The 288,358-nt window shown below is 40.2% G+C and overlaps 2 protein-coding genes and 1 non-coding gene across 18 annotated transcripts; 1 reads left to right on the top strand and 2 right to left on the bottom strand.

Moving 5' to 3' along the window:
• The first annotated feature begins 98,318 nt into the window (after positions 1–98,318).
• On the top strand, positions 98,319–211,942 carry samd11 (sterile alpha motif domain containing 11). 15 transcript variants are annotated; one of them, XM_012965906.3, is made up of 15 exons: positions 98,319–98,415; positions 103,437–103,528; positions 133,399–133,568; positions 142,510–142,560; positions 149,266–149,358; positions 159,865–159,977; positions 173,777–173,869; positions 178,431–178,592; positions 184,018–184,168; positions 194,657–194,772; positions 197,049–197,127; positions 197,904–198,607; positions 205,799–205,923; positions 208,583–208,693; positions 210,171–211,942. In XM_012965906.3, the coding sequence occupies exons 2-15, from the start codon at positions 103,457–103,459 to the stop codon at positions 210,408–210,410; spliced, it is 2,280 nt and encodes a 759-aa protein (XP_012821360.2). In that variant the 5' UTR covers positions 98,319–98,415; positions 103,437–103,456; the 3' UTR covers positions 210,411–211,942.
• On the bottom strand, positions 148,822–148,941 carry mir320 (microRNA mir-320). The gene has a single exon (NR_049710.1). It is a non-coding gene; the product is annotated as a microRNA mir-320 (primary transcript).
• Positions 211,943–217,782: 5,840 nt separating the features above from the next.
• noc2l (NOC2-like nucleolar associated transcriptional repressor) lies at positions 217,783–287,164 on the bottom strand. 2 transcript variants are annotated; one of them, XM_002936378.5, is made up of 19 exons: positions 286,886–287,164; positions 284,314–284,475; positions 283,444–283,624; positions 281,066–281,197; positions 279,357–279,474; positions 277,310–277,397; positions 275,873–275,951; positions 272,015–272,125; positions 271,538–271,651; positions 268,877–269,065; positions 256,146–256,285; positions 254,778–254,889; positions 247,609–247,722; positions 246,873–246,974; positions 239,996–240,139; positions 235,079–235,192; positions 229,719–229,851; positions 221,550–221,663; positions 217,783–218,460 (listed from the first exon to the last, which is right to left on the bottom strand). In XM_002936378.5, exons 1-19 carry the CDS (start codon positions 286,903–286,905, stop codon positions 218,294–218,296), a joined length of 2,334 nt encoding a protein of 777 aa, XP_002936424.3. In that variant the 5' UTR covers positions 286,906–287,164; the 3' UTR covers positions 217,783–218,293. The 2 variants fall into 2 exon arrangements, with proteins under 2 accessions (XP_002936424.3, XP_012822558.2); XM_012967104.3 differs by lacking the exon at positions 286,886–287,164 and adding an exon at positions 286,040–286,281.
• Between the last annotated feature and the right edge of the window lie 1,194 nt (positions 287,165–288,358).

The following is a 288,358-nucleotide window of genomic DNA, read 5'->3' as shown; positions in this document are numbered from 1 at the left end:
TTTCATTAACGTAAATCCAGTTGACCTTATTCTTTAATTGTAGAATGGGCAAGAATGGGGATTTCCATGATCTAGCTATTGTTAATTTGGCTGCAGTAAAAATTTGGTTTATCAACATCCTAGCATATTTATTTACATTAGGAATTTTATTCCCCAGTAACGCATACTCTGGAGATTTAGATAGGTTGACACCTGTTACTAAGAATATAATTTCGTGGTCCCTGGTCCAGAATCTTTGTACCCTGGGACATTGCCACCATATGTGATAGAGCGTGCCTTCCCCTCTACAGTTTCTGACCATTGTGTTTTGTATTGGTTATTTATTTTATGAAGTCTGGCTGGGACAAAGTACCAACGTAATAAAACTTTATATCCCACTTCAAGCAAGGAGGTATTAATTGAGCTGTGTGCTACTTGGTACCATATTTTAAACTATTCGTTTTCATCTAATGTGTGACCAAGATCTTTTTCCCAGGCTTTTACATACGGTAACGTAGGTGGGAGGTTAGTTTCAGATAGGATATTGTATAGTTTTGACAGCACCCCTTTGGAATATGGGTATTTAGTACATACGGTTTCTAAATACGTGGAGGGTGTTGTGTTTGTATCTTTAAATTTAGATTTCAAATAGTGTTGTACCTGCATAGACATAAAAAGTTCTCTAGTGGGGGAGAATACAGTTGTTGAAATCTATCCCACTTTAGGGGGCCGGAAATTCCATACGTGTCTTAGTACAGTAAGACCTTTAGTCTCCCACCACCTGAAAGATCCCTGATCTAATCCTGTGGGAAATTCCGGATTTTGTTAATTTCATTTTTAAATAGAAAACAATGGGATTTTGCCTGGTCTGACTGGAAAGAAATTTCACGGCTATATTGATAGATGCACATGATAAAGGTAGATAAAGAGGGCAAAGTAATAGTTGAATAAAGTAGTACAAATATGGGATTTATTATCTAGAGTGCTTAGGGCCTGGGGTTTTCCAGACAAGGAGTCCTTCTTTAATTTGGATCACCATTACTTATAAAACATTTAGGCCTATGCCACACTGGGCAGATTCTGGCCTGCGTTTATCCTACGCTCAAAAAAGCTTTTGGTTGTGCCTTAACTTGGAGCCAGTGTTGGCCTAGGTGCAAGCACAAACAGCAGAATTTGGCGCAAAACTGCATACGCAACAGTTTCTTACCGAGTTCCACTGTGTGCTGTACCCAGGCTGACACAATAGATCCAGGTGTAGGCACAACCAAAAGCTTTTTCTCACAGGCGGAGAACCCACCTGTGTAGCATTGGTCTTAAACACTGAAAAAACCTGTAGGATTGTTTTGCCAACAATATGGATTCATGCAACTTAGTTACCACCAACTACAAGGTACAGCCTTATTATTACAGAGAAAAAGCAAATCAGTAAAAAAATGGAAAATGGCTTTCCAATATTTTGAAGCTTTCTGGATAATGGATCCTGTAGCAATAGAAAAGAAACATTTACACCTAAGTTGCAGAATCTTCTAACTTCAAGTATTTTTTCAGTTTCAGTGCTATTTGACTATACTAAAAATAAATCTGGCCAAGGGAAAAAAATTGATAATCACATACAGCTTGCACTCCTTGTTACTGGAATAGTGCATCAGGAGCTCATCAAAACTGTAATAATTAAAACACCTACATGGAAACAATAAAATAGTTTTTTTCATTTAGAAATTACCTTTATGTTACTTCCACTCTAAATTTGGCTATACGCCATAAGATGTTCGGCCGAACGAGCAGATCTTACCCCCGACATGCCCATCTAAGGTGGGCGATATTGGGCTAATCCTGTACCAAACAACCCCCAGACCAAACGATCGGATTACAATTGACAGGAATACGAGCTGTCAGAGCCAGCGCCGGATTTGTCTTGCCAACGCCCCTAGGCCACCCCCATTGGCGCCCCCCCCCCTGTGCGCATTCGCAAACGCGTGGCCACCCCGTGCCCCCCCCTGCTGCAAGCGCAAGTGCGCAAACATTTAAAGTCCCATACGGAGCAGTGGGGAGAGGTCCCCATTGCTCCGTATGGAGCATGCCGCCCCTAAATTTGTGCTGCCCTAGGCCCGGGCCTGGTCAGAGCAAGGACTGCTACAACAAGTCCATGTGGCCCTTTATTGAACGTAAAAATTAAACCTGCCAGATATCAGTAAAGTAGGCCCATTGGAGGGCCCCATATATGGGTAGCTGCCAAACAAGTCTAAAAGGCCCAAATTGGCAGCTAAAATCTTCCTGTGTATGGCCACATTATGACTGGACCCATAGTTCATCAAAGCCCTAACGTGTAGATTTGCAGGCATGTTTGCCAGACATTACAGGAGGCTCCTCTGAAGTCCAGTTAAACACATATACAGCAATGAAGGGGCACTTGGTGTATAAGATTTAGAAAAGAATGTTCCAAGTGGGGGGCACTGTTGCTTTTATGACATTACCATATATAAGTCAATTGTTGTGAGAGTTTCCCTTTATTGTATGAGTGCCTCTTGCTCCCCATGCACTAATCAATTAAGGTGTGGCCCTAGGGCTGTAGGATTTTCCTTTCATTCATGAGCATTGGGTGGTGCATTGTGATTCTGACTCCAGAAAGCTCTTTAGTTTGCTTAATTGAAAATCTACACTGCCAAGAGCTTGAGGTATACCAAGAGGAATTACTGCTTTAAGTGTATGCATAAATTATTAATAGAACAATGCAATATTATTAAAAAAAATGGATGGTGTCTGTTGACTCTGCACTCCGTGCTGCTTTGTGATTACAAGCTTCTGTGTTGTATCGACCGAGTTACTGCACAAATATCATTGTGTTCAGTACACTGGTTTATGACAACGCTCTGTGCATAAGGAAATCCCTAAATGCAATACTCACAATGCATATCAACTTTAGGGGAAATAATGTTACAGTGGGCACAATTACAAAAAAAGTCATACATTACAATAACCCTCCTTATATTCCTATTCACTGGCTGATATCTAACAATATCTGGTTTTTGGTTTAATGCATTGCAAGTACACTTTGTATAATATTAAAGAGGTTGTTCGCCTTCAAATTAACTTTTAGTATGACGTAGAGCATTCTATCCTGAGACAATTTGCAATTGCTCTTCATTTTTGAATTATTTAACTTTTTGTTCAGCAACGCTCCAGTTTGGAATATAAGCAGCTATTTAGTTACTAGGGTCCAATATAACCTAGCAACCAGGGAGTTTGAAAGAGAGACAGAAAAATGAATAGAGGAGGGCATAAATAGAAAGATGAGTAATAAAAAGGAACAATAATAAAAAACTGTAGTCTCACAAAAGCAATAGTTTTTTGGCTGCTGGGGTCAGTGACTCCCATTTGGAAGCTGGAGAGAGTCAGAAGATGAAGCAAATAATTCAAAAATAATAAAAAATAGAAAAGGAAAACAAATTGAAATCATGCTAAAAATAGGCCATTCTATAACATACTATAAGTACGACTGGGTTTTGTCTGGTTATTGTCCAATACATTAATGGCTTATACAAAACTCTGGTTCTTCAGTTGGGTCTATACAAATATTTCAGTCATCTTCAAACAGGCTGATGGGAGATAATGACAGCTGGAGGGCCACAGGTAGATCAGCCCTGCTGTATAAGGAGAGCACATAGACCAGGTGTATAGGATCAGTTTCTTCACTGCTTTGGGCTCTCATCCCAGTTGTGAAGTAGAAGCAGCATGAAAAATGAATAGCCAACCGATAAGAAAGGAATAATTTATGTTCCAAGAACAGATTCACTCCAGTAACTGTGCGCTGAGGAGGCCGGCTAACTGAGAGAAGCACGAAATGTTTTATTACACAAATTATTAACGACCGGGAAATAAATGACTGTGAAATCAGATCAGGGCTGCCAGCTCTTTCTCCCAATATATGTATATATCTCTTCAATCTTCCCCAGAGTTTTAGCTTTCTGAACGGAGACTACAACATTTCACTGCACCCTCCTCCTCCCTTCAGTGTCAGAGCTAAAATAGATCCTGATTCACAAATCAGGGCCTGGCAGTACCATGTCCTTCCTTGCCCTGCACGCTGCCAGTTCAGAAAATGAGGAAAATGCCATTGTTTTGTTTAATACCAGCTTGGATTCTGTTGTTCACAATGTGAATTTTTCTCAATTGTGTGCAGGGCAGAGTATAAAAATATAACTGTGACAGGTTCAGACTGGGCCACCATGACACAAGTAAAAAACCAACGGGCCCACATGTCAGTGGGTATTCCTGTTAACATAATCATAGGCGGAGGATGACTTTTTTGTTTGGGGAGGCTAAAGATGGCCCATACACAGACTGACCTACAGCTAAGGCTGATGCCACATGCAGCGTAGGGCTGATTTTTTCGGCAAGCGGAAAAAAGCTTGCCGAAAATTCAGCCCTACGCCTGCTACTTGTGCCTGCACCCGAATGAATGGGATACGCTCGGGTGCAGGCACATGTAGCCGATATACGCATGAAAACGCAAGACTTTGCATTCTCTCTCGTTTTCGTGCGTATATCGGCTACATGTGCCTGCACCCGAGCGTATCCCATTCATTCGGGTGCAGGCACAAGTAGCAGGCGTAGGGCTGAATTTTCAGCAAGCGTTTTTCCGCTTGCCGAAAAAATCAGCCCTACGCCGCATGTGGCATCAGCCTAATGTGACACTTAGTGGATTCACTGCTGGTGTAAAAAATTAACCTCCCAACTACCTCTGGCAGTTCCCACTGACTCCCAGGGATACTGTGCAAAAGTGCGGGTGGGGGGGATTTTTTTAACCCTAAAATGCTTAGGATGTAAAAGCATTCATACGTGCACTTCTGTTAGGGGTTCTCTATACATTTGTGTTCAGTTAGGTTAAAGGGGTAGTTCACCTTTAAATTAACTTTTAATATGATGTAGACACTGATATTCTGAGACAATTTGCAATTGGTCCTCTTTTATTTTTAATGGTTTTTCGGTTATTTAGCTTTTTGTTCAGCAGCTCTCCATTTGGTATTTCAGCAGCTATTTGGTTGCTAGGGTCTTATATACCAGGTAGTGGTTTACACAAGAGATGGGAATATGAATAGTTAAGGGGCCTGCATGGAAAAATAAAACTTTAGCTTCACAGAGCAATACTTTTTGGTCAGTGACCCTCATTTGAAAGCTGGAAAGACGCAGAAGCAAAAGGCAAATTATTCAAAAACTATATAAAATTAACTAGGAAGACCAATTGCAAAGTTGCTAGGAATAGGCCATTCTATAATATACTACAAGTTAACTTAAAAGTGAACCTCCCCATTAGATGTGTTTAAGTTAGCTTTATAGAAAGTGAGGCAGCAGGTACTGACATCCCAGGCATGTTATATACAGCGAGACACAGTCTTTATATACAAAACCAGCACATTATATGCCATGAGGAGCAGTGGGTACAGATGGCAGATATTCAGGCCCTGGCACTATAACACTGGCACTGATACACAGCATTGGCCCCACTGTAACTTACTATAAATGAAAAAAACAATGACAAAAGTAAAAAAAAAAAAAATAGAATGTGCAAAAAACCATAACAAATATATAAAAACCCAATGAGCTTTGTCACGGGGGAAAAATTAACTTACCCTCCATCTGTTAGGGTAGGGGATATTATAAATGTCAGATGACAAAAAACAATTTAATTTCAGCTAGTGGGTCAGCCTTTAGAACATATACAGTATAGTACCTGTGGGATGAAAACTGCAGCAAAGTTCAAAGCTGGTTCATGGGTAAACTTACAGTCTGCAGATTCTTCTTTTATAAGTCTTCATTTCTGCAGTTTGCAAAATTTCCCGATCCCTGTCTGCATCTGTGTCTTGATTGGTCAATTTTACTGTCTGTCAAGAAAGCTGTGCTCTGATTGGAGAATATACAAGAAGAAAGATCCAATCAGAGCACAGCTGATTAGAGCAGAACCCGGAGCTTGCAGGGACAGGAGAAGATTTGCAGGACAGCACAGAAACGGAGCCAGGTTTTTTTATTTTTTTATTTTATTTTTTTATTTTTAGGGTGCCAGAGCAGGTTTGGGGAGGCTTAGCCTCCCCAAGCCTTATTGAAAATCCGCCTATGAACATAATGGTTTTCTATGCCACATACTACACATCCTCTGCTAAACGGAAGATACATGGAGGGAATGACAGAATGGGAAAAAGTATACTGAAAATGAGAGAATACCAAAAAGAGGAGAGAAATACTAAGGGGGTGAATAACAGGAGTGGAATAGAAGTGTAAAGGAGGAAAAATACAGTCAATATTTTAAGAGAGGAAAAGGTAGGAAGGGAGGGACCAATATTTAGAAGAGGGGGTCCAAGATTCCCTGGAGGGCCCTTTACTCCCGAGTCAAGCATTGAATTACATGCTTTAAAGCAAAGATTTTATACCTAAGGGTTAGGACACAAAACAGGTTCCAATATATTTAGGGTAGGCATAGGTGCATTTTTTTCACTTTATTATAGTTTAATCATTTGCTACCATAGAAAGCAGTAATAAATATGAGTTACATAAATGATTCTAAACTAGTTACTGGGTTGCAAAGATGAGTCTCAAATTTAATCTGGGTACCCCAAGTCCCAAAGTTTGAAAAACCCTGCTTTAGAGAGTACTAAAGAGTAATAACAGAGTTATTAGCCCACTGCATACTTGTATCCTATGGTTTGTGGTATGTGCCAGAATGGGGCTGACTACAACCATGATCTGCCTTGCCAAACGCTGCAGTGCCAAAGATTTGGCCAAATCATGTCCATCATGCCAACCCTACCCCTTTTGAGGTCCAAGAATCAGATCATCAAGTCCTGTCAGGAGTCTGACGGCTTCCCACTGACACTGGGCTACTAATATGGGTTACAGGGTCCCTTCCAGTGACAGCCCTGTCAACCAGCACTGGCAATATGGGTGAAATTGACTACTCTAAAGTATAGGCCATGTGTTTGTAATCCATCTGCTCAATTTTCACTTGCAACCTAAAGGTGCAGATATGTTTCATTATGTGGGGCATAAAGCACAAGAAAAACCAGCAATGGTTAAAGGTCTGTATTTATCTTTATATTGACTGTTCATATCCATTAAAAGGTTATTGCAGATAAAAAGCTGTATTTACCAACCCTGGTCCCACAGGAAAAAAATGCAACCTTCCAAACCTTGTTGCAAGTGCGCTACTGAGTCACCCACAACTCCCTCTCCCGCTTCCCCTGTAGTTACCCCACTGCTTACGAAATTGTCTTCTGACTTTTCCAGCAGTGATTTGTGCTTCAAACAAAACCAATATCTGAAACAGAATAACTTCTGAACAAAGAATACTCCAGAACCGGCAGATATTCAGCCATAACAAAATATGTTGTGTACTTACTTTAAAGAGTTAAGGTTTTTAAAAAAGAAAAAACAGTATAATGTTTTTTTTCAATGGTGGAGACAAAACATGTTGGGTGATTATACAGTCACTAAGGACCCTATAGCATTCTGCACTTAGTAAGCTGTGAAATGACATTGGCCATTATGTCAGAAATTGGTATGTGAACCTCTGGTTTCCTGTCTGAAATAGGACAACTCATGACCTGCCCAGCAGCAATGGAAAAGTATGCTAATCCTCTGTCTGTCTGCAAGGAGGCCATAGCATTTTCTTTCCTAACCGCAAGGCATAGGAAGACCCTTGTACCATCAAGCAGTTGTAGGGAGACTCTCATAATAAAAGATTTAATTCCCCTGAAACAAGCAATAAGGTCACCTTCCTAGATATTGGGTATCCAGAACCCAGGGTTTATATGATTTGGATTTTTAATATGATAGGGATTTTGATTTCTTTAAGGTATTTCTTACTAAATGAGTAATATAGGGTTAACCTGAAAAACATTCTGAAGAATAATTGTAACATTTTAATCATTTAAATTGGTCTTTCAATCCCAATAAGCTGAATTTACTGCAGTAGCCTTCAAGGCCATACATCTGCAGTTAAGCTGGACTGAAGTGCACCCATTCCATTTGGTAGTTCCAACATAAACCAGTACAGTTAGTAGTACAAACATAGCCACAATGAAGACTCCTATGTAATAAACAGAATCATGATCCTCTGCTCTAGCAGAAAGGGGATTTTAGAGGGTTCTACAGATCTCAAGTCAAACTAATATCTGGTAAAGCACAGTACTCAGCCGTCAGTTGCTGCATTGCAGTCTTGTATAATCACACAGGAATATTCCATGTAATAAACAAGGATTGACTGATAGTTAAACATATCTTTCCTCACCTATATTAAAAGGATAGTTAACCTTTAAATTAACTTATAGTGTGATCAAGGGCAGTGATGTTTTGAGACAATGTGCAAATGGTCTTCATTTTTTAAATGTTTTGAATTAGTTAACCTTTTTTTCAGCAGCTCTCCAGTTTGAATTTTAACTATTTACCCTAGCAAACAAGCCATGGTTTGAATAACAGACTAGAAAAAAGTTTGGAATTTTAGCTGCTATCTGAATGATAAACTTTGATTTAGAGTTTAAAAAGCAAATAAAAAGCTGCTAAGAATAGGACATTCTATGACATACTGAAAGTTAAGATACAGGTGAGCAACACCTAGTTGCTCCAATCATGCATTCAAACAGCTCTGCTATCCATGGTTTTGCCTGTACTCTTCACCGCATGCTGGATCAAATGGTGCGGAGTGCTGACTGGGGCCCAAAACTGCACTGCATACTCAAGGTAAGTCCTTACTGGGGATCTAGAAAGAGGCAAAATTATGTTTTCATCCCTTGAGATAAAACCCTTTTTTATGCAAGGCAGTGCATTATTTGACTTATAGCCCTTTGTGTGACACTGCCTAGAGTTACATAGTGTGTTATCCACAAAAGTTCCCAAATCATTTTCAGTTATGGAGTTCACCCACACATTACCATTTAGTGTAAATAGTGCATAACTTTGCATTTATCAACAGTGAACCTCATTTACCACTTTTCTGGCCAGTTCTCCAAATTAGTCAAATTGCTTTACAAAGCAGCAGCATTTTGCACAAAACTTATAGTTTTGCACAATTTAGTATCAACAGCAAAAACAGGTATAGTATTTACAATGCCCACCTCCAGGTCACTCATAGCAAAAGGCCCAAGGACAGACCCATATGGCACTCCACTAACAACACTGGTCCAATTAGTAAATGTTCCATTTATCACCACTTTTTGTAATCTATTCTTCTGCCAATTCTCTATTTAAGTACAAATATTATGTTCCAGGCCAATTTTCTTTAATAAATAAGTAACCTTCTATGTGGTACTATATCCAATGCAGAGTCTGGGTTTTTGTTCACCTCCTCATAGAAAGCAATAAGATTAGTCTGTGCAAGATCTATTGTGCATAAAACCATGCTGGCACAAATTCACAGTATTGTGATTTGCAATGTATTCAAGTATCTTATGCTTTATGACCCCTTCCAAATGCTTTCCTACCACTGATGTCAAATTAACAGGCCTATAGTTTTTTAGGCTGAAAACAGAATCCCTTTTGGAATACACATTAGCACCACATTAGCAATTTGCCATTATCTTGCACCATGCCAGTCCTTAAAGTATTGGGAATAATTAATTTAAGAGGATTGCAATCACAGAGCTGAGATCCTTTAGTACTTTGGACCTACTTAGGACCTTTGTTTACCTTCACATGTTCTAGACTCTTTTGAATTTCATCCTAAATCACCCATACATCAGTAGTTTTTTTAGAACTGGGTCTATTAAAAAGAAAACTTTCAATAGGTGGTTCAGAATCTCAGCTTTTTCCCTGCTCTCATTAACCAAATTACCTCCCTCTGATACTATGGGACTCATCTCACCTTGCTTCATTTTTTATAAACACATATTTATAAAGCACCGATATATTCCATAACACTGTACAATAAATGAAACTCCCTTTTTATTCTCTATTTTAGTATGTCTGAGAGATTTTTTGCATGCTTTGATGGCCCCTTTGTAACAAATAAAAGTTTCAACTGTCCTAACTAACTTGAATGCCTTGAAGGGGTTCAACCACACAAATGCTAGAGAGGAACTTGGTATTTTTAGTTATTACCAGATGCAAAAGAACATCTTTCCTAGCAGGTCCCTGAACTACCTAAAAAAATGAATTTAGCATATTTATACACCCGTTAGCTTTTTCTGACTTTGCTAATCCATTACTCCAGTCAGTTTCTGGATAGTCACCCATAATAACAACTTGACCTATTTGGAAAGCCTCTTTCATTTGTAAAAGTAGCTGGTCTTCATTCTATTCACTTATACTGGGTGGTTTATAGCATACACCAATGATAATTTGTAACCTTAAAGGGATTCTGTCATGGTTTTTATGGTATACTTTTTATTTCTAAATTACACTGTTTACATGGCAAATAATTCACTCTACCATTTAAAATGTTATTCTTCAACCAACAAATGTATTTTTTTAGTTATAATATTGTTGCAGCCATCTCAGTGCATTGTGCCTGATTCTGAGCTTTCAGAAGGAGCCAGCGCTACACATTAGAACTGCTTTCAGGTAACCTATTGTTTCTCCTACTTCCATGTAACTGGAGGAGTCACATAAACGACTTGGATTTCTTACTATTGAGTGCTATTCTGATATCTACTGGGAGCTGCAATCTTGCTTCCTTCCCATTGTTCTGCTGATTGGCTGCTGGGAGGAAAATGGAGGGGGGGTTATATAACTCAAACTTGCAGCTCGGCAGTAAAGTGTGACTGAATTTTATCACAGCACAGGTCACATGGCTGTGGCACCCTGGGAAATGAAGAATATGGCTAGCCCTATGTGAAATTTCAAAATTAAATATTAGAAAATCTGTTCATGCTTTTCAAAAACAGATTTCAATGCAGGATTCTGCTGGAGAAGCTCAATTAACTGATGAGATTTGAAAAAAAACACGTTTTCCCATGACAGTATTCCTTTAAGTCCAACTGAAATCTCTACCCATAGGGCTTTCACACACCCTCAGTGCCGTCCTTGGTAATTTCTTTTGAGCATAGCTTCTGGCATTACATAAAGACACTACTGCCATTTTAAACCCTCTGTCCCCCTAAAGAGGGTGTAACCATCAAAGACAACTATCCAGTCACATGTTTCAATACACCAGGTCTCAATTAATACCTGTTATATCATAATTTTCCTTCTTAAGGACTGGAGCCCAAAACTGCACTGCATACTCAAGGTGAGGCCTTACCAGAGACCTATAAAGGGGCAAAATTATGTTCTCATCCCTTGAGTCAATGCCCTTTTTTATACAAGACAGCACTTTATTTGCTTTAGTAGCCACAGAATGACACTGCCTGGAATTAGACAACTTCTTATCTACAAAAACCCCAAGATCCTTCTCCATTAAGGATACCCCCAACAAACTACCATTCAGTAGTTTGCGTTTATATTCTTAAAAGTGCATCACTTTGCACTTGTCAACATTGAACCTTATTTTCCAGTTTGCTGCCCAGTTTTCCAATTTTGGCAAATCACTCTGCAAAGCGGCAGCATCCTGCATGGAACTTAGTTTAGTTTTGCACAATTTAGTGTCATCAGCCAAAATAGAAACAGTACTCTCTATGCCCACCTCCAGGTCATTAATAAATAAGTTAAAAAGCAAAGGACCAAGGACTGACCCCTGCGGTACTCCACTAACCACACTGGTCCAATTAGAAAATGTTCCATTTACCACTCTTTGTAATCTATCCTTCAGCCAGTTCTCTATCCAATTACAAATATTATGTTCTAGGCCAATATTCCTCAATTTGATCATTAACCTTCTGTGAGGTACAGTATCAAATGCTTTACCAAGTCCAAGTAGATGACATCAACTGCCATTCCAGCATCAAGGTTCCTGCTCCCTTCCAAAATATTTCCTACTACTGATGTCAGACTAACAGGCCTATAGTTTTCAGGCTGAGAACGGGATCCCTTTTTAAATAACATCACCACATTAGCAATTCGCCAGTCTCTCGGCACCATGCCAGACCTCAATGAATCCTGACAAGTTAAGTGAAGAGGCTTGGCAATCACAGCGCTCAGCTCATTTAATACCCTGGGATGAATCCCATTCGGTCCTGTACCATTGTTTAGCTTTACATGTTCAAGTCTCTTTTGAATTTCCTCCCGAGTGACCCATACGTCAGTAGCTAAATTACTAGAACTGGGCATATTAAAAGGGAAGCCTTCATTAGGTGGCTCCTCAGATGTATAGACAGATGAAAAATAAGAGTTCAAAATTTCTGCTTTTTCTCCATTCTCATCAACCAACTTACCCCCCCCCCCGTGATAATAAGGTTCCCACCCCTTCTTGCTTCATTTTTTTACTATTCACATAATTAAAAAATAATTTTGGATTCTTTTTACTCCTAGCTGCAATATCCCTTTCCATCTCTATTTTAGCTTGCCTGATAGCTTTTTTGCATGCTTTATTTGCTTCCTTGTACCTGATGAAAGTTTCTGCTGTCCCAGCTAACTTGAAAGCTTTAAAAGCATGTTTTTTCTTACCAACCTGGACAATAACACTTTTATTCAGCCATAAAGGTTTTGCTTTTTCCTTCTGTGTCTAACCCCATGAAAAGCCATTCCCAGTTGACACATTGCAGAGATGCCCTTATACTGGCAAAGTCTGCACGTCTAAAATCAAGCATTTTGGTTACTCCCTTATAGAGCTGTCTCTGCAGCATTACTCAAAGGAGACCGTGTTGTGATCACTGTTCCCCAAATACTCACCCACATACATGTTAGAGATGAGTTCAGTGTTATTAGATATTACCAGGTCCAAAACAGAGTCATTCCTAGTAGGTTCTTGAACCGCCTGAAATAAAAAGTTGTCATTTAGCATATTTACAAACCTACTAGCTTTTTCTGACTTAGCCACCCCATTACTCCAGTCAATGTCCGGATATTTAAAGTTACTATTAGACATTTCTTTTTGTAACAGTTGGATCTCCTTAACTGGTATACTATGTGCACCCTTTGCTCCTTCCCATGACCTCTTTCTAATCACAATGCCCTTTCTACACTAGCTTCCCAAAAATGCTCTAACTTACCCCCCACCAGCTTCTTAGTCTTTCTGTCCCGTAGAACAGCAGACCCCCTTCCATTAAGGCGCAATCCATCTTAATTATATAGATTGTACTCTAAACCCTAAGCTCACAACTGTATTCCTAACAGGTAACATTGCTGAAAATATAACATTGGAAGACATTTTCTTAATCTTAGATTCTAGGTCCCTGAACCCATTTTTCAAGAGCCTCCATATACCAGTAATGTTATCATTGGTACCAATATGTACTTAGGGAGTTGGGTCATGCACATCCCTAACCAATAATTTGTCTGCCTGATTAACGACATGCCAAACCATGGCACCGGGGAGACAGCAAATTGTATAGTTGTAGCGATCCAGATGACCTATTCACTTTCCTAATAATTGAATTCTGTATAACCACAAATACATAATTTGCATTAGTATTTTGTAGAGTTTGAAGCAGAAATGTTGGTGATCACCTTTCTGGTGAGAGGTTTTTTTTTAACCCTTTCAGGTATATTGCATTCCATTTCTTTTTGCCTAAAAAGTTTCAAATTCACATAGAAATGTAAAAACTATAAAAAATGTTAAGTGTAAATATTAAACTAGATATGAATACCTGCTACTGTGTAAATCTACCCTTAAATCTACATAGGCAGAGGTTATGTTAATGTATTTCTCCTCCACCTAACCTCACCAATATGAATGGCACCATCCAGACTGATCCAGCAGCTGTATATCTTGATAGATACAGATGGATCAATAAGCAGAGACTGACAGGCAGGCGGGGACACAAATATAAGTAGATATAACTATCGGCAGATCAGTAGATAGATTGATAGACAGACTGACAGGTTGTCAGTTAGATCTATAGACAGATTATGCTACAGTAACTGTTTACTTTTTCCAAATACAGAGAGATTGTTTGTATGTACAGTACAGTACAGTAAGCAGCAAAAGGGATTTTATTCATGATGTTACCAATTAAACTGGACTAATTAGGCATTAACCACTTTAGCTATAGATATTAGAAGTGAACATTCATTGTAACTAGATGTATCAGACAGGGTGAATGTCTCCTTTTTTTGTTTGAAAGGCTAATGTAGACCAATGCAAGCCTTGCTACTTCTGTATTTCTTGTCAATTGCACAATTGTTCAGTAATAAGACTTTTTCCAAAGCTGAACAATTTCAGAGCCTTTTCTTTGCATCAGTAAAAAGCCTCTTTAAATTGTTCATGTTCCCCTTGGAAACAGAAATATAACTTGATGCCATGTACAGATGCAGAGTTCAGAACCTTCTTGAAAGCTGCTTGGAGATTGTGGGAAATAAAGAACAAGGGAGATGAGGTGGGCAGAAAGGTCAGGGCAGGGGCAAAATGGCATTATATAATTAATAGCCAACTTTGTAGTATGCTGCACTGGAACTGACAGTCTAGGTATCAAATGGCGACGTAATGATCTCAAATGCTTTCTGTTTTCCAGCTTTATCAAAGTGTATCTTGATGCAAGAGAAGAGTACAACATTTCATGTGTTTTGGTGAGTTGGTTGCAATTGTATCAGTATCAATTCTGTGATGTCATGGATACATCATCGGGCATATTCCTACGTATTCAGTGATATCATGCAGTGTAATATTCATCAGATATCACTCTTGTTTTCTCTAGGTTCGTGACACTAAATGAATCTTGACGTGATACACTGAGAAAAGAGCAGCATTGTATATGATTCAGAACTAACAAGTTTAACAACATTTATTTAATAAAAATAGGTATCCACATATGCCCTTGTGGTCTGCTTACCTAGAGGCTCTGTTTAAGACTAAGGCAGAACGTTGATTGATATTCATGTGATGTAGCACCTTACTGCTAATATCTGCCCTTATTAGGGAAACAGCGAATCCATCATTTTTGGATTTGGCTGAACACTGAATCCCAAATGTGGTAAAAAAAAAATTTGAATTTGCATATTAAAGGGATAGTGACATTTAGCAGGAATGTGTCAGCGTGCCTATATAAACCCTAGTGTTTCTCATCTTTTCTAATGGAGGTGCCTCCTATTTCCCCCCAACTCACCACTAACTAACCTGTGTCAATCTCTGACATGTCTTGAAGGAGTGCAGCTTTGTGACAAAACAGAATCTTGCAAAAGATTTAAGAATTCTTCTGAATTCTGAAGCAAACTCATTCTATTGTGCAGCACTGGGTAATATGTTGGTGCTCTATAGTGACATGTTATATCACAGTAATGCAGACAGGCTAATAACAGACACACACACACACACACACACACACACACAGTCTCAGTCCCATTCTCCTCCACTATTTCCCAAGGGTGCAACATTCTGACATCCTTCAAAAGCATACTGTATAACTTTATTAAAGAGAACAACGGTTATGCAAACACACAGCACCTGTGGAATACATATACAAATACATAGCCTGTGGAAGGGGTTCACTGTTATACACAAAATGTATATTTCTATTCTCTAAGAGAAAACACAAAGCCAAAATCAATTCACCTATACAAGAACATACAGGTAACATACAAATGTTATGGAAATTTCAGATACTGAAAATCATTCAAGGTGAATAGGTAAGATTTATTTGACACGTATGTGGGTTCTAAACAAAGCCAAGAGTCAGAAATACAGAACAAAGACAGCACTGGGTTTTTGTAGACTTTGTGACATGTTAGCATACGTCATAAGAAACGTATGAGCATAGGCGTTACCAGTTTACCAGTGTAAGCGCATAGAAATATCTGTTCATAGCACACAAAACAAAGAGCCGCTCTTTGCCAAATAGGTGGTTCTTTCTTCAAGGCCATAGTTGGCATAACTAAGACTAGCTAACAGAATTCATTGGGGGGGGGGGCTGTAGGTGAATCTGCACACGCAGAATTTATTCTTTATCACAACAGCAGAGCAATACAACAATATCATAATCAGTATGGAGGTGTGGGTTGGGAAATAGTGTAACATTATATTGTATTATTTTAAAATATTCTTTTACTGTGTCTTGGGGATAGGGATGCACCTAATCAAGGATTTGGTTCAGGATTTGGCCTTTTTCAGCAGGATTCGGCCAAATCCATTCCTCTGGCCGAACCAAATTCAAATCCTTAAAATCATGTGACACAGTGTCTGTGACTTTTCCTTATCCTAATTTGCAAATGCAAAATTTCAGTTTGGTATTTACCAGAATCTTTCACAAAGGGTTCGGGGTTTGGCCGGATCCTAAAATAGTGTATTCGGTGCATCCCTGCTTGGGGGTGGGTCAATGTTAGCAGCGTTGAGGAAATGATTGACGACTACTTCTAAAATCACCACTGTTACCATCATATTATTGATGACATTGACAATAATCTTTTAATTAGTGCCAGAAGATGTCAATGCTGACCAATAGCAAAAGTATAAGACTACAGTGTAGCATTAATTGTTTTATTTGTTAAATAAATAGCCTCTAAAAGCAACAGAATAACATCATCGGGGCTTCACAAGGCTCATTGCAAACCCATCAGACCCCAAACACTTTGAAATAAAAAAGAACTGCTAAAGTAGCTTCACCTGTACAAGTGTTTTCAGGTCAAACCATGCTGGTGACTTGCCCATGTGGCCCTCACCTAAAAGTTAGAAGCAAATAGCCAATAAAGGCTACAATAATGATTTTCAGTGTAGAACAAAACTTAGCCTTGCTTGTGATCTTGCTGCAGCTTACAATTTATTTACCTGCCAAAGGTATCTTTGCTACATTGATTAGGTGATTGATGTGCCATGCTTAGCCTGACAGCACTCATAAATCAGCGATAGATCCTGCTTAAGTTGTTGGTCAAATAAACTTTAGGTTTGGTAAAGCTTTTTAATATTGAAAAAAAAAACAGTTATAGGAACCAAATACAGATGTGTTTAACATGAGCCTAATATATATGGCTTATACTGAAAATATGTTCTCAAGTCGTGTCAAGTTTACAGAAGGTAGTGAACATTAAAGTGATTCAAATGTTTATTGTTTTTCCATTTAAATATTGTGTTTCTGTAAGCTTCTGCTAAGTTAAGGTTAATAATTATTAGTGGGACCTAGTTTATGGTTCTGCGTGTAACAAAGTGGGGTTCGCTTTGTTTTGACTGATAGGTTCATTCAAGATGTGGTGATGTAGTTACTGTTGCTGCCCCACAATATAACAAGCTCATACAGGAATTGTTGGCTATGGGGAAGTGTTTCTAACTACTCTATCATGGAGTTCTGTATTGGTTTTGATAAAGCTCCATAGGTTCCAGATTTATCTTTAGGGTTGAGTGACAGAGTAGAATCACACGTTGCTCTTGGAAATAATAGATGCATGAGCACATCCTGTCCCATGTAATGCCAAAGGGTTGGGCAGCTGTGATTTTAGTATGGAGGTGTTACTGATGTATTCCAAGTAGAGTTCCAAGTACATTACATTACATTAACATTTATTTATAAAGCGCCAACATATTCCGCAGCGCTGTACAAAAAGTGGGTTACATACATTGGACATACAGAGTAACATATAAAGCAATCAGTAACCGATACAAGAGGTGAAGAGGGCTCTGCCCAAAAGAGCTTACAATCTACAAATAGGCATCTGAAGCCTAGATCAAAAGTAGCCAGAGGTTAGTAGCAACAGGGCTGTTGTGTATTCCCTTTAATACTATTAAACTCTCAAAAGCTACTTACCATCCAGGTCATTAGATGAATTGTATTCTGAGCTACCCAAATGAAGGATGGGTCCGAGCGCTTTTCATCTAAGACTCATAGAGAGTCTTTGGTGGCCACCAAGAACTTTGGTTTCAATTGCCCTTGGGATATATATCGAATATGGGATATTGTTTTAAAGTAGTTTTATATATGGGATGAATACTTAACTGTAATAAGAGCATAGCTTTGTGATTGAACACATTACTGACCACACAGTTAGGATCCCCTTGGCATGGGGGTGTCTAATTTGTATATATAGACCTGAGTGCTGTAAGGCTGGACTATCTTACTTTTTTATTATTATTACTTTCTTATTATCCAAAAAGTTTCAAATTACAGGAAGGCCATCTCCCATGAACTTCATTATAAGCAAATAATTTCTAATTTTTAAAAATGATTTTGTTTTTGTAATAATAAAACAGTTCTATGTACTTGATCCCAACTAAGATGCAATTAATCCTTAATGTAAGCAAAACACTCCTATTGGGTTTATTTAATGTTTAAATAATCTTTTAGTAGACTTAAGGTATGGAGATTCAAATTACAGAAAGATCCCTTATCCAGAAAACCCCAGGTCCTGAGCATTCTGGATAATGGGTCCCATACCTGTACTACTGACCCTGGCATGTGAACTAGCCACTAATCTCAGCCTATTGTTATACAATCTGCTTACTATATGGGCCATGGAATAACTGTACAGTACTGCTCTCCTGTTTGTCATCTGCTGTTTCTAACAATCCACTAGAGCCATCACTAGAGCTAATCTAACATTGGTTGTGCTGTGGGTTATAACATAATCTGATGCTGTAACAACAGGTTTAATCTATTGTTTTCTAGTACATTTAGAACAAATTCAAACTGTACTACAGAGCCCATCAACTGCCACCCAATACCTCCCCAATACATTTAGGCTGATCTAATTAAGGGAGTACCTCTCAATTTATATCTTTGTTGAATGGTGTTTGGTGGGTGCACAATCCCAGAACTTGATGTTTATTTTATATCCAAGCATACTATGCACAAATAACAATAAAATAACAATCGTTCCCCCAAAGCTGATTCTCAAACAGCTTGCTTTGAAGCTATACAACCCATGTGTTTCAGACCCCTTGTCATCATTCTATATGTTCCCATAGGTGACTACTCAGTGAGGGAGAAGCAGCACTCTTGTTTGTAGCCCAGATTAAACAGCGGGTTACAAATCTCCCGGTCTACTGTAAGCCTTAAAAACAGTACTTTGTACTTGATCCTTAATGAAGATATAATGAATCCTTATTGGAGGCAAAACAATCCTATTGGGTTTATAAATTGTTTAAATGTTTTTCCCTGAATCTTTTCCTGATTCTGGATAACAGGTCCCATACCTGTACTGTTGTTAGTACTATAGAAAAAAAAAAACTATCCAAAACTGACACAATTATTTGTTTCAATTGGATTCTATAGGAAGTGGCATTTCACTATTTCTGAGTTTTCTGCATAATACATTTTGCAGATTATAGATTCCATCCCTATATATGCTTATTTTATGGCTTTTCTTGTAGATAAGTACAGTTGCTATTCTATATTAATGTTTTTAGTAGACATTTTTGGTTTTTTTTGGCCATTCATACCCCTGCCCTGTACAACTTTACTGTGTCTTCATCATATGCAAACCACCAAACACATAGGGGGGAGATTTAGTAATCCACAACGGTCTGAAGGCGTCCGAATGCGTTTTTGTTCATAATGATCGGTATTTTTGCGACTTTTCCGTCGCGACTTTTTCATAAGTTCCGCTACTTTTTTGTCGCCACTGCGACTTTTTTGTCGCCATTGCGAAAAAATCGGATTGGTTTTCCCGCCGTTTACAATCGCTCAATACGAAAAAATCGCGACAAATCCGAAAAAGTTGCGACGGCGATGCAAAGACGGTGAAATTTTCATTTCCAATACGAATTTTTCCCTTTTGGGATTCGGATTTGGGGATTATCAAATAAAACATGATCATTCTTGCATTTATTAAATGTTACAATAATGTTGGTTTTGGTCAAACAAAAATTTGAGTTTATAATCACATATTGTTTGAGTCAAAAGATTCAAGAAATTTATGAAATTTAAATGGCGTTCATTTCCATAAATCCTCTTTCCAAACAGGAATTGCCCCAGCAGCCATTGGCGCTCATTTTTGGAAAGCAAAAATGTGTTTAAGTTTCACTTGAAAATGTGTGAAATAGAAAACAATGATGGGATTAGCTTCCCCTTGAAAATCTGTCAAGGACAGACTGTCACTGACTATTCTATTCCTTTACTATTCTAAGCCTCCGTAGGACTCAATGGTTCTCGCCAGCTTAAACTTGGCGTACTTTTCATCATTAAAAAATGTCACAAACTTTTCTCAGAAAATCTTAGTAAATGGGCCCCATAATTTCACAAGTTCTTCTTGTAAATATGGGATGTGTTTGAGTTTTTATAAAGTACAATACTGTATACCCTGAGCATTATTTGAGAAAAAACCTGTTTGAATGCTTTTCTACAGTTATAAAGAGAACATTAGACAAAACTCCATTGTGTATAATCTATTTTAATGACATCAGTTGCTCGGAAATACACAGATTTGTATGACCAGGGCATGGAACAATTATTCCATCCAGAAAGTTTATGCTTGAAAAAAAAGGAAATTTAAGTAAATATATCCAATATTCATTTTCCTAATTTCCTTAGAAATAATAATATTACATTTAATAATATTACATTTGAGAGATGACAATGCTATAGTAGCAAATTAAAGTAAATCAATATATTGAAACTGCATTAAAACAAGTTAAGTCAAGGGTCACTTCACTATAAAAAAAATGTTTTTATTGCAAAATAAAATGTTCATTGTGAAATTTATATATGCCCTTTTTTGTTTCTCAATGCCTTATGTTGGTTACAAGTTCTGCCTGCTCTTGTATACTGTCCAGTCATTATAACTGGGTTCCAATGTCCACTAAGAACCGACTCCGCCATGCTATACAGGTATTAAACCTATTATGCAGAATGTTTGGGACCTGGGGTTTTCCAGATAAGGGGTCTTTTTGTAATTTGGATCTTTGGAGCTTGCAAATCAAGATACAGAAGGGTTAAAAAGAACCACGCTCCACGCGCAGCGAAAAATGTTCAACTTTTAAAGATTTGGATTCAGTTAGGCCAGGACCATGGATTCAACCAAATCCGAATCCTGCTGAAAAAGCCAGAATCTTGGCCAAATCCCGAACCGAATGCTGGGTTCGGTGCATCCCTATTTATTAAAACTAAAGCCTCTGTGCCTAGGAACAACAAGAGCAATGGAGTGAACTAGACCCCTGAATATTTAATTTTCAACTGTGAGTAATTTATTTTTAACACACATTTAACATACTGTACATTGTTTTATTACTAAAACCGACCCAAAACTGGATAATATAGTACCCAAGGGTCTGTATTGCATCATTATTTTTCTTGAAATTTGGCTTTGGTGTCTCCTCAAGAACAGGGAGGGTTTATAAAGTGTTCCATTACTTTAGTTATTCAGCTTTGTTACATGGTACTGTAAGTGCCTCAGTGTGTCTGTATCAGCCTCAAGTATTTACAGTATTTGCCACTGCACACAAATGACATCTGTTCCATCTTCCCTAGTAACCCTTGTGCCACTATTATCATGTCAGTGATGGGCACTCAATAAGGGGCAGTGAAGACCATATTCAGTAATTGTTCAGGGCTTCCTTATGACCAGAAAGCTGGAGGTCACAATAATTCGGCTCATTTATTTTGTATATTATATACTTTTCCTATTACACTTAAATTAATCAGCAATAATGGCAGTATTATTCTTAGAAACTAAATGAAAGCATTCTATCATCAAATTACAAATTAATATCATTTGTTTATTTCTTTAATTGACAGCTACTACCCCATGCTGGGCAATTAATATATAAAACTACTGGAAGATAAACAACTAAATAGGCAAACAAGTTTAGTTAATTTTGCAAAAATGTGGATGTGTAGTTTTGTGGAACGGGAATTATGATGGACTAAAATAAATTAATATAGAAAAGGTAAAAAAACAAAGGATTGTCCATGGCCTAGTTATACCTTAATAAAGAATCAAAGTAAATTCCAGTGTACAAAATAAGTTCAATTATTACATAAAAAACACATTATATTGTCCATTACTTGCAATTTAAATGATTGTTTTATAATATATGTATATAGATGTATCATTTTAGAATGTGAAGACAATTTTGTTCAAAGATGTGTCTAAATCATGTTGTCCATATTGTATACATATACAATATGGGCAACATTATCTGGACACATCTTTGAACAAAAGTATCTTCACATTCTAAAATGATATTTCCTTTGTTGGAACAATCACTGCAGAGTTTCAAATTCAGGAATGTCAGCACAAGACTGCAAGTTACCAGGGGTGGCCAAAAGCGACTCCTGGTAGCATAAAAAGCCAAATGTCTAGTTAATAAACTGGACATTCATGCAGAGATCACAGCTGTGCTCTCTGTACAAGCGATGCAGCCTCCCTGGACACTCCTAAAAAGTAAGCATGGTGGGGAGGGAGGGCAACATTGCAAAAGCTGCCTCAGGGCGGCACAAGGTGCTGGATCACTCCCACTTGTGTTTTATGGGTAAGCAAGCTTAACATCACCATGTGCATGTGCGTTGGTTGGAGTGGTATAAAGGTCTTTGCTATTAGACTTTGGAGTAGTGAAAATGTGTTCTCCTGAGTCATGACTTGCACATCTCCATCTGCCAGTTTAATGGACAAATCTGAGTTTGGCAAATGACACAAAAGCACAACCTGCCTGAATGTATAATGCCAACTGTAAAGTTTGGTGGAGGAGGAATAATAGTCTGTGGCTGTTTTTCATGGTTTTGGTTTAGGGCCTCTAGTTCCAGTACAGGCAAACATTAACCCTATGGTGTACAATGACATTTTTCACAATTTTGTGGTTTCTACTTTTTGGCAATAAAGCGCTCCTTCCTGTCCTGGTCCTGGTCTTGGTCCTCGCCTGCTCTGTCCTGTACTGTTCCTAGTCTTCACCTGCTCAATCCTGTACTGTTCCTAGTCTTCACCCGCTCAATCCTGTACTGTTCCTAGTCTTCACCCGCTCAATCCTGTACTGTTCCTAGTCTTCACCCGCTCAATCCAGTACTGTTCCTAGTCTTCGCCCGCTCTGTCCTGTACTGTTCCCAGTCTTCACCTGCTCAATCCTGTACTGTTCCTAGTCTTCACCCGCTCAATCCTGTACTGTTCCTAGTCTTCACCCGCTCAATCCTGTACTGTTCCTAGTCTTCACCCGCTCAATCCTGTACTGTTCCTAGTCTTCACCCGCTCAATCCTGTACTGTTCCTAGTCTTCACCCGCTCCGTCATGTTCTGGTCCTAGTCTTTGCCTGCTCTGTCCTGTACTGTTCCTAGTCTTCACCTGCTCAATCCTGTACTGTTCCTAGTCTTCACCCGCTCAATCCTGTACTGTTCCTAGTCTTCACCCGCTCAATCCTGTACTGTTCCTAGTCTTCACCCGCTCAATCCAGTACTGTTCCTAGTCTTTGCCCACTCTGTTATGTACTGTTCCTAGTCTTCACCCGCTCAATCCTGTACTGATCCTAGTCTTCACCCGCTCAATCCTGTACTGTTCCTAGTCTTCACCCACTCAATCCTGTACTGTTCCTAGTCTTCACCCGCTCCGTCATGTTCTGGTCCTAGTCTTTGCCTGCTCTGTCCTGTACTGTTCCTAGTCTTCACCTGCTCAATCCTGTACTGTTCCTAGTCTTCACCCGCTCAATCCAGTACTGTTCCTAGTCTTCGCCCACTCTGTCCTGTACTGTTCCTAGTCTTCACCCGCTCAATCCTGTACTGTTCGTAGTCTTCACCCGCTCAATCCTGTACTGTTCCTAGTCTTCACCCGCTCAATCCTGTACTGTTCCTAGTCTTCACCCGCTCAATCCTGTACTGTTCCTAGTCTTCACCCGCTCCGTCATGTTCTGGTCCTAGTCTTTGCCTGCTTTGTCCTGTACTGTTCCTAGTCTTCACCTGCTCAATCCTGTACTGTTCCTAGTCTTCACCCGCTCAATCCTGTACTGTTCCTAGTCTTCACCCGCTCAATCCTGTACTGTTCCTAGTCTTCACCCGCTCAATCCTGTACTGTTCCTAGTCTTCACCTGCTCAATCCTGTACTGTTCCTAGTCTTCACCCGCTCAATCCTGTACTGTTTCTAGTCTTCACCTGCTCAATCCTGTACTGTTCCTAGTCTTCACCTGCTCAATCCTGTACTGTTCCTAGTCTTCACCCGCTCAATCCTGTACTGTTTCTAGTCTTCACCTGCTCAATTCTGTACTGTTCCTAGTCTTCACACGCTCCGTCATGTTCTGGTCCTAGTCTTTGCCTGCTCTGTCCTCCGATCTGCATCCTCTCCACCCTGCACTCCTGCCTGTCCCAGGATCTTTGCCATTGTCACCCTGTTCTTGTCCGTACTTTAACAGCCCCTGCTCCTTCTCCCCCTACCATTTCCCTTATAGAAACCTATTCCTCACATTCATTGAAAAAAGAAACATTTGAAATATAATCAGTTAAAATTCTGTACTGTTTATGAAATAATCAAGTTACTCTTTACTACCTCTCTGGCACTCTATCTTTCTTCCTTTTGTTGTCATGCAGAAGTCATATTTAGATTCTGTTTAGGGGTGGCACCCTTTGCCTAGAAAATGTATCAGAACTCACTCTTTCAAATAAGCAGCTCCGACAAAAATCCTGTTTCTCTACATGCAGGATTTGGGCTGAAGCCAGTTATTTTGTTAGATTTTGTTGGTGCTGGAGTCAGTTATTTAAAGGAGAAGGAAAGGCATTTTGGCATTTTTTTGCCAATAGATTAGCCACAATAGTGCAAGCTACAACGCTATATTCTGCAGAAAGCTTTACCATACCTGAGTTAACAGCACTAGAAGCTCCCTCTGTTTAAGATAGCAGCTGCCATTTAAGCTTGGTTTTAGTAAAGGTGGCCATACATGTTCAGATTTTAGTCTTCTTTCAACAAATGTCTGGAAAACTAACATTCAGACTAAAAATGTAGGATAATGCCCTAAAAATAAAAAATCAGAGGATGTCCGGAACATGAAATAGATGGCAGACACCAATCATATGAAAGTGACTTCCTGGAAATGCACTGTAGGTCCTCCAAGTATATAATCAGATACACAATACATGCGCAGATTTTATCGTCATCCGACCAAAATTTTCTAACCTGTCTGATCAAGTAAACGACCGATCACTATGGCACGAAAAAAATAATGATAATCCAGAGCCCACACACAGTCTGAAAATCATATGAAATGTATTATATTGGTGTGTGGCCAGTTTAACCGTGCTGCAGCTGTAGTTACTGGTAGGTCAGATTACAGCACAGTTGGGAGGAGGAGAAATGGGAGGGGGAGAAGGAGAAGGGAGGCGGAGAGAGGAGAGATGAGCAAATTGCGCAGACTCGTGCTGTGCCCTGGAGGATTTTTCTGAGAGATGGAAGTCTGATAACAAAGAACATGTGTACACAAAGAGGAAAATAAATGCTGTGTTGTGTTTGATAGTGTAGCTTTTCTGTAATTGCTTATGGCTGTATTTATATAGACGTTTCTGATAAAACTTATTTCGTTTTTACCTTTCCCTCTCATTTAAGTTAGCTCTAATACATCAAATACTTGCTTAGCTCTAATACACCTGCTTGGAAAGGAAGACCCCCTAAAAGAGGTATTCTGCATAAGAAGAGAATTTAGAAAGACAGATGCTAAGAGGGAGAGAGTGAAGATAAAATCCATTATTTCAGAAACAGTACAGTTTTTAATTAATTATACAGGTATGGGATCCATTATATGTAAAACCAGTATCCATAAAGTAAAAACAAATGCTATTTTTTAAAATGATTTCCTTTTTCTCTGTAGAAATAAAACAGTACCTTATACTTGATCCCAACTAAGCTATAATTAATATAGTTGGGGGTTAGTTAATGATTAAATGATTTTTTAGTAGACTTAAGGTATGGAGATCCAAATTATGGAAAAACCCCTTATTTGGAAAACCAAGCATTCTGGATCTGAATTCTAAAGTTTCATATTTCCATGTGATAAAGCTTGTACTAACTGCTCATTTTTAAAGCCTTGTAAATTTCATCTTCTTACAGGCAAGAACGTTTCCTGTCGCCCCCACTCTCAAGCACATCCCCCCACCCCTGCTTTTACTGTGTACCTTCTTCCTCCTTGCAGCTACAGTTGGGATGGGGATGATGCACCTAAGGTTTTGGGCAGGGAACCAAGAGTGGGCCTGGGTCAGTAGGCTTCTGGTGTTCTGCTGGCTCAGTCTGACCCTGCCTCCCAGGCAAATTTTATTCACTGACACTTGCCACAACTTACCGGTGCCCCCACAGCATTTCCAGAACTACAGAGATGCTTGACAGTATTGACCACCATCTTTAGCTGTGCCCCTTCTGTTCCCAGCAGCCATCTTGGTGATCATCAAGCAGCACATGCACATTGGCACTCAAACTCATAAATCTTGATACAGAAGTCGAATTACACACAAATATAGAAAACATTAGAAGCCCAGCTTTTCCTGAAAAAAATGATGTATAGTTTTTTTTGAAAAACTAAAATTATCCTTCAGAAAATGCCCCTAAAGTGAAATGACAAATGAAATGCAAAATCCTTCAGGCAAAATCCTTATTCCAAGGCACATATAGATGTGGGACTGGGTTTGATGGCACCAACAGATTTAGCAATAAAAATTGTTGGTAAAATGATATCTAAAAGACAAATCTGAAAACTGTCTGTTTAAAAGACAAATTCACAAGGTGGGAAATCCGACAAACCTATCTCCACTTTATTTTGTTTGATTATCACCACTTTTGTGAATTCCCCCTATTAAGTACCTTTCTAAGAAATAGTCGATCCCCTCCATTGAAATATATAGAGAGTGATAGAGGAGTTACAAACCTAAGTACTGTGTGTATCCCCATCAAATAATACGCTCTACACAGCTTAGATTTGAATTGCTTTTACTGCACTGTAGGAACTATAATGTGTTCTTTTAGTGTTGTTTAATGAAAGTTATGTTTTAGATTACTTCAGCAGTTAGCCTCTCGTGTAATTTGCCAATGTATGTATGTATGTATGTATGTATGTATAACTTTATTTATAAAGCGCCACAAGGGCTGTACAATCATACAAAATACAAAATTACACACAGGGAGGACAAGTGATATAATAAATAAATACAATAAATAAATATATATATATATATATGTACCATATGGTATGAGACACAGTAGGAAGGAGGTCCCTGCCCCGTAGAGCTTACAATCTAAGTGGTTGGGTAACATACAGGCACAACTTGGAAGGTAAGGGTGCACCAGGTATGGGCATTTGCCCTTAAGCGCAGGACTAGGCAAAATAATGTTTTAGTGCTCCTGAAGTAACAGCTGATCTTTTTCTTAAAGAGAGTGGGTGAGCGTTCCCTACAGAAGAATTCAGGGATAGAGTTCCAGAGGGAAGGAGCAGCGAGATAGAAAGGTTTAAGACGAGAGAGCACAGTGGGTGTGGATGGTGTAAAAAGACAGAGGCTCTGAGAGGAGCGGAGGAAATGACCAGGAAAGTGCAGGGTGACCAGTGAAGAAATATAGTGAGGAGCAGAGGAGTGAAGGGCTTTGAATGTTAGTCTGGGAGGCCGGTTAGTAGGAGATTGCAGTAATCTAAGCGGGAAAGGATAAGGGCATGGATTAGTGTTTTAGCTGTTACTTGTGAAAGAAAGGGGCGTACCTTGGCAATATTGCGGAGGAAAAAACGGCAGGTTTTGGCAGTGTTATTAATATGGTTAGATAAGGAGAGTGACTGATCAAAGATAACCCCAAGGCAGCGTGCAGAATTTACAGGGTTGATGGTCATGCCATCAATAGTAACGGTGAAAGGAGGAGGAGGGCCAGGTTTGGGCGGGAAGACCATGAGCTCTGTTTTAGCTAGGTTAAGTTTGAGCTGGCGTTGGTTCATCCAGGAGGAGATAGCCAGGAGGCAGTTAGCAATCTGGGTTTGAACATCAGTGGTTAGTGCAGGGGTGTCTAAATATATCTGGATGTCATCTGCATATAAGTAATATTTAAGACCAAAAGAAGAAATAAGGTCTCCTAGAGAGAGAGTGTACAGGGAGAACAGCAAAGGACCAAGCACAGAGCCCTGAGGCACCCCCACACTGAGCGGAACTGGGGTAGAGGATTTGTTAGTAAGAGCGACAGAGAAGGAGCGGTTAGAGAGATAGGAAGAAAACCAGGATGCTGCTTGATCCCGGATAACCAGAGAATAGAGAATTTGCATAAGGACAGAATGGTCGACAATATCAAAAGCAGAGGAAAGGTCTAGGAGAATGAGAACCGAGTAGTGTCCTTTGGCCTTGGCAGTCTGGAGATCATTTGCCACTCTACATAAGGCCGTCTCAGTTGAGTGCGCAGGCTGAAAACCAGAATGGCATATTAGAACCATCCCAGCAATTGTATGGCCACAGTAACCAGGAGTGGTGCAGGTCGATTTTTCTACTTTCATGTGTCCTCTCTTGGGTATCATATCAAATACAATTGTTTCTCTTTAGGTTGATCTGCACACCGAGTGGATTTCTGTGTAAGTTTGAGGTGAATTTATTCTTACCAAATCTGGTGGGAGATGCAGGGCTCATTCATTTTAATTTTGAAACACATATATTGTACCCATATACAGGTTTGGGATCTGTTAATTGGAAACCCAGTGTCCAGATAGTTCAGAATTATGGAAAGGTAATCTCCCATAGACTCCATTATAAACGAAAAATGTAAATTTTTGTATAGACTGGAGATGGCCAGCCCTACTTTCAAAGCAATCATATCGTGCTTATTTAAAATGTGTGTTGGAGATTATTTGGAGGAGTTGAACTTAATGGACTTGTCTTATTTCAATCCAAATAAATAATGGAACCACATTTCTTGGTTGAACTTTGCAGCCTTTGGGGCTGCAAATTAAAGAGATAATGTCCCCCTCCCACCCCCACCTCTTTGACATTTCTGTTGGGCTTATGTAAAAAAACATAACATAAACATTATCTGAACATTCGGATATAAATCTACATTTTTTTACACAGACATACGCGACTTCACAGACTGAAAGGAAACCGCAATAGTCTGTCTCTGTTTGTAGGGACTAGTTGCCCACCTTCTTAGGCTCACAGTGTAATGCAGCCCCTCACTCACCTTGATTCACTCACCATTATAAAGTGATGGATTCTGGGATGATGATGGATTCTTGATGTCCCTCTGCTGTTTAGAGAATCTATACGCCACCTACTATAGAAAGCAGCAGGACTTCAAGTCCCAGAATCTATCACTTCACAATGGTACAAGGTGAATGTTGCTGTCATAGCCTCAATGAACCCTGCCTAATGGTTAAAAATCAAGTGGTGAACACAACTTTCCCTTTGTTAATATGGGTCTGATTTTAAAGAGGCTACCCTAGCAATACTTAGACAACCTTTAACATTCTTTGTTGTTCTTTTTGATTTCCACATTACAGCAGTAAAAATGGTAAAATCTGAAGGCATATCAGAACTGGCAGGCTAATGGCGCACACAGTGTTCTTCTGCTGGTGTATTTTAGTCAGAAAAGAAACGCCCCCCACCCCCTGCCCCTGTCATTGACATGAATTTGTGACAGGCAGTTTTTGGCCCGAAAATGCTTAAAAACAATCATTATAAGGCCTAAAACCGTATGTCAAGAGTAGTGACAGGTAATTTCCATTCAGTGTTGCCATAGAACTAGGGTTGCCACCTTTTCTGGAGGAAAATACCAGCCATTTTTATCCTTCTTTTTTTGATGCTAATGTTTTTAATAACAACATTTTTACCAGCCAAGCCAGTAAAATACTTGGTGGCAAGCTTACATGTATATATAAAAATACATGACAGTATATATATATATATATATAATAACACTTAGTTGTTTCTAATACAAGAGAGTGCTGGTCCTTAGCAAACATATATATTTCTTGACCATGCACCTTTGGAGACAAGTGCAGGCACACTTTCTTTAATATATGTATAAATATATATATATTTATATAACAGTAGTTCATTTGCACGTCAAATGGCAGGAGAGGAACCCATACAGCCTGAGTCGTGCATTTGGTACTAAAACACTGCTAGGACTCCTGTTTTATCTGATTTGGATATTGGTCAGTAAGGACTAATATTCCTTAAATGCTACCTAAACAATTGAAAGGGGCCAAATATGTGACAAACCCTTTAATTGCCTTATCCTGACAATCTGAAGGGTCTTCAAGTTTTGGCCTATAGTAAAGGCTTGAAATAACTTAAACCAACTAATACAGCCCAATCTCTGCACAGTCCATATTCATCTCATACAGTGTTTTTAATATTAATCAACAATAACAAGTGATTTCTGTTTTTTTGGCTTGCACAGTTTGTAGAGGATTTAGGGGTCATTTACTTAGCTCAAGTTTAGCCTGCAAAGTGCAATTCCAGACATAATTGCATGATTATTGTTTTTTACCAAAAATGCAGCATTTTCTCCATTCCAGTCTAATACATTCCAGTGTAATTGCAATTTGAGACCATTTCATGGCAAAGCGCAAGTGCAGCTGCATGCATTTTAATGCATCAGATGCAACTGTGCCAGACATATCTCCTAGTAATAGTTATTGTGGCTGTGAGAATGGTGTAGCCAATTAACTTGCCCAGAACACCATATGTAAACCTCTTTATAGCAGAACATAATGGGGCTGATTTACAAACACTGCACCAGGTAAAAAACGGCACCAGTGCATCATAACAACCAACCAGATGTTTGCTTTCATTTACTGAAGTAGACTGTTCAAAGCTAGTTGCTAGTTGGTTGCTATTGCCAGTTGTAATTGTTCAGTTAAGCATTCATATTAGTAAATAAGCTCAGTTTGTAAAAGACCAATTGCACTATAAAAGGACACAATTGTCTCTTATAGTGCAAAACCAAGATTATATTGCTATGGAAAACAAGTTGATGAGTAAGGTGATATAAATGAAGGGCTAATGCCTAAATGTCTTATAATTCTAGGACTGCAAAATAAACTGCCTAAATATACATTTTCGAGATTAATCTGACCCAGTTTCAATGTTTTATAAACTATAAGCTGTGTTTGGCTTCAGGGCCAAAACTTGAGTGAACAGTCTATATTTAAAACCAAGACTGTGTTAAATTTGGAGCAAGAGTTAATAGTTTCTTCACTTTTATAGATTAATAATGTTTGCATTTAAGAACTCAGCTGATGGTCAGCCCCTCTACTAAAATGTCACAGAACAGAGCTATAAGGTAGGGGACAAAAATATAAGTGACTGCTCTGTATTAAAATGCCAAGAATCTGTCTGGATCTGCACTGCTAAAATGACCGCTTTCACCTCTATACCAGCATTGAGGAATGAATTTTCTTATTCCGTCAGATTTCACATTTCACTTGCCTACATGAATAGTTCTGATGCATGCTTTCTTGGAATATGATGTTTTGCATAATTTTTAGATGAAATAATAAAATTACCTCCACACTTGAAAGGGCTCCAGTGGTGTAACTGTCATACTGCAGACACAACTATAGGCTATAGAGGGACAGAACCAAAAGGTAAAGAGTTAAAAAAAAACCCACAATGGATAAAAAAAAATGAAAAACAATTGCATTTACAATTTGCATTCTACACCAACCCAGGCACACCCTGGCCCCTGCAAATCCTACTGCTCGGTGCTTTCCAACTTAGCTTGCATAAATAGGGAAACCAGCACAGCAAAGCAAGTGGGGATCACCCCTGAACATTGAGGCATGTATGAATATATATATACTGTATATGGTATTCCCTTGAGAAAGGTCACAGTCAGTGACCAAAACATTGGGTTTGTAAATTAAATGGAAAAAAAAACCTTATTTTTGCTTGCATAAGACCTGTTGAGTGCTGTACTTCGTGGGACTATATATACTGCATATATATGTATATATATATATGAATGTAGTTTTAGCAAATGCACTTTTCAATATAGGCACTGCCCTGGTAGTGGTATTAACAATGTTGCACTCAAGGGGCTTAAAATACTGAAATGTTGCACTAAAATACTGAAAATTATTTGTGTATCTAGTCAACATTTTCCTCCTACTTGGAACCTTTGTTTTTCTTAAGAAATGTTTTGTCTAAAACATTTGCTTTATTTTATTTCAAGTCCGTCAAGCGTACCATTTCTTTATGGATATTATATATATATTTATATATAAAATAAACACACACACACACACACACACACACACACACATATATAAAATTCAGCCATATGGGGCTCTTCAGCTCTTCCGACAAATAATCCTGTCTGACCAAGAAAACAAATTGTCTGTTGACAACTTGGAGGCAGCCAGGATCATCTCTAAGATGAATGGGATTCAGCTGTAATTCACTGCAGGGCCTTTCAGCACAGAGAGAGAGAATAATGTCCCACAGAGATTGCTCCTATACATTCCCAATGGATGGTGGAACTGTGGGACATTTGGTAGGAAATTCAGTAATAAGCAGATTTGTTTCTTACTATAACTTGTAACCCTATATTTTCCCGGTGGTTTAGTGTCAGACTGGTGCGTGCAGGGCTTTTGGTTTCTCAGGGAAAATGAGGTACATGTGTGAGTACAGTTCTCATGCCATGAACAGACGGGGATCCTGATGGAATCTGAACTTGGAGGGCCTAGACTGGAAATGCTTAATAGGATTATAGATAGCATCAAATCTCCTCTGCCTGTAACACATTCCGTTCTTCCTCGCGCTGACAAGGGATAAAAACCTCTCTATACATGTAGCGTATATTTTCAGATCATGATTGGCCCCTGTCATTTCACCAGATAAACTGGCAGCTGTTTGTCACCTTGGGAAAAAATTACTTTGCTGAATTTACGATTATGGCTTTAAAGAAACAGGGGGCAACCAGATACTGAGTAGTGGGAAAGAGAGGCTCTGGAACAGGCAGTACTGGGGCGGTGAAGAAATATTTCAGGGGGCATGACACATTTTGCCATAATCCTCCATAGAGCTTTGACTCTATACATTTAAAAGCATTTTCTTTAAAGCAGAATTCATTTTGTTTTATCAGCTCTGCTGTGTTTATTAACCCTTTATCACTTGTCTAAACAAAGACCAACTCAGCAGAATCTTGTTTGTACACCCACTTATGGCACATGCAGTGATCTGTTACACGCATAACATTGTCAGTCCTGTGCGTGATAAATCCCCAGTAAATACCTTTACTTTTGTAAATATGGTGCTCCCTGCATGTAAAACAGTTTACATTGGGCCATCATGCATAATCATGGTATTCTGCAGAAGAAGTTATTTCTCCACCATTACACAGCATTTTGGGATTCTCATCCCTAGCATAAACATACTAAAGTGTTTAGAAATCTGGGGTATGGACATCTCTTTAAAGATTTAGTAACGTCTACTTCCCCACCTACGGGTGGACGATATCGGGCGAATGTAGGCTAATTCGAATTATAGTGGCGCTAATGGGCACAGTTGGTTCGGGGATTGCACGGCAGAAATCGGTCGGGCCCCTCATTGCTGCCCCTACACGGGCCGATAAGCAGCCGAATCGGTCTAAGGGACTGATATAGGCAGTTACAATCATCCAGTGGGATGGCATATGTGAAATCGTAATCGTGGAAGTTGCCTTGATTTACATTCAAGCCGGTGGGATGGCATATCAGGGAGATTAGTAGTCAGCGACAAGGGAGATTTGTCGCGGGCGACTAATCTCCCCGTCTGCCACGGCCCTTAGAGCTTAAGACATAAAAACTCACCCAAGTTCTGTTCATTCGTATTGGATTTTTAGAAGTGTATTTATCAGGGGGTGAAAGTTAGAACTCCCCATCTGATAAACAGGCTTCTAAAAATCCCATAGGAATGAATAGAACGTGGCTGAGTTTTTATGTATTAAACTCTAAACTCACATTTTGTCAAATCTGCCCCTAAATATATAATTTAATCTGTGTGCTGAAAGGAAATGTTGTCTTTTTAAATGCCAATTAACTATTTAGCTGTTGTCAGAAAGAGAGTGTGTGCTTAAATTAACCCTTTTACTGCTGGAGTGCTTGGCGAATTAAAGGAAACTAGTCCTTTGACTGCTGTGAAACAGTGACATTAATGTATGAAAGCTGGTGGTTTTGCAATGGCTACGAAAAACTCGCGTTTTTACGCAAAAATCGTAAAGACGCCGAAAAACTCGTGTTTTTACGCAAAAATCGTAAAGACGCCGAAAAAGTCGCAAAATGTTCATTTCCAATCGGAATTTTTCCAATTCGGATTCGAAATCGTGTCTTAGTAAATCAGCCCCCTAATATCACATGTATTTGTGATATCTACATGACAGGAACTCAACATCCTCAATTCCATGTGTCCTCTCTTATTTTGACTATTAGATTCTTTTAAGAGAAAGAGCCAAGAGATGGCGGTAGCTCATGGGTCCCACAGAAGAGCTGCTTCTAGAAATGTACTTTTCACACTGAAATTGTGTGTTGTAAATTACCTATAAAGTGACTTGTTCAGTGCCAAAATAGCTTGACACAGCAATCATCACCCAGGAGTCAAATGTAAATTGCTTTGCAACCATTGCAGTTTGTATCAAAGATTGTAAATAAAGGAGAAACCTTTACAACTGTCAAAACTTGCTCTAATTGTGCATCTCACAGTTATTGTTACTGATAACAATTCCCCTTACATGAGCTAATGCATACTACTAAGGGGCTGATTTACTAACCCACGAATCCGACCCGAATTGGAAAAGTTCCGACTTGAAAACGAACATTTTGCGACTTTTTCGTATGTTTTGCGATTTTTTCGGATTCTTTACGAATTTTTCGTTACCAATACGATTTTTGCGTAAAAACGCGAGTTTTTCGTATCCATTACGAAAGTTGCGTAAAAAGTTGCGCATTTTTCGTAGCGTTAAAACTTACGCGAAAAGTTGCGCATTTTTCGTAGCGTTAAAACTTAAAAGGTGCAAAGTTTCGCGTAAGTTTTAACGCTACGAAAAATGCGCAACTTTTCGCGTAAGTTTTAACGCTACGAAAAATGCGCAACTTTTTACGCAACTTTCGTAATGGATACGAAAAACTCGCGTTTTTACGCAAAAACCGTATTGGTAACGAAAAATTCGTAAAGAATCCGAAAAAATCGCAATCGGACTCATTTCGACCCGTTCGTGGGTAAGTAAATCAGCCCCTTAGTCTTTTGACTGTAAAATTTAAAAGTATGTAGCATAAAGATGATGGTATAAAGCAAGAGGTATAAAGGAGCAGCCATAGCGTGCAAGGCAGGAAGGCCTCAGAGACGGGTCTAAGAGCAGAGTAACAGCGGAAAGGAATGTTCTGTATCATGTAATTAAAAAATTGCCAAAGATCTATGTTATGTATAGGAATATAGGGGAGCTATATACAGTATACAGGTAATCAAACAGGATAAAAATACTGTATTATTCCTACAGGACCCTCTGTATAAGTGGTGAGGCCTTAACTTGAGTATACAGTGCAGTTTTGGGCTCCTAAAAGAGAAATATTAATGAGCTGGAGAGAGTGCAGATGTGCAGCTACACAGGTAAAGGGGATGGAAGATTTAAACTTTGAGGTTAGACTGTCAAGGTTGGGGTTGTTTTCTCTTACATTATTACTCTGTACAAGTACATTAGAGGGTATTATTGATAAATAGCGGGGATCTTTTCTCTCATAAAAAAGATCAGTGCACTAGAGGAATGGAACTTTCATTTGAAGCAACGTAAGTGGTTCTTTATGGTGACAGCAGTGAGGTTGTGGAATGCCCTTCCAAGTGATGTTGTGATGGCTGATTCCATTAATACCTTTAAGAGTAGCTTGAATTATTTTTTGAACAAGCATATTGAAGGTTATTGTCATTTTAAAGTAGAAGGAAAGGTAAAAACTAAGTAAGCTTTATCTGAGGGCTATGTAAATACTGCCAACACTGTCTCTTTTTTTTGTAAACATGTTCTTGGGTATCTGACTTCTTCTCTCAGAAAAATCCTTCATTCCCAGGGCCACAGTCTGTGCAGCTCTCTCCTGCTCCCCCTCCCATAAGAATTCATAAAACTCACACCCCCACCCTTAGGAATGTGTAATCTGAGCTACCACTGGCTAGAGTTGCAGCAGGAAGCTATGAAGACCAAGCTAAAATGGCAGCTGCTATCTTTAACAAACAGAGAAAGCTTCTAGGGCTCTTTACTCAGGAATGGTAATGTTTTCTGCAAAATAAATATAGTGTTCTAGGTGGCACTAATGTGGCTAATCTATTCTTCTTTACGTTAACGTTTGTTATGTCCTATCCCAGATTTCAAATGGCAATACTGTTACTTTTTATTATTTATCTTTCTATTCAGTCCCTCTCTCTTATTTAAAGCACTGCCTGGTTGCTAAACAAAATGCTAGTAACCAGATAGCAGCTGAAATTCCAAACTGGAGAGCTGCTGAACAAAAAGCTATAAATAAATAAATGGGAAATTGTCTCAGAATATCACTGTCTACATCATACTAAAAGTTAATCTAAACATAAACAACTCCTTTAAGATCTACAGTAAGAGGCAATATATCTTGCTTACGCACCTTTATATTTTGGTTTATTATGTTTTATTATTATCTACAGTAATATAGCTAATTAACTAGGTCTGTAAAAGTATGCATGTATATGTATATATACATCCATACAAAGTAAGTAGTGATGAGCTAATTTTTTTTACAAATGGGCGCAAAATTTTGGCGTGGAAAATTTGCGGTCACACCAAAACAGACCGTGGTTGCGTCAAAATAGGCGCAGTTGAGTCAAATTGGGCATGGTGACATCAAAATGGGCATAATCGTGGCAAATTGGCTACTGTCATGGAAAAACGGGTGTGGTCGCGTCAAAAAGTCACATGCATTTTGCACATTTTTTTGCCATTTTTATTATTTTTTTTGAAATTTCGCACATTTTTCAACAAACCAAAATGGGACAGATTCGCTCATCCTTAAGGTAAGTCATTTAGTTATATTGAGGAATTGCTATTGACTAGAGATGCATTTATTTGGGCACAAAATTTCCATGCAACAGAAAGAGTCCTTTACTGGAATAAGAGTGCTTTATATCAGTGCTAAGCTGATATGTCCTGCTATTGGCGTTGCCTCCTTGATTACAGTTACATACCTCCCAACTCTCCCGATTTTTGTGGGAAAGTCCCGATTTTAACAGCTCAGCCTGCAGTCCCGGATTCTTACTAAAAAGTCCCTCATTTCCCTTGAAATGAACACTGAACACCAAAAAAATACAATGTTTCTCAAACTTAATTAAATAGGTAGCTTTTGGCAGAGAGCCCAGAAAACAACAAGGCAACACCTGCACTTAGATACAGTTGGAACTGATAAGCTAAATAGTTCTCTTGGGGGAACTGAAACTTGCATCTTAAAGGGCAATTTCATCTTCCTTAGTAAAACTGTAAAAACACATAAACCAAGACCCCAAAACCCCCAGAAATGTGTTCAAACTTTAAATAACCTGCCAAATTTTGTAAAATGGGAGTGGTATTTAGGGGGTTTGGCTACAAAAATGGGTTACTTTTTGTCCCTCTTTACATTTTTCTAATGTTGGGAGGTATGCAGTTCTAATTATCTATCAGGGAGTTACCAAGCGAATCCTGGATATAAAAGGCTGAAGTACAAGAACTGGCAGACAGGACTACTCTTCTGGCATTATTTATCAATAAATATATACAGTATGAAGCAGAGGTAATCATTCTGGTCTGTAGGCACCATCTTTTACTGAATATTAGATCCCTATAATCCCAAGGAGTCCACCTCTCTTCTTTTTTTCTTCTGAGCCTTAGCACTTAGAAATAAATTTAAAGAAATATTTAGTTTTTAGGCATAAGTATAATTGTAATGAATTAAAAGTTAAACTTCTGTTATTTAAGGGAGGAGTTTAAATGTGAGACAAGCAAAGTGATCATAGTTTTGTCCAGACAGCAGGACAATCATTTTGTGGATAAATATATTAGCTATATTAAATATATATCAAGCAAAAGGCCAAGCTTCACCGTTGGTGTTAATTCTGTATGTAAGAACTCTGGGTGTTATTGTTATTAAAAAGCCATTCTTCATGCCAGTTAACAAGACTTTGGACCTGTTTCTAAGCTACTTCTCTTTTGCTGTACCCCCATTTTTATTTTGAATCTGCTTTGTGCCCCCACTATTTTTTCTGCTGTTCATTTTCATGTTTTTGTTCTTGTTAAGCCCGTGGCCCAGTGGCCCTATCTCAGTAGCCTTTACCATAAACAAACACTCCTACTAATACTCTCGATTAAGCTTAGTGTCATCTATGCACACTTCTTCCCAGCACAATCAGTGGCAAATTTTAGCAATTTTCCAAATTCCAGAAACAGAGTGGAGCCCCTTTTGTCCTCTAAAGCAGCAACCCCTATTCGCCTCTGCTAATGATTGCTCTGTTTTAAAGGCTCGGTATACCCCCCTGTTTAACATTAATGCATTAACTATAGCTTGTACTTAACATATTTTTGCCTATTATTTTAATCATGAAAATTCTATGGTTTTTATTTCCTGAAATAAACAGAGCAATCAGGTAAAGTGACGTTACTTCCTGCATAGTGCTTGTCACAACAAAGTTCTTGGGAAGGTGCTTGTATACTGGTAATCTAATTAGACAGCTCACAAGGACCAAACATGGAGTAGTTTCAGCTCTCTGTTTGCTCTGTTTAGCTCAAGTAATAACAGAAATCATAAATTTTCATGATTAAAACAATAGGCAAAAAGTTCAGCACAATCCCTATTCATTGAACTCATGTTAAACAATTGGGTTTACTGCCCCTTTAAGCAGAGCTCATTAAAAGTCAAAGAATGACATCACTCTCACCATTGCTATGCACCTGGCTTGCACCATTTGAAAAATAAAAATCATCAGAGAGCCAAAATAAATTATATCAAGCCAGCATTAATTAGTAGCAATGCATTCGGGATAGCTTTGGAAATTTTTATGAGGTTTTAAAGCACTACTACTTAGGACATACTTGTAAATATACAGGCTTCAAGTTAGAATTTTATGGTCTTACATTATACCAAGTTATTTGCCTTTTCTTTTAGCTTCAGTTCAGATAATGACAGCACTTGAGTAAAATATGAATATTCTTGTTATAACTTTTAGTACTGTACTTACTCATATACCAATTTTGTACAGTGTGATATTTTTAATGTGCATAATATGAGTTACAAAGAGCGGATCAGTGTATTTATAATGGTGCATAAAGGTGTGTAATTTATTATATGCCAGACTAATTCATTATGTCATTTATCCCCTCACACTTGGCCTACCCAATTGAAGTCAACTGAACAAATCCAGGCATGAATACATAGCATGGCGTAAAAAAACTGTAAAAAGCTGAGGTGTTCAACTGCGGTTTTTTTTCTTTTAAAAGGTTTTTATTTATGCATTTGTAAAATAGAACAACAATAAACATTATAACATTGGTTCTACAAGCATGTTTCATTTTCATGTCTAGGGACATCCAATACATCGGTCACTAACAACTTACTCAAAGTAATGTTCAAACATCTGCTAGAAAGGGCAAGGACTTTAGGATTCTTGGTGGAAGGTTCACATTCCCAAGGACAAGATCATATGATGTTATTTTATAGCCTCGACCCATCTTCCAGATACCTTGTCATAAATAAATATTTTAGGCAGGGATGTTGTGTTCTGAATGTAGTCTAGGACCTGGTCCCAAAAGTGGTATATTTGTGGGCATAACCATATTAAATGAAAGTAAATGGCCTCAGGGGCACCACATTTAGGGCAATGAGACAAGTCACAGATTGCCATGTGATACAATCATTGTGGGCAGGTAAAGCCTGTGGATGAATTGAATTAGCTTGTCTCTTGTAGAAATCAGATACTCGTAGTCCCTGTTTGTCTCTTCCTCCCAATCTTCTTTGTCAAGCTCCGGTAGGTCTCTGGTAGGTCTTGACGCCAACCTATTTGAGCTGAGTGAGAAAAGGAGCAACAGCAGTTTCTAAGGAACTTTTTGTCCGTGGCAATAAAGTGGTGATACTTGGTGTTTTTCAAAACCATTTTGTACACAGTTTTATAAACAGACCCTTAATATATAGTATACAGAATTGACTCTAGTGGCTTACTGCAAACTTTGGGCCAGTGCTCCTCTTTTTCCAGGATGTTTTGCTCAGGGGACACAGACAATGGACACTATAAGAGTATGGTGTTGTAATGCTGAGAAGAAAAGTACCCTGGGCCAGTGAATCTTTGGAAGCAGAGGAGCCCAAGGTCTAAAGTAAGCAACTAAAATCCCTGAGGTTGGTGGGGGTTTGCCTAACAGCTTTTCATCTACAAGTCATTCTGCATTCCCTTTAAATGACTTAATATAATTGCTAGGATCACTGGCCACAGTATACAGGCAATATACAGCATATTACATAATTGGCTACTGAGCAAAGCTTAGAAACTGGCAAAAAATTAGGTGACATCTGTCATTGAGGCTGATGGTACAGGGCTGATTATTGGAATATTATCATGTAATGTGATTCTTTATTAATTATTAATCAGACAGGTTTTTTGATTGTTATATTGTGTTTATACTGTATGTTGCGCATCAGTCCCTAAGCTCAGGTAACTGATAACTGATAGTAGCTCAGGGCATGTGCTAAGAATCAGAACAGAAGAAGATAGGGTACTACATTGGCACAGAATTTCACTGATAAAGACATGGTGGTCTTTAGCTGGAAGATAAATCCAAAACATGTGGTGTAACATTTATTGATCTTTAGTTCTTTAAACTCCAGGCTATAGAGAAGCAAAAGTATTTAAAATACACTATAAATAAAGGCAACAATGTTGATACTGTAAGTAGATTTTAGCTGAGCTTTCCCTTTAATTATTAGGTTACAGTATACTGCATATTTCCTACCATTATTAAAATACTTATGAAAATGACCCAAATGTGGTTATTTGCCATTTAATTGGGTATATAATAGGGTACAATACAAAAGCAAGTGAAAGCCAGAAGATTCTTGAGAACCCAGCCTGCTGTACCATTCTCTGCTTGCAGGGAAATTCTAAGCTTCTCCAATTGCCTGCAGGTCAGTCTCAGTAGCCTATCATCTTAAACATGTGATAAAGCCGAACAGGATTCTCTCCTGTTACATGCTTTGTCACACCCCTAGATTTTGACGCCAGTGTGTCATTAAGTGTCACACACTGCAAACATAATAATTCATGTGACTCTAACATTAAAGAAAAGGTATATTAATGCCCTGAAGAATTTGTCAGCTTTTATAAGCATGTTTCTAATGCCTTCACTGCAAAGTAATTTCTGGCTAATCCAAATCTTTCCACACTCCCACTGCCAAACACAGTTTTAGCTGTTAATAGAATGTACCTTGAATATCCCTAGCCCTTGGTTGGAGAGCTTGGCCTCAGCAAAGCTTAATTTAAAGGGTCAATAAACAAATCCTTATGGATTTAAACATTATTTTTTGCAATAAAACAGAACATCTTAAAAAATGCATGGGATAGAAATAACTGTCATGTCTACTCAAAGCAATGACTATCAGGGGGTTACTGGCCATTTACAGTATCTAAAGAAGAATGGGTCTAGATTAAAGCAGATGAGACAATTTTTGGGCAACGTGGAAAGCACTTATTGTTGGGAGAACATTAAACAGACAGTCTTTATAATTGATTGTGGTCTGCAGCTTAAGGTTCTGTTTCTTCCTTAAAGTCTGCCCTTCTGACATTGAACCCTGTCTACGCTTTCTCATGTGGCTAGTCCAGTACTAATGCCGATTTTCCTTCTAAGCTATGTACTCGTGCGAACACACACAAGTTTTGAGACCAGCGCACACAAGGACTTTTGCATTAAAACATAAAGGGGTTGATTCACTAAAGGGCGATAACGCTTATCGCATGCTTTTTTGCGTTAAAAAGCACTCAATAATTAAGTCCAAATTCATCAAAGTCATTTTGCATGGGTTAAGACGCATATCGCATGTGCAAAAAAAATACTATTGTAATGCGTTAATTACCTCGCATTGCATTAATTCTTGCATAGAAATAATACTAACACATGATTCACAAACACATATGAAGTGTTAAACGCACAAAATATTGCATTAGTCTGTGCGAATATTAACACCTACTTGGGGGAGGCTTGCAGTGGGATTTTTTCAAGTATGTGATTGTCATTGAGCAGGGGTCGGGAACCTTTTTGACTGAGAGAGCCATAAACACCACATATTTTAAAATGTAATTCCGTGAGAGCCATACAATATGTTTGGCCACGGATGCTGCGGGGCAAGGTAGGGTGGGTCCCAAGGATGGGGAGGAGGGCGTGGCCTGTTCTCGGCGGATAGAAGACGTGTTTTAAGGCCTAGAACACGTCTTCTATCCTCCGAGCGCAGGGGCAAGGTAGGGTGGGTCGCAAGGATGCTGGATGGGATGCGGAGGAGGGCGTGGCCTGAGCTGGGTGGATAGAAGATGTGTTCTAGGCCTTAGAACATGACTTCTATCCGCCAAGTGCAGGCCACGCCCCAATTATTATTTTTTTTAAAGATTTGGCAGTGAGCCACATGCAGCCATCAAAAGAGCCACATCTGGCTCCCGAGCCATAGGTTCCCTACCCCTGTCCTAGAGTGATGCGGCCTTCAGGAAAATGGTAATTTTCAGAACAGTAGTTTCCTAAAGTAATGGTTACGTGCATAAAATCGTGCGCCTATATAGCAAGTGGCAAAATATCGTGAGCAGCGGGAAATAACGCACGCAGCGGGAATTAACGCAAAAGAAACGCTCATCGCGAGTTAATTAACGCAAAGAACATTGCGTCTTAATTATGACGCCTGTCCTTTTAGTGAATAGAGCGTTAAGTCGCAAAAAATAAAATAAAATTTTTAATGCATGCTATAAATAGCGCTTGTTTTATTGCTCTTTAGTGAATCAACCCCAAAATGTTGTACTGTACTCACCAGTTTTTAAAACATGCGCAAATGGTTTCAAAAAGTGCACAAAAAAAGACATTTTGGCACAGACGCAAGAAGAAATGACAGGGAACATTGACTAATGCCACTTTGTTCCCTGTGTTTAGAGCCCGAGGTTTGCCAAACTGAACATGCGGGCAGAGATGGTTGGCACTGCAATAGCAGAGTGCATTCAAGCCTTGCACACATATCAAATGTGATTTCCCTGGGGCCTACCAGGGTGCCTCCAACAAAAATCATGCTGGCTCTTTTGTAACTTGATTGCTATAAGAGCAAAATACAAGCGGCTTCAGCCTTAGAGTAATTTTCTAAACTGTAAACTGGTAGCATAATCAGACAAGGCTATTTCTCCAGTCCCAGAAGCGATGGCATGGGTCTTTGTAAGAGCCAGAAACTGCTCTTACTAAACAAGCTGTCTATCTCACGTGGATACACGTACTATGACAAGATAGTCTGCCTAGCTATTCCCTCATTCACAGGGTCCCTGCTCCCTGACTTCTCCAAGGGTTCTGGTCTCCCTTGGGGCCTAAACTTCTGGGCCAGTGTGGATCCCAGGCTTCAAGGAGCTTCCACACAGAACAATTGCTGCAGGCCAAGAAGGCAGAACCACCCCTTTCCTAACACTATATTAAAGTGTGGCGGGGTGTGGTCTTACCTTGGGCCAATAACAGGGTATATGTTAATACCAAATATGATGCATGGGTCTTTGCTCAATAACAAGAAAAGAAGAAGTGTAGGGCTTAAAGCCATAGGGATATAATAACCCTATAGGTCCCTACAGTAGCAAGACAGCACCTCCCAGTAGATATCAGAATAGCACTCAATAGTAAGAAATCCAAGTCCAGCTTGGGACTCCTCCAGTTATATGGGAGTAGGAGAAACAATAGGTTATCTGAAAGCAGTTCTAATATGTAGCGCTGGCTCCTTCTGAAAGCTCAGACTCAGGCACAATGCACTGAGATGGCTGCCTACACATCAATATTAGAGCTAAAAAAACCCATCAAGAATAACATTTTAAATTGTAGAGTGAATTATTTGCTATGGGGCACAGTCACTTTAAAAAAGCGCGGGTGACAAAAAATAGACGTGGTCGACAAAAAAAAAATCACAAACAAAAAAATGTGTTTCGCAAATTTTTCACCGTTTCGCAAATTTAATGGCGAAGCTAAACGGGACAGATTCACTCGTCACTATTTAACAGAAAGCCCAACTTGAAAGTGCAAAAACAAAGCAATTTGCTTTCCTAAATATTCTTGGAACTATGGCTTAATGACTGATACGCAATGTTATCCTACATCTGTAACCTCATTAGGAGCTAAGGTGGCACAGACCAGAGGTTTCAGCCTACATCCTCTGCTGTTCCCCAACTTGCATGACTAAGGGCTCTGGCACACGGGGAGATTAGTCGCCCGCGGCAAAACTCCCTGTTCGCGGGCGACTAATCTCCCCGAGTTGCCTTCCCCTGCCATCCCACCGGCGAACATGTAAGTCGCCGGCGGCATGGCAGACGCGGCGGCGCGATTTCGTGCAAATCGACGAAAAAGACTCGCGAGGGCAGAAGCCAATGTGCCACACCCTGCCCAGCCCTTATGAATACAGTGCCGCTGAATTTGTGTGTTGTGTGTCTCTTTCCACAAAATAGACCTGCAGCAATTTTGAAACACAAGAAAGCAGCATGCTAAGTGCAAAATACAGCTTAATTGTGCCAGCTGAGAAGAGAAGGGAGAAGGGCAGACAGAAAATGTTTTTAATTGCAATTTTATTTAAAAATAACTTAAAATCATTGCCATTTTTAAATTAATATATATCGTAGAAAGGCTTGGAATTACATTATAATTCATTATGCAGAAAAAGAAATATTCGTTCTGGGGGAGGCATTTCCCTTTAAAACTAATTAAAATCGTTTATTTTCTTTTTCAAATGGGGTGAAGCGGCTGCCCAAAGCCCCGGGGGTCCAATTTGTGACTGTTCCACAGCTCTGGAAGGAAAGTGCCGCGAATCACGCACGGCTGCTGTAGCAGCACTAATAATGGCTACCCCCCCCCCCCCCCCATGCCAGCGGATGGTACGGTCTAGAGACTGAACTTATAAAAGTTTAATATGGAGCGGATTTTCCGTAAGCCGCACAGTTCCAGTCCAATGGCAGATACACAAACTGTGTTTCCGCTCAGAGACGGATTGTGACCCAGAGATAACTGCCCATTAACACGCAGTGTGCATTTCATTGCGCTTGTGTGCCCGATGTGTTGCCAATCCCTTCCCCTATCCCCTATCTGAGCTCTTAGCGGCGAGGAGTCAGTGGGACAGGCTGCTAATCACGAGTGACGGCAGTAATGGATCCCTGAGTAATGGGATCAGACAGGCCGCTATGGGCACCGATAGTAATAGAATCATTAGTCCCAGCCTGTAGGAGGTTGTAGTGTTTGGCTGCCTGCTCCTCGCATCCCATGCCTGCCTGTCTGTCTGCAGCCGGCTCCAGGCTCAGGGGGTGGGATGGGCTGATTTTCCAGTGGGTATTTGTTAGGTCAGAGTCTGTACCGCCCGGCGCTCTGCTCTCTCTCTCCGGGTTATTTATTACCTCTCTCCTCCGGCGGCAGAGCTGCGGCTCTGGGGCTGCTGCCAACAAACTGGCCCTGACTGGGCCCCATCCAGGTGGGATGCTGAGCAACGACGGAATCAGCGGAAGGACCGTTTCTGTACTGGCGGCAAAGCTTCCCTAGCTCTGTCAGTGGCTTTCTCACTGCAGTTGGGAGCAAGTGAGGGATCCCATTCCCTGCTGAAGTATTACTAGTACCCATGTTTCGGTTTTAGGGTTGCCACCTTTTTGTCAATAACATTGGCATCAGGGATTGTTTTTACCAACCATGCTGGTAAAATACTGGCTGGGGGGCAACCCTTCTCCTTCCTATTTTTTTCTTACCTGTGTCCCTTTCTCCTACACCTGTTTCTTTTGGCTATTTTAGCTCTTATTTTTAAGCGGGCAAGCACCCTGGTAACACCACCGTATTGTTATATGGCATTTGCTAATTTCTTTGACATATCAGTCAAATATTACTAGTATGTGTCGCTCCTAATAATGACGTTTGTAATTTCCCCAGAAACACAAACTTATGGCAGTTAAAGCCGGAGTCTTCCCGCCAGTTTAGTGCCAACCTGGGCTTCCTGACCGTAATAGGCTTTGGCAAGGTGCCTGCACCTAATGAAATGGGAATAAAAACTGGCACAAAGCCCAGTTTGCAGCTCCTAGAATGGATGGAAAGTGCTGCACTTATCTCTGGGAGCAGTGCTGCCTGTGTATAGCACCACAATCAGGTGGGGCAGTGGGGTCTTGTGCACATGGGCAGCCCTGCAGTTCTTTATTCTAGCCTGGGTGTCACTCAGAATGTGCAAGATGTAGAGGTGCAAGGCACTAGGGAGGGAGCTCTGTACTCATGGCCTACCTAGGGCAGCAGATATTAGGTACAGGGCTCTTATGTTTGTATCTGACAATGATGCGCTCCTGCACTTTGTGGCAGAATTTTTTTCCTAGTTTAGAGCCCAGTAGCAGCACTAGGTTCAGTGATTCCCAGACTTTGGGGAGAGTACCTTATAGCTCCTTTATATTTAGAGTCAAATCTTATTTTCTATATTAGATATGCTTGGAACTGATGCAGTGATGATTGCATACTCAGGGTTATATTTATCATGCTGTGTAAAAAGTGCAGTGATGTTTCCCAGGGCAACCAATCAGCAATTAAATTTCATCAGTTAGAAAACCAAACCAAAGCATCTGATTGGGTGGTATGAGCAATATCACTGGTGATGTTTAACTCCACTTTTTACACAGCATGATAAATATACCCAAACTTATGAGGTAAGGGTGACCTGGCAAATGCTGGGTCTCAAAGGGGGTTCCTTACCTGAAAAAGTCAATATCCACTGCGTTAGTTCTAAGTACCATGGCACGCTTTAAATAAAGAAATGGCGAGCTGGAGCGGTCTGCATACAGGAGTGTTTTTTGGGGGAGAAAGGTTGTCACTGTGCTGCAATGGTCTGTGGCTGACTGGCAGGCAGGTGGAAGCTGAAACCAGAGGTAGTCGCTTTTGGAACAAGTACCTCTGGGACCAGAACTGGGGGTCCCTGTTATTTCTTGGTGGATATTCTGCACTAGAATCTGCACTTAACTTTGTTCATGTGCCATATTTTCAAGGGTAAGAGAACTGTTATACTATGAATTCTGTGGTCTTTGCTCGCAATATTTATCCAAATATTGTTTTGCAAAATGTGGGTTTTGTTTTTCTCGAAATACAAAAAATATTATAATTTACTTAAATTTGTTAAAAAAAGGAAATCTAGACCAAGTATAAAATATAATAAGCTTTCTGTTGCAATTTTGATATGCCTCCAGGTGGTGATCCATGGGTGATCTCAAGATCTCCGCTTATTAGGAAAGGACAATTTTTTGTGCTTTCTGTGGAATCATTAAGAATGCAGCTTAAAGCAAGCATATAAGGGCTCATTTAATATGGCAGAATGCAGTAGCAGTCGCTCAACTTTGCTGCAGTCGATTGCAGGAAAAAATCCCATTCATTAAAGGACATGTAAAGCCTACATTTGCCTACAGTGTATATCAGTTGGGCACATCTCCCCCACCCAAATGGCATTATTTCCCCTCCGCTTGCCAGCACTATCACATGTTCCTAAAGGAAATAGCAGCTTTCACCTGGCGGCCATTTTTCCTCTGATACATAATCAGATACATTTAAATCTGCAAACAGCACACACACACAAATACTCTTATTCAGCATACATTTCATCAAGAATACAGGCTCACACAGGCAGGACTGTCTTTGATAAAAGTTCTGCTTTTTTTGAGCTGAGCTCAGGAGAGAAAGTTAGGAGAAAAAAATTGAAGCAGACAGCAAAAGCTGAGTTTCTATGGGAACCAGCAATGCCATCTCTTTACTGGCTGCTAGACGGGGGGGGGGGGGGGGGGTGTTTAGTAATCTGAGCTTAGAACAACTGAGCATTTTTGTGTGTGGTTTACATGTCCTTTAAAGGTATTTTATCAAAAGGCATTTGTTGCACTTAGGCATAGTTGTGCTCAGCACCACTTGTTCTACCCCCATTTGAGTGTGCAGCGTACCTGTTGATGCAGGAAACCCCTGGAGCATTAGTGGTAGCTCCAAGGCTTCCCCTGCATCAGCTGGCGCATCTTGGACAGCCTGCGTCTGAATGCAGACATCATTTTGTATAGGACATGATTTAATAAAGATATTAAGCACATACAGTGATTCTTGAAAGTTTGTGAACCCTTTAAAAATGTTTTATATGAATGTGACCTAAAAGTAGATGAAGAAAACCTAGTTAAAGAAATAAAACAATATTATATTTGGTCATGTATTTATTAAAAAAATTATCCAGTAATATACGCGCATGTGGCAAAAGTAAGTGGCAAGTGTAAGTGAGAGACTGTGTTTTATTTAAAGAACAGGGATCACACATACAACACATTTATGGATGTGTATCATGGCTCAAACAAAGGAGGTGTCTGAGGACCTCAGAAAAACAGTTGTTGATGCCAATAAAGATGGAAAAGGGTACAATACTATTTCTAAAGAGCTTGGTTCCACCAATCAACAGTCAGACAGACTGTGTACAATACTATTTCTAAAAAATTTGGACTCCACCAATCAACAATCAGACAGATTATGTACAAATGTATAAAATTGATGAACGTTGTTACCTTACCCAGACGTGGTTGACCATCAAAGATAACTCCAACTGCAAGGTGCTAATAGTCTGAGAGGTTACAAAGGAACAGAGGGCAACTTCTAAGCAACTGAAGGCCTGTCTCACATTGGCAAATGTTGATGTTCGTGAGTCCACTATCAGAAGAACACTAAACAGCAATGGTGTGTATGGCAGGTTAGCACGGGGAAAGTCACTGCTCTCCTCCTGCTGACTATCTAAAGTTTGTGTGGACAAACCACAAGGATAAGAACCTTATCCCATCTGTGAAACATGGTGGTGGGAATGCTCTGGGTTAGGCCTGTTTAACCTTCTGTATGGAGGAATGGCCTAAAATCCTTGATGTGCAGATCTGATCAACAGTAACCTCAAACGTTTAGTTGCAGTTATTGCTGCACAAGGGGTCACATCAGATACTGAGAGCATGATTTACTTACTTTTGCAACATGCAGATTAGTAAAAAGTAATTTTATCATTTGTTTCAGTAAATACATGATTCGTTTAATTTTTGAAAACTAAGTTTTCTTCATCTTCTTTTAGGACTTTGAAAATAAAAAAAAACATTTCAAAGGGTACTCAAACTTTTAAGCACCAGTGTCTAATTTGTTTAAAAGTACAAGCACATTTTGATTGCAGCTGCATCAGGCCCAATGCTACCTAATAATTGTTAGTACACTGAATTTATGGGGAAAACACTGCATTGTGGGTAAAACAAACATGGCTTCCTTCCTTCAGAAAGCTTACTATAGTTTATATTAATAAGCTGCTGTGTAGCCATGGGGGCAGCCATCCAATCTGGTAAAAAAGAAAAGGAATGGGTTCCAAAGCAGATGACAATCTCTCTGGATTACAAAGGTGTTTCGCAGAGCTTATCCATTATCTGCTATGTAACCTGTGCCATTTAGCCCTAATATCGATTTAAATATCTACCCCCATGGCAGCTTTGTATATATAACTTTTAGTGGTCTTTCTGAAGCAATCACAAAACGTTTACCAGTGCTGGGCAACACTATATTATGTTTGATTTACATTGATACACTTCCCTTTTTTGGTGTTACTGTTCCTTTAAACTGTGTACTGCAGTTGTCTGTTAGGTTCTTCAAGCTGTTGGCTGTCCTCCAACAAGATGGGGATTGGCTGACATCCTACAGCACATAGTCTAGTGTGCCGCCGGCTCTCCTAAACAGCCTGGGAAAGCAGCCAGCAGGAAGTGGAATGGGTTGCTGCTACTAGTTTAAGGGAAAATATCATGAAAGCAGTACAAACTTTATTTCTCCCTGTGAGAATTTGGTCGAGACATCAAGTTATTGCCCTGCATTTCTAATTTGCTAACCAGATGAGCGATCAGGCCTAGGAAAGACACTGCATCAGAATGTGCACATTGTTAATTCTATTTGACTGCTGTGGCTCCTTCTGCAGGAACTATAGTGCTGCTCTGTTTGATGGCATTTCTGGAGAAGCAGTGGGTAAAGTTATATTGGCATGATAGTCTGAGGGAAAAACATCATCAAGCTTGGAGCAGCTCCTCCAGTGGGTATCTGTGCATGACTAGCTCTAAATCAGTTGCCTGCACATCAACAACATGTGTAGGCAATATCAACTAAAGCACAGGCTGCTAAAAACTCTACAGAAAGGAACTATATGGATATATTACACGTAATAATAAAAATAACTTATTATGTAATCACCATTGGACTCGTACACCAGATACACACACGTGAGTCTTTAAAAGAAAAACAGGGTAAAACTGTAGCCCAAGCCTTAGTCAGCTTCAATCCAAATAAGAAGGGGTAAAATGATGCTTGACCAGGGGAATGATAATGGGGAAGCAGACCCTGCGACTGCTGGAGTGCGAGGTGGTGTAAGGGGCCCAGCAGGGGTCTGGCTATGAGTTTTAATTTATTATTTATGAAAATTATCTTATTCTAAAAGATGAAGTGGGGCCCTAAAATGCTTTTGCTGTGTACTTTTAACTATGACACTGTACTTTGTCCCAGTGTTATTGACAGTGATGAAAGGTAGTAGAAATGGGAAGGTTCATATTTTTTACCAGAAACCCTAAATACGACAAGTAGGTCCAATCTCCTACTCTACATGATATAAGTTATAGCTATCCAACTGGAAACCTTGGGGCTGAATGTGGCCCTTTAGTAGATTTTATGGTCTGTAGTCACCCGCTGGGCTTTCTTATATGATGTCATTGTGTAATAAAATCCATCCCACATCTAGTATTTGGTATATGACATATTTGTCCCACTTAATAGAAATAGTTGGACTGCGCTTTTATACAAATTCAACATGATCTCCTAGATAACTTGTGTATACTGTATAAAGGAAAACCTAGAAGGTTAGTTGGATTCTTTGAAAGTTGACTGATATGCTGTACCCAAATATCCAGCAAAGTCATTTAAGGTGCATTATTTCCAAGCACCGATTTCCATGCATGCTGAAATTTATAATATGCTAACGGGCCCAGATTTATGGGAAGGCTACGTAGGGCTTGGGTGGCAGGTTATGAGGGGTGACATGCCCACCACTACGGAATTAATTTAGTTTGTCCTACCGATTCTCTGCGGCATGGCTGTGTGCTGGAAGGAGAGCGAAGTTGAGTACTGATCTGTGGGATACAGTTTTCCTCCACAGAGTGCAGATTGGGAACATACTATATTTGTCTTATGGGAGCAAGAAAAGTAAGGTACTAAGGGAAAATCATATCTAACAAGATATAAAAACACTAGGATGATTTTCATTGGTATAAGATATAAATATAGTAAATGGGCTATCATGGATGGATAGATAGTCAGACAGACAGACCAACCAACCACAGCTATTTCTCTCTCTGCTCTCTATCAAATCTGGTTATACCTGCCCTCTAATCAAACGTGACTGAAGGACTGGTAATATTTGAAAAATTCCTATGGAAGTGTATTTATCAAATGTTGACATTCAACTTTCAACCACTGATAAATACACTTTTAAAAAGTGTATTAGGAATGAATAAAAAGTGGGTGAATTTTTCTGTGGTAAACTCTGTTATATTTTAATAAATCTGCCCTCTGTAGTCTCGCCTAAGAATGTTAAGGGGAGAGCTAGAAGATACCTTAAAGAAGAAGAAAAGGTAAAAACTAAGTAAGACTTACAGAAGTCCTCTGGGAAAATAAACACCACAATACTTTCCTTCCTTTTCCTCCTGTTCTGTATACATGATCTTCTGTATCAGACTTCCTTTTCTCCGCAAAATCTTGTAGGGCATGGCGCAAGCGTGCTCAGTTTGTTCCTCTCACCACCGCCTGCCTCCCCTCTCTGGTGTAATCCGAACACTAAGATGCAGGCACAGAAGTAAAGTCAGACCAAGCTCAAATGTCAGCTGCAATCTTAAACAAACAGAGATAGCTTCTATTGCTGTTTACTCGGGCATGGTAAAGCTTTCTGCTGAATAAATATAGCATTCTAGCTTGCACTATTGTGACTAATCTATTGGCAATAAAATGCCTCAGTAGCTTTCCTTCTCCTTTAAAGTTCAAATATCAGGGAGAAAATTGCATACAATGAGAGATGCAAGCTGAGCATTCTTGATAAAACACAAAAAAATTTGATAATCATAGAACTAAATATGACTATATTGCTTTTACCAAGGCATTTTCTTCTCAAGAACCCTCTCTTTTAGGCTGGGCAGCCAGGGTAAACACCTTTCAGTAAACCTGGACCACAAAGCTACAACAGCTCACAAAGGTTTGCTGGAAGTGTCCAAAGTGCAAGACAGGATTTTCTGGCACTGTTCCTTGCCAATATGGCCTGCTTTTGGCAGCACTCTCCCACCCCCTAACTTATACATCATAAGATGTGCAAGTTATAGAGTGATGGCAAGCTCAGGCCACAGAGGAGCTCTGTACTTATTGCCTGCCCAATGGGCAACATTGCCCCCCAGCACTGTGCTTTGTACCATTACTGCAAAGGACTGAAAGCAAGTCCTTGGAGAACGGACATTAAGGGGTAAGATTTTGTTCCCCTTAGTGCTATAGCACTTGCAACTGGGTCTCTGGTAAATTAACCCTACTGTACCCAAGTGTTCTCCTGTGTAGGTTGTGCAGTTGTGTATTCACCTATATTAGGTATTTTAGATTTGGAGGCCAGATTCCTGTGAAAGGCAGGGAGCTTATTTCTAAACCAGAGGCTTTTGCAAACGATGCATCTCAGCACAAGGCGCACACAGTCACCAGGTATTCCCTTGCTGTGCTGGGCTCTGAAAGAACGGCTGTATTATTAGGGTTGTGTGGGTGAACTGATATGGGCCAGCGTTCTTAGACAAATACAACAGGAAAATGACTTGTGCCCTATGAGAAGACATTTCTAATTGGTAAAGCCTTCTGCATAAGTAATTAACTCCTGGGGCTAACAATTCTTAATTGCTATAGAGCCTATCACATGGAGCTGGTGTCAGAAATATAAAATGCCTAAGAAAGAGGTGAAAAATGTGCTATTGAGATTGCATTTACATTTTTCTGATGGTTTATTCTCTTTATCTAGAGATACATGTAATGAACTCTAAAAATCTAAGTTAATAATGATTAGAGCACTTGCTTGGAAACATGCCTTCAACGGATTGCAATGAAAGACACTGTGTGAATGAGTATTCTTCCTCCCTATCCCCACAGTATGGTGTCTCTCTACTAAAAGAATTACTTAGTAGTGAAAATCATGTAAATGACAGCAGATTCTCCGGAATCTGACTCGCTGTGGGGCTTTCCCATATTTTCCCCCCAGATTGCACCTGCCAATGTATTGACTTATTTATTACAACTTAACCTTTTTTTTTGTAGGTACTTTGCCAGAGGATATTGAAATATTTTAGTTCTTTCAGTACAGGATTTCCCCAAAGGATATAAAGTCTTATGCACAGGATGGCTTGGTGCAATGAGAAATGTGAGAAAATTGCTGCACTGGCGCTGCAAGGCACATTCATTTCACTCACAGCCTTACGGGAAGTGAAGCACAGCACGTCGTCCTGCACGTCAGGCAGCTTTTATGGGTTACAGCTGAATGATAAAGATAATAGGTGTCTAGTAAAATTAAATCAAAAAGAAAAAAAGAAATAAACATTTAGATTAACATTTTTGGCACAATAATTTACAGCCTAATTTACAGGTTCCTGTGACTCTCCAGTAAGTGGGGCATGTAAGACTCCTGTTTGTTAATTATATTAATGTACTGTGTAACTGCTGGCGCTATATAAATGATGATAATGATGATGTAAAGATAGACTTTTTTGCCTACTAGGTGCTGCTCGTATTGTGCTCTGTTGGCTTGCATGGATTTGGGGCCAGATTTATTAAAGGAATACTCTCATAGGAAAACATGTTTTTTTCAAAACTCATCAGTTAATAGAGCTTCTCCAGCAGAATCCTGCATTGAAATTTGCTTTTTTTTAAAAAAAAACACAAACAGATTTTTTTATATTTCATTTTGAAACTTCACATGGGGCTAGCCATATTCTTCATTTCCCAGGGTGCCACAACCATGTGACCTGTGATCTGATAAACTTCAGTCACACTTTACTGCTAAGCTGCAAGTTGGAGTAATATCTCCTCCCTCCCAGCAGCAAATCAGCAGAACAATGGGAAGGAAGCAAGATAGCAGCTCCCAGTAGGTATCAGCATAGCACTCAATAGTAAGAAATCCATTTCCGGCTTGGGACTCCAGTTACATGGGAGTAGGAGAAACAGGTTACCTGAAAGCAGTTCTAATGTGTAGCGCTGGCTCTTTCTGAAAGCTCAGACTGTGGCACAATTCACTGGGATGGCTGCCTACACACCAATATTACAACTAAACAAAATACATTTGTTGGTTGAAAAATAAAATTTTACATGGTAGAGTGAATTATTTGCTATATAAACAGTGTAATTTAGTAATAAAAAGTTCACCATAAAAATCATGACATTATCTCTTTAAAGCTTGACACATTCCATCAATAAGTTAAAATAGATCCAAATGCCAAGTTTGCAGCATTCATTAGCCCAAACAGGCAGAATTATAACTGGTCTGCAATGTTGAATTACATAAAATGCTTTGGGGAATTATTAAAAAAAAAGTATGTTTTTTCCCAAGTGGATTGGATCAATATAATAAAGAATTGCCTTATGGCATGATTTATTCAGAAATCTGCCCTTTGTTATACCATGACATATTCATATACAAGTATGGGACCTGTTATCCAGAATGCTCAGGACCTGGGGTTTTCCGGATAAGGGGTCTTTCTGTAATTTGGATCTTCATACCTTAAGTCAATTAAAAATCATTTAAACATTATCTAATCCCAATAGGTTAGTTTTGCCTCCAATAAGGATTAATTATATCTTGTACAAGGTGCTACTTTATTATTACAGAGAAATAAGAAATAATTTAAAAAAATTTTAATTATAAGATCAAAATGGGGTCTATTGAAGATGGCCTTCCAGTAATTTGAAGCTCTCTGGATAATGGGTTTCCTGATAACAGATCCCTTACCTGTGATAACATGTGAATAAAGCCTGTAAAGCCTGTTTTAGGTTTAATTGAAAAGAATGATGATAATACATAACAATGTCTTTTGCACACATATATAGTTAATTATTCTATGTATCTGCAGACTGATAAATGTGCAAAAGGGACAAAGGCATGCCATCTCTGTATGAAACAAATGCTCCAGATTAAGATGGAAAATGCAAATGTGTGTTGTTGGAAATCGTTTTAATCTTGATTAATGAGACTCTGCACTGGGGCCTTGGGGTGGTGAGCTTGCTATGTAAGTGCAATCACAAACACTGCATGTGTAATGTTATGGCAAGGGAAGAGTCCATTTTTATGTGTGCAGTCATTGTGACACCATTGGTTATGGCATGGTGGCTATTGGAAAGAGATGTAAACCATCTCTTGCATCAAGATTGCATTTGCCAGTAGCAACACTCAGCACGACTTGACATTCAGATCCATATTGTATTTTGTTTTAGTGGCACTAGTAAATTCTATAATTGGAAAAGAAACCAAAAGATTTGTCCTCCCATTGCATATTTCAGCTTTTTTAAAGTTCAATTCAAGGACACACAAACTGTATGTTCCCAACTGATGCTAAAATGACATCATTGTTTCACAAATCCATTCAATTCCTTTTAAACACTTTATTCATATATAAAATTCAATGCTCCATTCTAATTTTGAACCTCTTAACCGGTCTGACACTTTTTCAGCTTTTCTAATACTTTCTTCTATTTATCCCCCTGGACAGCACCATTTCTAATCCCTTCTATGTATCCTCAACCGACTTCTCCTCCCCTAATCATGGTCCAAACTGATAATGCCTTTAGACATCCCCTCACACCTCTCACCCCTGGTTCCAACCATCTTTCTTTTCATTTCTCTGTTTTTAAATTTCACTGTCAAGTTTTTCCACCGCATTCCTCTATGTCTGTCTGCCTTTGGCATACAGATCTTTTTCTTCATGACCTCTATATTCTACCCAGAATTTTGATACTTCCTTTCAACTGTTCTTAATCTACATGACTTAAAGGGGTTATAAACGCAGCCATACGACTGTCCCACAGCGCCACTTAGTTTTATGTAGAAGTTGACAAAAAACATAATTCAAATTGCAAGAAAATTTACCAACTAGAATTCTACTAACCAAGAATGTAATTATAGATGCAAGATAATTCACCAATGAGAATACTGCTTGCTTACCAGCTTTCTGTTATCCTATATACAAAGTTTAAGTCATTTTTACTTTATTATATTACACTATAATCAAGCATGGGGAAACAGGTCATATAAAGTCTGCTTGCGTACGGGATTTCCTCCACATACGTTCCGCAGACCTCTCACAGGAGCGTAAGAATTGGGTGCGCACATTCAGCCAGGGAATATACACACCAATGCTGCTTTTGACTTCTGTGGCTCCTTATCTAACATGGGTGTAAAATTGCAGTGTAGTTAGCCATAGCAGCCAATCAGATCTTTGCTTTTATCTAGCAGGTAACAGGGGTTAAAAATCATACATAGTTCATTACAGAACTATAGAATAAATACTTACTCATATAAAATAAGAGTCAATAATTGTTTGTTGGCTTTGGTTGGATGTATACAATCTTTACATTTAAAAATAAAAAATCATTTTCATTTTATGGTGTTAAAATTTCCTATAAGTCTCCAGGCCAGGACTTGTGGAAGAGGATTCATGCCTGAGGAACCCAGAAAGAGAGTTGAGCTGCAGGGGACTGCATTTCATGTGACGTGACTGTCAGAAGTGATACAGCCGCCCCTAGCCATAAAAGGAATTCAAATAATCTTTGTTTCTACAGGTTTTATTTGCTTTATAAAGATCATATTTCCAAATATATCAGTAATCCCTTAAATCCTGGTTATTTATTTTCTACGTTGATTTTGTAATTTTGTATACTAACCAGCTAGTCTGCTTCCAATAAATATTTCCCTTATATCTTTGTTGCCTGGATGCAGGTCCTGCCCTTGAATGCAGCATGTCAGCCACCCATGTATTTTTCAGAAGGTTTAGGTATATGATGTATTATACAACACATGATAAGTTTTAGTAAAAATGGAAGCAAGATATACAGACGAAAGTCGGAAAGCAATCCACGATATGAATCTTCACTTCGCTATTCTCATATTTATAAATAGACTTTCTTGTGTGTCTGTCAGTACTGTCTGTCCAAATAGCCCTATATGCCCTAGCTCCTATGCTGTAGCATGGAGGTGACTTTCATGACAGAAAGCTTTGCAGACATAGACATGTAACCTTCCAGGTCCTTCTGTGAAGATAGGGGACAACTTAGACAGATGGAGATTCAGAAAAGAGGAAAGGACATGTTTGAAATGTCAAGGGGTATGGAGAAAACCAGGAATACAAAGGTGGAGGTCAGGTATACAGTAGTAGAGATGTATGTCTGCAAACGGAACAGAGGTGACTGTCTGAAAGGCAATTAGAGGCAAGAGACAGGGAGAAACAGCGGGCAGGATAGTTCACTATTTTTCTGTTATAATTATAGTCAGAACAGGTTATTAAAGGGGACCTGTCACCCTAAGAAATAATTCCAAATTCTTTTCTATTGTGTTTGTCAAGTAAAATAAACTTCACTTACACTATATAAATTATATAAATCTTGGAATTCACAATCACAGCAAGCAGAAAAGTGCCATTTTGTGGGCACTACTATTAGGGCAAGTTTTGTATTACCCCAAAATCTTGTTTATGTGCCAGAATGGGGGACCTGATGAACATGCCCATGTACTGGCTACACAATTAGATGGCGAGGACGGAGGGGGAAAGTGAGGAGTGCAGTGACATCTTGGGAAGTGCTGAATGGAAAGTGAAAGTAATTGTTGCCCCGCCTCTATGCCTAGGGTATAGAGGCGGGACAGGCACTATATGACTGATTAAAAAGAGCTTTATAATGGGTACAGATGTGTTTATAAAAAAATAAATTTGGGTTTCATGCTTAATTTTAAAAGTTTCATTATACAGCTTTTTGTGTTTAAAGCAGGTGTATGGGAAAAAATTACATTAAAAATACATTTGATTTTAAAGCATGTTGCTCCTTTCATGTAGATTGGAGCACCCCAACCCCACTTCTGGACTTTATATCAGGTGTATTTTTCCAATATTGTTTCTACTACATAAAATCCATTATTTATAAAGCTTTCAATACTGAGCACACCTGTTTCTCTTGATAGTGTTAACACCTATTTGCAATGCTTCAAATCTTTTATATGAAAGACAAAGGTATGCCAATAGCATGTTAACAAATTAACAAGATTATCTTTTTGATTTGGGAATATTGTGTCTCAGCTGCTGGACAAATTTGCATGATATTAGTTAGTGCAATTAATAGGGCTTGTATCAAACATATTTTCTGCTGATTGTTTAATTATTTATGGCTTTTGTTATTTTTTTTGTACTAAATGGACCAAAATCTGTAGCTGAAAATAAAATCACATTTTACTTCCTGATCATATGAGCACTATGAATATAAATTGCCAGTCCATTGAGAATACCTCTGTGTAATGAGCTGTTCCTTACCTAAAAAAGACTGTCTGGGAATAGCTGGTGAATTTGTTTATACAAATATACATTATATATATATATACATATATATACATATGATATTTTGGATTTGTTCTATGGCAACTGGAAGGTTCCTTTGTTGCTGTCTAGCTGGCTATGTTTTTTTAACTATGATGCCTTCTCTGGAAGTTGGCCTTTTTGAGCTAAATGTGACTTTTAGCACTAAGTATCGTTTACTAGTGAACTTTGTATAACCAATAATAGGTGGAGACAACATCATTTACTCCCCTCTTCACTCCTCTGCCCTCCATGGATAAACATGAACTAATGTGGCTCTGCATGATTGATAATCTTTATTCATATGTGTGTAACAAATGGCGATTATGAGGGATATCTGCCCAGATGGACCAGTGTTCAGTCTGGTGCTATCCGGGATGTTAACATGATAAAGTTACACATTTTTGCTCAAATGGAATGTTTTTGACCTTCGAGTTACAGGTTTTCTCTTTCTTTTTGGTATTTTTAGTACATGATTTTAACATTGGAATATATTGATATTTGTCTTATATATTTATTACACTCCTGTGCACTTTGTCACTTTTACTATGCCACCCTTGTAAGTTATGGCAATTTTTAATTAGCCATGGACTTATTATATAGTACACTTATATATTGCTATGTTCTGCTTTTTCTCTCTTGCGATGCAGCACTTGGTTTTAATATTTCACATTAGCACTTTCTCTCTATGAGACTTATGATAACTATATATTTGCACGTTTTTTACCTTCATGTCCCCGGAAGGGACATAATCATTGGAACTACATCACATGAATTTGATGGTTAAAATGGGTCTGATATGGGTGGCATATCGCTTAGTTGGTATAAATAGCGATTCACTATGTGATTTTATATTTACTTTGCACTTAATGGGTTAATTGTGTTTCAAATTGCTTCTATGCACTGATTGGATCATGTCTGTATTTAACCGTGCACCTCACTTCCTGATATTGTCCTGATGACGATCCTATATGGATTGAAACGCGTAGACTTTTTTGTTTAATAAATTATTTTATTTTTATATTTATCCGTGAGTGCTTTCTTGGAAAAGGTATATATATATATATATATATATATATATATTTCAGTCTTTATAGTGTCTGCACTCCAAAGCTTGTAACCTTGCGGGTGCACAGCCAAATTTTAAGTATCCAGCAATAAATATTCTGTGACCGGCACACCCTTTAAAATCGTCATAAGTTTATTTTAGACATATTGTTTTAAAAGAATCCGACGTTTTGGTCCTCAATAGGACATTTTTCAAGGATCCTTGAGAAAGGTCCTATTGAGGACTGAAACGTCGGATTCTTGAGAAAACAATATGTCTAAAATAAACTTATGACGATTTTAAAGGGTGTGCCGGTCACAGAATATTTATTGCTATATATATATATATGCTCCCTTTACTTTAGGCCAGTTATGCCTAAGGGAAGGCTACCTACAGCTAGCACACTCAGGTGGAGCACAAGGAGCTCTTTCAAGATAAGTATCACTATTTTCCATTCCTAGAATGTACTCAAACAGAGCTAATCCAATATCTGACTAAACCTTGATAAGGGGGTCTCCATTCCCCCATTTCTCTAGAAAGATTTTTTCTCTAGGTTAGAGAGGTTGACACCAGGCTTCCCAACACATATAAAAGCTAATAGGAAGTGATCACTAACTCTATGGTCTAATAAAGTAAATTATATATAGATACATGGGCCTTGCAACTAGGGGATTTCTAACTTGTAGGGAATTTCCAGACATAAGGCAACCGAAGAGCTGCTGAGCCAAAGCTAAGTAATAAAAATAAAAAAACACAAAAATGAATACCAATTGCTGCTGGTCTCAGAATGTCTACAGCATACTTAAAGGTAATTTATGATAAACTGATGATTTAAACTGTGGACCAAATGCACTTGTGAGACTTTCTTGTACATCTGGGGAGAGTTGAGTGGGGTCCTTGCTCTTCAGACTCAGAAGTAACTTCTTCATAGATGGGCCATCAAGATTGTGTTTTGTATGTTGCTGTAATTCCTTACCTGAACTGTAATTTAAGCAGCAGAATCTTCAGAGATGAGGCCTGGCTGGTGACTAAGACAACCATGTGAGTCCTTGCGTGAAAAAATTGTTTGAAAACCCCTGCCCTACACAGATGTTGCAAGATAACTGTTATTGCTTCATGTGACAAAGTGAAAAAGGTAGCATATATTTAATGCGTGAAGCACAGGCATATAAAGCACTGGTACATTGCTATGTAAGTAAATAGGGTTTACTTACTTTCTCGGTTTAGTCATACTTGCCACATCAAGAGCATTAATTGGAAACTCTATATTTATATGCTCCTGGCAGATGTCATATGCTGCCGTTTATTTGCAGAGTGTGAGCTGCAGGAAGCTTGGGTTTTCACATTTTTTTATTAGTATTTATAGTAAGGCAGTAGGCCATGTTCACCATTATATTGATTCTGTTTAAACTAATCAAGAGGAATGAAAACAAAAGTGTCATAATAATTATTTGTTTTATTTGTAATGAATGCTACTAATGCTGGGCATTTTCTTTGCAAATTGTTGTGAGATTGGGGTGTTCAGTACCCACCAGGGCTGCCACCTCACCCCATTTGCAAACTCTTTCCCCCACTCATCACACCCACTGCCAACCTCCACCCCCCCCCTGCATGTGTGCTGTCCCTTTTACTTCTTCCATGTGATCATAATTGGAGCTGAGCAGTGATCCCCAACACGTGGTTGTGAGCAACATGTTGTTGGATGTTGCTCCCAGTGGCCTGAATTTCTGGCATGAAGGCAAGTGTTGATTGCATAAAACCCAGTGTAAAGCCAAACAGAGCCTTCTATAGGCTGCCAGTCCACATAGGAACTATCAAACAGAGAATTATGTTGGGGTTGGGGGAAACAATATTTTAAAAAAAATCAACCACCCCCGCTAGCTCTGGGCTACCCGCACCGGGGTTTAAGCCCTTTCTCATTATGCACATGCTTGTGCCCCAATATGGCTGCCCTCCTGCTGCAGGTAGCTCAACGCTGGCAGGGGCAGTTTAAAAAAAATCAAAAAGACAATTGTTTCCCTTATCTGGATTGCTGGTTCTATTAGCCCACACCTCTGCTGGGGGAAACAATATAGGGGTGATAAGTGCCCTTTAAGTTCTAACCTGCTAATTAGTATTGTAAAAAAAAAACAATATTTATGTTAAAATGTTTATATACAGATGGAGGAGGGGCCTCATTGCTAGTGCAGAGGGACCAGTTGTGTTCTCTGCAAAGGAGATTTTTTTTCCCACCACTGTTAACCTGTAATGCAGTGGCATAACTGTATCACAAGTCACCCGGAGCATAAAAATAATAGCAAGTCACCTGTGATGCACAAAATCTTGCTCCCCCCAACAGAGGAAGCAGACCCATCCATCTAGAGTTGCCACCGGCCGGTATTTTACAGGCCTGACCGGCAAAAATGATCTGTATATTTGTAAACCACCAGGCACACTAAAGACCTAATGGACAGACCAAAAATTTTCAAAAATGCCTTTATTCTAATAACTTATCCATAACCAAAAGTTTTACAAATTGTTATGTCTTCTGACATTTAATCCTTGAGCCTATGATTGTGAGCCACACCTTGAATTCTGCCAGATCAAAATATGAATTACATATAACTACTGTGGATCAGCAAACACTAAAACCAATTCCATGCTAAATAGATAAAATTTATACTTTTATTTTGTGCTAAACTCCTGATAAACATGACTGTCTCTTTTTTCCTTTTAGCAAATAAGAGCAGACCTCTCTTGCCATATGCCAGGTATTCTAGATATACACTGGCAGTAACAAAGCAAGGGGTTGATTCACTAAAGGGCGATAACGCTTATCGCATGGTTTTTTGCGTTAAAATTGACACAATAAAAAAGTACTGAATTATCAAAGTCTTTTCGCATGTGTCTGTGCGAAGATTAATACCTACTTGGGGTAGGTGGTACTTAAAGAAAATTGTGGTTCGTGAGCTTTTGGCAACACAATATGGACTTTGCAGTGGGATTTTTTCAAGTATGTGTTGGCCCTAGAGTGATGCATCCTCCAGTTTTCAGGGAAATTGTCATTTTCAGAAAAGTAGTTTTACGAACGTAATGGTTATGTGCGTTAAATCGTGCACTAATATAGCAAGCAGCGAAATATATTGCGCACAGCGGGAATTAACGCACACGCGGAAAATAATGCAAGAAAAATGCTTATCGCAAGTTAAATAATGCAAACAACATTGCGTCTAAATTAACGTATTAACGTAAGTATCCTATAGTGAATTGTGCGTTAAGTTAAGACAATGCATATCAAGTTTACTTTATTTAAAAAAACTTACTTACATGTGATACATGGCTGCTTGAAGATGTCTGTGGCTTTTTTGCAATGACAGTGGGAGAAGAATACTTTGTTGAGGCAGAGAAACAGAAGCAGTGAACATTTAAAATATATAAAATCAGAGTATGTGATAAGAGTATGCCATTAAACAATGAACTGATTGAGGTATAGCTTCAGACTCATCAGAGAAATCAGCACCGTGGTTTTATTATAAGACATTGTTCCAGTCCTTGCCAGGAACTACACACTTTGTACAGGCTGTCAGAGCCAGGAACTTTGTATGCCCTGCACCACTTCAGATCCATCAATTTTGGCAAATCAAGGTGTTATTTGGCCATGTACCATCATTAAAATATTTAAGTACTGATTGGTGTGAGAGATTCATATAAACCAATATATTATAACAAAGAACTCAATTCAATTTCTGGAAATTTTCTTCAATATATATTATTGGCAAAAACTGGTGATTTTGTATTTTGAAGTGCCAAAATCGACATTTCCTTTACGCAAGAATACTAAAATGTATCCCAGAAAATAACTCTGGTAATGGAATACAAACGTTGGAAATTAGCTTCAAAATAATAGTGCATGACATATCCAGACATATCAAGATAAGTTAAAGTAGTGTAGCAGTAGGCTAATGGCTACTTGTGCATATCCACCAGAGGAGATGTGTTTGACACCACCCCTGCTGCAACATAGTAACATAGTAAGTTAGGTTGAAAAAAGACATACGTCCATCACGTTCAACCATAATGCCTATATATAACCTGCCTAACTTCTAGTTGATCCAGAGGAAGGCAAAAAACCCCATCTGAAGCCTCTCTAATTTGCCGCAGAGGGGAAAAAATTCCTTCCTGTCTCCAAGATGGCAATTGGACCAGACCCTGGATCAACTAGTACTAAGAGCTATCTCCCATAACCCTGTATTCCCTCACTTGTACTGAGAGCTATCTCCCATAACCCTGTATTCCCTCACTTGTACTGAGAGCTATCTCCTATAACCCTGTATTCCCTCACTTGTACTGAGAGCTATCTCCCATAACCCTGTATTCCCTCACTTGTACTGAGAGCTATCTCCTATAACCCTGTATTCCCTCACTTGTACTGAGAGCTATCTCCCCTACCCCTGTATTCCCTCACTTGTACTAAGAGCTATCTCCCATAACCCTGTATTCCCTCACTTGTACTAAGAGCTATCTCCCCTACCCCTGTATTCCCTCACTTGTACTGAGAGCTATCTCCCATAACCCTGTATTCCCTCACTTGTACTGAGAGCTATCTCCCATAACCCTGTATTCCCTCACTTGTACTGAGAGCTATCTCCCATAACCCTGTATTCCCTCACTTGTACTGAGAGCTATCTCCCATAACCCTGTATTCCCTCACTTGTACTGAGAGCTATCTCCCCTACCCCTGTATTCCCTCACTTGTACTGAGAGCTATCTCCCCTACCCCTGTATTCCCTCACTTGTACTGAGAGCTATCTCCCCTACCCCTGTATTCCCTCACTTGTACTGAGAGCTATCTCCCATAACCCTGTATTCCCTCACTTGTACTGAGAGCTATCTCCCATAACCCTGTATTCCCTCACTTGTACTAAGAGCTATCCCCCATACCCCTGTATTCCCTCACTTGTACTAAGAGCTATCTCCCATACCCCTGTATTCCCTCACTTGTACTGAGAGCTATCTCCCATAACCCTGTATTCCCTCACTTGTACTAAGAGCTATCTCCCATAACCCTGTATTCCCTCACTTGTACTAAGAGCTATCCCCCATACCCCTGTATTCCCTCACTTGTACTAAGAGCTATCTCCCATAACCCTGTATTCCCTCACTTGCTAAGAATCCATCCAGCCCCTTCTTAAAGTTATATAATGTATCAGCCAGCACGACTGATTCGGGGAGGGAATTCCCCAACTTCACAGCTCTCACAGTAAAAAATCCTTTCCGAATATTTAAACGGAACCTCCGTTCTTCTAAACGGAGTGGGTGCCCTCGTATCTGTTGGAAGGAACTACTGGTAAATAAAACATAAGAAAGGTTATTATATGATCCCCTTATATATTTATACATAGTTATCATGTCACCTCTTAAGCGCCTCTTCTCCAGTGTAAACAGACCCAACTTGGCCAGTCTTTCTTCATAACTGAGACTTTCCATACCCTTTACCAACTTAGTTGCCCTTCTCTGGACCCTCTCTAACTCAATAATGTCCCGTTTGAGCACTGGAGACCAAAACTGAACAGCATATTCTAGATGGGGCCTTAAAGGGGAAGAATAACACCCTCCTCCCGTGAATCTATGCCCCTTTTAATACAGCTCAAAACCCTGTTTGCCCTTGCAGCTGCTGCCTGGCATTGCTTGCTACAGCCAAGTTTATTATCTACAAGGACTCCAAGGTCCTTCTCCATTATGGATTTGCCTAGTGCAGTCCCATAAGTGGCTTGCATATTTTTACATCCCAAGTGCATGAGCTTACATTTATCCACATTAAATCTCATCTGCCACTTAGCTGCCCAGATTGCCAGTTGGTCAAGATATCTAGACAACTATCCATTAAGTGTTCTTGGGAAGAGAAGCACCAGTACTGGCACTGTTGTGTGTTTCCAAGAGGGAATTTTCAGTAACTGACAGGGCACATAAGCTCAATTCACCCTTATTCAGGGTGTTTCTATTTCTCAGGTGCACCTCCACCTGTTGAATAAAATTAATTGTGCACTTGCCCAATAGTTCAGCTGCCCATGCACAGGCAAATTTAAGCTGCAGACTTAGCTCCTTCACACAGAGTCAGCCCATGTATGCCCAACCAACCAAAGCAGATAACAATCACGCAGGTTTGAAAATCATATCAGATGAGAAGAAAACCTGCACAGTAATATAGTTCTCATCTGATATGTCTCCATAGGGCCCACTTTATGATCCGTTAATTGTCCCTATCAGCCAGATTTGGCCCAGCACATAAGTAGCTGAATCACACCTGGAATGGCTGGCAAAATGAGCAGATGTGACTGTGTATGGCCACCTTTAGTCCATATGGCCATATGGAAGATTCTATTTAGAGTGGCTGAGGCCAAGTTTGTACCTGCAGCACCTAATGTGGGTGGTGTGCTAAAGCACAAGTATATTATATGTTGTCAAGTGTTTTCTATTTAAGTGAAAGTAAGAACGTTTTGGGTGCTTCTCTACCAGTTGAAATATGCCAGTGGAGAGAATGTCCTGTGTGCCATCGGCCTACACATATTCATTTTTGTCTTCATTGCACCATTTCTTCGCAGCTTTAGATAATAATTGTTCATGACTTCTCCGGAAGATATATGACATGAATGTAATGGTGTAAAAAAACTTTTGTTACAAAATATGTGTAATTAACCTTTAATAGATTTCATCTTTTAGACATGGCAGGAATATAGCATCTCTTCTGCAGCAAAGGTTCTCCAGGTAAAACTGAGGTAGGTGAAAGCACAGAGCCTCCAGGCATTCTGCCTCAGGCAAGAGGTATGTCATGGACCACCACAGTCTGTGAGACCATCCAAGGGCCTTGTATGATGTCATTGAATGATGATGGAATGCCTAATGGGTGTATTAGAACTGTAGCCATAATCTTGCTTTTTCTATTTTCTAGCAGGCATAGTGTGAATAAAAGAAAAAAACTGCTTTATTGTAACATAGTAACATAGCAGGTTAGGTTGAAAAAAGACGCACGTCCATCAAGGTCAACCTTTTAGTCATATATAACCTGCCTAACTTCTAGTTAATCCAGGGGAAGACAGTGCCGAAAACATTTCAGGCACAAAAATAGCCTTACACGTTTTGTGCTATAGTACAGTTAATCACAGGCTAGTGTATGATTAGCATTATGCTATTTTTGTACCTGAATAAAGGATTCTTTTATTCAACTGTTCCACGAGTTCCTGCTATATTTCCTGGGTATGGATTACTCCTGTGGATGTGTGGCATGTGTACCCCATATTTCTGCTGGGCAGATTTAACTCTCAAGCCTTTTTCTGTCAACTTCCACCTGACAGGAAAGGGGCAGGCTGTGGACAAGACATGTACGTGTGTAATATGCTGAGGTTTAATTGGCCCAACAATGAGCACCTTTGGACACAAACCTAAAGGGAGCCCTGATTATTGCCCTGATCAAGGAAAAAGGGCTTTCTCATGTTACATCATGCTGCACTTTGAACTTCTTATTCCAAAGTAGGTGTAATTAGCTAATTGCCACATGGCACCTTTATAAAGTGCAAGTAGGGTTATGAGTGTTGTATATAGGGATGCACCGAACCCAGTTTTTTTAAATTTGGTTGAACCCCCGAATCCACTGTAAAGGATTGGAAGGGTTAAATTTCGAAAAATTTTCCACTTCCGTGTTCATACAGCGACATTTAACCCTTCCAAATCCTAATTAGTATATGCTAATTAGCATATTAATTTGGTTCAGACAGGACCGTGGATTCTGCCAAATCTGAACCCTGCCAAAAAAGGCTGAATACCAAACCAAGTCCTGGATTCAGTGCACCTCTAGTTGTATATAGCAATTCATTGGGTACAACTCTGTGCTTGCACCTAGCAATAAATCTATGAATCATATATGAGCCATTACAGACCATTTTCTTACTTAGAGTAGTCCCTTAGAGCAGTGGTTCTCAACTTGTGGGTCGGGACCCCTTTGGGAGACGAATGACCCTTTCACGGGGGTCGCCTAAGACCATCGGAAAACACATATTTCAGATGGTCTAAGGAAAAATTTTATGGTTAGGGATCACCACAACATGAGAAACTGTATTAAAGGAGAAAGAAAGGTAAAAACTAAGTAAGCTTTATCAGAAAGGTCTATGTAAATACAGCCATAAACACCCACAGAAACGCTGCACTGACTTCTCTGTCAAAAGATTTCTTTTGTCTATTCATGTGCTAGAGACACGCAGCTCTCTGCTCTTTCCCCTCTCCTGCTCCCCCCTCCCCCAAGAATGCTAAGGCCTTACTCCCCCCCCCCCTTAGGAATATGGATCTGAGCCAATCAGCAGGAAGCTGACTCATAGTCTTACTAACTGAGCATGTACACTTGGTCTGGGTCTTGGTGCAGGAGTGAGGCATTGTGGGAACTTCTTTACACAGCTCAGCGTTTTTTCTTCCTGTTTGGCTTCTGATCTTCTGAACAGGTGAAATATGGGTAGACTTAAGGGCACTATTGAGAGAACTGAAGGTATGCCTGCAGCTTGAGATTAACTCTTTATTAGCCTTTCCTTCTCCTTTAAAGGGTCGAGACATTAGGAAGGTTGAGAACCACTGCCTTAGAGATACAGCATTTATAAATTAATTCTCACAATGCTAGATTTTTTGTCATGCTATATACAGTGGTACATATACTGGGGCAATCACATGTCAAACAATCAAGAAAAGATCTTGCGTTGGAAAGTAACAGTAGTTAACAGCAATAACATTGTGTTGTTCATGCTTACATTTTAATGAATAATGCCAGTTTCTCTGCAGTGCTCTCAAGCAGGCATGTCTGGCATCAGTCTGAGCTTTGGTATCTCACTATAACCTTTTACTAAATATTCTGTTGTTTTACAGATAAACGCTCACAATCATTTCTTGGCTGCCCCTCTGGCACTGAAAGAGTTAGGACCTCTAGAGGTTTTAAATAAAATCATTTATTTTGCCGGTGTCCAGATGTCCACCGGTGACCCCATTTCTGATCCTGCTTGCAGGAGTGCCCTGCAGAATTGCTGTAGGGTCTCTCTCGTTAGCCTAACTTTTGAGCCCAATTCTTGTGCAGGTGGAATAAGTGATTTATCAGTGTCAGGCTTGGAATAGTGCGAGGGAGGGGGAGGGATGTAATTCGATTTAGAGCCTGGTGGCTGAATCTATTTGCCCAGAAGACAAGTCATAAAACCTGCAGCAGGACAGGTCTCCTAAAGAGAGGCGAACGAGTGTCAGCAAGGAGAGGGGCGCCTGCACAATGCAGAGCACAGTGGCTGACGGCTGCCTTGTCAAACTATCTGCCGTAATGAAGCAGTCTGGCCTGGGGCTACACTCCCTCCCACCGCTGAGCATTGAGGCTACAGCCACTTCACGCTGTCACACAGAAGCGCTACACCTGGCAGGGAACAAAAGTAAAGGGGGGGGGGGTAGTCACGAGGAAGAGTTAGTGGGTCACCGCAGCCCCTTTACACCTCTTTTTTAAATACATTTTAGACTTAACTATATTTTTCAATCTATTCAGAATTCTTAAGATTCGAAATATTTTTTTAGATTCTACTAACCAAAAGAATAAGCAGAAGAACTGGGCCACTATAATGTTGACCCTGATGGAAATCCTAGATTACTCGCTACAGACAGTACAATATGTACTAACCTACTCAAAAGCACACTCATATTGGGAGCAAGATCTATAAGTAGACTTAGGTGGTTGACTTGGTTTTTCACAGTTTTTGGCCAATGGCAGAAGATTTTCACTCAAAATTCAACCAGACAATATTACATTTGGCACATTTGCCCCATAAATATTCCTGTTTGCTGTCTTATTCCAGATTTCCTGTCAGTATCATTATGTGGCCACCTTGTAGGCCACAGAAAATACTAAACCTTACAAGCGAAACGTATAGCATATTGTTTATAAGGTTGATGGCACACAGAGGCCAGTAAGTTGATAAGTTGATAACACTCGTGGCTATGTCTTAACCCAGGGACCACCATCCTTTTTTTTACCCATGAGCCACATTCAAATGTAAAAGAGTTGAGGAGCAACACAAGCACCAAAAATGTCTCTGGGGGTACCAAGTAAGGGCTGTGATTAGGTATTTGGTAGCCTCTATGTGGACTCTCAGCCTATATAAGGCTCTGTTTGGCAGTACACCTGTTTTTTTATGCAACCAAATCTTCTGGTGGTGCTTCTGTTAGGAGAAAACTGCACCAGCCAATCCTCCTTTTAAGGAGATCCCGGGCCCACGCGTGCACAGTTGAGCAAGAAGCTGGATGTTTTGTTAAAGTTCGGCACTCCACTGTGCATGCGTGAATACTGAAGAAGATCACTTCGTCACTTACACCCCGTTTGATGCAGTCTTCTCCTAACAGGAGCACCAGGTTAGAGATTACAAACATTTTGGCACCCCCAGTGATTTTAACTTTCCTTTTCCTTTAAGGCCACTGGGAGCAACATCCAAAGGGTCGGTGAGCAACTGGACTTGGAGCAAACAAATAGTTTAGGGCTATCCCTCTTCTGCCCTCTAAGCCTGTTTTGCCTCTTTAAGTAAAAGGCTAATATCAAGCTGCTTGCATATTAACATTTTCCTACTCCTTTGGCATATGCATAGTTCTTGATTCAATGTAAAGAAAAGCTTATCTAAGATGGCATCCGCAACATTACTGAAATTCACAGAAAAAGAATGGTGAGGTACAGCATAAAGAATATGTTTAAAGAAAAACAATTCTAGTGACTTTATTTTATAAAAGGATGTGCATTAAACTTTTATTCTCCTTCAAAACATATTGACTCAATGCCTTGCTTCTCTTCCACAAGCAGTTTTTTGGCCTTGGCTTATTCTATATTACACTTTACCCTCTTAGGTACTTATTGTTCACCAATAGGGTTGCCACCTTACTGATGATATTTTGCCGGCAGCTTGATCATACCATCAAATGGGTGGGTGATGACACAAAATGAGTGGAGCTATGACATGAAGATAGCCAAAGGGAAGGTTAAGTAGCACAGACCAGGGGATGGGCCAGGGGCCAATCATTGGGGTATAACAAACTGTAATACCATCCCCGGAATGGGCAGGTGTTTTACTTGCTAGAAATACCATTCAGGTGGTAACCTTACTTACTAACCCCTTGAGTTACTGACATGCAGTTCAATGCAGCTAGTTCATAGCTCACAATGTAGTTATTTTTCTGCATGGTGCATTCCAGTTACACTTCCATGGTACTGTGAAAGGGTTGGTTGATAAGAGAGAAAACCTGGCAGGAGCTAAATTATACTGGAGGCTTGAGAAAGAGCAAGAGAAGGCCCAAAGAAGAATGTTGCCTCAGTGGCGATCATTTATCAACATTGGGCAGATTTGCCCATGGGCAGTAACCCATGGCAACCAATCAAACTGTTGTTTTCATTATTCTACCTGCAAATTGCTGAAAAAGCCAATCACTGATTGGTTGCTATGGGTTACAGCTCATGGGCAAATTTGCCAAATGTTGATAAATGAGCCCAATGTCTTCTATACTATTCTTAATTATGCTGGAGATCTGGGGAAAAATGCTGCACTGTGGGTAAAAAACATTGCAGTTTGTGTCACTGCACTGCTTTTGTTAATCACCCATGTTTTGGTCCTAAACCCTACACAATCAAATTGAATCGCTGTTTGATTAAAACTCTTTTTATATATTACAGTTTATCTATCTATCGATAACTCAAGTATCATCTCTTTCATTTAAAGAAGGACTTTGGTTGGCTGCATAATTCTGTCTCAGACTGGCTCAAATAGCCCCTGGATTCAAACACAGTTATATTTGTTGTTATTACTCTTGACTATACAGTAAATTCTGTGAGCAAGGTCCTCTTCATTTTAAATCAGCAGTTATTCGTACTTATGTCATGTTTATATTTTTCATTGCTCTAGCAGGCTGCCATTTATGTTTTATTACCTTCGTTCATTGAATAGAAGCACCTAATATATGTTTTTGCTGTTCCAAGAAATATTTATACTTACTGAATTAAACAGTATAATACCTTGATCACTCAGCTATGTACTACATAAAGCTATAGACATAAGTTCACATCCCACCTAAGCAGGCTTTTGTGCACTAATACCTGGGCAATGAATGGCTCCATGTATTCCTCCAGTTTATACCTCGAGGTACATGGGTGTCAAGTATTAGTATGTGCCTATACTGTACAACCCTGTTTGTTTGTTTACATGAGAATTGTACTAAAGTCCCTTGCACCCTTCAAAAACCTGATGTCAAGGGTTGATTCGTATTCACTGCCCCTACTAAAACACTGAGCTGGTGCTTATTGAAAGCAGCCTATAACACTGCACTGTTTCTCAGTAGATTGTGGAACACTGAACAAACCCTGCAGTACCCCTACAAACAGTGATGTAGCTAGACAAACAGGGGCCTTCCCTTCAGAGGACTTATGGAACATACTCTGGCTGGCACTTACATGGAAAACAAAAAAATTAAAAATAATGATCTGCCGTGTGTAACAATGGACATTTTTTTTAGCCATGCTCTGTTTGTCAAATTCCATGACCATTTTACAAAAACATAACCTTTTCTTTGCTTGGTATAACAGTGTGGAAGACCAATGTGCACTAGAAGAGAGACATAGTGGCCCCATGACATATTGTGGCCTTAAGCATTCCCTGACATACTGTGGCTCCTGTATTTCATGTCAGTAAAATCAATGCAGAAATGGGCAAAGAGCACTTCACTATGCCCAGATATGCCATTAAGATCAAAGCAAAAATGATCAACGAGCACTCCATTAACCCCAGAATTGCCAGTAAGATCATTACAGAAATAGTCAAGGTGCACTCTATTCACCCCAGCCTTGCCAGTAAGATCACTACAGAAATAGCCAATGAGAACTCCATTAACCCCAGAAATGCGAGTAAGATCACTGCAGAAATGGCTAATGAGCACTACAATAACCCAAGGCATGCCAATACGAGCATGTTTCTTCTTCCCCATTGTCTCTCTCTGCCTCCTTTGCTAGCTGAAACTTTAGTTATAAAAAAGCAAAGACATTTTTTTATTTATTTCAGCCAACATGGAGGAAAGTATGCAGGTGCCATCAGACCAAGCCGGCAGGGCCCCTCAGGGCCACCTCACATTGCGGGGTCTGTGGAGGCCTTAGCTACGCCACTGCCTATACAAACACTACCTACACAAACATTGCACCTTCCATGTGGGGGCACTGAAGGTTATTTTACTAAAAACTACAAATGTATCTTCTAAGTGCAGTGCATCTGTGCTATAATATACATTCTTTCTAATACTACAACAAAAAATCACATGTGCAACGGATCAAGAGGCGCTACTATGCAGCCAGCAATATTTATTAAACATACAAGACACTACAGAACTCATCCGTTCATGCAGTAAGGTGCTCGCTTAGAAAGCACTTGGGCCCAGAATATGGCTGTACCCTTTGCTGAATTAACAATCTGGTGGCAGGTGGCAAGTACAGGGATTCTTTAAACCAAGTGCCAAAAACATGGTTTGCACAATTTTCTTGTACTTTGCACCCTGCCCCAAAACTGTAAATGGCCTCTGATATATTTTGTCTTACATGCCCTTTTTGAAGCAGCCAGTGTCAATTAGTATTGCATGGTTTCCCTGTGCCCTTCTGTAGAACATTGCCCAAGCAACCCAGTGACCCTGCAGAAGATTGGAACCTTTCTGCAAACTTTGCCTCCCACAGTGCTTAATTAGGGGTTGATGTGGGCAGACCATTTCAAGGTGAACATCCCCTTCAAAGTCAACTTTTCCTCTCCTGAGTGTTAAGTTTCTATGGCAACTGTTTTTGTAGGTTATTTTTATTTAGAATAGCCTTATTGGGAATTGCAAGCACCTTTACTAAGCATGGATTTTTCTGCTAATTTATCTATTAAACTTATATATAATAACAGTTCCTGTACACGTATGTACTAGATGTACATGTATATGCTTTTTTGGGCCAAATCTAAGCTAGTTTGGGATTTTCACAAATTATATTTTTTCCCAGTACAGATAGCATCAACACAATAAATCTGTCCTGGTAAAATTAACCACAGTGTGTGTGAATGTGACAGGGACCTTAGACTGTAAGCTCTATTGGGGCAGGGACTAATGCAAATGATGTATGAATGCTGACTTAATGATGTATAATCTTTGTGCTGCAGAATATTTCCTTGCTATTTAAAGGAGAATGCAAGTCAAAATTTAAAAAGTCACACTTACTTCACATTTTCTAGAACAGGCAGCCATCTCTAAAAAGGTCTTCTCCCTTCCTTTCCCTTCTTGCTTCATACTGCACATGTGTTTCATTCCCTCCCCTCTGCAAGATCCGCTTCTGATTGGCTGGTGGGCATGTGTAGCTCAGAACAGGAGACAGGATCAAGTTACACACATGCTCAGAGAATAGGAAGGCTACAGCCTACAGGAAGGGGAGAGAGATTTCAGTGATGTCACTGTAGTCTTCACACTGCTGTAGGCTGCCAGCACCATATCTCAGAGAAGCAAGCAGGGATCTGGGAATTTAGATATGCAGTAAGTACTTAAAAAGAATGCCTTTAGACTTACTTTTAATTTATATTAACCTTTCATTGTCCTTTAAATAAAGAATAATTCTTATAATTCTTATAATTTAATTGTATTTTTACAAAATTTTTAATAGTGCTCTATTATATTCTGCCATATTAACTTTAATGGCACATGGGGCTTTGTGACCATCACTGCCATCAGTTGGAAAACATAGGCGGTCAAAATGCTATAGGCTGGTGCACCCCTGCTTTGCTGGATCATCTTAAAAAAAGTGTCTCGTGACCACAGTCTGATCCTCTCTGCTCTAGCTTTTTATAGGGGAGAGAACATTTAGTCCAATAACTATTTTAAAAAACACATTGGTTATATGGTTGGTATGATGATGACAATAATTATCTGTAACCTTTGATAAATCTGCAGTTTTGTTTTTTAATTTTCATGACTATTGTGAGCCATAGAATGAGCTCAATACATGTTGTGATTTAGATCCCCATACTGTAAGTCTGCTAAAAATCATTAACATAATAAATAAATCCAATAGGATTGTTTTACCACCAATATGGATTTATGCATCTTAGCTATTTATATTGGATTCATTATACGAACAAAACTTTCTAGCTTGGTTTTGTACTTTATCAGGCACTTTTAGATTTGATGAGAGCATCTCTTTAAAGTGCATACATATTCACCAATTCATTCTTAAATGCAATAACAACACTCAGTTTAATGGGCGTATGTAGCAATCATACACCATTCATATGCAAAACACTGCTAGCCAATGGCAACATCTCCGGGCCGCAATTACTATCTACATGTATATATAGCACTTTTTATCTTTCTCTGTCCCTGGAAATTTGTGATCTTTGCTTTTGAAACTGAATAGAACAAAAGTGTTTGAGTGATCCAGGGTTAGACTGGCCTACCAAAGTACTACAGGATTGCCCCTAAGACAATTTCTATCCTTACATGCATTGTGGTCCTATATAAAAACCAACTGGCATTATCTATATAATTGCTGTAATGGGCCCATGGTGCCAGAGTCTATGGGGAAACCAGTCAGACATTGAAGTGATCTTTTGTCCAGAAATAATTTTCTGATGTCTGTATTCACTCTATAAACTGTAGTTAGTGAAAAGACTTCCTGGGTAGGCGGAGGCTTGGGGTAGGTGTATGCATGATTTAATCTTACAAGAATTGCTCATATACGTAGCCTGATCACCTTGCCAGGGGCAGAAGTTTAACATTTCCTTCCTTGTCCTTAAAGGAGAATGCAAATCAAAATTTAAAAAGCATACTGCCCAATAGTCCTCCTATTGTTTAGTAACAATGCCACACTTTTGGCTCACCTAATCAAATATTTACTCAGTCACACTTACTTCACATTTTCTAGTACAGGCAGCCATCTCTAAAAAGGTATTCTCCCTTCCTTTCCCTCCTTGCTTCATACTGCACATGTGTTTCATTCCCTCCCCCCCTCCCCTCTGCCAGATCCGCTTCTGATTGGCTGGTGGGTATGGGTAGCTCAGAACAGGAGACAGGATCAAGTTACACACATGCTCAGAGAATAGGAAGGCTGCCGCTGGCACCTACAGGAAGGGGAGAGAGATTTCAGTGATGTCACTGTAGTCTTCACACTGCTGTAGGCTGCCAGCACCATATCTCAGAGAAGCAAGCAGGGATCTGGGAATTTAGATATGCAGTAAGTACTTAAAAATAATTCCTTTAGACTTACTTTTAATTTATATTTACCTTTCATTGTCCTTTAAAGGTTAAAGGCACATGCAGTGGTTTCTCCTCTGATTCATTGTCATTCTACTCCAAATGTGTACACAGGACCAGACCTGTACTGGGATTCAAAATAGGCCCTGGCATTTCAGGTACACAGAAGCCCAAACAGCCCCACAGGCCCCACAGCCCCCCTCATGTGCATAAACAGCAACATTGCAAAGAAGGAATGTACTATGCAGACCCAGGCCCTTTACAGAAAAAAAATTGTAAGATAAATGAATGGATTGTATATTCCAATTACCAAGATAAAATATTAAATTACTTAATATGATTTTCCATTTTGATTGTATGAATAATTAAATTTGCACCATGTTAATTTTTCCATCACATTCCTAATATTTTTCAGCAATGTAGAAGAAAATGGAAGGAAAGAGGTTAAAAGGGGACATCATTAATTGTGGGAAAACACCATAACTTTCCTGTTCCAGAAATTCCTTTAATGGTGAGTTGCTAATTACTTGTGTGCTGTGTGCAAAATCAGTTATAAACTGCATGATTCTTGATGGTTTTTTATAGCATTGCCCCAGGGCTTAAATATGAAATGTACGTAAACATATAATTTATGGAAAATAAGTCAGGAGCTACAGAGAAGGTGTTATGTGGGTGCACAGCTCCTGTCTGGTACAAATCAGTTTGCAGCATAGGGAGTCAGAGCTGAGATGAACAAAACAACAGGAATGTCATATCAAAGCCCTACATAGTTTCCTGGGTGAGATTCTCCTTCCAGAAGCTGCGATAATACATTTTTTAGATTATGTAATGAGTAGATGTAACATACACATTTTCACTGAATTTTCAAATATTGAGATTGACAGCAGTAGATAATGGAAGTAAACTCTAAACTGCTATGCAGGTTCTTTGCAAAAGTAGTCTGGTGTGGTGCCAGTGCTGCAGCACCTGTGTGGGAGGACTAACTGCAATACTCAACGGGGTATAATTGCTTAAAGCAAAGAAAAATAAAAACATGGTATGTATAAAATAAGTTTGCATGCTATGATCTGTCAGCCATAGAAAGTGTTATTAACTCCCCACCAAAAAAAATATCTAAAGTTACCTGAATACTCAACACCTTGTTCAGAGAACTTATTTAAGCAGGAAGCTAAGTTCTTATTTTTTTAGAAGAGAGCAATGTCATGAGCTAGAGAATCTCAGTGCACATAGAGAAGTATAAGGCTCTGCAGTCTTCCCAAACTCATATTTGTTATGTCAATGTAAAAGGGGTCCTGATAAAAACTCACATCTTCCCTGCTAGAAACAGGAACAGGAAGAAGTGAAAGAGACTACATGAAGATCCTTATGAGATATCACTTATGCCAGAATGTTTGTGCAGACTGGAGATGGCCATCCTTACTTTCTAAGAAAGATACATACAGGTATGGCATCTGGAAACCCATTATCCAGAAAGCTCTGAATTACAGAAAGGGCTTCTCCTGTAGGCTTAAATAAAGCCTACTGTAGGGTAGTTACTTCATAATAAGAAACATTCTCAAATGTTATATGTAATGGCAGACAGGTTGTTTTCTCGACACCAGTGGAAAAAGCCAATCAGGTAGTCAGCAAGCACAGAGAATGGATTTTGGCTTGGAAATGCTAAAGTATGCATTTTTGCCCCAAATTCCCTCTCTGTGTGCACTGACGTGCTGATCCGATATAATGAATGTGATGAGCATTTGACTTTGATCTAAACATGTTGAAGGAATAAGGATATTGTCCAATAGAAAAATGTTCTTTTTTTTATTTTTATGTAAGAAACTGTTGCTGAAAGTATGTATTGAGCCTTGTATAGGCCAAACACCATTACATTCAACTAGTAAATTTGTTTTTTTCACTGGAAGAAAATGCCTCTGCTCTTCTTATGATGTGAATTGTATTTATATGAATTTGTATTTTAGATGTGTTTTATACAATAGGCATTTCTATAGCAGGAATTTGAGAGCTGCTATGCCTTCCATTCGTAATTAGGGATGCACCGAGGGTTCCACTATTTTAGGATTAGTCCAAACCCTGAATCCTTTACAAAAGATATCAAATAAAACCCAAATCCCAATTTGGATATACGCAGCACACAGCTAAATGTCTTTAGCTTTCGTGTCTATGTTTTGAAATGTCACGTGATTTTAAGGATTCAGTTTGACCAGGCTTGTGGATTGGTCTGAATCCGGATCCTGCTAAATCTTGGCTGAATCTTGGCCAAATCCCGAACCGAATCCTGAATTCCGTGCACTCGAAATGCAACACCTGTTACAAAATAAGAATTCTTGGCAAGTCACATCGACTTTGAATGGAGGGGGGGATTTTACATGTATTGCCCCCCTTTCATAGACGCTCTGTGACAAAATGCTACAGATTTCCCAGTCTGTTATTACTCAAAAGGTAACTTGGATCTCTGTTGCATACAGGGGTGTTTCTGCCATGAGGCAGCTAGGTGCTATGTTCATTCTTTCCTAAACAGGAAGCTCAGTTTTTTTGTATTTGGGAGAAGCAGAATGATCTGCATTACCCCCGAGTGCAGATACCGAGAAAATGTACCTGAACTTCATGCTCTTTGAGAAACTTTCATCCTCTGAATTTCATGTTTTATGGCAAACATTGCCAGTAGAGCATACATTCCAGTGTCATTTTAAAGGCAAATTCTATTTTGCGATTTCATTGTGAATCGTGGCTCTCTGCCATGTACTGCTGTAAATTGCAAGGTCTTTGTTATTTTTTTCCCCCCGTACACTGATTTTCCTTTAAAAAAAAACTGAAAGGGAATTATATGCTCTGTGGTGCATCTGATTTATCAAAGGCAGATTCTACAGAAAGGATGAATTCAAATTGAGCAGCCAAATTGTAAGCACCATGTTATATTGGGCATATTTTGGAGAATAACACCATTACGTATTCATGTAGGTAACGTTATGTTTTGTGTATTCTATTTTCTAATACCATAATAAAAGCAGTGGCTGAAAATAGTTCTAAAATAGATAATTCAACTGACTAATTTATTTTCCACAAGTCTATTTACACTGTTCTCCACTGTATCTTACACAGTAGGGGAACATTTTTGGTATGGTTTGTTGTTTTTCTGTTTGATGATGGATGACATTTCTTGTGGAAGATACAGCTATGATGTACTAAACCACTTTTATCTATCCTTCCGCAAGTTTCCATGAAAGTGGCACATTTTTTTGGTAGGGTTTCCTGGGAATGGAAGCTCTAAGTCAGCATTTATTTCCATGTAAGGCAGTAATATGTGGTTCTGTGTAAATGGTATAGTCTGCTGTGCCATGTTGTGTTAAGCAGGATTATCAGTACATGTTAAGCATCCCAGAATTTCTCATGATGTTTCTGGCTTTTGACTTTTTCTAAGCGTAAGACTGATATACATGGACAGAATTCATAAATCATTGGCCAGTATTGTCTATGTTCAAGGCCAACACAGGTCCAGCAGTGTTCAACTGATCATACACAGACCAATGCAATTATTAACCAATATGACTGACCAACTATTAGGGTTCAGCAATAAAAAAGACAGGATGGTGGATACCCATCCACCATCCTGTCTTTTTTTTTTTTCATACACAGACAAAACATGCAATCTGACAAATTTCAATCAAACTGACCAACATCAAACTCAATCTTGGCAGGAGAATGTTAGTGCATACTGCCTCTTTAATTGATTTACAGTTATTTTTAAACAACACCTTATTTACAAGTACTCAAGTAAAAAAGTGTAATGCATAGCTATAAACAGCAGAAAAGGGTGCTAAGGACTGCAGGAGGGCATCAACTGCAGGATGTGTGCTGACAACCCATTCATCATCATTTCTCTGCTGTGGGATATTTCTGTATCATTTGCACGTCCATTAATCCATTGCTTGCAAATCCTATGGGCAGCTTGTCATACAATCATCAGATTTTTTTGATCCCAGGTATATTAGCTTGCTTTGAAAGTAGAGATTAAGTTAAAAATAGCTAAGTATCTTATCCCTATATGATTCAATTCATATAAATTAAAAATCCTTTGTCTGAAGGCCCATATGTCTTAATCAGGCAGATAGAGTATAAACCTGCAAATACTGCCAGGCCAAGAAGTATTTGCACCCAATGCAAGGCTTTAGTTTCAATGCTGTAAATACAGGGGCAAGAAAGTCATGGACCTGAGGCTTCAGAGGGTCCTATGGGCATGTAAATCAATCTGGCACTAAACATAAAAAACCTGCAGCCGTCCCACATTTATAGATGGTGCTGCCCTATATATACGCCTACTCTACCACCCCCTCTTCTATTGATTGGAGCATGCAGAGAAGTCTATGCACAAACTCTGTTCACATTTTACAGAAAGTATCCAGTGGCAGGCTGAAGGCTTTAAAAATGTAAAAAAAAGACAACTTTTTAGGATGTTTGTTTTTGTAGTCTAGCAAACTGAAAAGGCAATATCAAAAGACAGGCAAAATTGGATTTAATTTGCATTTTAATTTAAAAATAGCTTTATAATTATTGTCTGTATCTTAGAAAGGCAAAATTAAATATGCATTCATTATACAGATGACAATTTTTTTCATTATTTAGACCAGGGGTCCCAAACCTTTTCTACTCGTGAGTCACAGCCAAATGTAAAAAGACTTGGAGAGCAACACAAGCACCATAAAAGTTCATGGAGGAGCCAAATAAGTGCTAAGATTGGCTATTAGGCAGCCTCTATGCACACTTACAGGGTCTTTATTTGGTAGTAAATCTTGTTTTTATTCAACTAAAACTTGCCCCCAAGTCAGGAATTCAGAAATAACTACCTGGTTTGGGGGCACTGAGAGCAACATCCAAGGGGTTGGTGAGCAGCATGTTGCCCCTGAGCCACTGGTTGGGGATCACTGATATAGATGGACATCCCCTTTCAAATGGAATTTGCATTCAGCAGTGTGAAATTTTAGTCAAGGTCCAGTATAATATACATTAGCTGAAAGACTTTATGTAAGTCTGTTTAAAACATTTTACGATCACTGCTCAAGTACTTTGTAGTTAGTCCTTTAGTAGATAACTCACTCACTAAACTTGAGGTAAAAACAGAATTCCATCTTTCCCTTGGCATAAACAAAATGAAATGGAAAGAAAGTCTAAGATGGATTGCAAAGGTCCTATTATTATTATTATTATTAACATTTATTTATAAAGCGCCAACATATTCTGCAGCGCTGTACTATAAGTGGGTTTTATACATTGGACATACAGAGTAACATATAAAGCAATCAATAACCATTACAAGAGGTGAAGAGGGCCCTGCCCAAAAGAGCTTACAATCTACAAGGAGAAAGGATTGAGACACAAGGTGTGGGAATGGGCATGACAGAGTTGTGAGAGGTGTGGCACAGGGTATTGCTTTTAGCGGCACACTAAGGTTATGTTAAACTAGATATGGGTAAGCTTCTCTAAATAAATGCATTTTTAGAGATCTCTTGAAGGCAGAGAGATTGGGAGAAAGTCTGACAGTTTGTGGGAGCGAATTCCAGAGAAGGGGGGCAGCCCTTGCAAAATTTTGAATGCAAGTGTGTGAGGAGGGAATGAGAGAGGAGTTGAGGAGCAGGTCAGTAGAGAAGCGTAACAAGCGGTCCTATTTAGACTTGTACAAAAGGCATGTGCCTCTGAATGGCAGTGGCAAGTAACAACTAATACTAAGATATATGTCAGTAAATTTCATTCATGAAAACCTTTATACACCTAGTGACAGTTACATTAATTTTGGGTAGGCCATGTAACTGTGTATTTTTGAGAAAGTGGAAAGTAATGAGCAAAAAAAAAATGTGTTTTGACATTATTATTATTTTTTTATTTATATTCCACATGGCACTCGCATGGCATCATTTACATAAGCCCTTGCCCCAGTACTGGCAGACTGGCAATCTGTAGATTCTGGCAAATGCTAGAGGGGCTGCTGTAAGATGCCATAGACAGTCACTAGTTAGTGAGCTGGTGGGGGGCTGTTTAAAATTCCAGGGCCTGTTTTAAATTCCAGCCTGGGCCTGGTGGAGGGGGCACATGTCTCTTTAGCCTCCACCTGGTACAAGTACCAAGCTTTGGTAACTCAAACCATAGCTTAAGGTGGCCAGACCCAGGAAGATTTGCTCATTTGGTGAGGTCCCCAAGTGAGCTGATCTTCTCCCGATATGCCCACCTAAAGGTGAACTATACTGGACTATTTCGTTTTTTGCCTATTACAACGGCACCGTCAGAACGGGGACGGCATCAACAAGCCAAAGCAGTCCCCATTCCAACGGAAAATCAAACCTGCCTGATCGAGATCTGGCCAATTTTAGGCCTGTTGGGGGTGTCCATACATTAAAGATGAGCTGCCGAATTCGTTTTAAAGGACCCGAATCAGCAGCTAAAATCTGAGTGTGTATGGTCACCTTTAGTCAAGGAGTAGGTAAGATTGCAGAAGACATTTAATATAATAGCACACTCATACAAGTTTGATTAATAGTGAAGTTTAGCCAAAGTAGCATTTTGCTCAACCGAGTAGTGCAGAAGCAACAGCTGGAATGGGACTTAGGCTATCCCTTATTTCTGAAAGGCTTCCACTGGACAGGATCAATTTTACTGTTGTAAGGGCGAAGTCACACGGTGCGTTTTTACTATTCCTGCATAAATATGCACAAAATGAAGCCCTACTGATAATAATGGAAAACGCACTATAGCAATTCCCACGGGTTACTTGCAAGCTGGGTATGCATCGGTGCTTCCAGCACCCCAGAATCACAGAATCCCACTTCCAAGCAGTGCCCCAATGGTACATACTTTTTCTGCTTAATACTAAACAAAGCTATGAATATATGCCTTCAAATTTATTTTTTTCTAGGCAAAAGAAAGAATAAAGGATTAGCCCAGGGTCATAAACAGAATCTGTTGCAGTTGGGCCCAGGTGTTTTAGTTCACAGTCCAGTGAATCAGCTCTTGCCATGCTCCTACTTCACCACTCATGAGATTTTTACAGATTGGCTTTATAAGTATTGACCTTATAATAAGCAGTTCTGCTTGGTAGGCAGCAGAGCTAATGAAGCCTGCTCTGCCAATGGACTTGTGCATTGCACTGAGGCGAGATTTCCATTGACACAGAGGATTGCAGTGCATGTGACTGAGAAGGAGACTGAATAAAAGTATGGCAAAAGAAAAGCATTAAATATTTTGGATTAAAAGATAATTATTGTACCAACAGATTCTAGATATTTTTTGTACCAACAGACTTTAGTACTGTGTTCACTAAAATAATACTGAGAAGCAGAAGGGGCCACTTATTTGTACTGGCTTAATTTTGATGTCCTATTTTCTAAAATTGCATATTGAGTGAGGTAACAAATAAAGCCATAATATTACCATATATGCCAGGATTCCCTAACAGTGTGAATTTCTAGTTATTTTTCTTTCAACAATACTTCATGGAAAATAATGGCTGTCTGTTTGGGCAAGACTATTGCTGCAGCATGATACCATCAGACCCAGTTGGCATTGCTTGATTGAAAAGACCCTTTTAGTTCTCATGAAGCTAGATCTTTTGTATGCAGGTCACCAGCAACTGAATGCAAATTAAAAAGGGGAAATGTGAGCAAGGCCTTTATGATGGGTATTGTAGCTTTATGGTGTCCAAAAATCTGCACATTATCTGCTTTGTTTTATTGTACCTCAATTTATGTTTGGCAGGATGGCAAATTGCTAAAGCTCATGCTGACAGTTGTAGGTTAGAAACCCCATGCTATAGGCAGTGTAAGATTTAGATCAAGGCATTTGGTATGCTCAAAACCCACTGAATGTCTTCCCTAAATAGTTTTCTATCTTTATTGGGGTAAGAAGTCATGTGATTACTTTTTGTGCAGCTACTTAAGAATATGTGACACCCAAATGCTTGACGTGATGAGTGAAAATTTTTGGCAGGCATGGATTTGAGGCAAATCTGACGTTTCGTTATTGCAGGATTGTTTCGCGAAATGGGCGCAAGAATTTTGTCGCCAAAAAAGATCAGTGCACAACAAAAAAAAAGTGCGTCAAAAAAAGTTATGTGCGACAAAATAATCACGTTTTTTGCTGTTTCACTAATTTTTTGCGAATTTTCCAATGAAACAGAACAGATTTGCTCATCACTAGCCCCCACTGGATATGGTTCTGGTTGGAAAATGAGTCCAAATATGATTTGAGATGTTTAGTGGTCTGAGGCTTGTAAGCATCCTTTTTCCAACTGGTGATGTTACTGCACAAATACTACTGTATATACTCGAGTATTAGCCGATCGGAATATAAGCCAAGGTACCTAATTTTACCTAAGAAAACTGGAAAAACTTACTGACTCGATTATAAGCCTAGGGTGGGAAATGCAGCAGCTACTGCTAAGTTTCATTAAATGAGGCATCAGTGGGGTATATGTTTTTAAATATTTATTTCAAATAAAAACTGTAAACTAGCTCTGTAATTGGAGGGTCAACAAAAACAACTGTTTTATCAACAATGATACCTTAAGAGTACTCAGCAACCAAGCTAAAACACAAAGAGTTAAAATCCTTCAAAACTATATATAGTTTATATAGAATATAAAGTTAAATGTCTAGTGCAGAATGGGACAGGTGAGGATGGTAGATGAAGATAAATTTGGGAGCAGGCCAGGGCACTGGAGGGTCTGGTTGTGGGTGGCCTAATTTGCACACAAAGGACAGAGGGTGCTAGTCTGGAGGGACCCATGGCACCCGACTCGAGTATAAGAGGGTGACTTTTTGAGCACATTTTGGGTGCTGAAAAACTAGGCTTATACTTGAGTATATACAGTAATCCCTTTGGGCACATCACTGTGTACTGTATATCCCACCCCCTTCAGTGATGTCTCCACCTTTACCCTACCAAACTCTGACTTCATCAGAGGGGGTATTTCAAATTAGTTCAATCAGCTGACTAGGTTGGGTGCAAATCACTAAGGGGTGGGGGCCTGACTTATGATATACTGTGTGATTCAGTAACGTTTAGTTACGCCATTGGTACTGCTCAAACTGTTTTTCCTGTCATTGGTGTTAATAAAAAATAACTTAGATGCTCAGATGCACCAGAGAATTTACCCATTTCACCAGACGTTTAGTATTGCAAGTTCAAAAAGGAAATATCTTCTAATTAACAATGGATAACTGCACTGGGGAAATTTAGAACCTATATTATTAAATTAGCCCCCATAGCCTTTAAAATGTGTGCAATACTTGCAGTCTTGAGGCACACAATGCACAGCCTCTGTGTGACTCATTAACTGCTTTGGCTGTCCTCCCGAAACGTAAAGCCTAGCTGTGGCTGCATTGTACATTCCCCCAATGTGCGTAAATCTACAGATTTACTGCAAAACACTATGCCCTTTGTTGTAAATCTGCCGGAAGAAATCTCTTCTGGAGCACAGAGGGCTCTCAGTGCGCCAGCAACACAGCCGGTGCACCCAGAGGGAAGCTGTCCCTGAGTATATTTTAAATATGCTGCAGTGCCCAGCAAGGTACAGAAAAAGTCAGTTTTGGCCATTTTTGCAGCTGCAGTTTTACTTTACTTCCCTTTATGGCACTATAATACCATGGGGGTCATTTAATATGAGCTCAGGGGTTTTACTTTATAACTGTGCTGCATGAGCGTATAGTACCATTCTTATGGGCAAGTGCACTAGGGTCAACAGGTACAGTCTTTCTGTAGTTAGAAGGTCAGTGCAAAGAATGCATGTATAACCTCTCATAACTCCGAAGGTGAATGGGTTCATTCTTTATAAAGCTGACTATCAGGCCCAGACTGGCAGTCTGTGGATTCTGCCAAGTGCCAGAGGGGCTGTTAAGATGCCATAGACAGTCACTATTTATTGGGCTGGTGGGGGTCTATTTGGGCCTCTTTGTTCTTGATAGGCCAGGGCCTGTTTTGAATTCCAGTCCAGGCCTGCTGGGTGTACATTGTTTGCTTTCCTCTGGATCAACATTAGACTAATTGCAAACAGGCTGAATTTGGACCATTGTTCTTTTAATTTTTTTAACTTCAATATGTTAATATGTTACACTGTATCATAAACTTTCCAACCATCACATCCTGAAACATTTAGGCTAATGACACATTTGGCATTTTACTGCTGCTGTGCTTGGGCAGGAAACAGCTATGGTCAGAATGGTCTGTCACAGCTTCCCATAGAGGCATATCATAAATGCTCTGCCTAGGGGCTCACTGTGGGGTTCCAGAGCGCTGGTCCAGCTGTCGCTGCAACAGGCTACATTTTGCCAATCATTCCTTCACTGGAAATATATATTTTTTTCAATTTAGAATACAAGAAATTGGGGAAAAACAGTTTTTACTCAAATTCCAAAATGAGAAATGTGAAGTGCTAGCAGATCTACCCAAAATCTATTTTTCCTGTTTTTAACATAGTTATACTGGGTTGTTATTATTTTTTTCGTACTTCATCATTGACACATTCCAAAGAGATCATACATAATTCACATCAGTCCCTGCCCCAGTCACTATGCTCAGTTTAGTCAGAAGCTAATTAACCCACCTGTATGATTTGGAGTGTAGGAGGAAACCATAGCACACAAACTCACACACACAAACTCCTTGTAGATATTATCTTGGCTTGGACTGAACTCAGGAACCCAGCACTGCAAGGCACTAATGCTACCCATGGGGCCACCCATTATTGTGTGTACACATTAAACATACAGATTACATACACTTTGCTACCTCCTTTTTTTGTACCCACTCCTTTCATGAATATCACAAAGGCATGCTGGCAGGTACACTAGTGACTGTGATATAAGGATGACAGTTCAGGATTTTAAGAGATACCGAGCATAATTTACTAAGAGTTACTAAAACTTTTGCATAATAAATCACACATGCTCAGTTATTGAAATAGGTGAACTGCTGTATGAACATAGATATATATCTTTACAACCTTTAAGTGCACATGGGTTCAGTGAATAAAGGGAGCCCTGTACTTTACATGTGATCAGTGACAGGTATAAGGTACAGGATTCCCTTGTACCTTTGCACACTGTGCCCTGCTTGTAACAACTCATCCACGTAAACAGTGGCAACTATGCATTTGTATTTGGCACAAGGCCATTTGGCATCACCCATTTGCACGTCCTTTTAAAGGGGACCTGTCACCCACACATAATATGCTGTATAATAAATGTCCTTTGCAAATTAAACATGAAACCTAAAAACCCTATTAAAAATATTACTGTCACTTTCCATTCAGCACTTCCTAGATGATGCTGCAATCCTCTCATTCTCCCTCCCTACTCACAGTCTACAACTGCATATCTTGTGTATGAGCATTAGGTCTCCTATTCTGGTGCATATATAAGATTTTGGGTTACAAAACTTGCTTTTTTAACAGTGTCTGCAAAATGGTGCCTTCCATGTAAGTAAAGTTTATTTTGCTCTAAGATAATAGAAAAGGATTTGAAAATATTTTTTAGGGTGATAGGTCCCATTTAATGTGCACAAACTTGCATTTGCAACACAGCTAAAGAAAATTAGTCTTAGTGCTATATACTGTGAGATGCACCAGAATGGTATTTTTAAAGTAAGTACAACAACACACACAAAATATGCTTTACAATGTTGCCCCAATGTGCCTCTTGAAACTTCATTTTGGAAAAAGCAAATTGATCAAGCCTTACACAATTTATACCAGAAAAAGATTGTCCGGAAAAATGGCTGCACTGTAATCTATGCAATGCTGAGTACCATAGCTCCTATATATTTAAGTCATTTACTGTTTTAGCTGTATCATCCTGTGGACGTTTCATGATAATTGATGTGCATTGATTTATACTGGTTGCTCTAATAAAACCCTAATGTTAAAAAAAATATTGTTGCAGAAAAAAGCAACTGTACATATTTGGCTTCAATAATAGTTTGTATATAACTGGAATAGGAAACTGGAGGGCACCACAGCACTAGTATATATATATATATAATGTGGGGTTCACATATATTGCGGCATTTTATACAAGACAGGGATATGTCATACATATAATGCTGTGCACCACATTACTAATTCAGACTTCTGATAATGCAGACTTCTTGAGCTATTTTGCATCAGAAGATGGGTCTAGAATGCTCTTCTTCTTATAGGCTAGCACACTATTGCCTCAGCCCAGCTTTTTAGCCACTATACAAAAATGTAGTTACTTTTCTCAAACAGCATATTCAAAATGCAAAAATAAAAGCAGATAATAAGTAAATAGAGGACAACATTTTTGCAGATGACCTAGAACAACGTGACATCTCTGAAAACGAAATGTTCTGACTAGCGGTGGTCATAGGTCAATGTCAACATACCAAGCTCCATAGCTATCCTTGTTTGAATGAGACTGGAAAATAATTTATACAACAGAGAAACAGAAAAGCACCTAAACATTCCCCACCCTAATAAACAGTAGATAGTCATGAGTAAATATTTAGCCAGGCATGGATTCACAGAGAATTTCCTTTTGCTATATGGGGCCTGGGGACCAATATCTCTGCCTATTTACCTTTATTACCAATGACAATGTAAAAGACAGGGGCAGCCACGGCACAAAGAAACCCCCTAAAACAACACTAGCTCTTCTAGAGACTGCCTGGTGATTAGCGCATTTTCAGGCTGAGGCCCACCAGTATTAGCAGAGCCAGTTAATTCTCACTGAAGTCAAAGGGATACAGCTGAACATTTTTGTAAGGCACTGTTGGGAGAATGCTTACAGATAAAGTAAAAAATGTAAGGTGGGCACAGTTGTGAACATCAGTTACAGTAGTTTAAAATTAAGGACTGAAGTGATGACACTGGGCATAAGAGGAATACAGGTTGACTTGCCATCAAGGGCCCTATCAATGTGCTGGGCCTGGGCTGTAGTTAAAGGGGTTTTGAAATGTTTGGTTTGATCAGGGCAGAGTGTAGTGAGGATGGGTGGCTCAGGGGCATAACTAGGCAGCCATTGGTGTCCTTACTACTAATTTTGGTAACTATGGACAGTTTGGGTAAGCGCGTAAGAGAAGAGAATACATTTGTGTGCTCTTCAGCACATGAGGGAAGTAACATGAAGTTATTGGGCTCTCCAGCTAACCCCATACGTCAGTCATGAAGGTTAAGGAAAAATTACAAAGTAATTTCTTCTTCTTTGCTGGATGGGGAGCAACTAGCAGTCTCTTATGTATATTTGAAAGCCTACCATACTTCCTTTGACCTGTTGGTTAATTTCTGATACATGATTTAAACCCTTTTGCATGACCTACACAACCAATATTCATAGATTTATAGTTACTGAACTCTCCATACAGGGTACCTTTGTTTACCAAGCTGCATTTGCAACTAATAAAAATGCCCCACACTACTGAGGAGAGGGTTGTGTTATAGTTGTACTGCCTCCCACAAGCTCTAAGCTACCCCCACAGAAAAAAGGTAGTGGGAAACACTAAAGGAGTTGACTGGAAAGGTAGGAGGAAACCAGGCAGTGTCACGCAGCCTGAAAGAATGGAGGAGGAGATGGTGATCAACACTGTCAGACAGTGAGTTTGAAGAAAAGATGCCATTGATTTTGATCACCTATTTCATATTCACTGCTGGCTCTGTGAAAAAAACAGCAATCCAGATTTAATTTAACCCAAATCACATGCAACCGAATTATGTATTATGTGCAGCCAACATAACCTGGGGTGCGGTTTGGTATATGATAACTATAACAACAAATATAATAATAACACCCCAAAGCTTCCCAATGCACAAGTAGGAAAGTAAAATTCAGATTTATAAAGCAGGAATTTGGCACAAATAAATTGGCACTTAATGTAAGAAATAGAAGGAAATAACAAATGCAGTAGAAAGCTGTATAAACCACTTAAATCAACAGTAATATATACAATTATTATATACAATTAATAACAAGGAAAATAAATTAATATCAATATAATAGTATTAGGGAGTTCTTTCAACCTTAAAAGCTAGTAATAATGGTACTCGAAGAGAAGAAAACTTCCAGATCTCTTTACTACATAACTTTTATTGTGCACTAAGAATTCATACGTAGTAATCTTGAACTATAAAGGAGGCATAAGATGCCCATACACTGCCTGATTTGAGCTGCTGATTTGGAATCAGGATTTTGATTGTTTCTTCTGTTCTGGAAAACAGTAGTAGCTGAAGGCTAGTTGGGAAATGTTGGGAAATGTTGAGACCTGTTATCCAACAACATCTGAGGGACTGCTTCTGCTGTTTCTAGAAAATTTTGGTTGTATCCCCTTATTTGTATGGCAATATCTGTACTTGTGAGGCCAATCTTGTGATAATAGTGGTATGATCCTTGCTGAAAATTCAACTACTGCCTTTGTCCACATGGTCTGACAAGTGATATTTTCTACAATAATGTCTAACATAGCAAAGTAATGTAAAAAAGGTGCAACGTTTTCTGCAAGTCCATCATGACTTCTGTTCACGTTGACCCTGATTTCTTTATTCTGGTATATTAAACTACAACCACCACTTAACAGTAACATATACAACCATCAAATCACAGGAAAAGAAAAATGTTTTAGTGCTTAATCTCTGAAATGAATACTTAACCTTTAATCTATTATATTAAAAATTATGTGTGAAGATAAAAATGCATATTTACAAACCAACAGGAATGAGATCTCTTTCCTGTTGGTTTGTAAATATGTATTTTTATCTTCGCCCTCTGTTCGTGTAGTGGGACTCTCTGTGTGTGTTGGACTCTCTCTGTTTTTTATATAAACATATACAACCAATAACAGGGAAAATAAATGAATATCAATATAATTGTATTAGGGAGTTCTTTTTACCTTAAAAGCTAGTAATAATGGGACTCTTGAAGAGAAGAAAACTTCCAGATCTCTTTACTTTATAACTTTTATTGTGCACTATGAGTTCAAATGTAGTAATCTTTAACTATAGAGAAGGTCATAAGATGCCCAAACATGGGCTGATTTGAGCTGCTGATTTAGAATCAGGATTTTGATTGTTTCTGCTGTTCTAGAAAACAGTAATAGCTGAAGGCTAGTTGGGAAATGTTGGGAAATGTTGAGACCTGTTATCCAACAACATCTGAGGGACTGCAGGTTACGTCCCTCTAAACCAAGCAGTGCTCATATTTTATCTAAAATATTCTTAGTAATTCCCTTACTTCAAAACATGAAAAACAGTCATGTATTTTGTAAATGTTCCTTGTGCTGCCAGCAAAGGGGCTTTTGATAAATACTTGCAATTAAATTGAGGCACATGAATAAAATGAAGGCCTGTGGTAATTTAGAAAGTGCCTGTAAGTTCTGCAGGCATGTGAAATAGCATTTAGGCAATCATGATGTGAATGGCTGCTTGTATAGATCTGCCTGGTGCAATATAGGTAACATACAGAAACAGCAGTATTCTAAATGCCAAAGAGCTGGTTTGATTAAAAAAAAGTATTCATCATCATTATCATCTTAGTTCTTTCATCTGTTTCCATTTCTTCAATTTATCATTACATCAAATAGACATCATTATTATAAGTCACTCCGGGGACATTATGTTGTGTTTAATTTTTAAAAACTTGCAAATATAAATAAAATTTGGTTCAGCTGATACTAGCATCCAAGGCAGGAAACTCTTGTGCCTGCTGCCCCTGGCCTCCTTCCCCTCACTCGTTTACCCGTCTGCCACCTCGGCACAAGGACACCCCTTACCCCTGCTGTTTATAAACCCTTAGCAGCATCTTGTTGCTGTATGAGATAAAGGAAGAAATACCAGTTGACCTACTACAGTTAAACACTGCACATAATTTCATATAACCTCAGTTTTCAGTCACATACATATTCCAAAACTTTTTTCTTTATTTATTCTTCATTTTGCATCAAAATATGTGTATCTAAAATACTATAATGCTAGGTTTTCATGGTTTCAGTTGTGTAGCACTGAAGATGCATTTGCAAGTAGTACCATTAATATTTTACGACATACTAAATGCATATTAGGAATGGAGTTTTGTGTGGCAGATCTAGAGCAAGCATTGCAACACAATGTTATTGCTGTGACAGCATTATTAATCAGTGTAATCTTGCCTTGTATGCCACACAAAAGTAGTACTGCCAGCCAGGGTGGGAAGATCATGCAACTTGTAGAAATCAGAAAAATATGAAAAAAGCTTCGGCAGGTTTGCTGCAAAACATTTATTATGGGTAGCTTTTTTCCTTTTTTTTGGATTTCTACAATTGTATTTGGTTGCAGCACAGAGCAACAACTAGGAGCTAAAGCTTTTTTTCCCCAAGTATTTTATACAAAGTTTACCAAAAATTTTTTATTTTTGAAGATCATGTAACTTAACTAATAGTCAAAACATTGAACCTCAGTCACCATGCCATACACTCTTCTTTTTGCCTTACTAAATCTTTTTTTGTAAAAGCCAAGGCTCATAAAAAGCTCCATTCGTATAACCAATCCATTCTGTGCCAAAACACAGATGTCTAGCAGATGTCCTTGGTGAAGGTCACGTGGATGGGACCAAAACTTTGTATTTTAGAGACCATTGGGGGTCAGTAGAGAAGAAGTACACCTTCTGAGACTAGGAACCCTGAAGCCTTGTCATTTTTTTATAAGATCACAGTATCCCTTTGTTAATTTTAATATCCTTATATGTTACAATAGGAGGTACAGTATCCCTTACTGTATATAAATTTGTGCTTATATATGGGAATGACCATATTTGCCCAGAAAGAACAAACATGGGTCATTGTAGCTGGCACCATGAAAAGACCTAAAAAAAACTGTTCTTCATTTTGAATCTAGTTTACTTAGAGACTAGCTGTCACACATAAACATTTAAGCCACCATTACTTGCTAAAATGACAAATACAGGGCCGCTGGTGTTTAAATTCTGAAGGAGGATTGTGGCATTAACACAGACTTGAATGCTAGTGCACTGTTGGGCTACCACAATGTAATGCCAAGTAATGTATCCTCCTAAGATGATATAGAAGCATGCCAATCAGTTTAGTGTTTGGCTAATTGTAGACCTGATTCCTGTGTGTCCTGGTTGCTCTCAGATTATGGACTACTAAAAACAGCTACTTGTCGTGGCTACTAAAATAGACAATGCAGATCATTTACTGATAATCGTCTCTACATGTGTTTTAGCAGAGGCAATTCTCAGTATTGACTATGGCAGGGTATTTTCTGGTGTTTAGTAGCCGTGAAAAAGAAGCTGCTACTAGTAGCTCTCTGTGTCTTCACCCTTAGGGCAGTGGCACATGGGAAGATTAGTCTGCCACAATAAAGCTTCGCTACTGTGGGCGACTAATCTCACCGAAATGCCACCCCACCGCCAAGAATGTAAATCGGCGGTGGGATGGCATACGCGCCGCTTCAGTTTCCTGAAGTCGGCCAAAGTTGCCTCTCAAGAAACTTCTGCCCGTTCTGAAACTCAGATGGGCAGAAAACCAGACATGTGACAACCATATCTTAGATACCTGCTTATCAAGTATGTACAAGATAGACATGGGAGAAAGCATCATCTTCTGATGAAAGATGAGTGTGAAACTAGACACACAGGCAAAACTTTGAAATATCTAATATATCAGCCTATGAACCAACCAGTCTGATACTATATAGTTTGGAATGCAAAGTTCAATTTCCTGTTTCTGTTCTGAGGGGTTTTGAAAGATAAAGATACATTAGCATCACTTAAATGTCCGTAGGACACAAAACACATAGGGCAAGTGGAGATGCTGACTATTTTAATGTATCTTTGGATGAAGATGCCTGTCTGCCCATGTTATTACTGCCTACAGATTGCCACTCCCTGTGCTGAGGCTTTTTGCTTTTGTTAGCCAGACATGCCAGCTCACCTGCATTTTTAATTTCCACCTGCAGTAACAGCCCTATCACCCACTGTCTGTAATTTGTTGTGTTATAACCTTCCTCTAGGACCATTATGCCTCTTTGCAGTATTGTTAGGCTCATAGATCAAGGGGCAGATCCCTAAGAATGAAAGGAGAGTTGACTATGACAGACACTAGTACTGTCTGGTGGCTATAGCTTGCAGAGGGCAGAAAAACTAAACCTTGGTACCTGGGCTGTACCCAAGGCATGCTACTCCCACCTCTATGGAGGTCATGGGTCATGTAAAAGCCGAATGGCAACCACAGTCAAGTAGGAAAATGCAGGGACCATTTTTGATTTTTATACAGTTGTTAAGGAAGGTGCACACACAAGGAAGGACTGACAGACAGTGTGTGGTTTGTGGGGTGGTTTGAACATTTTGCCCCCACTAACAGAGCTACTAAATTCTGCAGTGAAAATATGCTTGCAATTTCCCCATGTGCAATTGTCCTAATGGAGAATATTCTTCTTTTATTATGCATGTATTCTTTTTAGCTACAAAAACCCATCAATGAATAAATCCTTATCCAGTCAGAAGGTGTATACTTGAAATTTGTTCACGTTATATACCCTGTGAGCAGAGGTAAGGAGTTGCGTAATTGTTCAGTGAGAAAAATGAGGCATCAGCATACAAAGCATATTATGCAATATGATGATGGCATCACTATCATATTAAACACTACAGTGAGAGCTAGTGGGAGCTGGCACCTCAAGTAAATTATACAGCGAGAAGCAGTCCTTATTAACACACCAAATATATTATATTGCGAGATATAGCACCCCAAACACATTACACACAAAGTGAGCACTGGTACTCAATTACTACTTTATACAGTGACGCAGTGTGTAGGTATTATCAGAACAAGAAAATTATACAGTGAGAGACAGTGAATACTGGCATCACAAGGACTGCCTGGCCTTACATGAAGCAGTTTATTGGCAATGCACCTCTCTCCTATGGATGCACTACTGCAGGTAATCTGGTCTGATGTGGCATTTGCTGCTGATCGACGGCTCCTATAAGTTTCTAAGTGCTGAAGTTAGGAAGGCTGGCAACTTTTAAGCCGCCCGGCCCTTTAAATAGTTGTGCCGGCTCTGCCATCAGCATATAGGTAATAAATACTCGCTTGTGTAGCTGCACCCACAAAGTTCACTATGACATTATTTTTTAAGCAAAGGAAACAGACAATAGAGACAACTGCAGTCCCATTGCACAGTATAATCAGTTAGTCAAATGAATGGCTATATTGACCTGTGACTTCTAATAGCCTTATGAACTAAAGTAGGGGTACATTATCCTATAATATATAGCAAATAGGTATCCTCACTTACAGCAAGTAATCCTATAATACATGGTGTCTTGAAAAAGTAAACAGGTTCTTCACCAGTTCTCTCATTTTACTGAATAACAAATCCTACACTGTAATGACAATGCCTGTGTGCTATACTCTGCCTGCCCTACCTTGCCTAAGTGTGCCATACTCTGACTGCCCTATGCTGATTGCGTGTGCAATAATCTTTCTGCCCTATGCTGCCTGTGTGTGCCATAGTCTGTCTGTCCTATGCTGCCTGCACTTGCCATACTCTGCCTCTCCTATGATGCCTGTGTGTGCCATACTCTGCCTGCCCTATGCAGCCTGTGTGTATGGCAAAATAAGGTTCAATGTTGATAAATGTAAGGTTATGAAAAAACATAAATGAGAGTTACACACTAAATCATACTGTTAGGAGGCCTCCTTAACTGAGAAGGATTTGGAGACTTTTGTGGTCAACAAATTGGGTAACTATAAGCAGTGTCAGTCTGTGGCTACTACACCAAATAAAGTATGGTCTTGCATAAAAAAGGGCATTAACTTTGGGTATGGAAATATAATGTTGGCATTATCATAAGTTCCTGGTAAGGCCTCACCTTGGATATGCACTGCGGTTTTGGTCCCAGTGCTTATGAGGAATACTATTTAGCTGGAAAGAGTGCAAAGACATGCAACTAAACTAGTAAAGTAGAACTAAACTAGTATGAAGAAAGACTGTCAAGGTTGTGGTTGTTTTCTCTAGAGAAAAGGTGTCTGCAAGGGGACACAATTAAACTATATAAGTACTTTAGAGGGCATTATAGACAGAGAGTGGCTGATTTTTTTTTCCCATAGGAAAAAAAGAACCAGAGGCCACCCCTTTAGATATGAGGAATGCCTTGTTGGGTGATGTTGTGATGAAAGATTCTATTAATTCCTTTAAAAGGTTTGGATGACTTCTTAGACAAGAATAATATCCAAGGCTACAGTGATCTCAAGATCTACAGTTAGTTTAGTATAGGTATGTGTATATATTTTTATATAAGTGACACATTTACATATATGCACTGCAGCAGTGATGTTCAGGTTGACAAAAAGCCTAACCTGCCACCTACCCAACTCGTTGTGCCATCATTATTTATATACCCATTATGGTGCACATAGGGTAGGCCATGGGCAGAATTCGGCCCATCACCTGCTAAATATGTTCTGAGCCAGCCTGAACCCATCTAACCCATGGGTAAAACTGTGGTTCCTGCAGGTTTCAGGCCAGTCTGCACATCAATACACTGGGGGTCATTTTCAAATATATGGATTTTTGTATTTTTTCCTTAACCTAAATTAACTATGTAACTCTCTTTTCTCACTTTGCTGTATACCACTTTTTATCCCTCTATGCCCCTGAAATATTGACTGCTACTAATTGTGTCAGTTGCCAAATAGTTGAACTAAAATATAGTTTTGATAAGGTGGGAAATTGAAAAAGCTGAAGGTATGTTTCTACATTCCTGAATGCAACAAAAACATTTACTATGCTTGTCTGTGAAGGTGTGAATGAGTGTCTGCTCAACTACCCATGTCTTGGTTATCACCCTTTACTAATGACCTGGGGCATGTGGATATCTGAACCCAAAGTTATGCTTGCTAAGCACTCCCATTTATGACTAGCATTGCATCTCCTTGTGTATTTAATGGTGGGCTCATGTGCTAATAGATTTGTGGACCCCACCCTCTTTATATTAAAGAAATAAGATACCTCTTAAAAAATAAATATCATAGAAAAGGTGCAATGTGTTAATGTTGTTAAAGGAGAAGGAAAGCCAAAGTCACTTGGGGGTGCCAAAATGTTAGGCACCCCCAAGTGACTTAAATCGCTTACCTTGTACCCCGGGCTGGTGCTCCTGTTAGGAGAAAACAGCACCAGCCCAGGGTACCTGTCGAGAGTGATTCCTCCTTTCTACTCGCGCTGCTGCTAAATGTTCCGGACAATCGCATGCGCAGTAGAGTGAAAAGCCGACTTCTCTGTTAAAGTTCCACTATTCACTCTACTGCGCATGCGCACGTGGCGAGACAGGAACTAGGAAGCGCTGCAGGTACCCCGGGCTGGTGCTGTTCTCTCCTAACAGGGGCACCAGCCCGAGGTAAAAGGTAGGTGATTGAAGTCACTTGGGGGTGCCTTACATTTTGGCACCCCCAAGTGACTTTGCCTTTCCTTCGCCTTTCCTTCGCCTTTAAGAGGGGCCTGGATGAGTTCTTGAACAAGGATAGTATCCAAGGCTATTGTGATACTAATATCTACAGTTAGTATTGATGTTGGTATATATGGTTTATGTATGTGAGTGTATACATAGGTCAGTATAGGTTTTTGTGGGTGCAACCAGTGGTCGCATAAAAGATTGAAAATTGCTACGTGTATGGCCACCTTTAGGCTGATGGTGGTACCCAATCAAATTTATTAAAGCGCCCCCTTCCACACCAAATTGCACCCATATTACCAAGGGGCACAAACGCACCAGGGACAATTGCTCTCTTGACACAAAAATAAATTAAATTCTGGTTTTCAGGCTGAAAATGTGTCTCTATTAGCCCCCACCCCTAAATAGTTGTTACTGGGGTGCAAGCAAGAACACCACCCTGCAAAAGCAAAGTAGCCCTTATTATCATTTTGAATTTGGGAAATTTCACTGGTTTGCAATTGTTATCACTTTTCTGAGTAACATCGTGTGTACAGAAGGACAAGACTGTTCCATTAACATTTTAGCCTGCAGTTATTGTTGATCCCCAAGTTCCAGGATCCTCTAACAGCATTTGGCTGATGATGGATACTGGGAGAGGCAGTTCCATAGCATCTAGAGTGCTGCAGGTTGCGTTATAAATATAGGAGTGCAGCTCACGCTATATTAGCCCCACTAGGACCGAGGACAGCCCTGCCCCCCCCCCCCCCCCCCTCCTGCTGCCTGGAAGCTCTCTAGGGGGCTAATGACCTCTCATTAGTGCTGCCCTGTCTCTCTCCCCTCCTGCTTGGCTCCCACTTCATGTCAATACTAGACACGCTCTCGCCCCTCTCTGTAACTACTTCATTGCCAGAAAGAAAAGAGAATACTGGAAAAAAACGTCGCAGGCTAATATTCACAGAGCATGCCAATGGTAAGTTTCAGCATCTATATAAATAACAATTGAACTGCATGTAGAAAGGCTACGTTTATCTCAGCTATGGCCGTTACTAATAGGCGTTTGACCGTGCATCTATTCAAATGCATGCGGAACACCTAAAAACACGTTTATGGATATTTATGTATTTCAGCACGCTTTACTGTATTTCTTAACTCCGCAAATATGCAGCATTTTGAATCTGAAAAACTCAAAGGATTGCAACTGTGCTAAAATGTATAATACTGAGTGTGGGCACAACCAGGAGAAATAAACTGGAATAAATTAGATTATTTGCTTAGCTGCGCTCAAACCTGCGTCTAAATCGCACGTCAAACGCTGGGGAAACACAAAACGCACGTATAACCACCCCCTGCAATAGGTGATAATGCAAAATAATGTTCATTCAAGGATTCATTTAGAGATACATTAACCCCTTCCCCGTTACAGACCAGATACAATGCCTCAGCCCTAGCCAGGCAGCAGGTAGGGCAGTAAAAGGGTTAATGTAAACTTCCTTGATCCATGGCAGGAGAGTGGTAGCCATGGCAGGAGAGTGGTAGCCATGGCAGGAGAGTGGTAGCCATGGTAGGAGAGTGGTAGCCATGGCAGGAGAGTGGTAGCCATGGCTGGAGAGTGGTAGCCATGGCAGGAGAGTGGTGGCCATGGCAGGAGAGTGGTGGCCATACAAGCAGTGGCTGAATAAATCCCAGCAGAAATATACCCTTGGTGACTAGCTGAGTGATAGTAGAAGAACTTTAGGACAGTAGAAGTCCTTGTGGCTCTGGGGGGCAGCCCGGTAGGATTGCATATGGTAACGCTGAGTGGATGTGAGGTGCGCCCATCCCGGGTAACTAGATACTGAGCACAGACAGTGATGAGTTTCCTGGGAGAGCCTCTCATGAGAGACGAGGCTTAGAAGTTTCCAAACTATTCCAGCAAACACGTTCCTGAGACTAGGGATTCCGCACGGAGCCTCGCTGGCACGATGAAGTAGCTGCCAGGCATGGCTGGGGCCGCTCTTACTAGCAGCGACGCCGAGTGAAGGATGTCGTCCGTCACACAACCCCCTCGCCCCCCCCTGTCCCCTCCCGCTGCCGCCAGTGATGTTTAAATGGGCCAAGTTGGGAGAAGCGGCGGAGAAGGCAAATCTTGTTTGGTCAGAGAGTGTGTGAACTCCAGTGTGTGACATGTAGCATGAAGGGATCCCCCAGCAGCCCCTAAGCACCAGGGCAGATCTGCTAGAGAGAGGGGCAGGGAAAGCAGCTCCGCTCCCTCACCCCAGGGATAGCCAGCTCACATGTAATCATTATTATTATTATCCTCATTAATACCCAGACAAGCGGAAGGCAGCCTGGCAGGTGGATAAGGGGGGATCCAGACCCACTAGCCGAAACTGGTTCTTTGGCCACAGGGTCAGCCAAGGGGCAGCAAGGAGGGGGAGAGGGGACATTGCGTGCCAAGGCAAGAGAAGCTTAAAGGGGCATAAGGGCACAGGGAGGTGAGTAGGGGGCCACTGGGCCCCAGAGTGCACTTTTTATCACTGGGGGGGCGGAGGTCGATCGGGGATCAATAAGAATTTACAGAAGCAACACGATGTCTCCGGCGGCTCAGCCCTCTCCGGCATGTCATGTCTCAGGCAGCTGCACATCAGCAGAGGAGTTGCACTGCAAGGAGCAGTGAAGCCCGACACTCGCTGCTAGGAAAAGTCGCCACTACCTAGAAAGCACAAAGTCGCTGCTGTAGCCCTCTGGGCGCAATTACAGCAGAAGGTGCGATTCCCGCGGACCAGGGGGCAACGTGGGGACACCATGCCGGCTATCAAGAGAGAGAGACCGGATCGAGAGGAGTTAGCCCTGGCAGCCTTTAACCAGCCCATGGACACCATCCCGGGTTACCTTGCAGCTGCTATCCCGGTAGTGACTCCGCACCCTCCGGCTTACGAGCACCTTTTCTCCCCCCACGCCCACCGTGCCTACCTGGGCTTGCCCGAGCCCCACCACCACCCCCCGCTGCCCGATGACATGATGCTGGAGAGGTTCTCCTCCATTCCGGACTTCCAGCCGCTCTTTGATCAGGGGGAGCCCTGCATTGAGGTGGAGTGTGGGGAAAACAAGGCTTTGCTCTACATCCAGAAGTTGTGCCAAGGGAGCAAAGGGCCGTCCATCCGATACCGAGGAGAGTGGCTCACCCCTAACGAGTTCCAGTTTGTCAGTGGCCGGGAGACTGCCAAGGACTGGAAGCGGAGCATCAGACACAAAGGTACCAGGGAGAGAGGGAAAAGTTAAGGCAAAGTCTGCCACCCAACCACAGTGCTACTCATTGGGGCATACAGGGTGGCTTTACTGGCTGGGGGTTGCTGGGAGTTGTAGTTCTGCTGCAGCTGGAGTGCCAAAACTGCCCGTCACTAGGGTTAGCGCTGACACAAGCCCACTGTCTTGTTCCTGGGAAAGGCTTGGGATTCTTAGGGAGTCTCTGTGTCTGGCAGGATCCTGTGCTGGCTTGGATGTTATTTAGGTAGGTTATTTATTAGCCTCTTATCTTGCTTCTGAGCATAGACTCTGTATATTCCAATAGGGGTTTTATTGTGGGCTATGTGCTAGCCTTGATAAGGGACTGGAGGCATAAGATATGTTATGTTTGATAGTATATTTATTAGGGGATTTGCTGTGATTGATGGGATCATTTTAAGGGCATTTGCTGTTACTGAAAGGACATTTGTCAAAGTGTCCCAGCAGTAGGAAATGAGTTAATTTAGTTGTTATATTTTTCTTAACTCATTGGATGCCGGATGTGGTTAAACCTCATTATCCCACGTAACTAACCGTGGAACGCTGTAAATGAGTCTAATCTAAAGGTTAATGGGGCATCAGGCAGCATATGGTTAGTAGCTGGGGCTCTGTTCCTGTGGTGCTGAAGGAAGGGAATACTCTGTGATACCCGAGTATCAGTGTGTAGCAAGGGACATGAGGGGGGATACCCTGCATGACTCTAAGTGAGGCACAGGAATACCCATTCACATTACTCATGGGGAGAAGGTCCGTTTGTGTGGAATGTGTTGAAACTTCCAAGTCTCCTTCTCCATGAGAGGTTTCTCTATTAAACTGGTCTGAGCTTACCCATAATGAGCACAGAGTCCCATGAACCTTCAGAGCCAACCTCTGTCAAACAGAATCCTGTCCGAATACCCCATGCCCAGGGGTTCTATTGCCTTGAAAGAATGCAATGATTATTCAGCTATAGGTGATAAAAGTATATAATTTCTATTACTTTTCTAGTGTTTTACTCTGTTACAGCCATGTATGGCTTGTACCCTTTACTTGGAGCCTGTGCAATGACTTAAGCCTCTGCTTTGTAAGTCTGTGTTAACTCTTTTATGTCTGCAGAGGAATAGTTAACTCTTTGCTCTCACTGGTTATAGAATGGGTTAATGCAGCTGCTTTCTTCCTGGAAGTGGAGTCTGGGGCGTGGGTAATATCCAAACGTGGTTATGGGAAGCTCCAAGGGCTGCTGGTGCTCAGAGTGACAGGAACCAACGCTGTTCCCCCCCCCCCTCTCTCTGCCGCCTCCCCTCCCTCCTCCTCCCCTCTCTCTCGGTGACCCCATATCTCAGGCTGGAGATTTGGCACTGAGGCTCAAGCTGCTGGGGTTGGAGAGGTAAATGGAGAGGGGCTGGTGCATCCACTGCCACACCCTACCATACCATGGATACCAAGGAATATGTTTTGTAGGAGTTTGGGGGAACAGGAAGGTCTTACGGTATTTTTTTCCAAGGAATAGCCTTTTATCACTTTCCACAGCTATATCAGCAGCATTATTAGCATGGTTCTTTATGGGGGTTTATGGAGCAGAGCTAAACTTCTGGGTAAATTTGATGGTGAATTAATTGCATTTTAAGCATACTGTTTGCATTTGAATTATCGGTGGGTAGGGTTAGAGATTAGGGATGTACAGCCTGGGACCCTCCAGCTGTTGTTGAGCTCCAAATATTGTACACAAGGAACTCCCTTTATTTCATAGGGATAACCTTGTGTCCCTACCACAACCAGTAATGACACCACTGATTAACAGTTTGTATTTTGCTGGACTTCATCTGGGGAAGGGGGTGGTAGTTGTGAATGAGCTAACTTTGCTTTTACAATTTATTGTACATCGGTCTGTATTCCAGCACATAGTGGAGCTTCACATTTACATGTCCTGCTCTTGTTTATTCCTCATGGCAGCATGTGGCGCTCACTGCTCAGCATTCTGTCGCCTATGGCACTGCAACAGTTAACAGAGAGGGACAGCGAGTGTGTCTAGTATTGATAGGAGGTGGGAGCCAAGCAGGAGGGGGGAGAGACAGGGCAGCACTAATGAGAGGTCATTAACCCCCCAGAGAGCTTCCAGGCAGAAGGAGGAGGGGGGGGGGGGGAGGAGTGTAACAGGAGAGAAGTCTGTTTATATGGTTGGGAAACTGCACTGTGAACTCAGTGGGCACTGCCAGTACTGTGACACTGGGGCTGACAGGAGGGCTTTATTTACACAGTGCGTTCCTCTGTCCTACATACAGATATTTTACTGGATGTCAAGGGGTCACTGATTAATATAGATTAGGGATATTTATGTGCAATGTATTATTGCTTGCTAAGTTATATCTTTGTCTTTTTATTGTAACCCTTAAACACATATTTTGTACCTTATTTTTTATTGATAAATTTGCATCTTTGCTACCAGCATACATGTTTATTTAAGCTCCTTACTGGTATGGATGCAATAATTCATTGTTAGGGTGAGAAAATGTGTGTGAATGCATGAGGTGAGGGTAGGCAGTGCATGCTCGGGCTGTATGAGTGCCCCCCCCACCAGGCACTGAGTGTCTCGGTGTCACCATGTTCTTACAATAGTGAGTTGGGTTTGCACAAGGCATGTTTCACTTGACTGCTTCCTTCTTTCTTGATGTTTTGCCATATCTCTGTACTTAGCCTGCTGGTCCTCACTTTGTCTCTTCTTTTCTCTCTTTCATATGCTGCTACCAGGGAAAAGTTTGAAGACTCTTATGTCCAAAGGAATCTTGCAGGTACATCCTCCAATCTGTGATTGCCCTGGGTGTCGAATTTCGTCTCCAGTGGTAAGATTATTGTTCTGTTTTAGTGCCACTCTTTCTACATCACCAAATGATCAAGTGTTTGGGTCTGAGAGGTCCTGCCACTGAAGCCGTCACTAGGTGCATGGGCTGTCTGCCTGGCAGATGTTATTGCTTTGTGCCTGCGCCAGATATTCTTCCTTGGCTTCTACAAAAGCAGTCTCTTTTGGCTTCAATTATCAATTTCCTTCAGACTTGAAGAAAAAAAGAGAGAGAAAAAGTACATGAAAGCAGCAAAGTTTGGCTGCATCCAACTGGATAGAATGGCAACATTTACACATTCCACGGTGACTCATATATTTCCAGTTTGCTATAATAAAGGCATAAATGGGGCTAAATGTACATACATGAAAATTATTTTAAAAAAAAATAGTCGTGCTAATACTCCTTATGTTTTTTAATCTTCTCTAAATGGGCTTTAAAGGGACTGCAGCTTCAGTATTCTCAAAGTAATAGTACTGAATAAGTAATGTTTATTGATGCAAACTGATAGCTATTGCAGACATTTGCCTATTGACTCAGAAAAGTGGTAAATTTTAATGCTTTGCTGTTTGTGTTGGGGGGTGGGGGGCACACAAGGCAGCTCTGATTAAAGAACTGCTGGCATGTTTTGAAAGTTACGCAAGTAAAGCCTACCTTATAGATCTTCATTTTAGAGACATCTGAAGAACCTTAGGTTGTCCATAACTGAGAACCTTATGTGGGCATTAACTGCCTTCTATCACTATAGGGGTTCCAATGAATTTCCCTAATTCCGTTCACAGTTTTTAGGCCTGAGGAATGTTTTTTGGAGTCTGCAAGAAATATTAAAGTAGCACTGGATCTAGGATTTTGTTTGGGATTCAACCAAATCTCAGGACTCAGGAGTTTGGATTTGAAGTTGGCCTAAGATGTAATGTTCAGTAGAACCAAATCCTTTAAAAGAGCTGGATCCAGCTGAATAAAAACATTATGAATTTGGTGCATCCCTAGCACTTTCTGTTCCAACCAAGACTTGTATTATGGCTCTACAGACAAATACATGTCTCCGTACAGATGAATAGTATATGCAAATCGCAGTTCAGAGATGGCCATATAATTTATTAGTCTGAATTAAACATGCAGAGCCAGTGCCTTCTCCTCCTGTCCATAATAACCTGGAGCCGTCTTGTCCTACGGATTTATCTGTGGCTTTTATCAGAACTTCCCTCACTACCAGGCTGCAAGCGCTGAAGGTGATAAAAGAATAGATGACGAGAGGGAATTAATGGCGAAGAACAGTAAAAATCAATGAAATCCTATAGGCAGACGGAAGAAATTAGTCAAAAAGACAATTTTGTGGATGAAATGGCAGTTTCATTGATATCCTGCTTTATTACCTAACGCCAAAGCAACTTACACGGCTATATAAATTTAGATTTTAAAATGCAGCTTTATGTGAGCCGTGCTCCACTTTCCTCTAATATATCACCAATGGTCTGGATCCACTGTAGCATTTCTCAGCCATGAGCCTTGTAATTCATTTGCTAAACAGTGCAGAGCTGTTGGATACAGGCCTGCATGCTGCTTAGGCTGGCTACCTGTTTAAGGGATGTTTGAGATCATAGATGTCCAGCTACTGTTTGATGATGCAGAACTGCAACTCCTGTCATTTATGGCAAGCATGTGACTGGCTGAGAATTGTGGGAGTTCTAAAAACAACTGGATGGCAGGATTTAGACACTATGCATATGTGGCTTCTAGAGGAGCAATACTGGCAGTTTCATTTTACACTTTATGTTTTCTAAAGTGTGTTAGTGATACCTATTAAGGCTTTATTTACACATCTAACTTTGTAGCCAAACTACAAGTTTCTATGTTAGAAGTTATAGAGCAACAACAGATTGGGTTGCATGGATTGAAATATCAGCCTTACTGTATGCCCAACTTTGGTGCCCTGGGGGTGGAACATGGGTCTGTGTGTTCCCATTGCAAAGAAAGCCACTCATAATGCACAGGTTAAGTTTAAAAAAGCCATAGTTGTGAGGGGTGGGGCTGACAAGTCAGTAGGCAAAATGTGTTTATAGTAGAAGATGTATAAAACTTCTGCAGCTGCCCTCTCCACAAAGTTTAAACAGAAATCTTAGAAACAAGGGTTTCCATTTGTTGTATTACTTCTGAATTGCAGTACCAGTACAGTAGTGTTGCAATATATAGTATTAGCTTTTTAGGCAGAGAGCCCTGCTGGGCTTTACCGACTATAAGGTTTCAAGTATGCAGGAGGCAGTTTGGGGCAAGCAGCACAGTAGTACTAAGAAAAAAAGAAAATTTAGTGTCATTCAGCTTGTGAAGTGTGGGCGAGGTGATGTTGTCAATGTATCCTTTTAATGTAGTCTTACTGCCATTTCTAGGGTTAATATCTTACAACTCCATTTTTTGCTGGTATATTTTGCATTAATATGTTTGTTGTCCGTTTTCTGTGTTGATCATACTGACATGTCTGGGGTTAATATGCTCATTGTGCATTTTCTGCAGTGATCTTACTAATATGTGTGGACAATAATAGCTAAAAGGTGTGGCAAAGGGCATAAAAATGTTAACAATTTTTTGTGGCCCAAGCTTCACTTTCACTTTATCCCCAGATATTCTTGAGAAAGCCACGCTCATCTGTGTACATAGAGGGGTGTGGTAACCGCACGTACATTTTTCTTTATTAAAGTAGGCAAAAAGAAGTTTCAGCATATTTAATAAAACTCAGTTAAACTTGATGTCAAATAAGGGGGTAACCTCCTCTTTAATCTAAAGCATTAATGCACAGGAAAACGGTATGTACCTGGCGCACTCCCACTGTTGCACCATAGGCATATGCCTCTTCTTTCTACCCCTAGTTCTGAACCTGGCCCTATCTTTGCTGAAATAGCGGTAAGTCTATAGGTAAATGCCCCTGTTTTAGGGGTGAATCTGTGCTACCTTTTTTGTCTTTTATTGCTGCAATGAAGCCATGTAGTGCAGCCTCAACAAATGTTATGTGTATCCAAAGCCCCCAGACAATCCCTCTCAAAATATCCCTGTTTATCCAGTTTATGTTTTTATGACAATATTTTGGAGAACTTGCTTTCTTAGTTAGAAAACTGTAATCTTCTGTTTGCAGTAAAAGTGAAAAAAAATTAAAAATTGGTGTCACATATACAATCTAAACATATAAAACTTTGTGTTATTATTTTGAACTTAGTTGTTACATTAATGACTTTGAAACTGCATGATATAAGGGTGCAGATCACAGGATAACATAGGAATTGGTTGTCAGCATCTGAATACAATCAACCAGTTATCTAAATGATTATTTTCCTAATGGATCGAGTGAGATTAAAGTTGTAGTAAGAACCCAATAATGGGCTACTGATCTGACTATTGACTTGTGCATATGTATGTATACTCCTAGGGGGCGATATGAGTGATTTTTCTGCTTCAGAAAAGTTGCTGGTGGTTTTCGTAAGCTTTTTATCTTGGGCCCAAAAAGCAGTGATGCAGCACAGAAGTAAGGGTTTTCCTAAGATCTTATTAGCTGGGGTCACAACAATAGCAAGTAATTTTATAGGGATGTGGCAATTTGTCTTGTTAATTCTAAGCGATCATATAGCTGCTGAAACTGGAGAGCTAAATAATTCAGAATCCACAAAACACAATAAACAAAGACAAACTGCATATTGTCTTAGAATATAACTGTTTACTTTATACTTAAATGGCACCTATTGGGACAAAATTGGTCCCTTACCAAAGGTGTTCAATAGAGCCTGCATTGCGGTTAGAGGAAACAATACTGTTGTTTTGAAAAAATTGCCCCCCCCACCAGCGCTATGCTGCCCACACGTTGAGGGAGCCCCTGATGTGGGCAGCCATGTTTCCTCATGTACATGTGCTTAATGTTAAAGCCTCCTGGCTCGTTCATTATGCTTCCTCCCGGTGCGGCGTCACTGGTGGGACAGCAGTCTTTTCTAAAAATAGTACTCTATAGCAGGGGTGGCCAAAACGTAGATCGCGGTCCACCAGTCGATCCCCTGTGGATTTCTGGTGGACCGTGTCGAAGCCGGGAAATGCGGAAGTGGGGCACGTTTATTGGGTATGCGTACGTACGCTGCGTTCCATACATATGCAGGGAGGAGTCAAAAGTAGATTGCCAGTGGAAAAAGTCTGGGCACCCCTGCTCCCTAGGCTCTACAAGCCTGCACCTTCAGTGGAGGAAACAATTTGGCTACAATAAGTACCCTTTCAAGTTAATTTAAAGGTGAACTGCGCCTTTAATTTTTTTATGATGTGGAATGCAGCAATTAAACATTAAAGCTCAACCTAGCTGGAACATTTGGCTCATTACAACCCCTGAGCTTGCCTGTCTGGCAGTCTGGAGTTCAAGGGGCCCTGGGCATGGCTAGGGCCCCAATCAGAGGGAAGAAAGTAATGAAGTTTATAGCCAACCTGCAACCTCCAGATGTTGCTGATCTACAACTCTTAAATTGTTGATAACAGCCTTTGGCTCACGTTGGACATCATAGAAGTGAATGTTAAGAATATCTAACAGTTGTTACAAAATGATTTATTTTTGTCACCAAGGGGCCCCTTTAGCTAATGGGTGCCAGGGTAAATGCCCTTTCTGCCTGTCATACAACAGACCCTAGTCGCTGACTATATCCTTATCTGGGTGACCCCATGCCTACAAGTGAAAATTTGGCTCCCCAGCTGCGCCAGAGCACGTCCGATCGCCCCCTCCCCATGCGGTCAGACCTCACAGCTGTCAGATAAACCGTCTCTCTGTGCTACTGGGGGAGGTGATCTTCAGTGGGGTTGTCAGTGTCGCACACAGATATTCAGCTAACAATTCCCCTTTGAAAGCACTCAGGAAATGGGCAGGACTTGTCTCCTTCTGTCTGTTGACTGTGGTTTCAATGTCAGGGGCACGCCGGGCCCACTCCGATGGTGCTCAGCGGGTGAGGGGATGCAGGAGGGAAGCCCAGACTCCTTTCATAAGCACCTTGTTCCCCTGCCAGGGACCTCCCACTCTCTCTCTCTCTAGCACGACCAAGAAACTGTCAGCTTTATGTGCTGGAGTGTGGAAATTGCTTTGCTGCCAAATCCCTGAGATGAATAGGGAGCTTTCTTTTTAATAATTGCTATTAGGAGAACGTGTAAGTCCCAGGCTCCGGCTGGCATGGGGCCAATCTCCAGTCTCCTTCTCATCCCTGTAGTTCATTGCTCTCTCTTATCTGCTGTCTTCTCCCTTGCAAAGGGTTAACCGTTGCAAATAGGCAGCCCACCCCTGTCGTATCCAATTTGTAGTGTCAGGGAGGCTAGAGGGGCTTTAATTAATGTCTGTGCTCTGGTTTGAGGCTGCGTTCATGTGGCCCTTTTGGGTTTTCTGTGATTAGGAGAATTGATTTGAAGAGGAAATTACTTGGCGAGGGCGAAGGTGGGGAGGAAGGGGGGGTTGATAGTTTCAGAGAAGCCAGCAGATAATTGAAGGGGATAAGAGGGAAGTTGGGAGGAAGCAGCTTTTAGAGACAGTAATAAGGATCCATGTGAGAGAGGAATAAGTGAGGGTTTTGTGAAGCGGATGTCAGTGGTGCCCTGTGATGTGCAGCTTGTGGGTCCAAGCTTGGCATACAGTGGGGGCAGATGTGCAGCGAGCGGGGTTTTCTAAAGCCCAGATTTATGCTAGAAAAACTGACCTTTACCATTAAAGAGGTATAGAGCATAATGCTAATATGGCCATAGCGCTATATGGATGGAAAAGGTGGGTGCCCAACCAATAAAGTTACAAGATGGAAATGTTAGGATGAGAATCTCTTCCCCCTGTCCTGTCTTGTGCTTGTGATATAACCCAATATCATAATTTTATTAGGGGATGACAAAGTACTTGACTTTTATGACATGTCTGTGTGTAGTCTCTGATTAGCCAGATGCTCACCTATTTGGCATACGGACACTGATTTAATGCTGATGGATGACATTTTCGTGTATGCTGGCAGGCATACATAGCAGGTTTTGTAGTTTAATGTCTAAATAGGCATCATGCACAAAACCCATTTACCATAATATCTGTATCTAATGATGTACCCAGCCATTGTAAGCTGGCATGCACCTGCTTTTTTAGCCTCACCAGCTGACCATTGCTCTACTAACCAACAGCAACAGAGTTACTCCTATTCCGCCCTGATATATGCCATTATGCCACTGTGTTTTGCTGCAGTTCACAGTGAATCATGACATTTTTTATCAAATCATATGGAAAGTTTGTTTCATTGGAAACTGGTCTGCACTGGGTTGTGAGTGCAATGGATTTATCAGCTTGAACATACCATGCCCTCTAATTGCAACTCCCAACATCCAGCCATGTCCACAGGATGACTTCAAGATTTTACCATGAACAGTCTGTACCATGTGAGAAGACATGGAACAAAAGCAGTTCTGTCAACTATGGAGATGTGGGAGCTCTCAACTTATCATCTGTATGCATTTATGTGGAATTACAATCGTCCAGAATCTACACAATTACTTTTTTTTCTAGCACCCTTACAGATGGAGCACTATTTATAATAAAGGCTTTCTAAACCCCATATCAATTTACTTTGTTCCCATGGCACATCTCTAACATGCACTGGCTGTCACTTCTAACTCACCCTACAAGTCTGAACAGTCGTTATGTTCTCACTTTGTGACACCAGTTCAGCTCTCAGTGCAGCTGTAGACAGGCCACTAATTCTTAGTTTGGTAATGGTCACAATAGGTGTTGTGTGGTACCAGGAAAGCTGCTTCTGCTGTGTTGCCACGGTAACCAGAGATATTGCCTGAAGATAGGAAAGGGCAGGCATCCCATCTCCCCACTGTCTTAAGCTCCGGTAATAGAGTGATATTAGATGAAGGGAGATAATTATAGGTCACTGTGCCCTGTCTGGCAGGCAGTGTTCATAGAGGTTAAAGCGCAAGCTGCCATCATTAGGTGTAAGAATAAAAATAGTATGTATTTAAAAAAATCCATTTGCCACTTTTAGGTACTTAAAGGGTAATCAACTAACTGGGTTCCAGAAAATGATTACACTGCTTATACCTCTACAATAGGAAAACTAACTATAATCAATCTTAGATCATCTTTTAAAACAATCTTTGTTCCAGTTTTCACGCTCCAGAAATTTTAAAATCCTTTCTTTTCCACTTAAAATATATCTTAAATAGCTCATTTTCTCTACTTAAGACATGTCTACAATGTGTTTTTTTAACTACTGTAACCACCAGTTTATTGACAGCATATTTGCCATTTGAATGGATGAACCATACCATACCAAATGGCTCATATTTATTTTATGAACCAAACAGTACAATATTATACCAGATGAACAATACCATATCCTCAAATTGATATATTTGTATAATATGTTCTAATTACTTCAAAGTAATCATACCTTGACTACGGCAAACAGTTATGAACCTCTTGGACATTAATCCACCTGTGGTCTAAAGGGACCTTATACTTTTGTTGAAAAGGCTTCCCACAGCAGTATACCCCATTAGCATGTTTTACTGAACAGTTATAAAATAATTAGTGAAAGTGTGGGTTTCCACAAAGTACTATGTTTTACGTCCACATGCAAGCAGATGAATTGGTATCTAATGAAATTGATCCTACTGTGTAGAAATGTGCTGGGGAATTTAGATTGTAAGCTCCGCTGGGGAAGAGACTGATATAAATGATGAACGTTCTTTGTAAAATGATGTGTAAATATGTTGGCATAAATAGCTGGAAATACATTAAAAAAAGTAAAGCCTATTGACTCTTCAAATGTTAAAACCTGTGCGTGGCAGAGGTTACTGTGAACATTTGTAATCACTTCCCATTTTTGCCATGTCACAACGTCTGTGTGCCCAAGTCATATTAATAATAAAAAACTAGGTTGCGTTTTTTTTTTTTAAATAAGTTCTAAATTGCACCAGTGCAGTTACCATAGCAACCATTAATAGCTTTGCTTTCATTGTCTAACTTGCAAGGGCATGCCTGAATGCTACTGGTAAGTTCACTGCTGCAATTTAGTTAGTAAATAAACTGTACTTTAAGTTCTGAGTAGGGAGGGCCTCATTAAAGGTGGCCATACATGTTCACATTTTAGGCTTCTTCTGACGAACACTTGGATATCAGTCATACGTTTAAATGCAGCGATCTGAAACTAACATTCAGACTGAAATTGTAGGATAAAGCCCTTAAAATACAAATCGGAGAATTATCCTAAACATGAAATAGTTGGCATACACCAATCATATGAAGTGACTTCCATTGTACTGTAGGTCCCAAAAAGAATATTGTTTAATACACAATACAGACCCAGATTTTATCAGTCCACACGGCCCCTTAGTGTGCTTTATGGTGAAGCAGAGGCATCAATGAGCATGGGACTTCTGGGTGCCACAACATCTGCTGGCGGGGCAGTTTTGTTTCTTACAGCTACACATAGTCCTCGGCTTGGTGTCCTAGCAAGGCTGGGGTGAATGTCCTTGCTTGGAACTGGTAGCAGTCCCCCTATCATTCAGCAAATTGGTTTGTGTGGTAGCAGTGTAGCAACAATGGCATCTAGAGGGGTGATAATACTCATTTAAACCAGAGCTCAGTAAATCATAACTAGTCCTTTCTTCCAACCTATGGCTAAGGTTTTCCTCCTCGGCTAGTGTCAAGCAAGGAGGCTGGCCATCATCCCCTAAATTAATGATTATGAGTCTTGTTTTGTCAAGGCTCACAGCTTCAGGTTTGCAAAACAGTCAGGTTTAAGAACTTCAAGTAGCAATTGCTAACGAAAGCAAACCTATCAACAAAAACTGATCAACATGACCTTTAGGTACCTTTTTATGTAGATTCATAATTTAAAAAGTAGTTTTATCGTGTCAGTATCACTTTAAATGTGGGCCAGCCATAGGCCTAAAAGCTATTGTTCCTTATATGAGAGTCAACAACCTGCGCAGGACTTTACTGAATCAAATTGGACTTATAATATTAATGCTGTAAGCAATCATGGTTGATTGGTAATTATACACAATGTGATCAAGTAACTGCAAGCCAATTCCGGGATATGCACAAACCCAGGAAAAATTTGTCCTGACCATGTACATTTTTGCAGCTAGTAAGCAATTAGGTCTTGAGTTGAGTAGTTAGATGTGTTATTTTTTGTTATTGGTTGCAAGGCTTTAGGCTTATGTCACATGGCATAAGCCTTACATTTTGTAATGCAAACTGTAGCTCTCTATCTTTTAGGGTAATATCCCACGGAGTGATTTAGTTGCCTACAACAGATCTCTGCTACCGTGGGTGACCAGATGCTCTGAATGCCTTTCCACCAGCAACAAAGGGTATTGCTAGTGGAAAGGCCTATGCAATGCTTTGGTTTTCCAAAGTTGCGCAATGTTGCCAGCAGGAGGAAACTTTGTGCGACTTCAGAAAACCGAAGCAATGCGTAGGCCTTTTCACCGGCGATTACCTTTGTTGCCTGTGGAACAGCGTTCAGAGCAATTGGTATCGCCACGGGAAAGGGATTTTGGAGGTTCAACAAATGTTTTTAATCTGTAAGTAGTGTGCCCTGTAACCTAAATATCTAATATAAACAAAACTATTGAAAAACTATCTATGTCTTGCTTAATTAAATGCCTGCATAGGATAGTATCAGCCCAAGAAAACACAAGTTATGTCACTTTATCTTTTTTTGGAGTGACTTAACACGGTAGACACATACTTAACTATATGATTCTGTAACTTGAAATCACTGTCTGAACATTTATCCAATTTATTATACATTCCATGCCATGGAAAACACCTTTTAGGCCGTTACAACATCTGACTGCAGATTCCTTGCCTGAAGATACTACCTAAATGCTGCACACTTATCTTCAAATTGCTTGCCTGTAGATACAAAATACCTTGGCTCTGCTCCCACCATATGAGAAACTTGTAGTCAGAGAGTAATCAAAATTATAATTGTTTATGGTTTATAAATTACGCAGTGGTATTTTGTTCTTGTATTATCAGCTTTGGAGAAATTAGTTTTTTTTGCATTTTTTTTCAATATGGAAGGATCTGGGTAAGTGTTTTTCAGCAATAGCTAAACATTTCCATTGGTGCTTGATTTTGTATGCTATCTCTTCATGGCATTGGTAGACTCATTTTTTATTTTTAGCCTATATAAATACAGTATAATTCTGGCCCTTCTTTTGATAACTTCAAGATTGCTCGAATTAGCAATGTGGGTATATAAATAGGGGTAACAGTAGTACCAACTAATATATGTCTGCCATAATAGCCAATACCAACACATTTCTTGAGGTCAACAGGATAAACTTATTCCCAGACACCCAAGCCACTTAGAACATGTGTAAGTGATAGTAACAGCATTGATTCTGGCAAGTTGCAACTTTGAGATTTTTTTTTTTTTTGGCAACTCTAATGCAAAATGTATATCAATTATCAATACATTGTAATGTATTAATTAGAAAAGCAATTATAGTTTAGTAAGCTGACGGGAGATTTTTTGGGAACTTATATCTAATTCAAGTCATTACTGCGTCCTATTGTGCTTTAGTAAATGACAATATGGTAACAGGGGGAATATGGTTTGGGTGGTCAGTACAGATGTCCTTAGTGTCCTTAGTGTGAGAGTAATGGTGAATGGTTTTTAATGACTGTTGTTGGGAAAATTATTTGAGTTGCCTAATATCTTAAAGTGCTTTTTTCATGCTTTTTATTTTTTTACTTGGGTCATTTTGGCATCTTTTTTCCTAAAAAATAGAATTTGATTAAAGTCTGTAATTATTAAGAATGACACACTTTGATACATGGAAAACCATGCTTCCTCCTGGTTTTATTTTGTAATTTTATAGGCTTTGGATTCTGGTAGTTTGTTCTGGGCATGTTCTGGTACTTATCAAGATTTGACGCTACTATTTCCGGAAGATATCACTTTAAGAAAAAATGTGTTAAAAAATGACACGGTTGTTTACAGCCTGGCAATATGTGGTGAATTGTGTTGCCTTTTTCACAACCCATAATCTGATCCTAAATGTTGAAAGAAGTTGCTGCAGCAAAAGAAATAGTCCCCAGAAGAGCAAAGCAGAAAAGCTTTAAGCATGCTTATTACACATGACCTGTTTGGGTCTTCTCCCTTGGATTCACTCTTGCTCCATAGCACATCAAGCATGTGCGCTATCCTTTATATAGTATCAGTTACCTACAGGTGGATACTCTGTATGAGTTTTTACATTGTTGTTCCAGTCAAGGAATAATAAGCATAGAGAATATACCGGACTTTAAGGAGAAGGAAAGGTAAAAAGCTTTATCAAAAAGGTCTATGTAAATACAGCCTAAAGCACTCACAGAAACGCTGCACATAGTCCTCTATCAAAAGAATCACAGGGTTTCTTGTCTCCTATTTTGTATACATGTTCTTTGGTATCAGACTTCTTCCCTCAGAAAAATCCTTAATTTCTGGTGCCAAAGTCTACACAGCTCTCTCCCTTCTCCTGCTCCCCCTCCCATAAGGATTCAGAAGAATTCACTCTCCCTCTCATCAGAATGTGTAATCTGTGCTACCAATAGCTAGAGCTGCAGCAGGAAGCTACATGAGACCAAGCTAAAATGGCAGCTGCTATCTTAAACAAATGGAGGGAGATTCTAGGGCTGTTTACTCAGGTATGGTAAAGCTTTCTGCAGAATAAATATAACATTCTAGGTGGTACTAATGTGGCTAATCTATTGGCAGTAAAATGCCAAAATGACTTTCCTTCTCCTTTAATTTACTTATCATAAATGCACCAACACACCCACAGGTCCACAATATATATACAAACTAAATCGCTGTCTGATGTAGCTAGTGCCACCCTACAATTCCACTGACACCCCACCCCAGAAGAGAGAACCAATTTACGTGATCAGGTGCCAGTTGCCAAACAATATGTATCATAGAATGAAATAAAAGTAGGCTGTTTGCCACAAAATGTTAAATCTTACAGTTTTTAGCCACCCCCCAACAAGCATGAAGGAGATTGACCTGACAGTTATTGATGATTCATAGTCTGCCCCTGCTTTCCTCCCAGAAATGATGGATTGATACATTCAATAAACTGATTATTTATCCCGTGGCACTCCCTGTTGTAGAAGCTACGCCAGCTCCCCAGGCTCAACCTCTGCTTTCATGCCTGTCTTTTATTCCCTTTTAGTATTATTCAAGAAATATAAATGCCATTTCCTGGCTTCTCTCCGTAGAAGTTATTATGGTAATTCTGTTAGCTGAGAAAAATGAGCAACCGCTATGTTCTTTTATAGCGGAATTTCTGTATCTTCCTTATCATTTTCACCCCAGGACAGCATAAGAAGGCAGTATAAAAACATTAATCCCTAGCATTTGGCTTCAGTGCAACGGAAAAAGCCATAATAGTGTAAATGATGCAGGCATCAATTGTCCACTTGTCTTAAGTAGACTGGGCAATAGGCTGACCTCTAACTCTCAGCCTGTGATATACTCTCTTTGTAATATAAAAAATGCAACTGTGCAGCAGATATAAATAAGGAGACATGGTTTTGGTGTAGGGAAGAGAGGGCATTCTCCCTGGTCCACTAGTATTAGGGTAACCCTTTGTGGAAAAATGTAGATTTAAAATACAAAGACCATATTATATTGAGTAGCAACACCCAAATGTCCAACCTGTGGTCCTCCAGCTGTTATTGGAATGCAGTAACTAAAAGGCTAGGGAATGGACATGCTGATTTTTGTTACTTTTTATTTGGTAATGATCCCAACTTTTCTGCATTACCAGTGCTCTGTTCTCTTTTTCCTGCTCAATAGATAACTGTACCAGCAGTAGGCCCCATTTATGAATTAACTTCTTACTATACTTGTATCTAGGCCCCATTTATGAATTATCTTCTTACTATACTAATATCTAACCAGTATTATGGCTAATATGAGAGGAAAGGAAGACAGGGTAGCAAAGTGGAAAGAAGTACCTCTGACTTCCTTTTATTATAAATAAACTACTATAAGTAACTACAAACATACCAAAAAGGAGGGAATTGATCAGTGAACATTCACTGGCCCCATATTTTAAGGCAGAACTACAGGGGAGACTTTAGTCACAGAGACTTATCTGTCCCACAAAGTCAGGTCATGATACTGCTGTAAGAGGCTGCAAAATGTAACCCCCTTGCTGTTACATAAAATCTGATCAGATAGTCAGATCATCTGGTTGGTTTCATGTACCTACTATATTTCAGTGAGACTATTTATCAAAGAACGAAACTACTATTGACTTCTATTGAATATATAGGGCCATATTAATCAAAAATAAAATACACAGTATTTAGGCACTTAATAAAATATTTCTAGACACCCTGTTACCTCGAAATCCTTTTATACCACTCACACTCTGCTTTATACATTATTTAGTACTTGCAACCAACATAGGGAAATGAAAGATACTATACTTATTTAATGTCCTGAGACAGAAAAAACATGATACCAACTACGCATATAGATAATATAATGATACGGTATGAAATATATATATAGAAAACATATCCCACAACTTCACTGGGTTTTATAATGTTGCAGCCAGGGGGGAACATTCCATTGTATTGATTCATAATCCCTTAATTTTATGTCCAGTACATTAGATCAATTGTGGTTCACCATAAGGAACACCATGTTCAAGACTTATCAATATAGACAGGGCTTCCCCATGCGGTTCCATTTGAAACACACAGGAGTGGCTTGGGTACTTTTCATATACTTCACAAGGAGACAGTTTTGCATAAGAGACCATAAGAGGGAAAACAAAATGACACTGGAATTTCCCTGGCTTTCCAGCAGCAAAAATTGTGATAGTTTTTTCCTGGGCAGCCAGTGCCCAGGATTTCAGTTGTACAGCCCTACAGTCATATATAACCTTTGCTTCCAAACAATACATTTATCAGGAAATGGGATAAAAAACACTGTAAGTATCATATGTAGCAGATGCTCCTGATGTCTCTATGAGAGGAATTAAAAGGACAATTAAAGGTATTGGTCCTTTTGCAGGATACGGGAAGCAGCCATCACTCTGTCTCACTGGGAGATATTTCTTATTGCATGAGCAGGAGGTAAGTACGATAAGCGCTGGTAGGGTAAAACATATATACATTACTTTTGGGGTCTGAAGAAACGTATCACTTCCCTCAAGTCAAACGTATTTTTGGCACCAGCATACAATATATATACTAATAGGACTATGTTCATTTTTGACGACCAGGTTTTTCTGCCTGGAAATAGGAGCATTCGCTTGGAGTTATTACTGATTTGTTGTCATACTATTGTGTTTATTTGCTGTGGTCTGCCACTCAGTAGACCTGTGACGTGGTACTTTTTGATGTACTGGAGCATGATAAATTGGAAAAAGGAATATATATATATATATATATATATATATAAAGCAAGACAGTGAGCTGCACACACCAGGACTTGGCAAAAAAATTATAAGTTTATTTAAGCAAAGAAATCCAACGTTTCAAGCACTAACTGTGCTCTAATGATCATTATTATTATTATTAACACATATTTATATATACATACCAAAATATGTATAATGGGTGTTTACAATAAACATATATTACGTACAAAAAACCCCACAATTAATAAATGATGTAAGAGGTAAAATATTGAGCTGAAATGAGCTGCAAAATTTAGTGGCACTGTTGGGGTTAAGCTGGGAAGAAGGAAGTTTTTCCTTTATGTCAGTCTTCATCTGTCTCCAACTGTGGGAATCTTTTGTAGATTCTTCATTTGGGGATTTGAGGAGCTTCTGCCGCTGAAGCTACATCTCCAACAGTGAGGAGGTGAATGCCTAATTCAAAAGGACATCTGGGATATTTCCTCAGTGCCCTTGGAGAATTTGATCATTTCCTGAACTTCTGTGGTTACAGCTTGGGAATACATCAGTATATTTTACCCATTTGCCACCCTAGGGGCTTGCATAGTAGTACAGCTGAACAGAGCATATAAAGGGTAATTTATTAATGTTGGATGCAAGCTCTTTGCATCCCATTCTGCATGCTCAGTAACTGTGCTCTATGTTCTTCTCACATCGTGCCAAGTGCTGTAGGTTCTACATTTCTGGGTTCAGTTAAAGTCTACTGGATTTGTGTCTTACTAGGCTTTGGCGTTCTACTATACATGTGTGCCCTGCATATGACATCCACTCCCTAAGATGACCCTGTCTGCGAAGGGAAGGATTTGTGCCAGTTTCTTTCACTTTGCAGGAATAACCTAATGTTTGTACTTTGCAATTTAACTCCATTGTATTGATACCCAGGGTATAGAATGATATTTCTTTAAGGAGAAATTTTGACAATAACACGTAAAACATGTACTTTAGTCTTATCTCTCTTGTATACCCTATGCACTAAGCAGCTAATATAGACTTTGTGTCTTGGGTCTGTTCTGGCCTACATTCTTTGGTTCATAGATTATACGCCTTATGGAATTTCTCACTGCCTAGATGGATATCCTTCTTCCTTTGTCCCAGATGACAATTACTAAGTTTGTTTCACATGGGTTGTGCTATTTGCTAATATTTAGGACCTAAATGGGACATTGTTTATTTATTTGGGATTAAGCTCAGCCTTCATTTTGCTGAAACCATGCTTATGATAGTGGTTTAACTTATCCTGGTTTGAGAGGAGCACGCACAACAGAAACAAATTCCACTCCACTGGGGCCAAGATGAATGTTGTGGTGTAATTTATAGAAGCTACAATTTATAACTGCATCTGGGAAATCATCGGCCTATATTTTTCTGCTTAACATGCCAGGCTGTTGGTTTGGGAGTGCTTAAGCTTCCACTTCAGAGGCCTTGGTTGGTGCCTGCAGAGATCACTTACAGCTTTCTTTCCGTTCATTCTGCTTGTGGTTTTGTGAGCATTACCCGGAAGGAGCGATGTCAGAGAATCCCCTACAGTCTGCCCCCCCTGCTTTCATTTACACAGGACTTGCTGCAAGGTGTTGCCACCCTCCCTCACACATATGCACTTTTATAAATACACATATATACCACAAGAGTGGGTTCCTTAAGGCAGGGGAATACCACAGAACCAGAGGAGGCGCTAACCACTTTCTCTGTAACAGTGATCAGTTTTTTCTTTCCATGCAGTTTCTGCTGTTACCAGAAGAGAATAAAGCTTGGTTATTTTCATTGTATGTTCCCTGTTGACAGTATTAATAGATATTCTTGACTTTATTACTGCTAAGTGTGCTGGCAATCAAATGGTTAGTAAAGTGGTCACTTCTTGTACTGTATTGGTTCCTTACAAAATGTTTCTTTTAAATTAACCAAATGTATTTACACATGTATTAGGTTTGAAAAACCCATTCCCAAAATGATTTCCTTGCTTTAAAGGGAACAAAAGCCAATAACCCCTATTATATTAATTGTAATCTGCAGTCTGAACATGTTTTAGCCTTTGCACCTTCTATAAAGAAACATAGACTCACTCTTTACTCCTCCCATTAGATTGTCACTGTTGGGAGTTAAAGCATGTACAGTTAAAGTAGACACAGTTCTGTGAAGGGGGCTGCAAAGGAACCTGTGCGAAACCTCATGCATTTAAAGAATTGCTAAAAAAATAGACATTTTAAAAATTTGCTAAAAATAGAAATACTAAAATCCAAGATGGTGAAGAGCTTCTGTTTAGAGCATAGTAAAGTCACATTGTGCAAATATTGTCTCAGAAAATCTAGAAGTTCACGGTAGGCACAGGTGTGCTTTCGACAGTTTGGGTGTACAGCAAGGGATCTGGTACCCGGAGTATCCTGATCTCTCAAAGTTAGCTTGTAAAAGAAAACTAACAAGCTAATTTTAAGCACACTTTTACTAATCAGTTAAAAATATATGAAAATGTAGGAGACATATTATGAGCTAAGAACATTTCTTCTGAGTGGCAGTTTCCATATTGCTTGCTAGTATTTTTGAAAATTTGCAGAAGTGCTTATTAATATACTGGGCCATTGCTATTGTTTGTCCAGTGATAATGAATTACAGTAGAAACATCCCACTTAAATACAAATATACAGGAAAGTAGTGTTCTGTTCTCACATTAGAAATAGTCTCAGTGGAGAATACATAGAAGCACAAGCTTTAAGTCATTAGACTTGGTTTGGACTTAATCTTATTTTAATGAATTATTACTTATTAGTTAATTATTAGTTAATGTGCAGAAACTGGTTACTGTGTTATGGTGTCTTTGTAACAAATTCTCTAATCTGTAATACAAATGTAGCCAGTTTTGGAAGACAGGTGAGGAAATAAAAAATATTGCTTTTGTATTGGGTTATAACTGTGTGCGGCAGGACAGATATTTGTATTGTGTGGAGAGATTTTATTGATCTTAAAAGTAGAGGGGGGCACTTGTCCAGCACAGTCTCTGGTTCAGTAGACATCAGGCAGCCACAGAACCCTTGGGAAACAATGCTGTCGATAATCGCTGTGCCTCGTGACCCCCATAGATCACTGAATGTCAATTAGATCGTAACCCTCTATATGGTGCACACTGCTGTTTGCCACATGCATCAAAAAGCGGATTATATATCAGGTATGAATAACTAATTATCTGTGCTTTCAAATCATTATATGCCATTTGTGTCTGGTTGTGGGTCAAGCATTTAATAGGGTCCTCCTCCCGGTGTGAACGCCTGAGTTTCTGAGATTTTGTTCTAGTGTAGCATCAACGTCATACATTAGCCTATTAGATTGTGATGCTCTCTACTAGATGGTAATGCTTTCTACTAGAGACTATTGACATGATTCTTACATAATGAAATGTTACTGAAAACAGATATATGTTAGTAACCACAGCAACTTATTCGTTGGCAGTTATAAACCGCAGTTCCAAATCACAAGGGTCTGGAAGAATTGGGGCTTCACCTAGAGCAATGTGCCACGGTGGAAAAATGACGATTAGTGGACTTTTGCCAAATTGTGCGTGGTCTGTACTTTAAGTTATTATATCAAACTACTGCGTACTCCCTTTGTATTTACATATTTTCCCTTTAACCACCCAGTTTGCAATAAGCAGCCCTCTCTTTACCTTGTTCCATCTTCATCCACAAGAATTATAAGAAATGAACGTGCCCAGATATGTACTTTAATGGTTGATAGCCGTAAGCACTGATATAATTGGCTTGCACCATTAGAATCATTAGGCCTTGCTCCAGGGCTTCTTTAAAGGTCACACACCTGCACTACTGCACACATGCCCACACTCACACAGATTTTCCTTGGCACATTTATGATGGTATGACTCAGTGCTTGTCAGCGTATTTCTAAGGTCCACGGTAACAGCCCAGTCGGGAATTTGTCATTGCAGCAGTGTTTATTTTAATGAATGTTTGCATAAGGTCAGAGGTGAAATGGTAAGTCATGTGGGGTCAGCAACTGTGAATTTTAACGTACAGTGGGCTCTGTTTGATAAGTAGGCTAAAGTGCATTTGGTGTGTTTTTTAGGAGTGGCTTTATGCTCTAGCTACTTTAGTTACATTTGACCCTCAGCAGACAGTTCTGGGTAGATCTCAGATCCATTAGTGCTTGATGATAAGGGTAACTACTGTAGAGCATTTAAAGATACAACTCTAAAGTAGCAATTTACAAGGAAAGCCGGATTTGTTTTTTTGCAGCTTTTGGCATAGTCACACATTTCACTTATGTATAGTTGCGCTCATTCTACTGATTTCGTCCTGCCTCCAGTTCTGAATCTTGTGTAAGTGCATCTATTGACTGGGGGGGACCTGGAGCTACAGCCACCTAGAAATTCTAGCCCTTGTTACCTTAACTGCTGCGGTGTTCCAGAGTTTCCTGATCTAGTCACCTGTAGTAACCAGGTGGTGGTTTTTAAACAGCGAACCTGTGCATGTTACCTGTTGGTTGCTCTATAAGACAAGACAAGGCCAGTAGTAAACTTTGAGGCAATATAATAAATGTTCTTAAAGGGACATGGGGGTGGGTGGGTTGGGGTTTACAGTCTGAGCCTGAGGTGTGAAAAATACAGGGATTAAAAAGTGTGAACAACACAGAGGATTACATGTTTAAACAATACACCAATTGGACAGCCCTGTTGTAACCCATAGCAGGTAGCATATACTGGTAGCTGTTTAAAATCAAGCACCTAACATATCACCAAGCACCTAACATATTGTATATATATCACCGAACATATCATATAATGGTTGCTGTGGGTTACTAAATGTAGGACTTTTTATACTTCATTTGTGCCTTTTATTACATTACCCCATGAGGGTCAAACTCTATTGATATCTTTTTGTAGCAGTTCTGTTTGTCTAATTAGCAAGAATAAAGTAGTGCATCATCTTAGGTGCTTTCGTAACAGTAAGGTTTTAGAATACTCCAATAAGCCAGAGGATTGTATTATTATTTTATTTAGTACATTTATTTGTCATTCTTGACCTTCTGTTTTGTAAGTTTGCTATTCTAGAAAAATAAATTGTTATCATTTGTTGACATATGTTCTAAAATGGCAGTGAAATAGTTAAGTTGCTGAAGGCTGCAGGCTATTTGTGGTTGGGCCGTGTATTGGTTGTCAGCAAGCATCCACCTATCAAGCAGTGGGAAGGAAGACAGATGATAAGGGCAGGACATGTCTCAGTGCCTCTTTCGAACGGAAAATAAAACTCTGCTGGGAAAATAACAATAAATGTTCATTATTTGCACAGGAAAATCAATCTGCGGCCAAATTGACCAAATAAACTAATGTAATTTGCAGGAAAATCCCCCAGGTGTGTCAGCCAATTCTTTCATGCTTTCAGATGGGAAGGAGAAGGGAGAGGCCTTATCTTAATGACAGGCGTGGAGCAGACTAAATTATGCTACAGATATACCCTTAGAGGCTACAAGCAGCACTGCAAGAATACTAAACACACAGCATCCTATCTTAGCTTGATATCGGATTTTGCTGGTTAATATGGGACTTAGTTGCAAGATGCAGCTGTTACATAGCGCTGCAGTGAGTTCCAGCAAACCATGAAGATATCCATGGGGTAAATGCAAAACAAACATTCTGTAAACTGAGATTTCTTGCCTTGTACGTATGGCCTTGTTTATGCTTAAAGGGGAGTTTACACCTATATACACTCAGTACAAGCACAATAAATAGGGTAACGTATTCTGCCTATTCATGTTAATAAAAAAATACATTTTTACTGTTGCTTTGCTGTTATAAAGTACTAATGGAAAATGGTGCCTCCGCCATTCTCCCCTAATTTAAATGTAGAAAAGTAGCTCTGTATAAACAACCCCCCTTCCCCCAGCTGAAGCCTTCTTTAGCCTTTGATATAAGAAAGAGCTCATTATACAGAGGGCTTATCTGTGGATTGGGAATCTGTTTTTACTACTTAAATAGTGACTCCACAGTACAGGATGTTTAATGCAAGAAATAAAAAAAAATAGATACTTTGTAATTAAAACAATAGGCAAAATCTAGTTGACAATAGTTTTATTCATTTAGCCCATGTTGAAAAGGGGGTATACCATCCATTTAAATACATCTGTTATCTTTTATTTAAGAGCTGTTTTTGCAGTACTGGGGTAGTGTGTATGCTGCCTTCCCAGTATTGCTTTAAAATTTCAACCAGCAGAAATAAACCAAATAGTCCTAGTGTACTTCTTAGTAAACATCACTGCAAGATTACAAAGCCACAGAGCATTTGGGAAAAATCCATCAGTACTGAGACTGTACTTTTGCAGTCATTGACATAGATTATATAACAGGTTTTAGGTGTCAGAAATTCAGGAGCATATAGCAATCATTTATGTGATGTAGTTAGCTTGGTCAACCACAGCTGATCACTCTCAATTCAAAAAGGCAAGACGGACTAAAGGCCTGCTTTGAGGCTAGCACGGGAGGTCAATAGTCAGTTAATCATCAGTCTGACCAGTTCTATCAAGTGCTCTGAGGTATGCTGATCAATTGTCTCTAATGACCAGTTGTTGTTCCCTTTGGATGATCAAATGGATCATGTGCAGCATGTGTGGTAAACTTTAGGGAGAATGGAGTCTCAAGGTTACTCTTTTGATGCCGTCTATTGGTAGGGTAGCCAATAGGCAGTAACAGAGATCTCAGTTTTACTCCTATAAGAAACTTTGCCTGCAGTATTCCCAAGAAAGTGTCCATGTGACACTCGCCCATATAGGTAAAAGGAACTGCCAAGCCTTTTTTTCTTTATGTCTCTCAGTTGTTGAGTAGGCATATTCCCCAAAAGCAACATGCCTGGCTTCTCCAAGCCCTTTTCAAGCCTTATATCACACCTTATCTATCTCCACATAAAAAGGCCGGAAAACCTCGGCTAGGTCTTACTGATTTGACTGCAGTACCTTAACCCTTGTATTACAATAGAGATGAGCAAATCAGACGCATTTTAAGGGGCTCATTGATTTTCCTAAATTGAAACCATGGGAATTAATGAGTGCTTTGTGTGAATCACTCAGATTCAATGTGAATTACTGCGAATCACAGCGCAAATCAACTTGAATCAATCTGTAAAATAATAAAATGAGCTATATTCCGCTCTTACTAAAAGCTTTTCTTAACTGTTAGCATCAACCAATGTCCCTGAAACCAAGCAAGGCATAGTGTGTCAGGGCCCGTGCTTAAAGGCTGTAATTTAGGACTTGAGAATTAAAGGGCCACTACACCCATTTTCCTCTTTACATCTTCCTGTGTTACTGGGTCATCATGCAGTTTAGTTATATTTCTCAAGCTGACTGGCTACAGCCCTCCTTATCATGTCCCACAGGACTCCAGTGGGGTGGTTAAGAGCACAAAGTGGAGTGGTAGGATATGGGGGTGGTAGTGGGTAAAAACAGCAGAAAACTCAGAGCTTTGGCAGGAACAACCCTCATAGTTTGAGCATAGTCTGAGAGATAAGAGTAACATGCCAACTAAGGTCTTTCTCTGTACTACGCACAATTCTATAGGAACATGTAGGTGTATAATGCTCTTAATAAACATTACACTAACTTGCAAAAATCCCAACACCACACTTTGGCAAGCCAATAACTCTTTTATGAGGTAAATCATTTCTGTAGCTCAGATAGAGGTAAAGCAAAGAATAAAAGAAGGTCAATTTATAAACTAGTCATTTCTCCTGAAAAGGTTACTACTGGCACTGGTGTTGTTTCTTCTTATGTATTGCCTTTTTTTCTTGGGCTGCTTTTATTATCTTGGATGGTTGGATACTGTTAGATTCAATGATATTTCTATGATCTACTAATGTTTGGCTGGTGATCCATTTACAAAAAAACCTTGAGAGTTGTACATGTCTAATGGGAGACACCATCATACCTGAAAAAGCTGCCCAACGTTTTGATTGGATTGCTGCACAGGCTGCATTAGATATGCATGAAAAATGGTCAGAATGAGATTGCAATCAGCCAAGTTCACCAACTATGTTATACCATTTATGGCCAGTTTAGTGTGTGTGGCAACATGAAATAATATGATCCATGGTTGAAATTGTTTAAAAACTTACAGCCTCTGCAAATAAACTTGTAGGCACAGAGAAATTTTTGTATACATTAAATTCTCTAGCAGCCTTGTAGGATTACATCACAAAACTGAAATGAGCCTAGTCACATTAATATGTCTGCAGCATACTCTAACTTTGTGTATTCTGAGTTTTGCTGAGGGGAAAATAATCACAGCCAAGTCTCATGATTAAAGGGTCAATGAGTTGTGCACTGCATGTTATTAGGATTTCTGAATATAATGGAGGAGAGAAGTCTCTGTTTACTGTGCCTGGCTGTCCCCTGCTTGTTGAAGCAGACTCTTGTTTGCTCAAGTCTTGTTTGCTCTTCTGTGTGTGAGCCACACACTGCCGGCAGTAAACTTGCATGTCACTGGAAGCCTGAACCTAACCTTATCCCAAGGCTCTACAAAGCAGCCCCCATGTCCCCATATTAGTTCTAGCCTAAAATCCAGATTTTTCATACTGCTGTGAAAAATATTCATATTACAGAAACTGAAAAACTGTTACATAGTTTGAATCTTCACTGTATACTGGGATGAGTGAAGATTACTATTACTAAAGATAGCCTTAAATTCCCAGTTACCCCATTGTATATAGAGAGTGCAGGTATGCCTCTCTGGACCAATAGCTGTTAGAATGGATAGACTATAAATATCCTGAGGGAGGACCATGTACAAATATTGATCAGTACAATGTAGTAATTTACATTGTCATGCCATTATTTAGCCCATTGTGTTTTGTGCCGAAACATACTATCCAAAACCAATATATGGCCTACTAAAACCCGCAGCTGATTTTGGCCTGCTTCTTTTGGATCCTAGGGTGCCATTCAGTGGGCTTTACAGTAGGAAGTCTTTTCATATATCAGTCAGGCCCAGACTGGCAATGTGTGGATTCTGCCAATGTCTGAGGGGGTCAGTGCCTATTTTGCATCCCATTCCGGGCCTGCTATCAGTTATGCCTGGGGAGCAACAGTAGTTAATATCTTTAGAGTAATCCATATAACCCGCTACTTTGCTTTTGAGAGGTGATACTATGGGTTTTATTTAAAAAGATATGTAAAATATATGACAAAAAAGGTGTAAAATATATGTGTTTATAGGGCTTTGTTGTTGTCCATATGTGAAAATTAGTCATGCATCGTAATCACAGAATTTCTTTACAAAGAGCTAAAGAGCTAATTGGAGTTTTAATAATGCATTTTTTATGCCAGACAAACGCAGAAAATCTTGTTTTTACATTTAAAGCACAATAGACCTGACCTGTTTTCACATGGCCTTTTTTTTGCAAGCTAACAATTCTTTAATGCCCTACTCTTACGCTTGGCTGCTCATTTGCATGAATATGCAGATATGTGTGATTTTGTGCTGTATACAGCGGCATTAATGTGGCGACATTAATTGTATTCCAATGCCACACTTTTATCCAACTTTAAAATATGCCCCTGAGCTTGCTGCTACAGAGTCTGTGGCACATACTTTACCTTTTATTTGCACACACACATAGTATAAATCGTCTTTGATGTGACATACTAAATGAATTTTATTCGTTTTTAATACAGTAGTATTTATTAACATTATTTATTCAGTATTTAATATTTGGAGATTTAAAACTTTTGAACTTTAATTTTGGAGGTATAGCTATAACCCTGGAAGCTGTATAAACATTATTTTATTAGAACTGCTGATATTGTATTTTCAACAAAATTAGTTATATTATCTTATGTGTCATCACAGTTGTAATTGTTCACATTGGATGTTTTTAGTTGGTGGGTGTGGCTAGTGCTTTTAAAAACTGATGTGTATTTAAAATTCATTAGCGCAGTAACAGACGGGGAGATTAGTCGCCCTGCGACAAATCTTCTTTGCCGCGGGCGACTAATCTCCCCGCAATGCCATCCCACCGGCAAGAGTGTAAATCGCCACTGGTATGGCATTAGTGTTGCTACGATTTCCGGAAGTTGCCCAAAGTTTACTCTCCGGAAATTGTAGCGATTGTATAGCGGCAATTTACATTCTTGCCGGTTGGATGGCATTGTGGGGAGATTAGTCGCCTGCAGCAAAGAAGATTTGTCGCAAGGCAACTAAGTCCCCGTCTGTCACTGCCCTTACTGCCTATGATTATGCGAAATGGGGCACGAAACACGCAATGCCAATAAGTGCGGGGCTGGTATGTTTTAGATGATGTATTTACAAAGACTTTTTCATTTTATTGTATTTTTGGAGTGTTATACATTTTTGAGAGTTTGTGCAGACTTTAGCTTCCAACATCTTTTAGGTACCTTGTTACAGAGGGAATTTAAGAATATTATTAGGATTTTATTAATATATGTAGTGATACCTTTCAAAATATATGCTCATCTCTCTGCTGTTCCCTAAAGGTCACATATATTCATGTGTGAAATGATCTAGTGTGGAGCTAGAATGCTGATCTGGGATTAATTATTGTTGTGAAAGTTAATTCTCCCCTATATTCCAAAGAATGATCTCTCCTTAGTTTTGTGTTGCTTCTTGATAGTTCCACGTGGGTGATGAAAAATAATATAATTTAATACCTATGAAAAGACAGCAGTAGCTTTCACAAGGAGGAAACTATCATTTATCTGTGAGAGAAAGTGCAGGGTGGTTAGAGGGGTGGGGGATGCGAGAGATCCCAGTCTGGATTGCAGGATTTCCGTCACATATGGAAAAGGTTAATGTTTCAGGTCTCCCAGTAGTGGATACACAGGGGCTTTTTCTTTAAATCTCACCCCAGGACATGGTTTCCTAAGTAAATGCAGGGGACCTCTAAGAATCCCAAAAACCATAGGCATTTGGCCAGTTCTCTTAACCCCTTCAACACCAGTTCTATCCATTCTTCATTTTTTTGTAACTTCAGAGCTTCAGTCAATGCCTGTTGGAATAAAACTGATATAATTTTACCATTCTCAGGGAATCCTTTTCCCCCACACCAAGATGCCAAATGTGACATGTGATTTGTCATAAGAATTCCCATCTGTTCTACATAATGCTCAGTAACCCCCCAAGCAGTTCTTGTAGCTAATGATGAGGCTTCATAAATGGAAGGATTTTTAATCAGTGCTATAACCTGGCAATTATATTACAGTTATTATCCTTGGAACAGAAAATTGTATAGGACTTATCTTAACCAATTTTATTCTTGTTTAAATGTGTCTATGCACAGGATGATTTTGGTTTGTATCTCATCCATATCTCAACTTGAATCGGCAGCCCACTGACCCACTGGCTGGTATTTAACTACCCTAGTGATTAAATCACCAGCTAGGGCTGGTTTGGTATGTACTTGCCAGTAAATTTGTACTGCCCTATAAATCCCTCCCTTCCCTGACCCTCAACACTGCTCCATCCACCTTCCCCCACCCAGCCACTTATTTCCCCACCCCTTACATCATAGCACCACCCCAAACAACTTCACAGCCTCACCCCCAATTCCCAAACAATTATGCCCTGCCTCTGAGGGGCCTTAAGCAAATAACAGTTTGGGAAGGCAAAAAATCTTGACCACTATTCCTTCCCAGTATGATCTGATTGCTGATTGACGGGCTGAAGAAATTGGACCACCACTTATAATCACTAGTTGTTGGCCTAATCTAAGATTTATGCTGGCCATACAAGCACCATAATATTTTTGTTTTGTATGATTCTGAGTAGATGTTGGTGAGTGATCATGACTGATATCTATGTACCATGGTATTGTGTATTTTCATCTTCAGAGGCACCATGTTGGCCAGCACATGGTTTGCTTCCTGCTGTTCTGTTTTGTCTGCTTGAACAAATTGAACAATAAAAAGGCTGCCATAAAGGGTATTGCCCCTTGCATGGTATCTGGCCATTTGGCCCATGGGCATAGAAGCCAGATATAGAATATTGGCCCACAATTAGTTGTTGCCTGTGGAGGGTAAATGTAGTGCAGAAATAGTGAAAAAGCCATAGGGTTTTGTTTACCCTGATGGCCCTGCATACAGATTATTGGTCACAGGTTAAGAGAAGCTATAAAGGAGCTGGTACAAAGCTTGTGAGCTCTGTATACAATTAAAGATATGGATGATTCTGCTTCCGCGTGACTGCGGTATGTACTGGCTGGGCTGGAAAAAATCATGGTTCCAAAGAGTATAGTGATGATCCTCACCACCAACAACTTTCAGTACTGATAGTGAGCTCAGTTTAGTGTTACTGGTAGGCTTCTGTTATGGCACTAGCAGATGATGCCTGGTCTGGCAGGAGTTAACATGGGAGCAGCGCTTGGCTTGTTATTTTTCCTTTCTGTGCTTCCGCACGCTCTTCACAGCTTGCTGCCGATGAGGGACGTGCAGCGCTGGGATCAATTAAAGCCTGACGAGCCCTGACTGGGGAGCCTTTCCATTTCAGCCCAGCTCCAGATGTCACAGCTGGGGATGCAGCTGTTCTGACCTCCTCCTGCAAGCCAGGGAGGTGGGAGCTGGGCTGGGAGGGCTTTATAATATATTAACTGTAGCTGTAGTAATAAACACCCAGAGACCATCTCATTCCCCTTCTGCAATGTCTGACCCTTTGGTGGGGCACATGTTAGGGAAGGTTAAACAAATGAATTGCTGGGCATCCTGATACTAGACCTCCAGTAATACAAGTGATTACTTATTAATATTTTTTTCTTCCAAGTATGAGGTACCGCTCTTTGAACATATCCATCTGGTGATTTTTTTCCTTCTTTCAAGGGATGATTGCGTGCTTTCCTTAATGAAAGTTCCAGATTTTTTAAAACTATTTTACGTAATAGGACTTTGGTTAAAAGGCAGGTGTGGTTATTGCGCTCCGAATGACTTTCTCACTCTGATGGGATACACATGCTCTTGTGATCGTGAAAGAAGAGCTTTAAAGAATAGTCCCCTTCCCTTCTGGTGTCACTGTTATATGGCTGCATGTCCTTTCTCGTTATTAATCATGAGTCCCTAGACATTCACTGACTGCTGCTAACTGCCCCATAGCACCTTAATAGCCATAAATGGTTTTTATGATCCGACTGCTATCTTTTCTCTCTGATGCACATTCAGTCACACTGGATTCTACTTGTCTTTTTCCTGGCAAGAAACTACATTTTGCTTACCCAAAAATGCCACAGTTTTCAACATATTATTCTACATTATTTTTATATTGTTGTTATTTCTGCCTGTCATTGGCTCAATTATCCAACTTGGCCTGTAGTTCTCTTCTATTTACTTACATAATTTGGCAGTAAAACAGTCTATAGTGGCTCAGTAAGACAGGCTAAAGAGCTTTGGAACCCAAGACAAGGGTGGAATTTAATGTGCTTGCCCCTTAGTACTACCACCCCATTAACCACTTGTAATACTAATGGCAAACACAGAGCAACTTATACAAAAAGGTAGAGGAGAAACAAAAACCTGCAGTTGGGCCCTCTTCCTTTCCAAAATGGAGTCCTATATAGTTAACTTTGATCTCTACTCTGGCCGTGAGAGAATATATAATATATAAAACTTAAGTTTTGGCTTAAATAGTATTGTATAGTATTGTAATAGTATTGGCTTAAAACCAAATATTAGTGAAGTTGAATGGCTAAAATTTGGTAGTCTCTATGGTTCTGGTAATTGGAATAAAAAACAGTTACATTTGTGGAGGTTAGACACAAAGAAGACACAAGAGACATAGAGAATTGTAAGGCCAGTATTGGTTTTAGCAAATGATCATCGTGGATTTACATACACTGAAGTTGCTTATAGTTTTGGGCTAGACCTCATAAATATGTAAATTGCTAATTTGTTTTTACCCTTTATCAGGCACAAATAGAGGCACCATACAAAAGTAACATTTGGGAACCCTGGTGCCAAAAAGTACACTAAATATTGGCTTTCAAGCAGTGGCTCCCTGTGATAGATGGATTGAAAGGTGTAACCTGAAAGTTCTAAAACCTCTATAAAAGTAGCCTTTTATGGTTATGGAATACTCTTGGTGTGAGTTATAATATACTTATATTTTACAATAGGAGCTGTTTCATTCCCTGTATATAAAAAGATGCACAGCTTTTGGGGTGGAAGAGAAAAAGCACAGGTTCTTTTGACTTCAGAGCACCACCAAGATTGGTGGTTACATGGTAGCAGTTACAGTTGTGGCAAGGAGACAAAACAAGTGTTGGTGACAGGCTCAAGAGCAGTAGATACATTGTAAGAGCTTTTTACTCTTAAGTAAAGTGGAAACAAACCAGAAGACCAGATGGAAAGATGTTTCTACCCTTATTCAAAGTGGTCTTTTATTCTTAGCCCAGGTTATAACATTTGCTCTATAGTTCCAGGCATATACTAGAGAGTAAGCAAAATTTGCCCCTAACTTCTTTTTCTCAACTTGGATTTTAGCCTAGGCTGCTTTAAGGTCCCTTGTGGGGACCAGCCCCAGAATATGGGTACCACTGAATTAGAGTAACAGCATGTGGCTGGGGATGAATGGAAAGTATGCATTTGCCGTTCTGATTAGTATTATAATTTGATTTGTCTTGGGATGCATTTACTGCAGGAATGCAAACACATTTAAATTTATTGCTGCCTGCAGCATGTCATTTTCTTAAGAACACTGGATAAAGGGGGCTGGTAATAAAGAAATGATTCAATCTGCTTGAGGTGATCAGCCAATGTTCTGAAAAGTTAAATACATTGTGCAATGGGATTTGGTCACATATGAGAATTGCCAATTGTACCAACTGATAGTATGGGCAAGAGTTGACAACTGTATAATTGGACAAATGCTGCTTTTGAGGGTTTAATGTAACTGTCCTAAGAAAATTGGCAGTTGTATATTGGGTAATCAACCATCTGCATGGAAAAAGATGGATAGGTCTATAACATTGTGGCATTCTCTGTTCTGTGTACATTGTACATTCTGTCTTGCACAATGTTACTTGGATAAAATATTGTATATATATATATGGAATATTAGACTTTATATATAGTGAATAATGTACCTCCTTTATAAAATATAAGGATTTTATAAGCCACCAAGGAGCTCCATGACCATATAAAACCACAAGGCCAAAGGCCAAGTGCTGTTATACAGATCACGGAACTCCTTGGTGACTTTAAATATCCTCATATTTTATGACAGGGAGGACATTATTAATCAAAATATACAACTTTCAGTGAGTCATGTGACAGAAATTGTATCATTAAGGACTGATTATAACTGATGACATATCAAACTATAAGAAAAACTTTAAGACTTAAAATACTTATTGTGTATTTATTATGATATATATGTAATGCAAATCCTGTTCAAGGGGGGTCCTTCAATTCAAAACTTTCTCTTTCAGAACCGGGGTCGTCTAGCTGAGAAAAGGACAATTCCTCTGCCACCCAGCAGGATACCAAAAAAGGAGCCTTGTTCAGTTTTCTCCGTAGTGGAGGATAGTCCCAAGGGGAATGGCGAACACACGTCAGTGAAACTGGAAGAGGATCTGCATATCAGTATCATGAAAAGAAGGTACGTGTCCTAACGAGACGCTCCATTTTACAAGCTCCTTTTGCCCTGAGGATACTGGCTTTGAAGAACCGTCATGTGTGGGCTCATTTTGGCTGCTCCCTCCTTCATGCTGGCAACATTTTTATGGAAACAGGATCCGTGCATGCCTTTCGTACAGCACCTGCTGCTTTCACTGATCCTATCCCAGCGTGATGGAGGGAACTGTGAGCAAGTCACTGCTTCTGCTACAGTTTCAGGGAGGCAAAAGGCTCAGCTGGACTAAAGCTACCTTACAGCTTAACAGTATCTTATGTGACAACTGTCCGAGGCATGAATGGTATAGTCATTCTTAACACTTTACCAGGCAAAAAACTCAGCCACACTAGAATGGCAGAACAAACTTCTAAACAAATGTGAACATCAAATCTATAGCTTGTTTCAGACACGTTGCTTGGACACATTCCAGATGTCATGCAGTCTGGAATTTTAGACTGTGACTGAACCTGAGGTTACCCTAAGGCCACAATTCTTTATTAACTGCTTAGTTCCTGAGACATTTTTACTCCTTTTAATATCTTTGGACCTGACAAACTGTACTGATAAGGGCATAAGGGGCAGATTTCAGAAGCACCCAACATTGTCTTTTGATGCCTCAAATTGAATTTAATGGGATACAGGATCCCCTACTTTGACTTTGAATTTTATAGGCCTTTACAACCCAGTCACTGGATGATCTTCCCCCCTCTTTACTGAGACCTCCAAGGGGGTTACCTGATCCAGACTGTAGCACATGAGACCCTTAACACATTCTCAAATAATTAAAATCACACACAGAGGGGCTACTCTGCGCTCTTCCACTATATCCCTGTCACGCCCATTCACTAGGAACACATAATACAAGGGAAGTACATAGTACATATATAGTACAGATTTCATTTTAAACAATCTGTGATGATAAAAGATGTTTGCTAATATCATTAACACAAATTCTCTTATTTATACATTAATCTTTATTTATGTATGTAACTGGGTTGCCAAAGAAGCAGAGGTTTTCCCAGTTGGCCACCCAGGTGTAGGGCCAGTTTGGGCAGATCAAATATTTTCCCATGGGAAATCACATAGGGGGCCCTGCCAGATCATTCAGTATAGGATGGAATTTGCAGTCTGATGTAGTCCTCACCAACTTCCCAACTCATATCATGTACTGATCAGAGGGACTTTCCAATAAGGTGGTGACTTGATCAATTCTTAGCAATCAGGCCATTTACCATTCTTGGACCAGTGGCTCAACAAATCTTAGCAATTCAGAAACCTTTTTATTTTAGAATATTCAAATTTTAGACTGCAGAAAATAACAAATTGAGTAAGGATATTACTGTATGAGAAAATCTGCTAGTAATCCACAGGTCTCACTCTTCACATGACCATAGGATTGGTTTGGCCTTCAGGTATTTGAAGTTCTATTGCTGCTTATAATGTAGGTTAAAAAGTTCACCTTAGCACATTCACTGGTTGCTTTTGGAACTTGGTCTATGTCAGAGCCCTTTGTATTTTATGCTCCGGAGAGAGAACTAAAAGTATTTCCCCAAAGACAATAAAAACAGCAATTGAAACGTTTCATTATCAAATTTAGGGTTCTTTATGTTTCTACTGGTAGAATGGCATGGTTCATGCAACCTCCTTTGGGAGGCCTGTGGCCTTTGTCTCACTGACAACAATAAGCGTTTCCTTGGAGAGGGCTGTGATGTCCTGACCATAAGAGTAATAAGGTTTCTGGATGCCAGATAACAAAGAATTTGTACTGGGGGAAATATGTGTAGCATGAAGGAAATTTATAGCCTTTACAAACTTTTTTTTGTTCTTAGCCAAACAGCCATCAGTAAACTGCACTTATAGGTTTATTTAGAATATATTAGGAATTTGGTATTTTTTCTGCTAATATTCCAAAGGTTTTGTGCCCTTTAGCCACCAAAATGTGTACCATAAACAACACCCATTTTACAGTAAGAACCACCCCTTTTTGCCATCTAAAAAGAAACCATTAGCAGGTATGCTAGTGTGATTTGCCTAATCTGAGGCTTTAAGGTGGGTTTTGTAATTAAAAATTCTAGTAACGTATAACAACAGATCAGAGTTTTGCTTCAAATGATCAGTTGATTGTTTGCTATTGGTTATTGGAATAGATGTTTTTTGCATGTTAATCCTGCAGGTTGTAATAAATGCCAGTATAATTACAGTTTTTACAATTGCTGTTTTTACTTAAAGTGGTAAGAAGAAAGATTAGCAGGAAGATAAATGTATTATAATGTTACTTGTCTGACCTCTAGACAAGACTATTACCAGCAACTTCTAGATGTAGTTATTTCATTTGGGAAACACAATTAATATCTGATAATTAATATTATTTGCTGTACCTGTACCTCTTTTCTTTTCAGGCAGCATTATTGCACAGCTGATATGCTGTAATATTTTATTTTACTGTTATATTAATTTTTAATTGGCAAGAGGCCAATTAGAGTTAGAGAATAGGGGGCCCCTAATGATGCAAAAGTTTACGGCACCCCTCTGAGGGAGGATACATATACTTACATATGTGATGCCCAATGTGGATAAATTATAATTTACAGCATCCCTTAGTTTCTTATGATGAGGTAAGAGGAGAACCTGACACAAAATGGGCTTATGCCTCACAGGATTTTGAAATGGATGTCAGTATTTTAATATAGCACAGAAAGCAAATGTATTCCAGCCAGTTATTTAGGAGGGCTGAAAGTTGTAGTTTAACAACAGCTGCAGGGCCATAGTTTGGATGCCCAATTCAGTACAGATAGTAGATAGTTTTATTTTAAGGAGAATGAATCACTTCAAAATGTTAATTTCATATGTAATATATATGTATATATATATATATATATATATATATATATATATATATATTTATTTATTTATACATAGCATATATAAAGTAGCATGCACAATGGAAGCAAGCTTGTAATCAAACAAAAACAGTATGTAATGTTAATATGACAATGTTTACATAGCAAATAATTCACTATACCATTTAAAATTTTATTCTTGAACCAAGAAATATATTTTTTTGTAATACTGGTGTGTAGGCAGCCATCTCAGTGCATGTGTCTGATTCTGCTGAGCTTTCAGAAGGAGCCAGTGCTACACATTAGAACTGCTTTCAGATAACCTATTGTTTCTCTTACTCCCATGTAACTGGAGGAGTCCCAAGCCGGACTTGGATTTCTTACTACTGAGTGCTATTCTGATATCAACTGGGAGCTACTATCTTGCTCCCTTCCCATTGTTCTTCTGATCGGCTGCTGGGCAGGAAAGAGAGAGGTGTGATATCGCTCCAACTTGAAGCTCAGCAGTAAAGTGTTTATCAGTGCACAGGTTACACTGGGAAATGAAGAATATGGCTAGCGCCATGTGAAATTTCAAAATTAAATATAAAAAAATCTGTTTGTTTTTTTGAAAAACAGATTACAATGCAGGATTCTGCTAGAGAAGCTCTATTAACTGATGTGTTTTGAAAAAAAAACACGTTTTCCCATGACAGTATTCTTTTAATATTTGTGGCTCATTTAAAAGTTTGGTAACACAGAAAATACTGTGTTATGTTTCTGTCCCTGAAGGTTTTATCCATGAATTCCTATTAGCCAGTGAGTAAAGCAAAAAGCTGACCTATGAGCCTCTGGTGGCAGTTGGGGAAGGAATTAATCTTTCCAAAAAAGAAATCAGGCGATCAGTAATCCTGAAAAATAGCTCTTTTTATAAAGGCTTAATTGGTAAAAAGTGTAAGGTCCTCAGTTGCTGCAAAACCTCTTGTAATGCAGGGATGAGATTAACTGATCCCTCCTTCCCTACAGGTTACTCAGCAACAAGCTGCTATCATTGGCAAGTTGACCCCCATTTGGCGCTTCAAATAATTAAACCTCTACCACGGCCAAGAGAATTGCTTCCCTGCCATGAAGGTTGCAATGCTTGTAAAAGTCCAGCTGCCAGCCTAAGCTTGTAACTAGACTGCCCTAAATCCCCTCTTTTACAGCGGTTTTTTTTTGTACATAAACCTCTTTACTTCCGTGCCCTAAGCATTATAAACCCCAGACTTTAAAAAAAAAAAAAAAAAAAAAAAATGTAAATGTTGTGACACAAAGGGCTCTCTTGCAAAATGTCTTGGTGTCATTTCACTGCAAAACCTCAGTTTCCTGCAGCAGATAGAGATCGGCAGGATGGTTGCCATTGCTCAGGAAGAGCTGCCAGGCCCTGGGGTTTCTTGGTCAGGAAATGGTTACTGTCTGTACAGTGAGAATGCACAAGCCTTTCCTGTGTGTTAAAACAAGAGGAAAGGCACGTACATGTACAACTTTGATGTGTGCCGTGGTGCACTGCAAAAGGAGCAGGTGACCGAGAGCTGTGTATTTTAGGCATAGCTGGCATGGCTGTTAAACCTTTTCATACATGCTCTCTCCTTTACATATAGGGTTTATGTAAACAGTTTTAGTGTTTCTGTTATGCTGGAATAGCCTAAATGGGTGTTATATTGACATCCATATTTTGCCCTCTTCTACAGTAGGGCATTTGGCATGGTCTCAAAGGGACCACATTGGTTAAAAAACTGTTATTGACATGTAAAACAAGCAAAACCTGTACCAGTTTTTGGACATTTTTAGCATATACACCAAGAGGGGTTGCTTCTGGGCATGCCATATCTATGTAAACACCCCCCACACCAACTCAAGTGTGGGTGCTCCTTGCAATGTATAACAATGTACTTTCATGTATGTAATTCCTGTCCCACAGTATTCTCAGCCTATTTACCTGTAAAAGTTGGACTTTCTAAGTAACCCATAACAGATAAAGGAATGCTGGGATTTGTAGTGCATTACAAGCTGCAGAGCTGCCCTACTAGCTAGATCAGAGGTTCCTCTTAAGCTGGCCATACACGCACGATAATATCGTACGAAACCTCGTTTCGTACGATATTCGGTGCGTGTATGGCAAGTCGGCGAGTCGACCGGTATCGCAGGAGGCTGTATCACCGATCGGCCTGGTCAAAAGATTTTGAACGGGCGCCATAGAAAGGCGCCTGAGCAAAATCTGCCGTCAGGGCTGAATCGGCAGAAGGAGGTAGAAATCCTATTGTTTCTACCTCCTTATCTGCCGTTTCAGCCCTGAAGGTTAGTGGCGGGTCTGACGATCTTTCGTGTGACCGATGGTCGCACAAAAGATCGCAGATCGCCACGTGTGTGGCCACCTTTACTCGTGAGCCACAGTCAAATGTAAAAAGACTTGGAGAGCAACACAAGCATCATAAAAGTTCATGGAGGTGACAAATAAGGGATAAGATTGGCTATTAGGTAGCCTCTATGCACACTATCAGCTTACAGGACGCTTTATTTGGTAGTAAATCTTGTTTTTATTCAACCAAAACTTGCCACCAAGTCAGGAATTCAAAAATAACTCCTTGGTTTGGGGGCACTGTGAGCAACATCCAAGGGGTTGGTGAGTAACATGTTGCCCCTGAGCCACTGGTTGGGGATCACTGAGCTAGATGGTAGAATAATAGCAAAGAGGTTTATCTCCAGACCGCCTTTTCACGCTTCCTTTGCTGCTCTTTTCCTGTTGGCAGCCACTTTCTCGATCTGTGTGCTTGCACATTTAGATGCACAATGCCATTAAATAGCAAAGGTAATGTGAGCGTGCTGTTAGTTCTTGTAAGTGACACTGGCTGCACGCGTCTGCTATTTCCCATGCACAAGCCTGCTCCTGCGAGGTTGGAACCCTGGTGCGTGATACACATCTTCTGTGCTTGTTGATCTTTCCCGGAATTTTCAGCAAGTGAAAGGTAGGAAGTACAGCCTCCAGGCATCCCTAGTGGGAACTCCTCATTTAACATTTTCACCTCCAAAAGGAGTGAGTTTATGAACTTTGTCGAACACCCTGTGCCACAATGAGATAAGCAGTATGAACCCCCTGAAAGACTTGTGTTAAGCACAGAGGCAAACTTTAACTTATATGGCCCCAAATCAAAACCTTTCTTGGCCCACCAAGATCTACCAAAAAGATCTGTTTTGCAGACATATAAATAAAACTGTATATTATATCATTCGGCCCCACAGCAGCATTTGGGTTTGCATCTGTTATTGTAACAACCTAATTAAAACAATATGTAGAAACTCTGATATTCTAGGAAAACTTGCAGTTGGTCTTATTTCTTTCTTTGTGGCTTTGTGGTTTTGAATGATTTCCCACTATATTCTGCCTCTCTATTTCTAAAATGCTCCTTGGTTGCTGGGGTCAGCAAAACCCAGCAACCAGCAAGCACATTCATTCTGAGTCTAGATTGTCAAGATGTCATCAGTAGGCATTAAGCTGAATAGCCTGCAAGGTATAACTGTTTGACACGCTATGCCCAAATTCATGTGAAAGACCTCTGACTGTAACCATTTTGAATAGATCTTTCCAGAGCATTATGTTGCTCACAGCGGAAGAATTCCCTTTCTCCAGAGTTCTTACAAGAGCTCAGAGAAGGGAGCAGATGGCAACTCCTCTGATAAAATGGGATTCAGAGCCTAAGAAGTTGAATGAGGTTCTTGCATCTCCCTGGGAGTTAATGCAAGGGCCGGAAACTGAAGCCTTGTATGTAAATGTATCACTCAGCAGCATAAAAGCCCATTAGCCCGATCAGAGCTCTGTTTACAAGGTTGCCTTGCTTTTTGCACATAAAGCGGCAGTTGCATTTCTCCCACAAAAGGGGCAAGTACAGAATGTACTAGCGAGCAGCTCTATATATAGCCCGGCAGATCCCCAGCTTCACACAGCTCTCCAGTGTGAGGAAATTGATAGATGGAAAGTGACGGTGCCTGCTGCAATGCAATTTTATTCTCATCACATCTTACCTCATCTTTCCCCGGGGGGATATTATTCACTTGGCCCACCTGGACTAGCGTTCCTGTTAATCTCACATAAAGGGAAAAAAAAAGAATAACAAATCTCTTAACTTGGAAAATAATTTTAAACTCAACAGGATTTGATATCTTTGAAAAATAATAATATGGAATGCTTGAATAGGTTTCGACCAGGGGAGAGGGAGGGTCCAATTTTGTCCCTCTAGTTGCTAATGGATATTAATTCAAAGTGATGGAACACCATCATTTCCGCAGCCTTTGCTAATAGCTAAGGAGCGCAGGTTCATAATCCATGGCCTAAAGAGCCTTGGATCCTGTATGCACCAAACCCTTAGGGTAGGTTTCACTGGGTACATGGTCTATAAATACTTCTCCAATGCCAGTAGTTCAGTAAATCACAAATGCAACTGTATCTCTATTTAAAGGTAAACTTACTATCAAATACAGTGCTGAGATTCTTTATAGAAATATTTCTAACAATACTCTGAACAAGTGGACATTCTTCTGCTCCCATATCTGGTCTTATAGGTCAGGCAAGATCAAGGTAATAAAGCTAAGGCCAAGTAGTTGATAAGACTCTACGATTTTTACTGTTAATCAAAAGATGCTGGTGATGGAGACAGCATGTTAGTGCTCCCGCAAAAAGTTTTTGTTGATAGCTCAATTCTTGACAACCCTGACAATTTTGACCTATTGATTAATTGATTTTGATCTAAATAATCTTACAGGGCAGTGGCACAAAGGAAGATTTCAGACACTTTGGGGCTGTGATTTGAAGAATTATACGGACAGTGCTATATTTCCCATTTCCATCACCTGCTATAGCAATCATTGTACAATCTGTGCAACAATGTGCTACAATATCACTGTAAATAAATCTAATTACTAGAATAAACAAGGTGTCAGGCCCAGAGAATCCCAGTTATATTGTTAGAGACTGAAAAATCATATGTATTGTGTGCCCATCTGTCCCCAAGTCAGCTTGAGCTTTGTCAAATCCTTTCCTGCAATTAGTCTTCTATGGCAGGGATCCCCTGAGCCACACTCGGATGTAAAAAGTGTTGGTGAGTCATGCCAGCAGTAAAAAAAATTATTTGGGGATGCCAAATAAGGACTCTGATTGGCCATTTGGTAGCCCCATGTGGACTGCTTGCCTGCAGGGGCTCTGCTTAGAGTAATACTGTGTCTTTGTGCTTCCAAAACTTTCCTTCAAGCCAGAAATGTAAAAATGGGCACCTACTTTGAGGCCACTGGGACCAACATCAAAGGGGTTGGTGAGCAAACTGTTGTTTTCGAGCTACTGGTTGGGGATCACTGGTCTACAGTCTCTGCACCTGACTGGCACTCATTACATTTTCATATTATCATACCTCCTCATGGTGGCTTTAGGCTAAGCTAAACTATTAAGTATTTTTATTTGTAAATTTGTAGGTTTTTAGACATTTAAGGACCTTTACCTATACAAGGTTATCTACCAGCACAATCCAACTAAATGTTTTTTAGAAATTCAAAACATCTAGATTGCTGGCTGGATGTAAGTGGAGATAAGATCTCTACTCGTGTAGCAACACAACATTTTCAGACATTAAAATTAACATGCTAGACTACACATCACAAGATACAAAGCCAATGTACTTTATTGCTCATAGGTAACATGGTACAGACATTTTACATGTTAAATAGCTAAAGTTTTGCTGCACCATTGTGAATTTTGCATGGCAAAATAACATTTTGGTGATATTGCATCATCTCATCAATATCATTAAAGGCTTATGCATCTCAGCGTTATGTCTGAGGGCCCACTTCTACTAGACACTTGTACTTTTATTAAGTGTAGTAGGTTGTTTGATATGCTTAGTTATGGACCTGTAGCAAAGCATGAGGATAAAAGTATACCAGGCTAATGACAACCTTGAATGCAAGTAAATCTGTGGCCAGAAAATCCTCTGTCTATTTATATACAAATATATTGGACTTCTGAGTTACTTCATATCCATCTTGGTACATGTGCATTGATTGACGATTTTATTCATTTACAGGATACGGGCGCACTGGGACTTGAACATCTCCTTCCAAGACACCTCTTGCAGGTATCTGGCTTTTTTTTCATCTTTCTATGTTAGGATTATGGCCTAACTTACACTTCATGTCAGCCTTGTCATTTGTCAATGATGGAAATCCTTGTGCTGCTTTGTTGTCCATTTTGTTATTGCCAGGGAGGTGAATGAAAAGATTACCAAGAACCTGTATTCTCACCTGTATTCTGCTGTGTTGCATGCCTTGACCTTTAAGTAGTTGATGTGTCCTAGTCTTATGTCTGAAGTGCTCACTTCTAACAGACACTTGTACTTTTAACTTACAGTGCCATCTGTAGTAGGTTGCTTGATGTGAATACTTATGGGCCAGTAACAAAGCATGATAATGAAAGTATACCAAACTAATGACAATCAAACCTTAAATGCAAGTAAATCTGGTTGAAACATGTAGTACTCTTTCAATATAGGCTTGTCCAAAAGGATTTCTGCTGATTTCTGCATACCCAACACACATAGCAAGTTTTGTAGCTCACAGAACATTTTGTTTGTATGCACATAATCAAGCACTTACAGTATATGACTTATTCACACATATTTTTGAAAGGCCACACTAAAGACACACACACAAAGCCTACAAAAGATGAGAGGGAACGTTGACACCTTAGAAGTATTGCTAAAGCTAGGAACTCATGACTCAATATCCAAGGACCAGATGACCAGATTATGTATATTTTCACCACATACTATACATGTTTGCCCAAATCTCAAAGCCTAGCAATTGGCCTAAAGAATTGGCTAACATAGGAAGGGCAAGGAAGGTGGAGTTTCCATGTTTTCTTGAGGAGTAACGGACTGGAGTCCCACAAGTACCAACAGGATTTTCACTCCAGTGCAATTTTCTCTGATCCACGCAGACCTAGGCATTCAGATTGGGCTACATAGAAATCACACACAGAGTAGTGGTTGGCCAACTGCTTTGAAAATGACAGAAGTGCCTAGCCATCTCACTCACACATGCCTTGCAGAAGGATTTTATTGGGCAGGAAGCATAAGTGAGGTGCAGGGCTGTCAGTTGATACATTCTTGGGTGTTAAAGGGTGCATCTGCACATTACATTTTTAGTTCTGACTTGCTTACTGTGTACTTAATATTTAATCTCCATGGTTGGCTAAAGGCCCCATGCACACATTTTATGGCCAATTTGTGTGCAGTACAGTCTCTCTCTGGTTCCCAACTCTCTCTCTCTCTCTCTCTGGTTCTGTCAATTTTCCTTCCCTAATGTCCAGCGCATTACCAAAGTATTGCTGGCTCTACTGTAAATTTAAAGGCAGCTTGGTACAAGAAAATTAACCATGTTTATACGGCATATGCAAGTAACTTGTATGATCTTAGCAGCCAAATAACATATTTGTTATAACATAGACAGTTGAATCTTTGCATTGGGCAAATGTTACATGTGATCTAGATTCAATGGCAGGATTGCAGCAGAACAGGATACCAAGCAGTGTATTGTGACATTTCAGTTGAAAACTCATAGCAAAAGGGAAAGCAGTGCTCATAATGAAACCCTTTTATTTGAAAAAGCAGGGACAATGATTAGAGTGGATTTGAGTTCTAAAACACAGGTGCACATAAGCATTATGTTGTTTATGAAATTTCATTCCCGACCCTTATTAAAATGCAGCCGTTGATATCTTTGCCTTCAGAGTTTTTCCTTCCTTTCCAAAAATACCTGACCCTAATTCCCTCTTCTTAACTGCTCAGGGGGTCATTCTGCCCCGGCTAGCACAGCAGTAAGGCAAGGGCTTACAGAGCTTTTACTGACTGTATAAGGGGACTATTAACAGCTTGCTGCCTCCCTCCCACAGCTGTCATAACCATGAAACAGATCCCTTCAGCCCATGCTGACTCAGATAGCTATGTCTTACAGCATCTTCTTACGGGGTTGTCACCTTTTATTGTAACCCCGCGCAAAGGCGATGGCTGGCTGAGAGCAATACAAGATTACTAAGTAGAATGCTATGATTGTGCCCTTTACCTGCTATAGGTAGATGAGACCAAAGCTACTGTGTCCAGACCTCACCCTACTAGAAGCCCCAAACCAACATTTATTATTTAGATAAGCTTTATAGCAATAGACTATGGTGCTGCTTCTGACGGCGAGCAGCGCTGTTCCACTATAGACTGACATACCCCACCCCCTAGGTGCGAACTCGGCCATGAGCTTATGTAATATGAGACATGTTAGTAGTTTGCTGCATGCATAAACATCTTTTTTACAAAATGTCTAATGACCATGGAAGTAAAATGTCACTGTGGCACTAATATGGGACAACTAACATCATTCCAATCAACTATCCAATGTGAATTTATTGAAAATTTTTAGTGCTTTAAAAGTTATGTGTAAATTGTAATTGCTATTGAAAGCAGCATTTGCTGAACTCCTGGTTGTTGCTTTTTAAACAATGTTGAAAATGTCAGTCTCCTCCAGCAAGGCAGGTCTGTCAGTCTGCTGCCTTGTGTTACATTGTTTCAAGAGTCAGAGGCACCAGGGCAGTGAATAGAAAAGGATTGGCAAACACTATTTCAGTAGCAATTAATATACAAATAAGTCAAAAACCATTGCAAATCACTCTACAGCATCTATTTACAAACTCATTAGACTAGACTTAGATCACCCACATAATGACATATCTCTTAGGAAATGGACAGATACTATTTGAAACACAGACAGTCAGTAATTCTTAAACTCCACTCACATTCAGTGAGACTCACCCCCTCTAGCCAGTACCAAATCATGGCGTTACAACTACTACACCAATCCTATCTAACCTCATTACAGAGATTTAAGATGGGACCGCTGGACAACCCCAAATGCATAAGATGCAAAGATGAAGAAGGTTTCCTACCTCATTGCATCTGCCAATTCCCATTTGTCCAATCCCTATTGTTACAGGTGTATGACTACTGGTCGACCACACCGCCATCCATAAACCTTGTCAAAAACAAACTACACTTTCTGTTTCATATGGATTGGCTTGAGGCATCAATTAATAAAACAACTCAAACACACAGATTTTACCAATATCTTGAGCCTCTCCCCTGATATCAGACAGTTGATAGTCGATACATTCAGATGCACAACCTTGTATGACCAAGAGAGCCTCAGAGGTTCTACCCCTCTATTGAATGCCACAATGGCCCCAGGCCCCATGGTAATATGGCACACCTAAGCACGAGACAATTACCTTATCACCTAAATATCTGCTAACTTTTCAACAAGTCTATAAATACAACTGTTTTGAATGTTAAGACTACTAGATACAAGACAACTCACATATATCATTATACCCTACGTTGATATCATATATATTAAATCTTTTGTCATACTGTTTACTACAATGGGCATTATCCTGCATATGTGGAATCCGGTTGTTACAAAGAATAAATAAAAACAATTATGAAAAAAATTTTTTTTTTAATAAAGTTGCTTAGAATAATGTTTCCTTTTATTAGGCAAATATTATGTTTTGGGTTGACTTGTCCTTTAACTGTTAAAGGCACGGAACATTCTTTAAAAGTGGTCATACACATAACAATTGCGATCTTTTCTGCGACCAATGGTTTGCACCCTTCACTATCGTTTAGGGCTGAATCGTCAGATATGGAGGTAAAAACAATAGGGAGTCTACCCCTATCTAATGATTCAGCCCTATACGCAGCTTTTGTTCGGGCTTTTTCAATGGCGCCCGATCGATGAGACTACTGATATCCAAGGCTTTTGCGATATCCGTCGTCTCGTTGGTCCACCATACACGCAACGAATATCGCACAAAACCTAATTTTGTACAAGGATTGTATCCAAGGCTATACTAAAATCTACAGTTAGTATTGATGTTGTTATATATATTTTATGTATGTGAGTGTATAGATAGGTCAGTATAGGTTGTGTGTGCTGGGTTTACTTGGAAAGGTTGAACTTGATGGACCTTTTTCAACCTTTTTCCAACCCTATGCAACTATGTAATATTGGTGAATGTATGGCCAACTTTTGTGTCCTCTCTGATCTTCTATGGCTTATAATGCTTGCTACTTCTTTAGTAATAGGTAGACATATGCAAACTGATACCAACAATAAACGGGGGGTGGGCCAAGTAGGGTTATTCTCATACATGGCAATGTATGGATGGATCAAATTAATGATTTTTTTTTTAATGAAGTGCTCATTTCTGCAAGTAATTAAGAATGACAGCCACAAGGTTTCAATTCAGATACAAGAAGATGGAAAAGAGAGATTTGAATATTATTATTGTTACTGAATCTTTGCTTACTATGATAGTTAAATTCTGAAAGAAAAGAAATTATATTAGAAAAAGACATTCATATATTAGCAAAAGCTTTAAATACTAGTGTATATATATATATATATATATATATATATATATATATATAAATCATGAAAAGACTTCACTTTGAGAAAGGCTGTGGACACAGCCGAAACGTTAGCTTGACACAATAAATTTTCTTTATTTTGCATTAAGACCTGTGAGTGCGGCATCTACTTTTCTTGTTTTATATATATATATATATATAAGGGACCTGACGACGGTCCCTTGTGGATCGAAACGCGTCGATGTGAGTGTGGAGCAATAAAACTTTTTTGATATTTCTGAACAATTGAAGCCGTGAGTGCTTTCTACTACAGCTGTGTGAATATCTTTGGTGAGCACCCGGCGTGTGGCCTGTGATTGGTGAGTGCCGTCAGTGGAATAGATATATATATATATACATATACATACACACGTATATATACATGCAACAAGAGTAATGCTGGCATGTATAATGATATACCCAGAGTACAGAATAAAGCAGTGTAACAGAATAGTGGCACACAAGGATAAAGGTCAGAGAAAAACATGCTTGCAGGGATTTTCAGCTCCTTGCACACGCTCTTGGGGATAATCAGCCTCTCACGCTTCCTCCCTGAGCCGTCGGAGCTCCCGCCCCCCCAGTGTCACTTATCGGATTTTATTTTCGGAGGTGGGAGGCTGCAGGGTTAGGGTGATTGGTTTCCTTATTGATCTGTGCGGCTCAGTATAATCCCTGCAGCTGCTGGGAGCTCGTTAAAGGATGGAGAGAGGCTGAGAGGGCTTTTACTCTTTATTTATATGTCTCCTGCACTCATATTTTATGTTGGGGGATGTGTCTTTTAAATTTAGATCTATTATTGGAATATCAGTAACCATTTTGTGGCCGACCAGATCTTCAGAACAAAGCAGGGCAAGTGCTATCCAGAGTACTACATAAGAGGATTTGTATTTGTACAAAATTAATTTTAGTGGTCTGTCTTCTGTTTTCAACAGTTTTTTTTTTAATTATTTCCCCTTTAAATCATACCCAAATTATTTTTCTTTTACAGGTTTAAATTGTGATCATTTAAAGAGCACATTAGGGCAAAATAGATGTATGTCCTTGAGCTCCCATGCTACATAAAGAGACTCCATGGTCTTTTGTGACAGTGTAGAATAACTTGTTGCCCTTTGTGCCCTGTGCTTTCTGTGATAAAGTCTGTAATGTACCGTGGCTCTAAAAGCAGGATGTTCTTCCATCAAGGGCTGAATGTTGCAATGCAATGTCTAGTAACAGAATTACTATAATATGTTGATACATTTCCTTAAATAATTAGGTATCTAAAGAACAACCAGCACCATAGTAACTGTGTAATATCTTCTGCACCTAAAGCAGTGGTTCTCAACCTGTGGGTCGGGACCCCTTTGGGGTTTGAATGACCCTTTCACAGAGGTCGCCTAAGACCACATAAGATACACATATTTCAGATGGTCTTAAGAATAATTTTATGGTTGGGGGTCACCACAACATGAGGAACTGTATTAAAGGGTCGCGGCATTAGGAAGGTTGAGAACCACTGACCTAATGCCTTTTTAGCCTCTTTGGCAAATAGATAGGGCAAAGAACACTTATACATGATAATAAGCACGCTTAGACCAAGCAATTAGAGAGAATGGAATCTCTACTGGTGCTGTCCCTGTTGAGGGCCAACGTTTCACAAAAGTTTTTACTTTATATTTTATTACATAGGAGTGTTGCACACAAGTCTTCCATAAGACCACCCATTTGGTTTTATCCTTCTTTTGGGATTAATGATTTGTTCAGGCCCCCCACAACAAAATATTGTCATAATACAACCTGGGAGCGTGTGACCGCTAGACACATGGCAGAATTTTAGCTTTAGTAGTCAGATAATTGTACATTTTAGCCACACACACACCTACCTATTGTAGAACTGTGCTTGGCCAGTAACTTTATACCTCCAGCAAATCATGTCACCTCTCAACCCAGCTTTTCCTTTATTACAATCAACTGTAGCGTGTGATTGCACTAAGTTGATTGGCATAATTGCTTAGCAGGGGGGAAAGCTTACATTTATGGACCTATCATTTTATAGTTTGGTTAGAATTGTGTGAAAAACCACACAGTGCATGGCCAGGTTTAGCAGCAGCAGAGGCTTTGCAGCTGAGAAGTCTTGACGAAAGTCGCTGTTGTAAGTTAATTTGCATTTTATATATAATAGTAGCTTTGTGCCACCTTATTACCTTAACTCCACTGCTTAAACCATCTCAGCAGAGATAAAATAAATAGAGAAACCCCAAGTGCATCCAAACAGTAGATCTACTTTTTTGAGCAATACTTTTGCAGGCAAAAGGGTTTAATCTCCCCATTGTGTTCCCTCATTTGTAGGCCTGTAATACAGAGAGAGAGAGTTAATCACCCCAAGGACTGCATGGATGGCATATTTCTGCAGACTACTGCTCCTCTAATGGGATTGGCAGGGTCAGTGTTTCTTGAACAGTTTAAGGCCGCTTAAGGCATTTGGTTAATTGATTCCAAATCACCTTGATTACAAGTATGCTAATTGCTTTTTCTGCCTCCTACTGTGACCTCCTCCCCATCTCTGTCTCCCCTCATTCCCCCCTCCTTCCCCAGGTCAGCGAGAGGGTACCCTCCTGTCCTGTTTCCTTTAAAACGTTATTCCTTCCACGTCCAGCAGCTCTCGGAAATATCCATGAATAATTCAAGCTGGATTATGCTGAGGGTGACAGAAAGAAATGCCAATTGACCACTTAACTGCTGGACAGAGTGCGGCTGTATGGCAAATTCTTGACATTGCAATAGGAGGGTTAAGGACAGGAGTCTTCAGTGAAGACTGACCAGCTAGAATGGGTCAACTCTGACTCAATGCCATCATTAAAATATGGAAATTGGGAACATTTTAGCTACACCCCCGATTCACCTGATTACCTTCCCCCTGACCTTTCAGTCTGGAAGGTATACTGTCTGTTTACTCAACACTAGCTTCATGCCCTTCTTGTACATAATCCTACCTTTCCAATTTTGATAAATTATCTCTTTTCCAAATGGTCACCTGGTTTTTATATCTGTGTAAGCCAAGGATATACTTTAGGCCTATTTTAATTGGGAAATGTTGGGTAAACAACTTGTTGCAGACTATGGTCTTGGGAGGGGTACTAACAGTTCTTGCCACTGTTTTGCCTAATAGTAGTGGCATTTAAAAGGCTATGTCTTGAGGAATACTAGTAAAATGATACATGACTGTAAAGTAATTGTGTGTGTTTCAAGTCCCTGTTATAATATCATAAAGCAAAGTACAACAACTTGTTGGTGCTGTATAGATAAAATGAAAAAGATTGTGATGCTGTATAATGGTTACCAGATCTTCTGTTTGTAATTAAGAGCCTAATGGAAACTTGCAGCTTGCTCTTAAAGTTACTGTCTGGATTAAAAGAGCTAGGTGCAAAACTGAATGACCAATAAAATGCCATGCATAAAGCGCTCAGGCCTACTTGCATTCATCTTTGCTAGTGCTGTGTTAGAACATTCTTAGTAAAGTTTATTTGAAAAAAAACCCTATAAAATTGCACCTTGTATTTATTGTTTTAAAGGTGTGCATTCACCCCCGCCCCCCCCCAAAAAAACCCCAGAATGATATTGTTCTTGCTTTTTATTACTTATGGTTTTATTCAGGCCCTCTCACATTCATGGAAGCTGCTGAAATTCCAAACTGCAGAGAAGCTGCACTATAAGCTAAATAATTAAAGAAAATATGAAAACAAATAAAAAATTGGTTCAGAGTGTGACTGCCTACATCATACTACAAGTTAATTAAAAGATGAACTACCCCTTTAAATATTAGTATATGGAATGCTGCCACTAGATGGAGCATGCAGTTTAAACTATTGGTAAACAATTATTTTCTGATAAAATCAATGGAAAATGGTATTTCTGCTAAGATTCCATGCTCCTAAAAGAAAATCACAATTCTTGAAGTCGACTGTATCCATAGACATTAAAGTTAGTAGTACAGGTATGGGATCCATTATCCAGAATGCTCGGGACCTGGGGTTTTCCAGGTAAGGGGTCTTTCCATAATTTGGATCTCCTACCTTAAGTCTATTAAAAAAATAATTTAAACATTAAATAAACCCAATAGGATTGTTTTGGCTCCAATAAGGATCAAGTACAAGGTACTGTTTTATTATTACAGAGAAAAAGGAAATCATTTCCAAAAATGTGAATTCTTTAATTAAAATGGATTCTATGGGAGACAGCCTTTCCATAATTCAGAACTTTCTGGATAACAGGTTTCCGGATAAGGGGTCCGATACCTGTAACATAAACAAATTGATAGCAGGAGAATGCAGATAAGCTGCTGCCTAGGCAACTCCCCAGAAAGAAAACAATTATATTTTTCATTAGAATTCAAATATTATATATATATATATATATATATATATATATATATATATATGAAGGTCTTTTATATAGGTATATACTTTTTATGTATCCCTGTTACATACAGTACATAATTTAAATTCTCAGTTGTGTTCAGAGGGACATTATTAGCACCTTCTTTTTAACTGGGGGGGGGGGGGGGGGGTAGCAGAGAAATAGTATATGTTCTGGGGCTCTTTGTGGCACTGTTATGTTCAGTACCTGGTGGCCTTAACTGTCAAACCCATATCTTGTGTTAATTCCATGGCCATAGAAATCTCTGGATTCCCTTTTAACCCATTTCTATTTTGAAACCCCAAATTCTTGGGCATGGGCTAGCAGTTGCCTGAAATGCCCCATGTTTAGAGTCAGTTGGTACATTAGAGGTTAATCTGGAGCTGTGTCCATAGACCTTCCTATCCTGACTGAGAGCGGAAAATAGAAGGAGGGCATTGTAAAGGAAGAGCGTATCTGGAGATTTTATCGCTTAGTGAAGAGCACTAAAGACACAATTTACAGCTGCGCCTCCTTTTATTTATTTATTACTTTCCCCCCCTTGCTCACTGAATTCTAATGAGCTAATTAGCAGAGTCCCATGGGATGTGAGTTTGTGAGCAGGAAGGGGGGCAGCAGGATAATACGGAAAGCAAAAGCGGAGAGGTGGGGGGGACAGCGGATAGGTGATGGGAGCTCATTAAGAGTATCAGCCTCTTCTTACAGCCTACGGCAGGGCCTGGCAAGGGAGGGTATCAGGCAGGAGAGGGATTATATTTCTGACAAGATTGTAGAGGGTGCAAGAGATAAGGAAAGCGTTTCCTGCCAGCAGAGAAAAATCATACATTTTAAGTATTGGTCAGAAATGTATTTAACATTGTAATTGTTTCTTCTTTTTAAGAATTATATACTTCATTTAATTGCTACAGTAGCTTTGATTTTGATACATGTCATGACAATTTGCTTGCATATACACATATATACACATAAAAGCAGTTCTCTGTATCTAGGTGCATAAGAGACCCAGACAGGGGCCTGGTGGGAGTGGGGTATTAAGGGCCTAATGATGGTCTTGACCTGACTGAAATATGTTTTTAAACCAGTTTGTCTACCTTAAGTTTGGAATGGTGGGTTCACTTCTGTTTTGTTGCTGACATTGTTCCTGGGCTCAGTTACCATTAGGTATTCCAGTACCTGTTCACGTTTAATTAACTTGCATTTTTAGAGAAATGAGAATAAATTAGAGGGTCTGTATATGTGCTTGGGCTGTAGCTGGAGTTTTGCCAGTGGATGAGAAAAAGCAAATGGTTACTTTAAGACACATTTCTGTTTTCTCATTTCTGTCATAGGCCTCAATGTTTGGCATTGGACTGCATCATACTGTATATGCTTAAAGAGGTGGTTCACCTTTAAATTAACTTTTAGCATTTTATAGAATGACCAGTTCTTAGCAACTATATAGTAGCTCTTTATTTTTTTTCATCTTTAATAGTTTTTTAATTATCTGCTGCCTTCTTCTAACTTGTCCCAGCCTTCAATTGGGGTCAGCCAAAATCTATTGCTCTAAGAAGCTCCAGTTTTATTGTAATGGTTACTTTTTATTTATCTTTCTACACTGCTCAAAAAAATAAAGGGAACACAAAAATAAGACATCCTAGATCTGAATGAATGAAATATTCTTATTAAATACTTCGTTCTTTACATAGTTTAATGTGCTGACAACAAAATCACACAAAAATTATCAATGGAAATCAAATTTATCAACCCATGAAGATCTGGATTTGGAGTCACACTCAAAATTAAAGTGGAAAAAAACACTACAGACTGATCCAACTTTGATGTAATGTCCTTAAAACAAGTCAAAACGAGGCTCAGTAGTGTGTGTGGCCACGTGCCTGTATGACCTCCCTACAGTGCCTGGGCATGCACCCACACAAATGGCTCAGGTAGTGCAGCTCATCCAGGGTGGCACATCAATGTGAGCTGTGGCAAGAAGGTTTGCTGTGTCTGTCAGTGTAGTGTCCAGAGCATGGAGGCACTACCAGGAGACAGGCCAGTACATCAGGAGATGTGGAGGAGGCCGTAGGAGGGCAACAACCCAGCAGCAGGACCACGACCACTACCTCCGCCTTTGTGCAAGGAGGAACAGGAGGAGCACTGCCAGAGCCCTGCAAAATGACCTTCAGGGGGCCACAAATGTGCATGTGTCTGCTCAAATGGTCAGAAACAGACTCCATGAGGGTGGTATGAGGGCCTGACATCCACAGGTGGGGGTTATGCTTACAGCCCAACACCGTGGAGGATGTTTGGCATTTGCCAGAGATTACCAAGATTGGCAAATTCGCCATTGGCGCCCTGCAGTTCCTGCAAGATGAAGGCGTTGATGCTATGGACTGGCCCGCCCGTTCCCCAGACCTGAATCCAATTGAGCATATCTGGGACATCATGTCTCGCTCCATCCACCAACGCCAAATTGCACCACAGTCTGTCCAGGAGTTGGTGGATGCTTTAGTCCAGGTCTGTGAGGAGATCCCTCAGGAGATCATCCGCCACCTCATCAGGAGCATGCCCAGGCGTTGTAGGGAGGTCATGCAGGCACACGGAGGCCACACACACTACTGAGCCTCGTTTTGACTTGTTTTAAGGACATTACATACAAGTTGGATCCGCCTGTAGTGTTTTTTTCCACTTTAATTTTTTGTGTGACTCCAAATCCAGACCCCTCCATGGGTTGATAAATTTGATTTCCATTGATAACACATTTTTTATAAATTGAGACTTTTCAATGTCAGTTGTGATTAAAATTTCCCTGATGGGCGTAAACATTTTTCTGGAAAGTACAAAGGCAGAACAAACTGTTGGGAATCCCTCTGTATTTCTCAGTTTAATGTTTGATATATTAATGTCAGCCCTGTGTGGAAATTAAGGCAGTATGTACAGCAGGATTCTCCAAGTGGAGAGTTCTTACCTGCAAAACCTTATTTCTCTCAGGCTGCCTAAAAACCTTATAGACCTACTAAAGTTGTATTACAAAATCATTTCAATCTAAAACCCCACAAATGAGTTAAAACCCATATATCTTTGTGCTTAAGTTAGCATAAATCTGCATTTGTCCTCTGGCTCTGGCTTCCCCTGTGTTATCTGTGAGATTAAACACACATTGAACGTGTAATCACTTTATAAACTGCTTACAAACCAGCAATATTTACATAATACAGTGCATTTGGGCTGAGCTGTGAGGGAATCACACCCAAGAAGGATTAAAATGCTGGGCAATGGTTTTAGACTCCTGTATTATTTCCAAGTTTGACCAGTTTAGGGCTAATGCTATTAAAATTATATTGGGATTGACTTCAGGTCATTAATAGATGATGGCTAATAAATAGGTGTGAGGAATGCTAGAGAAAAGGGACTTATAAAATTAAGGCTTTTATCCAGGGAAAATCTGCAGCCAGACTACCTGTAAAATGCTGGCAATGCGAAGACACAAGCTGATCCTATTAGTAGCGGAGCCTTATCTGTAAGATAAGCTCTGTCACTGTAGTGCTGCTGGGGGCTGCTGACCGTGGTGCTGGAAGATGCCTTCTTTGAGCCAAGAGGAGGTGGCTCAATAGGAGGTAAATTGATTTAATGGACACAATGTTGTTGTTGTGTCCTTCATTAAATGTATATTTTCAGGGGGGCTGACAATAGTTTTGATACCTTTTTTCAACTATGCACACCATGTGCTCTGTGTTGCAGAAAAAAACATGGGGGTCTCTAAGCATGTGAGTAACATGGCTGGCTGGGGAAGTGCTGAGCTGGAATTATATGTGATTAATTTCACCCGTTAACAGCTGTGCTGTAATAGTCAGTCTGTTTTGGAAAATAGTTGTGATATGTACCTACAGGTGGGAACACAATCTTTTTTAGTATTCATACCAGGGTTCTTTGTGAGGATGGCAGACCCAGTCTATGCTATATTAAAGGAGTGCCAGGCAATGTTTGTAGCCAGACAAAGAAATAATGTTTATGACATAACTAGGATTGAATACTCACAGGGGAGACATACTAGTTATCTTTTATGCTTTTTCTTTTCTTCTCCTTGTCCTTTCGTTGCAATGTCAGGTGTTGGCATGTAACCTTTCTTACTGGCTCTTTTTTCCAGCCATAAACCCCTGGCAGCTAAAAACTAATTTCGGGACTCTTTAACTACGAAGGGGATAAAAAGCTTTCCCAGTGTCCCTTAACATGAAATATTGCATCTTTAATTACTGAAAGGGGAATGATTCTCCTTGTCATGCCTGATAACCCCACAGAAATAATCATGATTTAGAGCTCTCTATCCAGTGATCTCAGAGCAGTTGATAGAAGTTGTTCTTTGCCAGTTTTAATTGGTGCTCATTAAATTTACTTCGCATCTTCGACCATGCTGGGATTTGAACCTGTGAGATTCGGGTTACACAGATGTTACGGGGCGGAGCTTTAATGACTGAGGCATTTTTAAAACTAAGAATCTGAAATCTGTTAACATTTTGTGTTTTCCATATGAAAAACATGCAGTTGATTTTAAAGATAGGCAAAAAGAGTACATGCAGATTTATACTGAATAAATAAATAGGTATAATAAGAAACATTTTTAGCAGAACCAATATTTTCTATGCCTTTGAAACATTTTTCACATTAAAAGAGAGACGTTTCTTTGTGGTTAGGCCAAGACTGCTATAAAATGTCATTACTATTTGACTTTGTTGATGCTTTAAGCAGTATTTCATTATTGGATGCTTCAGAAAGATATTATGGAACTTAGCCTAACGCCACTGCAATCATCACAACATTTCTCTGTTGTTTCTTTGTTTGTATTGAACTGTACAGCTTCACCAGTACCAAATTAAACAATAAAAAGAAATATATATACATTATTTACAATGGGTATTTTGCATTGCGACTTATAGTAGCCATTAGACTGCTCTTTAGTAGGGTATCACCAAATAATATGTGGCAAAATATTCTCCATCCTCAATTATATATCCTTTGTGGCTGTGCAAGTTCCTACACTATCATGTAGGTTCAGTCATAGAAAGGTTTAAATGGGACTATGCCTTATGGATGTCAGGTAGCACTTACTTCTAGAATGCAAATCCGCATTAATGCTTACCTATACATATGCATCACACACATTAGTTCTTAATGCAACTTGCATGGATGTAACATTTAATGAATCTGTATGTCTCAAGCAGTTGCGTGTAATTATTATGCAAACTGAACAGCTTTGTGCAACAAAAAGATGTGACGTTGATCAGGCCTAGATGTGAATGAACTACTCAATTCTGATTTTGCTGGCATAACTTGGATTAGAGTTGCATTAGAAACAACAACAACATTGACAAGGCTTTAAGGCAGTGGGTTTTTTTGGCTTTTTCTGTTCAAAATTTGAGAGTCTGATTAGGTCCCTCCTTTGTCACATAGTTAGGCTATGAGTACATTAACACGATGCTGTATTAACCATTTAGGTGTATATATTTCTTGACGTGGTATGGTGGCTTACCAATCTTATGATCATAATTTTGTAACTAAAAACCCCTGTTTCTTGTCAATATACTGTATGCACTAGCATGAAACTAATAGACAATTTACTTATGAAACAGGGGACCAGGGAATGTGCATTGATCAATCCCTTTTGTCTTTCTGTATGTTTGTAGTTAATTTGGCCAGATCAGTTGCACTTCCATTGTATTTGTATACTTTATTTAGCCTTGGAGTGCTCCCACAACCTCTTTTTGTGTATGTATATATTTCTGCAACTGGAAATAAGTTATTAGTGGATGCAAGGTTCTGCCTGCCCACCAGAATAGGGACATCTAAATGCTAGTCTAGGCCTTTAATATAAATTAGTTTCCCTTTTACTTATGAACAATTTTCTTCTCAGTAGTACTCAAAGCTTGCACCTACTTGTAAATGGAGGCCCAGTTGCACAGGTCACAGTTGCAGGTCATTGTAAGCGTATTGCTCATTGTAAGGGTGCTCTATAATGCTTGCCAACAGCTTTCTAACCACTAGGGGTGCTGGTGATACTGGGGCTTTTGTAGATTGCACGTTTGAGCCAAGCAAAATGTCGGCTTCTGCATTAAGCAGACAGTTGCATAGACACATTTGCTATACCAGGAATCTGGAGAAGTTGAATGTTTTGCATGCTCATAGATGTACATAGACTCTGTCATGCCTTAAATTCCTTAATGCTTAGCATCCTTACAAGGAACCGAAGAGAACAGAGGGAAATTGCTTCCACTTGCCTACTGCAAACAGCACATGCACTTTCAACTGGAACGTGGCATCAAATAAATGTTCACAAAAACTGTGAATTGTTTATGAACAATAATATTACTATTAATAATAGCAAACTATCACTAAAAGAGTTAAAAGGTCGGTCCACCTTTAAGATAACTTTTAATATGTTATAGAATGGCCCATTCTAAGCAACTTTTCAGATGTTCTTCATTATATTTTTTTTTTTTAGGGTGTTTATTTATTTGCCTTCTTCTTCTGAGTCTTTCCAGCTTTCAAATGGGGGTCACTGACCCCAACAACCACAAAAATGTATTGTTCTATGAGGCTACAATTTTATTGCTAATGTTACTTTTTATTAGCTATTTTTATATCCAGGTCCTCTTCTATTCATATACCAGTTTTTCATTGAAACCACTTCCTGGTTGCTAAAATATCAAACTGGAGAGTTCCTAAACAAAAAGTGAAATAATGAAAAATATACAAATAATAAAAAATGAAGACCAATTGCAAATTGTCTTAGAATATTACTCTCTACACAATACTAAAAGTTAATTCAAAGGTGAACAACCCCTTTAACTATGAAAGGACTTCTGCTGGGTGCCCTATAAGAGCACTAGCACATGGGGGGTTCCAGAACATTTTACTGTCTGAGCAGTTTCATACTTGCATCAAAAGCCTCTAAACTGCCCCTTTACTCATTTCAGTGGTAATTGCTTAGACCAATTGAGTACTTGTAGTTCAGGTATTTATTGTTCAAAATCACCCCATGTGACAGTGTCCTAAGGCCTCATATGCAATTACAGCCCTTGTATGTATGTATGTATGTATGTATGTATAACTTTATTTATAAAGCGTCACAAGGGTACGCAGCGCTGTACAATCTTTCAGAATACAAAATTACACACAGGGAGGACAAGTGATATAATAAATAAATACAATTAATATATATATATATATATAAGTGCCATGTGGTATGAGACACAGTAGGAAGGAGGTCCCTGCCCCGTAGAGCTTACAATCTAAGCCCTTACTTAATCTTACTGCTTGCTTGTCAAATCAGCTTGCTTGAGTACTGAGCACTCCTCCACACCCCCACAGACCTGCCTTGAAATCAGGCAGAATATACAAACTCAATCAGTGGGAGCAATTGCAGCAATGGGCACAAGCCTTTAGGGGAGATAATTGCCTGCACAGCACCCTCATCTAACTTACCTGGAAGTCTTAAAAGACTGTCCCCAAATGCTAGATGCCATTTGTAACATTAGCTAGACAGCAGTATAGGCAACAGATAATTTCTTTTTTGTTAATCCTCTGACTGGCAGGTCAGTTATGTTTTATGAGAAATATTAATTACAGGCCTGAACGGCCAGTGCAGGATGAATGACTCTTTGTTTGATCCAGACACTCCAATTCTTGTTTCTTTGTAACAGAAAAAGGCCTTAGGATAGGGAGAATGTCAGAACTTTTCTGTGGTGATGTGGCAAACAAGCTAGAGCCAGATGGGACACTTGGTGGAATAGTTGTAGTAGTCAACCTTGGGACATAAACCTCATAAAATATAGTACAAGGTTATGATAATGAAATACAAAAGTCACAGGTCAAAGTAGAAAGTCATATAAAGTTTTGGAGGAAATGTCTGCAATGAGCTTCCTGCCCTACTGTATTGTGGGTAATGGGATAGGGATGGCTTAAAGCATGGAATCTTTTATGCTGAAATCCAGAATGGATAAAGCAATGATATTGTAGTGATGTTTAGGGGTACAGAAAAGGGAACTTTAAGGGTATACTAAAAAATTTAATGTAATTGTAAATATTAGAAAATGATTTTATCAAAAAAAAAGTTAATTATATTTATTTTTTATCCTGTATGTTGTGCGTTTATATTGTGATGAAATGTATACAAGTTTAGGCCAATGTAACACAACGCACCAGCGATAATGTGATCCACCTCTTGCTGCCAGGGCCATTTAAATAAATAGGCAATAGGGGCTCACCATCACTTTTGACAGAAGTATCCTCCAGAGATAGCATACCCCCCCCATTTTAATCAACCGGAAGGGCTCTATAGCATTGACATTTTCATTTCTTTGCTTTTTTTCTTGTGCTGTCCCCATTTTGTCATCTACCTGCTCCTGGGTGGATCCTATTTATTTCTGCAGAACAGCATTGACTTTTTCTCTGCCAGCGGATATAACATTGTGTGTGACATTAGCCCTCTCCCATTACTGCGATAGGGGGTTCAGCCTGCTTCCCTACTGACAGTTGCCTGTTTTTGCTCTGTTTTAGCCGTGAAAACGAACTTTCCAGCATCATCACAAGCCTGCATCAGAACCACCAGCTCGTAATGCCAGAAAACCAGAACAAGAGAAACAGCCACCAACTCACCTTCCCATCTACAGGTTAGCCAATGAGCCTTTTATACCTGGATGCCTCATAACTAAATCTGATGCTCTTACTGAAAGATTCTAGGACTTATTTGCTAATTTTCCTAGTTTTTATTTTTTTTACTTCTAACAATTTGAGCATCATTGCTTAAGCTGCATTTTTTTTGCAATATACCAGAAATGCAAACCTCTGCATTAGATGCAAATGGGCATGTTACATCTGTGAAGGATGGGAGGAAGTTTCTTCTGACCCCTAGCAACCACAGACAGGATATAAGTAATAACATTTTAACCTCAGCAGACCCTAAAAGCTAATTTGTAGGTGACCTTTCCATACTGCTTACCTAGTAGTTGACCTTTGCATGTTCCAGGGTGGAATTTGAAGACTTCTGGTAGCCATAGCAGCTGCTATGGGGGGCAATAAACTGACCTTCATAGGAGCCTAAAGTCCATGAGGAGCATTAAAGGAATCTCATAGGCTCATGGATGCAAGAGTGCATGCTCACACAGCTCCCCCTGCCTGTTGCCTTAGACAAACTCTCTACATCTGTAATAAGCTGTATTATTACAGACAGTTATTTATAAAGCACCAACATCCTCCAAAGTGCTGTACAATAAATGGGTGTATACATTAAGCATACAGAATGCATACTAAAATACAACGGATAACAAGACAAAGAGGTCCCTGCAGTGAAATACCAGCTAGGTGGCAACCCTAACACCAGTACACCTGCTGCTACCATGGAACCATGTTGAAAGTCATGGAGAACCCATTTATTTGCCTATGTTTGTATGCTTAATTATACACCTGTGCCAGCAACGGGTGTGGCTTAAACTGGCAATTTTCATTAGAAAGGGTGGCTAGATATTTTTGTATATATATATATAGGAACCTATTTTGATGGTGGAACATATTGTCAGAGGTTAATACACAAATATTTGTGTGTAACCTAATGTGAGCTGCCATACTGAAGGCTGGGATGGGGGAAAAATTATGGTTTTTATTATTAAATCACAAAATAAACCCACACAGAATAGTTTCTGCTTACTAATTCTATATCACGTCCATATAATCTCTCATTATATTATTTTCCTTTTGAATGGCTGTAAAGCACATAGCAATAAGATAGCTGATAAGTGTATCAAAGCCTGCTACCTGCTGCTATTTGCTTCTCATTTACATGATTTAAAAGTGCAGCATCACCCTGCATATGAGATAATCCAAAAATGCAGCAGTGAACAATTTCAGGACATAAACCACCTGTAGGGATATGGCCCATAGGGAGATTAGTCGCCCATAGTTAAATCTTGGTCACAATGCCTTCCCACTGGCAATAAAGTGAATCAACAGTTGCAGTTACACATTGCTTCATTTTATAAAGTTGCACAAAGTTTTTTTCCTAAAGGAAGATTCATGCGATTTTAGAAAACAGAGCGACATGTATACCTTTCCACCGGTGATTCACTCTGTTGTCGATGGGAAGGCATTTCAGAGAGATTAATCACCCACAGTAGCCTAGATTAACTGTGGGCAACTATTCTCCCTGTGGGCCATGCCACCTACAGGGGATGCAGTGCTACTTCCATTTTCACCAAAGGGAAGCAATCAGTGGCACATAGGAGATGGTTTGGCCATGGTATCATAGAGCGGCAACCAAAGGTGCCACTGGTGTAAACTGACTCGTCCGGTATAGTTGCATGCTTTTCTTGAAACCATGCACCATAAGGATACTGCGCATGGGTTGGAAATGGCCCCATTCAGTTCTGTTCCCTGTGCAGTGCAGACCGACTAACTTGGAGCACTGAATAGGTGAAGCTGGAAATATTCTGTTGAGCTCAAACCAAGGATGTGTGTGTATGTGTGTTATATTCATTCTTTCAGTTACATTTCATTTTTCCTTGTGAAATATTGGTTTTCTCCGGTTTGCTGCACAAAGTCACACAGAGGTCTTAAACCCAGATCTCCGTGTGACATTAGGATCATAAGTCGTAGGTATGAAAGCTCTGAGTTTATGGAGGAGGAGGGAGAAGGGCCAGAGGGAAGCAGGAGAAAGCAGCAAGAGCTGATAACATCTAATTGCTATATTGATCTGTCTCGGAGCCAGCGTGAGAGCCTGGGGGTGATTGAGATGTGTAACCCCTTCCTGTACCTCTACAGAGCATTGGCTGATTTTATGTATTTAAATTAACTCCAACATTGCTGCTTGACCAGTGCTAGATATATGCAGCTTTGCACACATATTTTAAGACATTGCTTTGAGTGTGGCTGATTTACATAGTCTGACATGTACCACTCAACAATAATTAACATAGACATGGCTCTCTTTGCAGAATTGCCGGTACATGTTGAAAGGGGGTTACAGCTACACAGATGAGAACAGAGGGGCTTGTATGCAAAATCTCCAATTTAGAGGTGCTAGATTATGAAGATAGTCATTAGTTAGGATTAAGCATAAGAGCATTGTAACTAATACCTAGATGTAGTTAATTCCGGTTTAGGGTGATGTCCTCTTTTAGCTTCTGGGCCTGTCACATTTATGCTCCATAAGCACAAGTGTTTAGGGCAAAGGTTTAACCTAACCACCTTGTAGCATGGATAAGATGGTGCTCAACTTGTAAGCTAGATAGAGCTTAGTGGTGTAACTACATATTGCTCTCTAGGTGACCCCAGATATCCTTGGGTAGTGACACTTATTCAACCAGACCAGAGCTACCATGGGCCTGTCTGTTCAATATATTCAGCCAGAGAGCCAGATCCAGTGAGGAGCTATCTACTTCATTCAACACAGCAGTGTTTGGCTGCTGGGGCAGTCATGGGGGTGTATAGTCTGGTTGGTGAACCCATATGACATGATTGTGCTAAATTCAGCTTAGCACATTCTGTTTATGCTTTAAAGGAACATAGTAAATGTGAATGTTGAATATGAATGTTTTATTTGCTATGACTTTTCTTGCAATTCTGATAATTATTAATGTTCCTATGTCCAAGAGATTATTAGTTCATTAGCTACTGTGTTCAGCTAAAGCAGCACTCTGCCTTTAGAAAGCCTTTACTGTAACTTATATACCATACTTCTTATTGTTAGGTGTTATAAATCAGTAATTCATTAAAGGGGATGTGAGTTAACTTTTAGTATGATTTAGAGAGTAATATTCTGAGACAATTTGCAAATGGTTGTTATTTTTATTTTTTGTAGTTTTTTAGTTATATCACTTTTTGTTCAACAGCTCTCCAGTTTGGAGTTTCCAAAGTCCAAAATACCTCAGCAACCAGGGACTAATTTGAACAAGAATCTGGTATATGAATAGGAGAGGACTTAATTAGAAAATAAGTTATAAAAAGTAACAATAACAATAAAACTGTAGCCTCACAGAAGAATAGTTTTTTGGCTGCCAGAGTCAGTGACCCCCATTTGAAAGCTGCAAATGGTTAGAAGAATAATAATTCAAAAACTGTGAAAAATAACGAATGATCATTTAAAAAGTTGCTTACAACATGCTAAAAGTTAACTTAAAGGTGAACCAACCTTTTAAACAATGGAAATGCTCTAATTCCAACCACCCTACCACTAGGGGAGTATTAAAATTCCACTCAGGCAGGTGGCATTGAATGTAATATACACTTTTTTTTAATAAAGGCAGGAAATACATTTTTAACATGAGTATTTATTTCCATGCCAATGTCTATCCAGTAACCACATAGCTGACATATCACATTTTGGCTTCATTCTCAAAGACGGTGTGTTTGGCAAACATTGACACTGGAAATAACAAAATATAAGGCAAACAAATATTAATTTAAATGAGTTTTAGTTCCACTACTGGTTTAACTGTACAGAGTACATAAAGGCTTGGGCCCCTCCCCTGCTACTGACAAGGTGTGATCCAGATCTATCTTTAGTAGGTGTCAGTTGGGGTGGTGACTGGCCTAGACCCACAGAGCAAGAGATAGAAGTGATACTGTGATGAATAGGAAGCATAATAAGAAAATATGGTAACAGTGACATTTAATAACAGCGTTACCCACACTGTAGCTGTAACCCAACATTTGTTGTTGAATTAGAACTCCCAGCAGTGACCAACAGCTGAAAATGTGAGTATGTAGGAGTTGTAAGTGGGTCTCAGATCTAAGTGTTATAAGGCTGCTGACAAAGCAAAGGGGCACATCAGCCCTATCCATAAAATTGGACCATGTATTTTACTTGTAAAAATAGTATACTTATCCAAGTATCAACATTTTACAGTACAAATCTCTCTCTCTCTCTCTCTATATATATATATATATGATGATGATGATGATGATGATGATATCTGGAAGTTTGTTTTGATTTTTTTTTTTAAATGGATTTTCTTGTACTTTATTGGAGTAAAACTGACACCTGTTTTGTGAAGTCCCCTAAAAGAGTATTTCTGCCTCTTGTGTATTTAGATTACAGGTGCCTAAGGAAAAGTGTGTGCTGGGTGTTATCTGTGGGAAGGATGAGATTAGCATGTGATAAGACTCAAGGTGCAGTGCTGGCTGAAGCTCAGGGGTTTAGCTGGAGAGAGAGGGGATGAGCTGAGCACAAGGCTCTGTTTAATCTTAATTGGAGAGGACACACAAAGGGATGAGGCAGCCCAGGCTTCTTGACAAAACCAGGCCAGGAAGCTGCAGGTTTGCACATTAAACAAAGATTTAGAAGCCTCTTAAAGCGGCTCGAAGTATCTCTGTAAACAAGCACAATCCTGGCCATCCACTTTAGCTAATTCACCCTGCCCAAAGAGGGGGAGAGTGAGGCACACAGCAATTTTGTTTCCCTAATTTTGTTTCACTTTGTGTGCATTTGTGACATTTTAACCCTGCAACTGATTACAGCTCTCCATAGCTGCTACTGTTCTATATTCCAGTTTTATCACTTATGTTACTAAATACTGAGGAGGAGACCTACAGATATAAAGCACCAAACCCTTACCACACATAAGGAACAGAATTCAGTGGCCCACTGACCGTGCTTAAAATACAGCATCTTCAACAACACCTCAGTGAGCACAACAACTACAGTCTGAAAATATTATTGCTTTGTAAAGCCAAGGGAGCATTGTGCCATTTTCCAGAATAAATTTGGCAACAAGAGCCACTGTTTCAGTGGAGTTAATAAGTGATCTTTCATTTTACCTCAGCAGAGTAAACAGTTTTGCAGCTGCTACTGATATTAATAACATGCAGATAAATAAGGATCACTGAACTGTTATATGCTTTACTGAAAATAAATTGCTATATAAGATTAAAAAACAGATTAAAAAACATTTAATTATTATTCCCATTTATGAATAAATGTTGTAATGTAGACCTGTTCTATATTTCAGTGCTATAAATCACTTACCCTTTCTGCTCTGGGAGCTGTCTTTAAATATGACCCTTTCTGTCAGCTAGATGTGTTCCAGCCAACTGAAAGTGTTCATAGTGGAACAGGACATCCTGGTTTCACCTGGAAGACAAAAGGCAGAGTTCTGTTTCATTAGAATTTGGCATGAAGTGGCAACCAAAAGCACCAAATGCAGGAAGCCTGGAATGCTGAGAGTAGGGTACCAGCTCTGAACAAGTACCAGGTCCTTTGTGGTGCTGATTAGCTCAGAAGATAAAACAATTGGCAGAGTTCTTTATTTGGAATAGTTGGACAGTTCATTGCTTAGAGAGTTTGTTTCTAATCTGGAACATATTTATATAAAGGAAAATGTAGTAATATGTATAGGTGTCGCCAGTTATAATCCCTAACAACCAATTAGAAACCAATTAGACTTTATCAGTCTAACATTATTAAATAAGGAACCCATCTGAATGGTGGCTGTGGGTAACTGGATTGGACCAAACATTGCCCATATTAACACATACGGCTTGCTTTACGCAAAAAACAATATTATGTTTTAATAGAAGCTGAAATATTCCATCTGCAGTGCTACATAATGGGACAAGTATAGGAATTTATTAGATTTAAACACCAGCTGATAAGAGCTGATAAGTTTCAGAAAGAAGCATAATGTGAGAGGCAGCTGATCCAGTGAATGGTGAGGGTCACAGAAGTAGTGAGGACACTCAGGTCGTTACTTAAGCACAAGCTAAAAAAAAAAAAATAATAATTTTTATATAGCACTGACATTACACAACACTCTCTGTCCCCGTGGATCTTACAATCTAGCATGAATACCAAGGTTTGGTTGGGTGGGGACCCTACAAATGTTTTGCTATAAAGCGCAGAAACTTTTAGCTTGTCTCCTGTCATGTGCAAACTAGATTGGTAGCTCTTTGCAATAGTCTGTGCTTAAAAAGGTTGTTTGCATGAGTAGTTCCACTCAATAAGTTATCCACATCACAACTGGGCTGGGGTGAATTAAAATTTGGATTCGTTAAATTCTGTTCATGTATCACAGGCTTAAAAACTTTGCTCCCTCAGAGAACCAGCATAGAGGGGGTAGACAGAGCATGAAAGGGAGCAAAAAATCAAGGGACCTGATAAAAGAAAATAAGACAGTACAAAAGCTCTGTGGCAGAGATGTCAAACTCCTGTCCCCGCAGCTGTCTTGAGCTACCCAGGATTTGCCCTCTGGGGTTTCCTCTATGCGGCTCACAGAAACATGAAGGCTATGTTGTGACCATAGCTGTTTGTGTAGTGGGACATGGCCATAAAAAATTAGTGACAATTTGAGTGAGAGGCTGTTTACTAACATGGGGCAAATATGGACGTTAGCAACCAATCAGGTGTTTGTTTCAATTATTTTAACTGCACCTGGTCTGATAAAAAGACTTGCACATTGATTGCTGTTCTGGTGTTGTTCTTATATCAGTTTAAATAACAAATGAAGGCATTTTAACAATATAAAGAGTTTAATGCATGGAAGACAGGGTGCCGCTATGCTGAAGTAATTTGTGATTAAGATGTTGGAGTATGTACAGCTGTAGATGGGAAGTGATGGAAAGAACTGGGAGCCCGAGAGCTGGCAGCCCCTGCCCTTCTAATGGGATGGGTTAGGATTGGTGCTGACAGCAGACCTGTCTGAGTGAGGGCTTATTAAGGCTTTGTGGCTAGATCCCTGAGGTTTGCAGGCTTTCAAGGTGCTGCTCCTGCAAACTGACTTTACAAAGGCAAGACTTCTCGCCTTCTCTCTGCCTTACTGTGCCTTTGAAGCCCTCTTCAGGTGGGTAACTGAATCCAAACTCTCCCTATCTCTGGCTCTACAACTTTCCCTTCATCCAAACAAGTTCTTCTTATTCCTTTGTTTCATTCCTGTGCATCATCTTCATTGTCCATTATTCTATTGAGACTCAGAACACTGGGTATCATGCTGTCAGCATTGCTATAGAGTTTTGTGTTTGGGGTAAGAAAAGACCTTTTAAGTTCTGTCTGCTTTTTAATTACTCACCTACTCCAGTACTGCCTTGGCCTTTCCAGCATTTAACCCATTGGGGGGGGGCTTGCTTTAAAGGCCTTTGTTGTGAAGAAGTGCTTAGGTAAGTCATTACACTCAATTAGGTTTTTTCTCAGGAGCTTGGCATTGCTTGGATTTGGTACAGAATAATCATAGAAGGATTTATGCTGAGAAGGAAGGACAGGCTTGGGTGCTAGTTCTTCTGTGTGATGCACTAAACTTATATTGTATGTACTGTATATGTTCTTCTGCTGTTCTGCACTGAACACTGAATGCTAATGTACAACAGTATGTTTTTAAATGTGTTAATTATATTGGAATGTAATTGTGAGGGGCTTTTTTTTATTAAAGATTTGCACATGTTTTGCTTATGCTGTTTTGTGCAATTTGCATTGCATATATCCCATTATAGGCATGCTGTTTAAGGTAAAACTGAGCATGCTGGGATTTGTAGTTGCATAAGAATCTTGTCTTATTTATTCAGTCTTATTTTCTTGGGATAAATTAAAATTGTTTTCTGCTCTGGATATGAGAAACCTGTGGCTCTCCATTTGTGACTGAACTCCCAAGAATTATAGTTAAAGAAAGGGTTGACGGCCTGCAGGTTTAATATTTCTACTTATTTCAGTCAGGGTTAATTATGCTGTGATTGAACGGCAGTAAAAGTGCCTCTCTTTCCTACTCATTACACTTTCAGTCACACAGTGTGGGACCCCCCAGCATGTTAATAGGGCAGTTTCCTGGGAGAGTACCTGTAGGAGGAGTGTTAATATGCTGATTGGCATCCCTTGTATGCCTCTGGCACACGCACCACCTGCATAGTCTCCCACTTCCATGGTTACACCTGCCTTGCACTACTCTGTGCTATAAACCTGTAGAAAATATGATTGTTCTTTTATTTTGTTCCATTAAGCCTTGTTGTTGATTTTACTTACTGCTGTTCTTCAAATGTGTATGATTTAAATTATTCTTCATTTTTGGCTCTCCATGAACCCTCCTTAGCACATACTCTCTCTAACAGTATCTCTCTCGCTTCTACACCTTCACTCCCTTCCAACCACCCCCAGTGTGTTTCTCTCAATCCCCCCCCCCAGTGTGTTTCTCTCAATCCCCACCCCCCTTCTCTCTGTGGTCCTCAGGAAGAAGACAGTTTGAAAGCTTTCCGCTTTGCTCTGGGCAGAGTCTATGCTCTTAAAGCCAATCAGTGCCGGCGCTTCAGCCCCAGTGGGGCTCGGCAAACATTAGATCAATAAGTTATTAGCACCATTCTGTCAGCTGTAATGTGGAGATTGATTGTGCGGGAGCCCTGGTTCGCCGGTTGCCACTTCCCCAGACTGATGAAGATGACAGATTAAGGGAATAAGAGAAAGGAATTAAGAGGTCTGTTTCGTCCGACAAGTTGCGGGCAGGAGAAGTGTTGGCACCTTTAAGCAAAGCCTAATGCCAAGTTCTGTTGTGTGCATTTTAGGGTGCTTAACACTGTGGCAGGCTCAGTGGAAGAGCTCTCTAAAGTCACTGTGGTTAAGTACTGCCTCATTAGCTGGGCAGAGGGAAGATATGCTGCCGCCTTCTAATACTTTAGCTCCTGCAGTTGTGTTTGCCCTGCAGGTTGCTCTTTAATAGCACAGAGAGTTTCAGAGACAGCACAAAAAGACGACACAGTGGGAAAAGAGGGAAGGCGGACGAGACAAAGAAAACATAAAAAGGATGCAAGGGATATGTTGAGGAAAGCAAAGAGTGAAATTGGACATTTAAAGGAAGGATCTAGTTAGCTAATACATGGAAATAAGACCTTTTTTGCATGGATTTTGTTGTTCAAAATATTTGTTCTTAGGCACAAAATCTAGTGAAAAGGTCTGTTTGATGACCAGTTTAAAAAGTTATACACATGTTCCTTATGAGCATTAAGCCTTCAGTCAAGCTGCAACCTAGTGTAGCAATATATAAAAACAAATCTGGGTCTCAGGCTAACTGAACTAGACATTTGATGCTCAAAGACTGAATTGGCTTAGTTGTTCAGCTACTTCCATGGGTGCAAACATAATGGGCAGGGATAATAAAACTAGGCTAACCACCAAGTTGCTTTTCCATTGATCTGCAATTTGCCTTGCATGTCTCCTCCTGTGTATGGAGCTGATAGACTGACACCTGGGTATCCCTGACTTCTATGCAACAGATTTACAAATATTATACAATTTTATTGAAGGTAATTTTCCATGGGCATTTTCTGGCCAGAGAGTCCTTTCTGAGGCTGGGGAACTGGGGCAAATTAGGGTCTGTGCCAGACCCTAATTGCAGGTGTAGAAATGCAATTATGATGATATAGTAGTGAGCCTGGTGATGTGTGGACATTGGGATTCTGTAATAACCCAGCTCTCTACACATAAAGGATTTTTTTTTACAGCTGACCCTTTGGGGGTCGAACGACCCTTTCACAGGGGTCCCTTAAGACCATCGGAAAATACATATTTCCAATGGTCTTAGGAATAATTTTATGGTTGGGGGTCACCACAACATGAGGAACTGTATTAAAGGGTTGCGGCATTAGGAAGGTTGAGAACCACTGCTATAACTCTACCAACTGTAATGGAAAAATAGCCCTAGCTGATCTAGCGCTGTATACATATATTCTGATGTTTTGGCATGTTGCCATACTTTACTCACTCTGGATGTTTTTCACTAATTAATGTGTAGTAGCTTTTATAGTAAATTGAAAATGTTCTGCCTTCTTATATAGCTTGGTGCCAGGTTATATCCTCACATGGCAGAACAGGGGCCAATTTCATAAATCATCCCCGAGATCTGAGAGACTGTTCCTGTAATCAGTGGTGCCAGAACCTACCTCAATCCCACACACATCTGCTACAGTGCATGCCAATAAACACAGGCTGTTAGGAAAGCTTGGGTGCAAAACAGACATGGAGCAGACATCAAGGTGTGTCTGTCTGTGTGTGTGCGATCTGTGAATATTATTTGTGTTAATTGCATGATTATGTCTTTGTGTGATGTAAAAGATTAGGACCTGCGCTGATAGTTAGGAGGCAATCAAATCCACATGTAAGCACAGGCTTACCTTGGCACTGTATATTGTAAACAATCAATAACAGACTGCTCTGTGTATGTTCCTTTGCTTGAAAATAAATTACTTTGGTGCACAGGTAGGGGGTAAAATGTTTCTAGTCTACTTGATGTTTAAAAGTTGTATATATAGAGTAACATTTACTGATAAATATAAATGTTTCCTAGTGGCCGCTGTGCCGAAATGTAAATGTATCCCAGTGACTGCTGTACCAAAATTATGATATTTCCTATGGTATTATTAAATAATATGACATACAATATTTAACTTGAAGTCTATGGTTCATAGCACAGCACTGCATAAGAGTACATTTTGAACATGGCACAGCATTACTGTATGTCAGAGAACAGCCTGATTAATCATAGCACTGTATCAGTGTTCCAATCCATCTGAGCACAGCATTATAAATGTCAGAGTACAGTCAGAACACTGTGTAGCGCTGCATATGAACATAGCACAGCTCTGCAGCAGAGTATAATATCAATGTAGCACTGTACTGCAACAAGTTCCATCTGAACATAGCACTGCATGAGAATACAGAGTACATCAGAGTACAGTTTGAACAAAGCATGGCGTTAGGGTGAAGAAACACGGAGCTACTAGTAGCAGCTACTTGTCACAGCTACAAAAATAGACAATGCTGATCATTGCAAGTAGCTGCTGCTTAGTATCTCTGTGTGTCTTTGCCCTTAGAGTACAGCAAGAACATAACACAGCATTGTCAGAGTACCATCTGAACATGGCCCAGCATTGTACCTGTATCGCACAGCTTTGAATCACATTACAGTCTGAATGTAGCCTATTCCTGCATCACAGTACAGTCACAAAGAGCACAGAATTGTGGCAGAGTTACAACCTAAATATGCTGGTCATCTTTAAAAATGGGTTATGGTACCCTGAAAAATAAAGTGTCCTGGTGAATTAGAGAGAGTGATGTTGCTAAGTGGAAGAATATGAAGTATAGGATGAGCATGATACTGGAATGGCTATAGGGAGAATTGGCCATAGAGCAGGACTGAGAATTTACAAAACTATTCCACTAACTTGGGCAGAAAAATAAAAGATAATTACTGTTGTGCAGGAAATGTGTACAGATAAAATGCGTATAGAGTGAGTGTGGGATTCAATGAGTGTGGGTGACAATGAAAAGCAATGAGGGAAGCAGTTATGATGACTGTGGATCAATCACTGGGATGTAACTCAGTAGGAATATGTATTGAGAGAATAGGCCACTGTGTATGAATAATAATGGAAAGAATAGTGAAATGCACTACTGAACTGGTGTGAATACACAGTGGTGATGGTGCATAATATTAATGACAGGGCTGAGTTTAGAGTGAACCTAACAATGGGAATGGAGGAATGGATTAGATTTGAAATAAAAGCTTTGTGTTGCATTTAGTTGTCTGCTGTGTATTTCTATGAGCACAGAGGGGGAGTATGTCACGGAGTATGTGTGTTTGTTTTTATCTGGCGAGGGTGAGCACGTCTGTGTGTGGGTAGGTTCTGGCTCAGTACATGAGCCTGTAGGTGCCTGCCTTTCGCCTGTTTGCCGCGTTCCTGGCAACACTGATTTCTGGAGGTTGCTGGAAATCTGCCAGTGTTTGTGTGCGCAGATTTCGTGACCGAGCATACTGTCTGTCTGTGACTTTGACTAAGCTTTGCCTGTGTTTGTGCATCTTCCCTGTAATTCTATCCAAAAATGTTTATCATGTTTTGAACTGTGTATTGTGTATGTATACTTTGCCTTAGGGCTGTGTAACCCACAGGACATCTCCACCTATGACACTGCTAGAGCCAGCGTCGGACTAGGAACCCAGGGGCCCACCAGAAAACCTTAGATCATGGGCCGGTTTTCCAAATTATTTTTCCTCCTTTCCACACTCAACCTCTTTATTATCCTAATTTCTTTTATTTACATGCTAGCATCTATTCTTCCATCTATTTCTCATCTTTCTTTCCACAAATTGGGGATGACCATAAATCAGGCCAAATAGTCAGGAGCAGGAGGGCCCACTGACATCTGGGGAGTTTTCCTGGTATCCTGGTGGGCCAGTCCGACACTGGCTAGAGCTGTCTCATGTGGAAAATTGGGCTTTGCTCACAAAAACATTTGCTCTAAAACCCATATTGTGCATATAAAAGCAGGCTGCTGATATGTAGTAGCTTATTTTTGCTGAGATCCCCCTGTGGTATACAGTATGAATGAAAGTGAAAGGGTTAAGAACGATTTTGGCAAGAGAATACAATACAAAATCTACTTATTAACTGGTACCTCCAACCCTCCCAGCCACAAAACTCTACCAATTCATTTAATAATCTCAAAATCCCTCAGATTTTAGACTTCATTCCCCCAACCTCCAGCAACACCCACATATTTTTTTACAATAGTGTGTAGTGCATTGGGTGCATGTGTACCAGCAGCCACCCTTGCTTGGCCGGATGGAGCGCTTTACTGAAGCAGACTTGCTTGTATAGATGCTGCCTGTGTAACAAGCCCTTGATAGATGAGAATTGGAGGCTTCCAGTGACAGCCAACCTCTTCCTTCCTGCCGCGCATAGCAGTATCAGGCTCCCAGCCTCCCCCAGTCACATAATAGGAGGGTATTGATTGGAAATCTGTGCAGGGGACGCTGTAATTGTATATTAGATATTTGCGTTGGCTCGCACAGCTCACTAATGCAAAAGAGTCTGATGTTTCCGTAGCATACACAAGCAGAAGGGCAGAGAGAGGCAGTGGAGACAGAGACATGCAGGGAGGGGAGTAAAGACAGCTGTGAAGGCAGAGAGAGAGAGACAGCCACGAAAGGGAGGAGAGGCGAACAGTGAAGGGATAAGGCAGGCTAAGGTGCCAGAGGATCGCTAGTTAAGGGAGGCTGAGTACAACCCCAGGCTCCTTTCTTCCCAGTTCCTCAGCACCAGGGTTTGAAAGCAGTGGAAACACACGGGGGACAGATGATGAATCTCAGTAAGGAATAACTCGCATTCAATATTTTTATAGCATAAAATCTTTTCATTGATCGTCTCCCTGCGTGAGCGCAGACTGATGTGCCACATAGGGATGAAGGGAAACACAATTGCTGCGGGGTGAGCTGCATGGGGGGAGTCTGACGGCTGCTTTTTTGCCTATTGATTTGTTTTTATTTTTCTTTGTCAGCTTAACCCCTTTTCTGAATATTAAAAGGATTTCAACAGCATAATTTTATGATTATAAGAACTATTTGTGAATCATCTTCTAACCTTTTGTTTTGTCGACACTCTTTTTTTTCCTCCCCCCCACAACCTCCCCGTTATCCTTCTCTCCTGCTGTTTCCCTTTCTCCTTTTCTCAGATGACTTTTTAGGCAAGAAGCGAGAATGCTCCCCCAACAGTAACAGCGAGTGCCCTCTGGAAAGCAAGAAAGCCAGAAGCGAGTCTCCGAAGGGTAAGCGGCTCCTTACACTGGCGGAGGGAGGAGGGGCGGGGGGAGGAGGGGCGGGCGTGGATAGGAGGAGGGGGAATTGTCAAGGTAATGTGTTTGTGGCGTTTCATGGTGTAGCGTGACGGAATAGAGTGGGCTACTGAATGGAATAAAATGCCTCATTAATTCATCCACCCTTTCACTGCTATTATGAATGCTGTTCCCCTTTACCGTAATGATCATTCTACATACTGATGGGTGTTAATGAGGCGGCTAAAACTTTACGTGATGTCAGTCTAGACATCCGAATATCAACCAATCCTTGGCTGGCTTGACGGCGAGGGACCCGATGAGGAAGGGTAGTGATAAATATAGAGGATTTGCTTGCCAACTGTGGCCCTATAAATACTCTAGCTTTGCGTGTGCAGAACTATCTCTCAGCTGCTCCCCTTTATTATTGTAACGATAAAGCCAAATCAGCTATGGAAGAGCCATTCTAACCAATTGCCATTGTAATACCAACAGGAGGTTTTCACCTGCCTAAAATTTTTGATGCTATAACTTCCTCCCTAAAAGAAGAAAGCAGTAACCTTAACAAATAGGAAGCTTTCATGCAATATGCTGTGAGAGTGCATGCAGCCCTATAGGAATACATATATATAATGAGTAGTTTATTATTTTTACTTGTATTTATGTATGTGCTCATTTGCACTTGTCACTACTTGTAATATGTTGTATGGTAGGAAAGCACCCTAAGTTGAAGATTCTCAAATCCACTTAGTAGAATTTGGGTGTTTTAACCCCTAAGAGCAAACTCTTCCAGTTATATAGGAAATATGGTTGCACCTATGTGTCTACTAATACAAGACATTTTATCAGCTTACTCAGTAATAGTATCTAAGTTAAGGTACAGAACAGTGCACAGTTCTACAATGTGTGGGTGAAAATTAAATGATTAGTTTGTTTTTATGGACAGCACATTGTGCTGGGCTTTATGAAAAGCAAAACAGCGTTTCTTCTCAGAGGGAGGGGAACCTCCCATGTTAAAACAGTTATATTAGTTAATATGTAATGTGCTGAGAGCAAGCAAAATCACCCCAGCCCTAGCAATTAATTCACAAAGCTTCTTTTCTATTCATGCTACCAAACATAATGAATCAGAAATAATTAGTGTTTTTATTTTGGAGTCTCTGTAGATTCCTTACTTTGTTTTGAGGTCTCTTTGTATTTGTCTTATTATGTGATTAAATTGTCACAGTGAATCTAGTGATTGCATAAAACTGGAAGTTCTGTCATGGTTAACCTCTTTGGTGCCACATGATTAAATAGAATGTGACTTTCTTCAGCTCATAGTAAGATGCATTTTGTGTTTCCAGAAATCCTTTTTCAAGTGCCTCATTCATGTGGGCAGTTTTTTTTGTTATCCTCTTAGTTTTACCTTACCTTTTCACATACTCTTTTTCCACATATTGGCTTCCTCACATGGGAAGATGCCACCATGTTTTTCTCAACAGTTATGCTACATTTTTCTTTTGCTTTCTCAAATGCCTAACCAGACACATTTACATAGTGCTTTATAATTCAAAGTCCCGGATTTACATAGCAGATGCCATTAGGCCCCGGTCACAACTCGTCGCATCCGTAACCCCTCCCTGGGAAGTACAGGTTTGGAGAACTGGGCATTGGTGTGCGGGAAGTTAAAAAACTTTAAAGTCTCCTGCAAATCCCCAGTGCTTTAAACCCAATTTAGATGCAGCTGGGTGGCATGCTGCCCCTAAAGTCTTGCCACCCTTGTGGCCTCACCACAGATCTGGGCCTGATAATTCACATTTGTGCCTGCCTCTGTGGAGCTTACTATCTAAGGTCCCTGTCACATTTACACAAAGGAGGTTCAGTTTTATCAGTTTAGTTGCTTACCCTTGCCTGTATGTTTTGGAGTGTGGGAGAAGTTTCCGGGTCAGTTAATTCAGAAATATTAACTTGTGTGCCTTGGGGAAATAGTATAAAGACAATGCTATAGGTTAAAATCACACATATTGACTATTGGGCTTGCAGTATCTACATCTGTGAAGGTGACTAAATTATTCAGCACATTTTCTTTGCATTCCAAACTTTGTTTTTAGTTATGGCCTGTATGTTCAGGCTCGCTTTCCAGACCCCTTCAGTTCATATGCCTGTTTCTGAGGCATAAAGGAAAATGTCAAACCTTTCTGGATGTACAATTCACACAGTGTTCAGTTTATTTGTAGAATCAGCTCAGCTTGTATGTTATAGAACCTTATGAAGTCTTTGTAATGTTACTTATGATACCTACTTAATTATGTGTCTGATGGCTGCAGAATGAACCACTGTTTCAGAATAAAAAAATAGGCACAATAGAGAGGTCACAGATAAAATGAACTAATTAGACAAATAACTAGATACATGCCTACAGAGTTAGATGTATACCAAGATGTTAGTTGGTGCTTATCACACACTCAGAGTTGGATTGCGTTAGTAGCCATATTCAACAGGAAAAGGGTTAGTTTTGTACAGACATGTTTTCCCCTTTGCTCTCAGGTTTGCACCCCATCACATATCACCTGAGGAAAATCAGGGCTGTATATTTGCATGGTGACCCACTCAATCTTTCAACCTGCTGAGAAGACAGAGCAGCAACTGCTAATTGGCTTGATATAAAAGCTGTAACTTCTGCCTCTAGATAATTTGTTCTTAATGCCATTCAGAAGGGAAGACAGACAAACAGATGCTTTTGTCTGGTCTGTCCATTGCTCCTCTGGTGCCTGCAGGAGATTTGGCTGGATCAATGTCCAGTCCTTGGCCATATTAACTGGTAATGACTAGAGCAGACACAGAAAAGCTGCACTGAGCTTGGTATTAAAGAGAGCTGAGTCCGCTCAAAGCTCTAGATCTGGTTTGTCTGTGCTGCCAGCTAATTAATAACTGCCGCACTGTGCTTTTCTTCCTGCTGTAGAATCATAATTATTTTTCTGGATTTAACCTTTGCCCTTCCATCATAATGCATGCACTTTGTTCACGTCAAAATGTTGCCATTGTTATGGAATTATTCAGATTTTGAGTTATAGTCTGATTATAATTTCCTTGCTGAGCATGCTGAGACTTGTGGCTTACAAACATTGGATAAATACCATTTTGCTTTCTCTTTTTTAAATTTGTGTTTTAAAGGATAATATAAAACTCCTAAAAGTATTTTCGTTCCGTACCTATTTTGGGTGCAATTAAGCTTTAAAAGCAAAAAAATTGAAGCTTTTGCTTTGAGTGGAACCACTGTTTATTAAGGAATAGTTCTGCCAGCCGGTATATTTCAGCTTGATCTAAAAGGTGTAAATTACTTTTGATATTGCAGCTTGTACAATTTCACCCCTCACATTGGCTACCTAGTTCCACTGACTGTGGCCTGATTGGTTAGATCTTAGTGCAGAGGTATGGACTTATGCGTTTCTTATGAGCCCATACATTCTAGATCCTTACCGCAACTTAGTTTGTTAAGCCAAATAGTTTATTATGGGGGACCCAAAAATGTTCTGATGATAATACAGTTGACCCGCAGGTTTCAGGAATCCCCAATATTTGAAATAATAAGAGTTCTAATTCATATAAAGTGAAGCAACTACCATGATTTTTATCCAAGTATCTACCATGCCATATTTCTTTGTATAAACAAGTAATATCTTAAATCCACAGGTAATGCTGTTTGTTGACAAATAATGGTGTTAAGAGCATGCTTAGATTGGTGCAAGGGCCCTGTATTTACTTGCCACTCAAAACCAGAAGTTAGGTTTGGGGCACATTATACTCCAGCATCGTGCTGTGTCCCATTGCCCTCTATACATCTGTAGAGGCCCAGGGCAGTGTCAGTGTGCTAGTTTCTCCTTAGAAAATGAGCCCCAAGGTCTTCTTAAAATTGATTTTTTTTGTTCATTTACAACATCTGACACTTGAGTAATTCAAGTGAGGTGAACAGGAAAAATAGGAAGGAAAGTGGCAGCCAAGGATAGGTAAGAACCAGTGGCTTCGATGTGAAACAAGAAGGCAGTAGAGGATAATCTCCCCAGTGTAAAATTAATGACTAGATTTATCAAAAGGACCAATCCCCATTAACACCATGAGACACCTTGGTAACATGCCTGGAAGGCTTTAACACAAAACCCTCTCTGGCTGCATATGTTCTTTTATCTGTCATAATCCTTCCTTTTTCGGGGCTTGTGAAGTGGTAATTGTGGTACGGAGGACAATAAAACCCCTGAGATCAGATACCTTCCCTCTAGCAGTGCAAAGCATTTTTAAAGACGTAACATACTGCGGCAAAGATGAAAAAGTCCTGCGTCAAAGGCCCATGTCACAGGTCCCTACTGTGAAGTTTTGCGGCCATATGCTATGCTAATATGTGTAAACTGTTACAGTTCAGAGCATTGCTGCTACTTACTAATCCTAGGAAGGCAAATATTATTATTTTACAGCCTGAGACACATGAAAGAAATACTGTTTTAAAGCACGTATTCTATAAAATATAAACACAATGACCGGGATCGACCGATGATGGTATTTGCTTCATTGTTTCTAGAAACCTCCCAGACTCCTCTGTTAGAGGAACGGTTGGCGCAAATGACACCTGAAGAGCATTACAGGCGCATGATGTCAGCACTAAATGAGCATGGAAGCTTTGAAGAGCAGCAGCAGCGCCTTTACCAGCTGGCAAACACAATGGCAGTGCCGACCCACAACGGTAAGAGTCACCAGTTGGTATTTAGTAATGACAATTTATTTCGATAAGACATCCTATTTTACAAACCCAACATGCCAAAGTGGTGTGGACATTGATATCTGACCATAAACAGACAGTGGGAAATTGCATTATATAGTTATCTGGACTGAGTATATCCTTATTCTTGTTAAAAGGAACTCCTTAGCCTAATAGATTTTGCATCTCATGCATACTAACTATACAGTCTGATATAATTAGTCCAGTTCTGGTGATGGTGGCAACGTGGGCCACTATAGGTGCTTGTAGGGCATGCCTCTGATCATAGTTTGATATGTCATCTGTGATGGGGCAGCCAAGAATACTTGAGCATATGGATGCAAAATTAATCAGTTATTTTAAAAAATCCTTATGTTCCTGATTTTGGGCACTATAAAACTGAAAAGTCGTACATCCTCTCCTGTTATAAACATGGCAGTTTGTTTAGAGGATCTTATGTACCTTTGATCAATCCCCTCCCATCACTGAAGAACAGCCTTTAAGCAGCCTTTAAGTGGCTTCTCAGTTTACTGGTAATTAGTTTTATCAGATACTTATCTGCTCTGCAGAACCAGGAAGTGCTAAAGTGAAACTGGTTTCGTTATCTTCACTAGTGCTAGAAGTAACAAAGACAATAGGCAAAAAGTATGTCCAGGGCAAGCCCTATTTATTGAGCTCATGCTAAAATGGGGTGTATATTGTTCCTATAAGATAGCTTTTTCAAAATGTAATTAAACCTTCAAATGTAATCAATATTTGTTTATCAATTACAGCCGATTCTGTTCTGACATACATATATATGTGTGCGTGTGTTCTTTATTTTGAAATAATCTGAAGGTTTCATAGCCCCAATGAGTTGTCTATCAAATAACTAATTAGTTTTGTTTTTTTGGATCCTTTTAGCCTGTGGAACGGTAACATTTATACATAGCATATCTTTAGTAAGTGGCAATGATAATTGTATTATTGGCCCTCTTACCCTACAACATTTAATGACTAAGGTTTAAGTATTGTTCATCTCAGATCACAGTTGGGTTATTCGTTGGCACCAAATGTAAGCATGCAAGAATGAGGCATACACTGAATTCAGTATTAGTTTGGGATTTGACCAAATCCAAGCACTTCTTGCAGGTCCTAAACCAAATCCAAACCCTTGAAGTAATCTGACATTAACGCTTTTGACAACTGAACACAACAGATTTTTGGAAATGTTGAATTTTTCACAGATTTGAATATGCAAATGAGATCTCGAATTCGGTTTGGTATTTGGCTGAATCTTTTGTGGAATAAATGGATTTGGTATATCCCTAAAAAGGACTTCTATAAGTAAGACTGTAAAGAGTTATCTCCACTTGCAGTAACACAGCTGGTTTTGTAGGCATGGGGCTATAAGCCAGTGCTCAGATTTCAATAAATCAAAGGATACAGCTAAAGTAACCAGTTACGCTTTTGATTTATTAAGAATCATTACTCTTAGTTTTGAGGGAAAGTCAAGGGATGGCCTTGATTTATTAAAAAAGTACCAGCCTGAGGGGTGGGTGTATATATTTTCTCTATGTAAAAGATGTTGAGATAGCAGCCTAGAGTTTATGGCAGCAAAGTATGCTAATATCCAAAAAAAACAGCCTTATGTATGTATATCTTTATTTATAAAGAATTTTTTGTATGCGCAGCGCTGTTAGTTTTTACAGTATATTAATACAGACTGAGGGAACTAATAAATTAAACTGCAATAAATTATAAAATAAATAAATAAATAAATAAAAAAATATATATATGCCTAATATGACTCGCTGTCCAACAGAGAAACCTGAAATCTATTCTCCAACAGACAAAAACAGACAGCCTAGTATCCAACAGGCAGAAAATGTATACTGTCCTGCAAGCAGAATAAGGCAGCTTACTACCCAGTAGGCAGAAATGAAAGGCCCACTATCCAATAAGCAGACAGGAAAGGCCTGAAACCCAATAAGATTGAAAAGTCTTCTATTCAACAAGCTGGCTGGAGCAGCCTGCTATCGAAATGACAGAAACTGTCTTCTGTCTGTTGGATTTGTTTACAACAAATATGTTTACAAAAAATACAATGCATACCACCTCTAACCGGCAAGCTTTTTATTAAAGAAAAATGATTATGGGAAAAAACAGCAATCAACAACAGAAAACACGAGCAAGTGAAAAACATTTTAACTTAGCTAATAATAAGTTTTTTTTCCTCTCTCATTCCTATTTACAGCATACCACTCCTTGAATACCATCGTATTAATAAGCTTGGTGTTTTTTAGCAGTTCAGCTGCAGTTACCATCACACCATAAGAGTCAGAGGATCCTGGGAGTTGTAGCTGTTCTAACATGTATACCAGTAATACATGGATTGTCTATGTTAGTCCTGTGTAGCCTACGTTGCCTAGGATTTCCTATGCTGCTCTAACCTCATGTTCTCTTCCCCTGAGCTGTGATATAAATGCAGAGTATTTCTTTTTCTGCCTTCTGCTGCCTGAGTTTAATCTGGCCACCTCTGGCCTCCTAGCTTTTCTCAGAGCCTCCTGGGTTCTCATTGCCAATCTTTATGATCTTCCAGCAGTCCAAACAGAATGTATTTGTATATTTGCATTTGGAGGCAAAAAATAAATGTGTTGGGAAGTGGGGTGCTGTACCATATACTGCATTTGTATGTATCATATGTGGCAACATAAAGAAACATACAGTAGTTAGATGTGCAACCTGCTTATCTCTGTATGTTATATTGTATAAAATCTTATGAAAGTGACCAGAGCAGTCCTATATTATAATCTATATACTGATATATAATCTATATAGATTGTAAGCTCTACGGGGCAGGGACCTCCTTCCTACTGTGTCTCATACCACATGGCACTTATATATATACATATATATATTTATTGTATTTATTTATTATATCACTTGTCCTCCCTGTGTGTAATTTTGTATTCTTTAAGACTGTACAGCGCTGCGTACCCTTGTGGCGCTTTTTAATAAAGTTATACATACATTATACATACATACATACAGTGCCTTAAAACTTACTAAACTGTCCCACGACAGTGCAGCAGTCCTATTTTAGTAATGGTCCAAGTTGACTCTGTTAGGGCATATTTTAGGCATGAATGAAACTGCACATGGTCAGTGGGACTGCTGGTCAGACATTAAACTGTTAATTGTTTGGAATCGTGAATGCATTAGTAGAAAGCGAGGTTACTTTTGTCACAGCTGATGCAACACAAAGGATAATGCAGTGGTTTCTGTGCCAGCTTATGTGAATCTGAATGAATCATTAATCAGTCTTGATTTGTAAATTATATATTGTGTATATATACAGTATATTGTGAGCTGGTCCCTAGCACTCTTGACAGCTGCCTAGAGTATGTGCTGTAAACCATCAGAAAAGAAGACCTTGGGCTACTGGGAGCATTATTAGAGGCGCAAGAGCAGTGGTGGATTTGGGCTGGTACTGTAACTTAAGATAAAAAGCATAGCATTTCATTATTTTTGGTAAGTGCCAGATTTGCACATTACTGGGTAGAGATGTTTAGAGAGGTGATTTCTTTAAGGCACATTTGTTCCAGGCTGCTCAGGTTGGTCACGTGATTCCTCTGTACATCAGTTTTAAAATAGTGCCATGGATTCTAGGTTGGGTTGACATTAGGCCTTTGACTCTGAGATACTCTGGCCTCTAACTTGTCAGTCAATAACTGAAATATCAACTTTCACCCACAATTCAGTCTTAGTATTAGCAGACTGAATATCTCTCTCTGATAGAAAAAGTCTCAGGAAATGTAGAACTAATTTTAAGTTTTATTGCTTTTAAATAAAAATATTACAGAAAAGTTTTCAGTGGTGGATTTGTTATTTAGTAGAATAAGCTCAAAGGTCATCATTTTGCAAGGTACTATATGTTTATTGTACAGTTCCATACTTAGCTAGTAGATTTGTCTGGCACTAAAATGGTATAAAAGTTACTAAGTGAGTGCAGAAACTACCCAGTGGCTATTTCTTTCTGTCTCTGTATCCTGAGGCAGAAGGGTGGCCCAACGTAAGAAGAGGAAGAACACAAAGCTCATACCTATCTATTTGTGGTCAAACAAACGTAGCTTTCACAGTACTTATGCATCCCCTGAAATATTGCAGTGCCCCTGATCTACCCCCCCATCCTATTCCATTTTGTATTCTAGAAGCCACCAACTGTCTGTTTAATGCCCCCCCCCTGACTGTGCCAAACTCCTCAGTAAGGAGGCGTAGATTAATCTGCCACATTTCATGTTCATACAACAGCTTTGTGAGTACTCTGAATTTAGGAGGCAATGACGGTAAGCTTGAGCTGCAGTGACCAAGCATAGGCTGATTATAGGCTCCTTACTGTTGCCCAAACTAACTATATCTGTGACGGCCACTGGTCATTTCAATTAATATGTTTATGATGTACAAGATCACATCATGTACAGTTTTTAATATAATGTACAGGGCTAAGAAACACTGACCCAAGAAGCTTGCCACTGAGTGTGGAAATAGAAGAAAGCAATATTTGGATCAAGCGTGAGAGCAAACCAAATGGAACTTAGAGGGACTGATCACACAGTTCCTTATAGATTAGCAATTAAATTGCAGCTGCTGTTTTTAATATTAACTACTTGTATTGGGCATGTTTTATTCTTTATGTCTGCTGCATTCTATCCCCTTAAGCACTAATGCCTCTCAAGGTTTACAGCTGCATGGATGTTTATGTCCATGATTGTGTTGGCATGCTGGGTAGATTTGTAACCATTCTTTGTGCCTTAGTTCATATCAGGGTCTTAGATAGCGTAGAACCCACTGCATTATTGCCGTGCCCTGTGAAACGGATCCATTAAGATTAGTCGTCATCAGAATATAACCAGTCTGCCTTTTCCTCTGTTCCCTGCATTTAACAGGAATGTATTTTATCCTGGTGAAATATATTTGTCTCCTTCCTGCTCCTCCCACACCCCCTCACCCCCTCACCCAGGGGGTGACTCAGTAAATTGGTTACGTTTTCTTGAAAAACACGGCACTCGAGCTCTATGGCAGCAGAGCATGTGGTTTTGATTGTGAAGAACAGAGAGGGAAAAGAGCAAAAGCAGGGGGGAATGTGCATAGTTGAATAGTGAGCGAGTATACGGAACAAAAGGGGGCAAGATATGGACCGTGGGGGTGATAAAGAGGGGGATGAAGCAAATGAGCCACAAGGTAAAGAGGGCAAACAGTTGCAGAGAAGACAGTTAGAAATTCTAAAACCTCCAGAGATAACTGGGCAAGACTCAAGGTTCTGGGTGCCTCTACATTCCAGGGGTACAATAGTGGAGCTTGTTTCTCTAGGCTATTTCAGCCTGCCTGCTGTTTGCCGACAGAGTATTAACTTTCTCTTCCTCTGCAGATCTGCTCCGGGCTCGACAAGAAGTTGCAGCTGCTGTAGTGAGAAATCCAGCAGCTATGGAAGCTCATATTCCATCCTCCAGCAACTCTTCCAGTCAGCGGCGGAAGCAGGGCCTGCCACAGCATCGGGACACCTCCCACTTTACAGACAGGTAATACTCAAGGGAAGGCCAAACAGAGAAGGAAAGCGACACCTGATCATGTGTACCGGCATGGTGTGTGTGTCAATGTACCTTTATTAGTTCATATACAATAATGGCCCCAGAATCTTCATGTGCAGTTAGAGCTGCATGTTTTACAGTAAATTAGAACATTGTGTAAAGTATGCATTTACATACATGTATTGTAAGGCTTACGCATTTACATAGGTGAAACATAGCAGTGGTGGTTTTAAGACACAAGCATATCATGTTTAACCCCTAGGGGTAGAAAACTTATATTTGTATATGGATACATAACTATTGGTCTCATTCTGAGACGGCAAAGCCTCCCTAAATCATATTTATTCTCCACCTATGTCAACCCTACATCCACATAATATCTACTTAGCTTTCATATATATATATATATATATATATATATATATATATATATATATATATAATATATATAATATATATATATATGTATAGAGTAGAATGTATGAAGCCGGCACTCACGTATAAAGTATGGTAGTCACTGGATGCCTGGGTGCAGTGTTGAAAAACGGAAAATTTACAGCAACATAAATACCGCACTCACAGGACTTATGGTGAAGAAAAAAGTTCATTTATTGTTCAAACATCAAACTGACGTTTCGGCTGTGTCCACAGCCTTTTTCAAAGTGTGTATGCAGTCAAACCCACCCTACATTTAACCTCAATCTGGCGCCAAACAGAACTGATGATGTCATGCATTCCAAGGATGATGCTCCCCCCACTCGTGTACACTATCAAAATTAAACATAAGAAAACCATTTCTGTTTTTTGCTTTTTGGTTTTCTTATGTTTAATTTTGATAGTGTACACGAGTGAGGGGAGCATCATCCTTGGAATGCATGACGTCATCAGTTCTGTTTGGCGCCAGATTGAGGTTAAATGTGGGGTGGGTTTGACTGCATACACACTTTGAAAAAGGCTGTGGACACAGCCGAAACGTCAGTTTGATGTTTGAACAATAAATTAACTTTATTATATTTATTATATTATATGAACTTTATTATATTTATTTTATTATATATATATATATATATATATATAAAATATATATATATATATTTTTTTTGCAGTTGTCAGGAAATTGGCCCCTATGGCCAGTTTATTCTCATAATGCTCATTCCTTGCCTTAGTGTGTGAGTTTCATTCTTGCTCAGCATGGCCTATATTAATCCCAGGGATTCTGGAAGCCTTCCATTGCATTATTGCCTACTATTTCAGATGTATGATCACTTCAAGTATACCAAGCAAATCCATTGTAGCATTGTCTCTAAACCATGAAAATAGTAAAAAAAAAAAAAAAAGCTAAACAATGCTTAAATCCTGCAGATAATTACTGAACATTTAAGGGACAAATGAAACAGGCACTGTTGTAGAAATAACCTTTACTACACTGTAATGTGACTTGGTTGTATAACAGTGCCTTAAACAGTAATCTCTGTATGTACAGTATAGCAACAGGTATGCACATTATTACACAATGTGAATAATTATGCTGGTGTGTACTATCTGGCAATCTGTTTTAGGCCAAACACATACTTTGTGCTGTATATGTGGGTATATGTGCTGTATATGTGTATGGACCATGCCAGTCCTGTGTCCTGTCAGATCATTTGTCTTGCTTTATGATCCTTTTTCATAGTGCAGAAGTTCAATAAAATTAAGCTACCCTTCCATACTCTTCCTCGTACAGGATTAGAAATAAATATCAGTGAGCAAAGAGCATGCAGTATTACAACTCTTGTGGGGAAATGTAATAAAAGTCATAAACGGCTAAAAAAATGCGCACAAATAAGAATAAAAATTCGCATTTCGCAAAGTAATATTGTTTATTAGACTGTTATTGCATTGCGAATTTTAACTGCACATTGCAAACTTTTAAGGCATGCTTGAAGGTGACATAATCTTTTGGAGCAAAAGTAACAACTTTTTAATTTAGAAGTTTTATTACATACAGTGCACAGTGTTGCAAACAATAAAATTCACTTTCTTCCACTGTTGGAAGTAGTCTATTTGGGTGTAATATTACAAATATCAATTTGATCTTTGATCTTGTCTTGCCAAGCTGGGGAAGCAACCCACTTTTCTTTTATCTGCCCATTGTATGGGGAACCCTGATGGGCCTACCCGACCAATATCTGGCCAAAAACTGTCCAGGTGTTAATCGGGTAGGTATGATTTCTTTTGTTATAACAGGGTCTGCATTGGCTTATTGATCCGGTTCTCTCTTCAGCAGCTCCTATTCTCATTGCCCGAGGGCCAAATGATTGGATTACTCCGATATCCCTGACCTTAGTTGGGCATATTGGGGGGAAGGTCTGCTCAATTGACGTCCTCCCCAAACGAGCGAATCTTTTAGTGTATGGCCACCTTTAGGGTAAGGCCAAACGAGGTGGATTGTCAGCATGCGTTTAAGCGCTAAGTGTTGGGTTAGTTGGTGGATATCGCCCATGTGTGTCTACACCCAGGAAGATTCAATGCTTCAGGGTACAGGCACAATTATAACATTGTCCAGGTTTACGGGCAGATTGTCGGCCTGTGCTTAAACGCCTTGTTTGGCCTTACCCTTAGACTGGTAATAATCATTAATGTATTACTGAGAGCAGAAACCTATGTTGCCAAATAATGCAGCAGTGTCTTCCTCAGGACCTGATATGCTTGTGATAACACTTGATTTTTTCAAGGCTTTACATTTTTAGGCATAAAGCAGCCTGAAATTGTAGGCCACAGGCAGCCTGTGGATAGCCAAACTTTGGGCTGCTGTTTATTATTCCCTACAGAAGCTCAGAGCAGACAACTGCCTAAAATCTACCGTAGTTACGTTTATATTTTTAGGTTGCTGAAGCCCAAAGATGCAGCCGTCTGGAAGAAGCATAATCCTTTGGGGGTGGCACTGCTCCATTGCTTGGAAATGTGATTTTATGTTAATAAAAACAAAATATCTAAAATAGATTAGGGTAATTTATTAAAAGTACATTTTAGTGGGTTTTGTTTTTCGAAATAATGATAAACGATATATTTTCCTGTCAACAACTGACAATAAAACTACATTTATATGGGCAATGCCACATGGTTTTGCACTTACACACCACTGACCAACTTCTTGTGGGCTTTCTCTGATCTAGGATCTCAGAGATGAAGGCTCTGATTTTTCGCTTTTGTTAACCATACGTATTACTGCAATTTTGAGGAAACTGCACTGGTGGCTCTATGGAATTGATGAATTATAGGTACATCTATAGGTTGCATACGGAGAATGTTTGGGGTTAGCCCCTGCAGTAGGATCGCATTAGGCATGACAGTGTTATGGAAACGTGAATGAGTGGAGGGGATTGCACTTTGGCTAACCCTCCCCATCATGAGAAAATCTGCAGAAGCAGACACGCCAGGGCTGTGGGGATTGCATGGTTCCTGTCCAGCATAACTCCAGGAAAACCTCCCAACCTCTGTGTGGCCTGGATGCCTTCCAGAGAAGTCAGAGGAATAGATGAAGAAAGCATTTTAGGGTGGGGAAAAGAGCGAGTGTGTTGGAGGAGGAATATCTGGTTTAGACTTTAGTTTCCATCTGGAAGGGAGATGGCCCTTGTTTGTGTTGCCAGGTTAGGGGAGAGGGTGATGTGGCTAGTGTTTATTAGCAGATAAAAGAGAGCTTTTTGTGTGTGCATGGCCAGATCTTTAACAGTTGATGCTGGCAGAAGACTAGTAAACAACGGTTGATTCCAGTAAGGAGGCGGGAGAGACCTGCGGCTTTCTATAGGATCAGTGTTTGGCAAACAAAAAGTGCGGTTGTTTTTCTTCTGTCTGGTGAGAGACTTGACAGGGTGGGATTATCTGGCTCCCGGAGGGAACTATTGCCAGACATTTTCATTTTATTAAAGAGTGAGACAAGCCTTAAACACAGTGTCATCCTGCAGACAGAAGATGGGCTCAGCCAGTCTAAAGCTCCTGTTGTCACAGTGTAGGGTGACTGAAATCCTAGGCCGACTGTATAAAGTGACACCATGGCATGTTTCCTTTTTAAAGATCAATTTTCACAGGAGAAACAATGTTTGCCCTTTGTATTTATGTCTATACATAGTGACAGACTTTGCACCAGACTCCTTCTCTAACTGTCCCGGATCATTGATTTTTGGCTTCTTGTTCCGTCAGACTAGTCTTGAAAAGGTAGCACGCCATTCTGCTTTCTTCCGTCTTCTAACAACGCTATAAAAAAAGAGAACCGCCACAAATCTCTTCTCATAGCAGTAAAAGTTCTCCTTCTATTTCCATATTATATATTTTCCTTCCAATGGAAAGGACAGCCCATCTGATTAAAGGCATACAATCTTTTGATTGTTGCTGCAGAATTAAATAGATTTTGAGCATATCTGTGGTCTTTGTGGTTGGAAGTCTGAGCAGGGGTTAACAACACATGATGAAATCAATTGGCCCGGAGCGCATTACTGGAGCGAACAAAGCTTTGCCCTATTCCTTCCATTCCCAGTTTAATCCCTCGGGCAGGGTGCGTGAGCGGAAGGTGGATTTATTGCAATTGGAGTGGCATCCACTGTGGGATCAGAGTGAGGGGCGGACAGGGCTTGGCATGAGGTTAAGATTCCATCTCGTCTTCCTGTGGGAAAACTCTAGGGGAGGGAGAATTACTGAGCATCTTCATGGCTCTGAAATCCATGACTTCCCCCGTCCAAATGAATGCTGGGATCTGTTATCACCTGGCCCGTTGCCTTCCATCCCGCCAGAGGCTGCACACACAGGAATAGAAAATTGTTACCATGAAAAATGTGAGGATTAATTGCCAGTTGCGCAGCACAGTCATTGTGTGTTGAACTCACTTACTGAGCACTGAACACCATTCCGCTGCCAGGGATGGGAATGTATGGCTACTTAGTGTATTCCTGCTGCCCAGTGTAGCATTTGTGTGCTGTGGTGCATATGAGAGCAGCTTGTATTACAGTATCTGTTTTACTCGGGGTGGGGCTGTCATCGGGGTGGGGTAAATGGGCATTTGCTTTTGGACCCCAGCATCAAAGGGAGCCAGGGAGTGGACTAGATAAAAGTTCAAAGAAAATATGATATTCTATAGCAGTTGTTAGATATTTTGAGTATTTGCATTAGCGGTGTTCAGTCTGTAATTTTGCAGCTGCTCTTAAACTACATTTCCCAGCACCCCATCAACAGCAAATTCAATGATTGTGGGGATTTACTGTGTGATACACTTATATCTAAGCAGATTCTAAAATGTAGCGAATACTTCACCTGCTATAGAAAATTATATGTTTTTTTAGAAGACATATAAAAGCTCAAGGGTCAAATATCCTGTATTCCAGCTGTTGTAAGTACCAGCATGTTTTGGGGTTATGTAAAAAGCCACTAAGTTTGCCCAGATACCATAACCCAAAGCAACCAATTAGAAGGTAGAATTTACTGGTAACCCATTTAAAAGCAAACATATAGCATACTGCACCTGGGCAAATTCAATTCCTTGTATAATACAAGATAGTTTGACCCCAAGAGGATTCTAGATAAGGCATGTAGGTGCTACCCCTCCTGTCCCCAAACATATTCATAATTCATACACACAAGCTAGGGTGTGTATGCAGGTCGCAACGGGGCCCTGCATGACAGATGTTAAGGGCACACTGCATGAGGTGCAGAGCACAGCCAGACCCCACATGTACGTTCTTGCTGCATGAGCACTGTCTGGGGTCTTTGTCATTGTGATTTATTGTTAGATATTTTGTTGAGGGAGCCTCAAAATAGTCTTTTACTGGGGCCCTTCAAAGTCTAGTTCTACCTTCTAGTGGCATTGTTTATGTGTCATAAGCATAGCCTGCCAGCAGACAAGGCAGAGTTAAGTGGGTGGCAGCTTGTTTTAACCGTGTAATGCGTAACCCTGTAATGACTTTATCTATTGATTATATGAAGGCCATTAGCACTTATTGTTAAAGAAAAGTCAATACTTGAAAAGCCTTGTGAACCATTTGTCTCCTGTTAAAGGACATATCAAATTTAGCAGCATGCAGCGCAAATCCCTTAATGCCTTGCATGCCTGAAGCAGCCGTACTCTCAGGAGCAGAAAGCAGAGACAGATACACGGAATCCAGAGGCTTGAAGGCTGCAGAAAGAAAGATCATTTTAGCCTCCCCATTGCCAAAAAGTATCAAATCACTGGCTTTGCCTTGGTTTCTTCTGCATGCACAAAATCACATACATCTTCTCTTTAACCTCGTTAACCTGCTAAGTAGTGCATCTAACTAACAAGAATGCCTTTGGTCTATAATGTGCCTTTCATAAGGGTAAAATTTACCCTACATGTAACTTATATGTACATTGGTATTGTGGTATTTTCATTATTTATTTATTTTTGTTCATCTGCTTAGCTACCATTTGCACCTGTGGAAGGTCATAGACCGACCACAGGGCTACACTTACTGAATTTTCTTATTTCCATAAAGACATTGCTGGCCAAATGTAGAGACCACATAAGCCTTAATGATTAATTAGTTCATCTGCAACTTTGTCTAAAGTGGAATGGCTCAATAAAGCTTTACAACACATGTAAGCCTTATGATGACACAATAATATTTATGACGTCCCTTTACATTTTTTGATTGAAAATGGAATCATTATGAAGGATCAGCTATGTCATAAGCCCTTCCATTGAGTTGTCATTTTAAAGTTCAGTGTAATTGATTTCCAGTTGTTCTATAGGAGGAGGGCTGCGGGATTCCTTCCCATTTCCATTATGGAAATCACTGAGGGGCAGGAACAAGTGCGTCTTCTAATTGCAGCATGCCGACTGCAGCTTTGTAGGTTCACACTTCCTCCCACCAGTGGTCCTATGGGAACCGTATCTATGGCAACAATGCACCTAGGCCCTGCTGGACAGGGTTAATCATGCCTTGTAAAAGCTTGTAATGTGTTTTGGCTGTGCGCCTGTGAGATGGAGGTGTTTGAGAGTGCATTAGGGAGCAGTGCATCAGTGCACAGAAAGCTGCAAGGGTTATCTTGCTTCCGTTTTATAGCGCCTTGTACACAGCTCTTCCTCTAAAGGTGGCCATACACGCACCGATATTATCGTACGAAACCTCGTTTCGTACGATAATCGGTGCGTGTATGGTATGTCGGCGAGTCGACCGATATTGCAGGAACCTGCTGATATCGGACGACTCACCGATCGGACCAGTTGGAAAATTTTGATCGGGCGCCATAGAAGGCGCCTGACCAAAATTCTCCCTTCAGATCTGAATCGGCAGAAGGAGGTAGAAATCCTATTGTTTCTACCTCCTTACCTGCCGATTCAGCCCTGAATGGTGTGTGGCGGATCTTACGATGTTTCGTTCGACCGATGGTCGTACGAAACATCGTTAGATCGCCACGTGTATGGCCACCTTAAGTTGTGAATATGGGAGACGTTTATAACACAAGTGGTCTTCCACATCTCATAACTGAGTCAGTTTGATATTTGCTCTTCCTTTTGATAATAAGTATTACTTTAAATATGGCTTGGCCAATCATCTGTGCTTACAGTTAGTAAGGCTAGGTGGTTCCCTCTGTCTGTTTTTCTGGAACAAGATTTTCAGGCACAAAGCCTTCCCTGGTATTTGTTCCTGAGGCAGCTCAATGTCAGTCAGTGCTGTGGCACTTTTGGTGTTTTCTTTTAATCGCTATATATATAAATGACCTGCAAAGGAAGCAGTAATGACTGGTTGGTGCATATGTGTGGCAAACATGCTTTTCTGGGGCTGGATGTGAGTATTCTGCTAAAGAACTTGTGAAGAATGTTTCTAGTATAAACCCTGCAGGTTGATCAGCTGTGGATTTATCTGCAGTATTACATGTAGGCCATGCTATATGCCCATTTTAAGCTATAAAATTTGTGTTGGTGACCCCAGAATTTGTTATTCCTGCCTAGTGGAACATAGTACAGGTATGGGATCCCTTATCTGAATTACGGAAAGCCTGTCTCCCTTAGACCCCATTTTAATCAAATAATTTAGATTTTTAAAATTGATTTCCTTTTCTTTGTAAAAATAAAACAGTGCTTTGTATTTGATCCCAACTAAGATATAATTAATCCTTATTGGATGTAAAATAATCCTGTTGTGTTTAATTAATGTTTTATTGATTTCTTAGTAGACTTAAGGTATGGAGTTGAAATAACAGAAAGACTTATATGGAATACCTTTGGCCCCGAGCATTCTGGACAACAGGTCCTATACCTGTACTGGTATTTGTTGTTATTCCAATGTTCAAGAGAGTTTTCATAAAAAAAAGGTTTAATTGTAGGAAGTATAGCCATACAAAGAATATCTGCTCCTTTGATGATGTTGCCAAATGAGTAGATCTTTGCCTCATTTGGCCATGTGTGGGGGCAGATTTGTATGTTTGGCCATTGGACCAATGGTGGGGACACAGTACATGCTATGCCATGGCTCCCCATAAAGGTGTATAGGAATACATCACTGTATCATGTGTGTGACATGCATTGTATCATTTGTGCTTTTGTATCATTTGTGGAACCTGGTTTAGGATTTATTATGACAAATAGCTATGTGCTTGCCATTTGTGGTACAGAGATGAGATTTTGCATTTGTGTGCTATATTTGTGGTATAGGGATGAGATTGAGAATTGGTGTGATATAGTTGTGGTGTAGGCAATCCGATTTTGTAAGGAGGATTTTTGTATTCTGCCATGAAATTGTGTGCATTGTAGCAATGTGTGCAATGTATGGGTAGCTGTGTGATATTTGTGTAGGAAAGCTGTGCCACACGGTTGGACCCACTTATATTTAGGACATATAATTTTGTAGGACTCGCTATGCTGATGTGTGTCCATTTATCACTCTCTGAAAGCAGTCATATTATTGTACCTGTGTGTTATACTAATGTGCAAATAAGCTGGTGTGCAGCTGTTATTGAACATTGCTTATTGTGTGAAGAGAGCATCGTGAAACGGTTAAATTTTGCCTGATTCCCACATTGCATCCTATATAAAAGCCGCCTCACGTCTGGCAGCCTCGTCTCCCCATGATTACAGCTAATTACATCGACCGGACACCTCCTCGCCCCCGCCATGCAGCTTTAATTGACCGTTATTCATCTGCAGGCTGTCCGGGTGGCAGAGCACTTGGCAGCCCAGCGACAGAGGCCTCGGCTAATTGTCGGGCCTGGGGGATTAGGCCAGGTGATTACACACTTCACGGTGTAATTACATAAGCATCGCTTGGCTGCTGCCCCGGCTCCAAGCCGAAGGTCACTTTCTGCGTTACCTGAGATTAATTGGAGCTGCCAGAGGAGTGCGAGGAGCTGGCGGAGCGCTGATACGATTAGCAGGACGTTTCAACAGCGAGGAATCGATGGCCGCTCTTCCCAGACAACAACGAGCTGTGCAATTAGTTTAGTGCTGAGTGTGGTGTGAGAGAAAGATAGAGGAAAAAAGAGGTGCAGAGAGGGGGAAAGCAATAAGTGGTGAGTAGGAAAGAGAAATGTGAGGGTGTGGAGTCTGGAGACTGCAAAATGGAAAGAAATGGTGATCCCACACAGGGTGAATATGTAAATTTAATGGAGAAGATTACCAAATTAGAGATTTTTTTTAAGGGGCATACTACTTATGATTTGGGCAACATTTTTCTAGGAAAGTTAGAGGGTGCGTTTCTGGGTACATCTTAAAAGCAGTTATTACTAGTATACAGTAATTACAGTAATTTTTATTTTTACTGCAGATTTCAACCAAGAGGTGCAAGCTACCTGTATATTGGGATGTGCACCCAAGGTGTAGTAGATGTTAAGCTATTGTGGTATTGCTAATATGAGAATGGCAGGTATGATTTATCTCCTAAGGTGCTAAAGGCTAATGCGCTGGGTGGGTTATCCATCCACTTGTCCTAAGTGCGCGACTGGATCACTTGGAAGAAATGATTGCCTACACAGTACCACATCAAACAATCACTTCCTAAAGGCCAGGCCATTGGTTGGTTTAATTTTGTAGACTGGCCATCCTGTTCATAGCAGAACAGGGAATTAACCAATTGCATAAATAGCCTGTGAATGTGGCCAGTGTAAAGCATCAGAACATTTATAACAATATAAATAGAATATAAGTTCTGCTTATGAACAGTGTATAATTGCCTTATGTTGCACAGAAAGCAGCATAATAGTCCCTTCTATGTTGAAACAAACAATGTGTCTTCTAAATCATGGATTGCAAGGTTCTAATTGTGCTTGGGCTCATAAAGATAAGCCAGGCATTTCATTTACCATTATAATCCATTTTCTGAGGTGATTAAGGCACTGATAACTCTGAAATCAATACTGTGCTTTAGTCCTTCCCTCATTGACTGTTCCAATGTTATGTTAAAGAATTCCATATAATATTACATATGTGGTGGCAGTTGTTAAAACAATGTCTACCTATGTGTGCCTAATTCATTCTATTTTCCTTCCTAGGGAGATGTCACACCCACCCCCCCTTCTATCACCACAGAATGCCCCACACATTGCTTTGGGACCTCACTTACGACCACCTTTCCTTGGTGTCCCCTCAGCTTTGTGCCAGACTCCAGGTAGGTGTACTCTTGATGCCAGGCACTAGACATGCCGTAATATCCATGATTGAGGAATTTGGATACAAGGTAGATGCTAGTAAGGCAGTTTAAATGGAAGGGTATAGAGCAGGCCCGGACTGGCAATCTGTGGATTCTGGCACATGCCATAAGGGCTGCTGCTGCTGCATGATGCCATAGACAGTCACTATTAAATGGGCCTGTAGAGGGCTCTTAAGGCATCTGTGTAGTTGAAATGCCAGGACCTGAAGAAGCATTTTTGCAATTTTGCAATATTATTGCAATAAATATGCATTATAGAAAATTAAGCTTTTAGGAGATATTCACCTTGCTAATTCCCAGTGAACCGCAATAACCTTTCTAACAACAATTGCGATGCAGGGGGCTTGCCGACACCATTTTCACACTCAGGTTGGGCACAGCTGCTGCAATCCCTGATGCAGTCCAGTGATTCGGCGCATATATGACAGAAGAGGCACGGGGACATGTGCATCAGTGCTTGAAGCTGGCTGTGCCCAACCTGCATGTGACGAAAGCCCTGCTGTGGAGGACTGAGAAACAGTGCTGGCAATGGTAGAGCTTTTCAATTCTACTCTAAAGAACGCAAAATATCAAAAGTAGCCTTTGTTTTCCTAAGAAATGAACTATTTCTATCAGACTGTTTATAGCTGAAAGGAAATGGTTTATTATGCCATTGTTTCCCCTGCCAGTGGCGTCATGCACCTGAGTTCTGCTGGAGTGTGCAGCACCATGATCCTCTTCTAGTTGGTCTAGCATTACTAAGGATGATGGATGGTCCTTGTGGCATGCCAAAGCACGATGGCCGATATCACAGACCATTTCATTTCAGTGTCACACTGACTAACTAGGGCAGATTAATCTTGATTAGCCTTTTCATCTGGTATATGCCCTTAAAGAATACTAATACATTAAGTTTTTATACTTTAAAGGAGAAAGAAAGGTAAAAACTAAGTAAGCTTTATCAGAAAGGTAAATACAGCCATAAGCACTCACAGAAACGCTGCACTGACTTCTCTGAAAAAAGATTAGTTGTGTCTGTAATTCCTGTGCCACAGACACGCGGCTCTTTCCTGCACCCCCCTCCCTCAAGAATGCTAAGAACTCACTCCCCCCCTTAGGAATGTGGATCTGAGCCAATCAGCAGGAAGCTGACTCTTAGGGGGAGATTTACTAATCCACGAACGTCCGAAGGCGTCCGAATGTGTTATATTATTTTTCGTAGTGATTGGTATTTTTGCGACTTTTTCGTAGCTGTTGCGACTTTTTCGTATGTTCCGTGACTTTTCCGTCGCCGTCGCAACTTTTTTGTATATTTTCCACTACTTTTTCGCCACCGTCGCAAAAAAATCGGATTGGTTTTTCCGTCGTTTACAATCACTCAAAATATGATAAAGTTGCGATGGCGACGAAAAAGTTTCGACAAATACGATAAAGTCGCGATGGCGACGAAAAAGTCGCAAAATTTTTGTTTCCAATACGATTCGGATTTGTGGATTAGTAAATCTCCCCCATAGTCTTGCTAACTGAGCATGTTCAGTTTGGTCTGCATGTCTGTGCAGGAGTGAGGCATTATGGGAACTTTCTTTACCCAGCTCAGCGTTTTTTCTTCCTGTTTGGCTTCTGATCATCTGAACTGGTGAAATATGGGGAGACTTAAGGGCACTATTGAGAGAACTGAAGGTATGCCTGCATCTTGAGATTAACTCTTTATTGGCCTTTCCTTCTCCTTTAATACAAGGCTTACCGTGAAAATGTCACAAAAAGCTAGAACCTTCATAATTTTGGATTGGGCCAAATGCGAAGTCCTTTACAAAAGATTTGTTTGCAAGCTGAAACTAATCTAAACTCTAATTTGCATATTCTAATTGAGAAAAATAAAAAAATAGCTTCAAGTGTGAACAAGTCACATTCAGTTATCCAGAACTATAATGTAACATGACTTTAAGGGTTTGTATTTGGTTTGGTCAAATACTTTTAAAAGTGGTACATTTATTAGTTCCTGCATTTGGTGCATCCCTATGGATTATTATTCTTTTCCTTTATGTTTTCATTTTAAAGACCTTCCATGTACAAAACAGATGCTGAGTAGGGCCCTCGTCTCTCATTGAATAAGAATATTATACAATAGAAGCCTTGAGATTGTTACTTTTAGTACACTTTCACTTTTTATTTATAAACCCATGTATTTTTGTTTTACATCTGTTTATAGTCCTGTTGCCCTTTGTCAACTGTCCTCATTTTTTGCCTCTCTTAAGGCTATGGGTTCCTTCAACCAGCACAAGCAGAAATATTTGCACGACAGCAGGAGATGTTAAGGAAGCAGAATCTGGCCAGGTAAACAAATATATATATATATACATAATATATAATATTTTTGAAGAAAGCATGCTCACATTTTTTTTTGGGGGGGGGGGGGCTCACTCTTTTCCCTATTGCCTTACTTTGTTTTCTGTTTCATTCTATGACATAATCTTTTTCCATCAATCAGTGATTTATTATTTATGAAGAAACTGTATAACACTGTAGTAGAACAAATGTTTTAGATTTTTAAACCCTTTGCGGTCCCAAATATTTTTTTTACACCCATTTATAGACCAATAAATCATAGCCATGCAGTAGTATATACTACTATTAATATACAAGACAGTATATTCATATAAAATCTCACTCTAATTGGTCTCTGTCAGGCATGACACAGACCAATGGTCAAGTCAGGCATGCACAGCATTGTAATGGACTGCACATAACATTGGCACAAAACTAATATATTAATTGACAAGGATTAAGTACAGGTCCCTGTACTAGGTGCATTTTCTGTAGCAGCTGTACGCAAAGTGTGGTGTTGTCTTTTTGAGGCAACAAAGCAGTTTATGGCTGGGCCAGCCTTAATTCTAGTAAGGGTGAGATTTAGGTGCATGTGCTGATTTAATGCCTGGGATATCCCTGGATATTTTCATATATCTGTAACTTTGTCATAAGTTAAGTAAAACTAGATAAAACATTAGACCAAAAAGAGAGTCCTAAACCCAAATGTTATGAACAGATCTGTTTCAGCATCTTCAGTCCCACTAGATATATACCATTTTATCATGTGTTGTTTCCTTTTCAAGACTTGAGATGTCTGCAGAAATCATACGTCAGAAAGAACTGGAAAATCTACATCGCCAGAGGCTTTTGGCTGGAGATCCTTTGACACTTCATCCTGGGTTACCACCTGATCACCCTGCCCTGAGGAATGTTCATGAACTCCCTGAGGGTCACCCGCTAAGAGAGGAGTTATCCCGGAGGAATGCCATGTTGGTCCTTCGACACAACAATACACCACTATTGTCCCTTAACCATCAAGGTGTCTCAAGTGCGCCACCACCAAAAGAATCTGGGAGTGGCAGGAGATCAAGTCGTAAATCAGTACATCATCGAAACGAACCACAGGTAAATCAGGGAGAAGCCAAGGAACTCTTGGACCAGCACTGTCGGGATGGGGCCTCTGAGGGAAATGATGAGGAGATGAAGGATTCAGAGAGTGAAGCAGAGGAAAAAGCAGATAGCCTCAGAGCCGACCGAGGTGCTTCCTCATCCTCTCATGAACTACATGAAGGCAAAGACACTCTCAAAGGATCAGAGTCCATAAAGGAATCAAATGATGCTCAAACTCACCAAAGCTTGCCCTGTGGTCCATCAGAATCCCCCACCCACCTTTTGGGACCAGGAATCAACAAGGGTGAAAGCAAATATTTGCCATCCAGCTCAGTGCCGCCACCTCAGCCACTCCCTTTTGGATTTCCGTATGCTGTCAATCCTTACTTTCACACAGGTATGTCTAGCCTTTAAAAGGAAAATATACCATTTAATTTTTTTGTCTTACTGATCAGTGCAAATCACTGACAGGTACTGCTATTGTGCACTGTAAGCCAAATATACCTCCATTTTGTGTGTATATTGCTTCCCATAGCCATCCTGTAATGTCATAATTCTTGGCAGGGGATATAGCCTGTCAAAAACACTACGGTCTGATGTCATTGTAGGCATGGCAAATTTAAAAAAGTCAAACAATGGAAATATAAAAACATAGATAAGTCAGAAAAACAACCTGGGCTTGCTCATTGCTTGTACAAAGAGACATTTTAAAGCAATATTAGGGCCGGTATTAACATATACTTATAGCATCATTCTGCCAGAATATAATGGCTTTAAGATATGGTTTGGAGCTGACATAATGGGGCATATTTATTGAAGAGCTAGCCACAGTCTGCCACAATGAGATTCCCACATTTTTTTGTTTTTTTGTATGGGACATATTTAACAAGTGGTGAAAGTTAGAGTTTACTCTTTAATGACTATTACCCTAAAATCCCATACCAATCCATTACAAATAAACTGAGAGCAGCAGAAATGCCATATGTATATTCTTTTTAAAATCTCAAACTGGTCAGTAATGCGCCTATTAAAACTGATATGTTAAGACTAAAAAATGCAGATTTTCTTAAGAACAAAGGAGGTCTACTACACCTTCTAGTTCTCAATGAATCTTAAGAACAGGCAGTTATGTGTTATGCTCAATTCAAGACACTTTAATGTGCCATATGAGCTTTTAATTCACTGGTATTTTCTCATTAATTTTACTTAGTCATTAGAAATATGTTTAAATTTATTAAATTTCATGCTTTCTACCAGACCAGGAAGCCACTCATCAGATGTGGTTTATTTGTACACTTATAAATCAGTCCCCTTTAAAATGTTATTGCTGTATGCTGAACTGTGTGCAAACTAAGCATGAAATGATCTGATGGCATGCCATCACTTGCAGTGCCTTATTGCTGTAAATGGCAAAGGTTAAATGGCATTCGGTGCAGCAGTTATTTCCTCTGTAAACTAAAGATTATTTCCATCTGACTTAGGCCACCTTATTTCAGTGTGCTCATGACTGCTACAGGAAAGTACTTGCCTATCTAGAATATGTTTGCATTTTCAGTAGGATGCAACTCAAACCCTATTAACCCATCATTATACAGAGGTGGGTTGGACTGAACTTTCCGTATACCATCTTCGTATTGTCGACAATGTTAAGCAGATGCAAATAATGGTTTCATATAGACCTTGTGCTATGTGAACAGAATAGAGGACCAAAGCAAATAATACAATATGGTTAAAAATGCTGCACTTAATATAGTGAACTTGCTGTACCAACCCTGAGTTTTAGCAACCTTATTACATTAATGATCTGTGCCTTTAAATTTGTAACCAGCAGCTCCCAATCTTGGAATCTTGTTAGGCCATCATTTAAGTGTCGGTGGCACTGCACATGCTCAGAGCGTTCTGGGCTGCTGTTGAGAAGCTAAGCTTAGGGGGTCATGAAGATCATCAAAACATTAGCAGAAAGTGAGGTTATATCTCTTGTAAGGAGATAAGGGTAGAGGACTAATTATTAAACAATTGTGATGCAGAACACACTGTTCTTTTTACCCTTACATGTAAGTGAATAAGAAGGGTAACATCATCACTGCTAATGGGCATTGGTGGCCTTGGGCTGGTATCAGAGCCCAAAACATAAGGTGTAGCGTTTCTAGCCTAATTGTTAAGTTTATGGAATTATTGTTGCAGTTGGAAGCTGTGAAATGGTTAAGGAAAGAGCCATTGGGTGATTGACAGATGAGCGCTGATGCATGTGTGTGTGGGAACACCCCATCTTCCCTCCGCCTTTCCCTCCCTTCCTCGTCTGTCCAGGCGCACGCAGGCTGTAATTGAGTGAGACAGCTGTGTCGGGACTGGATTTAGCAATATTGATTTTGCAATACATTAGGAGAATGGAATTCCTATCACTGTTCCAAAGGCTTCCTGTTAAAGAACCCCCCCCCTCGCCATTGCCATTATTGCCTGCTATTATCAAAGATGTAGAACCCCCAGATTTGGTTCTGAAAAACTGAATCAAACAGGAAACAATCAACGAAAATGAAAAACGGTTGCCAGTTATAACTTTGGATATCCGGCAACTGAATTTGCTAAGCAGCTGGGCCCAATGTGAGCTTAGATTGGGTATCATATTGGGATAACCACATATCCACCTGCAAATGTAGATTTCTTTGTTTTTGTCTTGATATGAAGCTACTGCCCCCATCATCCTCACTGACAATATGCAATGCCATTCTTGTTTAAAAGTGCAATTTGACATTCAAGGATTTCCTAGAGTTTAAACAACAGTATTAATAAGGGCTAGGTAAATGTGAAAATAGCAGTGGCCCCTAAGCCTAGCATTTACATGTCCTCTACTTCTGAGTCTACATTTCAGAAAGCACAATTTGCCCAAAATTATCATATTTTTTACTTAATTCAGTGGAGCAGTGCTCCAGGATATCAAAGCCGTAGCATGACACCAAATCTCTCCCACACGTTTTAGAGAGGTGTGTCACTTTATCTCTTCCTCAGGTATATCAATATCATGATTTATTTATACATCACAATAATATTCATATTGACTATTGATATTGCTCACTGGTTGGATAGTAATCATTAAATTCTCTCTAAAATGGATCCACTCTGGTAACTTGACTATGGTATGTGCTGATAGATAACAAAAAGATAAATAAAGCCTGTTAAACTTCTATAAATGATTGCCCATTTCATGATATCCACCCAGGCAAGTGTTACGATTAAAAATTGCTATTTGATTGTTCAACAATTATAATTTAGTACACTATTAAACAGCAATTAATAGATTAGCAATGAAACATCTTCCAGTGTTCTTATTAAGCCTGTTCTTCCTGTGGGCGTTAGCCAGGAGGCTGACTGTGAGCAGAGAGAGATGCTGTGGGATTTTATTGTTAGTAATGAAGCTGAGCCGGGCTTACCAGATCTTCGGATGATTGGAGGGCACATAAAATGGCAATTAACAGTGTTGCGCTGACTGCAGATTGATCATATTTAAAGGGAAGATCTAACCTTTCTATAAGCAGGGCTTATCGTCTTTTAATTTCTATTTAAATAGACTGTAAATTATGAAGGATCGCCAGGATTATTGTGTTTAGCTGTGGCAGAGCCAAGAGCAAAACAGACTTTGCGGCCATTCAGGTGTTGTTAAACTGCAGCTCAGGTGTCAGTAGGTGTTGGAGGTTGTACCTGAACAGCAAGTAAAGGGAAAGAAGTTGGCTAATAGGGATTTAAATGATTTGTCACCATCTCATCCACCTATACCTGATTTTTCGAAGGGCTGTGACAGACAGGGAGATTAGTTGCCGCGTGACAAATCGCCCTGATATGCCATCCCACCTGCTAGAATGTAAATCTCCTTTGGGATGGCATACGCGGCGCCAAAATCGGCGACGTTTCCTCTCAAAGCAACTTTGGCGATTTCAGCAAATTGCCACGCCGCGTGTGCCATCCCACCGGCAATTTACATTCTAGCCGATGGGATGGCATATCGGGGAGATTAGTCGCCCACGACAAGGGAGATTTGTTGCGCTGCAACTAATCTCCCCGTCTTTCACAGCCCTTGGCCGCAGTACCTCCCCAGCGCTTATTACCTAATAAAACAAAACATAATTCCAAGCAACTATCCAATGTGAATGTAATGAACATTTTTAGTGCTTTAAAAGTTATTTGTAAATGTAATTGCTAATGAAAGCAGCATTTTCTGAACTCCTGGTTGTTACTTTCTAAACAATGTTGCAAAGGTCGGTCTCGTCCAGCAAGTCAGGTCTGTTGGTCCACTGCCTTGTGTTACATTGTTTTAGTCAGAGCCACCAGGGCAGAGAATAGAAAAGAACTGGATAACACTGCTTTTAATAGCTTTTAATTATATATACAAATATGTCAAAAACCATTGCACATTTGTGATGAATGTATATTGCAAAGTTGCTTAGAATTATGTTTTCTTTTATTAGGCAAAAAATTATATTTTGGGTTGACTTGTCCTTCAACCCAATGCATTGAGTCCATCTTGTACAGTCTATGAATAAACTTGTCGAGAATGATTAATGTCCAACCTTTCTGTGTATACTTGCTGTTTTACAGCACCCTGTTTTTGGGTGTCAGGGAACTTGCTACTGCTTGGCCACCCTAATACATATCTGAGGATAACTCATTATGTGGGACTCATTTCCAGTGTGTGCAGGTTGGTGGTTAGGTATATGCTGCTGCATTACTTGCCTACATACATTTACTGTTTGCTGGTGTCAGCCATTGACTCCAGCTTAGATGGTTCTGTTAATGATTCTCTGTTTCAAACAATTATTTCATAAACCAAAGCATTTCCTTTTCCTTTCCTTTCCTTGATTTAGTGATAACTGGATTTGGAGAGTTTTTTTTTTTTTTTTTTAACTTTGTGCATATTTTCCTTTAACACCAAAACAAGATATTACAAAAGAGAATTTGACTCCTATTTATTCTGTAATTATGCAATGTGAATGGCTGTCGCAATAAATGGTCTGAGAATTTAGAGGATAAATCATTTGGCCTTTGTCCACATTACAAACTTTATTCTGCCAGCCCTGTGCCTTCTAATCTTACCCCTGTATTGCTCGCATTGAGGCCCAGCTGGCACTGGGTGTTGGGGAAGGCATACCAAGGGTCTGAAAACTGTATATCTGTTATGAAAAAGCTCTTGGTGCCAAACACATCAATTTAACACAAGCTGAGAAACACACCAATCTTTGCAGGCCCATAGTTTAGGGTTACCAGATTTGGAAATTCAAATGAACTGTACTGATTGCAATGTAATTTAAATGTAGTCAGCCCTGCAATATGCATTCATTGAACTACAACTCTCTGGTCTCCCTACAGTCTGGCTGTTGGTGGGAGGGTTATAGTCTGATATTGACAATTGCTGTACAGTTCCAGAAAAATGGTTTAGTTCTCACAGGGGCCGTCCAGTGGCCTTTGCCATCCTGATGTGGCCTTCCAGTTGTCCAACACTTACCTTTCCGAGCATTGGAGCAGGTTAAGGGGGGACACATTGCTAGTACAATTGTGCTCTCTACAGAGCTAAAATTCCATTTTAAAAGGTGAAATTTTGGCTCTGGAAGTTACCAGGGTCAGCTTTTTTCCCGCAACCGGTGACTTGCCACATGACAGCAGCACCCCTGTAAAAAAGAGACAGAAATAGCTCCAACTGTTGATGATGATGAATATTTCCTTTAGATGATACTGTTTCTGTGGGCTCAGGATGGGTTCTATACTTTTGATGACACAAGTCAGCTGCTTCTTGGCTTTATGAGGTCTGTCTGACTTATACCTGGCCAACAATAGAGCAGATATCGAACAGCTTTAAAAATCCCATTGGACAAGGAGTGCATTGCTGCATTGATACAATCCATCTAGTGGGCCTCTGTAGTCCCCAGTGCATATGGGTGGCCAAATCTGGCATGGGTCTGCTTGTTTAGCCATACTCTCAACCACCTTACGTATACTAAAAATAATGTCTAATATTATCAAGAACATATTATGGTCGAAGGGCATTTTCTAGTGTTGTGGAGCCCAGGGTAAATGCCCTCTATGCTCTGCCTTAATATAGATATTTTGTGGCACAGCAAGGTATGAGCTTACTGCACAACCCTTTGGAAACTGCTTTTCCCTGTTTTACTAATTAAACCAATTGAGCTCTGAGCCTTTGCAGAACCTGTTGGGCAGCACAGCTCCTATGGCTCTGGCTGTCAGGGGACATTGGAACCAGACTGGGCCTATCACTCTCCTGAGACAACAGACCATCTCCAGCAGGGATCGAAGGAGCATATTTCATGCTTTCTTTGAAGGGGTTAAAGGCCAGTTACTTAATGATAAAAACCTCCAGCGCAGGGATGACTTTAGGGACCCTGGAGCCCTTTAAAGCTGGGGCTAGGGCAGCCTGCGCAGCTGTGCATCCTGTCACCGTGCTGTAATACTGCCTGACCTCTGCGCTCCATGTGTCTGCATAGCTATGAGCTCTGGGAGGGTGAGGGGAAGGGAGGGAGGGAGCTGTTTATCAGTGCCAGCTCTGGCCTCCATCCTGTCTGTCTCTAACTCTCCATGACTGACCTTGTCTTCCCTCCAGTGTGTGAGATATGGGACTGCCAGCAACTGCTTCCCCTCTCCTCTCCTCACACACCCCAGGGACAGCTCAGGAAGCTGAAATCCTTTATATCGATCTCAACCCTGAATACAATTAACACAACCTGGCAGGAGCTGGCTTTCATTGCAGCCTGCTTCACCCCTACATATCTGCACTGCCACTCAACATTGGGGGATTTGGTCACTACTGGGGTCCTGCAAAATCCTTTTGACGTGTTTGGTAGAAGTGAAAGGCCCTTTGACCTGTCTTTAGGTTAAAATATTGCTTCCAAGTGCTTTACTCATTATGAGGTCTATAGAGATGGAGAGCTTATGCATTTGTGTCAGTGACGTTAATTGCAGGTGGAATTGTCAGCCTCCATTCCGAGCTACTTCTCAGACTAACTGACAACTCTTGCTTCTTCGTCTCCGTTCTGCCAGACATTGTGGCAACTTATTGGCTGCGGAAGTGGCTAATTGGGATGCTGTTCCCAACTCTAGCTACCTACCTTTTCAGGGAGAGGTTGGCCTTGGAAAGCTAGTGTCAGGGTCTGACCTCAGGCAGTGCATGGATTAAATGAGCTGAATTCATTTATCGTTCCCTCGTCAAACCCATGAATCCACACTGACCTCTCCTTTTCCTGCTTGGTTAGTTACACACACATGAAACCTTTTACATGTTGGGGTGCCCGGTTTGTCCCAGTGCTACAGTTTGCTGGGACAGCCTTGCAACCCTTTCAGTGTTCAGAGGGATCCAGCAAGGGAGGATTGTGGGAGTCTGTGCCCTGCATGGTGTTGACAGGTCATTAAAGATGGATGTTAGACTAAAGAATATATTCATCTTGCTGCCTTCTTGTTTTCTTTATGGGATTTTAATGATTAATGCCTTCTTTTCTCCCTCTCCCCTGTTTCCTCACACAACCTCCTCATCTCTTTCTCCCCTTGTCTCTCTGTTCTCTTCACCTCCTCATTTATCTGCTCATCTCAGGTGCCATGGGGGGGCTCTTCCTGGATGGGGAAGAAAGTGTTGTGCTGGAGGACCTCAGCAAATGGACAGTAGAGGATGTGTGCAGCTTTGTGGGCAGCCTGTCTGGCTGCGCTGAATACACACAGGTAATCATCCATTTCTTCTATCCAGCCATTTTCTCATCTTAAATATATATATATATATATATATATATATATATATATCTCAACCCCTTTCCATCCCCATCATTCTGCCCTCACTCCACATGGTTGCTTTGCTGTCTCATTATATATTTTTATTTAAATTCCCTTCATGTTACTCTTCTTCCTGGCCGCACACCACTCAATTTTCTCTTTATTGCGCTGCCTATTTTGTTCCTCATTAGGATAAGGTAGCTAGAAGTCGCTCATTAGAGGCTAGAGAATGTCCTTTCACTGTCTTTCTATCCCTCCCCTCATTTCTGCTTCGGGTCTGTGCCACAGTGGGAGAGAAGAGTCTGTGGCTGTTTTTCCTTTTCCCCTGTGCTAATCCCCTCGTGACACGCTTCATTAAAACCACCTGCACCGCCACACTTCCCCTCCCCGCAGATGGGAACAAGCACAGGAGGCTGTGTGTGCTACACAGGCATGGAAATGCCTTGAAGAAAGGAAGGAGAAAAGCTAGAAGGGGGTTGGTAAAGTGTGGGTAAAATGGAGGAATTCTATGGAAACTGATGAGGGGAGAGAAGTATTTTGGGAGGTAAGCCAGGGAGGGAACTGTGAAGGGGAGTGTGAAGAGACAAGGGTAGCGCTGTGGTGTCAGAAAGCATGTTTGAATATATGTGCTGTTTGATGGCCAATGTATGAAGACATGGTCTGCGTAGTTATACAGTTCCAATCTAACAGTCTGGTTAAGCATATAGCTTCCGTCTTTTCTGTGCATTCAACGTGCTGCTCTGTAATCCGTCCAAATGACTGGACCGTAAAGGAGGCCTGGCCAGAATTTTTACATGGAGACCCGCAGCAAAAGGGCTGTAGACTGGTGTTGCAGACTCTCTGGGCGATTTACAGTGGAAAGAGCTCCCATGCTTTTAATTGCACATTTCATTCACATAGATGTGTTTGTGTGTATCATAAGCTGTATTTAATGTGGTTAATATCAGGTCTAGATCTAATGGTTTTATTTAGTGTTGGTCTCCCTCCCAATGGGCACAGGCCAACAGAGATGAACTGGGCCACTTGACACCTGAGGTGCCATGTAGGACACCATGTGACAATGCATCTGAGCGCAAGCTCTAAGCAAAATAAGAAAAATATTAAATGAGAACTATGGCTAAACAAATGTTACTTCTTTGTAAGGTTATAATGTAGAATTTACATTATTTAAAAACAATGTTTTTACAGTGTCCTTTTGCACTGTTAATGGTATGATGGTACTAAGTAATGCCCTACATATATGGTATTAAGCATCCTTGTGCGTGTGTGTGAGGCATTTAGTACTCCTTAGTGCAAAAGCATTAAGGGGTGCAAGAGCAACTTATTGACTTGCAACTTATGATGTGGGTAGGGCGTGTGCCTGTGTGTCTCACTCAATCCGCCCCTCATAAACACAGCACTGCCAAACACTGTGCCTTCGAGTCTTTTTGCTTTTAGTCAACCACAGTGTGCCTTCTGCTGCTGTCTTCTGTACTGGGGGTTTGTTTAATGAATGATTATGGTAACATTTGGCCCAGTTGTTTACCCCAAGAGCCAAAGCACAAGGGCACATACAAATCATTTCTGTGCATGAGTACATTCATGGCTATATTTGTCAGAGCTGCATGGGACTCTGCATGGGTACTTACTAGGTTATTGGCACAAGCAGTTCATTTGATAGTTAATATGAAACAACAAGAATGCTGAGCATTCAGACAAAAGAAAATGTGCCCATTGGCATGGCCAGTATCATAATTTTTGGTACAATCCTGAGAGATGCACAACAGATATTTGGGCTAACCTTTAATTGACTGAATTGCAATTGGTGTTTATCCAGTTTTATTATATATTTCTATACAGCAAGATGCAATATTAAGTAAATACAGTAATGGATGCAAAGTGCATGCCCATATCAGAATACTGCTTTTTAAAAGTTTCCCAGTAAATGTTACTTGCTAACACAATCAGAGGGCATAAGGATGGGTGGTGGCCACCTTGTATGACGTGATCAGTGATATTCTATAACAATTAGCAATTTGTTTTTTTTTATTATTGCTTAGCATCGGTCCATCTATAACACAATAAAAGTTTATTTAAAGATGGACTTCAAGTACTCTCCAAGTAACAGATTCAGAGAAACTATGGAGAAAGAAAGCAAAGCATACAAAATATAGACTCTCACTTCTCATTAGACCAAGGGAAAATTAAAATGAAGATATTGTGGACTATTAAGCTGGCCATACAGTAAAAGATCTGCTTGTTTGGTGAACTCTCCAATATGCCCACCTTGAGATGTGGATGCAGCCATTGGAACGAGGACCATATCACCAAGCCAATACAGTCCTCATTCTTGGGATCTTTAAACCTGCCAGATATTAGTCGGGTAGGCCAGCCTGAGTGCTCCAGATACAGGCAGATAAGATGCAGACTCAGACTAAAGGGGCAAATTGGCAGCTAAAATCTGCCCGTGCAGTGCCACTCTGCACCTTTAGTTTGTGCCAGACCCTGTACCAGAAACATGAGCTGTGCTGATTAACAAAACACATTGTTATAGACCAGAATTGGAGCTTATATTTGAGTTAATGATAGTTCTAATGATCCGTTTTACAAGTGAAACCCTGTCTCTTTGCAGGTATTCCGGGAGCACAGTATAGATGGTGAAACACTGCCTTTGCTGACTGAAGAACACTTATTGAACAACATGGGACTAAAATTGGGCCCTGCATTAAAGATCCGAGCACAGGTACAAACATTTCAATAACACCTATACAAGTAGAATGCTTTAGAGCAAATGTTTGTTATGACTGGAGGACCAATATATATACATATATTGTGTATGTATTGTCTGTATTGGTTTTTAAATAATATGTTGCTTGCAAAACTTCCACAAAAAGAAATGGAAGAATATTTAGCCTGTGAGCTATTTTGTGCAATGCTGGGTTTTGCTTGCTCACAGTCTGTGGCTTTAGATTCTATGACACACTTGCACGCTAACAGAACCTAATAGGATTGTGCTATGGCCTGCAGGCCTTATAATAAAGTGGTAACTGCAGTTTATGGCTTTCTCTACAGCCCTGGCTGTTTATGACGGGTGTAATAAAAAGGTTCTTTGGCCAATTGTTCCCCCTGGATCAATTCGTTAGAAATGTGCTGCGGTTTGAGCAGAGCGAGGAGGGGGCAGGATAGCAGGTTTACTCTCCAAGGCCACGTTATTGCATTGGGGGAGGGGAATCAAATTGTAGGGTGTGCGTGCAGAAATCTATGCTGCAAGGCCTTCACACTGGTCCTGTCCTTTAATACACATTAGTGTGGGCTAAAGTTCATGTAGTGTGGGTTAATAGCCTAGTAGATATATTGCGCTGGTGCCAAACAGCCAGTATAAAGCCAACTCATTCAACTCTTTAATGGAATCACTTCCCAAAGTGGCAGCTGGATCACAGCAAAAAGGTTCTTCCCTGCCCATTTTTGGGTTATATTGTCAGTGCAGGCTGACTTTATACAAATTCTTTTTAGAAAACCCTAATCCTCTCTCTCACCCAGTGAATGGGTTAATGAGAACTAGCGGTAGCAACCTTTGAATCAGTTTAACTGCTTGTGCCAGAGATCTGCATTTCATCTTGTCCAAGCACATGTTCTTCCTGGTACAGCGTCAACCCATAAACATCAGAAACCCACCCATAACACCGAGGCTGCAAAGACTTTTGCAAGTCAAATGCCTTAAAGGAGAAGTAGACCCAAAAATTACAGCTTGATTAAATTAATTTTCCTGTTTCCAAATGTATTTTTCATTAATGTTCCCAATCTTTTAAATAAATAATGTGGCAAATCAAATGCATTTCATTGTCAGTGTTGCAGTCCTGTATTCCCTGCAAAGCACTCTTGCATCAGTTGTACATCATATAATAAGTAGAACCCCAGTAGATTGCGAATAGATATGAATCTTTGGAGAGAAAAAAAAACCTTTGCAGACTCTATCTTTAAACTAGTGCTCCCCCCAGATCCCAGTAGATACTTTCATCCTGCCCAGAGTTGCGTTGGGGTTGACTTTGGAGGAAAGAAGATGAGATGGCAAGTTCCTGCAGGTGCCAACAGGGCAAGCAATTTACAGAGATGTCAATAAAGAAAATGTTTTGTCCAGACAATAAGTGACATTCTCATATATGTAGATAAGAAAAAGATTGAGCCTATCCTTACATGTGCTGTCTCATATTCATTTTCAGGTCGCCAAGAGAATCGGACGGGTCCTATACATGGCCAGCTTTCCAGTGGCCTTTCCCCTGCAGCACCCAGGTTTGCGAGCAGCAGAAAGAGACCTTGGGGCTGGCGAGATCCGCCCACCCTCTACTGGAAGTGCTGGCTCCCCATATGGCAGCACCCTTCTGCCCCCAAGCCGTATCTCACCAAAGCATGAGAATGGAGGCACTACTTACCTTAACGAACCTGCTAAATCTCTGTCCTAACTCTGGCTAGAAAATAACCAGATTATTAAAGCTCTGTTTTGCTGGAGCTTGGAGCACAAAGGGGACTTTGCTTAGGGTACCAGAGGTCCCTTATGCTGCTTGAAACACTGAGATTTAACTCTTCTAAAGGACAGATAACTTGGCAAGCCCAAAAATCCCTAAAAACTCAGTGGGGGAGATACAAATAGATAAATATATGTATGTATGTATGTATATATATTTTTATTTCAATTAATAGCTTTGTAAAGAGATTAAAGCTAAATTAGAGGGGCTGGTGGGAGTAAAACTTCAAGTGATAGCTATACCTGGATAAATGGCAAATGGGGCAAGGCAGGGTCAACCAAGGGTGTAACAATTCAGATCTCACCATGAGGCTGCTAAGGGGCCTGTGAGTACAATGTGCTTTACTTATGTGCAGTGATCATATTCCCCTGCCCGGCTACGTGTGGGTAGGGCACATTAAGGTTTGTTTTGGTGTCCGTTGATTTCTAGTTACATCCTGAGAGCTAATCATAATCAGCCACATATATGCAGTCAAGATATCCCATCCCAAAACTGTTGGTTATTATACCAACTCATAAGATGGTAAGGGGATAAAAACTTCTTTAAACTCAGTTGAAGGTAGGCAAGGCCTCTGAACCAAAGTTGGATCTGAAGAAGCCTATCTGGTGACAGCAGAAGATATCAGAGAGAATAATAGGACAGTGGCCTTTTTCTCTGTTATGGTTTTGTACCAAGCAGTTGTCCCTTTAGTCTGTTTCCCATCTATGCATCTCCAGCAATCTTCTATTGTACCAAAGAAAATAACACGCTGCCTTGTCCCCTCGGCAGCTGCTACAGTGGTGAATTGGGATTTCTTTGGTTGGTGCTGCTTAAAGGAATTTTATATCCTGTCAATCTTTATGCCCCAGTCAGTGATTGATAACAACAAATGAATGTTGTAATGGACCTTCCAATGCCTTCTTGCTTTCTGCCTTTGCTTTGCCTGGTCATGCTTATACAGAGGAGGTGAGGATATTTTGTTGAGGGAGAGGGGTGGAGTGGCCAAGGACAAGGTCTTTATCGGCTCTGGACAATCCTTCAGTTAATAATGTGATTCCTTGCTGGGGTTTGCACAGTGACAACTGGCCACGGAGGAGACAGCGGAGCACAGAGACAAGCAGTTCCCACCGCAGACTCTGTTTTGGGCAACAAGCGCTACTGTCGCAAGCCCTGTGCTCACTATACTACTGTGAATGGACAGAACTGAGAGCGGCGGCACCCATGGAATATCGGAATCCCGTGCAACAGTTAGATATGGTACTTGCCCTTGTGTGTTTTCAGGGTTTGTTTTGTTTACACGTTGCACGTCTCATTTTCAGTTCATCGGAATTCCCTCAACAATTATATTAATTTCTACTGGGAGAAGAAATGAAATCCACGGTACAATTAGCATTTCTTTATACTGTAAAATAATAATAATAATCAGCCCTAAACAGATCATCATATAATGCTGCACAGCAGCTTGTTTCAATAAAAAAAAAAACAAAGAATCCTGCTCGTTGTGTGTTGTGGTGTTCATACTGTTTGACTTCATCTTTGTACCAGGGATGCCCCACCAGCCTTCATGTTCACTGAACTTCAACTTCTAGAACTGCTAACTGCTGTATAATTCAGTTTCCATGGTCAGACCATCAGCTCCTTATTTTTTCTACCATAGCTTTTAATGGCACCTGTTACATTTAGCACTGTTTGCATCTGAATGTTGTGAGAGTTGGCCCTTCTGCCATTGTCAAAATCAGTCTAGTGCAGGGATCCCCAACCTATTTTACCCATGAGCCACATTCAAATGTAAAAAGAGTTAGGGGGGCAACACAAGTATACAAAATGTGCCAAATAAGGACTGTATGGAAGCCCCTACGTGGACTGGCAGCCTACAGGAGGTTATGTTTGGAAGTACACCTGGTTTTTATGCAACCAAAACTCGCCTCAAAGCCAGTAACTAAAAAAAAAAAAAGCACCTGCTTTGAGGCCACTGGGAGCAACACCCAAGGGGTTAGTGTGTATGACTGCCACAATGCACTGCAATGTGTCTAGCTGCGCACAAGTCTTGCTCTAACCGTGTAACGTAACAAAGATCACCCCCTTTGCCCATAATCCGATTGCCTTTTTAGTATTTAAAGGGGCAGTTCAAGTCAGTTCCATCAATAAGGGCTTCTGCTGGACATGTAGTCTGTCTATTACACATGGTCTCACCTCCACGGTTCTTTACATCAGTTATTGGATTAAAAATGTAAACTCCTCCTACATGTTACAGCTGGGGGAGAGGAGGGCTGTTTAGTATGCATATTTGCACATCCTAGTTGAACTGCTTTAATGTTAAGGTCATGAGAGAAAACAAATATTTACTTATGTAACACAGGGCTATCTACAGTCAGGGTGGGTCCCTCTAGGCAGCCCAAGGCTCTATTGTTTTCCATATATGACATAACTGAATCACAGGCTGACCCCAAAACACATGGATACAGCGGATATTTGGCTCAGTACATGGAAAGCATTGGATTGGAGTGATGTAACCAAAAGTGAATCCACAATAGGATTTTCTGCACATAATATCTTCCCCGCTATGTCATCACTGTTAGTCCCAAAACTTTCCCCTACAGACATTTGCAATGAAGATTTGGTCCAGGCTCCACCCCCAGCAACTGCTGAGTGACAGTTTATTAGCATGTGCTTTTATTTCTGTCTCAATAGCATGTTATACTAGGGGTGTAAACACTTTGCTGGGCTATAAATCTCTAAATACATCAACATTGTATCAGTGGTATAAACATGCTGGGAGCTGTAGTCTGGAAACATCAGGGTTGTGTGTGTAAAGCAATATTGCAGAATGAAACTTTTCCCAAGTTCCCCAGGGTCGGCATCCTGATTAGCATGCAAAGGAATCCTCCAATAAGAATCACATCTGATCTGTGCAAATCTGGCTTCATGGTGATTGTTCTGGCACCTGAAGCTGCAAGTTTCAAACACAGATTTTGTCCGCAGAACAACTAGAGAGCTGTGTATCCTCCCTCCCGTGTTATAAAAAAAAATACATAGTAGTCTCCATATGTAACAGCAAGATGACAGACTTAGTGCTAATAAAGGGCAGAATGGCCTGTTCTTACCAACTTTGCAATTGGTTTTCATTATTATTTTTAGAGCCTTTGAATTATTTGCATTCCTTTTATGACTTTCCAGCTTTCAAATGGGGGATCATTGACCCCAGCAGCCAAAAACTATTGCTCTTTAATGCTACAATTTCATTGGTATTGTTATTTTTTATTCCTTATCTCTCATATTTACATTCCCAACTCCTGTTCAAACTATTGCTCAGTTGCTATGGTAAATAAGAATACATCAGAATATCAATGTCTACATCATACTAAAAAGTTAATTTAAAGGTGAACTACCCCTGGAACACAATCGCACAAGAACTTTATGGAGCCACAGGAAGGAAAATAGTATTGTGATTGTCATGACCAATTATATCGGGGAGGGGGGCCAAAGCGGGAATTCATTACTTTTATAGATGTCTGGTTTGTGAGGTGTAGGCAAGTAATAAGGCAACATTTAACCCTCCTGCTGATAGAACTATTATTGCATGTTTAAGGTAGAAGGTTCTCATCCAACAACCAGATTTCTTTGCATGCTTCCTGCACATTTATTATGTAACAGTGTCATTAAATAACAGTAGTCATGTGACCAACTCAGCACCCATGGCAGAAGGCCATGGTTTATACCACCACTTTAAGGATTGTGGCAACCCAAATGGCCAGCATGGCAAAACTAAAATGTCATATGGGCTAACTACCCAGAAACACGAGAATGGATGCAGGGCTGGAGTTAGAGAAGAGAGAGGCCATGACTACACAGGATTTCTGGGGGTCATTATCTGGGGATAGAAAAAAATGACACATTGAGAATGTCCAAGCTGTCAAGTATGCAGGTTAAAAGATTTGTAATAATCAATATAGAATATAATATGGTCTCTGTAGAGTTGGCTAACTGGGCCAATAAGAGAAAACTATAGAGCTATGACTTCTCATTACAATAAACCCACCACAGTTTATCCTGTTATTGCACGAGGCTGCAGTGAAGCCATTAGCCCTAATACTACACAGGCTTAGCAGCAATGGCTTTCAGTAGAGATTCACTGACACTGTGTGAGCAATTCTTTCAGGAGACTTTCACTGTAACAGCAGCCTTGGTCCCTTGCACATAATTAAGGTGCCACTCAGACGGGCATCCCTGGGTAATAAACGGTTTAATTTGTCTGGTTTCCTATTGCTGCCACCTGTATTTTTGCCTGCAAAACCTTTTATATCCTTGCTGTTTCCCCCTAACCTGGAGACTAGGTGGGTAATTTATTTATTATAGCATTGAATTTATCCATGGTAGAAAAAAACAAACAAATTCCATATCTATCGCTTAATGCTGCAGTTATGTTCTACGTGCAGCCAGCACTTTGTCTCTGTTCCTCAAACCCCCTATACAATATACATACAGGCTCTGCTTGGGGTTGTTTATCAAAGGCCAGTGAGCATTATACTAGGGATCCCTACCTGAACAGAGAATGTATGTGTGTGTGTGCATGGGGGTTTCTTCTAGGCAAGAAACACTAGCTGGAGGCTGATTTGGTTCATAAAGGGTTAGGGAGGGATGCTGGGAACACAAGCCTGGTGGCGGCTTCCCTTTCAAAGAGGAGCCCAAAAATTAAAAGCTTTGATGTCACTACAAAGCCTGACTTCACAGCAGAGAGAAGTAACCTGCATAGCAGCGCTTGCTACGCTTATTGAGCATGCAAACCACCTCCGGCCTTTATCCTGTAGGGACTGAGAGGTTTCACAGAGCTGCTTTTAACTCAGGCCTTGCTGGAACACTCTTTTTAGTATAATGCCAGCTTCCCCCACCCCCATAAAATAACTTGGAAAGTCAGTTTCACCAGTTATACAAAACCATTTAATCCTGCATCACATAAATGAACGTTTAGCAAAAGTATAGTAATCTGTGCAGTTTTCCATAAATTATACCTTGCTTTTTGGCAAGGGGCAGTTCACCATGGAAATCAGTTAGTCACCATAATATTCTAAGATTTGCTTTGCACTGATTAACATTTAGACTTGTTTCTGGTTGCTAGGGTTCCACTTAATGTAGTAACCAGGACATGGTATAAATTGTAGATTCAGAGACAAACCATATAGGGTCTGAATAGCCTCAGATTGATCTGATTCTGATTACATTTATTAAACCAGAAGGGAAGTTATTATATTCACCCCGAGAGAAAGTGGGTGCTGTTCTCTTTAAACTCCTGTAGATACAGTAAGTGCTGTCAGTTCTTACTTGGAGCCACAGGGCTAACACAGCAAACATTCAGTGCCCTTATAATAAAGGTCTTGCATTCAAGCCAAGCGAGCCACTGGGTCACATCCTGCTGACAGGGACCTGGCTGGACAGACGTCTAGATCATCTCGAGAAGCAAATTAGTAGGGATGCACCAAATCCAACTATTTTTGGTTTTGGACGAATCCCAAATTTCTTTGCAGAAGATTTGCCCGTATGTAAATGCAAATTAGGATACAGACGGGTTAAAGAGCATGCAGCGAAAAATGTTCAACTTCTATGTTTATGTGACAAAAAGTCAAGTGATTTGGATTCGGTTCGCCCAGGAGCATGGATTCGCTGCATCCCTACAAATTAGGAACTGTTTAAGGGGAGGTGGCACCTAATCAACATTAAATGCTATCCAGAACTACAGAGCACATTAAATGAGATGAATGACATTATATAACTCTCTTTATAAGTATATTATTATATAAGTTCATGTCAGGCAATAGTATTGGGGTGACTATAAATTGGGAATAACACTGAAGCACAGAATATATAGCATGGGAAGAGTGTATGAGGCTCAGTGCTTACAGTTGTGTAACTCTACGGCAATGGATAAATTAGCTGTTTGAAGAAACTTACCAAGTCTGTCAACCTGTTGCTTAATCCACTTCCCGACATCTAGTGCCATGTGGCACCAAGCTTTTCCTACTGCCCAATAACATTTATTTCAAGGGTATGTCTGAGCAGTTCTTTAGTCTAAACACTTTTCCCAAGTGCACACTTGCCATTATACATTTTAAACATCCGCCCTTCCAAAAGTGCTAATATCGGGGTACAGCTATGAGGGCTGGAGTACAGAGCCTTGCAGAGCCATATGGACCTTTATGTATGAATTGCTTAACACTAAGGGGCTATGTATTATGCTGTATAAAAAACAGCAACAAAATTCGCTACACATCGGCAGACTTAATTTGGCCTAATTTTTTATGCATTTTCTTCTGCCTGAACTTAAGTGAAATAACAGTGTAAAATCTAGTGTTTGGCCATTGAAATTCCGATAATTGTCTTGCAGCTTTCCCTATTCACTAAGTCATTCATTCACTAAATAAATATGTCAGAAAAACAGAGAACTGCATTTGGGCAGAACCTAGAATCCAGAGCAGGTATACAAACCCACCAGAGCTTGAATAGATACCGGATGTTGCCTATGGCCAGTTGGTTGGATGTCGGTACAATTTAGCAGCACACGTGGTTGGCCAGTTTGCTCTGACCAATCTAATGGGTGGGATGGCTATGCAAAGAGTATGATACTCATATAACAGACCTGTGAGGAATCATGCAAGGTCAGAACCAGCAGTGCAAAAAGGGACAGACAAGTTTTAAATTACCAGATACTGGAAAGTTGCTGAATGATGATTGCACACAGAACATTTGACGCCTGTTATCAATCTTCACTAACACAGACAGCAAAGTATCCCTTGTTTCCTTCCCACTATGATGCAAATTGCCAGTGGGGAAACATACACAGAGCTTCACATTCCGAAGCAGAAAGGAGCAATGAACCCTCCCCATCCACTGGCAGATCCTGCTCCCCCCAGTAGACTCTATAACATGGGAAAGTGTTTGTAAATCTGACATAGAAGCAGAGTAGCTCAGTGGATTTCCCAGGTGCCATCTCTTTGGGTGCTTGCTCTGTTACTTCACTGACATACATAGCTCTCTGGCACATGAACAGTTGGAGTTAATCCTGGAATAGCTCCAGTATATGCTCCAGAAAGCTCTGCATCAGCGACCTGATAGAAGAAAAGTTTAAGATACAGAAGATGGTGCCTGTGAACTCCACTGAGCTACTCTGCATCTATATGTCAGGTTTACAAACAGGGACACTTTTCCATGCAATATACTGTGTGGGGAAGGAGCAGGGAAGTAGATAAGGGCTTCTGATTGTGGGGGGTTAGTTCTCCTTTAAAGTTACATTTTTTATTTTTGGTTTTGAATCCCCTTAAAATGAACAGTCAGCACACTGAGTGGAAATCAGTTTGTTACTTTTAAAACAAAGAAGTGTATCTGTTTGGCATATATTCTTACAGAAGGATATTGCAACTGAAAAAAAGGTGATTACAAATTGAAGATGAAAGCTTTGAAGATGCAACTTTTGCAGCCCCACGTAGCCTTCTGGTTTGCACTCTGCATGGGGTCAGACTATTGGACAGAAGGTGCTGCCGGTGAGTCCATGATGGCAGGAAGGAAGCTCATTCATTTAACTTTCTTATTTAACTGTTGTGATGTCACAAAAGAAACACAATACATGTAATTATATATCTATATATTGTCCTTTGCCTGCTACAGAACTCAGTTGTCTGTTCTGGGACTATTAAAGATGTTCATAGCCAATGCCAATGCCAGCAATGGCCACAAAAGATGGACTCCTTTTATTTCCCTTCAAAGGACTGCAGAGCAGGGAGAGGTGATTGGAGCAGACGGCCATGATTGTATCCAGCTGACAAAGGGTTATTGGTGCAATATCAAAATGTTTACTCATCGTCTGAGAATTCAAGATCCTGGACAATATCGTCTTCCCCCTGTGCCAGTTCTTTCAGGTCAGTCTGTGAGAGGTGCTGCACCCCCTTCTTTTGCTTCTTCTGGACTGCGGTTTTATCCCCTTTCTCTTCCTCCTCCTTGTCTTCATCCTGTGATTCCCCTGTGGGCGGAAGAGCAAATATAAATTCTGCTTTATCAGGAAGGAACAAGCAGGCCGAGGGTGGCTCATCACTAATTAATCTCGGAGCTCATTAATTTATCGCTGCTTGCTGCAGCATTCAGATAGAGAAAGCACTTGCGCAAGCCAAGTTTTGTATCCGGCTGCAGGTGTGTACTAGAGCCCCTTCTATGATCCTGCCACACCACCCCCCCCCACGCCCATCTTGGGTGAGCGATATTGTTCTAATTTTATCGCTTGTCTCTAGGGCTAAACTATGGCATTACAATGAAGGGGATACAAGAAGTTGGAGTGAGGTGAGCATCAATAAGCCGATGCAGTCATCGATCTGACAGAAAATCAAGCCTGGACAATTTTTGCCCAGATATTGGTCAGGGAGGCCTGTCGGAGGGCACCATACATGGGTAGATAAGCCGCTAAATCAGTCCAAAGGACCTGAATCGGCAGCTTAAATCTGCCTGTGTATGGCCACCTTAAGAGGCAACCCAGAATATAAAGCACAAGCGGAAGATACAGTGCGGATGTCAAAAAGAATAATGTTATTCTCTGCTGGCAGAGATAAAAGGGAATCCACATTGCACACTGATGAAGCACCTTCCTGAAATGAAATTTGCTGAGGAACTGCTGAGTGTTCAACTTCCCTCCCCTATATCCCTAAAACGCAGTCCAGGGGCTTTATATCACCTGTTGGCAGTATCCAAAGAGCAACGTTTCTCAGGAGATAGGTATAATCTCAAAAGGAATGTACAAGGGGGCCCTATGTCAGCCTGCTACACATCTGCCCCATAGCCGGCGGCTGCATGAGGGTGTGAGGGGGGAATTCTGTGGGTCTGTATAGGAGCGCATGAACGGCTAGGCACTGGCACATGGGGGAGCAGTAGTGCGTTGTGCCTGCCAGTTCTCTCACTCTTCCTCTATCTGGTGATTAATGACACAAGGCTTGCGATAAGCGTTCTGTCCCACTCTGCCTCCACAGCTCATTACCGGCCAGCTGTACCAGATTAACCCCTTAATGCCTCACCATTCCAACAAAATCCCGAATTTTTTTTTACATAGATGTCAAACGTAGTCAGCTGGGAGCCCAACAGTTAGTAGTTGAATAATAAATTGCACTTAAACAAGGCACTATTGCCTGTGTTGTGGGAAGCTGGAAGTTGTAGTACAGCAAGAGCTAAAGAGCCACAGGTTGCAGATCACTGATGGAGACAAAAGAACATATGTGGCACATAGAATGACACCAGAAATAAATAGTAGTTTTTGAAAGATTGTGAACCCTTTCAAAGTCCTAAAAGTAGATAAAGAAAACCTAGTTAAACAAATGAAACAGAAAATATTATATATTATACAAATATTATATATTTATATATTATTTATATTTTTTTATATATTTGGTCATGTATTTTTATGTATATTTGGTCATGTATGATCCAATAATATATGTGAGTAATATATGTAAGTGAATCCTTAGGATTATCGTATGATTTTAAGGTGAAATCAGAGTCTGGTGGTTTCAGTCAATGGGATGATAATCAAGTGTAGATGAGAAACCGTGTTTTATTTAAAGAGCAGGGATCCAGGGACCACACATACAACACACCTGTGGATGTGTATCATGGGTCAAACAAAGGAGGTGTCTGAGGATCTTAGAAAAAGAGTTGTTGATGCTAATAAAGCTGGAAAAGGGTACAATACTATTTCTAATGAGTTTGGACTCCACCAATCAACAGTCAGACAGACTGTGTACAAATGGAAATTCAAGACTGTTGTTACCCTACCCAGAAGTGGTCGACCATCCAAGATATCTCCAACTACATGGTGTCTTATAGGGAAACTTCTAAGCAACTGAAGGCCTGTCTCATATATTGAGGTTTATGAATCCACCATCAGGAGAACACTAAACATCAATGGTGTGTATGGCAGGGTAGCACAGAGAGCACTGCTCTCCTCCAAAAATATTGCCGACCGTCTACAAGTTTGTTAAAGATCACGTGGACAAACCAGAAGGATACTGGAAGAATGTTTTGTGGACAGATGAAGCCAAAATAGAACTTTCTGGCTTAAATGAAGAATGTTACATTTAGAGAAAGAAAAACACTGCATTCCAGCATAAGAACCCTATACCAACCGACAAACACGGTGGTGGGAATGCTCTGGGTTGGGCTTGTTTTGCTGCATCTGGACCTGGATGGTTTGCCCTCATTGATGGAACAATAAATTCTGAACTATACCAAAGAATTCTAAAGACATCAGTCCATGAACTAAATCTCAAGAAAAATTGCGTCATGCAGCAAGATAATGATCCTAAAACACACCAAAGTTGTTCTACCAAAGAATGGTTAAAGAAGAATAAAGTGAATGTTCTGGAAGTCCTGACACAGCATCAGTTCATGGAGGTGCCAAATAAGGGCTAAGATTGGCTATTAGGTAGCCTCTATGCACACTATCAGCTTACAGGAGGCTTTATTTGGTAGTAAATCTTCTACTACCTGGTTTGGGGGCACTGAGAGCAGCATCCAAGGGGTTTGTGAGTAACATGTTGCCCCAGAGCCACTGGTTAAGGATCACTGCAATAACCCAACTGAAATGTTGTGGAAAGACCTAAAGTGAGTGGTTCATGTGAGGAAACCCACCAACATCCAAGAGCTGAAGCTTTTCTATATGGAGGAATGGGCTAAATCTACTTGATTAAGTCAATGTGCAGGACTGATCAACAGTTGCAGCAAATGTTAGTTGCAGTTATTGCTGCACAAGGGGTCAGACTGAATACTGAGAGCATGATTCACTTACTTTTGCCACAAGCAGATATGTTATTGGATCACTTTTTTTCAATAAATACATTACCAAACAAAAATTTTTGTTTAACTAGTTTCATCTACTTCTAGGACTTTTTGGAAAATAAGATGATGTTTTAGGTCACATTCATATAAAAATATAGAAAAGCATTCACAAACTTTAAAGCTACACTGTACAACACCACACAACTAAAAATTTGATATAAAAAGTAACTTGTGTCAAACAAACAAAGTAAATGATGTGTCAAACCCTTAATGCCAGCTCTATTGGCTTCTTACCCTCTAGGTCACTGCTCTCGTCATCTTGCACCTCATACTCGCCCTCCTCTCCTTCACTGCTTAATTCGGAATTCTCATCTGAGGACTCTTCCATGCTCTTGGCTTTGGATTTCTCTGTAGAGGACAAAACAATTATTGGAGTCTGTCACCCCAAGTTGCTTAATAATGAATCTATTAATTTCTCATACCTGCTGGTACCACTGTAGCTCAAACAGATCTAAGTTACCAATACATGTATTTCCTATTACAATAAATATTCCTTGGAAATGCTGTACGGCTTGCAGGTTTATTCTAATGGGCCACAGGCATATTCCTGAACATGATATTCTAAAAGGATGGGTAATTTATAAAAAATTCATCATTTGTAATGCAGGGCAATAGTTTAGAGAGTTTGGACACCTAATCATCAGAGCCAATGGGCATACACAGGGCAGTTAATATGCATTTGTTCCCTGCCCAGTTTCCCCAGGTACCATGCTGACATTTTTGAAGCCACATTTTAATGTGTGTGTGGCTCTCATATAGACTCTAGGGGCTAGCTACAGTATGTTCTACAGATGTGGAGCTGTGGGTATGCAGTGGTCACACACAGAGAGTGTTCTTTAATTGCAGCTGTCTGACAGCAACATGATTCTGGCCGCGGGAGAATGTCACATACGCCTGACAGGAAGTCACAGCATCAATGGACAAGGGTGCAAGGCCACAAGAAAACAAAAAAAGTGTGAGAGACGGCAAAGACATAATGAAAGTGGCAAGGATGGAGAAGCGAGAGCTAAGATGCCAATGAGAAAAAGAAGCCTTTCTAAGAAGGGCAGAATGTGAGAAGGAGAATGGGGTTAGAACGTTGTGTTTAAACCAGCAAGAGAGGAAATAAAGCCAGAGAAAGCTCTTTGCACTTCTGGAGGTGATTGTGGGCAGAGTAACAAGCCAGGTCCCTAACGTCCATTAGAGGGGCACCGGGAAGCACTCAGATGGTGCTCATTAGAGAGGCTCTCAGTGCGGCTCCAGCTGCCCACTCGCGCCTGCTAATTACCAGATGAGGAGCACATCCAGCCCTGTGCGAGAGCCATTAATAAGCACTCGGTGCACTCTCTGCTCCACAGCAGATCCCTCACAGTCTGCCCTCAGTCTCCCAGCCCCTGCATGAGCAGCAAAGAAATGCAGGATAAGCTTTCTATAGTAGTATGCCTCTCTAATAACGAGGGGGGGCATCTGCTGGAAAAAGGTCCAATGCCCCTTAGAACTGGTTTTACCTATGCAGATTAACCATTTATGGTAGAAAGCAGAAAAACCATATTCTAAACCCATATTACTCCAGGGATAGCAATCACCTGCCTTCAACTGATTTTTAATGAAAGCAATGTTAAGCATTCCAGCTGTCACGGGCCTATAACTCCCATTAATCTCCCAGCTCAACCTGGGGGTGGGAAGATGGGAGTTGTAGTCCCACAACAGCTGGAATACTAAAGGGTAAATCTCTCTTCTCTTTGCTTGTCTATCAGGCATGAGGACACAAGGGGGAATATTGCAGAAAACAGTGTTTTATTATTACTTATACAGCCCCTCCAGAAAATGCACAGGCTATACTTCCAGTAGATTGGGCCATGGTCAGAACCACTGGGTCAGTGCAAACTGCCTATCGAGTGTCTACAGTGCATTAATATCTGACCATTTACCCTGCAGGACAGTCTCTTCAGTTTACCCCTCGGCATGGGGCACAACCAGCTGAATAAATGTCAGTCACAGGAAGCTGCAGAGTCTGTACACTGTAAGGGCTATTAGAGAACTAAGCAGGATCATTATTGCTAAATGCAATGCAAGAACACATCAGTGGTCCTTACCTATGACGTACGTAGAGCTAACATGGAGGAATGGAAATATTCAGACACATATTCCATTGCTGTTTCTCTGATTGCCACTCTGCAGTAAACATCACGGACCACTTGGGCAAAAAGGGTTAAAGAAAAAAATCCCTTCCCCTCTGCAGGCAGTTCATAATTCATAATACAGTCAGCTGCTTCAAATTACAACTCTCCTCCCAGAGGGTCCGTAAGCTACAAAGTTAAGGTCCACCTGCAGACACAGGGGCCGGCGGGAGACCCGCAGACCGAATTAACAACAGATTTCTGGCAAGGAGTGAAAGCTGGTGTGTGGGGGGCTGCTGTATAGTAGTCACGGAGGTCCCAACCTCAGATCTGTGTCACCAAATAGGGGAGCAGGACTTACTCTACCACCCCAAAGAAACGCTGCAGGCAACTATAGAGCCAGAAATCTTTTTTTTTTTTGTTGGTGAGAAAACAGTCACACAGGATACAGGCAGCACTGCGAGGGGCAGCAAGATGGGTTGCACCCTACAGAGCCAGGAGTGCACTTTAACCTCTATACCAGGAGGGTGTCATTATAGAAGGGGGAAAAGGTTTTGCATAAGGCAGAATGCAAATGTTCTTGGAAGAGGACAAACCCAAAGAGCATTTTGATTCCCATCACTGACAGAGGCTGCAACTGCCGCCATAATCACCTAAAAATACAAAACTGAGAAAGGCAGAAATGTGAAAGAACCGTAAATGTACAGGAAAGGCAACATATCTTGCAGGGAAAACCAAAAATGGCTGCAGAAGGAACAGGACTGGAAGAATCAGACATACCTAGTATGAGATATATGGAGGTGAAACAAGTGGCTAGGGCACAGCGTGCAAAATACGTCTAGCATGATACTCACGCATCAAAAAATGACAATAAAGAGAAAGTATAAGGGCTGTGTGCCTGTGTTATCCTAAGGATATTCACACAATGTTTCAGCCCAGAGGCTTTCCTCAACATCACATGAATCAGTTTAAAGACCAATACTTTGTGTACATTGTATATAACGGCTGATATGGTGGTTAGGTTGGGGCTGCATCTTTAAGACCAGAGTGTTTACTGAAATCATTAACTGAATAACTCCTAAAGATCAGTGCTATATGCCAACTCATTCAGAAGGAATACATATAAAGGGGATATGCCCCCTCATTCGCACTGCCCACATGATTCAACAGTGATTAGTGTTCAGTTCCAAATTCTGCTGCATGGTTTCTTTGTAACTAAAGCAGTCTGTAACATGAACTTGTGCTGATTATAAAGTAATTATAAAAGACGAAACCAAAGCTTGAAAAATGTTGTGCTTCTGTACCTGCCCAAAGCCACAGCAGCCCTTTAGCAGTGAAAATGAGAAAATGTGTGCCTCCAAAGATGCCCCCAGTAGTCCCCTCTTTCTTTTCACAATATACATTTTACAATACAAAGGTGATTTGTAATTCACATTACAAGGCAGCTCAGAACCAGTGCATTCTGCAATAGAAGAATTTAATATTCGGTCTGGTACCGTCAGCTTCTATAACAGACGAGCCTTAGTTCCTGCTTGATGATTTCGGACGACCCTTAAACATTGTTTAGCAGCAGCAGCTCAGATCATACAGAGCATGTGCAGTGTTACTGACACTTGAGAGAGCCTAACGATCACAAGATGGGGTGCTCCTAAGGCTAACCTAAGGACTGGATCATTAATGTTATGGACTGCTGAACCTCTGGTTGGACAGTACATTTACTATATGGGTAGCAAAGGACAAGAGCAGGAAAAACAGACTCAGCAGAACTTAATTTTAGATGCTCCTCCATAAATAGCAAGTAAAAGTGATAATCGACAAGTGGAGCAGGCTATCTATCAAGACTGGCACATATCAATACAGAAAAATATGAGCCACAGGCCAATCAGTGGGTGCCAGATCAATAATAATACACAATGCACTCATATTATTTTAAATTGTGCTTCACAGAGGGCAATAGCCAAGCTGAGGCAGTTCTCTCTGTAGAGGCTATGAAAAACAGAGTCCTTCCCAAAGTAGAGTATTTCGGTAGTGCATTCTGTGCTGGAGGTTTCTGCTATCTGCTTTAGTCTTTACCCAACACACAGGTTGTGCGTTGCTATGAAGATTAAGCTATAACTGCAGAACCAAAACTGACACTTTTTAAGCAATTACCATAAATACAGCAACAAATATAAAGATATCATCACATCATTATTAATCTGTTAAGTTTGTCGCTCACAAAACTCAAAAGGAAAACTGTTTAGCAACTATCACTCAGTACCTACTTACATGGGTATTACTTTACCAAAGGCCTGCGCATGTACACACTGTTTATGCCAGCTTTCACAGGGCAAGAATGAGCAGGTCAGCAGCAGGAAACCACATTATAGAGAGTGAAACCCAAAAAGCTGAGCCAAAGGTCTCCAAGATGGTGGACATAAGGAAGGTACGAGAAGTAAAATATAACAAACAGAACAAAAAAAAACAGGCCCAGTTCTGGATAAAGAGATGCTTTTGATTCTATCATGGTAACATGAAAGTCCTGTCCAGAACAATGAAGAAAAGAACCATAGCAAGAATAGTTCAGAATGTTTCTGAGTTGTGCAGTCAAACCTTGTGGCTTGTGTCCAACAGAAACCCTGTGGCAAGACAGCCTACAGATGATCCCAGGCCAATATGAGAGTGTCTGATCCATTTTAGCAAAAGGAAAATGGGTGAATACTGAACAATCCCTTCTGAGCAAAGTATTTCCCTATACAATTCATAGCTATTACTGTGGCAAAAGCAGATTCAAACAAGTCTTTACTCAAAAGGTGAGATGACTAATACAGTCTGAACTTTGTGGCTCTGTATTAATTACTCGTTTCTTTAAATGTCCATTCATGCAGAAAGTACAGAGCATGTTGTATAACCTGGAAATGTGTTAGTTTGTGGAGTATGGAAAATATGTCATTGTATTTATATACAGAAACTAGTGATGACTGTAAATATACATTAAATTGTTTAAATACCCTGTGACAGTTAAAATAGTTAATATTACAAATGTGGCCACTTCAGAAACACAGCTTTGAGTAGGTCAGTGATTCCTAAACTGAGGTGTTGGCCCCCCATACCAGGGGTCCCCAACCACCGGGCCGGGGACCAGTGCCGGGCCGTGGGCTGTGCTGAACTGGGCCACTTCTGGTTCCAATTACCTGTGGTCCCAACTCCATGACAACAGCTATGCAAAGCCCAGGAAGCTTTCTACTGATCGCTAAAAGGACCAAAGTACTTAAAGCTCCATACTAAGTGTCAGGGGATGTTATCACAGGTGGGAGTAAGAAGAGCAAGGGAGCTGGGCGTGTCTAGTTGCAAAGAAACAAGCTCAGGTCTCCCACTGATTTTGTATTATGATAAGCTGTATTATACCCACCACCCCTGGTCCTCAGAAAAATTGGCTTGATTGAAACCGGTCCGTGGTGCAAAAAAGGTTGGAGACCACTGCCCTAGACGGCTCAGAACCCTGGCAGGGATGGCAAGCACAAAGTCCAATTAGGAACATAGTTGGAAAGGATCCCAATTGCTGCTCTACATAGAAATAGAAGTGAAAACCCAATCCGCACTCACGATTACTGTAGAATAGTGCCCGGGTGCCGCTTGGGAAAATATCAAATATACTTAACTGCTAATGAGCGCACTCCAGGGTCTTTAGCTTAAAAAATTCTAAATAAAGATCGAATTTTATATATATATATATATTTATATATATATATATATATATATATATATATATATATATATATATATATATATATATATATATATATATATATATATAAAAAATGCTGATGCACACCAGGAAAATTATATAAAAAAAAAAAAGATACTTCGTTTATTTAGATCGACGTTTCGGTCCTCACCCGGGACCTTTATCAAGGATAAACTATTATTTGTTACTAGCACCCAGGCAGACAATATATTTTTTAGTCACAAACGTTCTATATATTAAATCCTGTATTAGTGAAAACACCCATCAACAATTATGGAAAGCTAAATTTGTGGAAAAGTTATATCAGATGCCAAGTATCAACATCTGCTAGTAATGATTCCATTGAAATACTTAAGCTAAACTACATATCTTTTCTGCTTTTATTGGTGCTCTAATTGCTTTTCAAATGAGAACCTAAAAGACGAGGAACAGTACAGTAATAAGCATTAAAAAATATACAGTCCAAACTGCTTTCCTTTAGGGCTAATTAAAGGCTCATCAACCCCAGCCATTCAGGACAGACTGTAGCACCAATTACAGGGAAGGCATAGAACAGTGACAAATATTTTCTGTATTGGAAGTACCACCCAAAAATACAAGTTTTTTTTTAAATAAATTTTACAGGACACAGACTAACCCAATGCTTTGCTTTCCCCAAATTCTGTGAAGCGTTACATAATTTTCCTGCCGTTTAACCTAGATTATGACAATGCCCTCTGACTGTCAGGCCTTCCTTACCTAATCAAAGTGTTGAGTGACACTATTAAAGGAGAAGGAAAGGTAAAAACTAAGTAAGCTTTATCAGAAAGGTCTATCCAAATACAGCCATAAGCACTCATAGAAACACTGCACTAAGTTCTCTATCAAAAGAAACACAGGATTTCTTGTTTTTTTTGTAAACATGTTCATCTGACTTCCTCTCATTCTAGTAGCCAGAGTCTGGGTAGCTCTCTCCCCTCCCATAAGAATTCATAAAACTCACCCCCCCCCACCCTTAGGAATGTGTAATCTGAGCTATAATGGCTAGAGCTGCAAGCAGGAAGCTATGAAGACCAAGCTAAAATGGCAGCTGCAATCTTAAACAAACAGAGAGAGCTTCTAGGGCTCTTTACTAAGATATGGTAAAGCTTTCTGCAGAATAAATATAGTGTTCTAGGTGGCACTAATGTGCTAATCTATTGGCAGTAAAACGACAAAATGACTTTCCTTTTCCTTTAAAGGGGCAGTATATATCTTTCTTTTCAAAACAACCTCAACAAATAACTTTTGGCCTATCTGTAATCACAATTTCTTGATTATTATTCGTATTCTTGTTATTATTCAGAATAAGTAATATTTACAGGTATAGGAATTGTTAAATGGAAAGCTTGGGACCTGGGGCTTTATGGATGAGGGATCTTTTCCTGTAACCCCCACCCCTCCCCCTCATCCACTGGATGCATTTTTTGCTCCGAATTTGCTCTGGTGCAAGTGTTTGGCAGGCCCCAAGGGGCTGCACACCTGGTAGTTCCGCCACTGATCTCTTCATAATTTAAATCACAATTCCTTAAAGGAGAAGGAAAGTTACAAATCACCAAATGTTAGGCATTCCCCAGTGATTGTAACTGCTTACCTTTAACCTCAGGCTGGTGCACCAGCCCAGGTTCCTCTTCCTTCTTGGCACTGCTTGCGCAATAGAGTGAAAAGCCAAACTTTAACAAAAAAGCGGCTTTTTCACTCTACTGTGCATTCACTGACATGCAGCTACCCCAGGCTGGTGCAGGTTTCTACTAACAGGAGCACAAGCCTGGGGTAAAAAGTAAGCGATTCTTACCTTTTCCTTCTCCTTTAAGGCTGCTAAAAATCATATAAACATTAAATAAACCGAAAAGGATTGTTTGGCCACGAATATGGATTAATACATCTTAGTTATTATGAAGTACAAAGTACTGTTTTGTTATTGTAGGGAAAATAAAAAAATAAAATTATCTGCTTAAAATGGACTCTATGGGAAATGGGCTTTCTTTAATTCTGATCTTTCTGAATAACGGGTTTATGAATAAGGGATCCCATTACTTGAAATATTATTAAATGTCCTGCCTCAGTGAAGCTTAAAATGTAATTCTCTATTACACAACTCTAGAGCCCATTTCTAAACTATTTGCATGTTTGGATTTGGACTGTAAGAAGAAAACCACACAAACACTAGGAAAACAAACAGACTTCATGCAGTGTATGCCCAGTTTGGAACAAACCAAAGTCCCCAGGATCTACTAGGCAGCTATGCTAACCACTGCCATCGTGCTAAGCAAATGCTACGGATCACACACTATTTCTAAACTAAAGTAATATATCAAATTAAATGAAATAAATTACGGTTTAGTCTGCACTTCCTGTATCATAAGAAATATAGTTCATATATACTGCAGATTATGGAGGTGCTAAAAAGAAGCATAAAAGGTTAACTGAAATGTAGGTGTTTCTTGTTAATGATTCCATAATGACACAAACAGAATTGCCGTGACATTGTGTGGAGCTACAGAATGGGCAGGCAGAAATAATGATCTCAACAGGTGGTTGCATGCATTCTCTCTGTACCTTTGAGCGATAATCCTACGCTGCCACCCTCAGAGTCACTGTCGGAGTCGAAGAGATCTTTGAATTCTTTCTTATCTTCTTCCTTTTTCTCTAACTTTTTCCGCTTTATCTCGGGGAGATTCAAATCTTCCATCTGTAATGGGAAGGAAACATAAATATATAAAGGAATAACGTTTGTGTCTAGGGCTGTATGAACCAGGGTGCCTATATGGTAAATATGGCACTGCTTGTGTCACACACTGCTTTCTTTATCATCATAAATACACTGGGGGAGAAAAGACCAATCTGTTGCCATTGGGCCTGACTTTATTGTGCACTGACAATCCCCACATGTAGCATATTTTGGCACAACTACACTAATGTAGCATTTTTTGCTGAAATCTACCCGTCTCTGGACAAACAGTGGAGGGCTGTGCCTACCAGTGCCTGCTTAATTCATGGTGGAAAGCAGGGGATCAGCATTTTAATGCTAGTGGGAAAACACCTTGTATAAAACAAACCTAACAAAACAATATTAAAAATCACTAGTTACAGATGTTTCACTATTGGTGGTTCCTTGTCTCTTGTTACCACTGCATGCCATTCCCCAATAAGTCTGTGACATACCCCATTCCATACAATGGCAGCACTTTAAGTGAGGCTTTTTGTGATCTACTACTAATTTATATGAGGTGCTCCTTGCATTCAGAAGCATGGCCTGTTTTCCTCAAGAAATTACAGACATATTGGGAACAGCTCATTGCAGCAGGGACTTCCTTTTCTATTGATTTCATGTACTTATGTTGGAAGGAGAGTTCTGCTACTAGTTAGTATGACTTGTTATGCCAAAGGGTTCATGATTATGGTATAACCGGGACCCATTCCCCTGTTGTCCAGCAAAAGAAAACTTAATACTACCCCTCTCATCATATGGTGGACCCTACAAAATGCAAGAAAGCTTATGTGTTCTTTAACTCAATGTGTTATCTGCAGAGGATTGTATGGTATTTTCTACCCTACAATCCTCTGAAGTTACACCCCGTCCAGTCTTTTAATGAAAAAGGAGACTCTCAATATCCATTTTCTGGATCTGGAACTATTACTGTACAGTATTCCAAACAACAGAAGGGCTTGTGAAATGATCAGAATTGTAGTTCTATAAGAGCTTAAGGGCAGGAATCAGTCCATAAATCTTAATGATAATGCAAAGTAAATGTGGGCAGCCATCAAGTGCGCCTACATGCACTTACACTGAGCTGGCTACAAATATTTAGGAATTGGGATTTACCCATTAACTAGATAATCATCCCTAAGGGCAGCATGGAGAAGGCTGGAAGGAGCAGTGACCTGCATGGAGACGAGGATTTGTACTGCTGCAAAATGATACACATATTGGTCCAATTACTGCAAGAGGATTTTAATGCAGAAATTTGTTAAATTGCTGGATTAGGTAATCTCCTAAATATGAAAGGGGTTTTCATCAGGAACTGCCTTTTCTATCCTGTCAGACTGCTCCTACCCCTCATTAATAACCAGACTATAATAAGATAACAGGAAGCCCGCAAGAGTCTCCCAAGCCGGCAGTTTTTATTTCCTCTATTTTATTTTTTTCTGTTATTGAAGTAACTGAGCCCTCTGCTCGTTAATCTGCTGCTACTAATGAAGGAGCTAACGACTGCTGCCACCCTTCCACAGCGGCATCATTAGAGGCTGTTAGAAGCTCCTGGAAAAATGCTTAGCGCTGTAATTATTAGGCCTGACGAGAGCCGAAAGCTCTCACACACTCACCTACACACACACACACAGACATGTACAGACATAGCAGACAGCTATCACATTTACCTACACACACGCATGCCGCTCCTGCAAATGGCAAAGGGAAATGGGAGAATTTTTTTCTGCTCCCTAATATTAACACACTGTGAGCCCTATACTCTCTTTATTTCCACTTCTCAGTGGCAAATGTACAGATACATTGGACATGTATTTGGAAAATGCAGGAATCATGTGTTTTATCAGAAAGGGGTATAAAGGCTTATTTTCAGCTGCTTTCTGCTACATGGTTTCATTAGCTAGAACTAATAGGGCAGAGATAGCAAAGGACAGATAGATACTGCCACTGGAAATTTCCATTTAAAGAAACAGTAACACCAAAAAATGAAAGTGTTTTAAAGTAATTAAAATATAATGTACAGTTGCCCTGCGCTGGTAAAACTGGTAAGTTTGCAACAGAAACGCTACTATAGTTTATATAAATGAGCTGCTATGTCAACACGGGGGCAGCCATTGAAGCTGGAAAAAAGGAGAAAAGGCACAGGCACATAGCAGATAACAGATAAGCTTTGTAGAATATAATGGGGTTTTATCTGTTATCTGCTAAGTGCCTGTGCCTTTTCTCCTGTAAATGGCTGCCCCCGTGGCTACACAGCAGCTTTATTATATAAACTATAGTAGTCTTTCTAAGGAAAACACACCAGTTGTACCAGTACAGGGCAGCATTACATTATATAGTAATTACTATTATACACTTTCATTTTTTGGTGTTACTGTCCCTTTAAGCTGTATTGGAGAGTTGCTTATTTAGTATTTATTTTCATAGGGAAAACAAATTTAGAACCCCTATAATTTCACATGCCACCAGCTATTGCTTCTTCCCACCTCACCTTTTAAAACTACAGAGAATATAACATTAACATTACCATTTACAGACTTACATGCAAAATGCACAATGACACAAACTAGAAGTTATGGTTTATTCTATACTATGTGCTGTCTTTTACCGGACTTTGCCAAACTCATTTGCACTCCTCACTTCCCCTTGTCTTCCAACATGTTAAAAAGACATGACAGCCCACCTACATAGCTAAACACACATAGGACCAGTCTAGTCAGGCACGACTTTCGGCTAAATGGACAACCAAGCAGACGGTGTACAAAGCCAATTTTGTCACAGAAGGACTTCCAAACTGCATTTGTGATCATCTGTCATCAGATTTTCAATTACAAATGACCAGTTCCAATGCAATTGAATGTTCATTCCTAGAATGATTAGGCAGGCACACAAATATAAAGCATCGAGAGATGGTCAGTTTGAACAAAACTACTAACCTGGTACATGGGTTGCCACTTTAACTTGCTAACAGGAAGGGGTGGAATGCCAAGAAAAGCACTCTCCCTCAATAAAAGCATCACCTCTTGCCAGTTAGCTACCTGTTTCATAGCCTCATTGGATTTACACAATACCCTCATCCCATGACTTACAAGTAAATATGGACGGAGTAGTAGAGCAAAAAAATATTTAATGGTTAAGAATAAAATTATATGAAAACTGCAGTCATTAATCTATCACTAAAAGCAGCACTATATCACATTTATTTTTTTTTGCTTGACAAATAGCAGCCTCTAAATCGCAAGCATTCACAAGATAGGGCCTCCGACTACTAGTTCTGTTTCATTGGACGCCCAGTCTTATTCCCCATATGAGACAGCTGTGGAAAAATGTCGCTGCCATGATTATAATAATAGCACTAAGGTGTTAACAGTGCCTCAAAGGCATCAGCTTAGTGACCGCACAATCAGCCACATCCTTCATCAGCTCAAGGTCGCATCATAAAATTGCCAAAAGGAATGCGTTTGACCCTTTTAGCGCCATGCAATATATAATCAATAGCTGCCACGGTGTGCGTATACATGGCAAGAGAAGTGTCAATTTGGAATGGAAACAAAATTCAGCCTTCACTCACAATTGCTTTGGGACCACAAGCTCTCAGTGCTTTGCTATAGTCATTTATCCATTTCTGACATGGGTCACAATGCATGTTAGACTGACACAGTGAGTCACACAGTCCCAAATATATTCCTGTGGATATGCACGGCAACCCTCATGCTGGTTTAACAGGCAATTTAGGCTATTTTTAAATTGTTGCTGCTTTGCTTCTCTCTACCAGTAGTAGTCTTTAGACAGCCTTCTGCCAGGTACCATTACTTTCTTTCTAATCGCAACTTACAAAAAGTAATATGGAAGAGCACATTGGGTTCAGGAGGGTCCCACCTTTACTCTCTTATCGAGCAAAACCCAGAGTTATGCTTTGGATGAATAAAATACCAGGGAACGCATATACATATTCTTACGAAATGTAATAAGCACAAAAATACACACTAAATCAATGTCACACCATACGAAACGATCGTAGCTGTTATCAGAACTCTTAGCCCTGGCATAGAATACAGGTGCAGGGAAGGAAGCTTGCTACAAGTAATTTTACAATAGAAAATGTAGTTTAAAAAAATTGTTAAAAGAGAGCCACACTGCCTCCTAGTGGGAAAGAGCCTCAGAAATAAAATCATCTGAAGCTGAAGCTCCTTTAATCCCTTGAGCCATCAGCTCCTGCACAGGATTACCATAATGTAAATAAGCATTTGAATCCCATGGCACATTCATTTCAGAGCAGCAGCCAAGCTTTCAGCTCCATGGGAATCATTTGTTCATAAACCCATGCATATACTCACTGCAAACTGACAAACCTGCAGTTATATTTTCACTGGCAAGAAGGGCCCTATTAACCTTTGAACGCATAACCATGACACAGTAAGCAATGGGGATAAGGCTATGTGTCAGTGAGGCCACAGCACAGTCTAATGCTTAGAATCACCATGTGGGCAGTTTGCCACTGGCGGATAGCTTGTCTGCATCAACCCATTTAGAACTTGTTTTCTACAGAACTCCCTAACTATTCAGTGTATGAAGGAAACCTTATGTACTCCCGAACTACTGCTGCACAATAGAAAGTAGCAATAAATGTGTGCAATAATCCAACATTTTACAGAACTTTTAAGGGAATGTAAAAATGTGAAAGAATATCTTATAACATTCAAAAATACATAAACACCAGTATTCACATTTATTTCTTAGTGGAAGTGAAAAATTTGGTGTAATGCTTACATATGCCCTGATAAAAGTATTCAAAGCACATCTCTAATTGAAAAGTTTATAGAAAATATAATGTAAAGCAATAAGGTTTAATAAAAGTCTAAATTTTCATGTTCTTACTGGAAGAGTAAAACAATATAACCACCACTGCATTAGCAACAGAATATACTTTCAATGAACTTCTTTTTATATATATATTTCTCAAGCTATAATTTCCTTTTACTAGAGTACTTACAACTACAAGATACCAGTAGGAGGGTGACAGCACATAGCCTCTACAGGCCTATGGGCTGCCGACATATGATATGTCAAGCCAGTAAATGAAACACAATTCCTTGCCCTGACTTCATGCATATCCTGATTCCTATCACTCTTCTCTTTTCAGCCTGTCAACAACTGGCACTGTACAATGTCTGCAAATAGGGTAATCCCAAACAAAATCTTTCAATACCCGCTCCTTGCCACTGATCTCCAGCTGTATCTCCTTCTCACGCAGTTTCTTCCAGTGGCTGTAATATTTAGTCAGGGGAGTCCCCTCATCCTTCATCTGTTTTTCCCACTTATCCTGGAAAATAAGCAGAGAAGAAATGGAGTGATTAAATGAGGTGTGTAACAAGCCATTTGGAAAAGACACAAAGTGCCAGTAATTAAATGAGTTGTACAACAAGTCATTATAAACCTGGAGCAAGCCAACAGGCTGTCTGGTCTGGTTTTGATGTTGTGTGCCTTAAACCTGAGGCAAGCTAGACAGGTTTGCAATCATACAGGCAAGTGAAATGAACGCAAGGTAAAACTTTGAGCCATCTTTCAGCCAATGTATGCTAATATGTATTCACAATAGCAAGAAAGAAATATTTAATGTAATTTAATGTAATTTTTGGGTTTTTTTCCAGTGATTGTTTACATTACACCGAATAATTCCTTTTAGTATGTTGTAATAGGAAGTATTTTAAAACAACATTTAAGCTGGCCATACACGCACCGATAATATCGTACAAAACCTCGTTTGGTCACACGAAAGATCGGAATTGCTGCGTGTATGGCCACCTTTAAGGCCATGACAGACGGGGAGATTAGTCGCCTGCGACAAATCTCCCTTGTTGCGGGCGACTAATCTCCCCGAGATGCCATCCCTCCGGCTAGCATGTAAATCACTGGTGGGATGGCATACGAGGCGCTGTGATTTGCCAAAATCGCTGAAGTTGCTTTGAGAGGAAACTTCAGCAATTTCAGCGCCTCGTATGCCATCCCACCGGCGATTTACCCGTCTGCCATGGCCCTTACTCTAGTAACCAGACAATAGTTTGTAAGTAGATAAGACAGGGTCTCTACAGAAAGATAAGCCATAGGAAGTAAAGCTGGCCATAAAGCTTGAGATATGGCTACTCATGCACCGAGAAATATGTTTCTGGTCTGACTGATTGGGCCTACAGAAAACAGTTAGGCAAGGGCAACATCAGTGTAGTCTCTGCCTGATACTATTAACAAACCTGCTTACTAGAAAATGGCCCAGATTTTGACTGTGCAGTAGGGCCCCTAATTCTGTGTGGAGGAGCTGAGTGAGCGTCCTTATATTTACCGGCCCATGGAAAGATTAAAATAAAAATGGATCCTTTACACATCTTGAACTATTTGGCTCTGGGGGTGAGTAACTTCCAGCAACCAAATAGCATTATAAACTGCTTTAGGGAAAGAGAAAAAATAAAAAGGTAATAATTAGAATAAAAAATAAACACTAAAAACACTAATAAAGCTGGTAAGAATCACTCTAATATTATAGACAATCTAAAAGTTGTACTTGTACTTAATACTTCTTATTGAAGTTGCAAAAAAAGCACATACATACAGTTGTCACGCTACCTGCAGCTTTGTTGCACGAGTGGCTAAAACTACAATAAGTAAAACGTGCGTTCAGGTGGGAGGACCATAGAGTCTGCTGTATGGTACTTCCCATCACTCTCCTACCTTATACTTTATCACCCATTGCAAACATTTGGCCGTAGGCAGAAACAAGCAAAGGAGGAAGGGATTGGTGGCAGGAGGGACTGTGCTCTCCACTCCTCCCCTCACAAAGATTTATTTGTAGGAGACTGGGCGCTTTAAAGTTACATTACTGCATAGCATATATAAAGGCAGTGACCAAACATGCACATACATAATACAAAATATACAGTGGCTGCAGCAGGGCTGAACATCCAGAAAGCAGATTAGGGTTGATTGATGACTTGATTAGTATATATCAGGCCCCATCTGACCTGCCTATAGCACATGGAGAGAGAAGTGTCTGAGATAGGGTTTGAGCTGAACATATTTCTGTCTACTGTTTTGATCATGAAAAAATCTATGATTTTTATTATTACTTGAGCTAAACTGTGCAAAAGCTGCTCCATGTTAGGGTCCTGGAGGTAGATAAGCATATTTCCATTAAACAACACCTCCTCGGGAGGAAACTTTCAACGGCTAAAGTAATTTTGACTAAGGTGGTTACCTCCTGTATAGAGTGCAATGCTGAAAACTCTGCACTTGTGTAGTTGGGTGAGATATTTACAGAACCATGTCAATTTGTTAAGGGTACTCACTGCCTGATGGCCTGTCATGCAAGATAATCACTAACACCAGATTTTGTTTTGAATAGTTTCCTTAAAAGTAAATTATTAAAACATAGGATGAATGTGATTATATGTTTTAAAGGAAAACCAAACCAAGAGTATTTTAAATTTCTCGGTCATTTTCTAAATCAAGAATGTTCAACCTGCAGCCTTCCGGCTATTTTTGCTCTGTTATTGCTTGGATCCCTTAACAGCCATTGCTCGGAGCTCGGCTGCACGCAGAATGCACTTTGAGTCAGGAAAGGAGAAATCGCTAATCCTTCAATTCAATGCAATAATATAATGATTATCTCCCAGACAGCGCCTGTCAAACAGACAAATGTTAATGCTCAGCCCCACACAATTAAACTAAAGACCCTTACAATTGAGTTGCACTGTAAGGAGCAAGCAGATCCTGCTCTAACTATGTGGCACCACCTGCAATCCCACAGCACCACTTCATCCTGCAGCACAGACCACAACACGTGGGCGTCTCTGATCTGACACTTTCCGATTGCTTCTGTCCCTGCGAGGTGGTGCCAGAGTGTCTGAAGCCTGCTCCTGGCACTCCCAGGCCCCTGATTTATATTACCAGCAGTCTGCCATTAAAATATTTATGAAGGCATTACATCCGTGCGTGCTGTTCTAGGGTTGCAGAGGAGATCAGGCTCCGTCAGCCAGCAAACAAAACAATGCTAATTATCAAGATTTATCTGCTCCCTTTGGAGCCAGAGGTGCCTGCAACATACTGTACAGCAAAGCATGGGAGGTCCTTCCAGCAAAGACGAGGACAAATGACAGTATCTGCCTTTTATAGGACAAAAGGTCAGGCTCTTGTTTTATTCTATGTAAGATACTTCTACATGCCTGTTATCTGATACAGCTACATGCATTAATACAGACAACTGTACATCTTTGTTATTTGTCTACCACCCTGCCAGCCTTTCTCCTACTGCAGCAACAGTGCAGGGCCTTTAGTGGGCACAAGTCAAAAGTGAAATAAGGACACAAAATGAATTGGAAAAAAAAATACTGTGATCAAGCAGCTGCCTCAATAGCAGTGGGAGAACCTGTGCTGCACTGATAATGCAAAAACATATTTGTATGCCCAGTATAAACTGTAGATTCATAGAATAGAGGGCACTACATGGGGTTCATAAGAAAAGTTAATACTGTGCTTCTTGTATGTTTCTATGCATCCTAACAAAAGGTGTGCTCAACTTAAGAGTCACTGTGTGAATTAATACTGTACACAAACTTATAGTGTTTTAGGTGTTGTTTTATAGGAGATCGGAATATACATTTAGGTTAAGTAGTGCCTAAAATTAGTGCCTAATCCCTACTATAAAGCATAGCAGGACTAGGAGAAAAATAAGTACTGCACCCCTTCCTTTCTCAAAATGTAACTACTTTCAAGCTCCCTGCCAACCCGTACTATAAACTTGTAAACATGTAACCCTCAGTTGTGCAGAAATGGATGAGTTCCACAATTAAAGGTAGTTGCATCCGCATATGCTATGTTCACTTCCCAAAGGTTGCACTCAGTGTCAGTACATCTGTCACGACTCCTGTTATGAATTAAGTGCAAGTGCACCTGTTGAACCATGGAGCACATGTCACCTTCAAGCTGGATGTAAATGCAGGGTTCCCAACTGTGGTCTTTCAGCAAAATTCAGCACATTTGCACATTGCATTAGCTGTGATGCACTGGATATAATTTCAGCAATTGTGATGGAAATAAGAGAAACAACGCTGCATTTTGGGTAAAATCATGGTGTATTGGATCCAAAATTGCAATTTTTACACTGGACTTGTAGTTGTAAATGAGCACTTTAGTATTCTGGCTGCATTGTGCCAGACAGTGAGTGGCGCCTTGGGATTGAGAAGACCCTCTCTTCGTTTAAATGCAAAACATCATGAATCCTTCTGCTACCATATAGCAGTGATCCCCAACCAGTGGCTTGTGGGCAACATGATGCTCACCACCCCCTTTGATGTTGCTCCCAGTGGCCTCAGCCATCTGAGTATGGCTCACGAGTTAAAAAAAAAAAAAGTTGGGGATCCCTAGCCTATATTGTGAAGTGCAACCAATAGGTTTTAAAGTACAGCCTGGGTAGCTTCAGTCTTGTTTTACATGTCTTACCTTTATAACTTCAGTATAATGCAGCAGGGTTGTCTGACCATTGTATGTGAAGCCTGAGAAGTGATTCCACAAGTGGCACATTTGTACTGACCCTCGGAAAATTGCACTTGTTGATTTCCAAAAAAAGGTGAAAAGGCCCAGGTAACATAGCAGATAACGTAAGCTCTGTAGAATATAATTCAATTTTATCTGTTATCTGCAAAGTAACCTGTGCCTCTTCTCCTTCGAATGGCTGTCTCCATGGCTTCACCACAGCTTTGTTTATATAAACTATAGTAGTCTTTTTGAGGCAAACACACCAGTTTAAACAGTGCAGGGTAACACTACATTATATTATATTATAATGACTTTAATACACTTTCTTTTTTTGTCTTACTGTTCCTTTAAGAGGGGTTCTAACACTAAGGAGACATTTTAGGAGGATACAGTGTTATTAAAAACCAGAAACACAATAGTTTTGGCAAGACAAGCAGATGGCGCTATTATAATAAAAATAATAATATTCTGCCACATGTCCCTACAGCCCTACAAATAGAATATCATTACACAGTAGACTAGGAGTGTATTTTAGACACAGGTCACACTAAGATGTCAACACACTCTGTAGGAAACGCCCCATAGCTCTACTTCTACTCACCACAGCTTGTCTGTCAGCTACGCCAAAGGTGCACTTCTGTCTCTTGCTGGTTATGTAGGCAGAGTTCTCTTGGATTTTCTCCAGCAGTTGGCGCATCGGCTTGCAGTAATTGGAAACTTTACATTCCTTTAGGAAAGATTTCAACTACAAGGACAAAAATAAGAGACAAAACCAAAAATTCAGAAATGTTTCAGGCTTTTGAAACAGAAGGCATAAAAAAAAGTGTGCAGCTTGGGTTGGCAAAATAGACAACAATTTGCTTTATTTTCAAGGTGAGCTCATACACAAATGGCCTGATTTTTTCTAATAAGCGTAATATAATACATGATACAGTGAAACAGTAAGTGGAATAAAAGCCTTAGACAAAATCAATGGGAAGAAATGAGTGAGAATTTGGAAGGTTTACCATAGTTATCTCCAACCAGTGACTCGGGAGCAACATTTTGCTCGCCAACCCTTTGGATGTTGCTCCCAAGGGCCTCAAAGCAGGTGCTTATTTTTGAATTTCTGGTTAGGAGGCAAACATTGATTGATAAAAAACCAGTGTAATTGCCAAACAGAGCCTTCTATAGGCTGCCAGTCAACATAGGGGCTACCAAATTTCCAATTATAGCTCTACGGGAACCTTTTCCATGCTTGCGTTGCTCTCCAAAACTGTTTCCATTTAAATTTGGCTCACGGGTATAAAAGGTTGGGGATCCCTGGTTTAACCAATAACCAGTGGAAATTTCTGAAATATGCTTCTAGATTTTATTATGGGTGCCTGTTGGGTACCTTTAGGGTAATGGCACACTAGGGGGCTGATTTACTAAGACACGAATTCGAAAAATTCCGATTGGAAAACGAACATTTTGCGACTTTTTCGTATTTTTTGCGATTTTTTCGGCGTCTTTACGACTTTTCGGAAATAATCTCGACTTTTTCGTTACCAATATGATTTGCGCGAAAAAACGCGAGTTTTTCGTAGCCATTACGACTTGCGCGAAAAAACGCGAGTTTTTCGTAGCCATTCCGAAAGTTGCGCAAAATCTGGCGATTTTTTCGTAGCGTTAAAACTTGCGCGAAAAGTCGCGCCTTTTTCGTAGCGTTAAAACTTAAAAGGCGCGAGGTTTCGCGCAAGTTTTAACTCTACGAAAAAATCGCGACTTTTCACTTAAGTTTTAACGCTACGAAAAAATTGCCAGATTTTGCACAACTTTCGGAATGGCTACAAAAAAACTTGCGTTTTTCGCAAAAATCGTATTGGTAACGAAAAAGTCGCGATAATTTCCGAAAAAATCGCAAAATACCGATCATTACGAAAAAAACGCAATCGGACGCATTCGGCCCGTTCGTGGGTTAGTAAATGTGCCCCTAGGGGTGTTTTCTAATAAACCGACAGGAATGTCCCCAATGACACACTGAAAAACATATGAACAAAAGTCTATGAAAATCACTGTGATCATGGCACACACGGAAAGCAGCTAATGGTATCATGGCGACTATAATATATCTCTCTCTCAAGACAGTCCCAAGTACTCCACCATAAAAAGCCCTAAGGAGATATATATATATATATATATATATATCAGTCCTGATGGTGTCTGCACTCCAAAGCTTTTAGTATTCTGTGGGGTGCACAGCCAAAATCTGAGTATTTAGCATGAAATAATCCATGGCCGGCACACCCTTAAAATTCAAAAAAAATTTTTTATTGAAAACTCATTGTTTAAAAACCAACGTTTCGGTCCTCATTAGGACCTATATCAAGGATCCTTGATAAAGGTCCTAATGAGGACCGAAACGTTGGTTTTTAAACAATGAGTTTTCAATAAAAAAATTTTTTTGAATTTTAAGGGTGTGCCGGCCATGGATTATTTCATGCTATATATATATATATATATATATATATATATATATATATATATATATATATATATATATATATATATATATATATATATATATATATATATATATATATATATATATATATATATATATATATATATATATATATATATATATATATATATATATATATATATATAGCTCTTGCACTGACTGAGGAGAGTTAAAGGGTTTCTGTCATGATTTGTATGGTGTAGTTTTTATTTCTAAATTAAACTGTTTACATAGTAAATAATTCACTCTACCCTATCTAAAATGTTATTCTTGAACTAACAAATGTATTTTTTAGCTGTAATATTGGTGTGTAGGCAGCCATCTCAGTGCATTGTGCCTGAGTCTGAGCTTTCAGTAAGAGCCAGCACTACACATTAAAACTGCTATCCGGTAACCTATTGTTTCTCCTACTTCCATGTAACTGAAGGAGTCCCAAGCTGGACTTCGATATTTTACTATTGAGTGCAATTCTGATATCTACCACATTTAGCAATACAGTTATCAAGGAGTTGCTATCTTGCTACCTTCACATTGTTTTGCTGATCGGCAGCTGGGGGGAAAGGGAGGGGGGTGATATCACTCCAACTTGCAGCACAGCAGTAAAGTGTGCCACTTTGCAGAACGATTTGACAAAATTGGAAAACTGTGCAGCAAACTGGAAAATGAGGTTCAATGTGGACAAGTGCAAAGTTATGCACTTTGGTAGAAATTATACAAACACAAGCTATCTACTAAATGGTAGTTTGTTGGGGGTATCCTTGATCTGGGGGATTTTGTAGATAACAAGTTGTCTAATTCCAGGCAATCTCATTCAGTGGATACTAAAGCAAATAAAGTGCTGTCTTGTATACAAAAGAGCATTGACTCAAGGGATGAAAACATACATTTTGCCTCTTTATAGGTCCCTAGTAAGGCCTCACCTTGAGTATGCGGTGCAGTTTTGGGCTCCAGTCCTTAAGAAGGATATTAATGAGCTGGAGAGAGTGCAGAGACTGCAACTAAACTGGTAAAGGGGATGGAAGATTTAAACTATGAGGTTAGACTGTCAAGGTTGGGGTTGTTTTCTTTGAAAAAAGGTGCTTGCGAGGGGACATGATTACTCTGTACAAATACATTAGAGGGGATTATAGGCAGATAGGGGGTGTTGTTTTTTCCGATAAAAACAATCAACGCACCAGGGGTCACCCCTTTAGATTAGAGGAACAGAGCTTCCATTTGAAGCAGCGTAGGTGGTTTTTCACGGTGAGGGCAGTGAGGTTGGGGAATGCCCTTCCTAGTGATGTTGTAATGGCAGATTCTGTTAATGCCTTTAAGAGGGGCCTGGATGAGTTCTTGAACAAGCATAGTATCCAAGGCTATTGTGATACTAATATCTACAGTTAGCATTAATGTTTGTACATATAGTTTATGTGAGTGTATAGATAGGTAAGTATAGGTTGTGTGTGCTGGGTTTACTTGAAAGGGTTAAACTTGATGGACTCTGGTCTTTTTTCAACCCTATAGCACAATTCACATGGCTGTGGCACCCTGGGAAATGAAGAATATAGCTAGCCCCGTTTATTTCATTAAATATAAAAAATCTGTTTAAAATTTAAAAAACGGATTACAATGCATGATTATGCTGGAGAAGCTCTACTAATGGATGCGTTTTGAAAAGAAAAGAAGTTTCCCCATGACAGTATTCCTTTAAAAGGAAGACCAGCTGTAACTTAAAGTCACATATTCCAAAAAATAAGAGTGGCTACTGAACTCAGTCCGATTGCACAATTCCTCTACCTCCTTTCATAAACCCCCTTGTATGCTCACACACGCCCTGAGGCCGCACTTCCACAAAGCACAGAACGGCTGTTTGCACATCTGCAGCACTGCTAAGAGAAACCCCCTCTGGCAGGAGACTGTGGGCTCTGTTCCCAACTTTCCTCCCAGAGTGGTAGGCTCTGACATCTGGATAGGGCAGGGACTGGGAGGGAATCTGCCAGAGCCGCAGACAGCCTGGGGGTCTTCTACGTGTCAACGTGTGGTCTCGGCGATGACGCATGAGAAAAGGAGGGGAAGCAGGGAAACTTTTCCAAATTTCCATGCAAACGTAAATTTTAAGGAACCCACTGTTTCCATAAGCTATAACTTTTCTTCAATCAGTGAGGAATGAGCAACCTGTGGCCCTCCAGATGTTGTTAAACAACAGCTAGCAAGGAAACACTCCTAAAGTATTTGGATGTGGATGCAGAAAGCTGTATTTTAACCAAATCTGGAGGGCTGCAGATTGACTGTACTTGATCCATATTGCTTCCAGTAGTCAACATGGGCAAACTGGCAAGATGAGCTAAACAGAGGGGGCGACAGAATGAAGATAGACACACAACTCTATACAGCCAGTGGCAATGGATATACCAGTTCAGTGTTGCACTGAAGCTGTGCCTTGGCAATGAATTATACTTTAGTGAAGGCAGCACACAGGTTGACCTGAGCAAATGTCTGTGTGTGTGTATTAGCATGAAGCTGGAAAAACAAATGCTTGTTGGAAATGAAACTTTAACAGAGGATTACCAAAAAAAAAGCTGGAACTTTGTGTTCAACAAATAAGTAAATGGGGCTGTGTGACCTGCAGTGCCGAAAACATCCTGAATCCCTCGCAGGTGCAGGCTGAGAATAGGAAAGCTGTAAGCTGTGAGCTCTGACTGCCTACAATCAAGAAAGCAAATCCCTGACTAGTATCCAAGTCACCTACTGTAACCCCCAGGCTGCTGGACAGTAATAGTTATGTGGTGCCTTTCTGTGCTTCTCTCCTCCTTAAATCACCAAGAGTTAAGGGAATAAACTGGAACGGCACACTGCTCCGGAGCTAGAATTCTCAGTCTGCCAAAACAGCTCTGCTGCTTCTCTCTCTCTCTCAGCACAGGAAGATGCGATTCACCCAGAACTGAGTGCCAAGCCAGGCTGCGATTAGCAGGACAGATGCTGTCAGGCTGCCAGCGTTACACTCACGCACCCACTCTGCTCTCTGTAGAACTGCACACCTCCTGCATGAGACACCCACGCTATCACACACTGTGCCTGCACCTCCAGCCGAGTCTCAGATTGTTTGATTAATATGTGTTTTACTTTGGCAATCTACAGACCTCAGCACACAATTACATTATAACCTGGATTATAAAACCAGCAAATGACCCCCTTGACCAAAAAACAAACAAGGAATTGATTGCCAACATAGAATAAAGGAAAACTGCTTATAAGCAAGCAAGGGCACTCTAGTTCCAAAATATTTATCTATGCATTTATCTAGGCATCTTCTCTAAAGCTGGTGTTTCCCTAATTATTAATGAACACTGAAGACACCCCTCTGTGGTGTTGAAACGTTGACTTGAATAAAGTAAGCTTTTTTGTATTTTGATATAAAACCAGTGTGCATCAGAGTATTCTCTTTTTTGAACTACAGGAATGTAATTTCCTTTATCATATTTAGACAGTAAGTACTTCTCTCTCTTAAAGGGATGAGTAAGGGCTGTGACAAATCTCCCCGAAATGCCATCCCACCGGCAAAAATTTAAATCGCCGGTGGGATGGCATATGCGGCAACGCGATTTCCCGAAATCGCAGAAGTTGCCTTGAGAGGAAATCGTGGCGGCCGTGTATGCCATCCCATTGCCGATTTAAATTTTTGCTGGTGGGATGGCATTTCGGGGAGATTTGTTGCGGGCGGCTCACAGCCCTAAGGCACACGTAAGGAAAGAGAAGAGCATGTGGAGAAGAAACCAATTTATGACAACCAGTGTGAAAAAAAAAATGCTACTGTACTTTGCAGCCAAATGTATTGTGGCAGAATTTTTGCTCCCTAAAAGAAAAGTCACATCTGTCTGCCCATCCATTTTCTCTAAAATGTCCTAATGCTTTGCGATTTATATGGCCCAACTGGTACAGAAATGTCTGGCAGCTCTTTGGTATCTGGAAATGCTGTAATTGTAAAAAAATAATTTTCTTGGATTCTACTGACCAACCCAAAAAATAACCATCCCCACTTTACCAACACTGAAATAAGGTAGGGTGCCAATTATGGCAAAGATGTTAGGTGGCCAATTACAGCAGTTCCAGACACTACAATGCTATCAATCTGACAAGCAAAGACTAAAAGAAGTTATATAAAAGAAGCTATATTTCCCTAGAACTGTGAATCTTCCATTCAACAGTGTGCAGATTGTGATGGTCTGTTTTATGGTTCTTACTACTTAAAGGAAAACCAAGTTTAACTAAAGAAGTAGGCTAGAAATGTTGCACATTATGTTTTGGGCCTTTGTACCAGCCCAAGGCAACCACAGCCATTTAGCAGGGAAGATATGTGCCCCCCAAAAAAGCCCCAGTAGCTCCCCATCTTCTTTTCTGCTGATTCACTGCACATGCTCTGCTGTCATTTACTGAGCTAAGGGACTGATGCACAATATACTGCATAAAGAAAATATTAATGTCACGTTATAAGGCTTTTTAGTAATTAATACAGATAATTACTACATGGCAGCTCTGAAACTAGTGCAACTAGCATCAGGATTTAATAAACAGCCCTGTAGCGTCAGCTTATATGACAGGCAAACCTCATTTTCTGCATGATAATTTGCAACAATCCCCAGCTTAGCTTCTCAACAGCTGCCCAGAGCCCAATGAGCATATGAGTGTAGCAGGCACTAACAGAATCAAAGATAGGGAGATCCTGTGGCAAATGTAAAGCCCAATATCATTACTAAAAATAGAGATGGTAAAACATTAGGCTGGTGCAGTAAGTTCAGTACATAAAATATGTCATTTTTAGCCATATACATGTTTAGGGTTTAGTTAAGCTACTAAATGATTTGAAACATTTAACATAAACTGAGTGATTGGCAAAGAACGTGGTTTGCTGATACTATTATACATATAATAAGTAAAAAGTAAAAAAAAAACCAAAAAGGCAATCCAAGGAAGCCTTATATCCCTTATTTTGTATCTACCGAACATTATTCTGTACCTGTAGAATACAGGGAAGGACCAGTTCAGGAAATCCAATGAAGTGAGCTTGGCTGTGCAGATATTCCAGTATCTGGTCATAAATTTGCTCAATAATTCCATCCTGTGGACACAGAAGACACCATAGATTGATATCAAAGTGTGCATTGAATGATTGTGAGAAAGAATAACGTAATCTATAGCTGCCCATACACGTAATTAAATATCTGTATATTTTCAGTAAATGTATAGCAGGCACACGATCCTGACTGATATCCAGGAACTATGGATAGTGATGGGTGAATTTGTCCTGTTTAGCTTTGCTGAAATTGAATGCATTTTTTTTTTTATTTCTGTGCAGCTTTTTCTTGTACCGATTGGAGCATTGCTAGCACGATGCAAATTAATTCTGAGGAATAATGGTGAATGTTTTTTCCAGGGTACCTAACTTTAAAATGAAAGCAAACCCTTACTCTTTTCTCCTGTGAATGAAGACCACTCTCTTAAAATGCAGAGACATCATAAACTAGGCCCAGAGAGTATTGCATGAAAATGGAAATTTTATGCTTTCCATCCAAGTATTCCTTCTGCACTAATGCAATATAGGTAATGGCACAGTTAGTGGTTCAAGAACACTTTGGATTTGGGTTCCCGGAGAACTGATCTCACAACCTGTGAATTTATAGAAGTTACTACCAAATCAATCTTGGAGTATGACAGCATGCATTCAATAGAAGGATTATGGAGTGGGGCTTTACCCTGAAGACTTTCTCTTGCAAATTGGTGTTGGACAGTTTTAGGATCACAGCAAAGTTAATGGGTTTCACACTGATCCGACCTGGCCTCTTGTTAAAATTCACCATCTGAAAGATCTGCAAAGAAAAAAATGTCACTTCTGTAGGTTGAACAGTGGTGTGTGTTTTTGCTAAATCATAGATTTATTATAAGTTTATTAAAATTTCTTATCTGAAGCAACTCAGTTCTTATAAAGCTTATTTTTGTTTGCAGTGCAGTAAGCAAAGTGCAATTGTAAGTACAATCTCCACATTTTGTTTCCACAATACAGCTTTTTTTTCCCCAAAATTTGTGCATGTGTGTTGAATCTGACACATTTGTACTGTGCCTGGTACAACCACACCTAATTTTGCAAAATTAACACAATTGCTCCTGCGCTTTTATCCAAATCCGACATAGTATCAAATTTTTTTTAAAGTCTGTCTGGCGCCATTTCCGGTGTTCAGCGTGTAAGTGACATTTGTGCCCTATCCTTTTGGAGCAACTGTGCTGCAACGATTGACACAGGGCACTGGAGGAACCCTGGAGCTATCACCTGGCCAGGAGGTGGCAGTAGTTCCAGGGTTCCACACTGTGGGGTGGTCTCTATCTAAAATCAGAAAACATAGCATCTTCTAACACTAAAGGGCAGACTTTACTGGGCCAATAAGGAAAATTAGCATATTTAGCATATTCTTCTCTGGTACCAACAAACATTGTAAATATTGGTGGGATAAGCAGAATATATTCCAGGACTACAATTTTATGAAATAACAGCAGTTACTTTTGGCATAGTAAAGTTCACCTACTGCATTCTTGGAAACTGCTAAAATCCCAAGCATTGCTTATATGATTTCTTTGCAGAGCTACCATTTTATTAATGCCTTTAAATAATAGAAACATCAAAAACATTTGAATCTGTACAGTTTAGAATCTTACAAACCTTCTTATTGGCCCCCCGCCCCCTAGTCCCTTCTTGATTCTTTTTATATAGTACCGTCAATACTTCATCTGATTTTATCACAATTTCATTTCCCTTGATTAAATGAGAAACGGAAATCAATGAAATTCAGCCTTTTCCAAGTTCTACTATGCTGACTGGCAGATTGACTTCTTTCTCCTTACTTCTTGCACATAGGGATTTAGAACCTAACCTCCTAATACTTCTGCTCTCACTTTTTTTTGGGGGGTAGTACTTTAGATACTTTATTGTGGGTAAAGGAAGTTATATAAGTACTGTTATCAAGGAGATATCTCCAATAGCAGTCAGTGCTCCTTAATATTGTGTGCTGATTTCCTTATATTCAACATGTTCATATCTAATTTTAGTATCTCATAGAAGAGCAGACTTTCATTAATAAAAAGATTTATCTGCAGTAACCAATACTCTAAATAACAGGTTTGGAACTTTCTAGAACTACAGGTTTGGGACTATCTAGAATATTTAGGACCAGGGGTTTGCCAGATAATGGGTCTGTAATTTGGATCCATTAAAAAATCATTTAAACGTTTAATAAAAGCAACAGGATTGTTCTGCCTCTAACAGGGTTTAATTATATTGTAGTTGGGATTAAGTACACGGTGCTGTTATAATATTACAGAGAAAAAGGAAATCAAATAATTTACATTTTTAAAATTGATTAAAATGGAGCTATGGGAGCCTTCCTGAAATTCTGAGCTTTTTGGATAAGTGAGCAGGTTTGGATTTTTTAAGGACATTTTGAAAAATGGATTACTTTCTCCATTTTATAAATAAGCCCTCCGAAAAACCATCTTACTTTTTTCAACTAAACCATTCTCTCGGGCACAAAAATTGATGGCTTTTCCGTGGGAATGTACTGACTATCATTTTGGACCCAATTTTCTACATATGATTCAGCTGACTACTGAAGTGAATCTGAATCTTAATTTGTTGCAGGGCAACATTCTAAAATGAAGTGATGTTTATAGTAGAACCATTTCAATCCTTTGGTCTAATTTAATTTCAGCTGCTTTGATCATATCCCCATATATGTCTCTATTTGCACCCTAGTTTGTGTAGGTGTGAAACTAGATGAGTAAAATAATCATTATCTCCCATGAGCTACTATTTTCAAATAAAGAAGGCACAAGGTTCATATTCTCAATATATGTGAATATTTCAAATACAGTGCCTAAATCTGCCATTTAGTACAATTCAGGAAAGCACCAGAACTTGTTATGTTTCCCGTCCAATTGAATAGGAAGCAAAAAATGTTAGGTGCCTTCTCTTAAAGAGAATGCAAGCAAAGAATACACCCTGTGCAGCACTGACCTTAAGTGTCAATATTACAAATCCAGGGAAAATATAATATTGCAAACTAAAAACTCAGTGTCCTTCTCTTAACTTAATGCTCAGAAATCATCTGGCAGTCTCAAGCAAAAGCATGTGCATTTTTCAAAAACATCTGTCTCTAAAGAGTTAACACATACATTGTCAGTGACTGAGGGCCACAAAACCTTGGACTGATTTCATAGGGTGCGACACTAGACATGTCCATGGTGTCACTGGCAGCAGGAGTTTTTCCATCAGCATGTCCTAGCACGATTTGCCAAGCAGGCAGTTAGTGGGTGGCACATCTGGCTGCTGTCAGTGAGCCCAGTTTCCTTATGCAGGAAAGAGTATGAGACATCAAGCCTCATGTAAACTGAACTATCATAATCTACTGCCCTCATAAATCTGCAGATGATAAACTGCTCTCTAACAGTGCCATACCCACTCAAACAAGAAAAAAAATGTTAACCCCCATCACTAACCAAGGGCTAAGAATTTCTGGTCAAATGAAAAAAAAATGTGTAATAAAAATGAACAGACCAAGAGCCAAAGGTTAGCTGAGGATGCAGGGAGTTATTGCTGACAACCAGCCTGTCCTGTCCTAGGCTAAAAATTGCTCAACAATGATCTCCTTGATTCTCATGTTAGTAGAAAGGTGATTTTTGGTCCCCCGACCCTGAAAATTAAACAATTTGTGCCTATGTAAAATGGCAGACACATTCTTAATTATGTTGCTCACAGTTTTGCAAGACTGAAATACATGGGTATTGTTACCTGGCTGTCATGTTTTGTACTTTTTGCAATTACTGTGATCTCTATTACTGTTTGTGACTGTGATTTACTATTGCATTTGCAGTAGCCTTGCAATAGGACACCAGCGACACCTATTTAGTTGATCAGGGAAACTTGGAAAAAGCATTGCTTCTCCTCATAAGAAACCAGAATGCAATTCTAAATGTACAGATACTTCTGTGAACTAGAAATACTGCCATAAATACAAAATAATCACATTTAAGCAGCTTGCACTTTCGCCTGACTTTTCCTTAAAGGTGCATAAAAGATAAAATATTTCGAATTCAAGTGTAGTTGCTTTCATATGCTTTCCAGACTTGGATTAGCACTATTATCAAAAAAGTTGTTGGTTCCAAGGACTGCAAACTTTAGTGGCCATGCAAAGGGAAAGGCACAGCTCCAGGTATGAAGAATACAAACTGTAAGTACAACAGTGTGAAATATATTATCAAGCTCATGATTCAGAAATACATTATATAAGACTAGTAGAAATACATACATAGTTACATGCACAGAAATAAAATACAATGTAATGCATATGAGGGGTTAAAAATATAAATTCAAATGCAAGTGCAGTGGCAAACCTAGAGGTTACTGGGCCACACAGCATTTTCAATTTAAACTAAACTGACAAATTCTACCAAGATTTATTGATATTACTCATTACTTAGGGCCTTATTGGGCCCTCTAGCTACTGCAGGGCCTGCTTTTTCTGTAGCAGTCCAGTGATTGTCTTTATAGCCTCCAACAAAAAGACACTAATGGACAACAGAGGTACAGCTATCTATAACAGATGAACCTGAAAAAGCCAGATAGCCACATATTCTAAGCTATATTCCTAAGGTTTAATATGATTGAAATTACTACTACTAATATGTACACTTTCTGGACACCTATCCAAAAAGACTTCAATGTATTTTGACACTTTTTTGCTCAAATTAACACTTAGGGCTACATTCATCAAATCATGAGTTCGCATCCCGAATGGGAAAAATTCAGATTGGATACAATAATTTCTGAAGATCGCAAATATCACGAAAACGCTTATGAAAAAATCGTATTAGTCACGATAATATCGTATTGGCGATTCAAAATTTTCGTACTGAACGATTGTAAACAGCGGGAAAATCTTTCCAACATTGATCCTTCTGTGCATGATTTTGGAAGCCTTCCATAGGAATCAATGGCACTCTGCAGCTCCAACCTGGCCCAAGGAAAGTCATGATAACGAAGCTTGAATGAATCCGAAACTTTCATACTCAGCGCGACAATACGATTTTGTCACAAGGTACGAAATCGTCACGCAAAATACGCTCGGAGCGTTCGTGCCTTAATAAATGTCCCCCTTAGAAATCCAGAAAATGCCATATCCTGAGAAATCATTTTCCAGCCTGTAACCGGTCTGTATTCGTCCTCTTTTTATTCCATAACAAATTGTACAAGCTGCATGGCTATTTAGCAATTCATTTTAAGCAGAAAGACTTAAAAGCCAACAAGTATATGCAACCCTGTTACCATGGTCACCTGTATCAAAAGCTTGTGAATTAAAAAAAAAATCTTTTGAGCTTGAGATCTTACAGAATTCTCCTTTTAGTATTATTATGGTGCAGTTAGCATTTCATTAACCAATAAGTATGCAGAATGATGATCTCTTAAATATTTATATAAAATATTAATTGCAGCCCATCGTAATGCAGTATTTACCTATTATAATGTAATTTGCCTCCTGAAAGGGCATCCGATTTAGGCTGGCCATACACTTAAAGATCTTACCCCAATGTGCACACTGCCAATATTGGGCTGATCTGATTGTTTGGCCCTATGGCAGGAAATAAGGGTCCCTATACGCAGCCCGAATCAGAAGCTTAAATCTGCAGCCTGTGGCCACCATTAGTTGCATAATTTTTCTCATTCAGTGGCCATTCAGTGTTCATTCCTTAGTTACTTAGCTGTCCTATTTGCATGTATACTCTTGTAATGCCACAGTCCTGGCAACCCATACAGCGTCTGGCATTCCAGTAGGGTAAAGTCTACCAGCACAGGGGTAGATAATTTACACCTCTTTTATTGGAAACACTTCCCTTTCAGGAGAGCAACTTCCAGCAAATCAGGATCTGCTGAAGAGGATGTTCTCCCAGTGTGAAGGGATACACCCCACTACCAAGTCACATCACAAAATATGAGGCCAAACAGGAGACCAAGCCTATTACTGGAAACCTGTAATGTATGCCAGAGTTTATGGCTAAGCTACAGACTGGCAATTCTGAGTACTTTACATATAAAGTACTGTTTTTTTGTGAACTGTTTTTAAAGGGGTACTTCACCTTTCAGTTAACTTGGTATGATATAGACCAGTGGTCCCTATCTCTGTTGTTGGCAGCAAAGCAGGTGCTTATTTTTAAATTTCTGGCAAGTTTTGGTTGCATAAAACCAGGTGTCGTGCCAAACATAACCTCCTATAGGCTGCCAGCCCACATAGGAGCAATCACAGTCCTTATTTGGTACCCCCAGGTACATTTTTCATGCTTTTGTTGCTCCCCCTCGCCATAATTTGCCTTATTGACTTTAATGGGCTATGGCAAGACTAAGGTGCGAGGAGCAAATAATAGAAGGAAGTATAGCATTTGGGTGTGGTAACATAAATGACATGCCTCCATAAATAAGCACTTTTTAACTTCGTAATGCTTGCTAATTTTAGCAATGGAATATTTATAGAGAAGTGAATAGTTTTATAAACATGCTGTTAATTTTATGCCACTAGTAAACTGCTCCCCTAGTGTAAAATATTTTATACACCTTTATAAACAGTGATATTCATTTCAGCTGTTAACGCCTTACAGGCCGCCTTTTCCTATATAAAGGACTGGGAAAGGTACAATCAATGGGGGGGGGGGGGAATGTCAGGCACCCATTAATATAATTACCTAATAACCCAGGGCAGTGCACCAGCCTGGGGTACCTGCAAGTAAGTGATTCTCTTCTTTATTTATGCTGCTTGAGCATGCAAAGAAAAGTGAAAAGCCTTTTTCACTTTACTGTGCATGCATAGGACCCATGATTGCAAAGAAAAAAGATGGAAAAAACAGGATCGCTTGCAGGTACCCCAGGCCAGTGCAGTTTTTTGCTAAGAGGAGCACCGGACCAGGATACCTGGGGTACAGTTACTGGAGTTGCCCGATATTTGGCACCCGCCAGTAACTATATCTTTCCTCCTCTTTAAAATTACTAAAAAGTCTATTTTACTTTAGTGTTCAGAACAGGAGGGCCCTGGTGGTTTTTCCTGGAATCCCCCTGATATCAGAAGCACAGTTTTGTCACATGTAAAAATATTTTACTATTTATTTTTACTTATACATTGTAGCCACAAGGCAGCCAAAGTGAGATGTGGTTATGCGATCCATAATGTGAGCCTGAGACAGTGTGTGAAACCTCTAGCGGAAGCGTGCAGAAGGCAACAGCCAGGAAACTGCAGGGGTCATAGCGTGGCAGAGGGAGAGCTGAAGAGACTTGGCTGGCAGGAGACAGAAGGATGTGGGTGGGACGGAGGCTAGCAGCTGTAGAAGCATTTGCTTTAGCTGACTGAATAACATCTTGGCTATGAGACACTATGAGTGTAGCAAACCTCCAGTGCTTCCCATTTTCATTCCCTATGCTACTAGAAACTAGACTGAGGCCAGGACATCCAAAACCCTCCACCCATAACAAGTTCCCTAATGTGCCCACGGATGGATCTAGAAATTGATGAGCATGGCTATATAGTGGGATTACATGCAACCTGGGATCTATTGAGTTCATAGAACAGAAGCAGACTAATACATGAGCAAAAGTATAAAATTGCATTGGTCTTAGATAGGCTACACACTGCAGAAGCCACTATGGGAGAAGTTTACATATTTCACAGCATTCTTTCTAACAATGTTATTATACAAAATAGGTGTGTAATACATGTGGCCCCCACCAGCTACTGACATTCAACATTAGGGGATTGTAGAAACTGTTGTTCTACAACAGACAGAGGGGAACATGCTGGTCGTCTCTTATCATAAAACTAGAAAAAGAAGGACATACCTCCAGGCTGAATGGCAACACTGGGATAAAGACACTTGTACTCTCTGACAGCAGCGTTAATGCACGTATGCAGTGAAACCGAAGTGGCAAATAGCGCACAGTTGGGACAAGCCTGGAACAATAATTCAAATTAAAAGAAGCACTTTATCCTGCAAACACATGGTCCAGATCTTCTTGATGAAAGGTTCATAGCAACCTTGAAATAAATGGGATTTGATTTTTTTGTGTTAATCTACATTTGTTCCCACCAACCTGGAATTTCAGAACAAATGTCAAGGGAGAATAAGTGATTGAATCAGATTATGTGCATATGCGTATTAGAAAATGCATTTTCCTAAAATCATTAGGAAAACATTTCAGAAAAATAACTGTCAAGTTTATTATAAAGGTTTGGATATGGTATGGCAGGGAACTCAGATTTGACCAAATCCTGAACTAAATCTAGGATTGGGGGAATCCCTTACCTAAGACTTGCAGTATTACATAATTCTGTTAGAGCAAAGGTTAATATTAATATTTTAATTTTTGAAGCGTATAAATTAAGTTTCCGTAATTCTGTGTATTCCCTATACTGTACCATATGACAATGTAAACTTGCTGAAAATGACAAAGGGTCATTTATGAGGGACCCAGAAGAATTGCAGAAGCGGTCTCCTTAGTACTCATACAGAACACTAATTTTATTATGTAAAAAATTGTGTATAATTGCCCTTCTACAGTTTTTGCAACTCGGCAAGGTGGCATCAGGAAATGATTGTTGCTTTAGTATTAAAGTTATGCAGCTTTGCCTTGGCCAAACAGGTGGTGCAAAATATATAACATTTTATTTTAGCAGTGCAAAAACTGCTAATATCATGAAAAAAACTAAAACAATATCATAGTGTCTTTTGTTACATGACACCATAAGGGGATTATCTAATAAAAGCTGCAAAGTTTGCTACAGGTTTAATCACCAATCAGCAAGAACTTACTAGTAAGCTTTTAGAAGCAAACATCTTATTGGTTGCTATGGGTTACTGCACCCGAGAAAACTTTCTGGGGTATATATCCTTTTAAACATCAATGTGTTTTTACATTAAAACTATATTGCCACCTGCTGGTTAATTTGCTTTTATGCACAATATATACTCTTGTATATACTCTTGAAAAATTATTGCCAGATTTGAAATAAGTAATAAGAATGCTCTGTATGAAACTTAATTTTGCTTACTGTGCTGTGGATATTTATATAGTTCACTGCACAACAAAAAAAGTTCATGGCTTTATGAAGCCCGCTTGGGTTTATATTCCTTACATATAAGACAACTACATATTAGAATTAGACAAGACGTTCATTTCTGTAGGTGATTTATTAAAAGATGAACCTACCTGATGCAGCCAGTTATGACCTGCACAAGAGGATAGATCAGAGGCTCCAGAATTTCATTGGGATGGATAGTACTAAGCACTCGACACCAGAGGTACAAACAATGAATGTACTGCCAGTTATACACAGACTGGTAAGCCATCTGCATAAATAGAGGAATGGAAATGGATAAGGCTTGCAAACATATGTACTTCAATTTTGGTGCCAATAAAATAAGTAACTTGACTTTTGTTTTCTTACAATACGCTTTATTTAAAGAATATAGGTGGGTTCAAGTTCAAGTCAGTCCTGTGAGTGTGGTTTGTTTGTGCTTACTATAACACACACACACACACACACACACATATAATCCCCTATGCTATGGAATCTTTTAAAGGATAAGTAAACCTTTAAATAAGTGAATGAAAAATTGATTAGTGCTTAGAATATTTATTATCATTTATTAAGGTATAAATTAGTAATGTGCGGGTTGAGAAAAACTCAACCCGCACCCGACCCTAGCCAGCCTGCTCCCAACCGACCCAGCTTTTGCTCTGTATTTATAGACCCATGCCCGTCTCGCAATGAAGTCGCAAAGGGGGCATGGAACTATAAATAGGGGGCAGAAGCTGGGTTGGGAGAAGCTGAAAGAAGCAGCCGGCAGTGTTAGGTTGCGAGTGGGGAGGGTGAGCGGAAGAGCTCAACCCATACCTGCCCGCGACCCACAAGAGATGTGGTGAGGTTGGCCCAAACCTGCCCGACCTGCAGGTATCGGGGGGGACCCACATATCATTAAAATATATTTACTGATACTATGAATGCATTTTGTTTTGAGTTCTGAGGTTTCTAATGTTTTTTTCTAACCAGAAGATCAGGCCAGCCCCTCTCCCTTATTCCTGACAAGTTATGGTCAGAAACTGACCAGAAGGTGACGCTGCTGTAACAAAACTCATTCATGACCAGCAGCAACATTGAAGGTCTGACACAGTGCACAGCCTGCCACATGTATGCAGTTGTGGAACAACAGTTCCAAAGTGCATACCTCTGGTATGGATGTGAGCGAATTGTCACTTTAGAGGCTCGCGTTAGAGCCCTAGAGGAACAAGTTTCAACACTGTGTTCAATTGACAATCTTGAGAGGAGTCTCTTGCTCACTGAGCAGGAGCTAACGGGGTCAGATAGTTTGGGGGGAGGGGTGCAGCGAAAGGATGATAAGGAAGTAAGCTGGGTGACAGTTAGACAATCTAGTGTGGGGAAAAGGAAGAGGGAGGCTGCGCCAGCCATTGCGCATCCCAACAGATTTGCCAGATTGTGTGAAGAAGATGGGAGTGTGAACTCTGAACTGGCAGATCTAGATGAGGCTGATCTCTCTAACAGCCGGAAGACCAGTTTCTCTTGTAGTGGTGGGGAGGAGAGCAGAGCTAGGCCTAAACAGATGGTTATAGGGGATTCGATCATTTGGAAAGTGGACATGGTAATCTAGCTGTGCTAGGGGAGAGAATGGTTAAGAGGCTGGAGGAGTGTTTAAACTAGACGGGGGGTGAGCTAGAGTTTTTTGGAAAAGCTAGTGTAGACGGGGCAGTGGGATTAGCAATGGGTTGTGGGGGAGGAGTGAGGGGGGCATATAGTTTATCAGATAAGGAGCTTCTATTGTTACAAGGGCCTACTATTTGCCTTAGCTCCAACTCTCCGTTAGCTAATTTAAATATCAGAGGGAGAAGTAGTCATCTCCGCTGCATGCTGGCTAATGTGCGAAGCTTGTCGGGTAAATTAGGGGAGCTGCAGGCTATTGCATGTATTGAACATTATGATTTAATTGGTATCACTGAGACCTGGTGGGATGAAAAATGCGACCGGGCCGTGAATTTAAATGGTTACACACTTTTTAGGAAGGACAGAGAGATTAAAAAGGGTGGAGGGGTTTGTCTTTATGTAAAGTCAGATTTAAAGCCATGTAATAAAGACATTACCAATGAAAACACTGAATCTCTTTGGGTAGAAATTTCAGTAGGGCTGAAGGTTTCAAAGAAAATAATCATTGGTGTATGCTATAAACCACCCTGTATAGATGAGGGGAATGAGACCCAACTACTGTTGCAAATGGAGGAGGCTTCACAGCTAGGTCAAGTTGTTATTATGGGGGACTTTAATTATCCAGACATTGACTGGAGTAATGGGGTGGCTAAGTCAGAAAAAGCTAGTAGGTTTGTAAATATGCTAAATGACAACTTTTTATTTCTGGCGGTTCAAGAACCTACTAGTAATTACTCTATTTTGGACCTGGTAATATCTAATAACACTGAACTCATCTCTAACATGTGTGTGGGTGAGTATTTGGGGAACAGTGATCACAACATGGTCTCCTTTGAGATAATGCTGCAGAGACAGCTCTATAAGGGAGTAACCAAAATGCTTGATTTTAGACGTGCAGATATCTTTAAATCATTGCTTTGCATGTATACACAACAGTATATTCCCCTTGTAAGCAAGGAGAGGCATCGCAAAGCAAAACCTTTATGATTGAATAAAAGTGTTAGTGTCGAGGTTGGTAAGAAAAAACATGCTTTTAAAGCTTTCAAGTTAGCTGGGACAGCAGAAACTTTCATCAGGTACAAGGAAGCAAATAAAGCATGCAAAAAAACAGGCAAGCTAAAAGAAATGGAAAGGGATATTGCAGCTAGGAGTAAAAAGAATCCAAAATTATTTTTTAAGTATGTGAATAGTAAAAAAAAATTAAGCAAGAAGGGGTGGGAACCTTATTATCACGGGGGGGGGGGGGGGGGGGGGTGTAAGTGGGTTGAAGAGAACAGGAAAAAGCAGAAATTTTTAAATTTTTCATCTGTCTATACATCTAAGGAGCCAGCTAATGAAGGCTTCCCTTTTAATATGCCCAGTTCTAATAATTTAGCTACTGACGCATGGGTCACTCAGGGGGAAATTCAAAAAAGACTTGAACATGTAAAGGTAAAAAAAGGTCCAGGACCGGATGATATTCATCCCAGGGTATTAAATGAGCTTAGCACTGTGATTGCCAAGCCTCTTCACTTAATTTTTCAGGGTTCGTTGAGGTCTGGCATGGTGCCGAGAGACTGGCGAATTGCTAATGTGGTGCCGTTATTTAAAAAGGGATCCCGTTCTCAGCCTGAAAACTATAGGCCTGTTAGTCTGACATCAGTAGTAGGAAAGCTTTGGAAGGGGTAATAAGGGATAGGGTACTTGAATATATTGCAGTTCACAATACTATAAGTTTGTGCCAGCATGGTTTTATGCTTAACAGATCTTGCCAGACCAATTTAGTCACCCTTTATGAAGAGGTGAGCAGGAACCTTGATGCTGGAATGGCAGTTGATGTCATCTACTTGGATTTTGCTGAAGCGTCCGATACAGTACCTCACAGAAGGTTAATGATCAAATTAGGAATAATGGCCAAGAACATAATATTTGTAATTGGATAGAGAACTGGCGAACTGGCTGAAGGATAAATTACAAAGAGTGGTAAACATTGTGTGGAACATTTTCTAATTGGACCAGTGTGGTTAGTGGAGTACCGCAGGGGTCAGTCCTTGGTCCTTTGCTTTTTAACTTGTTTATTAATGACCTGGAGGTGGGCATAGACAGTACTGTTTCTATTTTTGCGGACATCACTAAATTGTGCAAAACTATAAGTTCCATGCAGGATGCTGCCGCTTTGCAGAGCGATTTGACAAAATTGGAAAAATGGGCAGAAAAATGGAAAATGAGGTTCAATGTTGACAAGTGCAAAGTTATACACTTTGGTAGAAATTATATAAACGCGAACTATCTACTGAATGGTAGTGTGCTGTGGGTATCCTTAATGGAGAAGGTTCTAAGGGTTTTTGTAGATAATTTGTCTAATGCCAGGCAGTGTCATTCTGTGGCTACTAAAGCAAATAAAGTGCTGTCTTGTATAAAAAAGGGCATTGACTCAAGGGAAGAAAACATAATTTTGCCTCTTTATAGGTCCCTGGTAAGGCCTCACCTTGAGTATGCAGTGCAGTTTTGGGCTCCAGTCCTTAAGAAGGATATTAATGAGCTGGAGAGAGTGCAGAGACTGCAACTAAACTAGTAAAAGGGATGGAAGATTTAAGCTATGAGGTTAGACTGTCAAGGTTGGGGTTATTTTCTCTGGAAAAGAGGTGCTTGTGAGGGGACATGATTACTCTGTACAAGTACATTAGAGGGGATTATAGGCAGATCAGGGGGGTTCTTTTTTCCCATAAAAACAAACAACGCACTAGAGGCCACCCCTTTAGATTAGAGGAACGGAGCTTCCATTTGAAGCAGCGTAGGGTTTTTTTTTTTTAAAGGTGAGGGCAGTGAGGTTGTGGTATGCCCTTCCTATTGATGTTGTAATGGCAGATTCTGTTAATGCCTTTAAGAGGGGCCTGGATGAGTTCTTGAACAAGGATAGTATCCAAGGCTATTGCGATACTAATATCTACAGTCAGTATTAATGTTTGTATATATAGTTTATGTATGTAAGTGTATAGGTTGTGTGTGCTGGACTTGATGGACTCTGGTCTTTTATCAACCCTATGTAACTATAGTAACAGTACCATTCCCCTCAATATCTTTGAATAAAAAAATAAATAAATAAGAATGTAAAGTGCTGTGTAACTTGCTTGCGGATGGAGTATCTCAGGGGCACATGTTGATTGCTTGTGAAAGCTTCACAATGAGTATACACAGGATATAATTCAGACCATAGACCAACACAGAAAGGATTGGACATGGATCCGGACACCTCAAATAGTATTAAACTTAATTCCATTAGCCTGTTACTAAATATGCCTTACAAACTGTGACTGCCTGCCTACAGCTGGGATCATCTTATTCTGGGGATGAGTGAAAACCCGAATATACTACAGGAAAAAGTGCCCCCATGTTTCAGTAGCAACAATGGACTGACTTTTTACCTATAAGTTTACAAAGTTTTTAAATTACATTCCACAAAAACTAAAAGTTAGCATAGCAAGTATTAACTGTCATTTTCCATAATGCTTGACGAACTAGGATTTTACATTCAGGGGTCAGCATATGCCACCTTCTTCCCAACTCATTTCTAGTACTGCTAAAGGCCTCCATATCATTCAACAATAAGATTTTTACAAGCATCTCCAACTTCTATCTATCATCCCTAAATTCCCTCCCGTCAGTAAACACTAATGTCAGTACATGGCTCCTCATTATTCAAGCCTAATATAACCTCAGACATTAACAATTCACCACTCAACCTAGACCCCTTACTTTCAGATCTTAAAACCCGACTGGCACAATGGTCCAAGCTACCACTCTCACTCTGGGGCCGCATAAATATAATAAAAATTATATATCTTCCCAAATTTCTATATATACTACACAACGCCCCGGTCTTTATCCCTAAAACTTTTTTTAAGACGCTTAATCAGATTATCCTGCCATTTGTCTGGAACAATCGGCCCCCTAGAATGGCCTGGACGAAACTTTGCGCCCCCCTAACTGAAGGAGGCTTAGCCCTCCCTCACTTTTACCATTACTACCTAGCCTCGCAGATACACTACCTACACTGGTGTTTTATTCATGACCCTTATAATCCGAATATGCAGCTTCAGGCAACAATACTAGGCTCACTGGAAGGACTGAGTAACTTTCCATATCGACACCTTAAAGATACAGGCCCACTACCAACAACCTTAACTATCCCGCATAAAGCTTGGACCATCGCACTCACTCTACTCAAACACCCGCCACCCTTACTTACGTCTAGGCTGCCTCTCTGGGGTAACCAATACTTACCACAACTTAGATCACTACACAACTTCATATACTGGCCGCGCCACAATATCAAATATCTGGGAGATCGAACAGAACACTCAACCTTCCCAACATACGCACAGATCCGAGAGAAAGCTCAACAACCTGCTCTCCCCTTTTACAAATACTTGCAACTGCGGTCAGCGTTCAGGGACCAATTTGACACTCTCACCCCACAGCTCACTTCATTGACAGTGGAGGTAATCCTTCATTCTAACAACTCAGCAAAGCTCACCTCAAATCTATACCAAAACTTACTTTCAGTTGGCCCCAAACCCTTTAACTCCACACAAATATGGTGGACCTCCCAAATACCAGCACTCACCCAAGACGACTGGGAAGAGGCAACAGACTCTATGTATAACTGTCTCATATCAACTAAAGACAGATTAATACAGTATAAAACCTTTCATCACCTCTATATCACACCATTAAGGCTGCGCCAGATGGGCCGTACCCCAACAGATCAGTGCCCGAGATGTGCAGCAAGCCCTGCTAACTTCTTTCATATGATCTGGTCATGCCCCCACATCGCTAAGTTCTGGTCAGCAGTCACTAAATACCTATCAAACAACCTAGCCTTCCCCAATGTGACTGCACCTGAAACCTGCTTGCTAGGAGTCCTAGACAACATAATTGCCCAAAACAGCTCCCGGATACGCTACAGAATATTACTGTTCTATGCAAAAAAAACAGTCGCTATGCATTGGATGGGCCCTACCCTGCCCACCATTACAGCCTGGAAGAATTTAGTGAATGTGGTTGCCCCTCTGTATAAACTCACGTACGAAATTAGGGGCGCACCTGACAAATTTGACAAAAAGTCTGGGGCCCTTGGTGTGATCTAGAGGGTAACTGAACAATCCTGCTCCCAGTTACATAATAAGCCCCCCAACGTCCTCCCAACCTGTTCTCCCACACCCTGAGTACATAAGTTCAGTAGGGGGATGGATCCAAGATGTGGGAATTACTACCAGTTACACACTCTGTAATGCTATACCTACCCACTCTGTATTGGTAACAAATCCTAAAGGTAGACCTGGAAAAGAAAGACTAATGCGTCTTCCTCATTGCATTGTTAAATGTGATATTTTGTCTTTTGTTTGTATGAAAAGTTAATGAAATACACCTTTGAAAAAAAAAAAAAGGGATTTTGTAAAACTTACCGTAAAATCCTTTTCTCTCTGAAGTCTGTGGGACACAGGGACCATGGGTATAGCTTCCACCACTAGGAGGCAGGACACTGTAAGGAAAACTCCTCCCTCCTATGCTATACCCCTCTGCCTAGCTGCCTGAGGCTCAGTTTTGTATAGCAACGAAAGGTAACAGTGAAAACTTAACTGAAATAATTATGTACAACAATGTAATCAGGAACTCCGAAGTTCGCTTCCAGGGAGGGAGGCCCTGTGTCCCACAGACTTCAGAGAGAAAAGGATTTTACGGTAAGTTTTACAAAATCCCTTTTTCTCTGTTTTGTCTGTGGGACACAGGGACCATGGGGACATACCAAAGCTGTCCCCTTTAGAATTAGGGAGGGAGGAAGCGAGGCTTAGATATGATCAATTACAGCCTGCAGAACCCTCCTTCCAAACTGTGCGCTCTCTGTCGCAAAGACCTCAAATTTGTAAAATTTGGTGAACGAGTGGATGGATGACCAAGTAGCGGCCTTGCATAGCTGTTCTGCGGAGGCACGGTTCCTGAAGGCCCAGGAAGTGCTGACCGCTCTGGTAGAATGCGCACGCACTTGTAGTGGAGATGTTCTTCCTCTGGCTATGTATGCCCTGCGAATGGCCTCTTTTATCCATCTGGATATTGTGACCTTGGGTGCAGGGGAGCCTTTGTGAGGTCCAGTTGGAAGAACGAAGAGTGAGTGCGTTGTGCGTAGCTCTTTTGTGCGTGCCAGGTAGATTTTTAGTGCTCTGACTGGATCTAAGGAGTGGAGGGCCATCTCCTTAGGGTTCTTAGGGTGTGGGCAGAACGTCGGGAGCGTAATCTCCTGATTCAGGTGGAAATCGGTAACCACCTTGGGAAGAAAGGACGGAACAGTACGGAGAACCGCCCTGTCATTGTGGAAGATCAGGTAAGGATGTTGGCAAGACAGGGCACTGATTTCAGATACCCTTCTTGCCGAAGCGATGGCCACAAGAAAGATAGTCTTCCATGTCAGCCATAACAGAGGAATGGTGTTCATTGGCTCGAATGGTGCCTCTTGTAATGCGCGTAGGACTAGGTTGAGATCCCAGGTTGGGATCGGTGCCCTGTATGGAGGCACGAGGTGTGCCACCCCTTGGAGAAAGGTACGCACGTCACCGAGTTCTGCTATCTTTGTCTGAAAGAGCACAGAGAGTGCTGAGATTTGGGACTTAAGTGAGGCAAGCGAAAGGCCCTTAGTGAGACCGGCTTGGAGGAATTCAAGTAAGTATATCGGGGAGAACTGATCCCAAGGGAGGTGCGCCTGATCGCACCACTCCTTGTAGCGCTTCCAGACCCTATGGTAGTTCTGTGCGGAAGCCGGTTTCCGTGCTGCAATCATGGTGCGTATAACTCCTGTGGAGAATCCCTTACGGCGAAGGACTATGGACTCAGTAGCCATGCCGTCAAATGTAGTACTCCCGGATTGGGATGGAATATGGGTCCCTGGGAGAGAAGATCCTGCGACAGTGGCAGGGACCAGGGATCTGCCCTGCTGAGGTTGACGAGTTCCGAGAACCAAGCCCTTCTGGGCCAGTGTGGAGCTATGAGGATCACTTTGCAGTGTTCCCTCTTGATCTTTTTGATGACCCTGGGCAGTAGTGGAAGAGGGGGAAACACGTAGGAGAGAGGGAAGTCCCAAGGTGTTGTCATGGCATCTGCTGCCATGGCCAGTGGATCCCTGCAGCGCGCCATAAAGGCTTCGACCTGGCGGTTGTGCCTGGACGCCATGAGGTCCACGTGTGGATGTCCCCACATTCGTGTGATGGTCTGAAAGACCGATTGTTTTAGGGACCATTCTCCTGGGTCGAGTGTCTGGCGACTGAGGTAATCGGCCTGCCAGTTTTCCAGTCCTGGGATGTATACTGCAGATAGCGTGACGTCGTGGGCTTCGGCCCAGGACAGAATGAGGCTCACTTCCTTGAGTGCTGCTCGGCTTCTGGTGCCTCCCTGATGGTTCAGGTAAGCTACCGTGGTGGCGTTGTCGGACTGTATCCGGATTGCCAGTCCTGCGAGCTGATTCTGCCAGTGAAGGAGTGCCCGGCGAGCTGCCCGAAGCTCTAGGATGTTTATTGGTAGTTGTGTCTCCGGGGGAGACCAGAGTCCCTGAGCCGTTTGGGCTTGGAAGACTGCCCCCCATCCTTGGAGGCTGGCATCTGTGGTCAGTACTAGCCATTGGGGGTCCCTCAGGGACTTGCCTACTGAAAGGTGCTCCTGGTGGAGCCACCAGCGAAGTGATGACTTGGTTCTGGGGCGCAAGAGGATTGGTTGTGTCAGTGACTTGTGTGTCCACTGATCCAAGATATTCCACTGGAGCTCTCTGAGGTGGAACTGCGAGAACGGAACTGCCTCTATGGAGGCGACCATTGACCCTAGGGTCCTCATGGCCAACCTGACTGACGGTAGAGGTGTGGTCAGGATATGTCTCACCAGTGACTGGATCTTGGCGATCTTGTCTGGGGGGAGGAACACTCGTTGGCTTCTTGTATCGAAGATTAGTCCCAAGAATGTGATTCTCTGAGTGGGAGTAAGGGTGGACTTGGAATAGTTTATGGTCCAGCCGAGGTCGGAGAGCGACCGGAGCACCGTGTCTCGGCTGAGTTGTGCCGCCGCGTATGAGGGAGCCTTGATAAGGATGTCGTCCAGATAAGGTGTTATGGATAGGGCCTGTTTTCGTAGGGCCGCTGTGACCACTGCCATCACTTTGGTGAAGATCCGTGGGGCAGTTGTCAGGCCAAAGGGAAGGGCCTGGAATTGGTAATGGTGGCCTTTGAAGGCAAACCTCAAGAACTTCTGATGCGGTGGGAAGATGGGAATGTGTAAGTAGGCATCTTTGATATCTATTGCTGTCATGAATTCCTGGGGGTTCATGGCCGCAATGACTGACCGTAGTGACTCCATCTTGAACCGAGTGAAGCGAATGAAGGTATTGAGTTGCTTCAGGTCTAACACTGGACGGAAGGACCCGTCCTTTTTGGGGACAATAAAGAGATTGGAGTAAAATCCTCTGAATTTTTCTCCAGGAGGGACCGGCGCGATGACCTGGTCGGAGAGCATGTGTTCCACGAGAGCGAGAAAAGCGTTTTGTTTGTACTTCTCTTGTGGAATTCGAGACATGAAGAATCGCGGCGGGGGAAAGGTCTCGAACTCTAGGTGATAGCCTGAGGACACAATTTCGTGTATCCAAGGGTCCTGTGTGAGTTGGGACCAGGCCTCTCTGAAGAAACGCAGTCGTCCGCCCACTGGATGGGTGGATCTTGGCTGCAGGATGTAGTCATGTGGATGTGGTTTTGTCGGATGGCTTGGATTGGGTGCGCCGGTTTTGCCAGTTGGGTTTGGGGCGATTCTGATAGCGGTACTTGGGACCTGAGTTCTGCGGAGAGAAATCTCTGCTGGAAGTGGGGGCCTTTGATGTTTTGGAGGGACGAAAAAAGCGGCCCCGGCGAAAAGATGTACGTGCCCGAGGTTGGGGAAGGAGTGTGCTTTTGCCGCCCGTGGCCTGACTGATAATTTTATCTAGTTCAGGGCCAAAGAGAAGTTTTCCCTTAAAGGGAATGGTAGTAAGCGACTTTTTTGAGGATAGGTCCGCCGACCAAAGTTTGAGCCAGAGAGTACGGCGTGCTGCCACCGAGAGTGCCGACGCCCGGCTGATTACCTGTGTCGCATCCAGGGAAGCTTCGCAAATATAGTCGTTGGCCTCCTTGAGTTGCAAGGCAATGTTGAGGAGATCTTGCCTATGCATGCCAGAGTTAATTCCTTCTATGAGGGAAGAGGACCATGATTGGGAGGCCCTACTAACCCAGGCCGATGCTAAAACTGGCCGTAAGGCTTCGCCTGATGCAGTAAAAATGGCTCTGAGAAAACCCTCCATTTTCTTATCCATTGAGTCCTTAAAGGACGAGGCATCAGGGACTGGTAGGGCTGTGTGTTTTGATAGGCGAGATACTGGGGCATCGACAGATGGTGGTGAAGACCACTTGTCGAGCATGTCCTGTGAAAAGGGGTACAGCTGTTGGAAACGGCGGTTGGCCTGAAACTTCCTTTCGGGATGTTCCCATTCGGACTGAATAAGGGAATCTAATTGTTGATGAGATGGAAAGACAAGAGTAGATTTCTTTTGCCTTTTGAAAAGGGAACTTGAGGAATCGGAGGAGGATTCCTGTTCCTTAACATCAAGGCAACGAAATACGGCAGAAATTAGATTATCAAGGGCCTCAGAGGATGGTTTGTTAAGATCATCCCCTCCCTCTGCCTGGTCGGAGGAGATTTCCCCTTCGCTCAGGGAATGCTCTTCCCATGTATTAGGAACTGATGGTGACTCTCCGTCGCTATCCTCCTCTACTAGGAGGGGAGCGGGTCTTTTAGTGTTTTTTGTACGGGGGTCCCCTGGACCCTGGTCTAGTTTGTCTAGCAATTTGTCTAGGCATGCCGCTAGTTTAGGTATGCCGGTAGATAATTGCAGGGCCCATGCAGGAGGGTCCTGATTGGGCGTGGGTGGCTGAATGAGGGCATCGGTAGCCATAGGGGGTACATCACCCTGTTGTGCGTTTACCGTAGTGGCAGCAGTTTCCTGTGCCTGGGTAGGTGTCTCAGCAGACTGATTAGTGCAAGAGCAGCATAAAGGCTCTTTGCGGCCTGATGGTAGGCGTTTACGGCATTTAGCGCAGGCTAAATATTTGACCTTGGACTGGGTAGCCCTGGAAAATGGACCTTCTGAGTTACCCTCAGACATTGTATATATATATATATATATGCAGACAATATGTAGTTTACAGTATGCCCAAAATGTAGTAATAACTCCCCAAACACTTCTCTATCCCATGCAGCAACTGCTGCAATTACCAGCTCCTGCCTCCCAGTGGGTTCCGCTTGGCTGTGGCAAGGTCCCTGTGAGAACCGCTTCTCCCCGTGTGCGTTCTGGCCCTGGGCGCCTGTAGTAATGGCGATCCTGGGTCTGTGCGCAGTTCCGTGGTGTGCGCAGTTTCTAACTGTGTGCGCCACTTGGCGCGAAGCAGTAGGCGGAAACGGAAGTGTGGGAGAAGGCGGAAGTGCGGAATGGAGGACCCGCCCCCTGTGAGTGCGCGCCTTAGCGCGGATGTGCCCAGAGTAAGCTCTGTGCTACCGGTAAGCTGGATGGGAGGCAGGGCTGATAGGGAGTGAGGGGCATTAGGTGTAACTCACCCTTGGAAGCGCTGACAGGTCTGCTATATCCCAGCAGGCAGCGCGCGTGTGCAGGACAGTCACCTATTCCCTAAGGTAAGGTACAGAACTGTGTGGCTTGCTCCAAGAGACTTACTAGCCCCTGCAACGCAAATCCCACGTAGGGGGAAGCCACAAGAAAGTCACTTGCTGTAAGTGCCTTGGGTCAACCCCTGGTGCCAGTATATACTAGCTGAAGATTATGTCACATCATGTGAGAAATGATCCTGTCTCCTTGAGGACACTGAAAAAACTGAGCCTCAGGCAGCTAGGCAGAGGGGTATAGCATAGGAGGGAGGAGTTTTCCTTACAGTGTCCTGCCTCCTAGTGGTGGAAGCTATACCCATGGTCCCTGTGTCCCACAGACAAAACAGAGAAAAAACAATTCACCAATCTATGTGCAAATGTAGAACTGGGCTCCGATAGCTCTAACTTGAAGCCAAATACAGACTACAACATGATTCCCGAGTAAAACGGAAACAGTGTCCAATTACTATAATTAGCATCACCCAAACAGATACCTGCTTTACACAGAACCTCTCAGTCTTACCTTCTTTTTGAGGGTCATGGCACTGCGCAGGTGGATAGCAAGCTGCCGGATGTACATAAAGATGTGTTGATATGAGGCCTGCACATCTAGGGAGTACATTTCTGTCAGAGTTCGCTGCATGAAGTTGATCATTGGCAGAACATTGGGTGATGTGAATTTGGAATTTTTCACATATGAAATATACATCTTCTACAGGAGAGAACAAAAATACAGAAGGGATATATATAACATTAAGCTATAATTTTAAATATTTATACAATTATCTGACTTTTAAAATGTTCTCTTACAGCATCTTAACATTTAACCCACCCCCATTATTACTAAATAAATCTTTTATATATAATTATTTTAATTTGTAAAATACATTTCATTCAAAAGACCAATTACAAATTGCTAGAATATCACTGTCGATTATAGTTAAAAAAAAAAAAAATACTCCTTAAACACCTGACAGACAGGACACATTTAAAAGCATTTACTGCTTTTCTTAATGCCATATTGCCAGAGCATAATGTGTTCAACTCCATTCTGTACTAAAGGCCAGGTCTGGACTGGGATTAAAAATAGTATTCCAAAAATGTTTTTCCAAATTAGGGTGTTACCAAGGAAATTAATTAGAATAAGCCTGAGGAAGCTCATAATTGAGTGAAACGCGTAGCAATAATCTAATTCATTTATTCACATTGTAATCACAATTTGTGTGTAAAGGAGGAATCGCTATTGTGATCCACTGCGAAACGCACACAATACTAACAGGAAGCACCATTTTCTGTGAGGAGAGAGGAGGTGAAGTGCCGTAAGTGGGAAGCGTTGGAAAAGGCAAAGGAGGAGAGGAGAGTGACTTCTATCTGGTGGGAGAAAGTGACGGCTAACGGTGCGACGGAAAGTAACTGCAGTAATCCAAAGTGAATATTGTAAACAACGCATTCACGCTGGGTGAGATTGTTCTGTTTTCATCACTATATTATCTCTCCGCTACACGTATATAATGACTGGAGGATGCCCCACAGTAGTCGCTGGTGTATGCTAAAAGTAGAACTGTTTAACAATCGTGGTGGAAGAAATGGACAGTGAAGTAACATTAGTTAATACAGGTATCGGACCCCTTATCCGGAAACCCGTTATCCAGAAAGCTCCGAATTACGGAATGCCTGTCTCCCATAGACTCCATTTTAATCAAATAATTCAGAATTTTAAAACTGATTTCCTTTTTCTATGTAGAAATAAAACAGAACCTTGTAATTGATTCCAACTAAGATATAATTAATCCTTATTGGATGCAAAACAATCCTATTGGGTTTAATTAATGTTTTATTGATTTTTTAGTAGACTTAAGGTATTGAGATCCAAATTACAGAAAGACCCCTTATCCGGAATACCCTTGGTCCCGAGCATTCTGGATAATGGGTCCTATACCTGTATATCAACTTGCCATACAATTGGCCGCTAGAGACTGTGGTAACATTGCGTACCTCAATAATCTCGCTGGATATAAAAGGTTTTAAACTTTGCAAATTAATGATAATTAATTAATAATGAAATAACTTTTTAAGTGACTTTCTTGTTTTGTTTTGAATTTTTGGTCTTTATTTTTATTTTTAAATTGGCTATTTTTTGGGTTTTAGTTTTTACCTCCTAGTATATAAAGTACTCATGGTCTAAAGTAAGATAACATGGTAATGTGATTATATGTGATTGTGAATGGTGGAAGGCTGGCCAGCCAAGTTTTAAACTGATTTTAATGGGATAATATATCAATACTAAATAAACCTTATACTTATTATAGATAGTATTGATAAAAATAGGCCCTGGCATTTCATGTGCGCAGAGGCCCACACATCCCCATCGTAGGGGTTGATAAATAGTGACTGACTATGGCATCTTACAGCAGCCCCTCTGAGGTTTGCCAGAATCCACAGATTACCAGTCCAGGTCTGCTATGGGATGTTAAGGGAGACATATGGGATAAACAAAAAAACCTCTAATCTTGTAGGCAATTATGAATAATATCTGGTGTTGGTTTTACTTTGGGTTAAAAAATAATAGTACCTATAGAAATGGCCCTATAGATTCTCTCATGTGCCTGTTTATGTTTGAAATGAGTAGGGTCCGTGCCAGAAGCACAGTAGGAGCGGAAGTAGCCAATCACAGCCCTGCAGTCACACAAGCAAAGACAAGCTCCAGTTCCCTATTAGGTCAGCCTCGCTGCTGATTGGTTCCTATCCTACAGTGCAGTGTGCAAATTGCTACCGGCACCCCTGCACAGCCTGAGAAAGGAGGCAGCAGGAAGTAGAACAGATGGGTGGGACTAGTAGGGTTTCAGGAGAAATTTTCAATAAATCAGCCCGAAACACTACTTTTTAAACCACATTCCTTCTATATGTAGTACAATATTGTCTTTCATACAATATGTCCCGTTAAAGCCCATTGACAATGGTGAGCTCTATAACCCCACCCCAAGAATTACCACAGTGCAAGTCAAAGGAGGGCATAAAAATAAAAAATCAGCTATTTTATGTGTGTGGTAAGAGTGGTACAGATTTCTTTTGACCAAGTACTAGCCACTGTTACACTTCAGTAAAAATATCAGTAATAAATCAGCCCCAAATTCTGTTCTCTACACCAAGCACACAAACAAAAAGAGAGAAGCTTCAGTCTTACCTTTAACACAGGGTTAAGATAAGTATCTTGTCTGTGTCTGCAGATTTTGTTCAGTACCAAGAATGCTACAACTCTGACAGTTTCCTCACCACTGCTCCACAAAACAATACATTGCTATATAATTGAGAGGTAAAAGGAGAACAATCAAATTATCTTTTTTTTTTTGAATGCAAAAATGACTTTAAATTTGCAAGTACATTTTTTCACTTAACAATTACAAATTTAAAAAAAATAAAAATAAAAAATGAACTTTTGTCAATATATTCAGTGCAATAACAGAGTTATGTTAAAGGCTATGTCACACAATGCATTTTAATTGTTAATTAATTGCTCTTGGCCCCCAGATATTAACTTCAGGCTTTATACAAAGAGTTACTTCATGATAATCAAGCTAGAATCTTGCAACTGAATGAAGTCACTACACCTCAAGGTCTGAGTATTACCAATTGCCTTAATGTAAATGAAGTGAAGCCTTACCTTTAGAAGAAGTCTGGTATGCTTTGGAAAACACAGGAAAAAATGTACAATGTTATTCACATGTTGCAAAACCGCTGCTCCCACGGTGGCCTCTGTCAGACAAGTCAACAGCTGGAGGAAAAAAGGAGTACAATTACAATCTACAAAAAGTGTGAACTAAAGCTTCTGCAAGCAACTGTTAGACCCTTAAAGAAGAAGGAAAGGCTAAGTCACTTGGGGGTGCCAAAATGTTAGGCACCCCCAAGTGACTTAGATCGCTTACCTTCTACCCCGGGCTGGTGCCCCTGTATGGAGAAAACAGCACCAGCCCGGGGTAGCAGCGATCGCTTTTTCTCCTTCCTCTCTCGCTGCGCGCACATGCGCAGTAGAGTGAAAAGCTGAACTTTAACAGAAAAGTCGGCTTTTTCACTCTACTGCGCATGCGCCGGACTCGGAGTCTAGGGGAAAGGAAGGCAGAAGGAGGAAGCGAATCGCCCCAGGTGCCCCGGGCTGGTGCGGTTTTCTCCCAACAGGGGCACCAGCCCGGGGTACGAGGTAAGCGATTCAAGTCACTTGGGGGTGCTTAACATTTTAGCACCCCCAAGTGACTTAGCCTTTCCTTCCCCTTTAAAAGAGACAAATAATATTATGAAAAACCCTAGAGTAATAATGAATACTATGGTGCTGGTTACAATTTGGGCTAAAAATGATCATTCTCTTTAGAAATGGCCCCTTTATTGGAACTCCCCTTAGATCTGCTATTATCCCCATTCCTGTTTTTAAAAAAGGGGTGTGTGTGTGTTAACAGTTCCTTTGTAGAAGCACAGTAGGAGGGGACAGCCAATCACAGCCCTGCAGTCACACAACCTTCAGTTTCCTATCAGGTCAGTCTAGCTGTTGATTGGTTCCTATCCTACAGCGCAATATGCAGAGTGCCACAGGCTCCCCTGCTCAGCCTGGGAAAGGAAGCAGCAGGAAGTGAAACAGATGGGTGGGACTAGTAGGGTTTTTAGAGAAAGTTCAATAAATCAGCCTGAACCAACTTCTCATGCACAAAGATCTATGTGAAATGAATTTAACTGCCCCTTAAGCATAATTAACTTTTTATGCAATAAAGGGAACTAAAAGAATAACTATTTGCAATTCACAAATAAAACACATATTTACAATAGAAACAATTTGAAGCAAACTAGAAGCAAAAACATGCTCAATTGTTTTTCCCCCGCTTAAAATGTTAGTTACTTTTAACTGTTTTGGTGCTTTCCACAGTGGATTTTGGAAAAAATGATTGTCAGTTGCCTAGTAGCACACATTATCAAAGGCTGGAATGGAGGATGGAACTGTGGAATCTAAGGTGATTGTTATTGTTTAGCAGGGATCAGAGCACATATACTCTTTACCTAAAAGGCTCACTTAAATTCCTTTGGAAAGTCTTTGTCTACTTTAGCCAGAAGAGTAAAAAACAAAAGTGTAATCACTAAGGCAAAATGTTGAATTGTATTGAATGTTAAAGGAACAGTAACACCAAAAAATGAAAGTGTATAAAAGTAATAAGAATAAAATATACTGCTGCCCTGCACTGGTACAACTGGTGTGTTTGCCTCAGAAATTTATATAAACAAAGCTGCTATGTAGCCATGGAGGCAGCCATTCAAATGAGAAAAGGCACAGGCACATAGGAGATAACAGATAAAACACTATTGTATTCTAGAGAGGTCATCTGTTATCTGCTATGTAACCTGTGCCTTTTCTCCTTTTTTCCAACTTTAATGGCTGCCCCCGGGGCTACACAGCAGCTTATTATATAAATTATAGTAGTGTTCCTGAAGCAAACACACAACTTTTACCAGTGCAGGGCATCAGTACATTATATTTTAATTACTTTAAAGCTCTTTCATTTTTTGGTGTTACTGTTCCTTTAATGACTATGCTGCAATTGTTTTCCATCTGTCTGGCTCATTGCTTCAAGAAGTAGGAATATAATAAGGAATAGGCACAGAGATTTGAACATGTAATAAACTGTATCTGCAGAGGACATGGTACAAGAAAAGTCAGCAAGAGATTGATCATAAAATAGCCATAAAATAGTTACATAGGGTTGAAAAAAGACCAGTGTCCATCAAGTTCAACCCATCCAAGTAAACCCAGCACACCTAACCCACACCTACCAATCTATACACTCACATACATAAACTATAAATACAACCACTAGTACTAACTGTAGATATTAGTATCACAATAGCCTTGGATATTCTGATTGTTCAAGAACTCATCTAGGCCCCTCTTAAAGGCATTAACAGAATCTGCCATTACAACATCTCTAGGAAGGGCATTCCCCAACCTCACTGCCCTCACCGTGAAAAACCACCTATGCTGCTTCAAATGGAAGCTCCGTTCCTCTAATCTGAAGGGGTGACCTCTGGTGCGTTGATCGTTTTTATGGGAAAAAAGAACATCCCCCATCTGCCTATAATCCCCTCTAATGTACTTGTACAGAGTAATCATGTCCCCTCGCAAACGCCTCTTTTCCAGAGAAAACAACCTCAACAGTCTCACCTCATAGTTTAAATCTTCCATCCCCTTAACCAGTTTAGTTGCATGTCTCTGCACTCTCTCCAGCTCATTAATATCCTTCTTAAGGACTGGAGCCCAAAACTGCACTGCATACTCAAGGTGAGGCCTTACCAGGGACCTATAAAGAGGCAAAATTATGTTTTCTTCCCTTGAGTCAATGCCCTTTTTTATACAAGACAGCACTTCATTTGCTTTAGTAGCCACAGAATGACACTGCCTGGAATTAGACAACTTGTTATCAACAAAAACCCCAAGATCCTTCTCCATTAAGGATACCCCCAACACACTACCATTCAGTAGATAGTTCGCGTTTATATTATTCCTACCAAAATGCATAACTTTGCACTTATCAACATTGAACCTCATTTTCCAGTTTGCTGCCCAGTTTTCTAATTTTGTCAAATCGCTCTGCAATGGGAACAACTCCCAAGTTGTGTTTTGAACAGTACTTTTGTGAAGCAAACACTTCCTACTATAGAATATGTATATGAAGTCATGGGCCCATTATACCAACATGGAAATCAATAGCATATAGAAACAGAATACAACAGAACATCACTCTTTTGAGAACACTGATTTAAAACAAGGATTACTTTTGAATCGAAGTAGTCGGGAGTACTTCATTATCACCCTTTTATCCCATGGGTTCTCTAACTAATCGCTTTATCTGCCCTCTTCAATTTTTGTTTCCTTTCCATTAGGAAAGAAGGATACCATAGGGACCATAGGAGTTATAGCCAATGAAAATAGTTAGTTGCACAATCTTTCTCTAATAATATGGCTTTCTACACAATTTGTTCTAGTGTCTTAGAAGGAGAAATATATCCCTTTTCACATACACTCAGTTGAGCTTATGTATTAAAAAAAGGCACATCCAAATATCAAATATGTTTATTAGATAAAGTGCAACATTTTCATAACTCCATGGTGATCTTTTTCAGGGAAAACAAACTGCAAATTGACTAGTGACTCTCCCTGAGGAAGATCACCTTGGAGTGATCAAACACCTTTCTGCCCTTACTTTGAAGTTTATTGGCTTTTCAGTGAACCAGTGCACAGTGTATCAATTCTGGGGAATCTGGGGACATATATTACATTTATGTATGTAGAGAATGTCTTCAGGGTTGGGCTCTAATGGCAGACATTACAAAAGGACCTACGGTTATGTGTGCTTGAAGGGGTAGGTTCACCTTTAACTTTTAGTATGTAACAGAATGTGTTATTCAGTTGTTGATGTTGTTCAGTCTTCATTACTTAAAGTTTAAACTTAATTATCTAAAGTAGAGGCAAAAGCCAGGCAGTTACCTGGATTAGAGAATTCAGGTACATTTTAATGTCCAAGCGAAGCTTCTTCCAAAGCACACTGCCAGCAGGATTTACCAATCTGTGAAACAGATAAACTAGGATGAGCATTCAAACCTTTAAAAGACCAGCACAGATATAAAGAGCTCACCGCTAGAAATGTACAGGCATTTATTCATCTGAAAGTTAAACCGTGTGCAACAAGAAAAGGGCAGACCTTCTTGTTGGCTTAACTGGCAGATTAAAGACACCTCTGAACCATCACAATATGAACACAGTGAGGTTGTCTGGCAGGAACTGAATAATATGTGTCACAGGCAAAACAATGAGATATATGAAGCACCCACCAGATGTTTTTTTAATTTTCTTGTCTTTCTCCCAAAATAAGCTATTTATTTTACACAAACAACAGGCACTTATAACATGCAGCATTTAAAAATGTACTAAGGTGTTATAACAGTACATAGCATGAGAGCTCGTGTTTACACCTTCACTACAATTTTTCATATGATATTGTAAAAGATTGGTGCTGTTACACCCCCCATAGCTATGTCCTCAGCAGCAACTAGAACCAAAATAAACTAGGGACAAAGTACAATGTGTACCCCTGCATAATGTTGGTAATTTAAAAACAGAATAGTCAGAAGCAATTCATAAAGACGAACATGAGATTAGAAAATCAATAGCAGCAATTAATGGGAGTGATTAACTTCTTTATAAAGAGCTGTGGAATATGTTGGCACTATGTAAATAATGCTACAAACCCAGAATGGGACATATTTTGAGAGACATCAACATTTTAAAATATCTGAAAAAACTGTGACTTTACCTTAACATATTTTTTTTGGTTTGGATTTGAAAAAATGCCAAATACCACAACATCCTACTATACATATAAATATTTGTGAAAAATTGACTTCTCTCATAATTAGCTTAGCTCTTGGGAGTAATAACAAAAACTACAAGTGTCCTGTAGAGAAAAGTTATATGAAATATTTTATTAGGCTAGTTGGGACCTAATGATTTAGCCACATATGAATCCCAGAGTGTCTGCATCCCTACTACTTCAAATTGATTATTATTCCGAATCGCTACAAGACCCATTTTCCAGCGATTTTACAAAGAAAGCAGTCATTCAAAACTTTTGGAATCGCTGAAATTAAAACCCACTTAGCAAGAAGTCGCTGCGATTTCCCCACTGCACTGAATGTCATTTTTAATTGTGGGCAGGGAATATGTCACCTGGATTTGTGGGAAATAGAATCGCTCCGTTGTTGAAATCTCTTGTAATCGCTTGTTAGGAAAAGATGAGCGACTTGTTGCTGGAACTCGCTTTTTAAAAATCAAAGCGACTAAATCTCCCCGTGGGACATAAGCCTAACACATTCAATCTTTCAGTGTAGACAGAACAAAGCATGGATATAATCCTCAAGAACTTACTTAGTGCCTCTTGCAGGCTTCAGCTGAAGCTTCTTCTCTAAGTGTACAAACAGGTCACGAATACAAAAGGACACCAAGGCGTTGAACACTAAGGAAGGATCAAACAAATATTAAAGGAGCTTGCAGTGTTTAACTAGCCTACATGGTTTATTCTACCACTAATAAAACTGTAAATTAGAAACTAGAAAAAGACCCACTCTAACATTGTATTCCTCCAGTCACTAAGCAAGCAGAAATATTTGTGCCAAAAAGTATGTTCGGCGACCAGAATAGCAAGATATTGACTGTAAAATATGCACTGTTTTTACACATATGTATAGATACAAACATTAAAAAACAAGAGTTTAACCCTTTAAGTGCCACAGGACGTAGAATCTACGTCCTGTGTATAAAAGTACCTAAGTGCCACAGGACGTAGATTCTACGTCCTGCTGCACTTCCGGGTTTGGGAGCCGCTCCTTCACTTCCCACTCCGAGTGGCCCCTGGGACGCGATCACCCAGGGGCCCCATAAGAAAAGCCTGCAATCCACGTGGCTTTAACAGCACCGCCTCTCCCTTCCCCAGCTCCACCCTCTGCTCCCCCCCCCCTTCCTGCACCGCCCACTCAGACCCGACTGCAGCTGCCTGCCTCCTGTGTCTCTCCTGTCCAGGTTAGTGCCAAATACACACACACAATCACACACTTATTACACTAATATACACTTATACACACACACACACGCATTTTACCTATTGTACACACACACTTAGACCTTGTAAAAAACAGGTTTTATTGCCATTCCGGATAACGTATTCGCATAACCGCACTGCGCAATACATTTTGTGTATTATTTTGGTGTTTTTACTAGATTTTCTGTGATGTTGGTGCATTTTTAGGTATTTTATTGCATTTGTAGCCATTTTATGGCATTTTCAGTTATGCATAGTTGTTGTTCGCTTGACTTTGTCTGTAAAACTTATTTGTCCAAGCCAAAATACTCAAACTGTTATTCTGAATGCAGATATTACTAGGCAAAAAAAAAAAAAAAAAACATTGATCTTAGCGATTTTTTTTCATGTTTAGCAATTTTATTGCATGTATTTTAATTTGGCTTCTTCTGTACCCCACATAGTTTGGTAAATCTATTCATATTGGGCATCAAACTGTTCAGTAGACCCCTGGCGTTCATATTTAGAATGTTTTATGTTGGTACATTACTAAATGTGGGGAACATAATGGGGTAAAATGCAAGCTTTGTGACAATTTTGTCAGAATGTGTACTTTTGGAAAATATATGGTTTTCTAGGGTCTCCGTACTGTTAGGGAGTCTTATGGCACATAATACACATACCGGGTGCCAAATTTGCATGAGCCGGAATATCTTATGTGAAAATTCATATGCACTGTTTTTATTTGGGTGCCCCCCAAAGTATGCCGTATTCTGCTGTAATGCTTTGAAAATTTGGTAATTTACTGCTGGGAAGAAGTCAGAAATCTCCATAAAACTATACATATCAGGTATTGGCATGTTCGGGAGACATGAGGCTTTCCAAATCAGTTGTATTTTTTTCCATAAAATAAAATATGTTTCTGGTATAAATCCCTATATTATGAAAAATAGCATTTTTCTTTTTCTTTTTTTTTTTATTTCAAGCTCTAAATCTTGTTCCAGAAGTGGAAATACACAAAAACTCAGATTTGGAAAGCTCAGGTTCTCCTGAAAAAAAACCAAAATATAGTTTGCCTACCTAACCTTAACCCTTCCCCCAGTAAAAGCCCCTAAATTGAGAGAGCACATGTTTACAAAACGTCTGGCACTGAGGGGAACGGAAATGTCAAATTCTGCTGGCACTTAAAGGGTTAAATTGAGCATCACAGTGATACAACAGAGATTTGCCTGAGTCTGTATGTACTGGTCAATCAGACTTTGCAACAGGTTCTTGTTTATGTTATAAATTAATATTTATAAGAGAACATATTTCTGTCTTTATATTATGAAAAAGTGCCAAAGTATTCAAATGCCATTTGCAAATATTACACTTCCACAGTGTTAACGAATGACTTACCTGCACTGTCAACTACCTTGAACTTGCTGGGATCATCACCTTCCTCGCCCCTTGTGGTTGCTACAGTTGCTTTAAAGGCTTGTGCAATCTCATGGAATAGTCTGGGCCTAAGATCAGTCTGAAAAAATAATAAATATCCCGGTTTAAAGCTGGAAATACACAGTAAGTTCTGCTTATTTGGCAAGGTCACTAAATTAGTGAATCTTACCTGATTTGCCCACCATAGCAGTGGGCCAAATTTGGATGACCTTATCATTGGTCCACTGGGCCAACAATCTGATCATAATAGGGGCCTATTGGACCTATTGGTAATGGACTGTATCAACAAGCCGATGCAGTGCTCAGCATCTCAAACTTACAGTTAAGGAAAAATGTGCTTAATTATCACAATACTGTTTGAGAACTGTACAAGGATAAGCTTATATTTGGCAGATAACATTTAAATAACAAAGTCTATATAATAATGATATTAGCTGCTAGGCTGGAAAATCTAAGTAAAGGAGGTACAAATGTGCAGCATCACATATTAGTAAATACACAGATGAAGATAACAAAGCTCTCTGAGCAGAATAATTTATGGCGATACATTGGAGTTTAAATTGATTGGAAAATAACATCAGAGCAAACCTATCCCAGAGGAGAGATCACTGAACTTAATGTTAGTCAATACAAATCAGCTGCACTGTTTGCAGCACTGGCACTAAAGGCTGAATGCAATAATGCTCCTACAGATAGCTGAAGGTGCATGTTTTTCTCTTATTCAATATCAAAACACAGATTTCTGATTCCAAAGGGCTTGCACAATGCAGATGATTCTCTGGTCTGGTGCTCTTAATTAAAGGAGGGATGTGCCTGGGAATAACTGTAGGCAACCTGCCTTTTGTTTTTTGCAACCCAGTGAACTGTAGCCATAATAGGATATGAAATATACATTAGCACAAGAGTGTTGGCAAGCAACTCTACAGCAGACTTACAGTTGCTTAGTTGTGTTTCCCAAAGTCTTGTGCATCTAAATATCAGTGTCGGGTATATATCTTAACAGCATATGCCTTTTTATGCTACATTTACGGAATATAATAAAGACAATATGTGCACTCAATCATCATTTGGCTGCTAAACAGAGTATTCCAATGTCTATCTTCACATTGTCAAATCCATTGTTCAATTTTTCTGGTCTTAATAAATATTTCATTACCCTTTATTGCATTTTGTTGATTTGAATGTTTTTTACTCTATATACATTAAGCATTAATATTTTAAAACCTGAGCAGAGGAAACTTGCTAGTGACAAACGTATTTCAGTTCATAAAAGTGTTTTGAAAAAGGCCGCCCAGTTATGCGGAGCTGTATAAATCACAATTCAAATCACAACTAACTTATGTAACAGTTTAGCACTCTTTAGGATTACAACACAATTCTTCTTACAAAAAAACAAAAAAACACACCCTTACTTACACATTAGCAATCAGGCATACAGTGTGTACATCTGTATAGAACAAATTGCACTGGTTTAAAGCAGCCACAGAGCTTGCATGCAAACTTAAGATAAATGTGTACTGCAGCGTATTTCATTTGGATCTTTTTCTGAACACTACACAGGGTATTTTGATTGCAGCAAATAAAACATGCTTATAAGTACTACAGAGCAAGATCAGTTTAAGTGCACATGAATCTAACAGGTTGTACAAGATTTGTCCAACCTTACTTACCTTGGCTTCTGACTTCCACTTTTCTACCATCTTTATGGTCACAATTATCTGCTCAAGTTTCTTCTTCTTTTTCTTCTGAGCCTCCTCTTTATTTTCACCTTCATCAACATGATCCTCTTCCCCGCTCATTTCCTGCATCAAAATATTAGGAAGTAAAGTAAGAAGAATGAAAATAAAAAACGATCATTTTCATACAAATGTCTTACCCCAGCCCTCAAAAATCTGTTGGCCCATATGGTATAAAGTGAATACAAAAAAAGAAAAAAAAAAGTCTCAATTTAAAAAAGAAAAAAAAAAAAAGTCTTTAAGTATCCATGTTTTTGCTTTCCAGATCATAAAAGCCTTTTTTTTTTTAAATTATTGATGGTTATGCATCGTGTGTGTTTCAGTGTGGTATTATACTAGCATTATTATTACTTGTATCTGTCCACATCCACTCGTTTGGCTGTAACCTATTAGCAAGTCCTGGACTCTATTGTCCTGGGTTGCCAATGCTACTTAGGTGCGCTTGGATACCTGAGGGCATAATTAAATATACCATACAAAAGAGTAGAAAGCTGTGGAGGTCCTCTCTGAGGAAACTATCCCAACCATTAGCAAAGCGCTAAAACATGGATTATTAATATTGATGTAAAACTGCATATAGAAAGCACTAAGCATTGCTGGGCATCACTTGTATATACTCGAGTATAAGCCTAGTTTTTCAGCACCCAAAATGTGCTCAAAAAGTCACCCTCGGCTTATACTCAAGTCGGGTCCCTCCAAACTAGCACCCTTTGTCCTTTGTGTGCAAATTAGGCCACTCGCAACCAGACCCTCCAGTGCCCTGGCCCGCTCCCAAATTCATCTTAATCTACTATTCTCACCTGTCCCATTCTGCACTAGACATTTCACTTTATATTCTATATAAACTATATATAGTTTTGAAGGATATTAACTCTTTGTGTTTTAGCTTGGTTGCTGATTAAGTACTCTTAAGGTATCATTGTTGATAAAACAATTGTTTTTGTTGACCCTCCACTTACAGAGCTAGTTTAGTTTTTATTTGAAATAAATATTTAAAAACATATACCCCACTGTTGCCTCATTTAATGTAATTTTATTGGTATTTATTTTGATGAAACTTAGCAGTAGCTGCTGCATTTCCTACCCTAGGCTTATACTCGAGTCAATAAGTTTTTCCAGTTTTCTTAGGTAAAATTAGGTACCTCGGCTTATATTCGGAACGGCTTATACTCGAGTATATACGGTATTCTCTTGTGAACATTGAAGAATGAAAAATGACTTCTTCCTAAAATAGTGTTTAGTAAAATTCTTGTCATTTACCACTTATAACAGACCAAAGGTTAATTGTTCATTTGCATTAAAATATGATATTTGTATCAAAAGATTTTTTACTAAACACGTCACACACATGTCCAATTAATTCTACATAAAATTGTCAAACTATTGGATTTGGTTATGAAAATAGCAGTAATGCATTTAAATGCCTTGCCTGCCCTCCTACAACAAGTTCAATTTCTATATCAATACAACTGGATTCAGAGAAAAGCAAATTAACAGTTAGGACAGTCGCAAACAGGGAGATTAGTAGCCCGTGATAAATCTTCACTACCGTGGCCAACTAATCTCCCCAAAATGCCATCCCGCAGGCAAGAATGTAAATCGCTGGTGGGATGGCATAGACACCATTTTGGTTTTCTGAAGTTTCCGCAAAAGGCAACTAAGGGAAGCCGAAGTGACGCGTATGACATCCCTCCGGCGATTTACATTCTTGCCAGTGGGATGGCATTTCGGGGAGGTCACCCGCAATAGCAAAGATTTATCACGGGCGACTAATCTCCCTGTATGCCCCTGCCCTTAGGTCTTCTATTGGTCTCTTAATCATTTTTAGCCAACTGGCTTGCAGCATGGTTTGAGCCATGGTTTAAACCATTGAAAAGGTTTAATGTATATTGGAAACTTTCTTTGAATTACATTTCCTTTTACAAAAGGTTTTCAAACATTTAAAGTTATTTATTAAAAAACAGCTATTGAAAGCAGTTATCTGCATATTTACATTCTTGGCCTCCAGAAATGAAGTAGCAAGCCCAATGATTACAAGACCTGGAGAAGAACGGACTTGTTACATTGTTTTAATAGTCAGACCCAGAGAAAAGAAAGGCATAAACACTGCTTTCAGCAAAAAGGGGTTGTTTAAGGCAAATGCATTTCAGAAAATAATGAAGAGATTCAGAGAAGCACAAAGATGCAAATTTGTTCAGATACAAACATGGCAGTATTTCCACGTCACAACAAACGATGTGTATGATCTGAGTAATTTGACAGTTTTTTCTTATTATGCTTTACTGAAGGTTGCAAACCCCCTCTGCTTTTACCTCCAGGTGGTCAGGCAGCTGATGAGCACCACTCTCCTCATCTGAGCTATCAGAGTCATTAAAATCGAGCAGTTTTCTGTCATTGTCCTCCAGAAACCTATAAAACTCAGGATCTTTTTCCTTAAGGCGGGACAGTTGGTCTTTGTGCTCAGATGCTTTACCCTTTTTCGTTTTTCCTTTACTTTAAAGAAATAAAAGAGAGAATTATTAACTAATGCATATTTTTTTGGTCTATACAGGGGCAAAAAAGGAGTAACAATCTCACAACACAGTTCTATTCTTTCATCCCACTAAGAAGCTTAACAGGGCAGGCCAACACATCAAACCACCCATGTATTGGAATAATAGGGCTAAAGTCGCTAAAGATATTGTATAGGTTACTGTAGTTTTTAACTAAGGACTGAAAAGACCATGAAAACAACCAGATATTTATAACACAGTAACATTACTGACAGCTAAAATAAAGTCATGCATTTTGGTATAGTCATTTTTTTTTTTTTGCAGAACTTTAATGTCTAAGGATATATAATGTTAGTTTATTTAAAGGAGACATATTGGATAAATGGGGAAAACCCTAATATATGGTGCTGGTTTCACTTTGGGCTAAAAATTAATCCTGTCTGTAAAAATGGCCCCTTTATTGGAGCTCCCTATAGATCCTATCACTTCTCTGTCCATGTTTGAATTGAAGAATGGGCGTGTTCCAAGGCTCCCTGCCAGAAGCACAGTAGGAGGGGGAGAGCCAATCACAGCCCTGTAGTCACACAAGCAAAGACCCACTAAATGTGTTTTTGTTTCCTTTGAGCCATATATAATGTATCTGATACTGAGAAAGGAGAAAGCATGATGCAAAATCTCTTGCAGCCCTACTTTTGTTCATTTTTACTCCTCAGAGGTTTCTTCTGTTTCACTTGTTTTGCTCTTTCCTCTTTATCCGGATACTTTTCACTGAATTCCTCTGCAGAGTCCTCATCTCCCTCTGAGTCAAAAGCTGAAGTTAGAAATTCATCTACATTGAGGTCAGCTAATTTCCTAGATGGAAACAAAAAAGTATTTAAATATAAAGAGTAAACTCTTTTTACATCATATTTGTACATAGAAGCGGAAGTCAAAGTTGTAATCATTTACAAAGGAAATTTCTTTTTACAATGAGCCAGCATTTCTACAATTTTAGAAAATCAACAAAAGACTATTACACTCCCACTGATATTAACTAAGCCCATGCCACAGAGAATCTGCTCCTCTGCTTTAAAAATTTGCAAGTTGTGCCTGCACTCGGAAGCATTCCTTCAGTCTAGGCGAAGGCAGATGCAGTGTATCTCAGCCGAAAACAGTATGCAATTTTAGGATGAAATACGGTGCGAGTGCCTGAACCCGGCCAAAGCAGGCACAACTTGCAGATTCTTAGTGTGGCACTGGCCTAACAGTAACATAACGATAATGTCTAAAAAATGCCCATAGAAGATCATTACTTAACATAGCATAAGTGTTAGAGAAGCAAGCAATATAAATGTGTCTCTTAGCCGTTATTAAAAAAAAGTATGTTACTGGCTGGTTTGCTTTTAAAAGACCTGTGTATTTGAAAAAAAAAAAAAGCCGAAAGTCTGAGCTTTCAGAAAGAGCCAGCGCTACACATTAGAACTGCTTTCAGATAACCTATTGTTTCTCCAACTCCCATGTAACATTCAGGTCTCTCATCAAGAAAAAAAAAACCCTGCTAAAGCACAGGCCGGCTCCCTGCTGCTTTCAGGCATGTGCAGAAGGCTCTCCAATTCGACTACAGGTAGTCGATGTAATGAGAGACCTGAACAGAAAGTGGGGGCATAGCTGTACAGGAGCCCAGTCAAGTCCCACAGCCTCATGAAATCGAGCAGAGAGCAGTAGACCTTCTTTGGTCTCAATATAGTGAAGACAGGATACCACATCACCAGGAGGTTCATCAGCTAGAGGTTTTTGTCACAATGGCTCTGTCGACCAACAGTAGCCCTGGAGAATATTCCAGTAACAACTTAGAGAACAGAAGTTCTAAAAGTTTTGGAAATTTTCAGAATTCTGGTAGGTTCCATATATGTATATTATTACGGTGTAACTGGTTTCCAAGGTCCTCCGTTTAATTTGTTAGGGCTATTACTACTCTTTCCAGAGAAGCAACTTGTTGCGCAAGCTTGGTATGTGCTATGGCCATATCATCATGGTTTCTAGTAAATCTGTATGTGTGCCAAGAGAAAGTTGTTGCTTTTAATTCTGCTTGATAAGTGGCTGTGCACAGTAACATCATGGGGGGGGGGGAAAGAGGGCAGAAGTGGGGATATCAGAGCCCAGACTAGGGGTAGGCAGAAAAGTGTCAGTCAGCTTTTTTTAATGACTCCAGACTAGTGTCGAATACCACTTTGGTTAGGCAAGTGGTGCGTTCTTCGCCATCTGTAATAGTTGAGGAGACAGCACCATCTTGGATTTTTGGTGGGTCAGCAGTATTATTACTTGAAAAAGTTGCTTGCGTACTTCTGTGAGCAAGATTTTTGCCATTCGGGTATCACGTATAGAGAAAGTGCCTAAATGTTTTAAGCAGGTATAATGTCTCAATTGTTTCACAAACCTCTTCAAAGGCAAGGTTAGAGCAGGAGCACTTAGCATCCATGTCCCCTCATTATGGTGTTCAACTCCGCTGCCAGGGTTACTTTTAATTACATAAATTCCTATTCAGTGTTCCTCCTATACTCATTCCAGTCTCTCACTCAAACCTGTGTCCTTTTGCTAAGCAAAATAAGACCCAAACAACCAGATGCTGCTGAAATACCAAACTGGAAAACTGCTGAACAAATAGCTAAACTTAAAAAACCTTTAACCTAAAAAAAACAAAAAGTACAACTGCAAATGTTCTCATATCACAGTCTGCATGAAACTAAAAGTTAATCTAAAGGTGAACTACCCCTTTAATTATCTTGCATATCAGTCACCCTCCTTACTCAAACCACTGTCTGGTTGCCAGGGAAAGAAAAACCCTAGAAACGAGATATTGCTGAAATTCCAAACTGGATAGCTGCTGAACAAAAAGCTACATAGCTGAAAAAAAAGAAAAACGAAGACCATCTTCAAACTACCTATAGTATAGGAAAAAACGTAATTTAAAGTTGAACTACCCCTTTAAACGCTTAATGAAACGTATGCTGCCTATTTACCCTGTGCGGGCTACTAAGTCTCAGTAATGCAATTATAAAATTACGCTTACAATAGAGACAAGAACGCAAGTTACTCACTAACTCTTATCCCTCACGCCACCAGAAATGAAATAGTAAAACACGAACAGAACTATCCCTGACGGTATGGAGGCAAGAAACAGGCAACGCACATAGAGACCCTGCGAGATTTTCACCTGCGTTCTCATTCCGCCTCTTATAAACACAATTCACCTAAAATCCTCCTATAAATGCCCTGCTCTTACCTCTTGCCGGCGGCCGCCATGCTGCGCTCTCTTACCCACGTGTTTAGAGCTTCCTCTCCCACAATCCCCCGCGGCTGGCAGACAAGTTTTGTGGTTGCAGAATTCCTGGTTCTTGAAACTGCGAGCGAGTTGCAAGTACTGTAGGGCGTCGACAACTTAGTATTTGCCCATATAACGTAGATACGAAGATGTAATCAGTCGGGTATTATTACGCCTCATTTGGACAAATTAAAAGGAAAGCAACGATACCTCTTACTTTTGACTGTGAAATTAAAATTGTGCGGGAGGGCGCATAACTAACGCGGCTGCAATGGAAACGCGATGATAGGAAGTTGCTAGTCAGTCTGTGCTGGGCAGCCGGCTGGTAGCGATGTGGGATGTTTGGTCTGCTCATCTGTTTTAGGGCAGCATACCCATCCTTCACGCTGGGGTAAACTAATTTTAAAGGAATACGGTTTTTTCCCCCCCAAAATGTATGTGTTAATATTACTGTTCCAGCAGAATCCTGCATTAAAAAAGAGAGTGCAAACTGAATTTTTTTTTTTTAATTTTAAAAATTCACATGGGGCTAGCCATGGTCTTTATTTCCCAGGGTGCCACAGATGTGTGTGCTGATAAACGTCAGTCACACTTTACTGTTGAGCTGCAAGTTGGAGTGATATCTCCCCTCCTTTAGCAGCGGGGGACAACAGAGCCCAGCCTAGCGGTAGGTAGAACAGGTGCCTTCAGGCCCGGATTTGTGGGGAGGCCACACAGGCCCGGGCCTAGGGCGGCATAAACATAGGAGCCGCATGCCGCCCCGCCGCATGGAAATTTTAAAATTTTGCTCCCATCTTGCCTGCATGATCCAACCAGATTAATATCATTTGCAGCCAGCAGCAAAGCCATCCAGATGTCCTAAGTAACCCGGCTACCTCCTCACCGGCCAGAAGAAGCATATGCACACGCAGTGACATAGGGGGTATCTGCCATGCAATTACAAGCGCCGGGGTAAAAAGAGTTACCTGCCTGGTCCCCTCCCATCATTGTGCCCTAGACAGGTGCCTCTTCTGCGACCTCTTGTTCCAGCCCAGAGCACAATGTACTGAGATGTCTGCACAGAGAGTGGAAGGCATTTTAGGGAGCTGTGTCGTGGGCAAGTAATCTCCCCGTGTGCCAATGCCCTTAGCAACAACTTTAAAGGAGAAAGAAAACTACTCAGGCATTTTATTGCCTATAGATTAGCCTGAAATAGTGCAAGCTAGAATGTTATATTTATTCTGTAGAATGCTTTACCATACAGCCCTACAAGCTCTCGCTGTTTGTTTCAGATAGCAGCTGCCATTTTAGCTTGGTCTGACTTCACTTCCAGGTAGCCAAGTTCAGGCAGGGAACAGCTCTTAGCTCAGATTACAGCAGAGAGGGGAAGACGAGAGAGCAGAGATGGGAGGGGAGAGAGAGGAGAAAAGTGAGCATGCTTGTGCAGTGCCCTGA

This window comes from Xenopus tropicalis, chromosome 7 (genome assembly GCF_000004195.4).
Source record: "Xenopus tropicalis strain Nigerian chromosome 7, UCB_Xtro_10.0, whole genome shotgun sequence".
NCBI lineage: Eukaryota > Metazoa > Chordata > Amphibia > Anura > Pipidae > Xenopus > Xenopus tropicalis.
Note: the sequence above shows the minus strand (reverse complement) of the source record. Positions and strands in the feature narration are given on the sequence as shown.

Excerpts from the sequence above, each read along its gene's own strand:
- samd11 (XM_012965901.3), top strand. The coding sequence starts at position 100,230 with ATGCCGGCTATCAAGAGAGAGAGACCGGATCGAGAGGAGTTAGCCCTG. Across the intron at positions 103,529-133,398 it reads GTCGAATTTCGTCTCCAGTG|AACCGGGGTCGTCTAGCTGA; the intron begins GTAAGATTATTG and ends TTTCTCTTTCAG. Across the intron at positions 184,169-194,656 it reads ACCTCCCACTTTACAGACAG|GGAGATGTCACACCCACCCC; the intron begins GTAATACTCAAG and ends TTTCCTTCCTAG.
- noc2l (XM_012967104.3), bottom strand. The coding sequence starts at position 286,077 with ATGCTAAGTGCTCCTGCTCTAACCTTGCCTTTGAAGAG. Across the intron at positions 271,652-272,014 it reads ATACCAGACTTCTTCTAAAG|CAATGTATTGTTTTGTGGAG; the intron begins GTAAGGCTTCAC and ends TCAATTATATAG. Across the intron at positions 229,852-235,078 it reads AGATCAGTGGCAAGGAGCGG|ATGGAAGATTTGAATCTCCC; the intron begins GTATTGAAAGAT and ends TTCCCATTACAG.